The sequence below is a fragment of the Petromyzon marinus genome, chromosome 6 (assembly GCF_048934315.1).
Source record: "Petromyzon marinus isolate PM22_M1 ecotype Great Lakes invasive population chromosome 6, UKy_Petmar_22M1.pri1.0, whole genome shotgun sequence".
In the NCBI taxonomy this organism is placed as follows: Eukaryota; Metazoa; Chordata; class Hyperoartia; order Petromyzontiformes; family Petromyzontidae; genus Petromyzon; species Petromyzon marinus.
Window position 1 is genome coordinate 14,550,288 of NC_133672.1, and position 282,294 is coordinate 14,832,581.

General features: G+C 48.0%; 7 protein-coding genes and 1 long non-coding RNA gene across 20 annotated transcripts; 3 read left to right on the forward strand and 5 right to left on the reverse strand.

Annotated features, from left to right (window-relative positions):
- Positions 1–1,053: 1,053 nt before the first annotated feature.
- LOC116939753 (mitogen-activated protein kinase kinase kinase 10-like) lies at positions 1,054–41,930 on the reverse strand. Of its 2 annotated transcripts, none has more exons than XM_032948520.2 (12): positions 40,524–41,930; positions 18,994–19,174; positions 16,663–16,811; positions 12,218–12,393; positions 11,123–11,366; positions 9,911–10,015; positions 9,351–9,495; positions 7,984–8,052; positions 7,751–7,869; positions 5,424–5,727; positions 4,781–5,283; positions 1,054–4,097 (listed from the first exon to the last, which is right to left on the reverse strand). In XM_032948520.2, the coding sequence occupies exons 1-12, from the start codon at positions 41,320–41,322 to the stop codon at positions 3,631–3,633; spliced, it is 3,261 nt and encodes a 1,086-aa protein (XP_032804411.2). In that variant the 5' UTR covers positions 41,323–41,930; the 3' UTR covers positions 1,054–3,630. The 2 variants fall into 2 exon arrangements, with proteins under 2 accessions (XP_032804411.2, XP_032804412.2); XM_032948521.2 differs by having other exon boundaries at positions 7,751–7,866; positions 40,524–41,929.
- Positions 41,931–51,841: 9,911 nt separating this feature from the next.
- Positions 51,842–72,703, forward strand: ADSS2 (adenylosuccinate synthase 2). Its single transcript, XM_032948550.2, has 13 exons — positions 51,842–52,224; positions 62,542–62,644; positions 63,630–63,692; positions 63,794–63,844; positions 64,379–64,445; positions 65,631–65,738; positions 65,942–66,023; positions 66,850–66,976; positions 69,496–69,650; positions 70,246–70,370; positions 70,738–70,835; positions 70,957–71,106; positions 71,671–72,703. Exons 1-13 carry the CDS (start codon positions 52,039–52,041, stop codon positions 71,721–71,723), a joined length of 1,368 nt encoding a protein of 455 aa, XP_032804441.2. The 5' UTR covers positions 51,842–52,038; the 3' UTR covers positions 71,724–72,703.
- Positions 72,704–81,390: 8,687 nt separating this feature from the next.
- On the reverse strand, positions 81,391–90,972 carry LOC116939759 (zinc finger and BTB domain-containing protein 18). Its single transcript, XM_032948532.2, has 2 exons — positions 90,523–90,972; positions 81,391–86,319 (listed from the first exon to the last, which is right to left on the reverse strand). Exon 2 carries the CDS (start codon positions 86,297–86,299, stop codon positions 84,455–84,457), a length of 1,845 nt encoding a protein of 614 aa, XP_032804423.2. The 5' UTR covers positions 86,300–86,319; positions 90,523–90,972; the 3' UTR covers positions 81,391–84,454.
- LOC116939763 (RAC-alpha serine/threonine-protein kinase) lies at positions 87,240–181,053 on the forward strand. 6 transcript variants are annotated; one of them, XM_032948545.2, is made up of 16 exons: positions 87,240–87,581; positions 139,393–139,493; positions 140,364–140,621; positions 144,921–145,082; positions 164,940–165,065; positions 168,440–168,551; positions 170,847–170,994; positions 173,647–173,778; positions 174,199–174,264; positions 174,940–175,008; positions 175,934–176,059; positions 176,923–177,051; positions 177,955–178,169; positions 178,466–178,553; positions 178,724–178,826; positions 179,011–181,053. In XM_032948545.2, exons 4-16 carry the CDS (start codon positions 145,037–145,039, stop codon positions 179,088–179,090), a joined length of 1,440 nt encoding a protein of 479 aa, XP_032804436.1. In that variant the 5' UTR covers positions 87,240–87,581; positions 139,393–139,493; positions 140,364–140,621; positions 144,921–145,036; the 3' UTR covers positions 179,091–181,053. The 6 variants fall into 6 exon arrangements, with proteins under 6 accessions (XP_032804436.1, XP_032804439.1, XP_032804435.1 ...); XM_032948548.2 differs by having other exon boundaries at positions 140,468–140,621; XM_032948544.2 differs by lacking the exon at positions 87,240–87,581 and adding an exon at positions 138,049–138,136.
- SDCCAG8 (SHH signaling and ciliogenesis regulator SDCCAG8) lies at positions 157,730–197,230 on the reverse strand. 6 transcript variants are annotated; one of them, XM_076065111.1, is made up of 19 exons: positions 196,098–197,230; positions 194,309–194,458; positions 193,997–194,079; positions 193,647–193,769; positions 193,360–193,485; positions 193,044–193,193; positions 192,670–192,734; positions 191,265–191,441; positions 190,555–190,693; positions 190,190–190,342; positions 187,960–188,094; positions 187,639–187,755; positions 187,331–187,473; positions 186,880–187,007; positions 186,238–186,346; positions 185,448–185,579; positions 182,368–182,494; positions 170,757–170,886; positions 157,730–158,740 (listed from the first exon to the last, which is right to left on the reverse strand). In XM_076065111.1, exons 1-19 carry the CDS (start codon positions 196,159–196,161, stop codon positions 158,706–158,708), a joined length of 2,286 nt encoding a protein of 761 aa, XP_075921226.1. In that variant the 5' UTR covers positions 196,162–197,230; the 3' UTR covers positions 157,730–158,705. The 6 variants fall into 6 exon arrangements, with proteins under 6 accessions (XP_075921226.1, XP_032804416.1, XP_032804417.2 ...); XM_032948525.2 differs by lacking the exon at positions 157,730–158,740 and adding an exon at positions 166,783–168,342; XM_032948526.2 differs by lacking the exon at positions 157,730–158,740 and adding an exon at positions 168,752–168,816 and having other exon boundaries at positions 196,140–196,341.
- Positions 197,231–199,592: 2,362 nt separating this feature from the next.
- On the reverse strand, positions 199,593–202,947 carry POLR2G (RNA polymerase II subunit G). Of its 2 annotated transcripts, none has more exons than XM_032948553.2 (8): positions 202,784–202,947; positions 201,626–201,735; positions 201,128–201,287; positions 200,541–200,591; positions 200,329–200,394; positions 200,163–200,234; positions 199,979–200,012; positions 199,593–199,834 (listed from the first exon to the last, which is right to left on the reverse strand). In XM_032948553.2, exons 1-8 carry the CDS (start codon positions 202,793–202,795, stop codon positions 199,821–199,823), a joined length of 519 nt encoding a protein of 172 aa, XP_032804444.1. In that variant the 5' UTR covers positions 202,796–202,947; the 3' UTR covers positions 199,593–199,820. The 2 variants fall into 2 exon arrangements, with proteins under 2 accessions (XP_032804444.1, XP_075921225.1); XM_076065110.1 differs by lacking the exon at positions 202,784–202,947 and adding an exon at positions 202,647–202,758.
- Positions 202,948–203,340: 393 nt separating this feature from the next.
- On the forward strand, positions 203,341–209,429 carry MRPL4 (mitochondrial ribosomal protein L4). The gene is made up of 9 exons (XM_032948552.2): positions 203,341–203,484; positions 204,551–204,626; positions 205,940–206,081; positions 206,940–206,991; positions 207,189–207,306; positions 207,494–207,600; positions 208,277–208,386; positions 208,632–208,705; positions 208,950–209,429. The coding sequence occupies exons 1-9, from the start codon at positions 203,356–203,358 to the stop codon at positions 209,093–209,095; spliced, it is 954 nt and encodes a 317-aa protein (XP_032804443.2). The 5' UTR covers positions 203,341–203,355; the 3' UTR covers positions 209,096–209,429.
- Positions 209,430–210,019: 590 nt separating this feature from the next.
- Positions 210,020–217,787, reverse strand: LOC116939752 (uncharacterized). The gene is made up of 3 exons (XR_012941106.1): positions 217,695–217,787; positions 215,084–215,168; positions 210,020–214,536 (listed from the first exon to the last, which is right to left on the reverse strand). It is a non-coding gene; the product is annotated as an uncharacterized LOC116939752 (long non-coding RNA).
- Positions 217,788–282,294: the final 64,507 nt, after the last annotated feature.

The window sequence follows — 282,294 nt, forward strand, 5'->3', positions numbered from 1 at the left end:
GGGTCCTAGTTGTGATGCAAGTTCGCTCCCTGGCATGGTCAACTTGGTTCATCATGCAACTCATCATAATCGGCCAATGGTCGAGCCACTGTTGGATGACGGCCTCTCCCTAAGCCGTTGCCACATCTTGCGGTCTGGCAATGCGACAATTCATCTCGGAGTTGCACACGAGCTGATTTTATTACAAATGTACATTGAGCTTCGTTCGCACCGTACGAAGCCAACCGTGCTCATTGGAGGTGCGGGGGAAGAACAAAATGCACACAAAAAGCAGTGATAAAGAATTTAGTTTTCAATATGAATTTAAAAGTTTATAGCTCAGTGGTTTCCTAATAATAATTACTCCACCTTCGTGGTATAAACTCGCAGCTACTCTGGGGCATGTTCCCACCCCTTGGTTTCTCCTTATAGTCATGCATCATCCCTCCGACATTCATAAAATATACATTCCCTCTGGATAAGAATGCCCCACTTGGGGTTGGAGATCACAAAACCGTCGTCCTGTCGTGATGTGGACCTTGTTCCCCATCGCAAAAATGTAGAATGTTCACTGCTGACCTATCAAGGGCTGGCACGGCCAGCTCTGAGCTCACCCGGCTGTCTCTCTTCGCCATCGGCTCTCAGTCTCTCAGGCCTCACACCCCGCTTCGACAGTTTGGTTGCGACACCGTTTGGTTGCCACGCCAGTCCCTTGCGAGCCACACGCAAACTGGACGAGCGAGCGTTGGGTGCCCCCAGCTCGGGTTGCCACCGCCACCTGGTTTTGGTTTTCCTCGGATCATTCTCTTGTGGAGGTAGCTGTCGTATGAAATCAATTAGTCATGCCCGGTACATGAGCAGTCTTGTTTTTGTCCATTTGCATCATGAAATGCAACTCAAGACAATTCACTCGCATGCAGGCTTCGCCTCCTCTTGGTATAAAACAGATGCAGAGGTTATCATGGCCACACATGGAATATTTGTACGGATTTTCCAAAGCTTTTCACCAACATAAATCCACATGCTGCACTGTTCAGGTAAAAAAAAATATATATATAAAACACAGAACAACGCTTGTTTGTCCTTAATTTATTTTAATACCCAACGCGCTGCGTGATGAGCTGGAAGAGTTACTCATACACGGAAGATTCTCGACCTCGGACCGACGCTCGATTTGTTCGTTAACGCAAGAGACCCAAACGCGGCACCAATTTATTACCTCCCCCCACCCCATCCCGCATCGTTCGCGCTTTGTGAATGTCCGGACATTTTGTAAGTTCTCCGATCGTATCGCATCGTCCTACCCATTTCGTAGAACAGTCAAATAGCGAAATGACGAGAACAATTCCGCTGTCATATCAACAGGCGTGAATAAATAAATGAGAATATCCACACGCCGACAGTTTTAATGCGTAAAAAAGTTAATCCACGGGTGGTGTTGGTTTCCATATTCATGCCCAGAAGGAGTTAACCCACATCGCGCCAAACTTTACCAACAAGAGGCAACAAATCGTAGCAATCGTGACCACAGAACGACGCCGCGTTGGGGGGCAGCTCCAAGCCCGCTTGGCACTCGCTTGTCCTGGCACAGAGTCGCCGGAAAACGCGCCGAAGCCGGCATTTCATCGCATAAATTATTTTTTGTTAAAAAAAAAGTCTTCTCTTATGCCTTTAATTTAATACACCTAAAGGCCCTTGTGAGAACCAACCGACATTTGGGTACATTTACATATATTACAGAACAGCATTGAAGTGTTTGCTCGATCGCGAATAAAGTATGCGCACATGTCATTCCGTCGGTACTCTTAGTTGCTGGGCGGGTATTCCTCCCGCAAGCGACCATCAACGGGGACGTTGAAACGCGCCATCGTCGGTTCTCGCGTCACCGTGCGGTTATGCCGCACGGTGACCCCGACGAGCCCCGACGTTGTCAGTCCAGTGCACCGACTACAGGCGGCACCTGCTGTTCCTCACCACTTTGGGGGGGCTCAGCTACCGCCAATGCCCATTCACATTTTTGCACGCGGCGCGCGGACAACCAAATAAATCTCCGTGGGACGCAAGCGGCGGCTCGGACCTCAGGCCTTTTCCCACCACTACCACCACCGTGGTCCACCTCTTTGTCATCCCATCAACTGTAGCTAGGCTTGTCATGTCTGTGGTACAAACAAAATGAAGGCCATTCATGGGAAGAAGAATATCTCACAATACCCTAAGAGAGAGAAAACTACACGTCAGTGAATTGTCTTGAGTTGTGTATTATTATGCAACTGACAAAAACTAACACAAAACTCTAAAACAAGACTTCTAATGTCCCGGGATGACGAACGACAGCTACCTCAGAAAGGAGAATGATCCTAGGAAAAAGAAAACGGGTGGCAACCCTAGCTGAAGCACCCAACGCTCGCTCATCCAGCTTGCGTGTGGCTAGCAGAGGACTGGCGTGGTAACCAAATGGTGAGCAACAAAACTGGAAAGTGGGGTGTGAGGCCTGAGAGACTGTGAGCCGATGACGAAGAGAGACAGCCGGTGAGCTCAGAGCCAGCTCTCCTCGTCACATTCAAGGCCCTTCTGCAGATGCCTTCGCGTCAGTGAAAGTAGCCCATTGCACGTAACATTAGACAAGTTATGCTCGAGAGTGGTCACACACCCCATATGTCGGTATAGTAGTACTACTCCGCAAAACCCATTTACAGACTTGCATAAAAACCGTGGTCGTCGAACTTTCATCCTAAGGTCACTCCACCCTCCACCCCCCGCCCGGCCCCCGGTGACCCTCACTGCCTCCGAGACGACGTCACAACGCCGACTGCTCTCCTCTCCCCGAGGCTCGCGCACCTTTTTTTTTGGAAGAAAGCGATACTCAAGGATGACATTCGTACGTCCGCAATATTAAAAAAAAGAAACGCGTAAGTTCGGCAAAACTCACAGCAAGCGGCAGCCTGCACAGGGTCACCATGTGCAATCAGTTTAACATGCACCACGAAACGTCATTGCTTATTGCGCATTTATGATTTTTTTTACTTTTTACACATTTACACATATCCAATCCAGCATCCTCAAGAGAAAAAAAAAAGCCTTGTGCATGTTAAACGAGACATCATACGCCCATGTGTATTTGGTTGTGCAGCGAAAGCCCTTTAAATAGGAGTTTCGTACTGATATTTTAATTTGCTCCCGAAGGTCATTAGCGCAGCCAAAGCTGAGATGAAGTATTTCTGCGATGTGATGCATAGCACCCTTTTACACGCAGACAGTAACAGCTGTGATAGACGTAACGAGACCACGTGACAATTTCCCTTGTGCAGCGTCCGTCTCGTCAATGTCTGTTGAGGGAATGATAATGTTTCGTCTCCAAGATCTCTATCCAACAAGAACTGTAGTCCCTCTTTATGTACACACGCATACATAAAACCAATCTTGAACAAAGGGTCGGCTTTTCAAAGGTGACCCGGAAGCATTTTGCTTTCTCCCCAGTATAGGGAACGCCGACAGACGCAATACTTGTCAAGCAGACTTGCGCATCCCATTTCGCAGTTATCTTTGCAAATTACCGAGCCCTGCCTCATGCGTACGAACTGCGTTTGACTCGCGAGGATGAGTCTGAACACCTGCGCCTCCTTGCAAAAACACCACTCGCGTTTAAAAAGGTTACGACTGTCCAAGGAACTGTCTTTCGAGCTCGTAAAATATGGGGCGGTCCTTCCGCAAGGCGTTGAGGCGCACCGACAGCGGTACGGTGCCGTCCTTGCTCTGGCCGTCAACGTCCATGTCCAGGAGGGTGGCGATCTCCGAGGGGGGGCGGCGGGGCTGTGGCTGCGGCGGCTGCGGCGGCGGCGGCGGCGGCGGCTCTCTCCGCTCTTCCGCGTCGCTCGCGGCGAGCCACTTGGCGCCCAGCGGCTCCGGCCAGGGGTTGGTGGGCGTGTCGGAGCCGGAGCTCTGGCCGGACGCCGGGTCCAGAATTGTCGTCGCCGAGGAGACGACGCGCCAGGGATCGCGGTGAGCGAGCGCCGGCGAGGGGCGTGGCCTGGCGGTGAGCGCCAGCGTGCGGGGCCGCTCCGGGGACGAAGGGTGTCCCGCCGGCGGCGGTGGGCTCAGTATCAGCACTGTCGCCGGTTCTGTTGAAGGGAGACATTCATGAACATCGTTATTAGTCACGATCGAGCCACTGCTGGATGAAGGCCTCTCTCTCTCCCAAGCTGTGGCCAATCTCTCGTCATCAGCGGAGTTAAGAGATTATAGTGAATAGATTGCACGCAGGTTAAAACCAATCTCCATTCATCCAAGGTGTGGTATGTGCTGTCATGAAGGACAGTGGGTAACAGAATAAAATAATCAATAGACCAGGGTCCGTTTCGCAACACTTTAGTCCATCGTAATGAAAGAAATGACAAACATTCGCAGAGAAAACCTGTATGCTGATAAACTAAAACGCGATTATGCTATCACTGTTCTGGTGACATAACTGTGTTGACATGTGTTAAAAACATGTGGCACTTAATTTTAAGATTCTTGGTTCTTTTGGTAAATTCACGTAGAAGGGAAATAATAAAACAAATTATTTTATTATTTCCTTTCTATGTGACTTTACCGAAAGAAACAAGAATATGAATCCCTGCAGTCACGAAAGCTTTAAATCGAGAAAAAAAGACAATTTGAAGTCTATTTTGTCACTAAAGAAGCACCGAATTGATTATCGGACAGCCCAGAACTCACAGGCCAGCTTAAGTACCTACAAAATAAAAGCTGTTCGATGTTTTGGTTGCATCTTCCTATTAAGGGATCGTAAAATAACTCAAACCTGGTAAAGCTTGGTAGGAGATGCACACGCCGTTTGACACCGGCTGCTCGAGCGAAACGTCAGTGATGGTGCTGTCAGACGCATTCCGCTGGTGGCCTCTGACCGCCGGCTCAAAGTGCAGGCTGGCGCACAGCGGGTCGGCCGGGGAGCCAGGGGTGACCTGCGACGACATCGGTGACCCCTCCGGCCAGTGGGGCCAGTGCGTCGTGTCCTCGCTGTCCGAGCGCAGCAAGGAGCGCGTCGAGTTGCATATGGAGAGGGACGACGAGGGCGACCCCTGCGGACCGTTGACCCCGCCGCCCTCCCGTGGCGACTTCCTCCACTGCACGGACATTCCCGCGCTGCGACGGAACAGCCCCGCGCGCTGGAAAAACGCTGCTCGCTTGCGCTCTTGCTGCTGGGAAGCGGGCGGGATGCGCCCAGCGTGACGCACGTCCTCACCGAGGGCCACCACCGACAGCACCGCGGCACAACCGAACAGCGCTATTCCACTGCGGTGCTCCCTGCAGGGGGACGAGGCGCAGAAAAGTGCGTGGTCAGGGAGGCCAAGTGACCGGCTGTGGAAACTCAAACCCACTTAACAGCTATCCATCAAACATTTCGGAGATTCTGTTGCATTTATTAGAGGCACGAGGGCGCTCACTTGTCTTTGGAGACCTGGTGGACCGGGGGCAGGACGTCGGGTGGGGTGTGCCGCGGCGTGTGCCGCGGCGTGTGTCGCGGGGTGTCGTGCGGGGTGTCGTGCGGGGTGGCACTGCCCGAGGAATCGCACGTGGCCCCGGGAACATCGTCGTCATCGTCTGCGGTTGCGGTGGCGACCGCGGTTTTCTCAAGGTCGTCATCACTCGTGGACTCATCGCTCGTGCCGCCGTGGCGCGAGGAGAGGTTGAGGCAGGAGAGATTCGGGCGCCGGATGATCTGCTTTGTCCTCCTGACGTTCCGATCACCTGCCGGAGAAATGCACGCTCAAATGTAACAATAACAATAGCATGTGTAACGCTACGACTAGGTGGTGGTGATGATGGTGGTGGCAGCGGTGATTGCGATAATATTGGTAGCAGTTGTGGTGAGTGCAATGATCGTGCAATGTGTAAAGATGGAAATAATAACGCCTTTTCACCCAGGAAAGCCTCGCCGAGTCTCAATCCACATGAAGCACACAAGTATAGAAGGAATAACACAAATGCATCAACATAGTTCAACAACCTACTTGCAGCACTGCCTTCTAAAGACCACCTCACAGCCCTGCAGATCTGTGTCATATGCACGTGACGTTGTCTGCGAGATTTAACCAACCCTGTCGCCAAAACAAAAGTTTACACCGCGTGCGTCGGTCCAGGAACTCGTGCGCTAACGCATCAATTTTTGTACGCACTCGTTACTTACAGGTATCCAGCTCCCACCCAGAATACATGTATAAAGACGACTTTGACGCACTTGTCTTGAGATGGTTTCTTTATTTAAGGAGCCACGTGCTCACACGCTACCAGGCGGAGATCCCACTGCAACAGCCCCGAGTCTCCCTTGTATACGGTCCGCGGCCACGGCCCATTCCCGAACCTTCTCGCTGGTTCGAGACCGCTCGTTCTACCAGCTGACTCCACCGTCCTCTTTCGTCACCTGGCCAGGCTCCTATTCTCGATCATTCCCGTAGCCACCAGTCCACTCGTACTGCAGGCTGACTCCCCTGTCATTGTCTCCTGTGGCCACTAGTCCACTCACACCGTAGGCTGACTCCCCTGTCATTGCCTCCCGTGGCCATTAGTCCACTCACACCGTAGGCTGACTCCCCTGTCATTGCCTCCCGTGGCCACTAGTCCACTCACACCGTAGGCTGACTCCCCTGTCATTGCCTCCCGTGGCCACTGGTCCACTCACACCGTAGGCTGACTCCCCTGTCATTACCTCCTGTGGCCACTAGTCCATTTGCACTGCAGGCTGACTCCCCTGTCATTGCCTCCTGTGGCCACTAGTCCACTCACACTGTAGGCTGACTCCCCTGTCATTGCCTCCCGTGGCCACTAGTCCACTCACACCGTAGGTTGACTCAACTGTCATTACCCATGGAACATTGGGGACACCGTTGGTCCAACGGGTTCCAACTGTTTGCCAACCTCGCATGTTCACCGGGGCACGTACAGGTTTTCCCTCGCTTCATGCAGTCGATGCGTTTCACAAAAAGGGGGTGCACAAAGCGAAGTCGCGCAGCACGGTGCGCAGTGTCACCCAACCCACAATGCACCGCACGAGACAGCTGCCTGCCCGAGTACCACGTACAGCACGCACAAAGCCAATGTTGTCTCATGTCCGACCGCCGCATTGCCGCGTGTGAGCATATTCGACCCGCACGCCCGGAATTTTGGGTAGAAATAGGTTAGCCGCATGTCGTGTGAAATTGCACAAAACGAACCCGCATAAAGCCAGGGAAACCTGTACTCCCAACTGTGTCAAACACAGCTACACTTGCTTTCGTGGCTAACGAGCACCCTCTGCAGGGATCGGTAAGGGATATCCATTGGTGTGAAACACTTGGAGGGGGGGTGCTGCCATCCATTTGTCTCGTGCAAAGGTTGAAAACCGATTTTTGTTTTATTAACATCTGTGACGTCAAGTGAGCAATGCGCTGTGACATTGCAACGTGCCGCATGGCGCAACGTAGATCAGTGTCCAATCTAAACACGTGTGCCTGGATAGTGTTGGGCTGGGCGTGCACAGACATGTTTTCATTGGGTTTGCCGGGTTACATGGTCTGAAGTATTGGGTAAGTGCAGCAAAAAATCCATCTTCGTACTGTACGTCTACATTTACGCTCCCCGCCTTGATCAACCCGCACTGATCAGCGTGGAAAAAAACGGCCAAAAAAACACGACCACGCGCAGGCGTAAGGTGGCAAACTCATCCAGAAGTGGACTGACGAAAGGGCTTTACATGTAAAAAGTGTATAATGGGGGGCTCGTAGTGAGAACTCACCCGTTTCGCGAGAGCCGCTGGGCGTTGCGGGCGAAGACTGGACTCCTCGCAGCAGCTGCCGGGGATTTGGGAGTTCTCCTGGGCTCACCTTGATCCCATTCGCCACAGGCTTGAGTCTGCTGAAACGGCGATAGCACAAGTCGCGGACGCACACGGTGAAACATTACGTGGCTTCACAAGTGGCACATAATCATCTGCAGTGTATGAATGTGCCAGGGGCGTTTAGCTCGAACCTGCCGTCACTTTCGCTCTCCTCCGTCTGTAGCACCCCATCAGGAGATTCTCTCCCAATCTCGTCTATCCTGCTTGGGGAACAAAACATTTAAAAAGGATTAAACGTTGAACAAAATCTGAAAACACTATGTATACACGATGTTTGTCCCTGGGTAGTAAGTGTTAGTTTTTTTACTGCTTATGCCTAAAATGTATAGAAAATGGCTATTATTATTTCCCCACAAACGTTGCTTTTGTGACCAGGACTTTACGTGAAGGAATGACACAAATACACACAGCGTTTTCTCATTGACAATAGGTCAATTGTGACCTGGTCACAAAAGCAAAATTTGTGTGGAATAATAGACAGTTTCTGTACTGTTGAGGCATAAGCAATTAGGAAATAATATTTACTAGCCAGGAACAAAACATTTATTTTGTTACACAGTGAACTCATCTGTTGTGGATGGTTTAACAACGGTCACACTATCCAGATAGTATTTTATTATTAAATACTGTTCCCCAATTATATCCTGATTGTGCTGTCGACGTCACATGACGAGACAGAGAAGACAATAAAATCTCTCGCAGAGCAGTGCAACCCATTGGGTTAGAGAACTGCCTCGAGAAGCAAAGGTCAGAGAGCTAGATCTGAGATCCCTTCGAGTGACATCTCTTCCATACAAGTAGGGCACAGCCTTTTGTCCAATCTTCTCCGTCATTGACAGTAATATTTGTCACGTGACATTGAAACTGATATTTTTAAATCTAATATTCGGTGGACACGCACGCACACAATAAAGAACGCAACACATGCGTCGAAAACGCTGCCACAAAAGGTAAAACACAAGCCTCGGAACAATGGGCCTTCCCCACCGCGCACGCATTGTGGGTAAGAGCCATTGGCCCAAGGTGTCGCCTGTTGTGTATTTTTCTTTTTCCAAGCCAGGCGACAGTGGGGCACGCCAGTAATCCAGCACTGTGGAGGCGAGAGTTGGTGATCTTATAAATGTTGTGAAACTCCCTTCCCGTGGACGTTGAAGATGTGCCATGCCCTAGCTCGCCAGGAGAAGGCAGTACAGCTGGAATTTATAAAAATGAAGTGCAAAACCAATTTGAATGAGGTTTGTTTGTGTGTGCAATGACTGATGACTGGACTAAGGCCGTTAACTCGCTACGCACGAGAACTTGAATCCAGGATCTTAGTGGTACCAGCTCAGCACTGACCTCCGAGCCATTTGGCTACCTCACCAGGTCATCAATCCTGCGAGTGTAAAACACAACTGTGGTTTCAACGTATGACCCTCCTAACACATTCAGAGCTCCCCGCTGCTTGTGACGCTGCTGGAGCACCAGTGGGAAGGGAGAGAGTGGGAGGCTCACGCACCTGTCCTCCAGGCTGCTCCTCTCCCTCTGAGGCCCAGGGACGCCTCCCCTCCCTCGCCCCTTCTTGTCCCCGTTCCTGCGATCGTCTTCCTTTCTCGGCGAGCCTGCGCTGCGGCCCCACAGCTTCGCCCCGCTCGATCCGGACACTGCAGTCCGTCATCGCAACCGGTGAGGGCACCACAGAGGGAACAATCTCAGAATCAGAATCTTTATTCATCCTGGAGAAATCCGATGAGCTATGAAGCTCTTTTCCCACAGATGTCCATTAGGGGCAGGTCAGAAAGTTACAACAACAATGTATAAAATAAAGATGGGAGTGCAAAGTATGGGAAAGGTAAGCAAATCACGAAAAATAAATACGTAAAATAGATCAAGTTCAAATTGCATAAGTACACCAATTCCCACACTTGGGCAAGGCAACAAAACAACAACAAAAATAGTCACAGACCACACCAAGACAACACACAGTTTCTCAATAAAATTGCACGTAAAATATCTTATGCGTATATGCAAATGTGTGTGTGCGCGCGCGTGTGGGTGCAACGTGCGTGCGAGACCCACGGTGGATGGCGCGCAAGCGGGGAATGAGTGCGGGGCTGCCGGGCGGGGTGTCGACGCTTATCCTGCGGTCGGGGGACGCCTGCACCGTGATCTTGTGCTGGAAGTCTGGAAAACGCAGTGGCGCCGATTAAAAACGAAAACTAATCAGAACCACGAATGCAAAAAAAGGCAATTATACACTATTGTTATTTTACCAGTTAAGACCCACTGAGCTAAATAGCTTTTATCCAAAGTGACCTGGGCACAAATGATAGCTCAACAAAGTGGCTTATCGTGTGGAGATTTATAGCAGACAAATACTCTGAACGCGCGACGCTGATTCTAAATGTGGAGGGAAAAAACCGGAGGACCCGGAGAAAAATCCACGCGAGCACGGGGAGAACCCGCAAATTCTAATATACAGGCATCAGAGTTGGGATTGAACCCACGACCTTCTTTATACCAGGCGAGGTGGTTAACATCTCTCCACCGTGGCGCACAAGTAAAGCAGCAGATATGGGCACTTCCGTGAACCCACGTTGATAATTCTGATAATTGACAGCCTTAAGTCAATCCACTCGTAGGCCAAGGCATCCCTAAGCCGGGTCGCTTGTGGGAGTTGTTTGATAGTACTTCACCTCGCTGGTCAGTGACATTCGATGTAGGGGGGGGCTATGACAGCTTCAGATATCACATGTCACCGATGTTAGCCTTGGCCGGGAATGGAACTCAGCTGGCCAGGTTCACGCTGCAGTACACTAACTACCGTGCCAACGCTGCACACCACCACCGCAACACATTATGCAGTGAGAATCATTGCCAAGTTTCATTTAACTTCGATCATACAGTCAATCCTTTGATTTTGTCAAACCCATTAACATACACTCTTCCTTACATTTACCAAGAGAGGCATGGAATGTGATTTTGGCCATTTACACCACAATTACGCGCGATATTGGTCATCGATGCAGCGGTAACGTAATCACAGAAAAGTCATTTGAGTTTTTAGAAGAAAAAAAAACATTACACGGTGTACAGATGGGAAGAGAACGGAGAGGCCTAGGAACAGAAGAGTGGTGTGGCTCAGAGGTGGACCAAAGGTGGATCATTTGCTGATGTGCGACAGTCAGTTTTACATACAATCGGTGAAGCAGTGTGAGCCTAGTCGTGCGGTGGGCAAGGTGCGGTAGCGCTCTGGGACGGTAGGGTGGGCGCGGCGGGGACCACGCAAACCTGAGGGGAGGCTGATGCGGTTGCCGTCCTTGCTGAGCTTGAGCCGCGCGCGCGCAAAGTGCCCCTTGCGCTTCTTGACGCACGGCTTGTCCTGGTAGATGTGGTGGATGAGGATGTGCAGCTCTCGCTCCAGCACGTCGATCTCGCGGTCGGCCAGCTCCTGCTCGCGCCTCTTGAGCAGCTCCTCCTGCGACTTCTGCTGCAGCGACGCGCGCATCAGCTCCTCCTCCCGCGTGCGCAGCTCCTGCGCGCAGCGATCAACGACGGAGGAGGGGTGGGGAGGGGTGTGGGGAGGGGGGGCGCACCTCCGTTGAGGTGAACTTTTTCAAGTGGCAAAATGTACGTTTCTAAACGGAGAAGAAAAATAAGCATGCGTACGCAAAGATTCTGCAACGCTTTCCAACGTGCGTTTGTCCTCAGGATAACAGTGTTTCGAGCCGCACGACGTCACAAGTGATTACGTCACTGGGAGGGAGGAGGGGATGCGTGCGTTTCATTTTATCGCTGGTTTTGTGCATTTCCTTTTAACACCGGCTGTCGTCTCCAGATTGTTGGGCCAACGCTTTGATCAAAACGAACTCGACGGATCGGTCAAGAACCAATGTGAACAAATGCGTTGAGCGTTTTTGTTATTTGTTCTCGTGCACCATCGCAAAACGCAGCATCACCAAATTATTCGTTTTGATTTTTCATCAATTGGCCGGCGTTCTCCGGGGTAAGTCCCTTCTCTTTTCGTGCGGCTGATGTAGATGCAGGGGCAAACGATTACAATTTCACATTTAGGTGGTCAAACCAGATAACTGCGTCAGTAGCAGCGGAGTGTGTCGCTGCGATGTCTCCTTCGTATTTGTGGATCCGGCGTTGCGTTCGTTATGCGTTGCATGGTCTTGTTCTGCAATGACCAAGCACTGGAGAGTTTTTTTTTTTATTTTCCATCTGTGCGTCAGTTGTGTCCCGCAGCACCTGCCACAGTTTGTGCAGTGGATGCTTTTTTAGGGTGGAACGCGAGCTTGTGCGTCAACGTGTTGCTCCCACAGAGTCCTCCCCGTGGACGGCTGGCTGGCAGCCAGTGGCGGTGGGCGGCCCACAGCGTACCTTCTCCTTTGCGCGCAGCTCGTCAAACATGTGCTGGATCTCCAGCTTCCAGTCGTCCTGCAGGGAGTGGAAGGACTCCTGCGGGATGTGGAAGATGCCCGACTCCTGCACGGCCACCAGCTCGTCGAGGATGCGTGAGAACGGGGGTCGCGAGTGCGGATCGGGGTCCCAGCACTCTGCGCTCGCATCGCGGGGGAGGACAGTCGGAGCGGTTATTATTATTTTGTGGGCAGGAACGATGATGCATCGACTCATACAATACATTTATTATGATCGATTATTAAGTTCACGATATACACGCAGTTATATGGATGGGACCATACAAATAACAGTTATACCCGAGCTATTAATGCTTTATTGTTTGCATTGCCTTTGATGCTTGTTTGCCTTTTGGTGTTCGCTGGTCTGGTACTGGTGAGACAAGGCCAAATCAGTTTCAAAGTCCAATACAAACATTATTAAAGCACCGTTCGTGCGAATGTTTTACGACAAGCACGCACGTGTGGTTAAAGCAGACTGGATGCCTTGCGACATTTGAACATCTTAACACCTGTATTAATTTCGAGAAAGGTTCAAGCATTTTCTTTTTTCATACACAGTGTAGTGAAGTGTGGTCAAATAACCTCCATGACCCGCACGGCGTGCGGAGGGGACTCTGTTTTCCAACATTCTGTACGTGTAGGCAGTGGTGGAAATGGAAATATATCGAGTCCTGGTATTAAATCTATTCGTCCTGCAGCCTGCGTCAACTCCAGTCTCACCTCTGTGGAAACATCATCATTCTGTATAGGAATCGGAAGCGGTCCGAAAACTGCCGGTATACGCGTTTGGCCTGCTGAGAATTGCCGGTAATATATCCCGTTGTATATCGGCTCGTTGCGACCACCGCATGTAAATGTACATGTGTTGTAGGCAATGGGTTCACATCACCCCTGCAGTTACTCGAGGTGCTACCATTTGTCGCAAATTATCGGGCCTCCGCACTCCGTCTCCCTCTCTCACGCTCGGGCAACTTGTTTTGCATTTGACACGTTTCTCCAGCGTGCAGCCTACGCGTGAGGCAGCGCGGATCGCTCAACCCTTACCTCTACAGCCGCCGCTGGGACAGCACGACCGCACACACCTAAGCCCACCGAGGCTGGGTCTGCGCTGCTAGCTCGCGGCTTTCGCCACTGGAATTACCTGCGGGACGTTTGGACATCTCGTCACCGTTGGCGCCCACTTGTCCACCCGTGCCTCACCACCATATCCTGAACCCGAGTTCAACGTGAGCGAAGGAGCCACTCTCATTTTATTAACCCCCCCGCCCCCACCGGGGCCCCACCTCGCGGAGAAAATAATATCTACAGCAGCAAGCCTTCCCTTCCCCGTGCTATGCTCTGCACACACAGCCATTCGGCAACCGTCTGCAGGGTCTGCATACCTCCAACAGGGGGCAGCATAGGCTCACGCATCCACACGCAGGGACTTCCCCCAAAGTGACGTAGGATTCACTCTTGGGTCTTTCGTTAAAGTCACGTGACTTTACCGAAAGAACCAATAATATGAATCCCTGCAGTCACGAAAGCTTTAAATCAAAAAATGACGTAGGATTGTTTTTCACCTCGATAAAGACCTCGATCTGTATGTCTCAAAAACCTCTAGGGGACTTTCCCCGACAAGGTAGAAAGCTGAAATTTGGTACATAATGTAGCTTTTAGGACACAAGCAACAGGGAAAATCCGAGAATTGACATTTTAAGGCCCCCAAACATCGATTTAAGTGCCCTATACAGTCATTTAGAAACCGTTCAAAATACTGTATAAGATTGCGAGATTTTTTCCTTTCGTAGAGCGTTAAACAGCAAATCAATTTTAAGCGAGAACCATTGGTTCTATCTTTTATTGTTTTTTAGATATTTCGGATTAACGCGGTTTTGAACGAAAAAAATACGCATTTAAATGATGTTCAAATCTGAATTCGAAAACGAGTATCAAGTTCATTAATTTATGTACTTTCTAATAAAAAAGAACGAAATCTTTAAATTGCGCGGTTTCTGATGGGAACGTCTTTAAATATAAGTTGAAACAACTCTTTAACAACATTTTTTTGCGGAAAAAATACGAATATTTGGAGTAGTTTTGGTACCGTCTGATTTAGATTAAAACAATCATATCAGGCTAATTATTACATATTTTAAACTTTTGCCTGGTGAAGACAGGCTTCATGAACGCGTAATAAATAAGTAGACAATTCGCCTACTTCCCATATTTGTATTACCACGTAAAACATAAGTAACTTTTTTTTTCATAAACCCCCTCGGCCAAACGGCCTTCTCAGAGGGTATTTTCCAGCGTCAGTAACTGCTGCTGCCACTACTGCTACAGAAATACGTGGTTTACAATGAGGCTGCGCTTCACATTAAATACCGTAAAGGATAATAAAAAATAATATTTATGTTTCCTACTGACCTTGAAGTGCCTGGAGTTGGTTGTGGGCGAGAATAATCTCTTAACGTCAACTAAAACATAATTACTGGAATAAGAGTTTGGAGAGAGTGCCTGGGAGGCGATGCCACGTTTGTGTGGGCAAAGCAGCCTGTTTGGACAGTGGCAAAAGCATGGTTGGCATGGACCCCCGGTGGAGGGAATGAAATGGGGTTACCCGGCTCAATTTCACCCCCTCTTCGTAGCACCGTGCCCAAGCCTGTCAGGCCCGTGTGCCTCGGTGCAATTGCACGGCCTGCACACTCAATAGCTACGGCAATGTGTTCCGACACCACGCCACACCACGGGGGTAGACGAGTCAGGAAGTTTCGTGGAGGAAAAAAACACATTTCTCAATTGATCGGGAGGTCTTGCCACACTACTGCCAGTCACGTGATACACATTTGGCCTTTGGAATGTTATCGAATCGACCAATGGGCTGATGGCTTAAAACAAAAATCGGTGGTCTTGGTACATGCAATGCAAGCGGACTGCGCAACGTCAAATTCAGATAATACGATAGCGTTTCACACGGCGCAGCTGAAGAACCAACCAAAGCGCAGCGATCGCACCAACCACTGTTGGTGTCATCGCTGCCGCGCTGAGATGAACATGTTTTGCACTTGTTGTTTTTCGATCGCAGCAAGTGTAAAAGCGGTACCATCACAAGCGCGTAGCAGAGTCAACAGAGCTTGAGAATAACAGAATGAGCGGCAGATCGTTTACGATCCACAGCGATTCTCCTTGCAAACATCAAGTTTCAACTTGTTCGGGCGTAACACGTGAGGTGCAGTATCCCACAGCTACTCTTAAGGGGCAGACACAACCCAAAAAACACAGCTCTTGGTGTTTCCATCCATGCGTTTCAAGCTTTGGGTACGAGCTGTATGCTTTGGTGTCTCAAATGAGGTTTGAATTTGGTTCATGACAAAAATTTCTGTATTCTTTAAATGTCTTGAAGGAGCGCAATCACTGCAGTGGTGCATCAACGATCTGAAATGTCCTCATTGACAATAAAATTGACACCGATATGACATGACGAGTGTTTACGGCTCTAACGACGTCACAGGCTAATATGATTTTTCTCTCGTTACACGGAACAACACTGCTTCTCTTTCACTTTTAAAGCTATTCCTTCCCAATGAGTATTTATCAGGTGGTGATATTCGCCGGTTGGACACGATGAATGTAACGCAATTGCTTTCGAACCACAGTGTACACCTCTTTTGACGCGACTTCTCCCTCTCCCTTCTGCGATGATATGGGCCCAATGAAGTCCCTCGACTTGTGTGTGTCCTGCACAGATCGCCTTGCACTGCTCACATCTAAACATCTCTGTTTCACGTCCCTCTCCGGTGCCGCACAATCACTCTTCCTCTACTTCTTGTGTCCTTCTTTTCGAGACTAGGAGCCTTCCGAAACATACGCAGTCGCCAAGTAGTCATCTCTGCTGATGAGACACTACATGTCAAAACCAGTCCAGAGTTTCCCTGCATAGAATCAATGCTATTGAAATTACGCACTCCCAGAAGGCCGTGTGGCTGACGGGTTGTGTAGGAACTACTTGCATTTTTTATGTGGAGAGATGGATATTGAAGGAGACGCATTATCCGTTGATGTATTTCGTTCCTAAATGTAAGTCCCGTCAACACTTTTAGATTGCTTCATTTGCACTTTGTTACATGTTCACATAATTTGCTTGGTTACCGAAATATATGCAATTCTTTTCAACACTCATTTACACGTGTACTGCATCACTCCTGTGAAACAGCTCTCCCTTGAAAAAGAGACTTTAGCCTCAAACCAGCTCTCGTCTGTTTCAGTAACGACCACTCGTAAATAGATATCAAGACTCGTGAGCAGCACGAGGCAGGTGAAGTAACAACAAATGCTTTGTTTTGCCGGTCGCGTCTCCCTTTAACGACGACAGGCAAACGAAGGATCGAGCAAGGCAGCAGTGCGGGGCAGGGAGCCACTCACCGGTCATGAGCTTGGAGAAGGGCTCCGGGCAGGTGGAAGGGATGGGCAGGGTGAGCTTGTTGACGGCGACGCCGTACGCCACGGCCAGCCCGTCGATGCCGCGGTACGGCACCTCGCCCGTCAGCAGCTCCCACAGCAGCACGCCGTAGCTGCAGGGGGGGGGGGGGGGGGGGGCACGCGGTGGGCAAATGCGCGAGGGGGGATGTGTGAGCAGGGCTGCATTTCGGCCGGGCCTTGTTCGGCTGGGCGACCCATAAAATATTTCTGCACCTGGCACACCAAATCCAGTACACATCTCACTGTGGCTACCAGTCACGTGCCACTGCCCGGTCTACCAGCGACTCAATGGGAAATTAAGTCCTGGTGCTTCACCTCGTCGGGTGGACGGACAGAGATGCGTGTTGGGGGGAAGGGCCACTCGCACCTAGGGCAGTGCTGCTCGTACAGGAAAACCTTGCACTTTCTTCGGGTTAGGGACCAGAGCATGGACGAATGCCAAAAATGGACGAATTTCAAGCAGAGCCTTTATTTAGCTTGCAAATTTATTTTGGCCGGCGAAAAACGCACATGCAAATAACTAGATATAAAAACGCCTAGCTTGCGATCTATATCAGCATGGGGCATGCCTTGCTCATTAAGTTTGACTATGTCAAGCTTTTCTTTCAAATTGAGAACCTCGTGGGTTCTTTTAGCTTTACTATCACCACAATTAGGACCCATTATGAATATATCAAAGCACAAAAATAAGTATTTTACAGTAATCACAAAAATAAGCACGGTATGAATACTGTACACGTGTTTTATAATCGTGGAAAATAACCATTAACACTGCAGTATTATACTGCTGTAAAAAAAGAACTATGAATTGTTTACAGTATAATCACAGAAATAAGTACAGCATTAATAACATATGAATAAGCACAAATATAAGAGATGCTCATTGAACGACTATGCAAAGACCGAGTGAAAAAGATGGCGCGTGGCGCGAACGTCAAGGAAGGTTTTGGATGAAATCGGATGAAAGAGGAAAGCCGCGTGGACGAAATTTGAAATGTGGTGGTGATTGAAAACGGCCGAAAGAGCGAAGCGACGAAAGTCAAGTGGGCGAAAGTCAAGGTATCGCTGTATTAGATACGATTAATTTACTGATGCGAACAATTCAACCCCACACGCAACCCAGCCTGATTCAGGACCACAAATCCACTCGTGAATCGATTGCCCTGTACTCTTTTTCGTTAGGTTTCATTCACACCGTCTCATTTGTTTCATTATGCCAAACGTGACACGGACATATATTCAGCACGGGTCCTAAATAATCAATTCTTAGGTGCACAATTAAATGCATGTCTCAAATCATGAGAATCAGTAAAGCTACATGCCCCGTTTCATTCCCTACTATGTACAACGCTGAAAACTCGATGGCATGGAAGGTGGTGTATAGGTCACTGCAATGAGCTGGCATCGCCGAGATCCTGGGTTCAAATCCAAGAATCTGCCTACGATTTTAATGGTCTCAGTCTGGTCACCAATGACAGTACCAAAAAAACCCCATCACATAAAATGTGTGCAAGCGCTTAATTTGACAAAATTCTAGCTCTGAGAATTACAAATATCAGTTTGACTATCATGCGCTGAGCAATGCTCTCTGCAACAGGCCAAGTGGGAAAGTGTTGCCCACTACTATCTATCTGGTCCACTACCGTGTGAACCAGATTGGGCGACACTGCTCTGTGAGAGGAACTGACACGACACGAATAAAACACCATGGAAACTATTTTGGAAGAAAAGTAAAAAAACCCAAAAGCACCGTGAGGCAGCAAAGGTGTTCTCAGAGCATCCTAGGCAGTTAGCCTGAGGCTCAGCTAACCGCATCGGCAGTCACCAACATGGGTAGCGGATTGGTCAGTAGGTCAGTGTTCAACCCCAATCCCCAAAGTGTGCTGTCTGCTGCAAATGAGGAATTACGTGATCATGCCATCATTCACAAGGGAAAGCCACAGAGTTGCTTGTGTCATGGTGGATATTCCAAACTGACCACAGCCAATTACGAAATTCGTAGTGTTCAAGACCAGCGGATTGTGCCTGCCAACCACTGCCAGAAGTAGCCATGACGGAAGCACTTTATCAAGCTGCCCATAAGAATGTAAGCATTATAGTAAAATGAAGAGACAACGCGACGCGTACACATCTTGGCGCGACAGCCGAAAACACACCAGTGCCTTGGAATTTGACCCCACTGATGTTTACGGGCGATATCGGCACGCATCTTCAAAAATCGTACGAACATGAACGCTCGCCGACGCACAACTCGGGACGACGCGACGGACTCACCTCCAGACGTCGCTGCCCTTGGAGAAGGTGGACGACTTGATGACCTCGGGCGCCATCCAAGCGTAGGTTCCGGCCGCGCTCATCATCGTCGTCTTGTACCACTCGCGGGCCAGCCCAAAATCAGTGATCTTCAGCGTCTTGGCCTCCAGGTCGTCGTTCTCCACGCGCTCCTGCAGCAGGACTTTCACGACGGACAGAGACAGCGCGTCCCCCCCCCCCCGTGAGCACACGCACAACGGTGCCCCCCACCGCGAGCTGCAGCCGGAAATGTTTTAAGATCGGGCAGACGGGTGGCGACGCGTCGATACCTAGATTTCACTCGATTCTTACACTCGTGATACGGCGAACTCTCGATTATCCGTGGGTTACATATCCGGGTTTGCGAACAAATAAGTAACATCTATTTTTTAGGTGCATGCTGGTTTCATTGTTTAGCTGTTCTTCACTCATCGAGGGTCAAGCGAGTGAACTCAGTGCCCACATTGCCACAAACAAGTCAACAAGTAAGCGCGATTGGCTCGAAGAAGTTTAAAAGCAGAGGGCACAATTTAGACATCCAAGCACACTCCACGTATGTAAACAATTTACGTTCTTCGCCTCTAATTTACACACGTTTCGCTGCTTTGCATTTACCGTGTGTTCTTGCGTTTCATGAGTCACCCACTTCAACGTTGCCCAGGATAGCCGAGAGTTTACTGTGCATTGCAGGAGTTTGCATGTGTGCGAGACTCGCGCTGTATTGTAATGTTTACGCTTAGGCCAACGGGGCAAATGAAACTGTAGAGAGAGAGAGAGAGAAAAAAATTTGACGGATACAAAAAAACGAGAAATAACGCCAACGAGATGACAAATACGAGACAAAAAAAACTGAAAATTATTTAATTGCATCGTGCCCCTGAATCAAGGCGATTCGTTGAATTGCTGGGGGGATAATAGCTACACACGCTTGCCACTATGTTGACCGTATACATTTATTCCGTCCCATTTATTAAGGTTTTGTATTAAATGTTTTTGGTGTTCTAAATAAGTTGTTTTTACCAGGTCTCCCTTGAAAAAAAGGAATGCCTCTCCGGGCTTTTACTTGGGCAAAGAAAGCTACCTATTTCATAACGCAGGACCTGTCTAAATACATTAGCTGTACCTAATGTACGTGCAGATGGGAGTAGTGATGGTGCAGTGTGGTTAGCGCACCGCCTCGTGAAACCCAGCCGCTCTGACTTTGAATCTGGGCCTGCGATGGACATCAGTGGTGAGTGGTTATCTGAATCAGCCCTCAGGACCCCCCCCTCGCCCCCACCTCACAACCGTCGCCAATCCGCACTCACCAGCGCTGAGAAGTATGGTCAATGTATCGACAAGAGCACTGTTTATTGTTAGCATTATGACGACGTGTGTACCGATGTTCGGGGTTACCACATGGGAAAAGTAACCTGTAGTATTTTAGCGTTTGGTGATCATGTTTTGTCGTCAAGCTGTATGGAATACACACACACTGTGCATCCCCCCCTTTAACTGTTCTATTTGCTCAAACCTCATTAGCGCCTCCCTTACCCAAAAGTAAACATACACGTGCTTTATAAAACCAGATAAGGGCTAGGGTACTAAGAATAACACCACAAGTGTGTTCACGGTAAATCCTGAGCAATTAATGGACAATGACGAAGTATGAAAATAGGCCTCTAACGATCGACCGTGTCGTAAGTCGAGGAATTGCCAGGATTCGGGGGTCGCAATTTAAGACTTTATCCTTTTTTTTTAACAATGTGGCGAATGTAGCACCGCAAGTGGCTGCAGGTTTCACGTAATTCAATTAAAATGTACTCGTAGAGAATTCAAAATAACTCTACGGGAGTTGGTCTGTGTATCATGAGCAAGAGAATCAATCTAATCGATGCACCAAGTTTTTTCAAGTTTATTTTATTTAAGCAAGTGAGAATTCCAGAGGCCAGGATTAGTCTTATTTGCAAGTAACCTGGGCAACGAATCTGCAAGTAGGGAGCGACAATTGCAATGTTTCATCTCAATTGAGCAGTTTGCGCGTCATTTAAAAAAATTGGCAATTTGGACGCCGATGCACGCAACGGCCTCCTCGTGCGAACGGCACCAGGGGATCTACTTCACGTCTGCTGTTCAGAAGACGTGAAGTAGCATCATCATGGTAATTACACCCACAGTATTAAACAGGGCAGTTGCTGGATTCGAACCGTGAACCTCTGAAACAAGCGGCGAACGTGCTGCTGTTGGGGCCGAGTCACCGCCCAGTTACGTGCCCGACTTCAAATAACTGGCGCTGCATGATCAATAGCATGTACACACGCATCAACGTGCCGTACATTACCAGGTGATTAATTTCGTTAACTCATTAAGGCTTTTAAACCATCACTGGAACTATTGTCGATAATTTATGGCTACATTTCATTTGTTTAAATTTACGTAGGCTGCGAATTCCGACAAACTCAGCGTGGTCAACACCTTCAGCCACGTGCACAACAACTCACACCCTGATCCCAACACACAAAGACAAAGATCCCTGTATCGTCTTACAGGCTACTGGGGGCAAGTCCTCTTGTAGCGAGCACCTATGAAGGCCGGAACGGTACACAAGTGGGTGGGTGGCCAGCACAACGCCCAGCAATGGTGACACATCGCATCAGGTACTCATTTGAGGACGAGTCGACCTAGGGGAGGCCCAGGACCGGTTCAGATAATCGTCACTGTGGTGTTGGCCGTGAGCGGGAATTGAACCCGGGTCGCCAGGTTCGTAGCGCAGCGTAGCGCTAACCGCTACACCACCGCTCCCCACAACCTAGTCCCAACACACGTACACACATACCCAATAGGCACCTGTGTTTATACACGCGCGCAACAAAACAGAAGCCTTGTACAAACGCACCTGCCCATGCGCGCACACACACACACAATCTTCAGTGCAAACTCACACAAATTTGCTCACACTTTCTGCAGTAGCGTGCTCATTCACGCCGAGACCGTTTACACCAACAGGTGTAACATCATGAATACTCTGTTGAAACTTTTCTCTGTGTAATGTCCTCCGGCTGTCACAGCGAGAAAGGTCCTCAAAGTGGCGCTTAAAAAAAAAAAACAACAGGCGATGGTGAAAATGTTTGGGCTTTTTTTGCCGTTTACATTTTTTTAACAAACAAAAAAACTTCACCACTAAAAACCAGGGGCGGAGCCACAGGGGGGGCTGGGGGGCTCGGCTCAGCCCCCCCCCTGAAATTTTGGGAGTCGGTAATCGGGATAACCGGATGTCCGGCTGCTGCAAAATGCTGGCTGCCACCTTGTGTGCTGCCCTGCAGGCTGCTTGAGCGGCAGCCTTTCAAACTTATTAGCCACATCAGCGGCTCCGACCTATTAATAAACTCCGCGTTCAAATCCAATAAAATTTGTTTTATACATTTGTGGCGCCCATTGGAAAATAAACACTGGATATCTCAGAATATTGAAGTCAGCCCCCCCCCCAAAGTCAAAATCCTGGCTCCGCCCCTGACTGAAACAGTAACATAAAAACGCTATCAACGCGAATGTGAACACCAGAGATTAGTGTGAAACACGGTGAATGAAAATTCCTGGAGGCCAACGCTCCGTCACAGCTGCTGAAAATTGAGTTACTGACAGTGATTGTGCGCCCTTTTCATGCAACCCTGTTGTCTTCCACTCCAATAAAATCACATCCATCTGCAGTTTTACGGCCAACAGATGCATACCGCGCATAGCACGCATAGCAGGCACACAAGGGCACTACACCGCAAGCCACCAACGCCACTCGCTTCACATCCCCGTGCTTTGCTTATGCCTTGAAGCTAGGATTTAAAATTTGTTCCAAACCATCTCCTTCAGTCTTGCTTATGAGTTAAGCACGAGTGGTGGTAGCCGCCAACACCGCCGATGAGGCTGCGTGCTCTTAACGCCCAATTTCATGCCACCAAAAAGTGTACGTTAACCGCATTTTATCTCTGGGATTTGTGCGCTGGTATACAGGGGAAGTGTTATGGTTCAGACGAAGTGACCCTCTCGCAGTCTTTATTGACTGGTTACGACTTACAAGGATTCCATTCAGTTTTTTTTAGTTTAAAGAATACATACACAGGTCCTTTCTAAGAGGATGTCCTCAAATACGTGCAGACTCACAGTCACGATGCGTGACGGAAAATTTCCCAACACAAATTCGTCACAACATGTTTCTGAAGGATGTATTTGAACACAGGTGTGCTTTGTGATAAAACGTGCAGAATGAATGGGCACGAGGTTAGGCCCGTGCCTCTCCGGCACGTCTTCGTCGCGACCACGTGCGCCACCGTCATCATGCGTCTCGTGATACCATGCCGTAGCCACTGACGGGGACCCGGTGCTTCGTAACAATGTCACGCTCACAAACAACAGTGCCCGCGACTCCCAGCCAATCACGGCACGGCCGGCGTCCATCCCATGTAAGAATTCTTGGCCTCCCAAGCGGAAGCTACCTAATTGGCTGAATGTCTCTCATCTTGGCAGGAATAACTCGGCAAGAGCTTTCACTTGCTAGGATTTATAGATTTTTATTTATTAATTGTATCGTCCTTACACGTTGTGGGAACACTGCTTATTCTGGTATAAATTAAATCGAATAGTTCATCTGTTGTACTTTGGCCAGAGTACAGCCTGGGCAGCCTGGACGTTAGAACAGTTGGACTCCAAAAACCCATAATTTATTCTATGCGCTTAATCTTTTAACAATCTGGTACCATTATTTTTAATTTCACTCTATTTGTCTTACATTCACAATTTCTAAAATGACGTATTTTTCTGGTGTGCAATATTAATCGGTTACGTCTGCTGAATTCGTAAATGTCATGTGGAACTTGTGGATCCGTGCTGCTATCTGGCCAGGACACCCTTGGAAATAATATTTGAATCTCGAGAGATTATCCGAGCCAAGTGAATAACATTATTACGCTCACAGCGTGAGCTAAAAATCTCAGAGAGGATCAAATTGACCTAATCATCCGACCAGTTCCGAGAATATGAGTACAACGCAGCAAGGGGTGCTTAGTGGGGAAGTTACAGCAACTGTCTTCCAAAAGTCCTTAAAAGGATGACCATTGTGTCACATTGCAACAACAATAAAATACCATACATCTAACCACAGGCCACGCGACATGAAGCCTAAAAATATCTGCAGATGGACATGTAACATTTCCGAACTTTGCACAAAGGCAGCTAAGATACGGAAACGAGCGTCTGTGACCGAAGGCGTCAATGAGACGCCCATTGTCAGACGATTTGGCCACGTGTCAGTTAGCGAGTCAATTACAGACACAGTAAGCAGCCACCCAAATAAACACGCATCGCAGCCATGACGACCGTCTCGCTCATTCACGGGCCACTAACATGATTCTGCTCCCTTACTCTGCCGCCTCTGTTGATGTACCTGAAGAGTAAACATCGCAGGTTCGTGCTCTGCACACACTCAGCTACGGGTACTTCAAATTCACGAGCATTAAGCCGGTGACAAGTTTTGTGAAAATGGACAGGATTTCCCGTCAAGATCAACCGACAGCCTCGTGGAGCCCGGCTCCATGAAGGCATCACGCTAATCGCGAAGTGCAGTCTGCCGTTGCCAGTCGACAGGTCTGTAAAACACAGCGAGTCGCACGGGCCAGGATTCGCCAAAAACGCCACAGATCCTGCAGAAAAGTGACACTGCACCGTGGGGCCATCGTCACAAGAGCTGTGCGCCAACAGCCAACATGACCAGCCCTCGCTATCCTCCTCTGCAAGGTGGAGCATAAGGGTGGTGGTTGGGGGGGGATCGCGGGTTCGGCGCCCTCCAGTTCTGCTGTGCCGCGCGCCTCTGCGTGCGCGTCTGCGAGCGCGACAGGGACGGTACCGTGTCCGTGTGCGCATAGCCCCGGCTCAAGCGCGATCGGTCGTTGCGCAACAACAGCGGCAAGAGAAGCAAGCGCAGCGTGGCGGTGCCAGCGAGAGGATCCCGCTGCGGGGAGTGATCAGCTGACGCAGAGACAGACATTCTGTCGCATGGCCCAACAGATATCGCATGCTCCAGGGGCACAGAGCCAGCATAGCCTGTGCTTACGTAGACGAAAATACCTGGATGCTTAAGTGTAAATACACACATGCCGAAGAGGTGCGGACTTTGAATGACGAGCCAGCTTTCTGGACGAAAAAGTAATTTTTGTTATCGTATTTCATAAGCAATGCTGCTCATATAATACCATGGTTATTTAAAATAAGAATTGCTGTGCTTTAAACATACCGCGCAGCTGCTTACTCTGCACAGTAATGGCATGCAGGATTTGTTAAGCTTTTTTAAAAATAAAATGAGCAAATTCGCACCAGCACACCAGAACACAGTAGCACATGGTGGTGAATGGTGGCAGTGTTGTTATGTTGTGTGATTGAGAGCAGATATGCACGGCTTTGACAGCTCCACCGATCACCAGAGGTAGGAGGCAATATTCCAGCTGCTCCACTCTTGCAACATACAATAGAAACTCATTGCATGCTGCTGCAGTGGATTCATCATCATCATCAATCCACAGCTTGACAAAGGTCTCCCAAAGCTGTCACTATTGCTCGTGAACCTGCGATGTCACAATCCATCATCTCCACACGAGTCGCTGTAATTCTTGTCTCCAGAGTGGACGTCTCGTCGGGTGTGTTCACTTCTTTGGCTGACCACTCTGCTGTTCGTCTCAGCCACCGGCTATTACTCCTTTAAGGAACATGTCCTGGCCAAGTCCACTTACCTTTCTCCAAGTCAACATCATGTCTCTAAATTATATATGTTCGTTCATCCATTGTTCTACTGTTTGTCTCCCGAAGTAATTCCAAGCATACACACTTCTTTGTGCACTTTTTATTTTTCTGTCCAATTTTTTACACGCATCCTGTGTTTGAGGATTATCGTTCATAAAATAGGTCACTTGGCTGCCGTGGATGTATTTTTCATCCACACTCAAGTCCGCATAGAAACCCGACGGAGCACGTACTAAAAAAACCTCTTTATAAGCCTTTTTTTCCATCAATAAGAATCCGCATTTCGACGAACAATCCAGCGCCCACCGCATAGTGGATGGTTTTATCCTAAAGTCACCGAAAATGTGCTGACATCACTACGTCACAAAAGTGCCTTTGTCCGTCGGCCTTCAGAGTAGGCGAACCGCTTTCTCCATCGCCGCACAAAGCAGACAGCGGGGCGAGCAGACACGCGGGCCCACGGGCGAGCACGCCGCCCCGGCAGACACGCACGACCCTGACCTTAGCCTAACCCATCCTTGGGGTAAGGGGACCTTAGTTCTAAACTGGCTGGCTGGGTGGAGATGTGGTTTGTGTTCAGCTCGAAATCAGAAATGTGGCAGGTTCAAATCCTTATTGGGGGTCGACTACGCTTTTCAGCCCCAACTTCCCCCCTCCCCTCGGGGCTGATAAAAATGAGTGCTGTTTTATAGAGACTGGCACCCATCATGGGAATGTGGAATTTACACCCCTGGCCGAAGGCACTCAGTGGAGATGAACACCACTTTACTCACAATATAGCAGAGACACGTTTCTCTTCAAGCCAACCAAACCTAACCTAACCTTAACCCCTAAGCCATAAACCAGCCCGAATCCAAAACCAAACTTAACCCCCCTGAGATCTAAACACATGTGTTTTTAGGGTTGACAGTGACGGGTTTTCCAAAGTTATGATTTCCCAATACAGACCTATTACTGACACTCGATTGTCATCAGTTCCTGTAGAAATAAAAAAACACAAGGTGCCATGAAAACTTAGAGTAGACATGTCAGCCAGGGATAGATGGCGTGCACCTTATACCGACATGACTGGCGTCGGGGGCTCTGACCTATCAAGGAGCCTCCAGCACACGCTGCTCTGCAGTGCTGTATCTACAAGGAGGCCCTGAGACAGTTGATGATACCAAGACAACTCCGAGCAGTCACCGTGACCTGATCAAACCCATGGAGCAGAGAAGCAGGGTTGTACTGCAGCAATGTGCAAACAGGCCCACCGTCGATCCTTGACTTGTGCCGCTTTACAATCTGTTCAACTCATATCAACTGCTGGCCGATGAGGGAGCAAATCCTCAGTTTCTCCGTGGCCCATTCCGGCTCGAACGTGGAGCTTCGCCAGCTTCCCCAGCCCAACGCGACTTGACCCCGTCAATCACGGGAGCCCGTCGGTCACGGGACCCTGGCTGGCGAAGGGGAACGGACCCTCAAAGGGGGCGCTGCTACCACACATGGCCCCGTGCGTTGCAACAGGGGCCGCTCACCAGTGCGGGGGGGGGGGATTGCACAACGGGACATTTCATGCTCCCCGCTGGCCCCACTAGAATTTGAGTCCTCCCACACAGGCATGGATTGATTGTTCCATTTATTCGTTTTGCCAACTGCCTGCAGGGAGAGAAGCCGTTTACACACGAGGCAGTGGGAATGGTGGATCTTATAGTACAACTCTCCCATACTCGGGACAAGAAGCGATTACGAAATGCTCAATGTTATATTGGTATGGAGAAGGCCTACCACTGCCAGTGCATTGATGAGGCTTTAAATTTAGTATTTTGATAGTTTCATAAATATGCCATACTGTGTACGCTCCACAACGTGCACGATCATAAAGTTTAGTGAATGCTATAACGGCAAGGGTCATGCCGACCTAACAGTTGATTTGGAAATCTTATTCAAACGAGCTACATTATATTCACACAAATTGTTAGACCCGAATACAGTGCACAATAACGTCGAGGACCCTGGCATAAACGTTTGCCTGCATGTGCCATATTCCATTTCATTTTAACATAAAATTCGACATCATCCGTCGTGCACATTACACTGTAGAGTGTAATAAAATGCTAAGAAACTTGCCCACGGATCTTTGGAGAACTATTTTAAATACACCGGCTCTGTTTTAAGCAAGGACCAAGCCCAACTTGTTTGTATGCATTCCTGAAAACGCATATCTCTCCGACACAGAGTCGGCGCACACGTGTGGACCTAAAAAAAGTAAAATACACACAAAGTATGCGTGCATCGTTCGATGGAGATGAAAAACCTGTGGAGTGAATCACTATCGGTGTCTAAAGCAGAACTACTGGTGCCGTGGAAGGAGAGCTACTTTGGGGTTGGAGATGACACTTTAGATAAGTTTGTGTTGTTGACGAGATCAGCTGGTCTCCAATTGAGACTTGCCGGCCTTGGATGCTCACTGTCCCAGTCAGGAAAGATCACAGACACTGATAACAATCACGCAGGACAACCCCCCCCCCACTTCAAAATCCTGTGTGGTCTCAGACTCTTTGTTCACTGGAACATCCGAGCCAAGCCAGAGCAGTGTGCACGATTTTCCACTGGTTATTTACCAACGCCGAGCCATTCGCTGGTTTCACGAGACATCAGAATCTGGCTCAAGGCCAGGCAGGGCCAGAAACAGGGCCAGGGCTAATGACACGTTCATTTTGTGTGACGTCAGTCAGTATACTGTGGGGACGACAGGGATGTGCTGTCGAATTTCGAAATAATCCGAAAAAATAAAAAAAAACGAAAATAGGCCACGATATGAAGTTTTAGATATTGCCAAGGAAAAAAGTGTTACGGATTATTCCGAAAGGTAACGCCAATTTTGTTTTCTCAACAAAAGTGCTGTCACGTGGCACCGAGTGATTTAACTTTCGTGACGAAGACAAATAAATGACGCTGTTAACGATTGAAAATCCAAAAAATATTCGAAATGTTCCTTAAAAACCAGAAATCTTTCTTTTTTGTTGTCCAAAACTCATCTCTGGAGTACGAACCATCACCGCATCATTAACATTCGTCTCGACTCATTAAATGCATGCGAAGACAGCAGCGCAGAGACTTCTGTGGCAAACATAAAAAAAAACCTGTTGACTCCTGAGCCACGCCGGTCTGGCTCAGCACGGTCATGGCGCGGGTCAGTTGTGGGAAAAGTGTTATCGGTGAACCCAAGCTGCCTCAATTCTGTTCAGCATTTGTACCTTAAACTGCTTTGAGCCACCATCGCCTTGTAAGTGCTGTGTTGCCAGCAAAAGCATTGCAGCAGGGAAAATATTGACTGGGGCAGAGCAAAAATGGAGCTTTCCAAAACCCCCCAAAACCCCCCAGTGAAACTGGTATGTTCCACAAATACTTTGAAGGTCATGACAGAACAGGGTCCAATGGTGAAGGCTGTTTGCCGGCCACCGCGCGGGCGAAGGCAATGAATAAGGAATGTTTCAATTTGCGCAGGGATAGTATAGCCTTGGATATGTTCCAAAGTCTTCCAACATGTCGAGGAAGGAAAAATAAATCCACTAATATCAATCACACACTTTCTAGGTACTTAATGAATTGTCAAACTTCTAGCAAAGAAAGACAGCGCTGGGCGCATATATTTTACACAACACATTTTTGACATTTCTCATCGGTATCAGTTTCTAAGAAACAGGCCACGAGTAAGCCGTACAGTACAATTAGGCAGACGTTCTGCAAAGTTGGTAATGGGTTTTGTCAAACAAACTAAGGAAGCCAAACCTCAAAGGAAAACATCCACCCTGCTCCCAAAGCTCCTTTAACTTTTTTTTACATGGGTGACATTAAGTACGTCTCTGGCGTGGCATCCAGCGAGAAATTCCACCCCAACACACACGGCATCCAGCGAGATCCCACCCCAACACACACGGCATCCAGCGAGATCCCACCCCAACACACACGGCATCCAGCGAGAATCCCACCCCAACACACACGGAATACGGCGAGATCCCACCCCAACACACACGGAATACGGCGAGATCCCACCCCAACACACACGGAATACGGCGAGATCCCACCCCAACACACACGGAATACGGCGAGATCCCACCCCAACACACACGGAATACGGCGTGATCCATCCCCAACACACACGGCATCCAGCGAGAAGCCCACCCCAACACACACGGCATCCAGCGAGATCCCACCCCAACACACACGGAATCCAGCGAGATCCCACCCCAACACACATGGAATACGGCGAGATCCCACCCCAACACACACGGAATACGGCGAGATCCCACCCCAACACACACGGAATATGGCGAGATCAAACCCCAACACACACGGCATCCAGCGAGATTCCACCCCAACACACATGGAATACGGCGAGACCCCACCCCAACACACACGGCATCCGGCGAGATACCACCCCAACACACACGGAATACGGCGAGATCCCACCCCAACACACATGGAATACGGCGAGATCCCACCCCAACACACACGGAATACGGCGAGATCCCACCCCAACACACAAGGCAGCGAGACCCATGTTAAGTATGACGCTGGTATACAGCTACACTTCGCGGCACACTCTAGTTTGAATAGTTTTAGATTTCTTGCTGCTAATGCTTTTTTCTCGCAAGGGCTGCACCTTATTCCATCATACCAGGGACGTGGGCGTATCATGACGCACGAGTCTGATGAGAAGCTCGCAATGAGGTCTCGTGTTAATAATTTAGAAGGCTAACGGGCCACCTTTTCCAGCAGAATGTGTTTTATTTCCAGCCCCAATGACCTACAGCCACAACACGTTGGGTTAACAAGCGTTGAGACAGCTGAACAGCCATTCATGTGTGGCGGTGATCGGTTCGTCGCACTGTATATCCATAGCGTTGGCTCTCTTGATCGCACCTGCACGCTGATCTCCAATGACAAAGATGACAGACGTTGGTTATAAAGTGCCAAGAATGGGAAACCTTCCACCAGACACAGCTACCTTGTCTCGCATTTATATTTAAGCTCCGTGAGTGCATACCCACGATCACACATGTATGTACGTATGTTAAGACTTCTTTCGAGGCGCCGAGGAAGGACAACGATCGTATTACTAACACAAACACCGCGAAGTTCTGGGCCGTACTACGTTACATTCATGAGTCGCCGAACTCGTGCCATGCTCATGAAGTGTTCGTCCCAAAGCACAGGAGGAGAGTCGCTGATACAGTGCGTACTTGACCTGCTTATCAGCCTCGCCTAGACCAGTAAACCATAAACCAGGAGGGCTCGCCAAGCCTCTCACGAGCCACGAATACAAACCCTTGTTGTAAAAGGGACAGATGTATGTAACGCGATTTTTGTTCCTGGGTAGTGTAATTTTGTATAATTGCTTACGCCTCACAAGTATAGAAAATGGATATTATTATTATTCCCCCACAAACTTTGCTTTTGTGACCGGGACTTTACGTGAAGGAATGACACAAATGCACACCAAGTTTTCTCATTGAAAATAGGTAAATTTCAAAATATAAATCACTCATTGTTTTTTTTTCGGTAAAGTCACGTATGTAGAAATACTGGTTACAAAAGCAAAGTTTGTGGGGAATAAATACCCATTTTATATACTTTTGCGGCATAAGCAATTAGGAAATAACACTTACTACCCAGGAAACAAATTTTTGTTTTTGGTTACACAGTGATATATAATTGGCCTAAACCCACACACGATGTACCCACACATTCCCGACCAGTCCTGCTGCCAAAAACCGCACCTCGACTAAGTACAACCGTACACTCTGATGCTGAATAAACCTCGCTCCCTACCGATGGGCGCTAAACGGCGCCAGTGGTGATGCCAGCACAGCGTTCGCGTCAGGCAGGGTGCACGCTTTGAGGCCACGTGAAGCGCCGATGGCTCCGCTGGCAAAAACAAAAGAGGTCACACGGAACTGACCCCCCCCCCCAGGTGATGCCATGGGTTCTGACTGGCCGAAACCGACTAGCAAGATGCACCACCACCTGCGCTCCCCACTAGTGCCAACTTGCTGCGTTTTAGCTACCCCGGGAGCTCTGCTCGTTGTTGTGAGCGTCGCTCCTCTCCGCCCACCGTTGTGGCTAGAGTGGTCAACAACCCCCAAGCCCGACATGGCCTAGGGGAAGGTGGGGGGGAGGAGGAGACCTTCATCCGGCAGCGAATTCACATCGGGGGCCCACAAACAACCTGCATGACCTATGGGAGAGCATCTGCATCAGACAATTGACACGACACAAAAGCAGCTGCTGCGGCGGCGGCGGCGAGAGGCGCGGTGTTTTCCGCTCCCATCAACGCCAATTCGTTGCCATTCAATGCCGCGCAGCGCGCGCAGACGAACATCATGCGGGCCGCACATTCAGCCCTGCCCGGCACTTCTCACGTGTGGGAATCCGTGGACTTTGTGCCGGTACACACACACCCCCCCCCAGCCCCATTCCCCTCGACGACGCCTTCCAAGTGGCTCAAAGCCGAGAGCGTCCGCGTACAGTAGAGCCCCCGGTTTGGTGACAATCTTTTTTTTTCATTGGGGGTAGGGGGGGTGGAGAGAACCAGAAATTCCAGTTTCGCTGGAACGTGTAGTTGCTACAGCGACGGTAAACACTCGGCACGGCCTGGCGCGACGGGGTCCCCGGACACGGCGCAAGACGCGCCCCGAGAAGCCCTCGCGCGCCACTGGCGGCTTGGGATTCGCAATCCACCGAATTGTCCCACAACGCGAACACCGGGACCAGATATATTATTACACGCTTTCCTTTAAACTCACTCTTGTCTGTTGTCGTCGTTGTCGCTGTTGTATCCTCAAATCTTGTAACTCAATTTTAACCCACTTCCCAATGTGGTATCGACTGCAAACTTGGTATACTTATGTCATACTGATGACAATACGATATTCTATCATAAAAAAAAATCTATCTTTTTTTAAACATTCGTTTTTATATGTTATGTTTCGGCTTGGGTCTAATTGTCCACAGTCAACTGACGTTGGCTGTAATTGGCCACGGTCCCTTACGTTGTGGCAAGCTTCGGGGCCACTTCCTGGAGTTATGCCATTACTAGTACATTTAATAAAAGTGTGTTTAAAAAAGTGTTTTTTTTTAATATAACTTATTTTTTGTTCACTTTGTCGGTAGGCCTACCGAACCAGACCTGCCCCCACCTCCCTCCCATTGCCCTCCTCTCACCAACGTGGCTCAGTATGGCCACACAACCGACATCCAGCGGCAGCTTTAGAACGGTCCACGTGAGCTCGGGTCTAGATCAATTTTTGTTCACTTTGTCGGTAGGCCTACCACATCTGACGTGGCGAGATGGTTCCGATTTTAACATTGTGCCGGTTGGGGCGGGTAAATTGCAGTTGTTTTTTTTGTTGTAAATGATTGATGTGGCCAATAACAGTGAGTTGAAATGAGTGTGGTTATCAAAAAAGTTACTTTACTAGCCACGAATGAGTACTACTTATGGGTTTGCTACCCAATGAGGTCCATGAACAGCCACGTAGACGAACGCCACTGGGCGCTGTCAGATTTAGTAAGTGGCCTCCCCGCTGCTAATTGAGAAGCGTCATTAAGTGACGGTGTTGGGTTTTCCCCACAATTTCCAATAATACATTTTTATAAGACTGTTGTAAAGCCACTGTTGGGTGTGGGTTGTGTGGCAGATCTGGTTCGGTTATCACTCCTCACTGATGTTAGCCGTGGCCAGGAATTTAACTTAGGTAGCCGGATTCACAATGCACCGTAGTAACCATTGCGCCACCGGCCCACTCAGAATTGTAAAGAGCTTGTCCACTAACACCCGTGAAACACGTGCAGAAGTCTTTCTTGCGTTCCTCTCCTTTACGCTTTCTACTTAACACTTTTATCTGCACAAAGCGAAATTACCAATAAAAATATATATATAGAACTCATTCGTGATCTCAGAGTTAAGTAAAGCGAGTTGGTTCCGATTTTTCCATTGTGCCAGTTTGGACGGGTTAGTTGAAGTTTTTTTTAAAGGATTGATGGCACTGTATGTCGTACAATGCAGCGGCACACGCCCCCTCACTTTCCTCTGCTGCTCGGGAGTTCGGGGGGAAAGGGCACGGCTCACTGGCAGGGCATAGAATCAACAACCCAGATCCCCTCTCACACGCGACAAAGCGCCACCTTCCACAACCTCCGACTAAGAAAAAGAAAAAAGGCATGAGGAACTATTTAAAAAGTAAAAAAAATCGGCAGACAATGTCTCGATTAATATATCGAAAACCGTCTGTCCACATGAAAACTAAAAATATTTCTTGTACAACCCACCAGCCGCACGGCCTTCCGGGAGTGCAAAATTTCAGCAGCATTAATTCAAGACAAGCAAACTCTGGACCCGGACCAGTTTCAACAAACAGTGTCTTATTGGCTGTCAGATTTCCTTGAAACAATGCTAATGAAACTGCCGATCTTACAGGCCGCTCTCTTACGAAATGGGTCCCACGCAAAATCATAACATAGGCAACTCAGAGTAACCATTAGGGTATCGGTGGAGAATATAAACATAATCCCTCACATTAACATAGCCACTTTCGTTGCCCTCGTCTAGGAGACCTATCTTACAGTTACACGCTAATTTCTCAAATTAACATCACTAGCCCCGGCCACTTTTTATTACCCTTGAGCTACACCCATTTCAAACCTTTTAAAACAGTCTGCCCCAGCAGCAGACCAAGGCTTTCCCACCTGATGATGGATGCTTGTGTTGCGCCTGAAATGTGATTTATTTTATTTTATACCTACGTGACTTTACCGAAAGAACCAAAGACTATAAACATTTAGAATGTATATTTTAAGGCACAGCAGTTTGTTTACTGCACCATGAACCTGGCGACCATAGTTTGATTCCCAGCCATCGTCTAACTTGAATGGTGAATTATATCTGAATCGACCAGAATGGTGCAGCGTTGTCAAACCACCGACAATGCATAAGTGGAGGCCTTCCAGCAGGGGATTGACAAAAGGCCTTAACATTATTCGTACAATGACAAATTGTAATATACGCAATTTAACGGTAAAACACAGCCATTGCTATTGTTATGTTAATACGGCACCAAAATACGCCAAATATATTTGGTGCCGTTTATTATTGCACTGAACAAGCGAGAAAAGGTCTGAGCAAAATCGCCGACTTGGCCTTCCTGCTAAGAACAAACAGGAAGCCAGAGCAGCCCAGATTGTATTGTTAGAAACTGAAAACACCATTGGCTGCACCCCTCTCCACAGACAACTCCCTCGTCAGGAAGGGCCTTACTCTGCTCCTCGGAAACACTGGGCAGGTGCCGCACGCTCCTTGGCGGCGATTGGCTAACGAGGCCAAGTTGGCAGCAGCTTGCTCGCTCGTTTTTAAGACAAGTTTTTGGCAAGTGCAACACCGCCTCCCCACCCCCCCCCACCCCCCCCGTTCTCAATTTCTTTGGGAACTCCCTTTCTTCCTCCAAAAGAAATATAAATAAACTCAAGAGGCCAGTAAATTTTAAACATCAAACGCAAGTTTTACATGGACAGTAGAAGAGGTGTTTTTTTTTCTCCCCCAGAAGCTTGGGGAGAAGTAAGAGCCAATTGCCACGTTAAGAGGGATGAGAGACTGCACTGTGGCAATCATGCCCTGTGGCTACACAGATTTTTTTGCGTTGGTTGGCAATAAACAAACTACACAACTGAACTTTTGTTCCATCCAGCGAGTATGGAATTTCCCTCATTTTCAAGGTCATGCAGGACAGGCAGATTACGCACACACACACACACCAGACATGCATAGTTTTGAAGGGCTCATTAATATGTTTGCACATCACTATGAGCCTGCACGACATTGATCATGCATGAATTTTAGGAATTTGGTCAAGGTAATTCCCAAAATTGTTGACTTCACCAATCGAAGGTGTCACAATTTGCAAGCACATTCTTGATGGCCCCCCAAGCTCCTGTGACAACCAATCCCAGCTGTAACAATGTTCACATTGTGGATGCTGCATAATATTTTACATTTAATTACACGTGACAACTGTGCTTTGTGGCTACATTCGTAAGGCAACACTAAGTAAAAAGGAAAATCACAATATATCGCAAAAGCTGACTAATGTGATGACGATGAAGCTGCGGCTAATGAATGAGACTGAACAATGACGGACTGTGATGGGCAATAATAGTTCACGATTTTATGTTGATGACACCCATAACAGATGATGAACACTCCGATAATTAAAGAGCATGTAAACTAAAGGACTGATGAAGAATGCATGCTACAGTGCAGGACTGTGAAAGACTACGTGGCTTTGGAAGACCTTTATCCAGCAGATCATGACTGATGACGATGGAGGCTAGCGAATGGGCCGCTGCGAGATTCTGCAACACCGGGCTGCCTGTCAGGAGCAGTGGCCTTCAGTCTGGGAGCAGACCCAGAGTGGGCTGACATTCTCACTGAAAAACAAGCACAACTATTGACGATGGCAATACTGCGAGCGAGCGAAACATCTAGAGAGACACGCCGGCAGCAGCGCCACTGCTAGCCTGGGGCCTCGGGAGCAGGCAACTAGCCCACTGTACCTCGAAAAAAACCTTCTAGCCGTAAAAAAATATGTAAAACAAATAAAACTAATTTCGATGGTTTGGCAGCTACACAACACAAACACCTGACTACACCTTGGCAGCAGGCGGGTGGCCACGCGCAGTGGTGTTGCGAAACTTTGCGGGGCCATTTCCGTGAACATTGTTTTCACGTTGGGGGCTGGGGATTTCCAGCACCAAGCAGACGGTGAAGAACCCTGTAATTTTGACAACGCGCCTCTGTCAACCGCACCAGACACACCGCGGGGCTTTCATTCCAGGGGGATTTTACCTGCAAAGCCCGTTTCCACCATCGTGAACATTTGTATTACCTTATTTTGAAACTTCGGTTAAAAAAGTTCACAAAGGGCACATTGTTTGAAAAAGGGGGTGCGCATACATTCACACGACTGTAATGTGGAGAATATTACATTCTATTCCACGATGTCATTGACGAGGCACAGCTTTGCACGCCCAGAATTGGAACACGTTTTAATGAATGCTTGACTGAAGCACATTACAAAGTGCAATAAAAGGGTTAAAAGAAACCATTCCCGTTTTAGTGGAAAATTCCGTCGAGTGAATGGCCCTCGTGATTGCTCGAGGCTTCCGGTCACATCGCCAGCGGTGACACCTAGTCGCGCCATTTGATCGCAGCGAGCCATCCACACAGCACGGACGGGAATCCCGCAGGACGGATACGCACGGGCGTTACCTTGCAAGGTGGCTCAAACACACCTGACGGCTGCTTCTGAAACATCTTCGCGTTTACGCAGGATCAAACGGGACGGGTTCGATGTTCTTCGCCCATATATTGTAATAGTGTCACTGAGTTTAGGAAAACTATTTTGGCTGTCGTCACATAACAGTAAAAACAAAAGTCTCTGTGAACAAGCAAACATTGGGTCATGCTTATTAGCTATGTCCGGCAGTCTTGAGAAATTGCTGGAAACTTCACATTTCTATGGTGGAGACTGATTGTCCTTTGAGGACTCTATGAGGACCGATGGTTCTCATAAAGAGACCTGTGGTCATCTACAAATATTCTCCTATGAAGATCATAGGACAATCGCTGTTGCGTTCCCACAAAGCGTTACTCATTGTTATTGACCATAGAAAGAAGATTAGTTGAGTCGACCCCAACATGGGAGTTGAGCTCGTGATGTCCTTGATTGAGGTGCGGGGTGGGGCTAATAGAACTGTGGTCGTCCACAGATATGCTCCATTTATTAAGCTCTGTTATGGCACGACAATGTTTTTAAACCGGACAATAATAATAGGTCGAATTCACATTGAACTAGATGTAATGCAAACTGCAATATAATAATTTTACCATAAATTCATGGACGGCACAGTAGTATATTACTGCAGACAGCGAATGTATAAAGACATGGCTAACATTTGTGTGGTGATTTAATTTTATAACTTATCTTCAATTATGTCTTACCACCCCTCATTTCCCACAAACATTTCAACGGCCATCGTTTAAATGTTATTGAGCACCAAAATCTGTTGCCACTTATTTCAAGACTACTGTGTAGTCATATGTTAACGAGGCACATAGGAACTATAACATATAATTCCAGAACTAATTCAACATTTTCAGTGACATGTCAGTTTCAGAATCCCTGTGACAACTTGCCTTACATAACCAAGGCCGAGGAATTAGGCCGCAATCTGATGATTGTGACTTTCTCAACCACAGGACACCCAGTACGGTGCGCGTCTCAGTCACGCACTTCGCTTGGTTACCCTTACAAACAGGAAGTGACGCAGTGGGGCATTTGTAACTGAAAAAAAACAGCTCCTGGCCATCCACGTACATGTTTTACCTGTGGCTGATAGCGAGGCATCCAGAACACAAACACACCCACACAATCCTACGCTCAATTCTGACATATTTGTGAGTCAGTTCCTGTGTAAACAAGGGTGGCAGGGCCTCCTAAGAAGAGGCAATTTGGTTCTGTTCATCTTTGTTACCCCGAGCACACAATGTCAAATAATTTTATCTTACCAGCCAAGTATGAGCCAAACAATTCCTTTTAAGGGCGCACACATATCCGTTCCCGGCCACAGACAAAAAAAATCCCAGAGCCTTAGGGGACAGTGCAGAGTGAAGGGCATTATCTGGGTGCTTCACACCCTGGGAGTATCGACATGAACTCACAAGCACTAAATTGGGTTAATTCAAATAAGTATCACTTGTTCATTAAGACAGCGACCTCGCATTAGGTAGGATGGTTTTTTTTTAAACAGATAACCTTCACCCTTCAGTACTCTTGCAACTCTTAAAAATGGCTTCACTCCAACAGCCCCAAAATTCCTGAGACAAGTTCTATCACAAAGCAGTCAACAGGTTAGGCTCTCCATCCTGTCCCATAACACATCCCTAGACAGGCCACTGACGTAAGAGTAACATCCTTCCCGAAACCATTATTTGCCAAAGAAAACCACGTGCAGTCTCCAGCACCCCCATCACTACCACACACAAAGGTCTACCCATTGAGCCACACATATCGTTGGGGTGAGCATCATCTATTAAGGCCAGGACGAAACACAGCAGGGGTTCAGCACCATGCCTGGTCACTTTTGCCTCCCCAGTTTTGATATCATACCATAACAAGGCCAAGTCCAGCGATGTTGGGGAGACTCAGAACAGATTTATGCATCACGTTTGTATCACTTGCCAATGGTGTTGGTCTCTACAGCTGAGAAGTGAACTCAGGTTATTGGGTTCAGAGCGCAGCACGTAAACCACTGCACCACCAATCCCCAAGAGAACACACGCAAATGTGACGTTCAAAAGCGCCGCACGTAATTGAATTGTCGCAACTTGTTGGTCAAAGCACAGCCTGCTGCCAATTAATACCCCAAAAAAATACACCAGCACCAAATCAAACGTGGTGCGGTCATTTCCATTTTTTTCAAAGTACAATTTTTAAGTTTGCAAGGCGATTGCAAACATTCATCACGTTATTTGCATCTGGCTTATCAGCTCACCGAGATGCCTTTCTTCTCTCTGCTGTGGCGCGTGGGTCCCCCACGTCCGCCAGGCATGTGGGATACGGTCACATGACAGCAGCCTTCATTGGCGCCAGACACCGAGAGATGCGCGACTCTGGTCCCACACACGTGGCACTATGGGACAGTGTCCGAGACTACTGGAGAGACTTTGCCCATGTGACTTAAACAGTACAGCTTTTTATTTAGTTGGGGGCAAGAAAAAAATGAAAAGCAGAAACTTTTTCGTGAGATTGCACGGGGCATTCGGATTGATGCCCAATGCTGGTAAAAGTAGGATTAAAAAAAATACATCATGGACAGTGCCTTGATATAAAGCTACCATTTGTACGACATTTTGGAGGTATAATGAGCGTCCAGAAATAGCATCGCGCAGAATCACGTGAAAAATCTTTCCTAAAAAGTTGGTCTTCTCCAAATACTGTATTAATTACAACTCGAGCAGGGAAATGGGCACTGGACAGACCACGTAGCAATGTGTAAAAACTGCATTGCTATGGCCCTAATATGTTAAATACATAACCATACTATACATATAATGTATGCTCTTGAATGTGATCTTTAAGCTAACATTTTGGGGTTTTTTTCATGGAGTTAATGAAGACGACGAGGATGATGGTGCAATACAATGACACTGGTTGATGACTGTTTAGTGATGAAGCAAACGAGGTGTGGACAGTTAATGATGACAGTGATTGAATATGATTAAGATTATAAAAAATATTAGACTAATGGTGGTGTATATATGTACAGTATGTTGAACTTCTTTCGCACCGTACGTAACCAACCGTGCTAATCGTAGGTGCGGGGAAAGGTCAACAAACCAAACTCAATGGACATCCATCCCCAGATGAAGATGCTATCAATATTGACAGTGGCGATGCCCACTGAGAACATTTTCATGACTCCTGCAATGGTAATAATTAGTATAACTATTAAACATCACATTGGCAATGGGCAATGTTGGTAAACCTGATGAATGAAAATGAGTTTGAAGATGAATAAAGATGAGGTTGTCGTGGCCAAGACCAATTGCGAGGCCAGTTAACAACACGTGAAATTCAAACATGTTCCATCCAGCATGACCCATCTAATCCCATCATCATCACCACCACCGCCACCGCCACCACGCTCACCATTGCAGGACTTGAGGTCACGGTGGATGATATTGACGATGGCCTCGTCGTGAAGGTACTTCATGCCGCGGGCGATCTGCACGGCCCAGTCGAGCAGGATGTGCGGGTGGATTCGACGTCCCGCCAGCGCCCTGTTGAGAGCGCCTCCGCGCGCGTACTCCATGATGAGGCACAGGTTGGGCGCCTGCAGGCACACGGCCTTCAGCGCAATGATGTTCGGATGCCTCAGCATGGAGAAGAGCTTTCCCTCCTGCCTCACGTTCTCCATCGTCACGCTGATGTCCTCGTCGGGGTCCTGGCGAGCGGCCTTCACGGCCACCTCCTCGCCGCGCCACGTGCCCCTGTAGACTTTGCCGAAGCCTCCGGCGCCAATGATCTCCTCCAGGGAGAGCTCCGCGAAGTCCACCTCCACCGGAGGATCCGCGAACAAACCCGGGGCCCTCTCGTTGTGCAGCTTCGCGTAGCTGCCCCGAGACTTGCTGCACGTCACGTAGTTGCTGGGGAAGATGCCCACCCTGTTGTTGAGCTTGCCCGTCCACCAGCCCACGTCGCCAGACACCTCCGAGTCCTTGGAGAGCACCTCCACCATGTCGCCGGGACGCAGCGTCAACTCGTCCTCGGCACTCGCCTCGTAGTCAAACACGGCCGTCCAAAGTGGGTTGGTACAGCTATATGGCTCCTGTTGCTGCTGTGGATGCTGCTGTTGTTGTTGATGTTGCTGCTGCTGCTGAGAATCGTTATTGCGCAGCGAATCGCGGAAACTTTTGGTCCGAGAGAAAATCCCCTTTAGAGGTTCCATGGCTCCGATGTGGCCTCAACAGGGCACCGACGTCTATGGCCTATCTCACGCTACGTGGCCATGAACAACGTAAATCACCTTCGGCGCGCGACCCTCAAGTCTCTACGGACATCGCCTGGGACACCTGCTGAAGCATCTCGTCGGTCCCTACGGAACTCCACGTCGCTTACAAACACAACGGGAACGCGCGCAGCTCCGCGTGAAGGGGGTCCCCCATCAGCACCTGGAAGACTTGACGGCACCAGGAGGGGTCGTGGTGGTGATGGTTGGTGGTGGTGGTGGGGAGGGAGGTAGGTGGTCTCGGGAGACTTCCACTCGACTCCGCGCTCTCTTCTTGCCCGACCCGCGTCTCTCAGTCTCGGGCCACGAAACTCTCGTCCGCGTCCTCGTCCATTCAAGTCGTCATCCGCGTCGGCCCGATCTCAGCGAAGCCGGAGACAGCGAGCGGAGCGAGCGAACGCGGTGGCTACGGTGGAGCGAGCGAGCGAGGAGGAGGAGGGAGCACCACCGGGGGGTGGGTGGGGGCCGGGCCGGGCCCACTTCTGCCCCCGCCGTGTGGGTGTGGCGCGCCGGCTCGGAGCGTCACGCGCGATGTCTGCCAAAAGCACCGAAATGTGCCTCCTCTTCCACGCCCACACCAACCTCTCTCTTCTTTCTATCTCTCTCTCCTCTCTCTCTCTTCTTCTTTCTATCTCTCTCTCCTCTCTCTCTATCTCTCCTTTGTTTTTACGATCAGAGGAGACAAGGAGATGCTAGGTGTAGTCGGCACTTTGCTCCGTTCAACATTTCGTTTTTTTTGTTTTTTATGCTTTGCTTTATGTAAACACCCCCCCCCCCCTTTTAAATGAAAGACCCAACAAAATATTTTTTTCTGCTCTCCTTACCCCTTCCCTCTCTATCTCTCCTCTATCTCCTCTCTCTTCTTTCTATCTCCTCTCTCTTCTCTTTAACTCTTCTAAGAGTCTCTCCTCTCACTCTCCTCTTGGAAAAGTCTCTCCTCTCACTCTCCTCTTCGAAAAGTATTTCCTCTTTCTCTCTTCTATCTCTTCTAGAAGTATATCTCCTCTCTCTCTTCCTTCTACCCTCTCCCCCCCGGCGGCAAGACGAAGATTCCCCCTCCTCCGTTGCGCCTTCACAGACTGTAGGAGCAAGTGCTGTCACTGCAGACCTGACCCGTATTCTTGTACAAGGAAATTTAGTTTTCAGGTCCACGCGGCGTACAGACGTTTAAATACTGGCAAAAAAAATGTTCTTTTAATGTTTGTGTCTATTTGTTTGTGTTTCTCCCTTGCGATGGGACTTTGTAGGATGAACGTTGAGATTTATAATAAATAGCACGGGTGTGACCAGATAAAGTCTGAATTGGTCTGTAATAAGGCAGAGGGCACTGATTAAGAGGTTGACAGGTATGCACCTACGAAGGCCGCCGCGGTACGACGAGGGGAATGGGTTGGCCAACAACTAAGCCCGACCGCCTTTGTCTCCCCGGTGGCGATGCTTTTTTTGTTCACACACCGCACCAGGTACTCATTTGAGGCTGAGTCGACCTAGGGGGTGGGAATCGAACTCGGGTGGCCGGGTGTGTAGCGCAGGACGGGGTGGTGATGAGAGACACCACCGAGTGAGGAAGACCCCACAAAGACAAAGATCCCCCGTATAGCCTGTAACAGACTGTTGGGGCAAGTGCTGTTAGCGAGCACCTCTGAACGCCGGCACGGCACACGAGGGGGTGGGTGGCCAGCACCAAGCCCGACTGCCTTTGTCTCTCGTGTTTACAACACCGCGCCGGGTACTCGTTTGAGGCTGAGTCAACCCAGGACGAGACCCAGAACCGGTTCAGATAATCGTCTCTGATGTTGGCTGTGAGATGGGAATGGAACTCGGGTCGCCGGGTTTGTAGCACAGAATCGGCGGTGGATGAAGACCCCACAGACACGCGCACCGCAATCCACGCTCTCAAGCCGCCATCTGGCGGGGGCTTTGAGAGAATGTATCTCTTATTTTGGTTTAACACGTCGTCAGGCTTTCTGCGACCAATAATTCATCCATGATATCGGGGTTTTTTTGGGTTAGATCGCGTAAATATATCTGTGTCGTTAAAGCCGCCACCACCCGACACGGCCAATTAGTAAGGGTTGTGTTGGATATATTGGGTCTTAAAAAATGACTAAAAATAATAAAAATTAAATGAAAATTTAACAATGTGTACTTTCCGAATTTATGGTAACTTATACAATCATGGAAAATATGCATTATGCTAATTATCAAGGTTTTATTGCAGCAAATTATGCACGTGGATGTAATTATGCTAATTAGTCTGTAACGCTTTTTTGTGTGTATTATCAATCGGGATAATACAATGAACAAGGTGTAATTGTATGAAGTTATGAAAGTGTATGTAATTGTGCTAATTAGGCTCTGCTTCGTTGTCTAGGGTTGTATTATCAATCAGGATAATACAATGATTCTCGCTTTAACTTTTACAGATTATGTTTGTGTGTTTATGTCAGGTCTCAAAATTCAGATCTCTCCGCAGGATACAGTTCTTATAATTAAGATTATTATGCATGAACTTAGGAAGGCACCACTCAGACTCTGTGTTAAGAAACTTTAATATTAAAAAAAAACATAACACTCTAATGTGCGAACTCTTATGCGAGGAATGTAAACACAGTACTCCTGGAGATATCCTCCTCATTGATCCGTACATTTAACCCTCAATGATTACGTTTGTTAAACTGGGTAACAGAACAATCGGCTACTTCCTCAGAGTAAGGGGAGCATATTCTTACGAACAGTAATAAAGAAACATGTCCCGAAAGCAAAAGTAGACCTCAATGTATTCATTGGTAAGATTACGCAATTAACGAAATATCTTGGAAAAATGGTGTGCGTAAGTGTGCCTGCTTGTCTTGCAAATGCTTGTCTAACAAATGCTTATCAATTGGCTGAGGCTTCAATAAATTCGCGGGCAAGATTCTGTGATCAAAATAAATATTATAACACAATAGTCTCCCTGTGAGTGTGTAGATGCGTAACATAGATGTTTATAAATGTTAGTTTCATCAATTAATTCATTGGTACAGATTATGCAATTAACAACAAGAACGACTAAAATACTTCTAAACGACCGAATCCACGTAACTCAATGGGGCAGCAATGCTTTCCACGATCAGCTAATAGTTGACGCACCACCTTAGGATGGCCACCCTTTGTGAAACCCAAAGAGAACTTTGGAGTAATCTTATTAGTCCAGATATGGGGCGTTTCTTGTACCAAAAATTTGTTGGTTCCCTGCTGAGCGATGAGTCGTGTGTGCGCGTGTCATACACACGGCGCTCTCTGTCTCTCTCTCTCTCTCTTGGCGGCAGCTGCAGGCCTCTCTGCTGCTGGATGAGCTGAGTCGGCACGACGCTGGTCTTTGAAGGTGCCCGATTGAGCTCGCGGTTCGTCCGCAGGTCGCCGGTGCCGGCACTCTTGCCTGGCTGCGCTGGTTGCGCGCTCTACAGCTTGCTCGGTTGCTGCTCTCTGGCGATGCACGATTGCGCTAGCAACACGTTCGCTGGTCGCCGGTGCCGACACTCTTTCTCAGGTTGCGCCGGTCACGCTCTCTCCCTTGCACCAGGCACGGTTGGTCCTTGTAGACTTGACCTCTGCAGGAGTGTGCTCGGCTTCCGAGTCCGCACGCTGCTGCTGCTGGTCCTGTGCGATGCTCGCTTGGTTGATGCTTGGCGCTTTTCCGCCCTTTATCCAGGTTGATTGCTTGTCGTTGCTCGTCACTCTTTCTCTCTTGCTGCAGCTGCTGGTGGGAGCTGGCACTCAATGTAGAATAAAACTTGTCAGCGCCGAACGCATACTCGGTGACACATCGCGACTCTGCAAGCCTCGCCATCCTTGGTCAATTGCGGGACCGCAGCAAGACTGAATTGGGTGTATTGTATTCTTGCTTATATCTAAAATTCTTCCACCGCGACTCGCCTCCTCACAAGAGACCGGAATTCGTTTGATTTCGCTCAGCCTGTGGGAGCAACTGTTTGTCCGGTGTACCTGCGTGTGTGTGTCTGTTCTAATGTATTGAAGTAACTGTTAAGTCTCATCAAGGCCTGGTTCCTGTCCCCCTCATCAAGCCATCTCGGCAACTGTGGCTACAGATGCTTTCAATTGCCCATAAGTGTGTTTTTCTAGTTTTTCAACTTTCTGCAATAATTAATCTGGAAGGAGGAGGGGTTCCTTTTGTCAGGCTGCGTTCTCCCCCCCCTCTCCCTCTCGGTTGGAGGCGTTACATTTTCTTGTCTTTCACAAAGAGGGGCATCGTCTCTTGAAGTGTGACCTCCCGTTACCATGTTTTCTGTTCACTCTTATTGGTTGTGAGTTGAGAGAAAAATAAACATTATTTTTCACCCCTTAGGATGTATCCCTGTCTTGCGGTGTTGACTCTTTAAGTGACTCAAGGTATGTTTTGAGCAGTGTTTACAGTACGTCCGTCGTGGTTTGGAAGACAAAGGCGGTTGGGAGGCTCTGATTCTATGGAATACATATTATCTTGGTCGCGTGTGATTGATGTGTTTCGCATTGTTTTTCTTCTGGATGGCCCTTGGTCTAATACTTCATAATTATTATTTGGTTTATGTTAAACAAATATTTGTAATCTACCGTAGTTGTTACCACAGATATTCCGAGGGTTTTATTAACTTGTTCTCCGTCTGTGTCGCCAGGGATCCGTGCTTATTATTCTCGAGTTATATTTTGATATCCTGAGGTTGGAGATATAACTAAGTTTTGACTTAAGCTTTCGTGACTGCTGGGATTCATATCCTTTGGTTCTTTTTGTAAAGTCACGTAGATATAAAGATACAATAACAACCAATATATGAGGTGAATAAGGGTTAAATAAAATAAGTAATAATAAAAGCCACTAATGTAGACTGCAGTCTGGTTCTTAATTTGAGAGTGTACTGGCAGTCTATAATGTCGGATTATTCTTGTCGTTAAGTTTCAAACTTTTACCGTAAAAAAGCGCTAGTTGTAATGTCCGTTTGCCCTGTTCCGTGTCTGTGTTTTATGCCCCCCCCCCCCTTGCACCGGAGTTTTATTACATTTTATGGATTATCTCCAGCTGCCTTCTTGTATGGCTTGTGAGAGGCAGCCGGGTGAGAGGTGAGGGTGTTTTGTTACACCTTTTTTTGTACCCCATGCTACACCCTGAATGATTATTATTTTAAAAAAATATTGGCAGAATTATTCTTAATATAATTTTTTGGAAAAAAGGCCTATATATACAACAGTTGCCACGTAAACAATCTGAGTATTCAGAATGTAAATGTTGTGGATTAGCTCTCCAACACACCGGTGTGCTGTACGAGTAACGAATTGGCATCAAAACTTACTAATTGGCTATGTCGGGTGGTGGCGGGATTAACAACACATATTTACGCGATCTGACCCAAGAAAACTAGATTATGGATGTATTTTTTGTTCGTGGACTGAACATATTGAGCGTGTTGTGCATTGCAACAGCCCTTTTGTCAATCCACTGCTGGATAACCAAATCCTCACACCGTGCGGGTGATCGTGGGGGTTATATGACCATGACCTCGTCACGATAGTCAAGGCAGAGAAGGCAGATAGATATAGAAGTTGGAGCATATCAATGCAGAACCGTGGATTATATATTTTTTTGCCACACTGCCGTCTGCTGGCCATGACATAGCCCAGCACTAACAGCGCAGTCCATACATGAACTGAATAAATAAATATATGAGATTATTCGCGCCATTCTTACAGCGCACATGCCTTCGCGAAGACGCTATGTGGTTAAGCTTCGCAGGCTTTGCTGGACATTTCCGTATTGACTCTACAGCTCCTGGAACAGGTGAAAGAGTTCGAAACGAATGTCGAACAGTGACTGGCACAGTTCGAAAGTAGCTGGGCCGGCCACCGCAAAATTGCGGGGGCCGTAGCCGGAATTCTTAGAGCGTGGGACCATCCCCCGGTGGCTATCATCGTGGGCTGATCACCGTGGGATGATCATTGTGCGCTGGTCACCGTGGTATGATCATCGTGCGCTGGTCACCGTGGGATGATCATCGTGCCTGGTCACCGTGGGATGATCATGGTGGGCTGGTCACCGTGGAGTGATCATGGTGGGCTGGTCACCGTGGGGTGATCATCGTGCTCTGATCACCGTGGGGTGATCATCGTGGCCTGGTCACCGTGGGATTATCACCATTGGATTGTCACCATGGAACGATCACCGTGGAACTTTCATCGTGCCCTGGTCACCACGTGCTGGTGATTGTGTGCTGTCGGTCGGAGTTGACGGCGACTGGAAAAGGCGAAAACCAGTACGTACATTTTGATTTAAAGCTTTCGTGACTGCAGTAATTCATACTCTTAGCTCTTTCGGTAAAGTCACGTTGAAGGGAAACAATAAAATAAAAATATATAAAACAATAAAAATTCTCACGACGTTTCGACCATAACACAAACGGTCGTCATTAGGTGTGTCGGTGTGCATTAATTAATTTATTTATAAACGGTGTATTTATTTATAAAAACGTCAGCGCCACGCGCAGCGATTTGGCAGTTTATTTAGAAGGACTAGTCCATCTATGTTCTGAAAGGAGGAGGGGGGAGACGAAAAATGAATGTATGCTGTCTGAAAGCCACTGTAAGCATGAACAATCAATTAAGACCTGAAATGGTTTATCAAATCTTTCCAATGATTGCTAAGCCAGAATCCATCTTCTCGGTTGAAATTGTCTCTGTGCTTGTATATGTGGATAGCCTCATGAACGAATCTCTCATGGTAGCCAGATGGCTTACAAAGAACCTCTGTCTTGGAAAAGTCAATGTCATGTGAGCCTACTGAATTATAACAATGATCTGCCACGGCCGAGGTGTTGGTCCTACCGTGTTTAAGGTCTGCTTTGTGTTCACGAATGCGGTCCGAGACATGGCGTTTGGTTTCTCCAATGTAACTACTACCACAGAGGCAACTTAGTTTGTAGACACCAGGGTACTGTATGTCCGGAATCACATCTTTTACAGACGGAACCAGATCACAGATTTTATGTAATGTGTTGAAACGGACCTGGACCTTGTGTTTATTCAAGATTTTGGAGATCTTTTTTGTGATCCCCGCAATGTAGGGTAAAGTGATGGTTTTGAAAGGCTCCTCAAGAGGGTCCTTCATGGTTTGAGTGATAGCTTTGCGGATTGTATAGTCGAAGTAACTATTAGCCTTAAGAGCTTGGTGTACGTGCTTGAGTTCACTGCCTATGTGTTCCTGGTCGGATATGTACGTACATATCAGCCAGGTAAGACGAGCAGGTTGATGTTAAACATTAACTAATTGGCGTTTTGTTTACGTGACAAATCCCTTACTAATTGGCTGTGTCGGGTGGTGGAGGTTTATGATACATTTATACTTACGCGATCTAACCCACAAAAAACGTTATGAATATTGGTCTCGAAAGCCGACGTGTTAAATCGAGATAACTAATCTACATAATCAGTGTTATATGAACGTTTGTACACACGTGTTCTCTCGAAGTCGTACACCGCTACACCAATTGCAATGGATGAGGTTTCCATTGGAAGCTTAAGTTCATGACAACAATGTCGAAATTACAACAACAAAATCCCCAAATGAATTCAGATCACTTTCCCGGGGGCTGCTTATCTGTTCTGTCATTTACAGTCTCCATATGCGTGACACCAGCCCCGTTTTAAAATCGCACGTCGGATAGACGCGGATCGTTTTGGAGGGGTTAGTGTACTCGGAGGTGTGGTTATCGCCTTGGAAAAAATATAAAATCCAGGTGTTTTTTGTTTGTTTTGCGGCACAGATATAAATAACTCGTCATTGACATGTCATTGTTACTTAATATAAGAAACGAAGGGAGTTGCCGTGGTGTGAGAGTTAGCACTCTGGACTTGTAGTTCAGAGGTCGCTGAAAAAATCAGTAGAAACAATGGAGCACTTTTTTTAAATGAACCCCCACCCCAAAAACGTCTGTTCGTCTAGCAGTATACATTAAATGGGTAGAAAGTTTGTTAATCGGCAGGTCGAGTGTGGTTGAGTAATGTGTGGGCTAACTCCCACCTCTTCTATCCCATGCTGACAAGACGTCTTAGTCAATCGTAGATCAAACCACTTATAGCGCTCCCTCTCGTCCAGATCATTCGGCAAGCAGTTGTACGACTAAAACTTTGCAGGGCTGCAGCTTTTAACTGAGATTCGAACGTGCAATCGAGTCGTGTCTGTACGTTAGCACGTGCCAAACAGTGCATTAATTCCTAACATTCGCCTGGAAACGACTTCTGGTTTCTGACTTACAGAATGATTAATTGATTCTGAAAACAATTACAGATTTATCTGCTATCGTTTAATAACCCTAGACTATACTGAAATCGGAAGAGGAACGCGTGGTCAGAGAGCATGTAAGCTATACTGGCTGTTAAGAAAAGTGGAAATGGGCAGGATCGAGAAAACACGATGGATATGGGGCATTGAAATTAGCTGATGTGCAAGAGCGAGATACAATGTTACATCACGTGAGCATGATAGCTTCATACGTCACTAACTATAACATGGCTGAAGATGACATACATTTTGTAACAAGGTGAGAGCTTACAGAGAGAGGTGCTGAGTTGCAAAATACTGTACAGTGCACATTCTCTACGTAAAAATACCTTATTGATAATTATCATACAAATATAAAAAAACTATTACATAAGTTTACAGTTACCTATGTCAAATGACAGTATACAGCAATACATCATGTTTTCTGCGCTGATCTGGTGGTTTTGTGGGCAAACAATGAGTAGGCGATCGGACAAGGGTTCATTTCACGACCAAAATGTGAAAATACCTGTTACGTTGGTTACGCAGGAAAGCACGACCAGGTGTCACCTGAGTCACATCACTCGAGTGTAGTGGCCTTTTAAACCGGGGTTTCTACAGTATAGGCAAGCATCGTCCTCAAAGAACTGTTGAGATCTACACAAGACAAAACCTGCTCACGGTTTGCCTGTTGAAACACATCCTGGTCCTGAAGGCTCATTTGCTGATGGATCTCTGATGTGAATGTCTTTATTTTGTGGGGGTTTTTTGGTAGTGAAACAGACCTCTTGTCTATTCATTTACAAACTTATAGCCAAGACTGCTGTCTCCTTGTTTGCTGCATTAAAACATAAAGGTCTGCACTGCTGTTCCAAGAGTATCTGTGATACATTAACAGCCGACCCAACATGCACATATCAAACGAGTCTATTTAAGTGGAATGTGGATGGGCGACTCTTGTAGTCCACAACCTCAGGTGACACAAAATATTGTCCGGAACTTTGTGATCCAGCGTGTTTGGGGATAGGTAAATTATGGTTGTGTTCAGACAAAATATACAAGTACAGTGTGGTGTACATGTTTTCTTCAGATGAATCTTACAAATGTACATTCAACTCGTTTCTTAGTGCTCACCATCACCATTCAGAGGCTATAATTTAAACATCATATAATGCACGTGAGAAACTGTTCAGATGTGTCGATGGCGCAAGGTCTTTTTAGCAATTGCGCATGTGTGGGATTAAATGCATAGGAGAGAGATGAACTGAAAAGTTGCATGAGATTTGGGCAATTTGTATCTTTTGTTTGGCCACATTTTCGTTAAGTAACCCCGCAGAATTAATCATGAACATTTTTTGTGTTTTCAATTAACAACTTGCGTGCTTTATTCTCATAAGAACTTTTATCACTGTTCCTTTGAAACAACTTGATTTGAAGCTTTCGTGACTGCAGGAATTACTCTTTGTTTCTTTCGGTAAAGTCACGTAGAAAGAAAATACATTAAATAATGGAGTACGACGTTTCGATTGCAACACAAGCAACCGTCATCGGGTAGAACTAAATTTGAGAGAGAGACAAAACACAGACACGGAGACACACAGACACACAGACAGACGCACAAGCAGAGAGAAACAACACAGAGAGGGAGACACACAACATAGATACACAGAGACCCAATGCCTCTGTGTCGAGGCTTTAAATAGAGAGGGAGGGGGGGTGTTCCTTTGCTTTGTTTGGCGCCACATGCATTTACACACCGTGTCAACCCATACGGGTTACCCGTATTCTTGTACAGGGAAAGTGAGTTTTTCAGGTCCGTACGGCGCACAGCCGTTTCAATACGGGCAACAACAAAAAGAGTTCTATTTGTTTGTGTTTCTCCCTTGTGATGGGATTTTGTAGGATTAACGTTGAGATTTATAAGGGCACGGGTTGACCAAAAAGGTCTGCATTTGTCTGTAATAAGGTAGAGCACTGATAAGGGGGTTGACAGGTATGCATTTATATTACGGGGTGGGCCCAGTCTCACTGACATGTGTGAAAAAATAGCTTTACAGCTCATCGAATTCCTCCAGTATAAATACAATATTCAGATTCTGATTCACTCCCCCCCACTCCAGCCCCGATGCGCGCCTTCTGCGTCGTGACGTACGCTACGCGACGCGATGACGTCAAGCCACCGCCCCACGTCCCCGTTGCGCGGTGACGTAGGGGCGCACCATCGACCCACGTTGGCGCCAAAATAGCAACGCGACGCCGGGCTGAGGAGACTGACGGGAGCGGTGCGGAGGGAGGAAGGAACAGGACACGGGAAGGCAGCGGCGGTGACGACCACGACAACGACTTGAAGCGCGCATTTTACCTCAGCGATGGCCTCAACCACGGAAAATCGGCTTAATGGCGAGCAGGCCACCGACTCTCCGGCGACGAAGCGGCCCCGTCCCAGCCTGGGCAACAAGATCACGGTGGTGTTGGGCGCGCAGTGGGGCGATGAGGGCAAGGGCAAGGTGGTGGACATGCTGGCCACGACGGCCGACCTCGTGTGCCGCTGTCAAGTGAGTTTTTTTTGTTCCCTCCCCCACCTCCCCCCCCCTCTCTCTCTCGTCACCTCGGCAAAGCTAGACACTTTAAATGCCTATGAACATATGAGCTAACTTACCGAGCGGGGCGAGAGCGGTGACTTGGGTTTGGGTTCACCTCTCACATTTGAGGCGTCCGCGCTCATCGGCGCGTGACGTCTCGCGAGCGGGTTTATTTTTCTTTATTTTTTGTTTTGTTAATTTGCCTCGACCTTTAGATTGTGCGCGTCGAGCGCGATACAGTTTGCCGAGTTGCTTGGTTTTTTTTGCTCGCTGTTTTAAAAGAGTCGCTCGCTTCACGCTCGCCCGTAGCCTAGGCCGCGCCTCGAGGACCCTCAATTACCGCCGCCGCGGCCTCCTCGTCGTCTTCTCAGTCCCGTGCCTCCCCCCACCCCTCACCCCCTCTCTCGTCGGCACCGATACCTCTCGGCGGGGCTGTGAGCTCCGTTGTAGGGGCCCCCAGACGCGGCCTGGGTTCGTTCGGGGTTTATTTTTAGGAGCCTCCGAGAGCGGAGTTCGCCGGCGCTGGGGTCGATGTGACCTCCACACCACGCGAGCGAGGCCCCTTTCACACCACCCGGGGTCAGTGGCTAGGTTATCCCGCATCTCTCGTCTGCCCGGGTTAACATTCCCTCCCTGCCCGTGGGGGGTTAGCGCCGGGTAATCGTGTGATCCGCGAGTGTGCGTTGAGAGCAGTGCTAGGTTGTCGCGGTTAATTTCTTACGCCTTGCTACGGGTTAAGCACGTTTTCTAGAACATTCTCTCCGTGGGCGGTATATCCGGTTAACATGAAGGCCTATGCACGTTTATCACGGGTGAACCATTACTGGGTCATCACCCGATAACCTTCATGTTTCTACGCATAGGTCCATCACCTTAACCGCAAACGTTAATATCTTTGCGCGTTTATAGCGATGCTTACTCCATTGGGTTTATGATTAGCTATCCCGAAGACATTTGGCTCTACAGTTTTACATTCAGTGCATTATTGCAGGAAACTGTAATTAGCACATGCATGCAAAATGTATCTTCTCGAAATGGTATATGTGAAAGTGTTAACGCCATAAAACTTGCAGTAAAGCGTTCACTTTCACTGCGTCATACTCGGGTAGAGTGTCGGCAAACACCGTTTGAGTTGCATTGAATTAATTCGGACGTGGTTAATCAAATGCTGTATGTGTAGTACGTGTTCCCTTGGTTATTACAGTAATACATCCAGATTCACTGCAACGCAGTCATAGGTACAAGGTGTGGTGGATAGGTTATATGCAACCCTGCCACATTTCATGAAACACTTTGGTCATGCGACAGCCGAGAGCGCATTGACGTTTTGTCCTGACACGCAATCATGTTCTTCCCATTAAATGCCAAGCCACGTTAAATGTCACGCGTTAAATTCAAGTGCCGTGAAACATGTCTTTTTATCCCCTCATTGTATACTTAGAACAATGAAAATAGTTACGTCGTATGCCGATAAATCTTGTAGAATCTAAATAATTGTTTTTAAGAAGAGTCCTCAGGAAATTTGGTCGCAACTCGCCCATTTTCTGTATTTCAGTCATGGCAGGAAACCAGTCATTCAGATGTGACTGAACTCTGGTTCAAAAAAGCAAGTGAGAGCCAGTCTGATCGGGCGTGGGCCTTATTTTAACGCCACCTGATACTCTTAAGAACCCAAAATCTGAAAAGGCCAAAGTCGTGGCCGTGTCTGAACAACCCGCAGGGACCAAGATATCAGGTTGCACCACGCGCCCTTTGGACCAGTGTCCAATCACCGCTGACCAAGTTGGCTAGCTCTTGCAACTTTTAACGGCTGATAAGACCCATAAACAACTACATAGAGTACCTTTCTCAGGTGCCATCATGCTATTGCCTCCAGATGCGTACGACATGCTGACAGGCATTTCTTCCAGTTGAAACGGGAAAAATGGTTGTGTATGTACGTGCATTTGTAAAAGACAAAACGTTTTACGGAATTGCTTGAGTTGCTTCCCATAAGGAGTTTCATATTTACGTGGTATTTTTAGGTTGTTGATAAACCATTGCTGCAAATACGAGTCACCGAGGCCTAAACAGCCTTGCCTCTTGTAATAATCTTTGAAGCAATGACAGTTGTAAAATGTTGTACCTGTGTTTTTTTTTACTAACTAAATATCACGGCTTATCTTCACACGTTTTACAAACACGAAAGTGCACTTTACATATGTTCTATTGTTGTGCTTAAACCCCTGGGTGGGTTTAGAAAACTTTTAGGTCCCATTTTAAGAATTAAAAATAGTGCTTTTACACATTTTAAAGCAGTGTTGTAAAAACATCCTAGCCTTTGTAAATGTGTTGCTAACTAAATCATTATGATTAAATGAGCTACAAATGGTTCTTGCTCCTCAAGAGTTGAACATTAGTTGCAGAAAACACTGAGTAAATTTTCAACAGGTGCATATCACCTACTCTGACATGGGTCGGAAACATTGACACTAACAAAGAAAAATAAACAATAGCCTAATGCTGCTCAAATTAACGTAGAGAGATACATGCTTCACATTACATTGAGGCAGATGGACACTTTAAACGAGAGAACAAATGCAAATTAGAGACATCCTATTAAACGTAAGTGGGCTTGGGCAAGGCACATCACTAGAACATGTATGCATTTTTTACTTCTTTCGCACCTTACTGAGCCAACTGTGCTAACCGTTTGGTCGAGACTAGTGGCAGTGGCAACCAAAGGAGAGAACGTGCCAGGTGGATGACCACAGCAGAGATGGAGTGAGATCAGCTCATGCAGTAACTAGATTGGTGGATTCTTAATATCATGAGAGACAGTGATGATGAGTTGAGACTTTCATCAACAAATGGATAGAGCATGGCTGAGCATGTTATAAAGAGCCCATTAAGATAAATTATTTTTCATAGAAGACTCAGATTTATTCAGGTACAAAAGTAGCAAATGCATAAATTAAACAAAGAACATCTATCCAAACAATAAACAATGTTAAATCATGCACTATAAAACAAAAATAGCTCCATATATGTTTTTTTAAATATAATTTTGAAAAATATTTACGTTCATGGTTTCTAAATAATTGTCTTAATAGAATATAAAAAGTGTCCGTATGAAAGCAGTCTGGCATATATGTACGTTGAACGTCTTTCGAACCGTTCATAGCCATACGTGCTAATCGGCAGGTTTCCCAATGAATCTACAATGATTTCTACCCCTGGCTGACCATAAATGCGTGCAGTAAATCTGAAACTTGCAAGCAAAAAGCAGACCGCGACGTGATATTCATTGCATCAATTTATGTGCAATTTGTAAGGCCGCGGTGACACAGACTTATTTCATTTAAAGGTTATAATAAATTGTTCTTCATGACGTCCTTTTTATTTCTATGTCTCAATAGCGTTACGGAGGTCACGTGACGTGAGGGTTCTGCCTTTGTCGTGAGGGTTGACGCTGAGGAGGGGGGAGGAGGCGCCTTGCCCCTCCATGTGGAATGACTTCAGCCGCTAATTAATATTAATGGCGGGTTGGGGGGGGTGTCCATTTGGATGACGGCACCTCTTCATGATTATTAATGAGTTTTTTTTTCAGTTTTTTTCAGTTTATTTATTTTGGTATATCCCTGTGAGCCATTCGGCTCTTGAAACGGGTGCAACCACAACAAAAAAACACGAACAAGAAAAACATCTTAAAGTGACTATGTGACTGTGCAAACAGAAAATCCATGACAAAAAACAGCTAAATATTCCTGAAAAAAGCACGGTACACCAACGCTGTGTGCAAAAAATCCCAGTGGGATGCAAGTCAAACAACAACAACCACAAGAAAACTTAGATTAAGGCCATCAGTCTAACTCCGTAGTACAACAACACAAACATATCCAAACCAAAAAACTTTTCAAATCACCAAAAAATAAAGCCATAATTGCAACGTAACAGTGATCACAGGGACTGTGACCGAATTTTTACAATAAACTACATAAATAACATGTAACACTAAATCCTAGAGCCATAGCTGGCTGCATGAGTTACTCCACAACAACAGAAGCATCAGTCGGAGTATCAAATTTTTCAATGCACCTTTAAGATCAGCACGCTAAATCAAAATACAGATAATACTTTGCAGCGTCATCCGGAGCGAAACATTTTATTTTATTTTACTCCAATGAATAGCAGTGGCAGCTAGGGGTGTACAACTCCTCTAGAGCAGTTTTGAGAGAAGATCTCATTGGTAACGATTCAAGTTGCAGTTTATTGGCAATAGCATTCCAGACCCTGGGGGCATCATTGGCAAAGGCCCTTCCTCCAGTTTTTGTACGGCAATAGGGAATGTGAAGCTGGTAAATGAGCGAAGACCTGAGGTCAAATTTGTTCTTTGAAACAGAGAGGCGATCCAGCAGGTGTCTGCGGATTTTTTTGTAAGTACATCATGAATAAATAAGATCTGATGCACAAGCCGTCGAACATTAAGAGATGTTAAGTTTGACCCAATGTATAGATCACAGTGGTGAGTCCTATAGGGGCAGTTCAATGTAAATCTTAAGGCCGAGTGATAGATGGAATCAAGCTTCTTCAGTACAGTACTTGGGGCTGATATATATACGATGTCACAGTAGTCAAGTAGAGGCAGTATGGTAGCTTTTATCAATTCCAAACGGAACATTGGGGGGAAGCAGTGCTTGTGTCCATACAGAAAACTAATTTTTATTTTTGTCTTTTTACCAATATAAGTAATGTGATCTTCAAAATTCAGTTTTGAATCCAGGATGACCCGAAGATACTTATAGATCTTGACTTGCTCTATTTGATGATTATTTAAGGAATGTAATTGGGGAAAAGTAACTTCCTGCTTTAGTCCTGGTGAGAAGCATAGCACCTTGGTTTTGGAGGTATTTAAGACTAGTTTAAGAGCAACTAGCTGATGTTGTAGTTTGTTGAAATCACCCTGTAGCTTAGCAATCACGTCATCCGGAGAGTGGCCAGCAGTAATCAGTATCATGTCATCTGCAAAAAGATTTACCCTGGAATAATCCAGATCAGTGCCCAAGTCTTTGACATAAAGAGAGAACAAAAGGGGGCCGAGGATGGAACCCTGTGGAACCCCTTTTGTTATCTTAACACTGTTTGACCTCCAACCATCTGTGAATACAGTTTGGGTGCGAGAAAAGAGGTAATTTTTAAACCAATTTACTGTGTTTTTGGAAAAACCGAGGCAACTTAGTTTACTAAGCAGGGTGTTGTGGTCTACTGTATAAAAATCTTTGGACAGGTGTAGAAAAAGACAGGCACAGTACTGCTTATTATCAAGGCTACTGTAAATGTGAATCAGAGAGTCTAATGCAGCAGATGTGGTGCTGTATTTTTTTTCGGAACCCAGATTGTTTTAGATGTAGCAGATTGTTGGTGGACAGGAAACTGCTAATTTGGTAGGTCAATAATTTTTCAAAAATTTTCATCAACGGGGACAACATTGAGATAGGTTGGTAGTTATCTGGATCATCTTTAGGGCCCCCTTTGTGAAGCGGACGGACATAGTAATGTTTCCATTCTAGAGGAACTGATGCTTCTTTGATGGACAGGTTGAAAATATGGGCTATAGGTTTGTATATTAGGTGACCAACAGTTAATAGAGCAAAGACGGGAATACTATCTGCTCCGGAAGAGGAGGACCCTTTGAGGTAGGACAGCTGTTTCAGAACATTACTTTCGTGGATTGGCTGGAAACTAAATTTGTTTAATGTTTGGACAGGGGTGTAGGAATTTGCATGAGCAGGGGTGACTCCCAATACATTATCAAAATGATTACCAGCTTCAGAAAAATGAAGGTTAAAATTGTCAACTATTTTTTTGGGATCTGAAAACTATTCCCCATTTTGGTTAAGCTCAACGGGCAGATTGTCTGTTTTGGATGCCTTTTCAATACATTTGATTGTTTTCCAGAAAATCCTGGCATTTCCATGTGATTCCAGGAGAGTGGAGGAAAAGTAGGCATTTTTTGCATGCGTATTTTTTTGACGCATCTATTCCTTAAAATCCTGTATTCTAGCCAGTCATTGACCAAATTACTTTTCTGAGCACCTGCCCAAGCCTTGTCCCTAGTTTTCATGAGCTTTGTAATCAACGGATCAAGCCATGGTAGGCGGTTGGCTTTAATTTTAAATCTAACCAACGGAGCAAGTTTGTTAAGAATTTGAAGAAACGTGTACCTGAAGGTCTCCCAAACCGTATTCAGGTTGGGGATATCACAGACCTTGTCAATATCCGAGTGAAGCACATCATTAGTAAATGCCTGAGTGCCGAAGTGTCTCATAGAGTGCTTCTCAACCAATTTAGGGGGGGCTTTGGGTCTGGCTGATGATCTCACCCCAAAAATGGAGTGATCACTAGGTTATTACCCAGAACACCAGACAATGTGAAATTGTGAGGGGCATTTGTCAATAGGACGTCAAGCAGAGCTGACTATCCCGGATTTTTTAGGTTGAGTCTTGTGGGGACATTAATTAATTGAAACAGATTAAATTCATCTGCAAAATTTGTGGCCACGGCCGGCGGGTTTAGCCAATTCCAATTTAGATCACCCACTAAAACTATTTCACCTTTAGGGAGGCCCCCAAAAAGCTCTCTCAGTTGAGATGCAGCTTCAACATCCTTCCCACTAGGCGGTCGATAGCACCACACTACCAATATCTGTTGATTATTTGGGAGTTATTTTGAGAGCCAGACCTTCAAAGCAACATTTTTTAAACGAGTGAGCTAGTGAACATGCAATAGTATTACGAACATAGATGGCAATTCCACCTCCTTTAGATCCTCGGTCAAGCCTAAAAGGTTGTAGTTGTCAATCGCAATCTGCAAGTCATTGACGGCAGGAGTGAGAAATGTTTCTGTTAGGCAAAAAATGTCCGGGTCAAGATTTGCCACTTCTAGTTTTAGTTGACTTGATTTAATGACAAGCCCTCTGATGTTGACATGTAGAACACCAACACCTTTCCTGCCAAAAAAATCTACAGAATTATACAAGTTCTTTTCATTTGGGCCAGGATGAAGCTCAATACCACCCAGAAATAAGAAAAGTAGAATTAATAGTTTGCACAAGTATTTTCTGTGAAAGGATGAAGAGCGGCGAACCTTGGACAAATAGTAGTAGCTCGCAGATGGTGTTATTTTTAAGAGCAGAATGAAGTTTGGAAGCAGTGCTGGTGAAGTAATGGGACAAAGATAGGGTTTAAAAGGATACAATGATGGAGTGTAGAAGTGTCTATGAGCTGTTTCATTGGCAGGTGTAGTGGCAAATCGAGCAACAAGTATGGACGTAAAGTAACGAGGGTAGCTGTTTGTAGAGTTGAGTGTGGCACTAGATATGGCCGGGAGGGACAGCAGTATAATACACAGCCGGATAATTGCCATCTCTAAAATATCCGGGGTAAACACAGATTAACACATGAGCAGAAAATAAAAATATATACTTGTAGGCCGAGCGCGAGAAAACGTCTTACCGCACTCGTCACACATGCACGGCTTCTCGCCCATGTGCTCGGGTTGAACAACGCCCCCCCAGACAGGGACAGCAGATTTTTGGCTGTTGTGGGCTCGGCTGAACCACTTGCACCACCTCCTTTCCCCGCCGCAGGATGGTGCTCGAGCTAGCCCTCCTTGAGCTCAGCCCACGACTGGAATGTCGTTTCTTGGCCTCTTGTGTCTCTGCCGCCCGACCAGACGGCCCCACTGAAGTCCACACAGGGGACTCTTCATTCACGACCCTTGGCCGTCTTGACGATCTCCGTGAAGTTTTCCAGGAACATAGCTTAGGGTCCGTCGCAATGTTGCTTTGGCAGGAACACAGCTTGGGGTCCATGGCAATGTTGCCTTGGCAGGAACACAGCTTGGGGTCCATGGCAATGTTGCCTTGGCAGGAACACAGCTTGGAGTCCGTGGCAATGTTGCCTTGGCAGGAACATAGCTTGGAGTCCGTGGCAATGTTGCCTTGGCAAGAACACAGGTTGGGGTCCACGGCAATGTTGCCTTGGCAGGAACACAGCTTGGGGTCCGTGGCAATGCCGCCTTGGCAGGAACACAGATTGTGGTCTGTCGCACTATTAACTAGGCCTCACTCAGGCTGCGCCATGGGCGTGATCAACCAGGCCTCCCTCAGGCTGCGCCAGGTGCACGATTTACTAGGTCTCACTCAGGCTGCGCCAGGTGCACTGTCAACCAGGCCTCACTCGGGCTGCGCCTTGTGCATGATTAACCAGGCCTCTCTCGGGCTGCGCCTTGTGCATGATTAACCAGGCCTCTCTCAGGCTGCGCCAGGTGCACGATCCGCCAGGCCTCACCCAGGCAGTGTCATGTGCACAACCAGGCCTCACTCAGGCCGCGCCACGTGTATGACCAACTATGCCTCACTCAGGCTGCGCCTTGTGCATGATTTACTAGGCCTCACTCAGGCTGCGCCAGGTGCACGATTTTCTAGGCCTCACTCGGGCAGTGTCACGCGCACAATTTACTAGGCCTCACTCAGGCTGCGCCATGTGCGCGATTAGGCCTCAGGCTGCACCACGTGTATGATTAACTAGGCCTCACTCAGGCTGCACCAGGTGCACGATTTTCTAGGCCTCAATCAGGCAGTGTCACGCGCACAATTTACTAGGCCTCACTCAGGCTGCGCCATGTGCGCGATTAGGCCTCAGGCTGCACCACGTGTATGATTAACTAGGCCTCACTCAGGCTGCGCCAGGTGCACGATTAGCTAGGCCTCACTCGGGCTGCGCCACGTGCACGATTTACTAGGCCTCACTCAGGCTGCGCCAGGTGCACGTTCAGCCAGGCCTCACTCAGGCTGCGCCAGGTGCACGATTTACACGGCCTCACTCAGGCTGTGTCATGTGCAGTACTACCTAAGCTTCACTCGGGCTGCGCCACGTGCACTATTAACTAGGCCTCACTCAGGTTGCGCCAGGTGCACGATTAACCAGGCCTCACTAAGGCTGCGCCACGTGCACTATTAACTAGGCCTCACTCAGGCTGCGCCAGGTGCACAATTTACTCGGCCTCACTCAGGCTGTGTCATGTGCACTATTAACTAGGCCTCACTCAGGCTGCGCCACGTACACGATTTACTAGGCCTCACTCAGGCTGCGCCAGGTGCACGATCAGCCAGGCCTCACTCAGGCTGCGCCAGGTGCACGATTTACTCGGCCTCACTCAGGCTGTGTCATGTGCAGTACTACCTAAACCTCACTCAGGCCGTGCCACGTGCACGATTAACTAGGCCTCACTCAGGCTGCGCCACGTGTACTATTAACTAGGCCTCACTCAGGCTGCGCCAGGTGCACGATTAACCAGGCCTCACTCAGGCTGCGCCAGTTGCACGATATACTCGGCCTCACTCGGCTGTGTCATGTGCAGTACTACCTAGGCCTCACTCAGGCTGCGCCAGGTGCATGATCAGCTAGGCCTCACTCAGGCAGTCATGTGCACGACCAACCAGGCCCTACCCAGGCCGCACCAGGTGCACGATCAACTAGGCCTCACTCAGGCTGCACCACGTGTGCGACCAACCAGGCCTCACACAGGCTGCGCCAGGTACACACATGAATGCGCATCACCACACTATCACACACACTATCGCACACCTACAGAGTGCACATCACCACTCCATCACACACACGAACGCAGAAGTCCCTCTCGTCACGACCACTCTCACACGGCTCACTCACACAAACAGCTCACTCACACAAACGGCTCACTCACACAAACGGCTCACTCACACACGGCTCACTCACACACACGGCTCACTCACACACGCAGCTCACACACAGCTCATTCTCACTCACATTTTCACATATTCACGCACAGTTTACACTCACGCAAAACAACTCGCGCTGCTACACACGCCGCCGCCACGCAGTGGGCATTGTCGGGGGCTGTTTGATGTGGAGTGACATCACCTGCTCATGATTATTAATGAGGGGGGGGGATCCATGTGGAGGACGTCACCTGTTCATGGTTATTAATGAGGGGCGCTGGCGGACGTGGAGTGACGTCATGCACGGGACACACAGACATTCTTGGCTCATAGTAGTAAATGTTTTCGGGCCAATAGAAAATGTAAAATGCTATATATTTTTTATTATACATTTGTAAACAAATCCGAGCGCTTTTGTCGACCGTAAACGTGGACATACAGTACTGTATACCATACTCAACTGTTATGCGGTGCCACACTGCTGCTGACTTTGAACTTGTGAGACATTTACATGTGACCGTACCCAAACCTCACTGTGCTGCGTGCAGGGAGGAAACAATGCGGGGCACACAGTCGTCGTGGACTCGGTGGAGTACGACTTCCACTTGTTGCCCAGTGGCATCATCAACAAGAATGCCATCTCCTACATAGGTGGGGGCTCATCACAGTACATATTTTGTTAAAGTTAAGTGAATTTATATAAATCAATGAGGATTTCATTACCATGAACAATAGACCCCCAAAGAAATGTGTATTTTGCAAAGTCATTGCCTCTGAAACAAGTGTGTTATTTACTTTAAAGGAAGTACAGTCCTGTGTGGTGGAGAGCATGGTAACCAAACAAACGGCATGGCAACATGATTTTCTTGGTTACTGCTTCTACTCGAGCATATTGACAACAAAATCGGCAGTAATAGTAAATTATCACGTGAAATGGATCTAACAAGAAATAATGGTCATCCTTTGTAGACTAACAAAGGCCATATGAATGTGTAATTTCCACCAGTGGCTCGGCACTGGCCATGGAGGTGAGCCTGACCCAATGCTTGCTTTGACCTGATAACAAATCCAGGAGTGTATATGAAATAACCCTATGCGCTAATTGTGGCCTTTTAAACATATTTGCATTGGCCTTTGTGTGCATTCAGTATATACGAAATATGTCGACAAGTGCGATACAATGGAAAAGCATGTATATTATGGTTTGTTTTGGAAAAGTAGATTTCAAAGCCATTATTGCTGTAGTAACATGTGTCTGCCTTCCCTTGGCTGCCAAAGGATTGTATCACGTGTATGTTATATTTTGAAACACAACCAGCCTTTGCACTTGATGTGGTGTAGAATTACCAGCTGTCAGGAGGGGAGTGGCAGGAAAATTAAGAGGGACTGGCCAATCTGCAGTAACAAATTATCTCATGACACTTTGAAAGGTATTGACCTTTGGATGCTTTATCTCCACAGTTTCACATGTCATAATCATTATCCACTTTCATCTATATGGGGTGTCTTGTGGATGTTATGAAATTCTTCTCTGTGGATGTCAAGTACGCCTTGCATTTGTTTTAAAGCTTTTTTGTGAAAGGAAAGCTAAGTGTGCAACACTATCAAACAGCTTTTTTATTTTCCATTTATTCAGGAAACGGTGTTGTCATCCATCTCCCTGGCTTGTTTGAAGAGGCAGAGAAAAATGAGAAAAAAGGTAAAGTGCAAGCGTTGATGGGTATTCACCAGAATGAAGTGAATATCAGTGAATATTGCTCTCATAATTGTTTATTGTGTTCTTACTTTCTCTCTGATCAGGTCTCAAAGACTGGGATAAAAGGCTTGTCATTTCGGACAGGGCCCACATTGGTAAGTAGGGATATTTACATATGCATATCCTGTAGTTGCACATTTCATTGCATTTTAACTTTCGCAGCGTTCATGATAACGATGACCTGCAGATTGACGTGAATACTTTTCCAAGAAACGTCACATTCAGATTTTAAATGACGAGAAAACCCATTTTAACAAGTCTCCCGCCTGCATAAATTTTTCTATTGTGATGAGTTATCTCATAATTTACAGATTTCTATTTATTGCAAGTGCTTATATGGTCCTTCCATTTATGGGGTTTCCCAGAGACATATATATGGCAGCAGCGAACATTTATGCGAGTACTGTACTGATGAGTCCCAATGAGGACGAAACCCGTCTGTTTAGATGGCCATGTTTTCTAAAGTCTTTGAGTTGGTGGTCTAAATGACAAAATGGCAACGCATTAATTTATATTTAACTCGTGGTCTGGATAAAGGTTTAGTACATGCAATGCACACCTGTGCGTTTAAAAAGCTATTAGATAACCATGAATGTGACGCCTTGCGCTGTTCGTTCTTGTTTTGACAGTGTTTGATTTTCACCAGGATGTGGATGGCCTACAGGAAGTACAACGCCAATCGGAGGCTGGAAAAAAGTGAGATTTGGTGGTAGAGAAAATTGGCGAACAAAGTCGTGCAATGTTTGGTTTGAAACGGAATAAAAAGATCCAATTTTATTTTTGCATATTCACTGACGCAAAGCACGTAATCATCAGCTGCTGAAATATTGTTTCCTACGCTTCATGAAATAGTAGCCACAGCTATTATTTGCATAAATCTATAAAAAAACTATCTGCAATACTGATAAGGTTAAGAAAACGTTATTTGGCAGTGGTGCATAATCACAAATAACAAGTCAATCACACTGCCTTAAAAGGAATTTTTTTTTTTGTGAAACAATAAGCAACATAAAGCTTTCGTGACTGCAGGAATTCATATTCTATCTACGTGGCTTTGCCAAAAGACCCAAATAATGTAATAAGCAACGTTTCAGGCAATGCGGTTTGTGTGCTATTAAATAGGACCATTTCATTAAACATCACCTATTGTATATTTTTACTCTTTAAGGCAGTGTTATTGGTGATTGTGAGTTTCTTTGATAACATGGTTATTGCTTTCTAGCCTCTTATAATTTGTAATATGGAGCAACTTGGCCCGTATGTTTAAACTTCTTTCTCCCACCGTATGTTGTAAACATTCCACCTATGGGATCGGCGAACTAGCAGACCTTTTTTATGGCTTATTTGTGCATAGGGACAATTTCACTAAAAGGATCTTGAATAATGAGAATAACAGTCAAAATTCTCTATCATATTTCTTTGTATCGTGCACTCAATTGCCCATGCTGACTTATGTGCAGTTCAGTTTCATGAATCAGACTGCTCTACATATACTTTCCACTAGGTGGCGTAAGTTCATTACAATTATATTCTTTAACCAGGAGTGAAATAGTTTAATTAAATATTTTTTATAAGTGGTACCACACTAATCTGAGGCTAATGGTGTATAACTTTTGAAATAACTACACTCATTGATACCATTGTGTTGAAAAAATAAGTTTTCAAAGTGAGTGTGCACACCATTTCTCAATAATTTGATTAAGCCTTTATCATATCTAGCAAAAAAAAGTGGTAACGTTTCGTTATGAGCTTGTACTTTGCTACATTTTAGAGTGGTTGCGGTTGATAAAATGTGTGGCTCTGCTGTGATCATTATAGCCTGTTGTGTGCCTGTGCTTGTGGTGCTGTAAATTAATACCAGCTTTGGCTCCCTGCTCCCAGCCTGGGCACCACCAAAAAAGGCATTGGGCCAGTGTACTCGGCCAAGGCTTCCCGCAGCGGCCTCCGCATCTGTGATCTTCTGGCAGATTTTACTTATTTTTCTGAACGGTGAGTTCTTCATTAACGGCCCGCTCCACAGTGGTGGAACAATGGCCCTGATGTGTGAATCAAGTTTTTCGGTTCCATTGTGTTTTGTTCAAAGACTAATTTCTTGAAAATATATTTTTAAGTGATCAAATTAAGTAAGTTTCCAGTTTTTACTGATTGCTTTGTGCTTCGCTGTTACTATTAATTATGTATTTGCTGTATAGGTTTAAGGGCCTGGCACGGCACTACCAGACAATGTACCCTTCTCTGCAAATAGACACAGAGGACCAGCTGAAGAAGCTCAAGGTGTGCTTAGCAGTTTCCCATTAATTCATTGTTTGGGGGATTATTGTGGAATTCTAAATCGTGGTGAAGCAGTATGTTTAACCTCACTGATATATATATTTGCATGTGGTTGGTACAAAATGTCCTTCAAAATGAAAATTTGCTGTTCCACAAAAGGCTGATTATGGCAGAAGATGATGTGGACATTCTCTTGTTTAAGAACAAATTCAGTGATGTGCAGGAACAGTGAGCCAATATAAAAGGCTAAGCCATGATGCAAATTGTATTCCTTATGAAAAGAACACTTCACAATTGAAGCATGACATTTTAAGTCCTCATTTTTGTTATCCCGGCTGTCCAAATTTCCTGCAATGTGCCTGATCTCATCTGATCTCAGAAGCTCAGCCTGGATAATGTTTGGATGGGTGACCACCATGGGTAAAACAGATATAATAGGCTGTGAGGCTGTGTGGTGGATAGCAGAGCAGAACAATACATTGTCGTACTGTACTTAAATGCTCCCATGTATGTGGTCCCTGCATTCAACTCGCACTGACCAGCTTGGTGAAATATGGTCAAATAACCCATATGGCCTACGCAGCATAGACAGTGCCTTGCACATCAGTGGGGGTAGACTATAAAACTAAAGGGTTTTTTTCCCCCCAGGTAAGGCCCACTGAGCTATATAGCTCTTTTTCAGAAGCCACTTTGGCCTCAAATGGTTGCTCAATGAAGTGGCTTATCACGTGGGCATTTATTGCAGCCAAATACTCTTAAACACATGTTTCAAACAAAAAAGGGCTATACATATATTACCGGCACAGTTGCTAATTGTTTCCATGCACAGGTGTATGCGGACCGCATCCGGCCCATGGTGAAAGATGGGGTGTACTTTATGTATGAAGCACTGCACGGAGAGCCCAAGAAGATCCTGGTGGAGGGCGCCAATGCTGCCCTTCTCGACATTGACTTTGGTATGGGAATGGGACTTCGGAGGCGGAATTCCCCTCCGTAGCTCTTCAGCTGCATCTCCACAGCTTACAAAAACATTTCCATAATTACTGCAGTTTACTTAACCAGGTTAAATAGATTGCATATTTTTTTTTCCCAAAGTTGATCCCAATAGCGCTATTGGTGTAATGTCATGAGGCAAAAGATCCATTCGGATCCCTCATAGAGCTGTGAGCTCTCTGTCTTGGAGAATGGTCCACCAAAGCAGAAACCACTGAGCCACCTTTAAGATCTGGTTCATTAGGAGACTATCCACTTACTACTTCAGAAATGGTTTAGTCACAATGGGACGCCTGGATTCGAACCCAGGTTCTCAGAAGTAATGGTCTATATGTTTAAATTATGACTTGGGCTATTGCACATTATGTCACAGGTTCAGTATTAATTTCAGAGTGTTTTGCTGTAGTTTATAATGCTATATTTTTCAATTGTACATTTTTTTGGGTTCTTTTGTTCTTCGGAGATAGGGAAAAAATGTTCCTTGATGCTCATAATTCCAGCTTGCAATATATTTGCACCTTACTGGTGTGCATCTCAGTTTTCCCAGGTTAGTGATGAAAGTGAGGCACACGTACGTAAGAGAGCACATTAGAAGGCGGTGTCTTGTTCTGTACAGTCATGACATTTTACTGGCAGCGTTGTAAATCACCACACTCCTGTTTGAGCTGTCACTGTCTCAGCAGCTGCTGAGTGCCTATGAGTCTGTGTTACAGCCAGGAAACTGCAGGGAGTGCTGTGGTGGGTTGAAGCTCAGAAGATTAAATGTTTTAGCAGGGCAGTTCTCGGTGGGATGCAATCCTAGCCACTGCTGTAACCTTATGCTTGAGCGGCGGAGCGTTGTGAATCGGTCAAGAGCTGCTGCAGTAGCAGCAGCGAGGCGTTGTTTTGCACGATGGTGTGCTAACATTAGGCAAAGTGTCCGTGGGAGTGGATTAGGAGGGCACACGACTGATTGGCAGGGAACATGTTTCTGACCCTTCCAGCTTCTAGGGTTTCACTCGGATTCTGGCCCCTGCTGGAACATCCACATCTGGCCAAAACAAGCCATGAACTTTTAAAAGGCATTAGGCCATCAAATATAAAAAAAAAACCATTACGGTATATTTAAGCTTAACGCAACATTGTTAACTGCAGATAAAGAGAGATGCACTGTTTTCACATCGCCCTTAAGACCTTTGGACAAAGGGAATTACAATTCAGGCATTTAGGTTTCAGATAAATGTAAGTTTGTAGCTGTGTATAAGTGAATACAATTTATGAGCTGGTCAGAGCAGCAGGCACCCTTTAGCGAACTAAACTTGAAGAGCTTTCCACAACAGCAAGTTCGGAAGTTCTGCGGTACATGGAACAGAAAATTACCACTTGGAGTGAACATTATGGGCCATTTTACAATGGCATTTGCATCACACCTCCCTTCGACGGACTGTTTATATGCATGTGCTCTAGCAGGCTGTTAGAAATTAGGAATTTTATGGGTGTCGTGGGTTCTCTTGAATGTGAAACCAACCGGAGATTTTCATAAAGGACCACATAGCTTAATGATGCCGGTAAAGATGGCTGCATTATAAAGTTTTTCTCCAGACAATATGAGCCAAACAATGCTCGGTTAACAGCACAGTGCATTATAAGAGGCCTGCATGCATCGCTTTACTTAAATGCGAGCCACGGATATAAAAAAAAATTAAAACAACTTTAAATGTATTACACACACTTATCAACATGTTCACAGAGGTTATGATGCCTTTGTGCATTTAAACTTTAGTATACGTTTTAAAATATAAAATGACCAACTCGCAAAGCTTTTTATAATGTAATATACAACTGCGTCAGAAAGCAATCTTATTCCATCCGGTTGCATGACTTCATGAAAGAGTACCATCAATATCTGAAGTCTGGTGGACAGTCTTGAGGTGTTGATGATGAAAAAAACAATGATGGTTGTGCATGTTCATTTTGACAATCATCAGCAAGGTATTTATATGCAAGTTCATTTACACCACTGTCAAAGGCTATGCCGAATTCCAGTGATGTTTATATACTGCTTTTGTACCACAATGTTGGTTGCCTCTGAATTCTCAACACAAACCTGAGTCTCATTATATTTAGACAATTATTGGTGTTAAGACAAGTGCTGTAGTACCATCAGGGTGAAACTAGGCCACTGGGAAACCGGGTTAGCTAGCCCAGGAATTGCACTGCTTCGCACTTGGTTTAACTTAACTTCAGTCTGCTGGCAGCTGATTTAAGTGGTGCATGGTGTGTAACGTCTTAATTCCAGGACGGTCTAATCATGCAATGTTACGGTTGCCCAGTCCGACCCTTAGTAGCCTCACTTAAATTATGTAGTCCGTACTATTTTTTTTTACAATCCTACACTGATTTTGAGGTATGCGCTTCCCATTGTCGTGGTTTCAGTGGTGAAATAAGAAATAAAAGCGTTTTCCTTGTTGAACCCTGTGTTCCATTCCCACGGACGTTACAGGCACGTACCCCTTCGTGACATCATCCAACTGCACAGTCGGTGGCGTGCTCACGGGGCTCGGCGTGCCGCCCCAGAACGTGGGCGAGGTCTATGGTGTGGTGAAGGCTTACACCACCCGCGTCGGCGTTGGCGCATTCCCCACCGAGCAGACAAATGTGAGCGCTTCCCACTCATTCTGGCAACGCCGCTCCCGTCTCCTGCCACCTCCCGAGTCGTTTGCATCTGGTTATTTTCGAGTCACAACGGGACACTGGGTTCATTAAACGAAATGCCTTTAAAATGTATACATTTACAAGAGTTTAAGCATGTGAACACATTACATACATATGAGCTTTATAAATGAAAGCCCAATGAGGCAATAGTCCTTTGCAGGGGGCAACCTTGTATGGAAGCAAAGAATGTGCAGTACAATATTTCTTGGCGCAGAAAAAGATACCCTTGCAAGAATAACCTCGGCACATTAAAAAGTAAAGACATTGTCATCGTAATGTAAATGTAGTATATGCATGCAAGAATAAGCAAACGTACCCTTCAGCTATACGTTTTACACAAATACATTGGAAAGGTTCAGTGATCTGATGTAACACCAGCTGCGCTGAACCATCCGGCTGCCCCCGCAACAGAAAGTCAATAAAAAAATGTACATGGAGAAGTTGCTGATATAAGTTGCCTGCATTATGAAAGGGAAGGGACTTAGAGTCAAGGTTGGGTTGCTGCTTTTCATCGTTTCTGTTTGTGCTGGGCTCGCAGGATGTGGGCGAGTTGCTGCAGACGCGCGGCCGGGAGGTTGGCGTGACAACGGGTAGAAAGCGACGCTGCGGCTGGCTGGACCTGGTGCTCCTGCGCTATGCCCACATGATCAACGGCTTTACCGCGTAAGGAATGCGCCCGAGCGTGACCCGAGGCCTCACTTGTGTTGTCTGAGCAATGCTACCATGCAGCAGCAGCCAAGCCAAAGTCTATGGAACGGGGGGGGGGGGTGGCGGTGGAGGGTGGGGCTGAGAAAAGATGGGCAGACGGAAATCATACAATAGTTGAAGTTATGATGCTTAATGAAATTTGAGATTGAATATTATTTTGTTTATTGTTTATGCAATACAATGTGATTCATGAATTAGTTATTAGCTGCCTATTAACCTTTGTAATTGTGTCATTTCAGTGAAATGTTTAATATTTCTTTCAGCTGATCGGCTTGAGGTGGTGTGTAACACTTGCATGGCCTACACTACTCTTTCCTACCAGGCTGGCTCTGACCAAGCTGGATATCCTGGATGTTTTCAGCGAAATTAAAGTGGGCATCTCGTACAAAATTGACGATAAACCCATTCCTTATTTCCCTGGTAAGTAAATTCTGCCGCTGACACTGCCTGTTGGACAAAAATATCACAGATTCTGACCGCTGCCTTCTTCGAGTGCAGTACGAGCTCTTGACTCATTGTAAACACGGCCGTGTCCGAGCAGCCAACCAGGAGGTGTTAAACAAGGTGGAGGTGGAGTACAAGACGCTGCCGGGCTGGAACACATCTACAGCGGACGCACGCACCTTCGAGGAGCTCCCGGCGGCCGCGCAGAGCTACGTGCGCTTCATCGAGAACCAGCTCGGCGTGCCCAGTGAGCCCTCCGCCCGCTACCGCATCGTCCCTCTGGCATTGTCTTAGGCCACATTTTACCCGCAAACGATTAGCATTGCATTTATTGCTCGTATTACAGGCTTAATTCAACCACGTAACGATTTTCTTTTCCACTTGTGCGGTAATTGGCATGTGGTCAGTGAGTGGTGTACATGGGGAACTACATGCCACATGAGGCTGCTCATGTGGGTATGTACGCACAATTACACTCATTGTTTGGTTTGTGTGGCATCAAAAGTTTGACTCCCGCTGATGATTGTTTAACGTGCATTAAACTGGTAGTTAAAAATCCCTGTAACCGTTATTCACATAAGGCAATTTCAAACCAGGTTCACAGTGTACATTGTGCAAGGCTAAAAATTATTAATCTGAATGCAAAATGGATTTACACAACGTGGGCTGCAAGTCACTGCAAACATGACCTCACCTTTAGATCTCCACCGTCACTAAATGAGAAATAAAATGTGTGATCCACGTGCCACGTAATGGCAGTAGGCTGCCATCGCGGTGTGCTGATTGCTGTTTGTGATGTTGTGTTGTGCAGTTAAATGGATCGGCGTGGGGAAGGCGAGGGAGTCGATGATCCGTCTGTTCTGAGGAGGTGGCGCTGCAAGCTGTTCCGTGCAGCTGGTTGTAGCTGGGACACGCGGTGCAGCCACGGTGCAGCGAATGGTGGTCGGGTTGGCCAGCAATGCATGCGACTGCACGTCTTCACATTTACAGGTGTTGACAGAGCATTGAAGAGTTTAACGCTTGGGTTTTTGCATTTGTTGCTGTACAGTGATGTTAATACGATGTCAACGTTGTGATTTCAATCGTGGCTGCATTTGCAGTGTGCCTAAATAATACTGGCTACAGAGATGTGGACATTTTGCTATTATGCTGCTACATTTTAGTCAAAATGTTTTAAACGCACAAGGAAATTTCAGAAATAAATTAACACGTAATCCCTTAAGTTGTAAATGAAAAACATGCCTTTTAGTTTTAAAGTTAAATTTTAATCCTGTACAGTCTCTTTGTCAATATTTTGCCAGTCTATATTAAGCCAAGTCTTGAAGTGGGTTCTTGCCTTACGTGACTTTAATGCTTCAAGATCTTATTATGTCCAAGCTTGCATTTGCAGACATTTGTATTCATGCAGCAAAATAGATTTTTGTTTAAGCAAGAAGGAAATATAGCACTTGCAGTTGTAAGTTATATCATACATAAACTTGAGCAATTCATCAGTTGCTAAATGTCATCTATGTGTTTGTAAACATACTGTTTGCGGGACTTGAAAAAACACCACAAAGTACACTGCTTGTTTTGGGACCAGGTCCTTCAGACCTCGACAGTCCTGCATTTCTCACTCACTGCTGTATTTGTTAAAATTGCGTTACCTTGTACACTGATGCAGCAACTAACATTTGTGCTCTTGTAAATTTTTTCAAACTTTTCCTCATTATTGAGCAAGTTTTTTGATCACAGGTAACTTGGAGGCATTGGTGGTGATCTGTATTGTTTGGCTTGAGTGGTGACACCTGTAGCACTGGGAATGAATTATACCTGAACAGTAAAAAATGTGTGCTTTTCCTTTATTTGCTGTCTTGATATGATGGTTTTGATTTGTGTTCTGTTATGCTGCATCCCGTAATATTGCTGCAGGGGAGCGACATTCTCATTCAATGTGGTTAAGGGACAGGGCCATTAATTTTGCAATTTTTACCCTTTGAAGTGTAAAGCACTTGCTGGAATATCTTGCACCAAGGGCTCTTTATTTTATTCATAGCTCACCAAAGTTATAGGAAGCATGAGGAAAACAGTCATTTCATTGCTGCGAAATGGCTGCAATTCTACGTGAAATGAAGCACGCCCTGAAATTACAATGGATTGACAAGCCGGTCTGTAGCACAACCTGTCCTGGCCATTGCTGCCCTGTCTGTATAGCCTGAACAACTTCTACAAAGCCAAGTTTTTGAGTGCTCTGGCATATTGGAATTGTATTATACAGCTTTGGCTCGTAGAACCTTTTTTAATTCAGATGTTTTATATGACACCATATATTAAGCTCCACGAAAAAGTAAATCTTGCGTGGAAAAATTGCATAATTCTAATACCTGTAGTCTAAGCTATGTTTTTCGTTGCCTATAAATGTTTCCTCGTTCCGTTCTGGGGTAAGAGAGGCGCCCAGGTTGGAAACGGCTGATTCACAGATAGCCAGTAAATACTGATTGGGTGCCAAAACAAGTTGACGTTTTTTTTACCAAGCATTTGACGAATTGCCGGGTTGCTCTTGAATTTTACCTGTGGTAGCATGGCCACTGCACATGCGGGTGTGGGGGCGGGGGAACCACAGGTTGATAGCTGTGGAGTTGGGCTGACCCGGTGGTAGCATTTGTACGAAGGTGAAGATTTTAATCACCGATCTTCAGCTTAATGAAGACCTTTGTAAAGAGCCCACCATTCACTTTCATTTAAAGATGTCAACAGGGCCAAAACCATCGATGCCACCACACTTCGCAAACGCTTTCTACTCCATTCTTTATTGCAAGGCCCGCAGGGGCCACTGGTGACCCCTGCTGGCCTTAGTACGGCCCTGACGTGCGGTCCCCGACTACACGTGTGAAAACACCCCCCTCCATCCATCGTGCTGTCACAAACCCAATGGTTGCAAATGTGTGACGGCCCTCGCACTGATGTCGTATCGGCGAAAGTGGCCCCTCCTATGAAAATTAGTGAAGAACTGCTCTGCTCTGACGAAGTCCACAGCTGATGCACGGTGGACACGTGACCTCCACGATGCACCCTATCAGTAGTGTATCACACCGTCTAGTTTTTGGTCTTCCCCTTGGTTGCCTGACTCGAACACCATTCCATTGTCCTCCTTACCTTTCAGTTTCAATTGATATACTCTTAAAGTGACCAAGATGCTTAGGAAATTAATGTTAAAGAAAAACCCCAAAAAGAATATCGTTTTACCTTGTAGATGTTAATATACGTACCTAAGCCATGTCCTGTGTAGTTCTAAGCTTCATTAATGATTTAAACAAAAAATGTTAGTTGAGCCAGGCACTGAGGTGATGTCACTCACAATGTCAATACAGTTACCACCTCACGTAAGAGTGCTGTGATGAAGTGCTTGACCATGATTTTGACACAAATTGGATAAGAGGTGCTTGTTTTGGGTGTGTCTTGCCTTTTAATAGATCAACAAAGGGTTATATTCCAATATAAGCACGACCTCCAATGTGTCCTATCGCATTTAGTATATTGATCCGTAACAAGCACGTGGGTTTGAGTTTCTGATTTACGTTATAGGGGAAAAAATACAATATACGACATAGTGTTTTAATAGATTTATATGGACGTTAAGATGTGTTCTGCTCAAATCAATTGATATTTTCATAAGGAACAAATCAATGGGGCTTCTTAATGTCGAAATTCCAGCGATTCAATCGTCACCGTTCAACTCCAATCCATCTCACGTTTGGCCAGAAAATCGAATCTGCGTGTCGCACATCAATCGGGTGTGTGTAATAAGCCACTTTTATCGTAGTCAATTTATAATGTAAGCAAATCTGCAGCACGGGTTTCGATGCACAACCTCCAAAAACAAGTTTGCATCAATTGTGAAGCACTGAAACATTTGACAAGATGACTAAAAAAATAGTTCGACTTAAACACCACGACAGCACACGTGATTACTGTAAAACCACATCAACGCAAAGAGGATGTGAGAGCTCATTGTATCGTGGGCTAAAGCTGTCGATGTCTCCCACACATCGCCAACACTGTCTACCCTCTGCCAAATCCCGCGGATGCTACACGGGAAACACGCGACACGTATACAGAGGCTGCCCTCACAAGTATCTCACCACCTGCACTTTGGCGTTCCCCCGTTGGTTTTTCCGGGCTCGTGCTTGACCACAGCAATGCCTCCGTCGCCAATCGGCCTCCTCTTCATCCTATGCACGCAATGTTCCTACCCACAACGCAATTGTTTTTTTGTTTTAGAAACCCGAATCGTTTCCATAGTCGCCGTGGCACGCAGGCCGTATTTACCTCATTGTGCCCGTGCCTTATTCTCGGCCGATCACGCTGACCCAGGTTGAGAACGCGCGCAAGCAAGTGGCGCTCCGTGACTTTGAAGAACGCCTGCCGGGCCGAGTGGGGTTATTCACGCGGTACGGGATCCCGTTGCGCGAAACTTGGAGCGGCCGCTAAGTGCGCGGCCATCAAAATGCCAGCCGCGGCTTCCGTGCGTTCTCGCCCACCCTCTCTCCTCTCCCACGCCGCCCCTTCTTCCCCGCTCTCTAAGCTCGCACCTTTAATCCGTTAGCACAGAAAAAAAACGTTCAGTGCTGCTTCGCACGCGGCCTTCATGTGTAACCCTTCCTCGCGAAACAGAAATGTTCGCACTTAATATTAATACGCTCCCCGTTGTGGCCATTACTTCGTCTCACGGCAGCCAGGATCATGGTGCGCCGTGAGCGCGTTTGCTTCGTGTGATGGGTTAATTTTTTTGTAAGAAGGGATAATTTACGGGCGGTCATTTTCTTGTCGGTGGCTCCGACGAACATTCAACGCAGTCGCGTAAATTTGCATGTGAATGTCAATCCATTAGCCCTTGATGTACAATACCCTGTTTAATATATTCGCGTTGTTTAAATCTCTTTAATCGAGTGCAGGTGCGTGTATGACCGCCATCACAAACGTTTTCTGCCACAACTCTTGGTTGCGCCATTAAAACGGCAACATGGCTATAGTGAGGGAAAAAAAGTAATAGATCCCCTGCTGATTTTGTTCGTTTGCCCAGTGACAAAGAAATGATCAGTCTATAATTTTAATGGTAGGGTTATTTGAACAGTTAGAGACAATAACAACAACACAATCCAGAAAAAACGCATGTCAAAAATGTTATAAATTGATTTGCATTTTAATGAGGGAAATAAGTATTTGACCCCCTCTCAATCAGAAAGATTTCTGGCTCCCAGGTGTCTTTTATACAGGTAACGAGCTGAGATGAGGAGCACACTCTTAAAGGGAGTGCTCCTAATCTCAGCTTGTTACCTGTAAAAAAGACACCTGTCCACAGAAGCAATCAATCAGATTCCAGACTCTCCACCATGGCCAAGACCAAAGAGCTCTCCAAGGATGTCAGGGACAAGATTGTAGACCTACACAAGGCTGGAATGGGCTACAAGACCATTGCCAAGCAGCTTGGTGAGAACGTGACAACAGTTGGTGCGATTATTCGCAAATGTAAAAAACACAAAAGAACTGTCAATCTCCCTCGGCCTGGGGCTCCATGCAAGATCTCACCTCGGAGTTGCAATGATCATGAGAACGGTGAGGAATCAGCCCAGAACTACACGAGAGGATCTTGTCAATGATCTCAAGGCAGCTGGGACCATAGTCACCAAGAAAACAATTGTTAACACACTACGCCATGAAGGACTGAAATCCTACAGCGCCTGTAAGGTTCCCCTGCTCAAGAAAGCACATATACATGCCCGTCTGAAGTTTGCCAATGAACATCTGAATGATTCAGAGGACAACTGGGTGAAAGTGTTGTGGTCAGATGAGACCAAAATGGAGCTCTTTGGCATCAACTCAACTCGCCGTGTTTGGAGGAGGAGGAATGCTACCTATGACCCCAAGAACACCATCCCCACCATCAAACATGGAGGTGGAAACATTATGCTTTGGGGGTTTTTTTCTGCTAAGGGGACAGGACAACTTCACCGCATCAAAGGGACGATGGACGGGGCCATGTACCGTCAAATCTTGGGTGAGAACCTCCTTCCCGCAGCCAGGGCATTGAAAATGGGTCGTGGATGGGTATTCCAGCATGACAATGACCCAAAACACACGGCCAAGGCAACAAAGGAGTGGCTCAAGAAGAAGCACATTAAGGTCCTGGAGTGGCCTAGCCAGTCTCCAGACCATCCCATAGAAAATCTGTGGAGGGAGCTGAAGGTTCGAGTTGCCAAACGTCAGCCTCGAAACCTTAATGACTTGGAGAAGATCTGCAAAGAGGAGTGGGACAAAATCCCTCCTGAGATGTGTGCAAACCTGGTGGCCAACTACAAGAAAGGTCTGACCTCTGATTGCCAACAAGGGTTTTGCCACCAAGTACTAAGTCATGTTTTGCAGAGGGGTCAAATATTTTTTCCCTCATTAAAATGCAAATCAATTTATAACATTTTTGACATGCGTTTTTCTGGATTTTTTGTTGTTATTCTGTCTCTCACTGTTCAAATAAACCTACCAATAAAATTATAGACTAATCATTTCTTTGTCAGTGGGCAAGCGTACAAAATCAGCAGGGGATCAAATACTTGTTTCCCTCACTGTATATGTACAGTTTATATACCTGTCCCAAGAGGGAGGGAACAACTCAGACTGCAGCGAATACACGCGTTCCGTGGTAACGTCGATTACGGTAAGTCATCGCCGAGCGCGTGTTCGCTATAACGCGGTTCTTCCATTGGGTAGCACTTTCAGCACTCCGCGGAACGCGCCCGTTATAACGCGGAACGCGCCCGTTCTAAAGCGGGTTCTGAGCAGACGATGACGGAACTGTGTTCTTGAGCAGCATGGCTGAGCGATGCAGGACGCGGGGTGATAGAATAACGCGGCGGCGTACCCTCCGTTATTTGTTCCGCCATCTTACTGTGCGCCGTACATCGTATCTCGCCAAATTTTATCGTTACATTATTTACGGGGAAATGTTTTCGTTTAACGCGTTATTCGCTCAACGTGGCACTTTGCAGGAACGCATCTACCGCATTAAACGAGGACTTACCGTATTCATGAAGGAAATCCTCCCCGCGTCTCGAGGGTATTCCTTCAGGAGGGTCCTGCATTGCAATGTTTGGCCAGTGACTTTTTTGGCGTATGGAAATGCAAATGAAACGCCCAGCGAGAACGCACCAAACACAGTGGGGCTGAACGATTAATCGATTTCAAATCGCAATTGGAAACAATGCGATTAGCAAATCGCAAAGGCTGCGATTTGAAAAGTCCTATTACTTTATTATTGGAATTGTTTTATTTTTTATTATTGTAACTTTATTTAATTTAACAATTGTTCTGTTTGATTGTTCTATTCCTATTAAAACATTTTTTTATAAATACATGTTGGAAGCAATTCATATATTTTAAGTTATCCTTGCATTAGAATATTTCGAGCATTTGATATTTTGATGGTATCATGTGGTAATGCTCTATCACATGTTTTAAATCTATTACACAGTGAATATTGAACTGAAGCTTGACTTAATTTTTTTTATCGCAAATCAAATCGCAATATCTGTCAGAAAAATCGCAATTAGATATTTTGCCCAAATCGTTCAGCCCTAATACACAGCACAAAGCGATAACACCCTTGAGACGTCCGCACACACGTGTTCACGAACACACTTGCTGTACTACCCCGTAGCCCGGCAGCTTTAATGGTTTAAAACGTGGCCAACGCTCCACCAGCCCCCGACTCCAATGCGTCGCATCGTAGGCGTGAAGAAGATCGGTGTTCACAGAGTTGCCGAGTGTGTGCGGCTGTGAACTTCTATGATCCGTGGGCCTCAAATTGAATTCTCGCTTCCGTGCTGTGGTTTTTTTCTTTTTCTGTTGTGCCCGGGGCAATTCCTCTCATTGGCGATGGTCTCCGTTGCTGTCTGTTAGGCCAGGGGTCGGAAACCTGCGGCTCCGCAGACGCATGCGTCTCTTTAAGGGACTGCTTGGTGACTTTATTTATTCAGGACCACCGTTCTCTTATTCACGTTGCATTGCGGCTCTTGAAATAGTGAGGGTGTTTTTTTATTCCGAATTCCAAAAGCGATGACTCTTTAACGACACATTTATCTTTACGCGATCTAACCCCTGCGCTGGACTGGCGTGAACGACCTCGCCTTGATGGGCTTGCCCACGAGGTGGCGTCAAACCGATGCCCTTCGAAGCTCGCCTCCAGATTGTGGCCGCTTTGTGTGGCCCCACCACCGCCTCCGGTAGGAATTCGATGGACCTCCCCGTGGCCCCGTGGCGAGTCGAGGAGGGCTTCTTAGCTTGGGTCCGGCGTGCGGAAACCAGTCGGCGCGTGCGATGAAGGAGAGTCATTGCTCGAAACGTCGCCGATTATATTGTTTTCTGTTAAGGCGGTGTTCATTGAAGGGGGGGGGGGGGACAACCACACACCTGTATGTTGTCCATGATGGAGGTTTTTCGAGTTTGATCCCGTAAATATCAATGTGTCGTTTAACCCGCCACCACCCGACACAGCAATACAGTGAGGTCACGTAAACAAAACGTGCCGATTCGTGACTGGTTCAGCGCAACGGTGTGTTGAAGGGTAAACCCGGCAACATTTACAATCGGCGTACGACGTTTCGCCAGTGATTACAACCAGCATCATCAGGCGGACAGCCAGAGTTGTGCGTCGTGTTTTGCAGTAAGCGTGGGACGTTGTTGGGTCGCCGTCGGCGTGTGGTTGGACCAACGTTGCATTTTCTGCTGAAAAGTGAACTTACAGTATACCTGCGCGCGCGCGCGTGTGTGGAGTGGGGTAACTACGTAACGGATGTATGCGTCGAAGGGTTGTGAATAGACGTGTGGAGGGTGAATAGGCGTGTGGAGGGTGAATAGACTTTTGAAGGGTGAATAGGCGTGTGGAGGGTGAATAGACGCGTGGAGGGTGAATATGCGGGTGGAGGGTGAATAGACGTGTGGAGGGTGAATAGGCGTGTGGAGGGTGAATAGACTTGAAGGGTCAATAGGCGTGTGGAGGGTGAATAGGCGTGTGGAGGGTGAATAGGCGTGTGGAGGGTGAATAGACTTGAAGGGTCAATAAGCGTGTGGAGGGTGAATAGGCGTGTGGAGGGTGAATAGACGTGTGGAGGGTGAATAGACGCGTGGAGGGTGAATAGACGCGTGGAGGGTGAATAGGCGTGTGGAGGGTGCATAGGCGTGTGGAGGGTGAATAGACTTTTGAAGGGTGAATAGGCGTGTGGAGGGTGAATAGACGCGTGGAGGGTGAATAGGCGGGTGGAGGGTGAATAGGCGTGTGGAGGGTGAATAGACTTGAAGGGTCAATAGGCGTGTGGAGGGTGAATAGGCGTGTGGAGGGTGAATAGACTTGAAGGGTCAATAGGCGTGTGGAGGGTGAATAGGCGTGTGGAGGGTGAATAGACGCGTGGAGGGTGAATAGACGCGTGGAGGGTGAATAGGCGTGTGGAGGGTGCATAGGCGTGTGGAGGGTGAATAGACTTTTGAAGGGTGAATAGGCGTGTGGAGGGTGAATAGACGCGTGGAGGGTGAATAGGCGGGTGGAGGGTGAATAGGCGTGTGGAGGGTGAATAGACTTGAAGGGTCAATAGGCGTGTGGAGGGTGAATAGGCGTGTGGAGGGTGAATAGACTTGAAGGGTCAATAGGCGTGTGGAGGGTGAATAGGCGTGTGGAGGGTGAATAGACGCGTGGAGGGTGAATAGACGCGTGGAGGGTGAATAGACGCGTGGAGGGTGAATAGGCGTGTGGAGGGTGCATAGGCGTGTGGAGGGTGAATAAACGTGTGTATCGATGTTGGCGTTTCGACCGTGGTGCTTGGTAGGGGGGGTACAGATGGTGTGGTGCATCTGCCCGGTCATTTCAGTCAGCCGACCCCACGGCATCTGCTGGGTCTGTCCCGAGACCTCCTGTCCAGCGAGCCTTCGACACTTCACGTGGCCTCAAGTGCACCTGGCCTGGCACAGACGCCGTGGGGACGTCACCGTCACTTAGTGGCGAATGGCGAGGGTATTGTATTATATTGGAGGGTGCGTATTGGCGTGCGCGTTTAACGGTGTATGCGTGTCGTGGTGTGAGCGTGCGTGATAAGCACGTGGATGTGGAGTGTGTGGTGGGGTGTAGCGGTTATCGCGAATGCGCTCCGAACCCGGCCACACGAGTTGGATCCCCGCTGACGGCCAACACCGGTGACGATTATCTGCACCGGACCTGGGCCTCCCCCTAGGTGGACTCAGCCTCAAATGAGTACCTGGTGCGGTGTAAACATCGCCACTGGGGAGACAAAGGCGGCCGGGCGTGGTGCTGGCCACCCACCCCCTCGCTTGCCTCCAACAGCCTGTTAAAAGCTATACGAGGATCTTTGCGTGTGAATAAATAAATGTGTGTTGTGTGTATTGTGTGTGTTGTGTGTATTGTGTGTTGCAGTTCTGTGCGCGCGCGGTGTCACACCACCATCAGGCAGTGCTCACGGACCGTCACGGCGATAAGGGGTTTCAGAGCTGGTCAGTGTAAATCTGATTTTTATTAAAGACAACAATCATTCATTCATTCATTCGAAGTTTAGTGTCCCCCCCCCTCCTCCTCTCTCTGCCTTGTCAATAAAGTAAGTTGGTTTTGCGTATACCTTCTCAAGATAACTATTCGACAGCAAATGCCACGTGTATTATTGCCCCGGCATTCAAAACAATCAATACACCGGCATTGGCAGGGCCGAGTGATTTACAACGCGGGAAAAGAGCGAAAAAACGATGCCTTGCGAATATCAAACTTCTCCTGCAAATGTGGGGGGGGGGGGGGGGGGGGGGAAATGTACAAATCTGAAACCCGGAACAACCAGCAACTTGCGTTTGAGATTGTCCTAAAATTTTCGTACAAATTCCAAATATATATCTGTGTGTCCTGTGCATCTCCTGTGCATCGCCTGTGCATCGCGCTTAAAGAATCTCGGGTCAATACGAACGACACCAATCGATTGTTCAAGGCTGGCGCGCTGAAGCAGATATCGCTGGGAAGGTGGCACCTGCCCCGTCGCTTTTACACAATACCAAATAACCCCCTTATAGCCTTTCACAGACTGTTGGGGTAAGTGCTGTTAGCGAGCACCTATGAAGGCCGGCACATGGAGAAGGGGTGGGTGAACAACAACCTTGTCCTGCCACATTCATCCTCCGATTGGCGATGTTTTACACACCGCACCAGGCGCTAATTTGAGACTGAGTCGACCTACGGGAGGCCCAGGACCGGTTTGGATAATCGTCACCGGTAGTTTGCCGTGAGCGGGAATCAAACTCGGGTCGGCGGGTCTTGGCGCGGCGCGCTAACCGCTACACCACCGCTCCCCCACACGTTATAATTATCTGATACACAAGAAGACGCGTAATGCACGGGGAAGAGGGCACAGGGCAGGTAAACTCCGAGCTCCGTGAAGTCAGGCACAGCGGTCAGGGTGGACGTCAGCCGCATTCAAGCTGTGAACGGTGACTGTGTGTGCGCGCGCGCGCGCGTGGTCAGACACTGGCTTTCCAATTAGGGGGGTCTTCTTCCAACACTGGCTTTCCAATTAGGGGGGCCTTCTTCCAACACTGGCTTTCCAATTAGGGGGGGGGTCTTCTTCCAACGTGTTGGCACGAATAAGTTGTGATTTTTATTCGCGTAAAATCTGTTGGGAGAATCAATTAGGAGTCTATACCTTCCTTTTAAAGTGTAACCTTCCTTTTAAAATACCCCCAACCCACCCCACCCCACCACTTACGACATGTTTACATTACACGTGATGGGATTTTTTTTTGTTTTCTTCCCGGAATGCACCTGAACTCGGAAGCTACGCAGGCTGGAGCATGGTTTAGTTGCTTGGCTTGGTCTTCGTAGGCAGCGGTTGCGTGGCCACGTAGCGTGCGGCAGAGGGCAGCGCAAAGAAGACCGCCAATTGTGTTCTACGCTCTCCGCATTGACCAGCGTGGTGAAGTATGGTAACACAAAACAACCGCCAAGACCCTCATCCGGCAAAGTGTGATTTGACGAATGGCCTGCAGGTTTATGTGTTTACACACCCCCTGCCCCCCCCCCACCCCCTTGAATACTGACATTTAGAGCGATGAATAAAAATTGTGTTTAAGTGGGGGGCGGAAGGAGGTAATGATCCCCCTACCCCCCAAATTGGAAACCAGTCAGAGAAACGCGTAGTTTGCATTTCTAGAGCAACTTACACAACAGCAAACAGCGACATTGCATTTTTGGGGACAAAGTCTTGGGAGTAATTGGGGTTATTATATATATTTTTAATGTTCGTTTTTTGTGTGTTGCGGTTATTAAATAAAACATAATTCGTGGGGTTTAAAAAAAATATCTTTCTCACTTCGCTTTCTGGAAGCCTTCTTATAGTGTGAGTTATATTCTCTTCTGTGTATGTGTGTTCAATTCATAGTGCTCTTTTGAGGAAAGGCTGACTATACAGGTACACGAGTAGTAGCAGCAGTCACAGCCACGTGTCACTGAACTCCCGCCACCAGACTTTGCGCTTGTTCTCACACCGCATATGATTAATATGCATAATTAATTATTCACTCTATCTTCTCAGTCTCGTAAAACGTCTCAGAGCGACGCTTTTTGTGTAATATCAATATATATTATATATTTAAAGACAGTGTTCTATACCTGTTAGGTTTACTCAAAAATCACGCGAGTGTGTGAAGGGATGGGGTGGGGGGGGGTGTTCGAGTGTGAAGCGTGTGTTCCGGTGAGTGATTAGTCCTTTGTTCTCTTCACACAGAGTCCCGCCACGTACAGCCGTACGGATTTGAACAACAACAAAATAAAAGGTTAATTTCCCGGCAGTGCCCGCATCAGCAGACTCACGCTGCCCAGGTGTGGAGCTTGTGTTCGGCAGTGGGCTGGGTTAATGACCTGTACACGTGTGGACGTAAACAAAATATGGAGCGAGTCGTGGCCTCCGCGCCTCGTGTCCGTCTGCACGCTCTGCGCAAGTGCAGACGTTGGCTGCTGCACGCAGGGCCCAGCACTGCTGATGAATGCCCTCTGGGTTTTAACGCCAGCGCTGGGGGGGGGGTGGAGGGGGCACTTGACGCCCCGAAAGTGACAGGCGAGCTACATGGGGCGAGGGCGACAACCACCCAAACTCTAACCCTGAAGAGCAGCCCTTGCTCTAACTACACTTTTCAACCAGACCCTAGCCCTAATCATATCAGTAACAGACTAGCTACCTAGCCTACAAGACAACCCCTAACATCAACCACACTAAAGACTATCCCTAACTCTAACGTACCATCCAACCCGACCAGCTCACTATCTGCCACCTTGACTCTTACCTATACCCTCCTCCCCACCCCCGTCACCTCACTTCAGGCGTCTTAACCCAGCCCACTTTCACACTCTGCGTTCGCTTTTCACTTTGGGGACAAACCCACGGCCCCCGCGCGGAGTCATCTCGGCAACGATCACCGGCGAGAAGTGCAGGGCAACGGAGCAACGGGGGCCGCCACCGCCACCGCCGCTGCGCGTGTCGCGTGTCGCGGGTCACGCACGGAGAGACGGGGAGGCATCGGCGAGTTCACTGCGCAGCCACGGAGCCCGCGAGGCCGCCGTGGAATTTGCGCATGTGCCGGTACAGGTCCCCCGACTGCGTGAAGCGCCGCTCGCACCACTTGCAGGCGTGCGGCTTCTCGCGCGTGTGCACGACGGCGTGGCGCGTCAGGTTGTGCGAGTACTGGAAGCTCTTGCCGCACGTGGCGCACGTGTAGGGCTTCTCGCCCGAGTGCGTGCGCTCGTGCCGCCGCAGCGTGTACGCGCACGAGAACGTCTTCCCGCACGTGGCGCACGTGGGCACGTCCCCTTCGGCCCCGCCGAGGGCCGGCGGCGAGGCCTCCGCGATCCCCACGGGCCCCGGCCCGAACAGCGCCGTGCCGCCGGGACACGCACCCGACAGTGGCGGCGGCAGGGGCGGCGGCAGGGGCGGCTTGACCTTGCCGTTGCCGTGGGGCCGCAGGCCGTGCGGGCCGCGGTGGCCCGCCACGCGTTCCACCTTGGGCTCCGCGCGGCGCTCGCTGAAGTGCAGGCTGAGGTGGATCTGCAGAGCCTGGGGGCACGGCATGGCCTGGCCGCACAGGGGGCAGGCGAACACCAACCCCGCCGAGCCCAGCAGCGGGCTGCCGCCCTCGTGCAGCGACAAGGGCAGCAGCGCCTCGTCCTTGAAGCGAAAGTGGCCCAGGGACGCGGGCGGCTTCATCTCTGGCTCCATGCCCTCGTCCGAGCTGCCCACGTCCTCGTGGTCCAGCTCGCTGGAGGTCGAGGGAACCTTCTCCGAGAGCTCGCAGCTCACGCCGCTGGAGCGGTGCGACGAGTTGCTCACGAGGTCGTCCGCTCTCCTCGCTGGGTCCTCGTCCGCGTCGCACATCTCCTCGTCGCAATCTCCTCCTCGCTCCTCCTGCGGCGGGAGGCCCTTCGTCGAGACAACAGCGGCGGCAGCGGCAGCGGCAGCAGCTGTGACAGCTGCAGCGGCAGCCGCTTCCCTTTCACCTAGGCCCGTGTGCCCCGGGAGGTCGGGGTCGCACGCCCTCGCCGCCGCAGATGCCGGCTTGACTGACAGGTCGAGCGCGCTCTCACCGAGGCCCTTAATTGAGATGCCAGAGCCGCCACACAACAATGGAGCCGTTGACGCTGTTTTCCCAGCTGCCGCGCCGTACGGTGCTGCCCTCGCCGCCAGCCGGCTGCCACCGCCGTGAGAGCCACCCTCGGCGACGCTTCGCACGCTGCTCACGCCCTCATTGCACACAGCCGCCACCACCTCCTCCTCCTCCTCCTCCTCCCCCGCCTCTATCTTCACGCAGATGTTCTCCAGACACGGCCGGGGGCACCGCTCTGGCGCAGGGACACCGACCCCGACCCCGTCGCCACGTCCTCGGAGCCTCTGCTTGCACACCTTGACGATGTCGTACATGTGTAGGTAGCTGGCGGCGGCCAGCACGTCCTCCACGGGCAGCCCGTCCACGCGCAGGCGGCCCTCGTACATGAACTCGAGCAGGGCCCCGAACGCGGGCGCCGTCACCGCGTCCCCATTCAGCCGCACCACGAGCCCCGCAGACTCCGCGGGGGGCCTTGGGACCCCCCCGGAGATCGACGCCGCCGTCGCCTCCGCCGCGTCGCCCGCCGTCTCCTCCTCCTCCTGCTCCTCCTCCCCCCTCTCCCGGCCTCGGAGGCCGACGTGGTCGCGGAAGCTACGTCGGGGCCTCTCGTCGCGGTAGAAGAGGTGGAAGTACCCGCTGCACGAGGCGAGCACGGCACGGTGCGCTCGGAACTCGGAGCCGCCCACGAGCACGGTGCAGTCGCAGAGGAAGCCCTGCAAGCGCTGGCGGCTCAGGCACTGGAGCAGCTGGCGGCTGTGCTCCGGGAACTCCATCGCGGGACCAGCATCACGGGCTGCGGGGAGCGATGGGGGCGGTGGTGTGGGTGGGTGGTTGGTAGTGATTGTGGTGGTGGGGATTTGGTAGCCGTTGTGGCGGTTGTAGTGGTGGTGGGGATTGGTGGTCGTGGTGGACGTAGCGGTGGCGCGGAGGATGGTGATGGGAGTGGCGGTTGTAGTGGTGGTGGGGATTGGTGGTCGTGGTGGACGTAGCGGTGGCGCGGAGGATGGTGATGGGAATGGTGGTGGCAGTGGTGGTGGTGATAGTGGCGTTTTGTGGTGGAGGTGGTGGATGTTGTTGGTAGTAGCGGTGGTGGTGAGGGGAAGCAGATCATGCCAGCACCAACAGTCGTGGGTTAGCACTCGAGCTCCTGCCACGTGCAACGCGCGCGACCCCACGGCGATCATGGCACGCGCGTTTGTTTTGAATACTCGGCTCACGCAAACGCGAGCGCACGTGTCCATTCAACGCACAGAGGCATGCTCACGTACAGACAGACACGGGCACAGACACACACACACGCGTCCATACACGCAACACGTACATAAGATGCATATGCAGACACACACATACATAAACATACATACACACGTTCGTACACAAAACACACACGCATGTGCACACAAGAACATAACCCAAACACACATACAAACCCATGAACAACATTTTTCAGCCACCCTCAATCCACTGCTAGATTCACAAACCCATTAAAGGCACGAATATGAAAGGCTAAAAGATGAAGGCAAAGATATCCCTTACATCCATCACACACACCGTTTGGGGCGAGTGCCGTCAGCGAGCAGACACATACACTCATACACATTCACAATGCACACACACACACATGCACACATTCACAATGCACACACACACATTCACAATGCACACACACACATTCACAATGCACACACACACGTGCAGCGAGAGGTGTTGGCCACCGACGACTTATCTAACGCCACGCGTAGGCACAAGAGCTGAGCTGTAATGGAGACATACACAGAGAGAGATGCTGAGTGAGAGAGCGAGGGAGATGGAGAGAGAGGGAGGTGGGAACAGCTGATGAGGCTGATGATGATGATGCCAGATGGCGGCAGCTGCGGTGCAGATAAACGCGCACGGGCGCATTAACGCGAGCGCTCATCCCAGCTAAAGCATCCACACCTCCTTCCAAACAACATCGCCAACAACAACATCGCCAACAACAACATCGCCATCATCATCAGCAGCAGCAACGCGTTCGCGCGCGGGCGCTCAAGCACAGTACGAGCATAGTAACAGGTACGACCAGTGTCGCCTGCTGATGCTGCGAGTTTATTCGTCGGGTGTGCGCCTGCCTGCACGCGTATAGACGGACGTGTGCATGTGTGAGTGTGTGCATGTGTGAGTGTGTGCATGTGTGTGCATGTGTGTGAATGTGTGTGTGCATGTGTGTGTGTGTGCATGTGCGTGTGTGTGCATGTGTGAGTGTGTGCATGTGTGAGTGTGTGCATGTGTGTGAATGTGTGTGTGCATGTGTGTGTGTGCATGTGTGAGTGAGTGTGTGCATGTGTGTGTGAGTGAGTGTGTGCATGTGTGTGTGAGTGAGTGTGTGCATGTGTGTGTGAGTGTGTGCATGTGTGTGTGAGTGTGTGCATGTGCGTGTGTGCATGTGTGTGCATGTGTGTGTGTGCATGTGTGAGTGTGTGCATGTATGAGTATGCATGTGTGTGTGCATGTGCGTGTGTGTGTGTGCATGTGTGAGTGTGTGCATGTGTGAGTGTGTGCATGTGTGTGAGTGTGTGCGTGTGTGAGTGTGTGCGTGTGTGAATGTGTGCGTGTGTGCGTGTGTGTGTGCATGTGTGTGCATGTGTGAGTGTGTGCGTGTGTGCATGTGTGTGCATGTGTGAGTGTGTGCGTGTGTGAGTGTGTGAGTGTGTGCGTATGTGAGTGTGTGCGTGTGTGAGTGTGTGTGCGAGTGTGTGCGTGTGTGAGTGTGTGCGTGTGTGAGTGTGTGCGTGTGTGAGTATGTGCATGTGTGAGTGTGTGCGTGAGTGTGTGTGAGTGTGTGCATGTGTGAGTGTGTGCATGTGTGAGTGTGTGCGTGTGCGTGTTCGTGTGTGCGTGTGTGTGCGTGAGTGTGTGTTGGCGTATGTGGGAGCGGTTAGCGCTACGCTGCGCTACGACCCCGGCGACCCAAGTTCGATTTCCACTCACGGCCAACACCAAGTGACGATTATCTGCACCGGTACTGGGCCTCCCCTAGGTCGACTCAGCCTCAAATGAGTACCTGGTGCGATGCCTAAAAATATCGCCACTAGGGAGACAAAGGCGGCCGGGCGTGGTGCTGGTCACCCACCCCCTCGTGTGCCGTACCGGCCTTCATATGGGCTCGCTAACTGCACTTGCCCCAACAGTCTGTTAAAGGCTATACGGGGGATCTTTGTCTCTGTTGGCGTATGTAGGGAGCGGTGGTGCAGAGGTTAGCGCACTGTGCTCCGAACCCGGCTACCCGAGTTCCATTCCCGCTCGCGGCCAACACCAAGTGGCGATTATCTGAACCGGTCCTGGACCTCCCCTAGGTCGACTCAGCCTCAAATGAGTCACCCGTTGCGGTGTGTGAACGTCGCCACCGGGCCTCCACACCGCCTCATCGTGCGCAGTGCCGGCCCTCGAATGTGCTCGCGAGCGGCACTTGGCCAAAAAAGTCCGTTGCGGCTACACGGGGGACCTTTGTCTCTGTGAGCTGGCTAGAGAGAGCCGCAAGTTAATGACAAACAGCGCAGGGCGGCGCACCGAGCTCGCGTTCAGCGGCCACAAAGCGGAGACGCAACTCTGTGCCGGGCACACAGCCCGTGTACACAGCCCGTGTACACACCCCGTGTACACACCCCGTGTACACACCCCGTGTACACACCCCGTGTACACACCCCGTGTACACACAGCCTACACACAGCCTACCCCGTGTACACACAGCCTACACACAGCCTACCCCGTGTACACACAGCCTACACACAGTCTACACACAGTCTACCCCGTGTACATACCCCGTGTACACACAGCCTACCCCGTGTACACACAGCCTACCCCGTGTACACACAGCCTACCCCGTGTACACACAGCCTACACAGTCTACCCCGTGTACACACAGCCTACACACAGTCTACATACAGTCTACCCCGTGTACATACCCCGTGTACACACAGCCTACCCCGTGTACACACAGCCTACACACAGTCTACACACAGTCTACCCCGTGTACATATCCCGTGTACACACAGCCTACCCCGTGTACACACAGCCTACCCCGTGTACACACAGTCTACTTCGTGTACACACAGCCTACACACAGTCTACACACAGCCTACCTCGTGGACACACAGCCTACCCCGTGTACCAGCCTCCTACCCCTGCGTACCAATCACACACCACGTGTACACACAGCCGACCCCGTGTACCAGCCTCCTACCCCTGTGTACCAAGCACACACCACGTGTACACACAGTCTACCCCGTGTACCAGCCTCCTACCCCTGTGTACCAAACACACACCACGTGTACACACAGTCTACCAGGTGTACCAGCCTCCTACCCCTGCGTACCAAGCACACACCACGTGTACACACAGTCTACCAGGTGTACCAGCCTCCTACCCCTGTGTACCAAGCACACACCACGTGTACACACAGTCTACCCCGTGTACCAGCCTCCTACCCCTGCGTACCAAGCACACACCACGTGTACACACAGTCTACCAGGTGTACCAGCCTCCTACCCCTGTGTACCAAGCACACACCACGTGTACACACAGTCTACCCCGTGTACCAGCCTCCTACCCCTGCGTACCAAGCACACACCACGTGTACACACAGTCTACCCCGTGTACCAGCATCCTACCCCTGCGTACCAAACACACACCCCATGTACTCGCCACCCTAGCACTGTATTTACCAAGCACCACATTCCGTGTAACCACTACCACCACCACCACCAGCAGCGCCACCAACATCCCGTATACACACAGCGTCACAACTCTGTTCACCCTCCTACCTACCCACCTTGCGTGTGCCACCCAGCAGCACGTTCGTGTAGCAGTCGCCTAGCACCGCGTACCAACCCCCCCCCCCCGTGCCACCGTGCCCACGCGTACCCAGCCACAACGCGTACCAGGACTCAGGGTACCCACCTCCGGACCCCCCCCCCACCACCACCACAGTGCTACCCAGGCACTCGGCTCCGCGTACCTGATCCTGGCGGCTGCTGCAGTCGCTCCTTCTCCCCTCCGCCTCTCTCCTCCGGCCCGGCCCGAGTCGCGATAACGCAGCAGCAGCAGCCGCAGTCTCAACAGCAGCAGCTGCAGCAGCAGATAGAAGAGTGTCGATGCAGCGTTCACAGAGCGCCGAGGCAACCGGCGTGCTGCTGCTGCTGCTTGTGTAGAATAAGCGGCGGCAGTAGCAGAAGCAGCAGCGGCGGCGGCAGCAGCAGCAGCAGGAGGAGGAGGAGGCAGCAGCAGCAGCAGCGAGTCTGGCTGGCAGCTGCTCTGACATCACGGCTCCCCTGCCCGGGAATGCTCTCCTCCAGCTGCGCGCCGCCTCCCCCGCCATATGGCACCGCGCACTCGGAACCCCCCGCCGCGCGCGACCCGCGGAGCCCGCAGCGTGGCAAGCGTTGGGTGTGTGCACGCGGCTCGTGTGTGTCTGTGTGTCTGTCTGTGTGTCTGTGTGTGTGTGTCTGTGTGTGTGTCTGTGTCTGTGTGTGTGTCTGTGTGTGTGTCTGTGTGTCTGTCTGTGTGTGTCTGTGTGTGTGTGTCTGTCTGTGTGTCTGTGTGTGTCTGTGCGTCTGTGTGTGTCTGTGTGTCTGTCTGTGTGTGTGTGTCTGTGTGTGTGTGCTCGCTAACAGCACTTGCCCCAACAGTCTGTTAAGGCTATACGGGGGATCTTCATCTTTGTGTGTCTGTGTGTGTGTCTGTGTGTGTGTGTGTCCGGCAAAACAACCCCCTACCTCCTCGCGGTGCCGGACGGGCAACTCTGTCGTGGACAGTGCTGTGGGGAGAGGGCCAATTCCGATTGGCCCTCTCCCCTCATGGCGTCTGTGACCACCACAGTGGCTAAACGGGGGCTCTGGACGGGTGCGAGGGGCTGGTAACCCCTCCACCTTCAAAAAATTACCACGAAACCACGACTTAAATATATAACTAATAAGCTTGTGCCAGAGGCCTCGGGGGTATAGGCGTCTATGACGTCTCCTGGCCAAACACCAATTTGCGGAGCCAGGAGATTGAATCTCTACCCTCGGGGCTCCTCCATAAACAACGAAAAGCCACTTCGTGTGGCCACGTGGAATGTTCAAACGCTCACTGCGGAGGAGAGGCTGCCACTCCTCTGTCGGGAGCTGGACCGGTACCGCCTGGATCTCTGTGGCATTCAGGAGGTCCGGTAGACCGGTTCTGGCTCCTGCCACCATGAGGGGTGGACAGTCCTTTACTCGGGGCTGCAGACTGCCAAACAACAGGGTGTGGCTCTTCTTTTGAACAAAAGAATGAAGGGTGGGTGGGAGCGTGGCGGTGAGGTGTGGGAAGCTGTAAGCCCCAGGCTACTTTGGGCTCGCCTTCCCATCAACCGGAGGCGACGAGTGGTGGTCGTGGTTACTTATACCCCCACCGAAGACGAACATCCGTGGAGGGATGCAGGCAAAGCCGATGAGACAGATGCCTTCTATGACCTCTTCTCACAGGTGCTGGCTAAAGTGGTTCCTCGGGATAGAGTCATCTTGTTGGGTGACTTCAATGCCCGAGTTGGTCATGATGCTGGCACCTGGTCTGGAGTGATTGGAGGGCATGGGCCAGATCAGCTCAATAACAACGGTAGGAGGCTGTGAGATTTTTGTGCAGCTCATGGGCTTGTAATTACCAACATGCTGTTCCGGCATCGGCGCATCCACAACATCATGGATGCATGCCGGGTCCAAGCAAGAACATCTGCTGGACTACATAGTGACGGACCAGCGGATGCGAGCCCATGTCCTTGACACCAGGACCTACCGTGGAGCTGATCTGCCCTCTGACCATCGATTAGTCATGTGTAAGATGCGCCTGCCATTCTTCCACTCCGGTGGTGGGTGTACACCCAGGACCCCATTCCAACCTAAAGTGGCCTGGTCTCAGTTAGCTGATGAAAGTTACAAGCGAGAATTTCATCATCGCTTGCAGCTGGGTTTGGCATCGTCCCCCACTCCTACAGATGTCGAGGGTAAATGGGCGAGGTTTAGGACTGTGACTCATGCAGCTGCAATGGCTGCTTTGCGTACGCGGTCCAGACCTCCCCAGAGACCCTGGCTGGCAGAGGAGGTGTTCAGGATAGTTGAGAAAAAGCGACAGGCCCACTGTAATCGGCTACAGAATCCCACGTGAGAGAATAAGGAGGCTTACCACAGCCTTCACTCGGAGGTTCGGAGAGCCGTGAGGCGCTGCAAGGATGGGTGGTGGTCGCGGGTTTCTGAGGAGATGGAGTTTGCCTCAGTGGCCTGCGATCACAAATCTCTATTTAACTCCATCAAAAAGGTAACCTGCAGCGCCACACCTATTACCATGATTAGGGGAAAAATGGTGTTCCAATCTCCGACCCCCAGGAACAGGTTTGCAGATTTGCTGAGCATTTCTGTGAGGTCCTGGGGGAGGGGAAACCCCTCAGCCAGGAAAACATCGTGGCACAAAGTGGGGATGACCCTGCTGAGGCTGCGGTGCCTCAAATATTGGAAGAAGTCACCCCCTGTGAGTGGCTGGCTGAGGTGCCATCTGTTGAGGAAGTACTGAAGGCGATCCGGAGTCTGAGACCAGGAAAGGCAGCGGGCAGAGATGATCTCCCAAGCGAAATGCTGAGGGAGGGTGGCGTTTCTGTACAGACTGCCCTATATGACATCATAACAACAGTCTGGACCACTGGACGGGTTCCGCAGGATTGGAAGGATGCCCTGGTGGTCCCCCTCTTTACGAAGGGGGACCGCACAGACTGTAACAACTACAGGGGCATCTCACTCCTCAGTGTGCTGGTAAAGGTCCTGGCAAGGATTATTCAACATCGCCTTGCCAGGCACGCTGAGGAGAGGCTTGCGGAGCCCCAATGCGGTTTCAGGAAAGGGCGGTCCTGCACAGATGCCATATTTTCTATCAGTCTCTACAGCAGAGATGTAGGGAATTCCAACAAGACCTACATCTCTGTTTTATTGACCTGGTCAAGGTCTATGATACCATCAGTAGGCCTGGGCTCTGGGTTGTTCTTCGTGCTTTTGCAGTCCCTGACCCCCTGCTCACGATCATTAAGGACCTTCATGATGGTTAGCGGGCCCGGGTAAAACTACATGGCCGGGAGTCAGAGCCATTCCCTGTACACCTTGGGGTGCAACAGGGATGTCCTCTGGCTCCCACATTATTTAACATCTATTTTGACCACGTAGTTCGTGAAGCCTTCAATAGCTGTACCGGGGGAATCTCCATTTGGTACAGATATAATGGGAGGCTGATCGATGCCCGGGTGCGGTCAAGGGATGGCTCCCTATTGCTCAACCACATTATGTATGCTGATGATTTGGTAATAGCTGCTCATTCAGAGGAGGAGTTGGAGACGCTGCTGCTGAGACTGGAGCGTGCCACTAAGAGATGGGGCCTTACCCTCAGCCCCACCAAAACTAAGCACCTGCCTGGGTATTTTGTACCATCGGACACTCCACCCCCACAATTCCCAATCGGTGATGGGGCAGTTGTGGAGATAGTGGAGAGTTTCCCATACCTGGGCAATGTGCTTATGACCGGCTCCAGTTAAACAGCAGAGGTCACACTCCGAATCAGTCGAGCGGCAATATATTTTCATCGGTTGCGTAACGCTGTATGGAAGCTACCTGGTCTGTCGCTCCGCACTAAGCTTCATGTCTTCACGTGGACCCCCTTAATGGAACATCTTCGCCGGTTAGAAACATTTAGGCTCGCCTGCCTACGATCCATCCTGGGTTTAACCAGGCTGGATTGTGTGAGGAGCTCACAAATCCTTGAAAAATCTGGGCAAGGTCCTATCGGTGAGCTCCTCCGGCAGGCAAGGCTGCGTTGGCTGGGTCATGTAGCCCGCATGCCCAGCCACCGCATGTCGAAACAGCTTTTGTTCGGCCTGATCGAGGGGACTAAACGGGCGCGGCACGGGCTAGAGAAGAGATGGAGTGATGTGGTACAGGAGGACGTGGAGCTGAGTGGACTTGCCAATGACTGGTACCAGCGGTGTCAAGATCGGCCTCTGTGGAGGAGGCTCGTGAAGGATGCTACTGGGCAGTTGGAGGCAGTCGCCCTCCAACAACAAAGGAGGGCGGAGGAGCGACTCTCACAACAACGAGCGGAGCGCCGGGTGGCTAAAGCACAGCAGGTTGGCACAGTAGGGGGCACAGGTGGTGCATCAGCCAGTCATGTTAGTCAGTCGACCCGTGGCACTTGGGTCTGCCCCGTGACCTCCTGCCCGCGGGCGTTCGACACTTCACGTGGCCTGAAGGTGCACATGGCCTGGCACAAGCGTCGTGGTGACGTCACCGCCACTTAGTGGCGAATGGCGGTTGTTGTTGTTGTCTCTCTGACTGTCTGTGTGACTGTCTTGTGCCTCTGTGTGTCTTTCTCTGACTGTCTGTGTGACTGACTGTGTGACTTTCTGTGCCCCTGTGCGTGTCTCTCTCTGACTGTCTGTGTGACTGTCTGTGCTTCTTGTGTCTCTCTCTCTGACTGTGTGACTGTCTGTGCCTCTGTGTGTGTCTCTCTCTGACTGTCTGTGTGACTGTGCCTCTATGCGTGTCTCTCTCTCTCTGACTGTGTGACTGTCTGTGACTGCGTGACTATTTATCTCTGCGTGTGTGTTGTGGTGCTCTCCAACAGCACTTCTCCCAACAGTCTATAACATCTAAACGGCGGGCGGCGGGATCGTTGTCTTTGTGTGTGTCTGTCTGTGGGAGTGTGTCTGCGCATCTGTACGTAGGGCGCTACCTTGTGTCGCCACCCCCATTGTGAGGGTTCAGTCGCTGGGGGACGTGGAATGCGTGACCTGTGCGGTGAGCGTGGTGGCAGTGATTGTTGGGGTGGTGGTGGATTAATGGGTGATGGACGCGTCCTTGTGGGGCAGCTGCAAGTGCAGCTGCGGTAACAAGAGGGACACAGAGAGAAGGTGGTGGTGGAGGAGGAGGATGGCGGAGGAGGGAGGATGATGGGAGGGAGGGGGGGCAGATTTCTAGGACGGCAACAGCAGCAGCAGATTAAAGACGCGTGGGCTTATTTGTCTTGGTCAGAGCAAGGAATGCCCGTGGTAGGTCGCTCCGTTTGCCTGCGTCGCAATAACCCCCCCCCCATCCACCACCACCACGTGTGTGAGGCCGTGCTGTCATGCACGGAAAGAAGACGTCGCACTTACAACAACACGTGTCACCTCTCTCGAGCATACTTACTTTTTTTAATTACGATCCACCACCACCACCACAGCCGCCGCTGCTCCTACAACTACCACCGCGATGTCCTGATTATAATACGCATTGCCCCCACCACCACCGCTGCACGTAAATCAAAGCCAAACTTGTCTTATACTCCCGGTAGGTGTTTTGTGTGTGTGCCATCAGTGGTTTTTTAAATTATTATTTCATTTTTATTTATTCACTTTATTATTTTATTATTTTTCTATCTACGTGACTTTACCGAAAGAACCAAAGAATGTGTGTGTGGTGTGCTTGCGAGACAGACTTGTAAACAAAAAACGTTACTCAGAATTAGAATATGTATTTTTACTGCAGGAATCCGATGAGCTATTAAGCTCTTTTTTCACAGATACACAGGCACACGTTTTGGTGGAGGGGGGGGTCTTATAATCCGGAGAATATCTGCTGATGCTACGACTGCTACCAATAATCAGCGAGTTTGTAAGGGTGCACCCATCAGCTTTTTTCACCGATGTCAGGAGCTGCGCTCTGCAGCCACTGAGCCCGCGAGAGAGTGTGCGTGTGTGAGTGTGTGTGAGAGTGTGTGTGAGAGTGTGTGTGTGAGTGTGTGTGAGAGTGTGTGTGTGAGTGTGTGTGAGTGTGTGAGAGTGTGTGTGTGTGCATGTGTGAGAGTGTGTGTGAGAGTGTGTGTGTGTGCATGTGTGTGTGTGAGTGTGTGAGAGTGTGTGCATGTGTGTGTGAGTGTGTGCATGTGTGATTGTGTGCGAGTGTGTGAGAGTGTGTGTGAGAGTGTGCATGTGTGAGTGTGTGTGTGCATGTGTGTGTGAGTGTGTGCATGTGTGTGTGAGTGTGTGCATGTGTGAGTGTGTGCGAGTGTGTGTGAGTGTGTGCATGTGTGAGTGTGTGCGAGTGTGTGTGAGAGTGTGCATGTGTGTGTGAGTGTGTGTGAGTGTGTGAGAGTGTGTGAGTGAGTGTGTGTGTGAGTGTGTGCCTGTGTGAGTGTGTGCGAGTGTGTGAGAGTGTGTGTGAGTATGTGAGAGCGTGTGCATGTGTGTGTGAGTGTGTGCATGTGTGTGTGAGTGTGTGAGAGTGTGTGCATGTGTGTGTGCGAGTGTGTGTGAGTGTATGTGAGTGTGCGTGTGAGTGTGCGCATGTGTGTGCATGTGTGTGTGAGTGTGAGAGTGTGTGCGTGTGTGAGTGTGTGTGCGAGTGAGTGTGTGTGAGTGAGTGTGTGTGAGTGTGTGCGAGTGTGTGCGTGTGAGTGTGTGCGAGTGTGTGTGTGAGTGTGTGCGAGTGTGTGTAAGTCTGTGCGAGTGAGTGCGTGTGAGTGCGTGTGAGAGAGTGTGTGTGTGCGAGTGTGTGCGAGTGTGTGAGTCTGTGTGAGAGTGTGTGCGAGTGTGTGTGAGTGTGTGTAAGTGAGTGTGTGTGAGTGAGTGTGTGTGAGTGAGTGTGTGCATGTGTGTTTGAGTGTGTGCGAGTGTGTGTGAGCGAGTGTGTGTGTGAGTGTATGCGAGTGTGTGTGTAAGTGAGTGTGTGAGTGTGTGTGAGAGTGTGTGTGAGTGTGTGTGAGAGTGTGTGTGAGTGTGTGAGGGCGTGTGTTTGTGTGTGTGTCTCTGTGTGCGAGGTTGTGGGGAGCGGTAGTGTAGCGGTTAGCGCTACGCTGCGCTACGAACCCGGCGACCCGGGTTCGATTCCCGCTCACGGCCAACACCGGTGACGATTATCTGAACCGGTCCTGGGCCTCCCCTAGGTCGACTCAGCCTCAAATGAATACCTGGTGCGGTGTGTAAACATCCCTACCTGGAGTGAGAGTGCGAGTGTGTGTGAGTGTGAGCCCGCGAGTGAGTGATCTCTGTATTTGTGTGCTGCATCGGCTTGGCCGCTGTAGATCATAATTATTATCATCGCCGGGTAGGGACAATGGATCGTTGTTCCAGCGCCACCGACGGCCGCTGTTTACACGGCGACGAGACTTTAACCGAGGGGAGTCGTCCAGGAGGGGATTTGGACTCGCGGTTGATCATCTCGCGCTGTCGGCGGTGTGCGGCTGTGGGCTGCGCCGGCTCACTGTGGGCGGAGGGAGGGGGGGGCATGGGAGAGGAGGAATAGGAGGAGTGGGGGGGGGCGACAGGAGAGGAGGAGGAGGGAGGCATGGGAGAGGAGGAATAGGAGTGGGGGGAACGACGGGAGAGGAGGAGGATGGGGGGTGGGCGGGGGGGTCCATGGGAGAGGAGGAGTGGGGGGTGGGCGGGGGGGGGGCGATGGGAGAGGAGGAGTGGGGGGTGGGCGGGGGGGGCGATGGGAGAGGAGGGGGTGGGATTGTGTCTCTCCGTCTCGTTCGAGATGCGGAACGGAGTGGTGGTTGTGATGGTTGTTGTGAGGATTGGCGTGGTGCGCGCGTGGGGGGGGGGGGCATCGTGCTCGATCCCCGCGGATTGCAGAGCAACCGGAATATCGAGAACGGATCCCTCCCTGGCGCCGTCCACGGCGGATAACACGACGCACGGCGGCCAAAAAGTGTGGGGACGACTCGGGGCCACGGGGAGGCGGAGCTCACGAGCCAAACAAACCAGAGCCCTACCTCTAACCCCAACCAACCAGCCACTAGTACTAGCCCAACCTCTCACATCAAGCAAATCAGCAACTAGTACTAGCCGAACCTCTCACATCAACCAACCAGCCACTAGTACTAGCCCAACCTCTAACATCAACCAACCAGCCATTAGTACTAGCCCTATCTTTAACATCAACCAATCACTAGTACTCACCCTACCTCTAACATCAACCAGCCACTAGTACTAGCCCTACCTCTAACCTGAACCAACCAGCCACTAGTACTAGCCCTACCTCTAACTTCAACCAACCAGCCACTAGTACGCGCCCTACCTCTAACATCCACCAACCACTAATACTTGCGCTACCGCTTACCTCATCCAACCAGCCACTAATACTAGACCAACCTCTAACCTCAACCAGCCATTAGTACTAGCCCTATCTTGAACATCAACCAACAACTAGTACTCACCCTACCTCTAACATCAACCTGGTTGAGGTTAGAGGTAGGGCTAGTACTAGTGGCTGGTTGGATGAGGTAAGCGGTACCGCAAGTATTAGTCGTTGGTTTATGTTAGAGGTAGGGCTAGTACTAGTGGCTGGTTGGTTAATCTTAGAGGTAGGGCTAGTACTAGTGGCTGCTTGGTTGATGTTAGAGGTAGGGCTAGTACTAGTGGCTGGTTGGTTGAGGTTCGCAGTAGGGCTAGTACTAGTGGCTGGTTGGTTGATCTTAGAGGTAGGGCTAGTACTAGTGGCTGGTTGATGGCTGGTTGGTTGATCGTCGAGGAAGGGCTAGTACTAGTGGCATGTTGGTTGATCTTCCAGCTAGGGATAGTACTAGTGGCTGGTTGGTTGATCTTAGAGGTAGGGCTAGTACTAGTGGCTCGTTGGTTGATCTTAGAGGTATGGCTAGAACTAGTGGCTGGATGGTTGATCTTAGACGTAGGGCTAGTACTAGTGGCTGCTTGGTTGATGTTAGAGGTAGGCGTAGTTCTAGTGGCTGGTTGGTAGAGGTTATAGGTAGGGCTAGTACTAGTGGCTGGTTGGTTGATCTTAGAGGTAGGGCTAGTACTAGTGGCTGGTTGGATGAGGTTAGAGGTAGGACTAGTACTAGTGGCTTTTTGGTTGATCTTCTAAGTAGGGATAGTACTAGCGGTATCGCGAGTACTAATGGTGAGTTTAGGTTAGAGTAATGGTGAGCACTAGTGGCAGGTTGGTTAATCTTACCGCTAAGAGCAACCGACCAGCCTCTAGTACTCACCCTACCTCTAAGATCAATCAACCAGCCACTAGTACTAGCCCTACCTTTAAGATCAACCAACGCGCCACCAGTACTAGCCCTACCTCAACGATCAACCAACGATCCAATAGTACTAGCCCTACCTCTAAGATCAACCAACCAGCCACTAGTACTTGCCCTACCTCTAAGATCAACCAACCAGCCACTAGTACTAGCCCTACCTCTAAGATTAACCAACCAGCCACTAGTACTAGCACTACCTCTAAGATTAACCAATCAGCGACTAGTACTACCCCTACATCGAAGATTAACCAACCAGCCACTAGTACTAGCACTACCTCTAACAGCAACCAACCTGCCACTGGTACTAGTCCTACCTTTAACATCAACCAAGCAGCCACTAGTACTAGCCCTACCGCTAACCTCAACCACCCAGCCACTAGTACTCGCGCTCCCGCTAACCTCATCCAACCATCCACTAGTACTCGCCCTACCTCTAACCTCAACTTACCATTAGTACTCGCGATACCGCTAACCACATCCAACCAGCCACTGTTAATATCCCTGACTGGAAGATCAACCAACAAGCCACTAGTACTAGCCCTACCTCTAACATCAACGAACGTGCCACTAGTACTAGCCCTACGTCTAACCTCAACCAACCAGCCACTAGTACTAGCCCTACCTCTAAGATCAACCAACATGCCAATAGTACTAGCCCTACCTCTAAGATCAACCAACCTGCCAATAGTACTAGCCCTACCTCTAAGATCAACCAAACAGCCACTAGTACTAGCCCTACTTCTAAGATCAACCAACTAGCCACTAGTACAAGCCCTACCGCTAAGATCAACCAACCTGCCACTAGTACTAGCCCTACCGCTATGATTAACCAAACAGCCACTAGTACTAGCCCTACCTCTAAGATCAACTAACCTGCCACTAGTACTAGCCCTACCACTAACCTCAACCAACCAGCCACTAGTACTAGCCCTACCTCTTACATCAACCAACCACTAGTAATCGCACTACCTCTACACGAAACTAACCATTAGTACTCGCAATACTGCTAACCTCATCCAACCAGCCACTAGTACAATCCCTACCTCTAACATCAACGAACCAGCCACTAGTACTAGCCCTACCTCTAAGAGCAACCAACCAGCCATTAGTACTAGTCCAATCTCTAAGATTAACCAACCAGCCACTAGTACTCACCATACCTCTAACTTAAACTAACCATTAGTACTCGCAATACCGCTAACCTTATCCAAACAGCCACTAGTACTATCCCTACTTGGAAGATCAACCAACAAGCCATTACTACTAGCCCTACCTCTAACATCAACCAACCAGCCACTAGTACTAGCCCTACCTCTAAGATTAACCAACCAGCCACTAGTACTAGCCCTACCTCTAACATGAACCAACCAGCGACTAGTACTACCGCTACCTCTACGATTAACCAACCATCCACTAGTACTAGCCCTACCTCTAACAGCAACCAACCAGCCACTAATACTAGTCCTACCTCGAAGATCAACCAACCAGCCATTAGTACTAGCCCTACCTCTAACTCCAACCAACCACTAGTACCCACGCTACCGCTAACCTCAACCAAAAAGCCAATAGTACCAGCCCTACCGCTAACCTCAACCACCCAGCCACTAGTACTCGCGATACCACTAACCTCATCCAACCAGCCACTGTTAATATCCCTACCTGGAAGATCAACCAACAAGCCACTAGTACTAGCCCTACCGCTAAGATTAACCAACCTGCCACTAGTACTAGCCCTACCTCTAACAATAACGAACCTGCCACTAGTACTAGCCCTACGTCTAACCTCAACCAAACAACTACTGTTACTCGCCCTTCCTCTAACATCAACCAACCACTAATACTTGCGCTACCGCTGACCTCATCCAACCAGCCACTAGTACTAGCCCTAACTCTAACATCAACCAACCATCCAATAGTACTAGCTCTACCTATAAGATCAACCAACCTGCCACTAGTACTAGCCGTACCTCTAAGATCAACCAACCTGCCACTAGTACTAACCCTACCTCTAAGATCAACCAACCAGCCACTAGTACTAGCCCTACCTCTAAGATCAACCCACCAGCCACTAGTCCTAGCCCTACCTCCAAGATCAACCAAGCAGCCATTCGTACTAGCCCTACCTCTAACTTCAACCAACCGCTAGTACTCACGCTACCGCTAATCTCAACCAAGCAGCCAATAGTACTAGCCCTACCACTAACCTCAACCAACCAGCCACTAGTACTCACGCTACTGCTAACCTCATCCAACCAGCCACTAGGACTCCCCCTACCTCTAACCTCAACTAACCATTAGTACTCGCGAAACCGTTAACGTCATCCAACCAGCCACTAGTACTAGTCCTACTGCTAAGTTCAAACCAACCAGCCACTAGTACTAGCCCTACCTATAATATCTACCAACCAGCCACTAGTACTAGCCCTACCTCTAAGATCAAGCAACCAGCCACTAGTAGTAGCCCTATCTCTAAGATCAACCAACCAGCCACTAGTACTAGCCCACCTCTAAGATCAACCAACGAGCCACTTGTACTAGCCCTACCTCTAAGATCAACTAACAAGCCACGAGTACTAGCCCTACCTCTAAGATCAACCAACCAGCCACTAGTACTATCCCTACCTCTAAGATCAACCAACCAGCTACTAGTACTAGCCCTACCGCTAAGATCAACCAACCAATCATTCGAGCTCTGTCTTCTGTACAGACCTGTCTCTTCACCTGAAGAAGGCTACTTGTGTTGTGGCCGAAACGTCGTGAGGATTTTATCGCCTTATTTTGTTTTATTGTTTTATTCTCATTCTACTAACCATTAGTACTCGCGAAACCACTAACCTCATCCAACCAGCCACTAGTAGTAGCCCTACCGCGTAGATCAACCAACCAGCCACTTGTACTAGCTCTACCTCTAAACTCAACCAACCAGCCACTAGTACTAGCCCTACCTCTAACATCAACCAAAGAGCCACTAGTACTAGCCCTACCTCTAACATTAACCAACCAGCGACAAGTACTTGCCCTACCTCTAACATTAACCAACCAGCCACTAGTACTAGCCCTACCTCTAACAGCAACCAACCAGCCACTAGTCCTAGCCCTACCTCGAAGATCAACTGACCAGCCATTAGTACTAGCCCTACCTCTAACTTCAACCAACCACTAGTACTCATGCTAACGCTAATCTCAACCAACCGGCCAATAGTACTAGCCCTACCGCTAACCTCAACCAACCAGCCACTAGTACTCGCGCCACCGCTAACCTCATCAAACCAGCCACTAGGACTCGCCATACCTCATCACCTCAACTAACCATTAGTTCTCGCGATACCGCTAACTTCATTCAACCAAACACTAGTACTAGCCCTACCGCGATCAACCAACTAGCCACTAGTACGTGCTCTACCTGTAAACTTAACCAACCAGCCACTAGTACTAGCCCTACCACTAACCTCAACGAACCAGCCACTAGTACTCACCCTACCTCTAACCTCATCCAACCAGCCACTAGTACTAGCACCACCGCTAAGATCAACCAACCAGCCACTAGTACTCGCCCTACCTCTAAACTCAACCAACCAGCCACTAGTACTAGCCCTTACCTCTGAGATCAACCAACCAGCCACTAGTACTAGCCCTACCGAAAACATCTACCAACCAGCCACTAGTACTAACCCTACCTCTAAGATCAACCAACCAGGTACTAGTAGTAGCCTTAGGTCGCAGAGCAACCAACCAGCCACTAGAACAAGCCCTACCTCTAAGATCAACCAACGAGCCACTAGTACTAGCCCTACCGCTAAGATCAACCAACGAGCCAGAAGTACTAGCCCTACCTCTAGGATCAACCAACCAGCCACTAGTACTAGCCCTACCTCTAAGATCAACCAACCAGACACTAATACTAGCCCTACCTATAACTTCTACCAAGCAGCTACTAGTACTAGCCCTACCTGTAACATTAACCAACCAGCCACTAGTTCTATCCCTACCTCTAACCTCAACCAACCAGCCACGAGTACTAGCCCTACTGCTAACCTCAAACAACCAGCCACTAATAGTAGCCCTACCTCTAAGATCAACCAACCAATCATTCGAGCTCTGTCTTCTGTACAGACATGTCTCTTCACCTGAAGGAGGCTACTTGTGTTGTGGCCGAAACGTCGTGAGAATTTTATCGACTTATTTTTTTAATTGATGTATTCTCATTCTACGTGACTTTACCGACAGAACCAAGAAGATCAACCAAACAGCCACTAGTACTAGCCCTACCTCTAACATCAACCAACTAGCCACTAGTACTAGCCCTACCTATAAACTCAATAAATCAGCCACTAGTACTAGCCCTACCTCTAAGATTAACCAACCAGCCAATAGGACTAGCCCTACCTCTAACAGCAACCAACCAGCCACTAGACCTAGCCCTACCTCGAAGATCAACCTTCCAGCCATTCGTACTAGCCCTACCTCTAACTTCAACCAACCACTAGTACTCACGCTACCGCTAATCTCAACCAACCAGCCAATAGTACTAGCCCTACCACTAACCTCAACCAACCAGCCACTAGTACTCACCCTACCTCTAACCTCATCCAACCAGCCACTAGTACTAGCCCTTACCTCTGAGATCAACCAACCAGCCACTAGTGCTAGCCCTACCTCTAAGATCAACCAACGAGCCACTAGTACTAGCCCTACCGCTAAGATCAACCAACGAGCCAGAAGTACTAGCCCTACCTCTAAGGTCAACCAACCAGCCACTAGTACTAGCCCTACCTCTAAGATCAACCAACCAGACACTAATACTAGCCCTACCTATAACTTCAACCAACCAGCTACTAGTACTAGCCCTACCTGTAACATTAACCAACCAGCCACTAGTTCTATCCCTACCTCTAACCTCAACCAACCAGCCACGAGTACTAGCCCTACTGCTAACCTCAAACAACCAGCCACTAATAGTAGCCCTACCTCTAAGATCAACCAACCAATCATTCGAGCTCTGTCTTCTGTACAGACCTGTCTCTTCACCTGAAGGAGGCTACTTGTGTTGTGGCCGAAACGTCGTGAGAATTTTATCGACTTATTTTTTTAATTGATGTATTATCATTCTACGTGACTTTACCAACAGAACCAAGAAGATCAACCAAACAGCCACTAGTACTAGCCCTACCACTAACCTCAATCAACTAGCCACTAGTACTCACCCTACCTCTAACCTCATCCAACCAGCCACTAGTACTAGCCCTACCGCTGAGATCAACCAACCAGCCACTAGTACTCGCCCTACCTCTAAACTCAACCAACCAGCCACTAGTACTAGCCCTTACCTCTGAGATCAACCAACCCGCCACTAGTACTTGCCCTACCGAAAACATCTAACAACGAGCCACTAGTACTAACCCTACCTCTAAGATCAACCAACCAGGCACTAGTAGTAGCCTTAGCTCGCAGATCAACCAACCAGGCACTAGTACTAGCCCTACCTCTTAGATCAACCAACGAGCCACTAGTACTAGCCCTACCGCTAAGATCAACCAACGAGCCAGAAGTCCTAGCCCTACCTCTAAGATCAACCAACCAGCCACTAGTACTAGCCCTACCTCTAAGATCAACCAACCAGTCACTAATACTAGCCGTACCTATAACTTCTACCAACCAGCTACTAGTACTAGCCCTACCTGTAACATTAAAAACCAGCCACTAGTTATATCCCTACCTCTAACCTCAACCAACCAGCCACGAGTACTAGCCCTACTGCTAACCTCAAACAACCAGCCACTAATAGTAGCCCTACCTCTAAAATCAACCAACCAATCATTCGAGCTCTGTCTTCCGTACAGACCTGTCTCTTCACCTGAAGAAGGCTACTTGTGTTGTGGCCGAAACATCGTGAGAATTTTATCATCATGTTTTTTATTGATGTATTCCCATTCTACGTGACTTTACCGACAGAACCAAGAAGATCAAGCAACCAGCCACTAGTACTAGCCCTACCTCTAACATCAACCAACCAGCCACTAGTAGTAGCCCTACCTATAAGCTCAACAAACCAGCCACTAGTACTAGCCCTACCTCTAAGATTAACCAACCAGTGACTAGTACTAGCCCTACCTCTAACATCAACCAACCAGCCACTAGTACTAGCCCTACCACTGAGATCAACCAACCAGCCACTAGTGCTAGCCCTACCTCTAAGATTAACCAACCAGCCACTAGGACTAGCCCTACCTCTAACAGCAACCAACCAGCCACTAGTCCTAGCCCTACCTCGAAGATCAACCAACCAGCCATTCGTACTAGCCGTACCGCTAACTTCAACCAACCACTAGTACTCACGCTACCGCTAATCTCAACCAACCAGCCAATAGTACTAGCCCTACCACTAACCTCATCCAACCAGCCACTAGGACTCGCCCTACCTCAAACCTCAACTAACCATTAGTACTCGCGAAACCGCTAACCTCATCCAACCTGCCACTAGTACTAGCCCTACCGCTAAGATCAACCAACCAATCATTGGAGCTCTGTCTTCCGTACAGACCTGTCTCTTCACCTGAAGAAGGCTACTTGTGTTGTGGCCGAAACGTCGTGAGAATTTTATCGACTTATTATTTTTTAATTGATGTATTCTCATTCTATGTGACTTTACCGACAGAACCAATGAGATCAACCAACCAGCCACTAGTACTAGCCCTACCTCTAACATCAACCAACCAGCCACTAGTACTAGCCCTACCTATAAACTCAACAAATCAGCCACTAGTACTAGCCCTACCTCTAAGATTAACCAACCAGCCACTAGGACTAGCCCTACCTCTAACAGCAACCAACCAGCCACTAGTCCTAGCCCTACCTCGAAGATCAACCAACCAGCCATTCGTACTAGCCCTACCTCTAACTTCAACCAACCACTAGTACTCACGCTACCGCTAATCTCAACCAACCAGCCAATAGTACTAGCCCTACCACTAACCTCAACCAACCAGTCATTAGTACTCACCCTACCTCTAACCTCATCCAACCAGCCACTAGTACTAGCCCTACCGCTAAGATCAACCAACCAGCCACTAGTACTTGCCCTATCTCTAAACTCAACCAACCAGCCACTAGTACTAGCCCTTACCTCTGAGATCAATCAACCAGCCACTAATACTAGCCCTACCGAAAACATCTACCAACGAGCCACTAGAACTAACCCTACCTCTAAGATCAACCAACCAGGCACTAGTAGTAGCCTTAGCTCGCAGATCAACCAACCAGGCACTAGTACTAGCCCTACCTCTAAGATGAACCAACGAGCCAGAAGTCCTAGCCCTACCTCTAAGATCAACCAACCAGCCACTAGTACTAGCCCTACCTCTAAGATCAACCAACCAGTCACTAATACTAGCCCTACCTATAACTTCTACCAACCAGCTACTAGTACTAGCCCTACCTGTAACATTAAACAACCAGCCACTAGTTCTATCCCTACCTCTAACCTCAACCAACCAGCCACGAGTACTAGCCCTACTGCAAACCTCAAACAACCAGCCACGAATAGTAGCCCTACCTCTAAGATCAACCAACCAATCATTCGAGCTCTGTCTTCCGTACAGACCTGTATCTTCACCTGAAGAAGGCTACTTGTGTTGTGGCCGAAACGTCGTGAGAATTTTATCATCATGTTTTTTTATTGATGTATTCCCATTCTACGTGACTTTACCGACAGAACCAAGAAGATCAAGCAACCAGCCACTAGTACTAGCCCTACCTCTAACATCAACCAACCAGCCACTATTACTAGCCCTACCTATAAGCTCAACAAACCAGCCACTAGTACTAGCCCTACCTCTAAGATTAACCAACCAGTGACTAGTACTAGCCCTACCGCTAAGATCAACAAACCAGCCACTAGTACTAGCTTTACCTCTAAACTCAACCAACCAGCCACTAGTACTAGCCCTACCTGGAAGATCAACCAACAAGCCACTAGTACTAGCCCTACCACTAAGATTAACCAAACAGCCAATAGTACTAGCCCTACCTCTAAGATTAATCAAACAGCCACTAGTACTAGCCCTGCCACTAACCTCAACGAACCAGCCACTAGTACTCAACCTACCTCTAACCTCAACCAACCAGCCACTAGTACTAGCCCTACCTCTTACATCAACCAACCACCAGTAATTGCCCTACCTGTACACTAAACCGACCATTAGTACTCACGGTATTGCTAACCTCATCCAACCAGCCACTAGTACTATCCCTACCTCTAACATCAACCAACCAGCCACTAGTACTAGCCATACTTCTAACATCAACCAACCACTAATATTTGCGTTTCTGCTTACCTCATCCAACCAGCCAATAGTACTAGCCCTACTGTTAAGATCAACCAACAAGCCAATAGTACTAGCCCTACCTCTAAGATCAACCAACCAGCCACTAGTACTAGCCCTACCTATAACTTCTACCAATCAGCTACTAGTACTAGCCCTACCTCTAACATTAACCAACTAGCCACTAGTATTAGCCCTACTTCTATGATCAACCAACCAGCCACGAGTACTAGCCCTACCTCTAACAGCAACCAACCAGCCACTAGTACTAGCCCTACCTCTAACTTCAACCAACCACTGGTACTTGCTCTACCGCTAACCTCATGCAACCAGCCACTAGAACTAGCCCTAACTATAACCTCTAGCAATCAGCTACTAGTACTAGTCCTACCTCTAACATTAACCAACCAGCCACTAGTACTAGACCTACCACTAAGATCAACCAACCGCTAGTACTAGCCCTACCTCTAAACTCAACCAACCACTAGTACTCACGCTACCGCTAATTTCAACCAACCAGCCAATAGTACTAGCCCTACCACTAACCTCAACCAACCAGCCATTAGTACTCGCGAAACCACTAACCTCATCCAACCAGCCACTAGTAGTATCCCTACCGCGTAGATCAACCAACCAGCCACTTGTACTAGCTCTACCTCTAAACTCAACCAACCAGCCACTAGTACTAGCCCTACCTGGAAGATCAACCAACAAGCCACTTGTACTCGCCCTACCGCTAAGCTTAACCAAACAGCCAATAGTACTAGCCCTACCTCTAACAGCAACCAACCAGCCACTAGTCCTAGCCCTACCTCGAAGATCAACCAACCAGCCATTCGTACTAGCCGTACCTCTAACTTCAACAAACCACTAGTACTCACGCTACCGCTAATCTTAACCAGCCAGCCAATAGTACTAGCCCTACCACTAACCTCATCCAACCAGCCACTAGGACTCGCCCTACCTCAAACCTCAACTAACCATTAGTTCTCGCGAAACCGCTAACCTCATCCAACCAGCCACTAGTACTAGCCCTACCTCTAACATCAACCAACCAGCCACTAGTACTAGCCATACTTCTAACATCAACCAACCACTAATATTTGCGTTTCTGCTTACCTCATCCAACCAGCCAATAGTACTAGCCCTACTGTTAAGATCAACCAATAAGCCAATAGTACTAGCCCTACCTCTAAGATAAACCAACCAGCCACTAGTACTAGCCCTACCTATAACTTCTACCAATCAGCTACTAGTACTAGCCCTACCTCTAACATTAACCAACTAGCCACTAGTATTAGCCCTACTTCTATGATCAACCAACCAGCCACGAGTACTAGCCCTACCTCTAACAGCAACCAACCAGCCACTAGTACTAGCCCTACCTCTAACTTCAACCAACCACTGGTACTTGCTCTACCGCTAACCTCATGCAACCAGCCACTAGAACTAGCCCTAACTATAACCTCTAGCAATCAGCTACTAGTACTAGCCCTACCTCTAACATTAACCAACCAGCCACTAGTACTAGACCTACCACTAAGATCAACCAACCGCTAGTACTAGCCCTACCTCTAAACTCAACCAACCACTAGTACTCACGCTACCGCTAATTTCAACCAACCAGCCAATAGTACTAGCCCTACCACTAACCTCAACCAACCAGCCACTAGTACTCGCGCTATCGCTAACCTCATCCAACCAGCCAATAGGACTCGCCCTACCTCAAACCTCAACTAACCATTAGTACTCGCGAAACCACTAACCTCATCCAACCAGCCACTAGTAGTATCCCTACCGCGTAGATCAACCAACCAGCCACTTGTTCTAGCTCTACCTCTAAACTCAACCAACCAGCCACTAGTACTAGCCCTACCTGGAAGATCAACCAACAAGCCACTTGTACTCGCCCTACCGCTAAGCTTAACCAAACAGCCAATAGTACTAGCCCTACCTCTAACAGCAACCAACCAGCCACTAGTCCTAGCCCTACCTCGAAGATCAACCAACCAGCCATTCGTACTAGCCGTACCTCTAACTTCAACAAACCACTAGTACTCACGCTACCGCTAATCTTAACCAGCCAGCCAATAGTACTAGCCCTACCACTAACCTCATCCAACCAGCCACTAGGACTCGCCCTACCTCAAACCTCAACTAACCATTAGTTCTCGCGAAACCGCTAACCTCATCCAACCAGCCACTAGTACTAGCCCTACCGCTAAGATCAACAAACCAGCCACTAGTACAAGCTTTACCTCTAAACTCAACCAACCAGCCACTAGTACTAGCCCTACCTGGAAGATCAACCAACAGGCCACTAGTACTAGCCCTACCACTAAGATTAACCAAACAGCCAATAGTACTAGCCCTACCTCTAAGATTAATCAAACAGCCACTAGTACTAGCCCTGCCACTAACCTCAACGAACCAGCCACTAGTACTCAACCTACCTCTAACCTCAACCAACCAGCCACTAGTACTAGCCCTACCTCTTACATCAACCAACCACCAGTAATTGCCCTACCTGTACACTAAACCGACCATTAGTACTCACGATATTGCTAACCTCATCCAACCAGCCACTAGTACTAGCCCTTACCTCTGAGATCAACCAACCAGCCACTAGTGCTAGCCCTACCTCTAAGATCAACCAACGAGCCACTAGTACTAGCCCTACCGCTAAGATCAACCAACGAGCCAGAAGTACTAGCCCTACCTCTAAGGTCAACCAACCAGCCACTAGTACTAGCCCTACCTCTAAGATCAACCAACCAGACACTAATACTAGCCCTACCTATAACTTCAACCAACCAGCTACTAGTACTAGCCCTACCTGTAACATTAACCAACCAGCCACTAGTTCTATCCCTACCTCTAACCTCAACCAACCAGCCACGAGTACTAGCCCTACTGCTAACCTCAAACAACCAGCCACTAATAGTAGCCCTACCTCTAAGATCAACCAACCAATCATTCGAGCTCTGTCTTCTGTACAGACCTGTCTCTTCACCTGAAGGAGGCTACTTGTGTTGTGGCCGAAACGTCGTGAGAATTTTATCGACTTATTTTTTTAATTGATGTATTATCATTCTACGTGACTTTACCAACAGAACCAAGAAGATCAACCAAACAGCCACTAGTACTAGCCCTACCACTAACCTCAATCAACTAGCCACTAGTACTCACCCTACCTCTAACCTCATCCAACCAGCCACTAGTACTAGCCCTACCGCTGAGATCAACCAACCAGCCACTAGTACTCGCCCTACCTCTAAACTCAACCAACCAGCCACTAGTACTAGCCCTTACCTCTGAGATCAACCAACCCGCCACTAGTACTTGCCCTACCGAAAACATCTAACAACGAGCCACTAGTACTAACCCTACCTCTAAGATCAACCAACCAGGCACTAGTAGTAGCCTTAGCTCGCAGATCAACCAACCAGGCACTAGTACTAGCCCTACCTCTTAGATCAACCAACGAGCCACTAGTACTAGCCCTACCGCTAAGATCAACCAACGAGCCAGAAGTCCTAGCCCTACCTCTAAGATCAACCAACCAGCCACTAGTACTAGCCCTACCTCTAAGATCAACCAACCAGTCACTAATACTAGCCGTACCTATAACTTCTACCAACCAGCTACTAGTACTAGCCCTACCTGTAACATTAAAAACCAGCCACTAGTTATATCCCTACCTCTAACCTCAACCAACCAGCCACGAGTACTAGCCCTACTGCTAACCTCAAACAACCAGCCACTAATAGTAGCCCTACCTCTAAAATCAACCAACCAATCATTCGAGCTCTGTCTTCCGTACAGACCTGTCTCTTCACCTGAAGAAGGCTACTTGTGTTGTGGCCGAAACATCGTGAGAATTTTATCATCATGTTTTTTATTGATGTATTCCCATTCTACGTGACTTTACCGACAGAACCAAGAAGATCAAGCAACCAGCCACTAGTACTAGCCCTACCTCTAACATCAACCAACCAGCCACTAGTAGTAGCCCTACCTATAAGCTCAACAAACCAGCCACTAGTACTAGCCCTACCTCTAAGATTAACCAACCAGTGACTAGTACTAGCCCTACCTCTAACATCAACCAACCAGCCACTAGTACTAGCCCTACCTCTGAGATCAACCAACCAGCCACTAGTGCTAGCCCTACCTCTAAGATTAACCAACCAGCCACTAGGACTAGCCCTACCTCTAACAGCAACCAACCAGCCACTAGTCCTAGCCCTACCTCGAAGATCAACCAACCAGCCATTCGTACTAGCCGTACCGCTAACTTCAACCAACCACTAGTACTCACGCTACCGCTAATCTCAACCAACCAGCCAATAGTACTAGCCCTACCACTAACCTCATCCAACCAGCCACTAGGACTCGCCCTACCTCAAACCTCAACTAACCATTAGTACTCGCGAAACCGCTAACCTCATCCAACCTGCCACTAGTACTAGCCCTACCGCTAAGATCAACCAACCAATCATTGGAGCTCTGTCTTCCGTACAGACCTGTCTCTTCACCTGAAGAAGGCTACTTGTGTTGTGGCCGAAACGTCGTGAGAATTTTATCGACTTATTATTTTTTAATTGATGTATTCTCATTCTATGTGACTTTACCGACAGAACCAATGAGATCAACCAACCAGCCACTAGTACTAGCCCTACCTCTAACATCAACCAACCAGCCACTAGTACTAGCCCTACCTATAAACTCAACAAATCAGCCACTAGTACTAGCCCTACCTCTAAGATTAACCAACCAGCCACTAGGACTAGCCCTACCTCTAACAGCAACCAACCAGCCACTAGTCCTAGCCCTACCTCGAAGATCAACCAACCAGCCATTCGTACTAGCCCTACCTCTAACTTCAACCAACCACTAGTACTCACGCTACCGCTAATCTCAACCAACCAGCCAATAGTACTAGCCCTACCACTAACCTCAACCAACCAGTCATTAGTACTCACCCTACCTCTAACCTCATCCAACCAGCCACTAGTACTAGCCCTACCGCTAAGATCAACCAACCAGCCACTAGTACTTGCCCTATCTCTAAACTCAACCAACCAGCCACTAGTACTAGCCCTTACCTCTGAGATCAATCAACCAGCCACTAATACTAGCCCTACCGAAAACATCTACCAACGAGCCACTAGAACTAACCCTACCTCTAAGATCAACCAACCAGGCACTAGTAGTAGCCTTAGCTCGCAGATCAACCAACCAGGCACTAGTACTAGCCCTACCTCTAAGATGAACCAACGAGCCAGAAGTCCTAGCCCTACCTCTAAGATCAACCAACCAGCCACTAGTACTAGCCCTACCTCTAAGATCAACCAACCAGTCACTAATACTAGCCCTACCTATAACTTCTACCAACCAGCTACTAGTACTAGCCCTACCTGTAACATTAAACAACCAGCCACTAGTTCTATCCCTACCTCTAACCTCAACCAACCAGCCACGAGTACTAGCCCTACTGCAAACCTCAAACAACCAGCCACGAATAGTAGCCCTACCTCTAAGATCAACCAACCAATCATTCGAGCTCTGTCTTCCGTACAGACCTGTATCTTCACCTGAAGAAGGCTACTTGTGTTGTGGCCGAAACGTCGTGAGAATTTTATCATCATGTTTTTTTATTGATGTATTCCCATTCTACGTGACTTTACCGACAGAACCAAGAAGATCAAGCAACCAGCCACTAGTACTAGCCCTACCTCTAACATCAACCAACCAGCCACTATTACTAGCCCTACCTATAAGCTCAACAAACCAGCCACTAGTACTAGCCCTACCTCTAAGATTAACCAACCAGTGACTAGTACTAGCCCTACCGCTAAGATCAACAAACCAGCCACTAGTACTAGCTTTACCTCTAAACTCAACCAACCAGCCACTAGTACTAGCCCTACCTGGAAGATCAACCAACAAGCCACTAGTACTAGCCCTACCACTAAGATTAACCAAACAGCCAATAGTACTAGCCCTACCTCTAAGATTAATCAAACAGCCACTAGTACTAGCCCTGCCACTAACCTCAACGAACCAGCCACTAGTACTCAACCTACCTCTAACCTCAACCAACCAGCCACTAGTACTAGCCCTACCTCTTACATCAACCAACCACCAGTAATTGCCCTACCTGTACACTAAACCGACCATTAGTACTCACGGTATTGCTAACCTCATCCAACCAGCCACTAGTACTATCCCTACCTCTAACATCAACCAACCAGCCACTAGTACTAGCCATACTTCTAACATCAACCAACCACTAATATTTGCGTTTCTGCTTACCTCATCCAACCAGCCAATAGTACTAGCCCTACTGTTAAGATCAACCAACAAGCCAATAGTACTAGCCCTACCTCTAAGATCAACCAACCAGCCACTAGTACTAGCCCTACCTATAACTTCTACCAATCAGCTACTAGTACTAGCCCTACCTCTAACATTAACCAACTAGCCACTAGTATTAGCCCTACTTCTATGATCAACCAACCAACCACTGGTACTTGCTCTACCGCTAACCTCATGCAACCAGCCACTAGAACTAGCCCTAACTATAACCTCTAGCAATCAGCTACTAGTACTAGTCCTACCTCTAACATTAACCAACCAGCCACTAGTACTAGACCTACCACTAAGATCAACCAACCGCTAGTACTAGCCCTACCTCTAAACTCAACCAACCACTAGTACTCACGCTACCGCTAATTTCAACCAACCAGCCAATAGTACTAGCCCTACCACTAACCTCAACCAACCAGCCATTAGTACTCGCGAAACCACTAACCTCATCCAACCAGCCACTAGTAGTATCCCTACCGCGTAGATCAACCAACCAGCCACTTGTACTAGCTCTACCTCTAAACTCAACCAACCAGCCACTAGTACTAGCCCTACCTGGAAGATCAACCAACAAGCCACTTGTACTCGCCCTACCGCTAAGCTTAACCAAACAGCCAATAGTACTAGCCCTACCTCTAACAGCAACCAACCAGCCACTAGTCCTAGCCCTACCTCGAAGATCAACCAACCAGCCATTCGTACTAGCCGTACCTCTAACTTCAACAAACCACTAGTACTCACGCTACCGCTAATCTTAACCAGCCAGCCAATAGTACTAGCCCTACCACTAACCTCATCCAACCAGCCACTAGGACTCGCCCTACCTCAAACCTCAACTAACCATTAGTTCTCGCGAAACCGCTAACCTCATCCAACCAGCCACTAGTACTAGCCCTACCTCTAACATCAACCAACCAGCCACTAGTACTAGCCATACTTCTAACATCAACCAACCACTAATATTTGCGTTTCTGCTTACCTCATCCAACCAGCCAATAGTACTAGCCCTACTGTTAAGATCAACCAATAAGCCAATAGTACTAGCCCTACCTCTAAGATAAACCAACCAGCCACTAGTACTAGCCCTACCTATAACTTCTACCAATCAGCTACTAGTACTAGCCCTACCTCTAACATTAACCAACTAGCCACTAGTATTAGCCCTACTTCTATGATCAACCAACCAGCCACGAGTACTAGCCCTACCTCTAACAGCAACCAACCAGCCACTAGTACTAGCCCTACCTCTAACTTCAACCAACCACTGGTACTTGCTCTACCGCTAACCTCATGCAACCAGCCACTAGAACTAGCCCTAACTATAACCTCTAGCAATCAGCTACTAGTACTAGCCCTACCTCTAACATTAACCAACCAGCCACTAGTACTAGACCTACCACTAAGATCAACCAACCGCTAGTACTAGCCCTACCTCTAAACTCAACCAACCACTAGTACTCACGCTACCGCTAATTTCAACCAACCAGCCAATAGTACTAGCCCTACCACTAACCTCAACCAACCAGCCACTAGTACTCGCGCTATCGCTAACCTCATCCAACCAGCCAATAGGACTCGCCCTACCTCAAACCTCAACTAACCATTAGTACTCGCGAAACCACTAACCTCATCCAACCAGCCACTAGTAGTATCCCTACCGCGTAGATCAACCAACCAGCCACTTGTTCTAGCTCTACCTCTAAACTCAACCAACCAGCCACTAGTACTAGCCCTACCTGGAAGATCAACCAACAAGCCACTTGTACTCGCCCTACCGCTAAGCTTAACCAAACAGCCAATAGTACTAGCCCTACCTCTAACAGCAACCAACCAGCCACTAGTCCTAGCCCTACCTCGAAGATCAACCAACCAGCCATTCGTACTAGCCGTACCTCTAACTTCAACAAACCACTAGTACTCACGCTACCGCTAATCTTAACCAGCCAGCCAATAGTACTAGCCCTACCACTAACCTCATCCAACCAGCCACTAGGACTCGCCCTACCTCAAACCTCAACTAACCATTAGTTCTCGCGAAACCGCTAACCTCATCCAACCAGCCACTAGTACTAGCCCTACCGCTAAGATCAACAAACCAGCCACTAGTACAAGCTTTACCTCTAAACTCAACCAACCAGCCACTAGTACTAGCCCTACCTGGAAGATCAACCAACAGGCCACTAGTACTAGCCCTACCACTAAGATTAACCAAACAGCCAATAGTACTAGCCCTACCTCTAAGATTAATCAAACAGCCACTAGTACTAGCCCTGCCACTAACCTCAACGAACCAGCCACTAGTACTCAACCTACCTCTAACCTCAACCAACCAGCCACTAGTACTAGCCCTACCTCTTACATCAACCAACCACCAGTAATTGCCCTACCTGTACACTAAACCGACCATTAGTACTCACGATATTGCTAACCTCATCCAACCAGCCACTAGTACTATCCCTACCTCTAACATCAACCAACCAGCCACTAGTACTAGCCATACTTCTAACATCAACCAACCACTAATATTTGCGTTTCCGCTTACCTCATCCAACCAGCCAATAGTACTAGCCCTACTGTTAAGATCAACCAACAAGCCACTAGTACTAGCCCTACCTCTAAGATCAACCAACCAGCCACTAGTACTAGCCCTACCTATAACTTCTACCAATCAGCTACTAGTACTAGCCCTACCTCTAACATTAACCAACTAGCCACTAGTATTAGCCCTACTTCTATGATCAACCAACCAGCCACGAGTACTAGCCCTACCTCTAACAGCAACCAACCAGCCACTAGTACTAGCCCTACCTCTAACTTCAACCAACCACTGGTACTTGCTCTACCGCTAACCTCATCCAACCAGCCACTAGTAGTAGCCCTACCGCGGAGATCCACCAACCAGCCACTTGTACTAGCTCTACCTCTAAACTCAACCAACCAGCCACTAGTACTAGCCCTACCTGGAAGATCAACCAACAAGCCACTAGTACTAGCCCTACCGCTAAGATTAACCAAACAGCCAATAGTACTAGCCCTGCATCTAAGATTAACCAAACAGCCACTAGTACTAGCCCTACCACTAACCTCAACGAACCAGCCACTAGTACTAGCCCTACTTTTAAGATCAATCAACCACTAATATTTGCGCTACCGCTTACCTCATCCAACCAGAAAATAGTACTAGCCCTACCGCTAAGATCAACCAACCAGCCACTAGTACTAGCCCTACCTCTAACCTCAGCCAGCCATTAGTACTAGCGCTACCTCTGACTTCAACCAACCAGCAACTAGTACTAGCCCTACCAATAACCTCTACCAACCAACCACTAGTACTAGCCCTACCTCTAAGATCATCCAACCAACCACTAGTACTAGCCCTACCTCTAAGATCAACCAACCAGCCACTAGTACTAGCCCTACCGCTAACTTCAACCAACCAGCCACTAGTAGTAGCCCTACCTCTAACTTCAACCAACCACTAATACTCGCGCTACCGCTAACCTCATCCAACCAGCCACTAGTATTTGCCCTAGCTGGAAGAACCACCAACAAGCCACTAGTACTAGCCCTACCGCTAAGATTAACCAAACAGCCAATAGTACTAGCCCTACCTCTAAGATTAACCAAACAGCCACTAGTACTAGCCCTTCCACTAACCTCAACGAACCAGCCACTAGTACTCACCCTACCTCTAACCTCAACCAACCAGCCACTAGTACTAGCCCTACCTCTTACATCAACCAACCACCAGTAATTGCCCTACCTCTACACTAAAATAACCATTAGTACTCGCGATACTGCTAACCTCATTCAACCAGCCACTAGTGCTATCCCTACCTCTAACATCAACCAACCAGCCACTAGTACTAGCCCTACCTCTAAGATCAACCAACCAGCCACTAGTACTAGCCCTACTTCTAACATCAACCAACCACTAATATTTGCACTTCCGCTTACCTCATCCAACCAGCCACTAGTACTATCCCTACCTCTAACATCAACCATCCAGCCACTAGTACTAGCCCTACCACTAACATCAACCAACAAGCCACTAGTACTAGCCCTACCTCTAAGATCAACCAACCAGCCACTAGTACTAGCCCTACCTATAACCTCTACCAATCAGCTAATACTAGCCCTACCTCTAACATTAACCAACCAGCCACTAGTACTAGCCCTACCTCTATGATCAACCAACCAGCCACGAGTACTAGCCCTACCTCTAACAGCAACCAACCAGCCACTAGTACTAGCCCTACCTCTAACTTCAACCAACCACTGGTACTTGCTCTACCGCTAACCTCATCCAACCAGCCACCAGAACTAGCCCTAACTATAACCTCTAGCAATCAGCTACTAGTACTAGCCCTACCTCTAACATTAACCAGCCAACCACTAGTACTAGCCCTACCGCTAAGATCAACCAACCAGCCACTAGTACTAGCCCTGCCTCTAAGATTAACCAAACAGCCACTATTACTTACCCTACCCATAACCTCTACCAATCTCTACCAGTACTAGCCCTACCTCTAATATTAACCAACCAGCCACTAGTACTAGCCCTACCTCTAAGATCAACCAACCAGCCACGAGTACTAGCCCTACCTCTAACTTCAACCAACCACTAGTACTCGCTCTACCACTAACCTCATCCAACCAGCTACTAGTACTCACCCTATCTCTAACCTCAACCAACCATCTTCTTTGGTTATTTCGGTAAAGTCACATAGAATGAGAATAAAATAATAAAATAAAAATAAAATTCTCACAATGTTTCGGCCACAACACAAGTGGCCTTCTTCAGGTGAAAGGAACACACCTGTCGGGACGACAGAGCTACAATGAACGCTGCTAAGATTCGCAGCGTCTTTTAAGCTGGTTGAGAGAAGTGAGGCACCTTGACAAAGGGGTTTACATATCAAACAGGAGAATTTAGCATTGAAATAACTGAGGGATTAGCTTGTGACTGGTCATAGAAATAGCTATGTTAAAGTCAAAGCCTACACATCCACAGAGGCACCTAGTGCATGGACGCCAAAGGGGCTGCAACAACTCAACTATCATACAGTAAACCGATGTGAAAAAACTTAAGTCTAAATTACATCAATATAATAAATGTACTCAATATATTCTTCAATTAGCAGAGCTATTAACAGCAACTGGGTATACACTACACTATATAATGAATACCATATAGTAAACATATAAAAAACTAAAATATAAACTACCTCAATGTTATCAATAAACTCTATATCAGTGGTTCTTAACCTGGGTTCCATCGAACCCCAGGGGTTCGGTGAGTCGATCTCAGGGGTTCGGCAGATCCCCCGCCACGGAGGTCCGGACACACTTGAATTATTGTGTAAATTTGTGATGACACACACGGCCCGCTTGGCCATCACTGGCTGCAGATGATCATGCTACACTGCTTGGCCAATCAGCGCTGCGAGGAATTTAGTGCGTACTCAGTAGTCAACGTGTGACTGTTGTTGTCGTACGTCGTGTGATTTCTTTAATATTTTATCCATACTAACTATGTCGGGCAAAAGAGGAAAGTGGTCGGACGAATATGTACAACATGGATTCTCATGTATCACGGAACGTGATGGGAGTGAGCGTCCTATCTGCATGATTTGCAACGCCAAGTTGAGCAACTCTAGTCTTGCACCGGCAAAACTAAAGGAACACTTCTTGAAGCTGCATGGAGACGGGGAATACAAGAACACAACACTTGCTGAATTCAGGGTGAAGAGAGCCAGATTCGATGAAAGGGACACTCTGCCTGCTCTTGGATTTGTACCTGTTAACAAACCGATCCTGACAGCATCGTACGAAGTTGCTTACCTGATCGCAAAGCAGGGCAAGCCACACACCATTGGTGAAACACTTGTGAAACCAGCTGCATTAAAGATGGCGAATCTGATACTCGGAACAGCGGCCGAAGGTAAATTATCCCAAATTCCCCTTTCAAATGACACCGTCAGTGACAGAATAGAAGACATGAGTAAAGACATCTTGGCTCAAGTAGTCGCGGATCTGATTTCAAGCCCGGCAAAATTCAGCCTTCAACTCGACGAAACCACAGACGTTTCTGATCTAAGCCAGCTTGCTGTTTTTGTACGCTATGTGAAAGACGACATGATAAAAGAAGAGTTTTTATTTTGTAAGCCTCTTACAACAACAACGAAGGCAGCCGATGTGAAGAAGCTTGTGGATGACTTCTTCAGAGACAACAATCTTTCATGGGATATGGTTTCTGCAGTTTGTACGGACGGAGCTCCAGTCATTCTGGGAAGAAAGTCTGGTTTTGGTGTGCTAGTAAAGGCCGATGCACCACACATCATTGTGACGCATTGTATTCTGCACAGGCATGCGTTGGCAACAAAAACCTTACCTCCAAAAATGACAGAAGTATTAAAAACTGTGGTGGAATGTGTGAACTATGTGCGAAAAAGTGCTCTGAGGCACCGCATCTTCAGTGAGCTGTGTAAAGAAATGGGCTCTGAATTTGAGGTACTTCTGCTCCATTCTAATATTCGGTGGTTATCCCGGGGACAGGTGCTGAATCGTGTTTTTGCCATGCGTGTGGAATTAGCCCTGTTTTTGCAAGAGCACCAACACTGCCATGCAGATTGCTTCAAAAATCCTGAGTTCATTCTCATTTTAGCGTACATGGCTGATATATTCGCAGCTCTCAATCATCTCAATCAGCAGATGCAGGGTGGTGGAGTCAATATCATGGAAGTGGAAGAACACCTGAAGGCTTTTCAAAAAAAGCTACCGTTATGGAAACGACGAACAGAGAACAATAACTTCGCAAACTTCCCGCTTCTGGACGACTGTGCAAGTAAGATCGAAGATGTGTCTGGAATCGGAGATATTTCTGTATCCACGGAACTGAAGCAAACAATTGCCACGCACTTAGATGAGCTTGCAAAGTCTCTCGACGGATATTTCCCTACAAGAGAGTCATATCCAGCATGGGTGAGACAGCCGTTCACGTTTGCTGTTGAAACAGCAGATGTCAATGATGAATTCCTCGACGAAATCATTGAAATTCAGCAGAGCCAGGTTCAACAGCAACTCTTCAGAACAACAACGCTCTCAACGTTTTGGTGTCGACAAATGAACAAGTATCCAGTCATTGCTAAGAAAGCCCTGGATTTTTTTATACCATTTGTTACAACATATCTTTGTGAGCAATCCTTTTCGAGGATGCTGGACATAAAAACGAAGAAAAGGAACAGACTTTGCTGTGAAAATGACATGAGAGTGGCACTTTCCAAGGTGAAGCCACGCATATCTGAACTGATCTCTCAAAGGCAACAGCAGAAGTCACATTGATTTCCAGGTATGTAATTTGTTGTGAGTTTATGCATTGTGTTGGTTTTATTCTTTGAACAAGGTAATGTTCATGCACGGCTCATTTTGTGTACCAGTAAAAAACATATCTATGTCTTGAATTTGAAAAAAATTACATTTTATTTTTCACTAAAGAGGGGTTCGGTGAATGCGCATATGAAACTGGTGGGGTTCGGTACCTCCAACAAGGTTAAGAACCACTGCTCTATATATTCTCCAATCAGCTGAGCTACCAACAATAAGTTGTTATATATCACGATGCTATATGGCGAAAAAATGGGTGGATTCTTACCCTCCACATCAGCACCATGGACCGCTACGAGCCCCGTTCAGACGGACGAGTCCATCATGGTCGGAACAGAGGAGAGAAACAGCTGCGAGGCGCTGTTATAATCATGTTATAAACCATACCATTAACCGTGGTGTGAGAAGTATTAAGAGTCAATGCCAGCGAAAGAGCTGCAGTCTGAAGGTCACCATAAAATAATTCATTAAGAACCGAAATTGTTTAAAACATCTTTCCAATGGTTACTAAGCCAGAATCCATATTCTCGGTTGAAATTGTCTCTGTGCTTGTATATGTGGATAGCCTCATGAACGAATCTCTCATGGTAGCCGGTTGGCTTGCAAAGAACCTCCGTCTTGGAGAAGTCAATGTCATGTGAGCCCACTGAATTATAACAGTGATCTGCCACGGTGGAGGAGTTCGTTCTACCGTCTTTCAAGTCTGCTTTATGTTCGCGGATGCGGTCCGAGATATGTCGTTTGGTTTCTCTAATGTAGCTACTACCACAGAGGCACTTTAGTTTGTAAACGCCCGGGTACTGTATGTCTGGAACAGCATCTTTTACAGATGGAACCAGATCACGGATTTTATGTACTGTGTTGAATTGGACCTGGATCTTGTGTTTATTCAGGATTTTGGAAATCTTTTTAGTGACCCCTGCAATGTAGGGTAAGGTGATGGTTTTGAGTGGCTCCACAAGAGGATCCTTCTTCATGACTGGAGTGATGGCTTTGCGGATTGTGTAGTCAGAGTAACCATTAGCCCTGAGAGCCTAGTGTATGTTTTTGAGTTCACTAGTAATGTGTTCCTGGTTGGAAATGCATTGGGCTCTATGGTATAGAGTCTTGATGAGGGAGTTCTTCTGGGATGGATGGTGATGGGAATCCGGTTTCAAGTAAGCATCCGTATGGGTAGATTTCCTGTAGACAGAGTGGCTCATTGAGCCATCAGGTCTCCTTTTAATTAAGACATCCAAAAAGGGTAGCTTGCCATCTTTTTCCACCTCCATGGTAAATCTGATGGCTGGGTGTATGGAATTGATGTGGTCCCGGAATTGGTCTAGAGCAGGCTGGCCATGTGGCCAGATGACAAAAGTGTCATCCACGTACCTCTTCCATAAGGTCGGGCGTAGAGTGGCAGTCTGGATGGCGTCACTTTCAATATTTTTCCATGAATACGTTGGCTACAACCGGAGACAGGGGGAGCCCATTGGGGTGCCCTCAGTATGCTTGTAGAAAGTTCCATTCCAGGTGAAGTATGTGTTGGTTAAGCAATGTCTCACCAGGGGGGGTACATCAGTATGCAGTCCTTGATGAACCAAGTCTTCAATGATAGCGATGGTGTCAGGTACTGGAATTTGGTGAACAAGGACACCACATCAAAACTGACAAGCAGGTCGTCTGGGGACAGGGAAATGCCTTTGATTGTCGATACCAGGTGAGTAGAATAATGTGATATGTAAACCCCTTTGTCAAGGTGCCTCACTTCTCTCAACCAGCTTAAAAGACACTGCGAATCTTAGCAGCGTTCATTGTAGCTCTGTCGTCCCGACAGGTTTGTTCCTTTCACCTGAAGAAGGCCACTTGTGTTGTGGCCGAAACGTCGTGAGAATTTTATTTTTATTTTATTGTTATTCTCATTCTACGTGACTTTACCGAAAGAACCAAAGAAGATGAATCCTTACAGTCACGAAAGCTTTAAATCGAAACTCAACCAACCAGCTACTAATACTAGCCTTACCTCTTACATCAACCAACCACCAGTAATCGCCCTACCTCTACACTTAACTAACCATTAGTACTCGCGATACCGCTAACCTCATCCAACCAGCCACTAGTACTAGCCCTACCTGGAAGATCAACCAACAAGCCACTAGTACTAGCCCTACTGCTAAGATTAACCAAACAGCCACTAGTACTAGCCCTACCACTAACCTCAACGAACCAGCCACTAGTACTCACTCTACCTCTAACCTCAACCAACCAGCCACTAGGACTAGCCCTACTTCTAACATCAACCAACCACTAATATTTGCGCTTCCGCTTACCTCATCCAACCAGCCAATAGTACTAGCCCTACTGTTAAGATCAACCAACAAGCCACTAGCACTAGCCCTACCTCTAAGATCAACCAACCAGCCACTATGACTCGCTCTACCTTTAACCTCAACTAACCATTTGTACTCACGATACTGCTAACCTCATCCAACCAGCCACTAGTACTATCCCTACCTGGAAGATCAACCAACAAGCCACTAGTGCTAGCCCTACCTCTTAGATTAACCAAACAGCAACTAGTACTAGCCCTACCTTTAACCTCAACAGGCCACTAGTACTAGCCCTACCTCTAACCTCAACTAACCATTAGTACGAGCGCTACCTCTAACTTCAACCAACCAGCAACTAGTACTAGCCCTACCTATAACCTCTACCAACAAACCACTAGTACTAGCCCTACCTCTAAGATCAACCAACCAGCCACTAGTACTAGCCCTACCTCTAAGATCAACCAACCAGCCACATGTACTAGCCCTACCTTTAACCTCAATCAGCCACTAGAACTAGCCCTATCTTTAACCTCAACCAGCCACTAGTACTAGCCCTACCTGGAAGATCAACCAACAAGCCACTAGTACTAGCCCTACCACTAAGATCAACCAAGCAGCCACTAGGACTCGCCCTACCTCTAACCTCAACTAACCATTTGTACTCACGATACTGCTAACCTCATCCAACCAGCCACTAGTACTATCCCTACCTGGAAGATCAACCAACAAGCCACTAGTGCAAGCCCTACCTCTAAGATTAACCAAACAGCAACTAGTACTAGCCCTACCTTTAACCTCAACAGGCCACTAGTACTAGCCCTACCTCTAACCTCAACTAACCATTAGTACGAGCGCTACCTCTAACTTCAACCAACCAGCAACTAGTACTAGCCCTACCTCTAAGATAAACCAACCAGCCACTTGTACTAGCCCTACCTCGAGCTATCAATCAACTAGCCAACTCGCCATTCGTACAAATCCCAACCAAAATGCCACTTATAGGAGACCTTCCCATAAAGCAACAATCCAACCACCAGCACGAGGTCTTCCACTGACCATAAAACCCCACCGACAACACCACACGTGACCGGCTCTCCGTTTCGCTGGCTGCTCCGAGTTTTGCGTACACATCGTATATGACCACGGCACTGATGACGACAATGACGTGGACGAGTGTGGTGATGACGATGCTGCTGCTGCATCAAGAGATCACTTTGCTTGCTGCTCGCATTGATGATGCGTTACTCACAGAGGAAGGCGTACTCTTTATTTCATCACATGTATAACCAGGCGGAGCGGTGACGCAGTCGTCAATGCACTGCCGCGTGCGCCTTGTGACCTGAATTCAATCGCAGGCCACGGCTATGAACACCGGTGGCGTGTGACATTTCCACCTGCCCCAATTTCACCAGCGCGTGCTGACCAGTCTGGTGCAGTATTGGGAAGCCTTCACTCAGTTGTGGATTAACAAAGGGCTAACAGAGAGATGTGTTTGTTGTTACTCGTGGGATAAACCGTTACTCTGCAATGGGCAATGAGAACTAAATGTCATACGCATGATTTCCTCAAAATCCTGAACTCGGATTACGAAAAGTAATCTGCTTTTTCACGTAATAAAATGCCAAAATAATACATAGTGAGGTTTGCATTTTTCACGTATATATTCTCGACGATTTAAAGAATATTCTGGCGTAAGGATTACATTGATAGGAGCACACATTGAAAGTTACAGCGAACTGAACCGTGGGCAGTCTTCTCTATTCCTTACGTTGAGGGCGGGATCGTCTTCCTAACGTCTTCCGCCGTTTCAACCTGACGTTTACTTGATACACAGAAACTTCCGTGTAGCCAGTTACCCAGTTAGTTTCGTTGGCAACGGCTCGCAGCAGCTACTAACAACAAAGTTATTTTTTGATTTAAAGCTTTCATGACTGCAGTAATTCATATTCTTAGTTTTTTTCGGTAAAGTCACGTTGAAGAGAAACAACAAAATAACAAAATATATATAAAACAATAAAAAATTCTCACGACGTTTCGACCATAACTCAAACGGTCATCATCAGGTGATGATGACGTGACTTTACCGAAAAAACTAAGAATAACAAAGTTATTGTTAGGGTGGAGAGGCGCCCAGCCAGCAGCCAGCCATGAAACTCAAACGTAGATTATTTATGATGTTAGTATGATGATTTGTTTGTTTGTTTCACCAGGATAGCTTCACTGAGCCTCAAGACTATTTTCAAGAGTCTTGACGTTAAAAAAAATCTCAACAAAGGGGCGCTGTTGCTCTGAGCAATCCCAAAATGAGTCATTTGCAGGAACATTTTCAGCGTAGGCAATTTTTTTTTACCAATACCAAATATATTTTTTTTGTATATCCGGGTGACGGTCCACTGACCTAAAGTATTACTTTATACCCGTTTAAAATGGGCAGTACAGTATAGGGCTTATTTATTAACAAACACAACATTCCGGCTCTGTTTGCAAGACCTGTTCGAGATCGCACGTCACTCTCACCTCGTTAAATAAAGGACACTTGACGAGTTGAAATTATCCGATTCGTGACGATTCCGTGTACGCTGCGCTTCAACGCACATCGCATGTACCTGCTGCATGTAGACAACAGAGGATGTGAACATCCGCTTTATTGTACAAAGAACGCATCACAAGCGACGGCACGATCATTTATTTTTAATTGCCATGCAATATTCATGCGCGATGCCAATGCTGTGTATGATTAGTGCTTAAATGGGATTTCCTTATAGTCACCACCCGATCTCATTTGCACAAGAGGCTCGTATCATCCAATCCGCATCTGCTTATGAATGAAAAAAAGTGGGCTTCCTGAAATAGACAGGGCTTCAAAATTAAACGTGGATAATATCACCATCGATTAACTGTCGTGGTCACGCACTCATTGTGCCCTACCTTTGGCCATGTTGAAGTACAACTTGCCATCATCGCACAAATGCTGAGAAAACATGTAGTACTTTTTTTAAAAAAATGTTACCAGGTATAGGCCCACTGAACTACGTAGCTCTTTTTCAGAAGCGATCTGGCCACAAATGATAGCTCAACGAAGTGGCTTATCATCACGTGGACATTGATAGCAGCCAAACACTCGAAACGCATAAATTTTGATTTAAAGCTTTCGTGACTGCAGTAATTCATATTCTTGGTTCTTTCGGTAAAGTCACGTTGTAGGGAAACAATAAAATATATATAAAACAATAAAATTCTCACGACGTTTCGACTGTAACACAAACAGTGATCGTTGGTTTTCACACCTGATGATGACAGTCGAAACGTCGTGAGAATTTTATTATTATATATATTTTATTATTTTATTGTTTCCCTACACGAAACGCATGTTTCTAAATGCGGAGGGAAAAACTCTGAGGACCCGAAGCACATGCAAACTCCACATATACAGGCGTCAGAGCCGGGAACGAACACTAGGACCTCCTGCATACCAGGCGAGGTAGGTAACATCTCGCCATTGAGGCTCCCCACATTCTCACTCATGTATCTCTGCAGAAAAGACACTCGCCAGGTATTAAGTCTTTGTTTTCAGGAGGTATCCCGCATCGGATTGTTTAACCAATTCCTTTTTTTATATCAAGAGTGTGTGTTTTTTTGTGATTCATAAGAACATGTTAGCACATCTTCTACTCACATACCTAATTGTATCTCGTAATAAATACATGCTGAAGGTTCCTTCTTAGCATACACTCACACATAACTCAGTCTTTTTGAACAATCAGTATCTCAAGAACATCTTGCGTTCGTTATCTGCCCGTGGTTGTTACAAATTCAGGAAAAAATTGCTTGAAAATCAGAAAGGGACTCAATGCGGCGTGGATCACCGGACACGTGTGTACTAAACATCTATTCTGTTTAAGCACGTGCACACACACACACACATATAGACATGTACACTGCATATCACGCGCACTGACTCCACTGCATGGTCTCCACGCCTGTGCACAGTCACAACAGCCCGTCTGCTCTCTCTCTCTGCGCCCGTTCGCGATTCATGTTTAATTCATTTGGCTGCGTGCAGTGCAGAAGAGAGGCTCGGCGCGTCCCCCTGTCCCTGCAGCACCCCGAGCTCGTGATAAACAGGGTACTTAGCAATCTGCCCCCATCTGTCCAACCGTGGCCGCCTGAGCCGGGCTTTGTGCCTCCGCTTGGCAGCCGCTAGGGGTCCAAAACGCCGCCTCTGAGCGCTCCGTGTCAACAAGAGCGCGGAGCGTGTGGTGGACACGTGAGTATGATACGCGCAAGCTACTGGGCCTACCTTCCTTATATAACTGCTGAACCGCTCCAACCCAATTGCCCGAATAGCTGCTCGCCTGCCCGTCTCACTACCTTCTTTGTTGTCCTTCCCCCCGCACCTCCGATGATCACGGTTGGCTCCGTACGGTGCGAAAGAAGTTCAATATAAATACACAAAGCTCCATAACTACCTGCTTGAATGACTGCTCCCCTGCTCGCCTGTCCGCCTTCCTACTTACCTGCCTAACTACCTGCCTGAATAACTGTCTTCCCGACCTACTTGCCCGTCTTCAAACTTAAACAAATGATGACACGGCGATACTGCGTTGGCAGTGGTGCAACAATCACAATCAAAAACTCAACACATTCGTAAAAAAAAAACACTGCCTTTAAAGTAAAAAAAAAATATTAACAGGCGACGTTTCGGACAAAGGCCCATTATGTGCGATTCAAAAGAGTCATTGTCCGAAAGGAATAACCTCTCGACTGGTTATCAGCATAGTCAGGTTTGTTTGATCCAATGCTGCGCTGCCACATATTATGGGCAAGGCCACTCTCTTTAATATATGGGTCCTGCAGTGCCGGATTCTCCTAGTAGCAAAAGTAGCTACATGTGTAGTAGCTACATGTGTAGGAGCTACTACACATCTAGCTACTATGTGTAGGAGCTACTACACATAAGCTACGGGCCCCGCACTTTCAAGGGCCCCGCGCTAAATGCTTTCAAGCTTTCAATTCCGGTTCAGTGATTCTGCACTTGCTCTGTTACTATAGTACTATACCGCCTTCAACTTTATGAACGACTGGGTGTTGGTGTTTAAGTTTAGCGATTTGTCGTATTATCTGGCTGGAGAGCAAGTGAAAAAATGCAACTACTTTACGGTGCAAGTAAAACACGTGTGTTTTAATATTTGTGTTTTTTTTAATTTAGGGCCGCTTCATAAGATAATGCTACAGGTCCCGCACTAGCTTAATCCGGCACTGCCTGCTTGCACGCCCATTAATAACATGAATAAAGTGTCTCTGTTTGTCAATCTACCGTTTGACGAAAGCGTCCTCATGCAGTCCCGTCCCGTGCAAAGCCGAACCGCGCTCGCAATCATCAGCGAACTAAGTAAGTTATTCGCCCACCGTGACGAGTGACCCGGAGGCTGACGTAAAGCAATCGCATTCGACGAGCGATAACGGGTGACGTACGACTTTGTTTTTGCGCCGTTGACAAAGGATGCGTAAGCTATGGTGTCCGGATATAGGTAGCACGTGCGCAGAACATGACTCCCCCCTCCCCACCCGCCGCCCACGACGCGTCTTACATATAGGGGTGACCCGCAGTGAGTGACCCGGTAGAGAGATGTTCACTTCTTCGCCTGGTATGCTGGAGGCAGTAGGTTCGATCCCGACCCACTGACTCCTGACGCCTGCTGTATATTTTGAATTTGCGTGTTTCACCCCGTGGTCGCGTGGATTTCCCCCCGGGTTGTCCCTCAATGTTTAGCATCGACACGCGTTTAGAGTATTTGGCTGCTATAAATGTCCACACTATGAGCCACTTCATTGAGCTATCATTTGTGGCCAGGGGGCCGTCCATAATTGACGTCACGCGATTTTGGACGATTTTTGACCCCCCCCCCCCTTCCTTCGACACACGGCGTCACAAAAAGTCAGACCCCCTTCAAATATGACGTCACAAAGCTCTGCCCCCCCCCCCCTCCAAAAAAAATAAAACATGCTTCAAATCGCTTTAAACTATTGTCATTGTAGTGCGTATTTAATGTGGCGCTGCACTCTGATGTTGTAGGAGAAAACATTTATTAAAAAGTCTATTTAATTAAGTAGAACGTGTTGTCTATATTTATTTAAAGTTGCGCATTTCGATGTGACGTCACATTTCTCAACCCCCCTCCCTCGTCACACATCGTCACAAATGTCTGACCCCCCCCCCAGGTGCGTGACGTCATTTATGGACGGCCCCCAGGTGTCTTGTGAAAAAGAGCCATATATGTCAGTGGTCCTTATCTGGTAAAATTAAAAAAAAGTTTAGTTTAGAACCTGGGTAATTGTCCTGAGCGTAGACCACAGTACAATGGGCACGATTATCTATCTACGAATGTTTCCTATGATACGTAACACAGTTATATGTCATGATAGAACTTACCTATAACCCATAACAGCCTATTGAGGCCAACGTCTTACAAGGAATGAAAGGAAATAAACACGGTATCAATATATGAATGCAAAAATTAAGTGTATAAGATGGAAACCCAACAAAAATCTCAGCAAATTAATAACGCTGCTTTTTAATGATCCACGAAAGCATCGGTGTTACGTCTTGGGGCTCTCTTCCAGGATATCCCTGCATTGGGATGTTCGGCCAAAAAAATACATTTACGAGCGCTTGAGATGTGGGCGCAATCCGGAAAGCCTCGGATAAAGACAACAGTTCAAACTCCCAAAACATAGATCACCAAATCCACTGCTGTAGTGCAATCTCTTGGCCACCTCGCGGGGCCCAAGACTACAGCACCTGTATCTTTCCAAGCAGTCTCTCATCCATCCAGCATCCAAACACTAGCCGGAGTCAGACCCACCTCGCGTCTGAGATATGGGTAAGAAATAAACATTTCAGCCATGCATTTTCACACGAGCATATTGCAAAACATTCAGTTCTCGCCCTGATGCAGCACCAGACCCGCGAGCCAATTGGGCACCTACACAAAAGGAGACAACAATGATTACACTTGGGGTAGTTGCTTTCGTCGTATAGATTATGACCCCACAAAACACCTGCATTTGCGATTGCCAATAAGTGATTGAACCTGTCACGGTGCGGTAATTAGAGTGGCGGTGTGGTGGTTCGCGCACTGCGACACGATCCGGGCCACCGGAAATTCAATTCCTGCCCACTGCTGACTTCGAAGGTTGAGCGATATCTGAACCAGTCCTGGGTTCTCCCTCTCTCTCTCTCTTCGCCAACGTGCCCTGACCGGCGTGGTGAAGCACTCTATAGTCAAGCAACCCCAATGATCGACAACGGTGTGGGGGCAGCCTTCATCCAGCCTTGGATTGACAGACGGCTGAGAATGAGCATCTTCTCAATCTGGTTCCTTTCGCCTTTTCGGCCGTTGGGGCGTGACCGATTCCGTCACTAATACTTTTCTGCAGGGGATATTTCCACTTTCTGTCTGTCACTGCGCCTTTCAATCACACAGAGAGGCAGAAGGATGAACAGATGCATTGGAGAGTACGCACGGGTTAAAGACGTCGTTAAAGGACTCCGAATGAAAGTAAAGCGGGGCCTGGGCACGACTCACGTCGCGAGACGATGGCCAATGGTCTAGAGCATTGGCTCTTAACCTTTACAGCAGCCGTGCACGCTTTTCGTTCTCAATCGTAAAAAAAATGTATAGTGTTAAAAAATACATAGGTTTGATGAAACATAGTAAGTTGTACTTACGTGTCACGTGCTTAATTTGTGTTTTGATGATTTACCTTCTAAAAAAAGAAATCTGGCCGTGTCTCGAACCTCCAGAAAGGATATCTCGCACCCCTAGTGGGTGCGTGCACCCCAGGTAAAAAAAAAGAACCACTGGTCAAGAATAATGAAGGCAGCGAAGGAAGCGAATGCACCTGGGAGGGCGTCCACCGGGGAGCAGATGGAGCCATGAAATCAACCCGTGTTTCGGAGACGAGGTGGATTACGAACATCACAGGATTTGTGAGCGACGGCAGTGGCTCGAGAAGGCCTTCATCCAGAAGTGGATTGGCAAATAATTAACGGTACATCGTTACGATTGTAATCCGTTGTATCGGGAGAGCACACAAAGTTGGCGAGGGTGATAGTTGCTAAACGGCAAAAGTTTATCCCCCGCAAAAAAAGAAAAACGCCACCTGCCACCACCTCGGCGCTTTCACGTGGCACACGCGTGCGGCAACGCGGCCTAGGCTCGCGCAGCCGGGAGCGCGCACTAATTAAATTACGCGTATATAATGTCCAGGGGTAATGGGATATTTGTGGTGGTCTTGAGGCGGCCCTGTATCTGATAACCCTGCTCGTCCCTGTCAATGGAAAGGCGGCCTCGTTGAAAAAAAAAACCCAAGAGAATGGCTCGCGCGCTCCGCTGGCCGTGACGCCAGCTTTTCCACTGTCGTCACCGGGACCCGAATAGGCACGTCGGTGTAATTAGCGGGTGAGCACATTATGGAAGAAGCGTGCGCGCGCGTCCCAACGTTCGTTCACAAAGTGTATGGCCCCCCCCCCCGCCCCCCCCCCAAAAAAAATGAGACGCTCGCTCGTATAAATAGCGAAAAAAAAAGCCACGGTCGCCGAGCGTCACCGCGAAGTGCTAACGCACACAAGCGCGGTTCTGTTAAACCACGAGGCTTAATGCCCTTCGTCACGTGGGACGTTTACAAAACATCAGGCGCGTGCAGTGCGCAATTGGACTGAATGTAACTTTTAACCTCGCGTCTGCTGCAGCGCCGTCACTTCGGACTGTGCTCGTCTGATCACTTGCGACGGGAATAGCGCGATGGACCTTTCTTCAAAGTGCTGATGACTTTTGAGGAAGCAGAAAAATACGTAGAGATTTGTGAACATTACCACTGGGTTTGCAATGTTACCACTTGTTGATTGAAAATGGTTGAGAAGATAGGACAGCTCAAACAAAACATATTCGTCACTTTAAAAGGTATACCATGCAAGGCAAGGACAACCCGTTTTTTTTTAATCAAATGAATGTATTTAGGAAATAATGAATCAGAGTGGTTACATTGTTTTTATTTGTTTAAGTTGAATTTGTTATTTCAACGTCTCGTTGTAAACCGTATTATCTCTCAGAATTTAAATCGGTCACGTATTCCCATTGGAGTGGTGATGTAATGGTTAGCACACTACGCTATGTGGAAACGTGAGGTCGATTCCCAGTCCCGGTTGACATCAGTGGCGAATTACATATAAACCGGTTCTAGCTATGACCCCCTTGCACAAACCCACACTGACCAGCGTGATGAAGTATGGTCAAACAATCGCCATGACCGACACGGTTTGCAGAGGCCTTTATGCATCGGTGGATTGACAAAGTGGCTGTACATTTTACATTATTGGTGCAGCATTGCTTGACTATCTTCTGTTGGAATTCGAACTTTTAAATTGTACTGTAAATCTAACTGACCGGTCTCTCTCTTGCAAGAAGAAATGTTCTGTATGGAAGGCCAATCACCTGGTTAAAAAGAATGGCAATCGATGGGTTGTGTGCTTTTGAAAAATTCCATGCAGACGGTGTTTGAGATACAGTGCTCTTTTACGACCAAGTGAGTGCATCCTTGAAATTCCAAGAGACTCAAAGGCCTTCGCTTATCCAGGAAAGCCGAGCTTCAGATTCTCAACATATTTTACAAGAGGGTGCAGAGTTGGGATGTATTAAACCCAACAGGATACACAGTTTGCACAGAACTTCCAGTGAAGAAAGTTACTGCCACAACACTCGCAGCGACCGCTTAATTGCCTCGAACAGCCCATTATGATTTTACCTTTTTTATTTGCAGAAATAAGTTTATTGTTAAAGCACCGAGCTATGAGACATCATAACGACTTTGGGAGGGCCTTTGTTCAGCAGTGGATTGATCATAGCTCATGAGGATATTCACAAATGTAGTTCTTGGGAAAATTAGTGCGACTCTACTTATACAAGCTGCTATGTTATATTCTTGGTTCTTTCGGTAAAGTCACCACGTAGAAGAGAAACAATAAAATAATAAGAATATAAAACAATCAAATTCTCACGACGTTTCGACTGCAACACAAGCAATCATCATCAGGTGTGGTTTTCACACCTGATAAAGTCACGTAGAAGGGAAATAATAAAATAATACAAATATAAAACAATAAATCATCATCAGGTGTGAAAAACAGCTGTGGTTTTCACACCTGATGATGATTGCTTGTGTTGCAGTCGAAACGTCGTGAGAATTTTATTGTTTTATATTTTTATCATTTTATTGTTTCCTTTCTACGTGACTTTACCGAAAGAACAAAGAATATGAATCCCTGCAGTCACGAAAGCTTTAAATCAAAATGTGCTATCTTATCTGAGCATACGAGCTCATGCACCCGTATGTCATACACTGTGAGGTTGCTTTTTTACGTTCAGAGTCCAGCCAGGTGGGAGTGTTTGCCATCTTGTGATCACTAATTAGGTTAACCAACCCCCCTAAAAGAGACAAATTAAGTTGTTTACACCGTTGCGCGTGCACGATACTTTATGAGCACGCCCCACGTGATGAAAGAGGGAACCCGTTCAAATTAAAATATGGTACGTGTTTTGTTATGTTTACTTGTATTTATTGCACTTGTTTACTCTGGAAAGCCCTACAGGATGGTCCTCATAAGTCTTTGCAGTCGGGGGCGACGATTACTATGCGTTTCCAAATGAAGTAATTTGAGAGTACAGTACTCTAATTATTCAAACAAATAGCAAACTGGATCATGACGCCGACACGTTGTGGTTTACTGTTCTTCAAATAACGTCACTGGATCTTTAACGTCTCCTGTGAAGCAGGCGGGCGTGTATGTTATGATTAATACACACCACAGTGCTAACCAGGACGGCCAGCCGGGTTCGAACCATGAACCTCCAACTGGGCAGTGTGACAGCGCCAGCCCGACGTAGGGACCGACGGCTCTTAAATGGAATCAACGTTCTCTTTAACACGTGGTAGGCTTTCGCGACTAATATCATCCATAATAGAGGGGTTTTTTTGGGTTAGATCGCGTAAATATATAAATGTGTCGTTAAGCCCGCCACCACCAGCCAACTAGTGAGGGTTGTCACGTAAACAGAACGTGCCAATTCGTCACTAGCACAGCACAGCACACCGGTGTGTTGGAGAGCCAAGCCACAACATTCACAATCTGAGTACGACGTTTCGCCAGTTTATTACAACTAGCTTCATCAGGCGACAGCCAGATTTGTGGAGAAGTCTAACCGTTCTAACTGTTTAGTTCCTTATATAGAGGCGTAGATGTGTTGACCACCCTTCTGCGCTCTTGCACAATGTGGGGGGGGGGGGGGATTACTGAGACAACGTACCTTATGCATGTGCATAATGCGAGCCCAAAAACCTCTATTACGAACGTTCTCTAAGTCACGTGGGACGGTTAAGCAAACATCGGGCGCGTGCAGCGTTTAACGGACAGGATGCACCTTTTTTAACCTCGCTTTCTACCGCAACCCCCGTGAGTCATGATTACTTCGGACTGTGCTCACCTGATGATCGCTCGCTCGTAGCTCAGCAGGCAGAAGAGGGAGGACAGTTGCCTATAGACATATCTGGCAGGTCACCAGTATTGGGGCTCAGGCAAGCCCGCCTCTGCTGCATGAGACACTGATTGTTGAAATCGGTCCAGTTTGCTTTATTTTTTAACCAGCGCCGCTGAAACGATGTACTCCCAGAAGGCTGTTTTAACTGATGGGATGTGTAAAAATGCATCGATGTAAATTGAACGTGGAAGGACAAATATGTCAATGACTCAGACAACATTGAGAACGTCGACGTTGGCCCAACGGTTACGATCACATGCCGTTGGCAATTCGACAGGGGGGGGATATGTGGCCCGCTTATTTATTGAAACTTATTTTACTGACGACGAGGCCGATGATCATTTCGTTTTATTTCTCAGCAGCTCGAATTTGGTCATAAAGGACATGCGATTAATGTGAGGGGCACTTGTGTTGTGAGTCACACTTGGGTCAACTGAACACAGACTTGCCTACACGACAGCGTGCACCTCCAATTCGCAGAGGTGCGATGTTACAGAGTTTGCAACCTGTAGTTGGGATTCGAGCTGGAGACGAATTTGCAGAAATCAGCCCCTTGTCAATCCACCGCTGGACGAGGGCCTCACCACTACTAAGTCCCCGTCGATCATGGGGGGGGGGGGGTGTTTGACCATAAAAAAGACAAAGATCCCCCATATAGCCTTAACAGACTTTAGGGGTAAGTGCTGTTAGCGGCACACGAGAGGGTGGGTTCCCAACACCACGCCCGTCCGCATTTGTCTCCCTCGTGGCGATATTGACACATCGCACCAGGTACTCATTTCAGACTGAGTCGATCTAGGGACGGCCCAGGAGCGGTTCACATAATCGTCACTGGCAGTGTTGGCCGTGAGCGGGAATCGAACCCGGGTCGCCACGTTCGTAGCGTAGCGTAGCGCGCTAACCGCTACACCACCGCTCCCCATACCTGACCCCACACACACATTGGGAGGGCAGAGGTGGATTCGACTGCACTACAGTGGGCCAACAGCGACGCGCCTGAAGGTTAATTTAAAGTGGTATTACCACCCCCCCCCTCCTCTCTCTCACGTACAACAAAGCTTTCACCGTGTGTCCCTGCCCCATGCTCAAGTTTTAGACTTTTAGACAGGGGCAAAATAGCTGCAACTTTTTATATTCTTTGGGTCTTTCGGTAAAGTCACGTAGATAGGTTCAAAGAAAATAACAACACAATCGATCGTCATCAGGACCGCTTGTGGTTGCGATCGAAACGTCGTAGTTTTTTTGTTTTGTTATTTTCTTTGAACTTAATTAGGTGACTTTACCGAAAGACCCAAAGAATATGAATTCTTGCAGTCACGAAAGCTTTAAGTCAACATTTAGCTGCAATTTGGTTTTTGTTTTCTGCGAAGCGACTCAGATGCAGTTGAATTGCCTTTACAGGGTGGTCCAGGCGTATTGTGACCCCCCCTCCAATTAATTAACCCCCTAACATTTTTTTGATCCTTCCCTTACTCATTTCTGTTTTCACACCCATTGGTATGCTAAAAAGATTATGCTTCAGAGACTTAAATGGGGGTCAGAAGACATCAAGTTTCATTTATTAGGTATAGCCCTGTGAGCCATGCGGCTCTTAAGTCGGGTGCAACCGCAACAAACTAAATTTGAACAGAGAACATCTTAAAGCGACACATGGACCACCCTTGTAAAGTATTTTGGACGCTGTATAATACATTTACATCGTGACGTCTTTACGCGCTTTAGCACAATACGCGCAAAAGCGCGTGAAGATTCCCAATCTTTATTTCGACTGGAGGAATCAGATGAGCTGTGAAGCTCTTTTTTTTCATGGGCGTGTCAGCAAGTTAAACATCCACTCCCCCAGCGGCGATTGGACGAATTTCCTCGATTCGATTTTAAGGTTCGATAATTTAGTGCTCGTTCAAAAGTCTCGTTCGAATCCTTTTATTTCAAATGGATGTACAATTACAGAAACGCGTTGACGTCTCAAGCCTAATCACAACTTTAAAACAGTGCTGTTTGTTGCTGGCCGCTCGACGCTTTCGGAGGGTTGGGGGGGGTCCTCAAACACATCGGTGGTGACGTCACCACCGATCGATAAATTCGACAGGGGGATAAAGCGATTAATCGACTGGCGGTGACGTCAACAACGATCGATTTATCGGCTATCGGTGACCGGAAGTCGATTAATCGATCGGCGGCAACGTCACCTCACTAGTTGACGTCACCGTCGATACACTAATCGATCGTCGGTGACTTCTTCGACTGCCGGTCACGTCACCGACAACCGATTAATCGATCGCCGCCCGAGTTTTGTTTACCGGCGCGAGCGCGCAGGACGTGACGTCACGCCGGCGCGAGGGGGTGGGAGGGGCGGGGGCAGAGGAGGTGGAGAGAGGAGCGGGAAGAGGAGGAGGGGGGAGGGGTAAGGGAAGGGGGGAGGGGTAGGGGGAGGGGTAAGGGGAGGGGGGAGGGGCCCCGGGGGCGGGAGGAGGAGGAGGGGGGAGGGGCCCCGGGGCCGCGAGCCCAGAGCCCGGGCAGCGGCAACGCGTACAGTGCGTGGCGCGCGCGGGTCGGCACTGCGCGCGGTACTCACCAGGGATCACTCGTGCTCACCAGTACTCACCAGTACTCACTAGTACTCACCAGTACTCACTACTACTCACCAGTACTCACCAGGGATCACTCGTGCTCACCAGTACTCACTAGTACTCACCAGGGATCACTCGTGCTCACCAGTACTCACCAGTACTCACCAGGGATCACTCGTGCTCACCAGTACTCACCAGTACTCACTAGTACTCACCAGTACTCACCAGTACTCACCAGGGATCACTCGTGCTCACCAGTACTCACTAGTACTCACCAGGGATCACTCGTGCTCACCAGTATTCACTAGTACTCACCAGGGATCACTCGTGCTCACCAGTACTCACTAGTACTTACCAGTACTCACTAGTACTCACCAGGGATCACTCGTGCTCACTAGTACTCACCAGGGATCACTCTTGCTCACCAGTACTCACTAGTACTTACAAGTACTCACCAGGGATCACTCGTGCTCACTAGTACTCACCTGGGATCACTCGTGCTCACCAGTACTCACTAGTACTCACCAGTACTCACCAGGGATCACTCGTGCTCACCAGTACTCACCAGTACTCACTAGTACTCACAGGGATCACTCGTGCTCACCAGTACTCACCAGTACTCACCAGTACTCACTAGTACTCACCAGGGATCACTCGTGCTCACCAGTACTCACTAGTACTCACCAGGGATCACTCGTGCTCACCAGTACTCACTAGTACTTACAAGTACTCACCAGGGATCACTCGTGCTCACTAGTACTCACCAGGGATCACTCTTGCTCACCAGTACTCACCAGTACTCACTAGTACTCACAGGGATCACTCGTGCTCACCAGTACTCACTAGTACTTACCAGTACTCACCAGTACACACCAGGGATCACTCGTGCTCACCAGTACTCACCAGGGATCACGAACACTCACCAGGGATCACGAACACTCACCAGTACTCACCAGGGATCACGAGCACTCACTAGTACTCACCAGAGATCACTAGTATTCACCAGGCATAACTAGCACTCACTAGGGATCACGAGCACTCACTACTACTCACCAGGGATCACTAAAACTCACCAGGGATCACGAGCACTCACTAGTACTCACCAGAGATCACTCGTACTCACCAGGGATCACTAAAACTCACCAGGGATCACGAGCACTCACTACTACTCACCAGAGATCACTAGAACTCACGAGCACTCACCAGGGACCACAGGACACAGTGCTAACTCGTAACCTCATCATTGATCGCAGGACCAAGCACAGTACTCACTGGTGCCCACAGGCCTCTGGGATTCGTGAGTCGTCGGGCTCACGGGACTCGGAGCTCACGGCACTCTGCTGCTGCTGCATTCGTAAGAGAGTGGCTGGCAGTCACAACACCACATCAGTAGTGCACACTACTTTACACTACACACACACGGGTACACACACTACTTTACACTACACACACACGGGTACACATCAGTAGTGCACACTACTTTACACTACACACACACACGGGTACACACACACTACTTTACACTACACACACACGGGTACACACACACTACTTTACACTACACACACACGGGTATACATCAGTAGTGGACACTACTTTACACTACACACACACACCGGGTACACACACACTACTTTACACTACACACACACGGGTACACACACACACTACTTTACACTACACACACACACGGGTACACACACACACTACTTTACACTACACACACACGGGTACACACACACTACTTTACACTACACACACACACGGGTACACACACACTACTTTACACTACACACACACGGGTACACACACACTACTTTACACTACACACACACACCGGGTACACACACACTACTTTACACTACACACACACGGGTACACACACACACTACTTTACACTACACACACACACGGGTACACACACTACTTTACACTACACACACACACGGGTACACTGACGCGCTGACCGTAATCAGCTCGCCAGCGTAGACCAACACACACGGACTTGTCACAAAGGTGGTGGTACACACAGGCAGACTCAAGTGGGCAGTACACCACGCCTCTCGCATCCATTACACCGAATACATCTCGCAACAAAATACACCGAGTTACACATCATCATACAGTAGGCGCAGCACACGGTTACACAGCACAACTAGCATACGGTAACACAACTATTAACACCGCAGGACCTTTGTGTGCATTGCATCCTTGCACGCAACAGACAGGACAGACGGCTGCTGCACAGTAACTCTGTACAAAGCACCCGACACTTAGTGCACAGACAGTAACGCTTACTCGATACGCGGCACTTGTCTGCACAACAAGCACTCGAGTACACCGAGTGCAGAGAGCACTCGAAAGTCGGGGCAGTGCCACCACCACCACCAACCTCCTCGTCGTCGTCCTCCTCAATCTCGCCGGCGTGACCTCCCGAAGACGCCACAGAGAGCAGCGACCCCAGGGCCCTATCGGAGCGCCGGTGAGTGCTGCCCTCCTCGAGCCGGAGTGCTGGGCCAGCGGGTCTGGTGCGTGGAAGGTCACCCATTGTGTGGGGGGGTTATGCGTCTGTGAAAAAAAGAGCTTTATAGCTCATCGGATTCATCGCGGGGGTCTTTGTGCGGGGATGGGGTCCCAGGGGGGGGGGGGTTGCTCATTGTGGGGTCATGGATGTGTGAAAAAAAGAGCTTTATAGCTCATCGGATTTCTCCAGTGTGGAAAAAAACCATTCAGATTATGAGGTTATCGAGCCACTGGTCCAGCGATCGGAATATTTGTGCTGGGGTCTGGGGTGAGGGGTCAGGGATATGGGGTCATGTGTCGAGAGAGCGATACCCATAACATTGACTCCGGACCCCGAGGGCCTGGGTCTGGAATTGGGATCTAAGTGTCTGGGTCTGGGAGGTGGGAGTATAAGAGCTGTGGTGTCGAAGTTGTCATCTCGAAGAGTTGCGGAGTCTTGAAATTGTGGTTTTCTCCGAGTTTTAGTGGCTAGACTTTTTGGGGGTTTAGACCCCGTGGGACTGCTCGGGGTCCTGTCCTCATGTCCGGGTCCCCTTGTTCACCCTAGTGTCACCCTGGGTTCTAGGTGTCTCGTCCTTTCTCTGGTCATCAGACTCCGGGTTCACAGCTTTTTTTTCTTCCGGTTATGTGCTCAGCCTGTGGAGAAAGTGTTGGAGGTGTTTGTTTGTGACAGGATGTGTTGTTTACTTGATTAAGGTGGTGTCCACATGTTACCGTGTGTCTGTGTGTTCGTGTGTGCCCGCTCATGGTAAACATTGGCAGTATACCTACACGATCTTACGCAAAATAACACAATTATGAATGATTTGTGTTTATATAGTTGCGTGTTGTTTATTGTTGTGTTGGTGTGGTGCACATTTTAGATTGTCTCCGTGAAATGTACAAAGTTGTGCTTCATGTATTTTTGTTCTATGCTGTTTGAATCCTGTTTTGTGAACTCCCGTGTGTGTATTCTGACGATTCGTTTGTGTGCGCACAATACATTGCTTACACTTGTGTTTGTGTGCAGTATATGTGAACGTGTGATTACTTCTGTACATGTCCGTGTAGTAATATGCGCGTGCGAGTGGGCACATGTACGATCATGTGTGGGGAAGTTTGCGTATGAGCAAGCTCTTGCACATGTAAATATGTGGATGTGTGTGTGTGTTTATGAGCACATCCTCGTAGGGCTGAACGATTAATCGATTTTAAATCGAAATTTGAAACAATGCGATGAGCAAATCGCAAAGGTTGCGATTTGAAAAGTCCTGTTACCTTATTATTGGAATTGTTTTATTTTTGTATTATTGTAACTTTTTTTTATTTAACGTAACAATTGTTCTATGTTTGATTGTTCTATTTCAATTAAAGCATTTGAATAAATACATGTTGGAAGCAAATAATATATTTCAAGTTCTCATCCTTGCATTACAATATATAGAGCAGTTCATATTTTGATGGTATCACGTGGTAATGCTCCATCACATGTTTTAAATCTATTACACAGCGAATATTGAACTGAAGCTTGACTTAAAATCGTTCAGCCTTACACCCTCGTACCGTAATTGTAGATGTATTGCACCCCATGTACATGCATGTGTACATGTGTGTACGAGTACACCATTGTAGTTGTGTGTAAATGATGTGGGTGTCTCCATCAGCACACCCATGTATGTACGTGTGTGTGGATGTGTGTGTTTGTGTGTGTGGAGCGGTTAGCGCGTTGCGATACGAACCCGGCTACCCAAGTTGGAATTCCGCTCACGGTCAACACCAGTGACCGATTATTTTATCTGAACCGTTCCTGGGCCTCCCCTTGGTCGATTCAGCCTCAAATGAGTACCTGGTATGTGTAAACATAACTACTTGGGGAGACAAAGGCGGCCGGGCGTGGTGCTGGCCACCCCCACCCCCTCGTGTGCAGTGTCGGCCTTCATAGGTGCTCGCTAACAGCACCTGCCCCAACAGTCTATTCAGGTTATACGGGGGATCTTTGTGTGTGAGAGCACACACATTTATAAGTGCTGGACCATCAGCGTTGCGTTTGGTTTCCCTATTGTTCGACTTGCGATTAAAGAAGGGGGCTGTCTCACGCCAGGTGTGCGTGTCTATTGTGCTGCACGTGAATCAAGGTGGCTGACGAATTGGGAGGGCACACCTGGACGGGCACACCTTTACCTGCTGCACGCCTCTTCCTGTCCGCCCTCCCTCCCCTCTCTGGATACTTGATCCTTTGCCTTACCTGCACGAAACCTACCTGGCTTACTTACCTGCGACGCTCCTCCTATCCGTGGCGTGGTCTGTGTTCCAGTCTGTGTGTACAAGCAGTGGTTAAAAAGTTGTTTTGAATAGAGGTGGATTGTGAAACTTCCCACCAGCCTTCGTGTTAAGCTTATTGTCATTATCTACCTTGTTGTTTGTTAGCCTGTTCACGGAAGATATTTGCATGAATATGTAAGTGATTCACTGTAATGTAAACATATTTCGCAATGTGTCTCATTGTGTGTGCTCATACGGTATCTCAAAATTTAATATCTTGCTTGTGAAACGTTGTTGATATCCCTCGGTGTGTACGGAGGCTCGTTGGAGAACCCCCCACCCCCCGCCACCATCCCACCGTGTTTGTGTGTGTGGTTGTGACCGCGTGTGCAGTCGTGGTGAAGAGTTCCGAGTACCTGCCGTGTGTTTTTTAGCCTTGCCTGTGTGTGGCCGCTGGTGGCTTGCGCCTGCTGTTGCGTGTTTGTGTGTGTGTGGCGTGATCTTGGTTCCAGTCTTGCCCCCAAAAAAAAGCCATTTTCCCGTTGAAAGATTGGAAATTTCTCGTCGAAAGTGGCCTTCCGCGCCAGAACTGGGCAAAAAGTACAGTGTCGTGGCCACTCGCCAAGATGGGAAGCGGGCCCTCCTTGTAAGAAGGGTAAAATTGTGACCTATACCTCCTCCCTTGTTTGTGTGTGGCCTTGGGTGTGTAAGTATGTGCCGGGGGTTGTTTGTGTGCGAGCGAGTTTGTGTGTTACGGTGGGGGTGGCGGCGGTCGGGGGAGGGGTGAGTGATCAAGTGATCACATTCCACGCCCAACAACAAAACAACACGCGGCCCGCCACCGCCGGTGGTGAGGCTTGGAGCGCCGGGGGGTGGGCGGGCAGGCGGGCGGGCCGGCCAGGCAGTGGGGGGTGTAGGCGGGGTGCTTCCCAGGTCCCAGGACTCCCAGCGGGCAGGCGGCGGTGGTGGGGTGGGTGAACGGGGCGGGTGAACGGGGCGGGTGGGGGAACGGGTGGGTGGGTGGGTGGCTTGGCTCCCCGGTTGTGCGTGAGGGCCACGGTTCCTGGCCAAAGAGACACCCCCGACAACGCGTGACGCCCGTGGCTGCGAAGGGGCGCACTCTGGGGCCGCGGCCGGGTCTCTTGTCAATTGAGCTGGAGTCGGGGACGTGTGTCCGGCCGATGACGGTGTGTGTGTGTGTGGTGGTGGTGGTACGGTGTGTGTTTGGTGGTGGAACGGGGTGTGTGTGTGTGGTATGGACCTTGTGAGCCGAGCTCTTGCGTCTTGCTTGCGACGTGTTGTGTTGTGTTTAACGCTTCAAGGCTCATTTCTCTCTACGTAAAAAATGTGCGCATTCGTTTTTTTCAGTTTGTCGCGTAAGTGTTTTGTTTAATATTTAAAGTCTGCCGGTGGCTTTGTGGGAATGGGTTGGTAATAAATAAATAACGGTTGATTTTGACGTGTGCTCACTCACCCGGTGTGACAGACTGTGATTGCAAGTGGATGTTAAGCCACTCACTGCCTTTGATGGACAGCGAGTGAGTGATCAAGATGACAAATGCAACTCTGCTCAGTCGCCTACATCGTGAATGTGATGTATTCAGCTATCGCTGTATGTAAACCGAACACATGGTCATGTTATTTCATAGTCATGGTTTTTGTGTATGGTGATGTCTTAAATGTTTATGTTATATTCTTGGTTCTTTCGGTAAAGTCACGTTGAAGGGTTATGATCTGTACTGGTTAACACTGCACTCTACTGTACTGACAAGATCTACTTTCGAATTGTACTCTTTGTATTTATGTTAAACTGTCCACGTTATAAATACTCTAATCATTTACCTCAACAGAAAACGGGAATGAAAATGTTTTTTTTTAATCCACGGGACATGAAGACGTAATGAACCTTATCCAGCAGCAGAGGCATAAAATGTCAATGAAATTGCTGCGTCTGACAGAAAAACCCGCAACGATGCAGCGTCATCCATATTTCTTACCTCGTCTATCTTCTTTGCAGTGGTCGTGGCGGTGAGGAGTGACGCGTCGCTCATGCTCGTGTGAGGTGCACGGAGGGCCCTGTGGCGGAGTGCTTAGAGCAGGCCGAGAGAGCCACGGCAGGAGGACTACGATTCCATGGCGGAGGTGGCGGTGGTGAAGGAGGGCTGGCTCTACAAGCGCGGTGAGCCTCGCGCCTGCTGCTGTCGGCTCGCCCCTGGTGTGCTCACAATGCGATGGGGGGTGGGGAGCATCCTCAAGGTGGCTCGGGGCACTGATACTGTCAGAACACCGAGCCGGCACCGCAGATATCCTGGGCTCGATACTGGATTTCAGCCACCCGTTGGTCAAACCACGTTATTTGATGTCATTTAGTCCGGTTGGCTTATCCCGGCAACCAAGGATTGTACAAACCCCCCTACCCCATCATACTAAATGTTGTTTTGACTTTAGCTTATTCCTGCTCTGAGAATATTTTTTTTATTTACTTATGACAAACTCCCTTTTCTGAGGCTTTTAAAAGGTGACATCTGTAAGTGAAGGTAAGAGGTTGTTGAAGTGACTTGAGAAATAGTTACGTGACGTCTCCCAAGACCTGTTCTCATAAACAAGAAAATGTGCTCAGTGTGAAATTTGGCATGTAAATAGATTTGTCTCAGTTATGTAATGGCAATAAAATATTTGACATATAGCTGAAAAAAAAGCAAAAAACAATGATAATTTGAATGCACAAATCACTATTAAACACTTGGGATAGCTGCTGTTATTGCTTCTGTTGGAGCCATGGTCTGGTGCATCATGAAATCAAGATGCTTCTATGGAGAAGTCTTATATTTTTAAATTCACAAAAAGTCAAACTGCTTAAGTTTTCTACATCGAAAATGCTTTCATGTAACACTCGTCTTCATTGACAGCCCTCAATATGTTGAGGTCGATATCTGACCGGCATTTGAACTTATGACCTTAACATAGCGAGTGGAACCCTCGCTGTATGACACTGCGCCTCATGGCCAGATCTTTAATACGGCAGTGGATGAACAATGGCACCTAGAAATGGGGCGTCAAGAAATCGTTGAGGTAAATCAATAGGGATGAGCAGCAGCTTTGGGCCTTGCAAGGCTTTGCAAGGCAAGGATGCCATTTGTCTTTCCAATGCGCACTCTCACTTGTAAATTGGCGCATCTAGCATATGGTAGATGTGTAAAGAAACGCCATGTGTGGGCCAGAAGGTCTTGGGGTTTCCCATCCCTGGTCCAGGATGTGGCTATCGAAAATGTAACGTCCCGAATTTAGCCTCGCATTGATATTAATAGCAGACAATTGAGCACTGTATTTAAGTATGATTGTATGCGATGCGTATTGTGTTAGGGGCCCTTGTGTTTGGCTGTTTCCTGCAGTAAATGCATATTAATGAAATATATTGTCGCATTGCCAGATAAAACATTTCTGTTCAAAACAAAGTATCAGGTGGAGAGGCATTGTAATCCTATACGGTGTGTAGTGTGCCTGTTTGTAGCGCCCATTGAACATACTGTACTGTGTAGAGGTGGATGCAGACAGGGTTCTGTGGCTAAATAATATTAAGAATGTATGAGTGTAAATACTATTGTGAATTTCCAAGGAAATATGCTGATCGTTGCTAAATAACGAAAAAAAGTTTTGTGTATGCAGTTCAGCTTACACGTATGTGCTTGCGGTTTATGGCAGGAGGTTCAGCAAATGTTAAGGGTGTTTTCTGTGCTGCTGAATTCGAGGAAAACGTTTGGAAATTTACTTGTTTGCTTCACGTGATTGTCAGCTGATTTGATGAAGCAGTTTTTTTTTCAATGGGTAAAAAAAAACCCGTCCAGCCGAGCGAGTTAGTATAAGTTCATACTTTTTTTTAAGTGGTCCACGAAATGTGCTGTTGAGTGCAAGCTTGTGCAAAAGGTCATTTTGTGCAGATGCAAAATTTTAAGAGCATTGTGAGATGGCGAATGGCATTTGGGTTTTTTTTTCCTCCCCCCCCCCCCCCCGGTGTCGTTGACTCGCATGCTGCAGAACAGGGGCACTCAATGACGTCACCTGACCACCACCGCCTGTGGTCAGCAAGACTTGTGCCTCTGCTCTGCTTGAGAACAGCTGTCCATTGATAAAACCACGGGTGTGGAGTTGTGCGCTCGCAATAATATTGTGGCGTCCGCTTGCACCTCGGTGAAATGCTTGCACATTTTATTTTGCGTGTGGCGTCGTTCGGTCGTGCTCTCTTGAAAGTTGTCGTCTGAGCCGTCGTCGTTGGGGTATTTTTGATTGTCAGTCGCGAGGTCTAAGGTGTTTTGTTTTATTACTTTCACTCGTTGTTGTGGTGCCTCGTAACTACAGTGTGCTGCGAGATGAGCCGCTCTGTGCTTATCGGGTCGCACGTCCTGTTTTTGACCTTATCGTGCCTCGGCAAACATGAAAATATCAAATACCACGGTGCAGTTTGCACTGCAGAACAAAAAGTAAATGTTATATTACCGTGAAATGCTTTGAGCTTTATCTGTATTTGATTTGAGGAATTCAGTCATGTTGCATACTTTTTGGCAGAAGTTTAAAATTGTCAATTATGATTTTTTTTCTGTTTTCGTAAAAAGTTGCAGGTTTTTTGGCTTACAATATCGTGAAGCGTTTCAGTGTTTACTGTGGGAAAGCGCCTTTACATTGTAGCAACAAGACGTGTGTACTGTCACTTGCAAATCTGTGTCCTCTTTGGTTCTTTCGGTAAAGTCGCGTAGGTAGAAAAATATTAAACAAAAAATAACATATCCCGACGTTTCGATCGCAACACCAGCAGTCGTCCTCGCTGTTACAGCTCTCTCGCTGGTTCAGCAGTTTCCACTGCTGGATTATTTTTTTCTGCCTGATGACGACCGCTTGTGTTGCGATCGAAACTTGGTGATATATTATTTTTTGTTTTATTATATTTTTCTACCTACGTGACTTTACCGAAAGAACCAAAGAGTATGGATTCCTGCAGTCACGAAAGCTTCATATCAAAATTGAAGGTTTGTGTCGTTTAGCTCATAAATGTAATTCAGAGATCATCATTACTATCACTTGGGTATCTCTGTTAACTGCACTCACAGAACAGAGCACAGTTCGAGATAGGGTTGAAGTAATGCAGTACCGTACAATATGGCGATGAGAATTGCAGCATCTCACAGAATGAATTGTGTGTTTCTCTGCACGTCTCGATTTGTCTTTTTAATGGCAACCTTTGTGCTGATGGTACATTTGCGCCAAAAGACTCTTAGGTAATTGCCGCGAGATGTCATTGCACACGGAGTTGTATCGTGTCCTGTACGTGGAAACTTTTTATGAATGGCATGCATATTCTCGTTGAATGTCTTTTGTGAATAAGACGCTTTAATTAGCCCCTTACTTTAGTATTCCACCATAATATAAAATGCTTTCATGAAACATTGCTTCCCATTTGGTTTACGTAAATATCTCAAGGGTGCGTAGCGGATTTTGAATGACATTGTTGTCCTCTGATGAACATTAAAACTAAGTCTGTTAGCGTATTAGGCTTAAACTGGCTTATGGGTTACAGTTGAAAGATCTTATTTACTGCGTGTACAGTTTCGGCGAGTTTGACCTCTGCTCCGCGATTCTCCATTCGCACCGACGTAAGGCCCAGTGGGGAATCCTTCCTGGCCACAAGCGTGACCAGTCAAATGGCCGTAATATAAAAATCATGACAGCATGCTTGTGGGCCTACAGTTCTATAGTTTTTTTCCGTCAATAAAATGTGTTAGAAGTTTGAAAATGTAGGATAAGGCTCCTTTTGGATCATGATTTGTGTTTATTTTTTGTGTGAAAGCAGCCTTTGTACAGCCAAACTGCCACTACACGAGTCGCCATTACGTCCTGCAGCGTTGAACATAAATCCAAGCGAGTTGTGTGACTTCAGCTTTTCGGTTTTTGTATTTTGAAACCGCATTAACGCGAATTGTTCATTGCCACTTCCTCAAAAGTTGTTTCGACTGAAATCTTAATTGGACATGTATAACAGGCTTTGCGGTGCATTTTGGGATTTTGATACTTTGTCTCCGTAACGAGCATTCATTTTGTGAATTGCCTCTGAAGCTATGTGTGACCGAATATTTAACTCGGCGATGATTTGTGAAATCCTTACACCGTGACGATATTTTGGAAAAGATGCACATTACAATGAGTTACGAACCTGCCCCACAGGTTGCATTTTAGTATATTGAGAACGCAGCAATGTATGTATGTTGAGCTTTTGCACTGTACGTAGTTTGTGCAATACGTACCCCACACACTTGTGTGTATTTCAGATCGGTAGTGGGTTTGTGACGTAAATGTAATTGTTATATACAGTATACACACAAACTATGACATCTGAAAACAACAATATTACTTATCCAAGTTGTCTAACTCTTTGACTGCGTTTGTGTGCATATTTGAGTTATATAGGTTTGGATAGGCCAAAACGAGATAATATTGAACACGCCGTTTAATGCATATATATTTTTCAGGTTGGGTTTAAAAAAAAATGTTGGTGGAAGCTATTTTGGGCTCGGTGAAAACACGTGACGTAAAGCGCGTGTTTGTTTCTTCATGTTTTACTTTCACAATGGAGTTGTGCTGGGGAAAAAAATCGTACACATGGAAAGGAAAATGAGTTTGGACCGTGTGAATGGAGTGTAACGGTGGGTGGCTCGAGTGCATTCACAGAGTGCGGTGTTTACAGACGAGCACAGCAACGAGCAAAGGTCACAAGGGTTTTTTTTTGTTAATCATTTGCCGTAAGAACCCTGGAGGTATTGGAGTGTTTTGATGGACTGGGAGAAAGTTGCGCTTTTGTTTCATGCTAAAATTGATTACTCACCTCGGTGGTATCAGTTTTAGATTGATTCGTGCTCATGCCGTTAAAGAGGATGTTATTAATATAACAAAATTTCGCTCAACAACAGGATGTGTGAGTAAGAGCAGCATACGTATGGTTGTGCAGTCAGATTTTTATCACCTCATGACTACTGTGAAAAAGAACCCCATTAATGGTTTTGGAGTGGTGTGAATGTCTGAATTGTGTACTTAGCAATTACAGCTAAGTCTTTGGTAGATAAATCTATTGCCTGTGGACAAAAAAAAAGATGAGAAGATGGCTCTTCATGCTGTCGCCATTCTCCAAATAGAAATGGCTTTTGACAGGACTAAGCAGGAGCTGGCTGGATCCCAGGTGCGTGTGTCAAGTAGCTGGTACGTCCGCAGCCTGCACTGACCCAGGAAGTGCTATTTAAAGCAGGTTTGGCAGATTGGCTTGGGTTGTTGCAGCATGGGGGGGGGGCTCGACAGAGGGTGAGACGCCCGACTGAGGCCCCCAGGTTTAAGCGCAAGACTGCGCCGCCGGCGCCTGTGATGATAATGATGATGATTGTGGAGCCACTTTGGCTCGGCCGTAGGGGTTTGGGTTACACTGCCAGGGGCCAGCCGAGTCCGGGGAGGCCAGTGTGGCGCCGTGCGGCATGCCGCATGGGCCGGTGTCAACGAGCACCAGGGCGCGGTGCCATGCGGCCTGCAGGTGGCCTGCCAAAGAGAGGGCGAGGGCCAGCACTGCAGGAGCCGGGGGGGGGGGCACGGTGTGCGGCCAAAGGAGCCACGGTGGCGTTGCCGGGTTTGGCATAGGTTGGCAGATGGGGGTGGAGGAGGGGGTGTGGGGTGGGTGTTTACAGCTTATGCCACTGTCGAGGAGGTGGCAAAATAATGTTAAGTCTGTGATTCCAGTCCGCTTTGTTTGTGGGAATTTTATGCAACTGATTGTGGCAACGTGGCACGCAAGTAGCGTGTATTTTCGTAGGTTATTTTTTTTATAGTCGTGCTTAGTTAATCTTGCACTGGTTAAAAGCTGGATCGTGTGAACGAGTTATAGGTCATGAAATTACTGCATGGTGTCGGTTTGGGTTTTTCAGATGTTTTTGTGTTCATGTGTTATCAGCAGAGTGGCATGAAAACAAGCTTCATGACTCAACCCTGTGTGAGTTGGATGCCTTGTCACCCAATGCTAGCAATTGCACTACCAATATTACAAGTGCTCCGTCCACCTCGTTTGGTCGTGCACAAAACCAGCCCTGCTTGTCAGCGAGCGCGCAACATTAAAACTTTCGAAGCGAGGGTAACGCGTAGGCACCAAGCGGTCGTGAATGTTCCATCGGGCGAGTGTTATGCCTCAGTGTCATGCCGCTGTTGTGTTTGTTTTAGATTCTTCTGCGCCGTCTCCCATTGGTGAATAGTAGCAGTAATAATAATAAATGGCAGAAAATGTCGTAGCAGGCGTGGCTTGTCCCAGCACAGTCGCAGGCGCGGTGTTTTTCCAGCTCCGCTGTCGGCCTCTGCGTGCCCCATTCCACACGAAAAGCACCCCCCCCTCCTCCTCCTCCAGTGTTGTCACGCATTCCAAATTTTTTGTTGAAAAATAAATGTGGCCCCTTTGGTGTCCCGCGCTGGCAGATAATTTTTTTTGCTGTTTTTAATCGAGGGCAGTGTCTCTTCTCGAACTCTGAAGTTGGCACTCTCGCGTAAGTCAATTCTGCAAGAGTTACGTGGGTTAACCCAATGTTCAAATGATTGTTGACCTTTGGGGGCGGGGAGAAAAAGGTCAAAATGACGTGTATTTTGAAAGGGTTTTGAAAGAACTTGGTTGGCATTTCTTTTGTGTGTAACTATTTTCTAGTGTCTTTATTTAGCGTGTATATTATGTACGACAAGAAAGTGCAAAAAATCTGGACAGGCTGGTTTGGCAGGAAAATTTATCTGGTCTTCCTGGTGGAAAGATCCCCTGGAGAACGCTCTTTTGAAGCTCGTCGTTGCGGTCGCTGCAACAACACGTATTTGCATATTCTTACAATTAAAAGACACGCGTGATTTTATTATTATTTTCGCGTTTAATCACTTGTCCATTGTTTGCGTTCTGAGTACACACGGGCCGTTTATTTAACCATCGGCATCGGTCCAGTTGGGACTGAAGTTGTGCCCTGGTCCTTCTTTGGATCAAATTTGCAGAACAGTATTAAAACAATACTAGATATTTACGTCATGGTCAAAACTGTAAGTGCACCTTTTGCGGTACTAATGTCGTAAAACGGATTTAAATCGTGCATTAAGTGAGTACGGTGCGAAATAAGTTAATCATACATACAACACGATATAAAAATCATGGCAGTCACTATGATGTGGGACCTTCAGTTAGTTGGTTGACAAATAGCTGTAAATATGCATTTTAGATATACTCTTTATAAAAAAAATCGCACATACGGTACATTGTAAACAAATGGCCTGTTAAGAAACAACTCGCGGCCAATTTGAGCCCTTCACATGGAGGTCTGAGCTATTAAGTGGATTTCTCCCCCCCCCACCCAGTCCGTGCCAATCTTGGCAGGAGTGCTGCTGTTTGTGTAGCTCGCACGCAGGAATTTTATGGCACAGAGGGGCGAGTGTGTGGTCTCTTCAGGTGTGTTGCCCCGCGGGGATCCACCATGCCGCCAACGTAAACACGATTATCATCTGGGAATGTCTATGAAGACCCCCTGATCATCCGAGTGGCTCGCCGATTGCCATGACCTGGGATGCTCGTTTTTTTGTGGTCATTTAAAGGCCTATTGTGGGCATCATCGCACACGTCGGCATTTCCTATGCGGACACAGTGCGTTTTTAAATGGACTCGCGAAGCAAATTAATTTTTACCCGGCAGATACATTTACTTTTTTTTAGTTCTTACGGAGGGGAACCGAGCACTGTATATCTTACGCGGTATGCCAGTGCCTTAAAGGCAAACCAGATTTACGCTGGCTTTAAGGCCGCAGTGTTTGAAAATGCCGCTTGACAACAGATCGTTCGCATTCCACACCAGCTTGTGGAAAAGCTGTTTAGTCTGCCTGGACCTGCTAGCTCGGGCAATTCTACAAAACTATGCAAGAAATTGTGCTTAACTTGGAACAGCTTGGGTGTTTTCGACTGTATCTGGCCGGCTGCGGTGGTGAGCTGGGTTGCAGCAAGTGTCGTTAAAAGTGCTCGTAGATCTTGGAGGCATAATGCACCAGGGGATTTTGTCAGATGCCACAATATAATGGCTGCTGTCTTCAAAGCTTTAAACAATTATTATTCTTAGAAAATGCGATTTCCATTGTTCCAAAATCTTAGCAACTTGGACGTCACACACAGACGGTGTATAAGTAAGAAGCAAAAAAACGCTACAGTGCGGCGTTATTAAAAGATTGAAAAAGCGGCAAATGCGAACGCATAAGATCCAGATGTATGCCTGGAACTAGAAGAATTTAACAGGCGCCACTGGTATTTTGCTCGCGGGGGGTAGGGCGCTGGGTACGGGGGCCGCCCGTGCGTTTGGGAGCCCTCGGGTGTTGCGGCTGCCCCGCTGGACACTGGCCGCTGTTTGACACACTGCACACAGCCACTCGCGCTTGGCACCGAGCGTAATTCTGGGAAAACTGATTTTGTGTTTTTAAAATAACTGTGCCTGAAAGAAGAGCAAAGACGCCGGCCTGTTTTTTATTTAGAGCGGCGTCGCTCGGTCAGTCTGGCATTCGGCACTGGCGTTCGACTGAAAGCGACGTTGTGTTGATGACTGCGGAAAAACAGATTTGGTCTGTGGTGTCAGACCATGTTAATGAAAGGGGAGGGGGGTGGTCGGCGGCTTTGGGGGGCAGCTTGAAATGAATCCCGCAGAGCTGGTGCTTAATGGCACGTTTTTTTCATCTGGTGCGTGTTTCACGAAACAAAACTGAGTTCTTGTGGCTGTAACATAAAACTCTACAACAGATTTGTTTCACAATTTGCATATGTTTTAAAAGTCATGTAAGCATTGTGCAAGTTTAACATGTGGCAAAGACTGAAATAATAAGTGGATTTGGATGCAATAATGCACCGAAACGCATCTATTCAAATTGGTTGCCATTTACGCTTTGCACTGCAGTGCATTATTGCTCACCGCTGGTTCGGGTGCTGTCTGTGTCAGACCTGTATTTTGTAGTGGTATCATTTATCCCTTTTAATTATCACTCGGTGACTATTTAATTATCTGGGCCCATCACTGGTGAACTCAAACCAGCTGGCAGATATTCTTTCTGGTACCTATCCCTTGGACTTCTTACTGTAAAACTCGTAGAATGTTTCCTCCAAACGTATATTGTTTGCAGCGTTCTTTTTTTGACCGATGTCACCGCAAGAGATACATACAAATACGTTTGACTCGTGCTCACATGAAACAATATGTTTTTGGTCTCCCAATTTAAGAGGGAGAACCTTTCCCCATGTCGGTGCATTCTCAAATGTTATGTTGCAGCACTGAGAATACAAACTATGATTTTTGTGTATGCGGACACACTCTCCCCTGGGTACACACTCAGCCTTCATGCATCGGTTGTGACATTCTGGCCGCGCAAGTGTGAAAGCGATTGGCTTGTGTAAATGCATCCATAAACCACCGTCGTCTGACAGTCTTCACACTATCCCTTTCAAAATTTTTGTTCGGGCGCCTATGGTCCATGCCCGCCCGTCTTGTTTATTTCTGAAACGGAAATTTATGATAGCATTTGAATTCCAAAGGCCGGTAGTAATGTCATACCGGCGCTAGGGGCAGGGCAGGGATGAGTGTATATTGGTCTGCGGCCCGAAATCTCTTCTTGGCGATATTCCACTGGAGCGGTTACGTGGGCGGAAGCAGCCCTGCGCCGTCGACAAACCCGGTGGCTCACGGCGCGTGATGTTGTGGCCAGGTCCTGTTGGCTCCTGGCTGTTGCGATGGAAAGGCTGGAAGTGGATTAGCGCTGTAATCCCTGCGAAACTCACTGCCGCCGAGTGGCACGAACCGTGCACGGGCTGGGCCGCCGGAGAAATACAATTTTGACGTGAACGTCTCTCATCTCCTAGACTTTTAATTATTGCAGGTGCAAAAGCCATGTAAGCAGTCTTGCTGGGAGCCGTGAAGTTTCAACTGCGAGTCTCTTAATGGGGTGCATGATACAGCAGAGCTGTGATATTCGGGCCATCTCCTGCGCGTGACCGCAGTGTCCCTTACCTTGTTGGTCCAGTTCTGTCAGTCACTTACCGGCAAGGGGGGGGGATCCCTCTGAGACATTCGTTACCTCCGTCAATAAAAGTAGGCTGCAAAGTTTCCGTAATAGTTTGTAAATGGTACATGCATTAATTGCATTAGTTGGTGCTGAGGTAAGGTGCATATTATTCAGATTTTATGGTTTGGTGGCAGGCGCGGCAGGACTTTGGTGTGGAGCAAGCAAAACAACGTAGCAACACGCCGTTGGATAAATAACATGTTACGCATTGGGCCTATTTGGAGTATTAAGCAACTTAATAAATGGGGGATTAACATTCTTGTTAAGAGAGTAAAGGGGAAATAAATTAATCCTTCCAAAAAGCAGAGGGGATTAGATGGGGTGGTTTTGTCTGATTGCTAATGTTCATCTTGCCCTGGGACATGTGACACATTACACATTCAGTGAGTTTTCTTCTCCACTGGCCTCTCGTCTTCCAGCTAATTCTACGTTTGGGATCACTTCAAAGTATCTACGCGTGAAGGGTGTGCGTTGGGAAGCGAGTGTTCGCACAGTAGGACCGATGGCTCCTTGCTGCAGCGATGCGTTGCAGCTCACCAGTCTGACTCACACAAAATGGCAGGCCTGTATTTTTCCGCTCTTGTGATAAAAGGGATTGAGGCGCCAGGCCCATAGTAACTGGAAAACACAGATTTTGTCAGATTTTCTTCCCCCCCCCACCACCCCCCCAGCATTTGAAAAGCCTCATGCTGCTGCCATTGTTGGGAAACAATGGCACGGCTGACCGGGAATCTCCAAATCGAGCTTTATTCCCAGCGTGATGGGAAGAGATGTATTTTTAAAATATCTAAGGATTTACTTTGCAACAAACACGGGGAAATAATTATGTTACTGTATTTATATTTATTATTGTCCCCACAAGAGGTTGTTTATTAACTCATTCAAGTGTTTTTTTACATACAGTACACACAAAAGGAACAGCTGTTGTGACTTTTCTTTTCACGTTAAGATTTGTTTAATGAAACCCTGGTGTTTCTGGCATTCACCGAGGGTTTTCTCTCCCCACGCCCCTCCCAAAGAAAGTGGTGTCCATCAAGCGCATGAATGCAGAGAGATAAGTAATGGCCACGGTTGTGACATGGTGGTGGTGGTGGCGACGGCGGTGGAAGGGGAGGATGCAGGCCCTCTCTGTGCGTGCAGTGGGTGGGGAGCCATCGCTGGCAGACGCTCTCTCCATTGGCGGAGCTGGGCCAGACAGTCTGCTAACCTCGGCATGACCTCTCCTCGTGGGGGGGGGGTGGTCGGCATAGCGGGTGCGCGCCGCGCTCGTTAGTGTTCTGCTCGTGTCATGTCTGCGTCGTCTCGGACGCCGCCGTCGCGCCGCCCGTGCGCACGCGGGCGGAACGCTAATGGGATGGGAGGACGGGCCTCGGAGCCCGTCGTCCCGCCACTTCCGTTGCCAAATATTGCTGATTCCACGCTCGGCGAGCCTCCTGCCGCCCCGAAGGCTATAACTCTGCTACGAGCTGGCACGACTGACTTCGGTGCACTCGCAATGCGCCCACTTGTGCGTGCGCGTTGCTGCTGTCAATGCGAGGCGCATTCGTAGTGTCCCTCGCGGTCCAACACCGACTGGTGCCCCGCATTTATGCGTAACCCTAACGGGTTGGTGAGACTTATGAGGCATTTGCGGTGGAACGATGCGTCGATTCGTATCAAGGACACTTGCATCAAATCGGGCGAACCAGAGTAAATGCTTTTTCCATTCGTCAGTGTTGTATGTAATGTATTCACGCGTCATCCCTGCAGCCACAAGAGGTACTACCATTCACCTCAATGTCAACAAAGAATTGATTCTTAACCCTGCCTCGCACATATTCTACAACACTTCACGGGCCGGCTGAATTGTTATACTCGTAAGCACCGCTTTTGACTTTTTCACACATCCACGGAAGTGACAGTCTTCATTCCTTGGGTTTGGAGGAACTCATTTGGCAGGTACAGAATTGAGAACGCAATGATAATATGTTGGGGTCTCTAATGTAATAAAGAATGCAGTGGAAAACCCCTGAGGGTTGCTTATTGAGCGAGTGTCACACGATGGCCTCATTGTGTGCCCCTGCGCCGATGTGACCCCCAGCCGCGTGGGTGGAGGGCACTACGACAGCTGCGTTACCGTGTTAACATGGGGCACACTCGTGCCACCGGTGCCGTTATCGGCTGCGATTTAAAGTATCGTTTGTAACTACAATCCACGAGCTTTTTGGTCAACATCCGGCAAGTGATAAATTCATGTATTAAGTCACGCAAAACAACAAATTTAAAACTTATTTCACTCCGCCTTTAAAACGAATTTGATGTTAAATTTTACAGCAGCTCAATTAGTTAACATTATTAATCGAGAGCCATGTGTGACAAATTTATCATTGATTGGTCAACTAAAAGCATGTGCTTTTTATTTGGGGGGGGGGGCGGGATGCGTGACGGCGGTGGGATTAGTGTTTTTCCGACCGTTAGAAGAGAGAAAAAGAATCCCCGCCGCACGGCTGTGCATGCGTACGCAGCAACAGGAGCAGCAGCACCAGGAAGTGGGAGAAAAGCAACAGCTGGCACTGGGGCCACGCAACCTGAAGCGGCAGGTGATGGGCGAGCGGATGGCGTGGCGACGCCTAGGATCGTCCCAGCTCCGCGAGCAGGCGTGGGCCCAGTTGGGGGGGGGGGGGAGCGAGAAGAAAGGGAGCGTGGGAGCGTGGCGTGATGGCGTGCGCGTGTGTGCTCTAAGCCAGTCTGCTGATCCAAATGAGGGGTCATGTTGTTGCATCGTGGGCCCGAGTGTTGGATATATTAATGCGTGGCCGAACATGGGACTATACGAAAAGTGCGTCGTTCTCATTTATAAATTATACTCGCGCTATTTTAGGAACGTGTTTAGTGTTCCTAAACAAATAACCAACGGTGGCCATTTGCTGTTGGCCGAGAAGGGCGACAGGTGTTGGTTTGATTTAGAGCACAACCTTTGCGTAACTGTGAAAGCAGAACAGTGCGTCAACATTATCCGTTAGTTGTGCAATAAGGTGTTCGGAGATATTGCTGCAGTTTCAGGACACGCGTGATAATGAACTTCAGAGGAGATTCTTCAGCAAGGGGACAGGCATCTTTCGTTCTACCAGTGGGTGGCCCTGACTCCGAGGGCCCATAGCACTGGGGCCTATTGGGCTGTGATCCAAGCATCCACACCTTTGTGGGACACATTCATTGTGGGAAGTTGTGAATGGAAAAAATCAGCGCCCACTTAGAACTATTTTTTTTTACCATTTATCAGAAATAGGAACCATTTCATAGAAGCGTGTTATTGTGAATTATGTCTTTTGCAGATGAAGTCTTTATTTCTTATGTAAGTTCAATGCGTAAAACCATGAGACATTTAAACCGTGCCACCCAAATGTCTAATAAATGTACACCTAAAATAACTAATAATTTTTTTGCACTGTAGGAATAAAAAAAATATTCTGGGAGTTTCCACCCCATGGCTGGCCGCGAGGTATCTGTGGCGTGCGTGGGCGTGGGGCCGCTTGAGCGCTGCTCTCCACGTGCTTCTCGCTGCCGAGGATTTTATGGTGGGGTGTCGAGCAGCAGCAGGAGGAGAGGAGGCAGCTGGAAGAGAACGACACCGCTCGGACGTCCAGGCATTCTCTTTATGGCCGTGTCCTCCGTGTGAATTTACTGTCGTTTGGTCAAATGTGGACGCCGAGTTGTGGTGGCGCAAGCACTGGAATCCATAAAGTGTAGGCGATTCATGCAAGGGTTAAAAGGACGCACAGATTTATGAGACTTATATAAATACACCTTGCTGCAAGGTGGCCAAGTGGGTTCGTGAACCCATATTGTGGACTTTTGGGTGTAATACAGTCTAGTTTCTTTGCACAACCGAACCTTTCCTTGAAATATAAATTGGCCAAACATCCCCCAATTCAGGACGCTTAAATAAATCACAGTATTATTATATATTAGGAAGATATGTGGCCTGACCCAAAATGAGAGTGTGGTTGCCTTATGATTCGAACTATATAAATGTTGTGGCTGAACATGGAGAGTTGTAATGGGTTACCATTATGGGGACGGTTAACATGTGCTCGGAATGTTCTCGGAATCGCTGCGGGGCAATGCTGGATGGGTGATGTAATGGACGCAACTCAGTAACATGTTACCGCCAAGTTAAAATTAGCATATTTTCCATTTCCACCGATCATTGTCACGCAGGCCACAGTTTGCCCGTTTGCTCTTCGATTCATTGAGCGCTTGCTCGCGGACCGATCCTGCGCGGCCGGTTACCCGTGCACTGGCTGGATCCAGATGAGCATGTGGTTTCCCACGTGTGCTCAAGTCAGCTGCCGTTTGGAACGCTCCCAGAAATGCAGCGAGATGGAGCGAGCGCACTTCACAGTGATCTAAAACTGTTGTTGTGGTGTAGAATTCCAGGAATGCATTGGACTGGTGTCACGTGACCGAAATGAGCGATTTTGCTGCGTTCCTCGGTTGAGGACTGCAGTGCAGGCATTTGCATTTTTTGGGAGGACTGTGCCAAATATAAAAAAACGTGGACGTGGCCGCAGTCTTATATAATTTCACGTTTGCATTAAGCTTTTTGTGAAAAGCAGCCCCATGTCTGTTGTTAACCCGAATGAGTGCGTGTCCTCCGGCATCCTTTGTTATACTGTTTTCATATACATGTTTGAAGGACGTGCAGGAAGAGGTAGGGTTTGTGGCTCCTCTCCAGCGAGGCTCGCATACAGCAGAGTGAGCCACAGTTTTCGCATGCACACCCTCGCCCTGCACCCACCGTAGTGCACTTCGTCCGACCCGTGCATTTAGCAGCACCGAGACGATGCCATGGACACGCAGAGAACTTGCCCAACGCTTACGGCTTCGTGGCTCTCCTGTATTTGTTCACAGTGCTAATTGGCCAATATCTGCTCGCGCGCCCCCCTTGAGGTGAACGTGGAAGTCACAAGCAATTATCCCCAAACGCATAACGCCTCGCAAGAACTGACTCAGTACTGTGGCCGATGCGAACAATGCGATTTGAATGAGCGAAGATGGCACTAATTTGTGTATTCATATTTGGCAGCTTTTCCGGGGGTGCAATACATTTTTGCTGTGACGACTGCCCATGAAATATTTTCCGAATTGCCAAGTAAGTGATGGATAATGAATACTAATGCATCAAGACTCCGTGGCTAATGAGAGCTGATTAGTCAGTTTGCTAACAAAATCCCGCGAGGGGTACACGCCCGCGCGTGCAGTCGCTGCTCGCACGTGTCGGCAACACGGCAGGACAGGCCCAAACCTGTCTCTCCTCCGCGCATCCGCGGCCCCACGTACACCTTGAAGTTTGCTTACTTGGGATGCATCGGTTGAAACACGCGTGCCATTTACGCTCCCCTTAAGTTTTGAATGTGGCGTGTGTATTTGCATTCGGTATTTTATCATCAAATACTGCTTTCGCCGCAGGTGCTTTCATCACTGATGGATAAAGGCTCGGGAAATAATGAAATATTTTCACAAAGCCCAAACCCAAGCAAAAACTGTTTGCACACAACCTTTTTAGGGCCCGTTTCACTGAAATTTCCCCACTGAATCAAAGTGCCAAATCACCCTGGTCTGTGACTAAGTCGACGTGTGCGCCCACTCTTTTTTGGAAATTAAATTTTCGTAAAAAAATTATGACTAATTTATAGAGTTGTTCGCAGATGACCGTGATGAATATCAGTCTGGGGTTTTTTGGTGGGCCCTTTCCTTGTTGCTTTGAACAAACACATCTGTTGGCCGAGCCTGCATTCGCTTCAGAGCGAAGTGTCTTTGCCACACCGCTCGTAAGAATGTTGGCGTAGTAACGCCTTAACAGGGGTGGTGGCAGCAGCGGTGGTGGCAGTGGTGGCAGCGTCGGCGGCGGCAGTAGCCGCGGCACTTCTATCGTGTGGCCGATGTAGATGCAGAGCAACAGCTTTACAATTTCGCGTTCAGGTGGTCAAGCCAGATAACCGCGTCAGGAGCAGCGGAGTGTATCGCTGTGACGTCTCCTTCGCATTTGTGGATCGGGCAGTGCGTCTTTATACAGTGTACGGTCTTGTTCTTGATGACCGCAGTCGCACACCCCAGGAGAGTTTTTACTTTTCCATTTGTGCATCAGGTATCAGCATCTGCCATGGTTTGTGCGGATGGACCGCGAGCTTCCGTGGAAGATTATACCCAGGAATGGTCTGCGTTGGGTCTTTCGCACGGCGTTTGTTTGTGAGTTCTTTTGAACTCGATTCAGCTCGTTGGCGACACTAGCTCCCATTAACCTTTTTTTGTTGTTGCGCGCAGCGGTAGGCGGGCATGCACGGCAGCGGCGAACAGCGGTGAGAACGGCGATGAGAACAGATGTGTCTCGTGCGCGTGTGCGGGCTTGCTAGGCGCGCACTCGTGTGAGATGATGGTCCTCCGCACAATGGGAGCCTCTGTGGCGCAGGTGTTTCTGAGCGCAATCCAGAGCAGATGGTTCCTCCGGACAAAAACATGTTTGCCCGCGGCTGTCGATAATCACTGCATGATTAAATTGCCGTGCCCACTTCGCCCATGTAATCAACCTTTGTGTCCCCCTCCCTCTTTGAACGAGAAGATGTAGGTGTGTAGAGTACTTTTAATTCCTAGCGTAGTACATATCAACTTACGCGTACTGTACGTGGTTTTGCTTAATACGTGTGTGCGAGATGGTTTTTTTGTGTTGTTGTTGATCTGAGAACTAATTGGCGTGCTTTGCAGCCGCACAAGGTCACTGCATGGGTTGTGTGGTGTTGGCCGTGGTGGTGGTTGTTGTTGTGTTTTTCAGCACGAGCTTGAAATCATTACGTGCCTCGTGATGATTGCGTTCGGGGCTTAGATCCTGGCACCGTTGGTGGTATGGCACACCGGTGGATTTGTATTATCCTGATTGAAAATTGTATTACTTTTTAAAGAAATAATCAAATGGATGTGCAATATTAATGAAGCATCGAGGACAATGTCTTTTAAATTTCTGCCTTTGGATCTTTACTGCAGTTTATGGATCATGGCTGCAGACGATGATATCCCGTGGCAGCGGAAATGTATGTTTATAAAATTATTTTTAGTTTTTATTGCAGTTATGATAACTTTCCCACGTGGATTACCCTGGTCTAATTGCAGCATCTTCCGTGTGCGGTTACTGGTGACCTGGTAATAATGTACCGATGAAAGTAAATAATTATGCTTGTGATATGTTGATTACAGCGTCTATGGGAAAATTATGTACGAAGTATGCAAATTATATGCAAATAATAACGTTACGTTGATACAAACAAAGACAAAAATGGTACAGATTAAGATGGGAAACAGATAAACGGTACAAACGAGATGGCAACAAAAATAATAGAATCACTGTGGCAGAAGGGAGTGAGGAGGTGGAATCGTTAGTCTGGCCGAAACTATTCCATTCGCTGGACACGAGATCCAGCCGAACGTACCTCGTGAGGTCAACTGGACCCTATCCCTGGATCTCAGTGCTGCTCTATCACGTGCGCCGTTAAGCCCCTTATGAATGAGCGAGCTGGCGAAGGAGCGTATGAGTGAGTGGGCGAGGTGAGCGATGGAGCCACTGACTGAGTGACCGAGCGGGCGAGAGTCGTCATTACTCCCCGGGTGCCGTCGAGTACGCTAGTGATGGCAGCCTTCCACCGCCAGACAGGAAGGTGCAGCAGATGCCGCACTTGGAATGTGACCACCCAGTTTAACCTTCGCACTTTTATTGACGATTAAAATGAGCGTTGGGAAGGTTTCGACTGTGGTTGACAAATATCGTCTATCCCGCCTTACACGTGTAGTTTTGGCATTCCCAAGATTAAAAAAAAATGTTTGCAAGCTTTTAATCAAATGAGTCATCTGGGAATTTACGGGGAAGAAACGGAGTTTCAAAGAAACAAACATTTACATCGTTAGATTTCCTACTTTGAATGCAAATGTATTATTTATAGTTAAACGTGTAATGTAGTTTTAGAAAGAACCAACATACCCTGTACTTTGGATTGTATTCTCTCATTCAATAGCCGTAGAATCTCTTGTTTTGCAAAACTGCAGGGTAGACTAAAGAATATGTGGAGGGGGATTTCTCAAGTTTTGCATTACAAAGGAATGTTACTGTAGATAATCGCTCCTACTGTAAAATATATTCTTCAGAAAGTTTACTCAATCACAACCACATTTCATCCTTCCTGATTAATACCGCTGCATCAACAGGGGGTTTGTTTTGACTTCAATGTCCGTTGAATTGCGAATTGCAAATTGCCCTCAAACCTGTCTAGGCACAAAAAAAATATATAAAAGGGCCCGCTGTAATATATTGGGCCGTATCGTGCTGGTATAATTAAACTGTAAGATAAATAACGTATTTAACACAAAGGCGGCTTGCACGCGATAAAAGGTCATTTCAATATTTATGCGTGAAAATGAATAGCTGTGGTGGCAGCAGCAGCAGCAGCAGCAGCAGCCCGAGCGACGAGACAATGCCGCTTAACGTTACGTCTCCATTCAGTCAACGCGACCTTGCACAGCAGCACGGCTCGGCACCGGACGGGGTGGTGGGGCGTGGAGCGAAAATGTGGCAGCTGTGGATTTATCAGTCTTCGGCAGGCAATCTCTCCGTCGTCGGACGATGCTCGACAGCGCTACGCCGGGGCGGGCGTTGGTTGGGGCGATCCCGCTGGTTGCTTATGGGCCGGGCTCCCGCTGCCAACCATCCCCCCCCCACCTCGTTGAGGGTGGGGGGTTAGTGGGGGTGGGGGTTGGCGGCGAGGCACCGTTCCGCTGACAGCCCAGCGTGGACTGCGGTTGAGAGCCCCGCCAGACGGCGGGGCCATTTTGATGTGCTCCCGCGCATTGTGAGCTGCCCCCCCCCCCCGCGCTCTGGCCTTTTTGCCGCGACACCTTATATCGCAGCTGACCTCTGGCAGGAGCATCTGCTTGACGAGCGCCTAATTCTCGCAACCCTAGCATCCATCAAGATCGACAAAGAAAGCTACTTTGTTGGCTTCAGACTGCCCACTTTATTATTGGAGGCCCTTTCTCTCGAGCCCACTGTGCGAGCGGTTTTGGTCATAAAGTGGCGTATAAAGTGAAGTCTGTTCTAAGCATTAACTTTATGCACTTTCATGCTTTCTTTTAAGGGAACCCATGGGGCCGGTTACCGACTGTGTTTTGAAACACAACTTTCATTCTCTACTGGGAATATATTGCACTGTGTGTCGTTGTTTGTTTAACGTTGGCCACCGAGTGAGCGCCTGGCCCACACAAAACACTTGAACCTGCAATGATTTCGCACTTGAGGGTGTCGTATAGTTCACTACCTTTTATGGTCAGCTTCTTAGTCCACCTGCTCATCACTTAATGCGTGTATACCTCAATTCTCTACCAAGCTAGCATTGCTCAGAGGAGGCAGTACCAGTATGCAGGGATGTCACTGAATGCTGACAACACTAAACCTATGTCTGGCATTCAACTAGAGCTCGCTAACTAGTAGGTGTCAATATATTAATTTGATATTGTTTCTTAAGCTTTTGACCCTCGCAGTCACCAGTTGCTGCCACATTCATAATAATTTTAAAAAGTTAATTCTCGAGTCAATTTGTGAGCCTGAATTGCAACAATTCACGAGACCCGTAGCACAAGGCACGCCACCCTGAGCGAGTCCTACAAATGTGGGGTTTTAACATAAACCCCCGTCGAGACAGGCCCGTTAAAGAAAACGAATGACATTTCAAATGTAGCTGTCATCACCGAACGCCAGATCTGTCCAGGACAAACCGGTCGTCTGCTCATTTCGGTTGAGTTTACTTTTTTTTTATCGCCGTGCGGCAGTTTGGCTGTGCGCGTGTCCTCCTCACTTTGGCGCGTGTGTTCGCTCCTTCGCCGCGCAGGCGAGTACATAAAGACATGGCGGCCGCGGTACTTCCTGCTCAAGACGGATGGATCCTTCATCGGCTACAAGGAGAAGCCCCAGGACACCGACCAGCAGGACCCCCTCAACAACTTCTCCGTTGCAAGTAAGAGACCCGCAGACCGCTGGGGGACGGGGTCCTTCCACCGCTCACCGCCTTTTATTAGCCTCTCTTGAGTGCTGTATGTGAATAGTAATGCTATGTGAACAGCAACGTTGTTTCCCAGCTGCCAATGCTGTTGGGCCGGATTCCCATGCCGGGCCTTGGTTACAGAGAGCCAGCGTGCTCTTCGAGTGGCGATGCGTTAACCATGTATGGCCGTATTGACAAAATGCGGATGTGGTGTTTATTGTGCACGGTAATAAAATCGGTGGCTCCTCCACGTTGCTCGCAGCAGTGTTCTGGCACATTTGTTTATTACAGCTGGATGTAGTTTTTAAAGTTGTGCTATTCTGCATCGACGAGCGTGCGGCCCAGGATATTTGTATTGCATTAACAACTGTTTTGACATTCGACACCGCGATGCGTTCGGTGCGCGAACTGCATTTAAAAATAATTTGTTTTTTTTTTTAACATGAGCTGCATCCACCACGCGGCTTTCTGTCGCTTACCTCTGGAATTTCCCACGAGAGGGAGCGCACCGCTCTGCTGTGGCGGGTTGCTTGCGCACATTGCTGTGTTGGGCTACGGGGCATGCCACGTGGTGCTTCCAACTGTGATGTGTTCCAGGCCGTATGCGTGGGTGCGGTGTGGAGTAATCATTGCCACCAGGGAGACAAAGGCGACCGGGAGTGGTGCTGGCCACACCCCCCCACCCCCCCTCACGTGCCTTGCCGGCCTTCATAGGTCCTTGCCAACAGCACTTGCCCGAACAGTCTGTTAAGTGCTGTATGGGGGATCTTGGTATTTTTTTCTTTGCTTATGTTTGTGAGTGCGTCTTGAGTTTTGTGGGTGCGTGTGTGCGTTCGCACGTGTGTGAGCGTGATTGTGTGTGAGCGCGTGTGTGCATTCGCACGTGTGTGAGTGTGATTGTGTGCGAGCGCGTGTGTGCATTTGCACGTGTGATTGTGTGAATGTGGGGAGTTGTGGTTAGCGCACTGCGCTACGAACCCGGCGACCTTAGTTAAATTTCCGCTCACAGCCAACATAGGGGAGCATATCTTAACCAGTCCTGGGCCTGCCCTACGTCGACTGAACCTTCAATTAGTGCTTTGTGTGGCTGTGTAAGCGTCAGTATTGTGGGGAGCCAAAGGCGGCCGAGCATAGTTCTGATCACCCAACCCCTCACCTGTTGTGCCAGCCTTAAATTCTCGCTAACACCACTTGCCCCAACAGGCTGTTAATGGATTTTTGTTTTAAAATATGGGGGATTTTTGTCTTTCACCGTGTGTGTGTGTGTTTGAATGGGTAGCGGTTAGCATACTGCATTACGAACCTGGCTACTCCATTTCAATTCCCGCTCACGGCCAACGCCAGTGACGAATATCTGAAGTCGTCCTGGGCCTCCCCTCAGTCGATTCGACCTCAAATGAGTAGCTGGTGTGGGTGTGTAAACATCGTCACGAAGGAGACAAAGGTGGCCAGGCGTGGTGCTGGCCACCCACTCCCTCGTGTGCCATGCCGGCCTTCATAGGCGCTACTCGCTAACACCACATGCCCCAACAGTCTGTTCAGGCTATATAGGGGGGGGGGAGGGATTTTTGTCTTTGTGTTTGAGTGCTGCCTGGGGGTTGTGGGGGCCAGCTTGTGTGTGGGGGTGCATTGTGTTCATGCGTGAGCCATCGGCCACAATGAAAGCAGAAGTCACGTGGTTTCTGGAAAGTGTGTGTGCGTTTCTTTTTCTCGTGTCTGTTGAAATCAGGTGGCAGTGAGATAAAGCTAAAATTGCCACGACTTTACGTTGGTTAATCGTGCGAGCAAAAAGGGTGCATTTTTTTGCATGTCGTAAGTCCTTCGGATTTTTCTCACGTTAAATTTGTACTTTTAATTGGGTGGCTTTCGAGAAGCAGTTGAAGCTGGTTTAGCTCAACAGAATTGGGATGGATTCGAGGTTGTGTAGAGGCTATGGAATGTGATTGCTGCCATCAAAGTGCTTGATGATAATGCCTTGGTAAATGCACGGAGGGTCGCAGAGAGGGATTAGAATGGGCGGTGGGAGGGGGTTTGGGTTAAGTTTAATCCTTTAACGACTTTGTCAGAAATTCCAGGAATTCCTCTGGCTTCAAAACAACAGTAGCCTCAGGCCCACAAGCAGAGTCAACAAGTGTTGGAATGGGCTTTCCCGTTGTCGAGTTGGAGTGTAGAAATGTGGATGAGTGAGGGGGTTGTTTTTAACATTCTTATACTACTGACCAACGTTCCTCTTACATGAGTTATTTTTACACTCAACTGTAATGAACTGCAGCAACAACCTCTCTTATTACGTTTTTGCCACATATAGTCATATGTATATGACACGCCATGAACGCCCTAAATGAGTTGGTGGGTTAAGCATGATCAGGGGTCGGGCAATATGCGGCTCTTTAAGGACTGCTGCTTCGAGACGTTATTCATGTGCATTCCGACTCTTGAAATATTAAGTTATTTTTTTACCGAATTCGGAAAAAATTGGTTGCTCTCGTTATCTTGGTTGCCGACTCCCGAGCATTATGGATTTTTTTTATAAACGCTTGATAGTTATTTTGTTAAATGTGTCATTTACTCAGTAATCCCTCGTTTAGCGTGGTAAATGCATTCCTTCAAAGTGCCGCGTGAAGTGAAAACCGCGTGAAGCGAGGAATTACTGTACTGAATCAAATTTGCGTTGTGAAGTCGGCTTGTAGTCGTCCCATGGTGGGATAAATAACTGAGATGAGGATACGTCACGTACTTTATCATTCCACTCACTGTATCATTCCGCATACTTTATGATACCGTTTGGTTGCGCAGTTCAAGAAAGTAGTTAGTTGTCGACCGCTCAGGAACCTCAACGGACGAACCGCGTTATAGTGAAAATGCGCTGCGCGAAAATGCGTTTAGCGAGGGCTTACCATATCATATAGTGAGGAGTGTTGCTCTGAACATTTTAAGTGTCGAAAAAAAATTCAATATGTGAGGCATACTTGGATTTTTATAATGTTTTGGAAGGAACCTGGAACTTAAAATGATACCAAGGGAGGTGCAGAGCATGGCTATTCCAAGGCCTGCTGTAGTCGATCATATCAAGGGGAAGTCGCCCATGTGAGGTGTGCATGCCTTCATATTTCCAGCGGACCACTTGTCATTTTTCTAATTTGCAAAGAACGTAAACAAATCCATCAATAAATCAACCAAAGAGTATTTGTTTTTAAAGCGGCCAGCAAGAAGTTGTAGACCACTCGTCATCCAACAGCGTTCCGTCGCCCTGCGGGTAATGTACACGCCACGTCACATTTCCTCCCTCACGTGCAGCTTTGTGCCCCCTGCCCCTCCCTGCCCCCCCCCCCCCCGCGTGTGCACAGAATGCCAGCTCATGCGGACAGAGCGGCCGAGAGCCAACACATTCATGATCCGCTGCCTGCAGTGGACCACCGTGATAGAGCGGACCTTCCACGTGGACACGCCGCACGAGAGGTTCGTGCCCACTCGGCCGCCGTGAAAAGTTCCGCCATGATCGTTTGTCCCCCGGCCTGATGTGTACGGCGTGGATGTGAGCAAGCGTTTCGCGGGTTCTCGTTTCTGAAACGTCTTGAATGCAAGAGACCAGAGAATGCCTTTTCTCTGGTGAGACGAGGCCGCGTGGTAGCGGCTGGCATGTAGGGCATCCAAGACGTGTGTTTCTTGGAGCGTCAGGACATAGAAAAGGCCATAAAGGAGGCTGTCTCTGGTGCAGGACAATCTGTTTCAAAGGCAATGCATACATTATCAGAGCATGTTTGTTTGCATGTTTTGCCACAAGCACGTGTGGTGAAAGTGGACTTTTGATGCCTCGCAAAATGTATCGATTTGGAGTTTGAACATCTTAACACCCGTTTATTTGCCAGGAATGGGAAAAGCATATTCTTATTTTTTTCATACTTTTGATACTGGCAAAAAGGTACCGTAGATAGAGATACATTCACCCCAACAACCCGCACGCCCCGGGGAGGCCCCTCATCCAGCAGTGGGTTTGACAAAAGTAGCTCTGCCTACACATACATGCACCTTGTCGCTCTTCTCCTTGGAGAAAGTTAGTGGTATTTTTATGGGAACATGGCGGCTGTATGGGAGTGTAAAATATCAGATGGCACTTGGATATATGTGTTCCTACTATGTGCTGAAATTACTTCCTGTTTATGCCACAATAAAAAGTAGGGAGCTGTAGCCCATACCTGATTAATTGTGGGCCTTATGCAGTAGATAAACATTTAGTTTGCTGCCTTGCCGACAGGTTAAGCAGGTGTTGTGTGGGTGCATTCGGGGGACTGATGTTCTGATTGGCAACAGCAGTAGTAAGGGATTCGAGTTGGCAGGTTGTACTCTGGTGCCCTCTGAGCCCTGCGCATCTTAGTAAATGACTCCCCGGTCGAGTGAGCGTGATGGGCTGCATGGCGTTTCTCATTTTTAATAATAATAATACAATTTATAACGCGTGCAGTGTTGCAGACCGAAGACGCAATTCTGAGGCGTGGAGCCGAGTTCAGTTGTCCGATCTGTTGCCATTATGTATTTTTGTGTTTTTTTATATTCATGATTTGTTGGCTTTTTTAACGCAGTTTTTTTTTTAATTTCCATTCACTGAATAGACGTTTGCACTTTTATGCTTTATTTTAGCCTGAGGGACAAAGTAAGATCACCGTGATGCTGTTCATGTTAAAGGGTGCATGACATCACTGGGTTCTGAATCGATATAAGAAAAGCTGTAATAAAACCGTCACAAAAGCAAGGCAGACGACATGCAGTACAGTACTACGTACGTGCAGCACCTTTGTGAATACGGATTTCGGCAGGGGGTGAACAGGGCAGAGCTCAACATACGCAATAATTCAAAATGTTGTTTTCCATTCACGAGTAAACTATTCTGCGATTTGCGGCTGGTGTGTTGGAAAAATGTTGCGGTCGTGTGAACGGATGGCAAATTAGTGTGAGGCTTCCCAGAAAACATATCTGACCACAGGCCCTTGTGAGCTTGAGCTGCGTACCTCCAGTTCCTGCCACGACCGTCGTATAGTAGAGGTGACGAAACGAGATTGTCTCTCTAGGCTGAGGGACCTGCAGTGTATGCGTGGTGTTGGGCTGGTACGGTTTAATTTATGATGGGTTTTGTCGTTTGGCTCGAGTCGTGTTGAATTGGCTATTGTGGTGGCAATGTGTGGGTGTCGTTGCGGGTCACGCTTTGGTAGTTCTCAAACAAGCAGCTCCTGCTGGTGTGAGCAGGAGCTGCTTGCTCCATCTGTCGCTCAAGACTACCACCGCTGATGTCGCTCACACTGCACACATCTCCTGCCAAGCCATGGAATTTCCCCCAAATCACCAATAAACACGTGAAATTGTTTAAGTTAATTTATAGTTTTTGTCCATTGTGGATTTTGTGTTCATTTTAGTCTTGGTAACAAAAGAAAAACAATGTATTTTCAAATGAATTAATGTGTTATCATTAATACATACTATGCGCTGTGGATATAAGTGCACAATAATCGTGGGTGTGTGATGAAGCGAGTGGCATATTTACCCAAGGACACGTGCGTGACTTCAGTTGCAATATCTCAGATGACATAAATGACAATGTTGCACGTTTGAAAAGCCCTTCTGTTTACGGGAAATTAATAATTATGGTTGCGTGCACCCTGCGTATCTCACTTGAAAACGGATGGAGATGGCGGCCGTAGGCTGTGCACTCTGACGAGGCGGCAACTGATGGCACGTTGGTATGGTCGCGTGCTTTACCAGGGAGGAATGGCTTCGCGCGATCCAGACGGTGGCCGACCGCCTGCAACAGCAAGAAGATGAGACGATGGACTGCAAGCCCAGCTCCCCTGAGGACGGCTCCAGCACGGAGCAGATGGACACCATTTTGAGCAAACCAAAATCCAAAGTGGTAAGCGTCGGTGCTTTGTGTACTGGGCTTTGCACTTGAGGCAGTGACCTCGGTGAGCTGCGCGTCAGGCAGCCCGCATGCTGCTGGCCTGAATTTATCTCAGGTGCACGACAACAGCTGCCATTGTCGTAGACGTTGCTTTTGTTTTCCTGCGCGGCGTCCACAGATACAATTTCACATGCGGTGGCACCTGACATGTGGATTGTCAGTCCTCGCACCTTTTGTTGTCCGTTTGTACCATGTGTTATCACCGTTGCATATTTTATTTTCATCTCCACAGTATCAGAGTATCAGAGGTTTGTTTTCTCTGACCACCCTCTGCTTCTATATAATAAGTCTCATACTTATACAAGGAAGTAGGAGTGGAACTATGCAACAATTAAATGCTAAATATACATTCTTGAGCTTAAGATAGATGTCTGAAATCCTACGTGGAAGAATCGATGCTTATCAATTTGGATATATTGTATGAATGAGTATATGCGACCCTTGCAACCAACAGAGGCGCTGACTTTTGCCGCAGCGTTAAAAATCTACGCTTTATTCGAAGAGTCTCATTGAATCATGAGGGTTAATCAAAATGCTGCAGGGGTGAATAATTCCTACCCTCCGAAAATACATGAACTGCATATCTTTCTCAAAAACTGCTTATCGAGGGGGATCCTGCATTTAGATAAATAAAAAAAAGGTATTCACATACGGTTATATTCAGGCGCTTCATTGATTCAGATTTTGCATTGTATAAATAGACACGCCCGAAGAGTGGATCCATGTCTCGGCAGTAAAAAGTATTTTGAGTGTTAGCGGCTGCGCACATGGGCGATGGCACACCATCCGTGGCGTCACCCTGACAGCTCTTCCTGTAGATTCTGTAAATTTAAACGCGCCACTCTGGAGCCACTTCCCAGTGTGCGCACTCAACAACTGCTGCGGCTTGGGTTACAGCGCGCGCGGGAAGTTCCGTCCGCATGTCTGCGGCAGGTCACGTTGCCCCCCCCACCCACCGTTTCCCCAGCCACGGTTGTGTGGAGCACAATGATGGGAGATGACTGAAGCGCCACGTGCAGATTGTGTTCGTTCACAAATAACGGGGAGGAGCGCTCGGCCGCTCATTCACTTATTTACGCACGCGTGCGCCGGGAACGCTTGCTTTGTCCCTGTGAACGGTGCAAGGGTCAGTCGATGCCAGCCTTGGGAATACGTGCACGCTTTTTAACAAAGTGCAATCCGTGCGTTTCTTACGAATAATGGCAATTGGGCAAGCATTTGAAAGTATAATTGTCACGCAATTTCTCGTGCAGGAGCGAAACAGCCACGATTGGGATTATTATACATATTATTCCAAGTGTAATCAAAAACGGATCTTTCATCTTTCCAAGAAAGCCTCATTGATTCCGAACGACTTGGAGGGTCCTGCAATTGAAATGTTTGGCCAATTTGTTTATTGAGTATTGTCTACAAAAGAGTTACAAATGTGATGCGTGTCCTCAACGCTGAACGCTCAGAGCAGCCTCTCACCGCACTGCACTGCACTTATGGAGGGCGGAGCAGATTTTGGTGCTTGGGCTCAAAATCCTGGTTTCATTTTCTGGCTCTCGCACCCATCGCGCTTTTCATGGGCTTCACGGGAGGGGCTTCACGGGAGGGGCTGCGCGAAGGATGAGCAAAAAGCTCGTGCCTTCCGTGCACCTCGCCCCCCCCCCCCACCCCCCACCACCCACAATTTCATGACTGCTGTTGCCTGGACTGGAAGCAGATGTTCATTTAAGGTAGTTTGTGTGTGGCGGGCAAATTGTGGTGCTGTAAAGTGGAAAGAATGCCAGGGCTGTTTGGTTCAGCTGTCTTGGGGTCAGAGCTGGGTAGGAGAGGGGGGGGGCGTTGAAGCTGCCGACCTGATGTCAGGAGAGGCATGAAGAATGTGCAGCTGCTGCGATGATGGACTTTTGGAGTGGCGGGTCGGGGCGGAGGGAAGGGGCGGCCGTAACAAATAACATGGAAAAGCCATTTTGAACAAGATGAAAGGGCACAATTATGCAAACGTGTTTGGGGTAGAAGGATCTGCTAGGAATGTGTCATCTATGGTTTTATACTATTTAACAGCATCTTCTCCATGCCCAACTGCTCCCTCGCTGCCAATTTCCCATCCCTTCTCTACCTGGTGCTGCTGTTAAAGTGCCATGTAGGTAGCTTGATCAACGCTGTGCAGTGACCTATGGAATCTTACAAGCTTGTGATTGCACCTTGAGATTGTCATAGGACATGCTACACACAGGAGGGTTTTGTCAAGCTTACATTTGCCATTGCATAGCACATGTTGATGCGTAATTTGTTACGTTTGAAAAAAAAATTGCTATTTAAAACAGATGTCTTCGAGTAATGCTATTGCAGCTAAAACCCAGTTTTCTTGGCACGTTTCCCTGCTTCGGATTGGCTTTTTTGGATTCCCCAGCATATCTCCGATTGTAGTGGTGTACAGTCTAAAGGCCTTGCATCTTCATCTTTTTTACAGTGGTAACAAAATCAAATAATTACAGCTTATAGAATCTAAAGGTGCTTTACATCGATGACAATGCGGGTGGGGTTGGGTAAGAAGTGGCTGATAATGAGTATACTCTCGTGTCTAACACCTTATATAAATGTGGTTGTTTACAGACCATGAACAACTTTGATTATTTAAAACTGCTGGGGAAGGGCACCTTCGGGAAGGTGATTCTTGTACGCGAGAAGGCGACCGGCCAGTACTACGCCATGAAAATCTTGAAGAAAGAAGTCATCGTTGCAAAGGTGAGAACAGCTCTTGTTGTCCCGTTACGGTCCCGTAGAGGATGTGAACATAAATAGCGTTCAGTAAAAAAATTAAAAGATCCCCTTCGCTGCACAAAAGGAAATTGTTGGCTTTAAAATATATCGACTAATCCAGCGGCAAATAACGCTGTGCTTTTTTTTTTTACATTGTATTGATCTTTCTCAGCAGCGGACTGCGGAAGGTGATCACCGCGCAGAGATGTGCGCAGATGTGATCCGGTTGCTTTTGTTGGATTTGTGCAGGGGGGCATGATTCAGGCCTTTGCCCGTGATAAATAATAGAGAGAGGATTCCAAAGGAAACTATCCTGCCTGCCATTGTTGTCTGCAAAGGTCTTTATTAAAAGGAAAAGAAAAGTCATGATTTATTAACTGCACTCTCTTTATGTACTCTCAACAGGATGAGGTTGCACATACACTGACAGAGAACAGAGTGTTACAAACTACAAAGCATCCGTTTTTAACGGTGAGTGCCCAGCATGGCCAGACGTCTGAGTCAGGCCTGGAGCCAGTGTGTGTGATGGTGTGTGTGTGTGTGCGCGCGCGCCTGTCTTTCTACACGTATGTGTACACGCCAGCGTGCGCGTGCGTGTAGGTGAATGTGCAAGTGTGCGCGCGGCAATTGTGTTTAATGCGATTTGGCAGGAGCGCACGGTTGTCGGACAAAAGCAACGTTTGTTTGCCTCAATGAAGCCACAGGTTGGTGGTCCAGTCTGGTTTTGGTTTCTCTGGCCGCGCCGGGTTCGGGGCCCCTGTGCGTTAATGCGCGACTGGTATGACACGTGAAAGAACTGGAATTAAATTACAAATATCCCATCGCAAGATATGAGCGCAACAAAAAAAAGATTCGCCCAACATCCTTGATCCATATGTCTGGCCAGCTGGATATTGTTCAGTGTGGTTTGATCTATCTCCAGTTGATTGCACAGCCTTAGGTCATTTGATAAACAATGGACAGTACGAACAGCATGAAAAGCTCTTTTAAAACAAATTACACGAGAAGCAACTTTTGCAAATTAAAATGACCAAGGTTATCCTGTTTTATTAACATTTTTGCAATAAACGAGTCGCAACATTGTAATATACCTTCTTTTGTGGGAAACCCCCTTAATAAAGCGGCTGCTGTTTTTATGCCTTGCAGCTGCTGAAGTACTCCTTTCAAACCCACGATCGGCTGTGCTTTGTCATGGAATATGTCAATGGCGGAGAGGTAAGATCGCCGGCTCTTCACACCCCCTGCTTGTGCACAACAGCGACCGTTCTCCACGGTAGAGACTTTGTGATTTATCGATCACAGTACTGTGGCATGTGAGCAAAAGCACAAATTGTCATTTTATAATCGGAAGAGATTTGTTTTCGTAATGAACTGTGTCCTGGCGAACCCAAAATAACAAAAAGCAGCGATGATGGATTTACATATAAATAACAAGCACAGCCAACACCTGATATTAATTTTGAACGTAAATACACCTACGCACGACATGACACCGTACAGTCTGTCTCGCATGAAATGACATATGAAGTACCTTCCTGCATCTAATTAATAAAACCCTGGTTAGAAATGTGTAACAAAAAAATATATTTTTTGTCCCTGGGTAGTAAGTGTTATTTCCTAATTGCTTACGCCTCAAAAGTACAGAAAATGGCTATTATTCCCCACAAACTTTGCTTTTGTGACAAGGACAGTGATTTTTTGAACTTTGCCTATCTTCATTGAGGAAACACTGTGTGCATTTGTGTCATTCCTTCACAAAGTCCTGGTCACAAAAGCAAAGTTTGTGGTGAATAATAGCCATTTTCTGTACTTGTGAGGCATAAGCAATAAAAAAATAACACTTGCCTACCCAGGGGACAAAAATCGTATTACATAGTGTAATCACCGGTTAATGAATGACTGAAGAATGTAATGATTAACCTAAGATTATTTCTATAGGATAATTTCTGTGACATGTTTGAGCTATTTTACAGTCTCCCGACTACATGTTTATAAGTTGCATCACATACAAACGTTCAGAGAAATGCCTCTCTTCTCCTTTAACCATTTTGTGTAAATCTTCATCATGACTTGTAATCTGCAGGGAACAAAGGTCGTTTTAAAGGCTCTCTCGCGTTCCGTGTCACTTCTTTTCTTTTAGCTGTTTTTCCACTTATCCCGGGAACGCGTTTTCTCTGAAGATCGGACACGATTTTATGGAGCTGAGATAGTCTCTGCGTTGGATTACCTTCACACTGAGAAAAATGTCGTGTACAGGGACCTAAAGGTAGGAGGATGTCACAGGGGTTCGCGTGATGGATTTTTATTTGCATTAAACATTTTTTTTTACATTTATCAGATGAGGTTACAAATGTCACATTCGGAGAAGTATGGAGAGATGGATGATTAGAATTGCACTGACAGAAAGAGGGCCGTGGGGGCGAGATGTTAACTCCCTCACCTGGTATGCAGGTGGTCATAGGTTCGATCCCAACTCTGGCGCCTGTATATTTGGAGTTTGCATGTTCTCCCCGTGTTTGCTTGAATTTTTCTCCGTGTCCTCTGGTTTTTCCCTCCACATTTAGAATCATGCGTTTTAGAGTATTTAGCTGCTATAAACTTCCACATGATAAGCCACTTCTTTGAGCTATCATTTGTGGCCAAGTTGCTTCTGAAAGAGAGCTATATCGCTCAGTGGACCTTACCTGGCCAAATAAAAAGTTCAGTTCAGTTTTCGAGTATTTAGGTACACGTAGATCGGAGAACATACACAAGCTAGAGATGTTGACTGCTAAGGAGTTGAGGGTGCTTGGGCAGGGCACGTCATTAGAAGGGGACGATGATTGTGGATGAGAGCGGTTACAGAATGGAAGCCAAAGGAGACAACAGAATGGGTGATGACCACCATGCAGAATGAGTGATGAGATCAGCTCATGTGCAGGAGTGGGCTGGATTGTGGGATCGCAGGACTGTGTGGGAAGGCGATAGCGCAGAGGGGCCTTCATCCAGCAGTGGATTACTAATTGCCGATTATGATGATTTGCATTGAGCCATTTTATTTATGGTTTTGTTAATGATTTCTTGTTTGTTTGAAGACCTTAAATTGATTTGCTAATTGATGACTTGTGTTTTTGTTTGTTGGCAACGTAGCTTGAAAATCTCATGTTGGACAAAGATGGGCATATAAAAATCGCAGACTTTGGGCTGTGCAAGGAGGGCATCACGGATGGTGCAACCATGAAGACCTTCTGTGGCACGCCCGAGTACTTGGCTCCCGAGGTGCGTACCAGGGTCCCTGGCTACATCACTCCCACCATCAGCCTGGCAGCTGCAGGACAAAATATTACCCTGAGAGCGGTGGCTTACACAGCTGTTGTGCTGGATTCTGGCTATGTGGGTTCCAGCGTGACAGATGTTTGATCCATCAGACTCCAGGAATGTTTTGGAATCCAGCTGTTACCTTTTCATCATGGCCAAATGCTTGTCAAATTTTGGTAAACTTGCAACGTTCTTCTGCCGTATTTCATTGGCTTTCATCTAATTGATGTTCGAAACTGAAGTTTGCTCCTTGTTCATGAATTTTGCACGAGGTTTCTTTTGAGAGTGAGCCTGAAATTGGGTTACAGCTTCTGAATGTGAAGTTTTTATGAGCGGTTTTGCAATTTGAAAACGCTGGTCTGGGTTTTGTCATAGTGCTGGCAGAACAGAAGCATTTTGAACAACCTAACTTAATTTTCTGAGAACAAGACTTTGGCTTTTTTTGGTAAAAATACATTAATATGCAAACAATATTGGCCACAGGCTCTGGACATTGGTTACACAAATGACCCAACTGTATTTAATTATATGACGCAGCTCTTGGTGTTTTATAAATGCAATTTGAGCTTATGCGTACAGTGAGAAATGCAGACCAGCTACGGTATATTACATTCATTTTGCTTTAACATGTAACACGTGTGTCCTTTCACACACTCCGGGAGAGTGTTTCTGTTGCCTCAGTGTTAGCCAATTCGGTTGGGCGGGCAGGCCTCCCTTCAGATTCAAACAGCAGGAATGCCCTGTCCTGATGTCCAGGAAGATGCTACCTATAGTGGTGTAAGCTCATAGGCACCCAGAGTGGTTGTGATATTTTTCTTTCTCTCTTCTTCCTCCCAACAACCTCGACCCCACAACTTCCTACAGGTGCTGGAGGACAACGATTATGGGCGGGCGGTGGACTGGTGGGGCCTAGGTGTGGTCATGTATGAGATGATGTGTGGGCGCCTGCCCTTCTACAACCAGGATCATGAGAAGCTGTTTGAGCTCATCCTCATGGAGGACATTCGCTTCCCGCGCACTCTCTCCAATGACGCCAGGGCACTGTTGTCCGGCCTGCTCAAGAAAGACCCCAAGCAGAGGTAGATTATTCAAAAAAATGTCCTTTCTCAGCTTTCACTAATTTTGATTCTATTCCAAATCCTCCACGAATGTGTATGTTGAACTTCATTCGCACACCATACATAGCCAACTGCTAATCAGGTGCGGGGGTAGGACCACAAACTAGACGCAAAAAGCAGTTGTAAATGTGTCAGATCGTGAGAATCTTGAGAGCATAACTAGTTGAGATTAAACTCAAGGTTATCACTTTAAGGCAGGTTCATATCTTGTGATTACTGCATGTATTTGATATCACATGTCGTTTGTTTTGTGGCAGACTGGGTGGCGGCGTAGACGATGCCAAGGAGATCATGAGGCACAGTTTCTTTGCTGGAATAATATGGCAAGATGTTTACGACAGAAAGGTAAGCCCAACCTCCTAAAGAGTTCATCTTGCTGTGCTGTTGCCAATGTAGTTATTGTCTGGTGCTGTTATTTTAATTGAGTAAAAGTTGCTGGTTGGTGGAGCTTTGACTGGATTTGTAGAAATGTTTTCATTTAACTTTATTTCTGTCAATAACCTCGCAACCCCCAGATGACGCCTCCCTTTAAGCCACAAGTAGCCTCAGAAACCGATACGCGTTACTTTGACGAAGAGTTCACGGCACAGACAATCACGATCACGCCGCCGGACAGATGTGAGTACCTCCGTTAATGCCACAAGGCTTAGAAATCTTAGTCATCTCATAATTACCTTAAGTTTATAAACATTTATGCTCTCTTTCTATTGTATTGCAAAGCTAATTTATATATGTATAAAAGCAAACAAATATGCTGGTATTGAGTGTTGCACCCGATTTAACGTGTTTTAATTCTGCACAGTTGACAGCATGGAGTCCCTCGACAACGAACGGAGACCACACTTCCCGCAGTTCTCCTACTGCGCCAGCGGCAAGGAGTAGTTCCACACTGACAACGCCACAGACCTCACGCCTGACCCATCGCAAACGAACCCATCCGCACCACCGGCCAGACCAAGGGGACAACCTTCCCTTCTGAAATGAGCTCGCGACAACCCTGCCTCTGGTGCCAGTCGATCACAGGCTCGATACCTCCTCCTCCCCTGCCTCGAGAGAGCTCAAGGCAGGCAGTGCACGGCAATGCTCAGGTGTGCTGTATGCTAGAAGGTGTACTGGATCACCTGAAGTTGCTGATCACGAAGACGAACTCTGTGGGTGGCTTTCCACTTAACTGACGCAGCATCAAGGCCTGAAGTTATACAAATGGGCAACTGTAATAATTATTCGTAGAGGCGTTAGGTACTGAGGCAAACACAGCTTTGTTTTGTACAATTGTTTGCCGAATATAATTACAAATTGCCGTTGTCAAGTGTAGCAGTGTGAATATGGAAAATGAGGTCTGACGTGTGAACAGTGATAAACTGTTTCCCAGAAGATAAGGTAAGCGAAATTCTAAAAGCAATTGGGGAGTAAGCTGGTCACGGCAAGCCCCACAAACCAGGAGGATGGGGGTCAGCCATTGGGGAGTTTTTTAGACGTGAAATCTGTTTTGCTTTTCCCCAACATCTTTCAGCCTAACACACGGCTGCAGGTACAACATGACTTCTATCTACGGAAGAACCATTACTTGGATGAGCCCTGTTCACTGAAGAATTATGTTGTCAAGTTTGCAAGCACACCAAAGTAAAGACAAAAATACAGAATTGAATGGACAATAAATCTCAGTATGGATCAATTTTTAATTGTATTTTAAATCACATCGAGATTTTTTCCTCCTTTTTCCAAAGTGCCCAGGTCTAGTGAACCTGTTGTTTTTTTAACCTCTCTTTTCTGTAAAGGTTTGCTGCTACAATAAAAAAAACCCACTGCTTGTAATCTTTCTTGTACAAAAAAAAGACTTGCATGTACATATCATCCGTTTTAGTGAAAATGTAGAAAAAGGGACATTCATTTTATTTTATGAAACCTGCTTTTGTTTATGAATTTCAAGTTCTACAATGCAGTCGGCTGCATTTCTAAACACTTCCACGCTGTGGTAATATTTAGGTATTTGACAAATCATGTTGGAAGATTCTGCCGTATGAACGGCACACGAGCGCGACATGGAATATTTAACAATTCTGATATTAAAGGTGATTTTTTTTTACTAATTGGTACCCTGTGCACGAATTGATGTAAGAAAGCCAGCAAAAGTGAATGTTTAAAAAGTGAAAGTGACTTAGTCATTTTCATTGCCTTAGTTTTGCTGCGACTAGTAAACTATAATTCTGCTAAAATACTAATACCGTAGTTCCTACATTTGTGAATATACTGTAGAATAGTAAAGCAAGCCATTTTTTCTCAATTCACTTGCATAGCCCTAGTAGCCAGATCAATGAATGACAAGGTCAGGTCATGAAAGCAATAAAAACTACTGTAACAAATGCACGTGGTTTATTTGAGGTTATTTTATATTTTCTACATTGTACTGTAGAAATCGGAAAGATCATTGTCAATTAGTGCCTCTAATGAAATAATGCTGCAGCACTTTCATCTGTCTTTTTATTCCTTAAAAAAACGAATTGTGCAAAGCAGGCCAGGATGGAGGAGGCCTTTTCCACACATTGGATATTTTCCACCCATTCCATGGACAGTCATCAGCTGCAGCTGGGATGTTTTCATTGACGGAGCTTTCTTTCACAGGACTTAAGCAGATTTATGTTCTGTATGGTATAGCTTCACCTGGTGTACTAATCACAGTTTGTCTGGGGTAAGTGTACTGGGACCCCCTCCTTCTCCCCCTTACCAGAGGCACTGGCCTATCAGTGAAGCTTTGTATGCTGTAAAACTGTAGTTGAAGTTTCATTGCACAAATGATTTGTTTTTTTTTTCAGACGCTTAAATAAAAAAAATATTACGTACCTCATGACGTGTGCTACACTCCAATTTTGCATTTTCACAGTCGGGTAATGTATGAACTATTAAGTGATGAATGGTGTAGTAAATAATAGACAATCATATACAAATGTATTGCATGTATAGTTTTTATCATGACAAGTTGCCATGCGTTAAAAAACATATAAAGACATGGTAAAAAAAAAAGCAATTTCAAGATTAGTTCATGGAAAAATATATTTTGTATGCTAACCTACCCCCCTTCCCCCTCACTATATAATTTGTTTAATTTGGAAAAAAAACCTTCCACCTTTTAAAAAATCACTTAACATTGGCACATCACGGACAAGCTTAGTGTACCACACATGGATATTAAGCCAAACTGCTTTGTGCGATGGCTTCATCTTCATTTATCTGCTTTGGAAAAGTTCAGCTGAAAGGAACAGGACAAGAGATAATGTTTTAATGCTGCTTCAGTTGTGCAGTGTTTTTCTATTAATTTTTCATATACTTTTCCTGTTGCCATGCCCACCAATAACCACGAGCCTGTGAGAAGACAGCCAATCTCGTGTTGTTATAACTCAAGGACAATAATCCTTTAGAGGTGCAATACCAAAATGGCATACTTCAATATTATTACTTGGAAAGGAGTGGTGCTACATACCTTAAGGTTTGTTTGTTCATTCTACAGTAAGTCTCAATGTGCAAATATGCTAAATATACATGAACATGTTTGCAATTCTTTATATAATTACAACTTAAAAATAGAAGTCACAGGGTGAATCCTGAATATAAAACATTTGATAGCTTGGACACTAAGCCACATTTTTGTTTAAATAAAGTATTGGAACAAATATTTTGGCTCATTCACATTGCACTGCCAAGCTGTTGCCTACACTAGTGACGCTTGCGTCCCAAGGTCTGGTCACATTGACTCCAGCAAGTATAGTTGCCTCCCTCCCCTCTTTACATGGACTGTGTAACCCGCACTGGTGCAGTGCGGGTTACCACAGTCCATGACTGGGTCTTTCTAAGAAGCCGTAACTGCCTTGGTTGTAAACAGGATGTGGGTCACTGATAAGGAAGTAAAGGCTTTGCTTTGGTTAGGGTTGAGGAAACGGTGGCCTGACAATCTTAGATGGGATACAAATTGTTTTTTGACAATGCGTAAACTGGAAATTGAACAAATGGAGCACTTGTGCTTAAAAAAAAAACTAATTTAACACTAATTCATGTCATAGCAACTTGAAAAGGTGGTGGGGGGGGGCGGGCACTTTTTCTACGTAAAAACCTTTCCAGGGTGCTTTTTACGATCGTGAAGCCGCCAAACTGGGCCAACCCTTACCTGGGTTTTCAGGAAGTGCGTCTCGTGGGAGAGCAGCTGGCGTTCGTGCAGCAGGGCTCCCTGCTTGCCGAGCAGCTCCACCACCTGGCGCGCACTCGCCTGGCTGTGCACGTCCAGCTGTTGCAACCTGGTCAGGCGGTTTGTCGATGGGGGGGGGGGCAGGCCAAGGGTTAGTGGAGGAAGTGGGGAAGGCGTGACAGGGGTGTTTAAATAACCTGCTGCAAACAACTGTCCGCCCGCAGTAGCTGCTCAGTGTATAATTTTAGCTGCCGCACAAGTCGTAACCCTGTAAGGTCAGGTCACGGTAATGTCCGGTTCTCTGAACATCGAACTGTTGTATTCAAATTGCAGCGAACGTGACCAATTTTTTCATTTTACACTTAAAAGTAATGTCCATTAAAACTTAATAAAACATTTAAATGTACCGATTACGCATAACCGCAGCATCGGATGTAAGCCACGTTGAAGTTCCTCTTTGTGCATGCAAATTATGTTTCATGCTTCTCCAGCCAGACAGTCGCCGTCACCTGTGGAGCGTGTAGGTGTGGCGGTACTGCTGGCTGCCAACGAGAACCTTCCATCGCTGTTAATACCATTAACTTTTTGAAATGGAGGTAGACAATCAGAAAACGTATCCACAACTCGTTCAGTGCTTCAGTTTTACTCAGGAGAAGAGGCAAGATTGCAATTTATTGTCTTGTTAGGTTTCGAAAAGCAGTACTTCCCAATTGTGTTTAGGCCACAACCTCCCTTTGCCCCAAAACATAAATTAGGGGCCATTGTGGCTCCACCTGCATACAAGAAATAAACATCCCATCGTTGATAAGAAAAAAACAAGTTCTATGTAATGTATTATATGCACAGTTCTGTGAAAATGAGTTATTCAATTAAGTTATTTGAAATGCTTGTGTACAAAGAAGCTTCTTTGAGTTTCCCGATACGGAATGACATTTTTGTAAATCCATCTTTTTCAAAATAGCAACGTTCACCAACACCACAACCATCCATCACCACAGCCCTTCCAGATCACACGCGCATTTCCCACTGTGCCACGTTTCGTGACCTATTTTAATGTCTTCATATTTTTGTTTGTCTACGAAAATATGACTTGATTAGTAAAACGTCCCAGTGAGGTATATAGTGTTATCTCAAAAACACTTTCATGAGGCATACAACATTTTAATGGTGTGTCTATGTGCTGTATTGAATACGGGTCTTAATGGAAATGTTTACCTCGCCTGTCACATCGATGCCCACAGACATTACAGTATGTTGTACTTGATCTGGGTTTGGAACTTTCTGGATTCATTTGTTTTGATCACAAAATAGACAGGCCCACATTACATTTTACTTAAAATCCATGTGTTCACTCTTTCTTTGTAATTAAATATTAAAAGCATGTTACATTGCGTTCTGATAATAAAATAAATAACAATACATGGTGTAATGGTTTGCGCAATTTATCTTTTAAGAACTTTCACTCCCAAGTTGTGGGTCTCCTCGGCCACTTGCAACATCGTCTGTTATTGTTCAACAGTCCTTCCTACCCACTTTCAAATCGCTTAAACTCCTCTTGAACTGAACGCACAAACTGCAAAGTAATCACACGACCATATTCCGGCCAATTAAATTATCCAATTTAGGGCCGTGTGTGCACTTTTTGTGCTCTCATAATGCGTGCTTATGTGCCCAATAAATTACAACCCCTGCCAGCGAGTGTGGTAATATAAAACACAGTAATTCAACCAAGCGTGACTAAATATTCTTGACATTTTTCGGATTCCCCAAGATAACAATGCACTCTCTTTGACCCCGGCCAGCTACTCATTGGGTTGTAACCGCCAGGTAAAGAAACGCAAGTTACTTTTCTTTCAAATTTTGCCTCGTCACTCACACCGAACCACGTTGATCGGAAGGAATATTTGTGGGTTATGCATTGAAAAAAATGCAAACGCCAAACCCAAACAAAATGTTCTTACCGAAGTTTTTTTTGCGTGTGCCAATATTCAACATTGTGTATACTTCCTAAAAGTTAGTCATAGTGGAAAGGGATGATTGTAAAGGGGGGGCGGGGGGTAGAGTGTACGGTTTCTGTACAGGGGTTTATTTTGGAAGCGGTGTTGTGTGCAGCGTTATTTGGGAGCGCGCTGGAGGCTCCGGTTGCGGCACGAGAGACCCGATACCCGGCTCAGGCCGACGGCAGCCAGACTGGCTGGCGGCACCCGCAGCTGTGCCGCCCTTATTAGGAGCCGCGTCTGCCGGGGGGCACAGGTGTGGTCAGGACCGGAGCCGCACTCAAGGGCTGCTGTGGGCAAGGGCACGGGAAAGAGGGGGGGTGGCAGGGAGACGGGAGATAGTGGTGCCGTCTCCCCCTCCCTTCCACTCCCAATTCCATCACTCTCTCGACTGACGGAAATACCTGATGCCAGCTGCCATGACTCATCCTCGTTTCGCTTCTCCACTTGCCAACAGCGGTTAAGCCAACCTTTAAATGAACCTGGTGAAACTGCCAATCTAATTCCTACTTTAATTTATAGTGAGAGTTGTAAATTAGAGTGTATCTGATGATCATCTTAAAACTTTTAGGTGGCTTAAAAAAAAGTGTGGTGGCTTGAAGAGAATAACCCTATAGATATGCCAGAGCTGGAATGTGCACATATGAAGGGTGTGCTTACACATTTGAACTATTTGCAGATAACATAATATGATTTTTTCTACAAGCTGGATGCTAAATCCAGAGGAGAGCACTCCAGGCTGGAAGTGTGCCATTTACCCATGCTTTGGCGACAATAGGCATCGTCGGTCACATGCAACCCTGCATTCGGTGATGATGATGTCAATGAATGCTCATGGTTAGATTAACAAGCAGTGAGGCATGTATTTTTTTAATCTTGCCATGCCTCTACAATTTTTATGCCTGGCAAAAACATTTGCACACTTGACAAATCATTAAGCCAATAATGAACCAAATGCTACTCCTGCAGCTGATAATAATTCGACTTAATCGAGGGGACACCCATGACTGCTCTGTTGGCCAATGTGCACGGTTACTGGTTGGGAAGTGTACCCGCGATGCTCACCGCTCCTTCATTCGCTCGTGGATTCGGCCATGCTGCACGCACTGCGACTCCAGATCGTCCGCTCGCTGGCGCGTGCGCGCGAGCCGCTCGCGTAGCTCGCCATTCTCTTGGCTCAGCTGGGCCACCTCTGCCCTGCACGTGGACAGATTTAGCGGTAGTCCACACTGGCATTGTGGAAAAGGGGCACACGAGGAGGGTGCCACGTCTTTATTCTTTTTGTGGGAGGGGAGAAGTCTTTTAAATAAAAATGCAATATTTTTGACGTTCTGCTTCATCAAGTAGGGGGGTCGGACGATCAAATCTGAATGATTTATGAGTTGGGGAAGGAAGTAGCTGTAGTGGCCCATGAAGGTTATGAAATTACACGACGTATAGCTTGCCCCCCTCTTCAAAAGATGGAGATCAGCACGCTACTTACCCTCCAAGTTCCCAAATCCATTGGAACAACATAGCAAACCAAGTGAGAGTAGTGTGATAGCATTTACAGCTAACTTACACAACTGTATCAGGTACGGTATCGGCATGCTAAAAATCAGACATAAGGCATCCGTGACACACAGAAATCACAAATCATAGCATCACGCTCGCAAAACTGCATATCACAATGCTGTACAAAACAAGCAATAAAAAAATACACAAGCGGAAGTGTACACTGATTGTTTATAATCTACGAGCCCCAGTTACTTTTAAACCAGCGGCTTGTGGTCTGAATTATCGTAAGATGTGACAAGAAATATGCCTGGCGCTTTAGCGGTTAAATGGTGAAATAAAATGTCAACCGTGGACGTACCGGTACTTCTCGTTCATTCCACTGAGCTTCCCAGAAAGGAGCTTGCATTCATCTTTTAGCTGCTTCAGCAAAGCATTTTGAGAGCTTGAAAGTGCCTCCAATTCACTCACTGTGTAAATATATGAAGCAACAGCATTCCTTAATGAGGGAAATGTAATCCTCTGCAGTCCACATGTACAGAAGAGTAATGCAGTTCTAGCAGTTGTAAATTTACCTGAATTTTAAATCTAATGTCTAGGGTAACCCTATCAAGACCAAGGATTTATATTTGTACGTATATGACTTATCCTTGTAAACTAACGGAGTGCATCCAAGCTAAGATTTTTACAACCATCTGTTTCACTGGATTAGCAAATGCAACAGACGGTGTGGCAGAGTGTATAGTTGAAGACAGCTGTGCTGCAAACACCCTGGGCAACGTGACATTTCCTTGATGAAACGTAAATGCAAAAAAAGAAGCCAACAGCAGCTGTTTCATCATACCTTGGAGGATAAGCCACTGGACATGTTAGCTGTGCATTAGTCCTATTACTGAAATCTTGGGGAGAGTAAAAAAACGACTGCTTTTCTTTGCAAAAGTAATACAATTTCATACACACATAATTTTCATTGCTCATATTAATGGGAGAGGGGCTGACTTGCCTCTCTCCCGGTGCTGGCTTTCGGAGAGCTGGATGTGTGCAATCAGCTCTTGCTCTCGCTGCTCAGCCTGCGTCCGCAGGCTCCTCGAGTCGTCGGCGATACGTCTCTGCAGAGATTCTTTCTCCATCCTAACTCGTACACACGCAAGCACACGGGCAAAGCGCGTGCGCAAACCAAACCTGAGAATGGCACATCTGGTGGCAATGCCAAACTCCATTCCTCTGCACTCCCCGACAGCGCAGGTTTCCATCTTTACCAGTCATCTCTGTCCACATCTAAATTAAGTCGGTACACCTTGCAAGCACCTGATGATTGGCGAGTAAAAATGGAAAGCTATGCCACGGAGGGTTGAGGGGGAGGCGTGAAGAATGCATTTTGGGAAATGGTGGGTTACACAATGTGCCGGCCCGCTGCTGCTGCAGTTGTTATTGCCCGCTTGGCGATTGCTCACCTGGCGATCTGGAACTGCTGTTCGGCTGTGCCCAGCCGGTGCGTGAGCTGTATGCGCTCATCCCCGGCACGTGCAGCCTCGCCTTCCGCTCTCTCCAGCCGCCGCCGCAGCTCCGCCAACTCCATCTCCAGTCGCTCAACCTCCTGCTCAACAGCAAGGCCGGGGACAATACTTCGAATGTAACACGGCGTTTCTGTGGGCAGTTGGTGCTGTTGAGCGTCATAAAATTAGCAAGTGATGAACAGTTCGAAAGCTGTTGGCAAACGGGTAGAAATGTTTGAATCAATTTACAGGGAGAAGATACAAACCTGCTCTTTCACATCCATCTGCCGCATTGCTTTCATTCTGTATTCTTTGAGTTCTTTCTCTGCCTCGTCCTTGCGTAGTTTTGCCTGGTTTAGCTGGAAGCGCATCTCTCCACACATCTGCACATCAGACAGCAGTGGCACAGCTCGATAAACCAGGTGTTTTCATCGGATCTATTGAAAATATTTTTTCCCAATATGAACTTCAGTGTTTTTATACGATACATATTTACACAATATGTTCGGGGCAAGCAACATTGCAAGTGCACTTTATGGAAAATTTTAAGAGATGCAGCAACACTCAGGAGGCACCAACGGCTGCACCTTGCTGAGGTCGGTCTCGTGAGCCGTGAGCTGCTTCTGTGCCTCCTCCAGCTGGTCGCCAATGACTCCCTTCTCTCGGGTCAACCGCTCCAGTTGCGCCTCCAGGGTGCCTACTTTTTCTGACAAAAACTTCACCTGGGTGGTACACAAAGACAAAGATCCCCCATGTAGCCTTTAACAGCGAGCACCTATGAAGGCTGGCACGGCTACACGTAGGTCAGTTCGGTGGCTAGCACCGTGCCTGGCCGCCTTTGTCTCCCTAGTAGAGATATTTACACACTATACCAGGCACTCATGTATAGTCCGAGTCGACCTAAAGGAGGCCCAGGACCAGTTCAAATAATCGTCACTGGTGTTGGTTGTGAACGAGAATCGAACTCGGGTGGGCTGGGTTCGTAGAGCAGCACGCTAACCGCTGTGCACACACGTCCACACATGCACAGACACAGCAGTAGATTTTCTTTCGTATCTTGTAAAAAAAAAATCCAATGTGTTCTCGTGGGTTATTAAGGTTATAAAGTTGTGATTTGACAACAAAGCACATGGTGTGTCAAAGCTTGCTGTACATCTGAAAGGGATATTGACAGAAGGTACTGGTCGAAAGGTCAGGACACTACCCCGCTTAGCTTGTTTCAAGTAATCTCATACAATGCCAACAGACAGCTAGGGAAGACTAAACTTTTGACAGTTTGCAAAAACATGTTCATGTTCGAAGCATTCAACACCCCAGGGCATGACAAAAAACATCCTCGAACTACACTGTAAAAGCAGACTCCCAGACTGCACTCAAAATCAGGAAAAACTGAACGAGGAAAGCTGCAGCTTCTCATAAATAATTAATTTATCTAAAAAACTACCCACCATCTGCCGGTGCAAGTTCACCAAGGGCATACATTCAGGCATAGAATGCATGCATTTTATTACTGCCTTCCCTTAAAGGCTGTTCAGAAATGGTAGTTGGCCTTCATTTACAACCAGGTGAGAGCCCATTACAAAAAAAAAGAAAGTTTATCTTTTGAGTGACCCCCTACGTGAACAATAAATTATACGGTACAAATTTGTGAAAAGGCATGACATGTATAAGTGGCAAATAATTTGTAGAATATCAGTAATGCAAAAGCATACCTTTAAATGTGGAGTTAAAACGGGTTGATAATATGCATTGAGCAAAAAAAAAACTATATATTGCAATAACAATTTGCAATAATAAAAATTTAATGTGGATGTATCACTATAATTTCATAAGAGTAATTAATTACAAGCTTCAGCCGTGTGATTTTTGCACAAATGTACAATAACATAAAAAGACTGTTGTTGAAGTGTACCAAATAAGATTTTAGTTTTCACCAAGCACTTACTGCCTAAACATTCAAGTGCATTACTTTGTACGTGTTTAGCCCTGTGTCAATTCACTGCTAGATGACAGCCTTCCCCCATCATGTAGGTCATGGGGATTATTTGAACATACTTCATCACGCTGTAGTGTGGATTTGTGAAGGCAGAAAGCATCGCTGCAACAACAACCGCAGTTCGCCAATAAGTGGCGGTGACGTCACCACGGTGCTTGTGCCAGGCTAGGTGCACCGTGAGACCACATGAAGTGTCCCAAGATTTTGCCGGCAGGAGGTCAAGGGGCAGACAAAGGTGCCATGGGCTGACTGACATGACCATCAGAGGCACCACCTGTGCTCCCTACTTTTCCAACTTGCTGCGTTTTAGCCATCCGGCGCTCCGCTCGTTATGATGAGCGTTGCTCCTCTGTCCACCGCTGTTGTTGGAGGGCGGCTTCCTCCAACTGCCCAGTAGTGTCCTTCTCGAGCCTCCTCCACAGAGGCTAATCTCGACACCGCTTGTTCCAGTCATTGGCAAGTTCATTCAGTTCCAAAATTATTCTGTACCGCATCAGTCCATCTCTTTTCTAGCCCATGCCGTGCCCGTCTAACCCCCTCTATCAGACCAAACAGAAGCTGCTTGGGCATGCGTTGGCTTGGTACGCGGGCTACATAGATGCTCTCTGCCACTCACCATGTAGCCCCGTATCCTATAACAACCTGCTGTGCATGGTGGTCACTCTATCAAGCACTACAAGGTCTTAAAACTACTTAAATTCTGAGACCTGATGAGATTGGGTGCATTCTGGGTGATCATAGGCAAGCATGCTATCAGTGAATGACACATTCTCAGCTCGTCGTCAGTGCAGATTACTTCATTTTAGCCCATGGTGACTTACAGTAGAATCCAACGCTTTCTTCTCCTTTCCAGCCTCATTGTGGGCTGTATTGCGGGCAAGCACGATCCGTTCCTGAAGGAGGGACAGCTCCTTTCCGAGCCGCTCTTTCTGCCGGCTCAGCTCCGACCGAATCTGTTCACACTCCACTGCCATCTGCAGGGCCAAAGAGTAGAGGCAAGCAGAAAACATTTAGTCAATGGCTAGCCATCAGAGGAAATCGCCACCATATCAAATCCGATTATTACATTTTCCCTGACTGCTAACGCTTTGCAAAATTAACATTCAGCCATTCGGTAAAGTTAGGCAACTTCGGTTCCTCTTCTTGTCACATTGAGTGATGTTGCATTGGAAGCTGAACGTCATGCCTTGGCTTTCTCCAGGTTGGCTTCCTCGGCTGTCTCCAAAGTGGCTTTGACCTGCTCGCAGGCGGCAGCCTCCCTCCGCTGCAGCTCGCTTACAGTGCATCTCAGCCCTGCCAAAGTGTCCATGAGCTCATCTCGTTCCCTGCACACATACACACAAGTGTTCTGATGTCAGATGTGTTTAATAGCATACACATCAGCATAGACAGTTTTTGGAATCGTGTGTGATTTTTGTTGTTGTTATATTACTATAGTTACTTATTTTACATGGTTCTAGTATTATAGTTATGCTTGTTTACTCAGGAAAGCCTCACCAAGTCTTCAAACTTTTTCAGAAGGGTCCTGCCAAGTTTCCCGCAGTAGAGGGCGATGCGCGGTGTGTAATCCCATAATCGAGTAATCTGAAGATCGTCTTTCATCATTGGGGTGTTTGGCCGATACCAAATACATTTATTTTTAGCTCTGGGAGGAAATCGAAGAACTCAGAGGAAACCCATGCGGAACAAATCAAGAACATAAAAACTCCACACAGAATGGCACCCGAGTTGGGAATCAAACCCAGACATTTCTTGTTTTAAGGCACAATCATCACTGTGCCACCCTGCTTTCCATGCAAGCATAATGGTTTGAAAACAGTTAATGAAGTAATGCATGAAATGTGCTTAAATGTGCAGTAGATACAGCGTCGGCAGGGGCCACCCCTACGGACTCACTTTGTGAGCCTGCCTATGGTCTGCACGTGTGCGTCACTGTGCGTGTGTGCCAAGACCGCCTTGTACTGGGCACACTTCACACACAGCCCCCCGGGGACTCCGCCTCCAGGTCCCTCCTGCTGCCGCAGCTTGAGCCGAAACTCTTCACACTTGCGCTGGGACTCCGACAGATCCATCCTGTCCATCAATTGCACAGTTAACGCACGGTCACTCGTGCGTCACAAGGTTTTTCAAATGTATCTATTGGGCAGTGTCCAGAAAAACAATTGCAAAAAAATGCTACGCAGAGGCTTTCCAGATTTTTTTCCACAAAAACAGTGAAATACGAGTAGAATGCAAACCAAACCCATATTTAAATCTTGCAGTGTCAACAAATTGCTAAACACTGTATTTTAGAAAGTGACATTTATGTGAAAAATAATTCACATTATAAGCATCAAATTAGTAAATGTGAGAGTAGGCTTTTTGGCAGATTAATGAATTTTGTGACATCTCATTTATTTTTTGCCCATGAATTTCTGCTGAATTGTTAAGATGTATAATTTGTTTTGACAGGTTGTATTGACAGGACATAAATGATTGTTACAGCAGCTAAATTAATCTTCTGTTTTATCTGAAAAAATGTAAATACACAGTAGATCATTGATTATCTGGCACGCGATTATCCAGCTTCCAACATTATCCAGCAGTCCCGGGCCGATCCTCCAAAACCGGCATGTAATCCTGCGATCGCCGGAAAACCGCTCCAAAGGCTGTACCAGTCCGGCGATTGGCACCATGTGCGTGACAGAAAAAAGTAGCTATACTTGATTTCAGTGTCAAATATTATGTACCTGTACATTATACACTACATACAACTTAAACAATGAAAAAACTCCACTATATATGTTTCATGATGAATAACTAATAAAAACAGAAAATATACAGGACAATCCGGTAGTGCATATAATTAGGCGTTCGCTGGAGCACAAGTCTAAAGCCTGCATCAGTCTGGTTGGTGATCGTCAAACACATGGTTGAAAGAAACAGTGTGTTTGATTGCGTTAGCGAGCAATATACAGACCTCACATGCAGTAACTTTTTACAGAATATTTATTTTTGTTCATTTTAATACTTATTTATGCCAATTGCATATAGAAAACAAATTTAAACACCAAAAAATATACACACAACACCTAAAAACATGTTATTCAAGAATCTACAAAAATAAGCCATTTTAAAAATGTTGTGATCTGGCGTTTTTTTTTATTTGGCGCCGCCTTCCCCCCTAAGCCGCCAAATAATCGATGATCAACTGTACTCGGAAAGTACGAGAATGATCTTTTAAATTAATTTATACAAATGCTTCATAGCGGAAATCCAGAATTTGAACATAAGTAGTCAAATGTTATTTTAAGCAACTAACCGTAATGAATTCATCTGAGCCTCCATGGTCTGGGTTCTGGCTTCGTGTAAAGCTTTTAGCCGTTCCTTAGTAAGACAGGGAAATACACATTACTTCATTATTGTAAAAGCAATAATTTTTTTGTGGACAACTTAATACATTTAACACGACCGCACCATGTTCTATTTGATGTAGCTGTTTTTTTTTTAAATACAACCATGACTCTAACAATACGAGGCATTTAGCACAATTGAGATGTTACAGGATGTCTTTTTAAGCAGCTCTTTGTGAATTTTTTTTTACCAACGAATAACAGAAAAAAACGCTTAGAATAACTATTTATTTCACACACGTGAAAAAAGAAATGTGGCAAAATTACTCCTGCCAATTCATACCAGCTCTAACTTCCATTGTTCCTGCTGAATCGCGGTGGCCACGGAGGAAGCGGCAGTGTGGGAGGGGCTTTGCTTTGTGTTTGATGTTTTCTCTTCTGCCACACGCTTGGGAAGCTCGTTGGATTGGGAACGCGGTAACTGTACTGCATCCTATATACATGGGGGAATGCAACAGGGCATACATTTGTAATCCTATTTCAGTAATGTACCTACAATAGACATTAATTCAAGATTCTGGACAGTTTGCACACACCTGTGTAATATATAATAGAACAGTATATGAACGTAGAAAAAATGAAATTGTATAAGCAGTTACCAGCACGTAATTTTCTGCATGATCCGATAGACTTTCTTGCACAGATTCCCGCTTCAGTTCATCGCGAAGATTTTCATTTTCCAGCACAACGACCTTCACTCGCTGCTTAATCCCCAACAGCTCCTCCTGTAACGTCATTAGTCACATCACTTGTGTAAGCTTTCACAAATGCACTCTTCCTCAAGCAAGCATCGCTGCACAGCTGAGTTAATCTCCATAATTATTGGTTGTGATGCATTTGATGTGAGAATAACGCCTGTGGTGTAGCTTGAGGATTTTTAACTTACTTTGCAGAATTGCACCTGAGCCTCCAGGTGCTGTACATACTCTGCCTGCCGGTGAATGAATGGCACAAGCTCATCCACCGTTGGCACGCTTACGTCCGATTCTCGGAATCCAGATCCATGGTCCTTTGTGCAAAGTTACAAGGAACGGATTTCAATAGAATTATAATTGATAAGTCAAAACACAAAGTTCTCTATACGATCCTTACAAATCTGTGTCAGATGAGCAAGCATCATTTAAATTGGGTACTGAGGTTTCCAGTCAGGGAAACATACATTAAATATTACGCACACAAACGTACATTTCCACATTCATTATTTCCCTACATTTAACAACTTTATTGGTATCTTACCCTTTGGGGTGATGAACCAGGTGAGGAGGAAAATGGCAATTCTTGGTTTTCATGCTTGCGTAGCAGGGTTCGCAGCTGAGTGACTGTGCATATGAGGCGTAAAATGGTTCATTGCTCTAAATTAATCAGTGCATTGGTGTTATATTTAAAGTCCACACTGGACACACCCAAATCACATGTGTTGTCATGCATGTTATCACACGGCTGTGTTGTGTACAAACACGCAGAAACTCCACGTCGTTTAAAACACAACCCTGCGCATTCACAGCACACTGCTCTTCAACAGATGTGGAAGTTGGTACGAGTTCCTACCAGCATCGCTATGCCTCAGCTCTTGCCACTGGACTTTTGGAGTTGCCGTGAGGGGGGCCCACTCATCCTCAGTGTGGGATGTGTCCAGTGGGTCCTCGGCTCGCTCCTCCAACGTGCTGCCTTGTAGATCCAGGCTGAAGGTGGCCCTCTCTGGTTAATTCACATGACATCATTGTTAATCGTTACACAGTGACAACACAATTTATATATTTTGATTTAAAGCTTTCGTGACTGCAGTAATTCATATTCTTAGTTTTTTCGGTAAAGTCACGTTGAAGAGAAACAACAAAATAACAAAAAATATATATATAACTAGAGAAACAACAAAATAACAAAATATATATATTTTGTATATATATTTTGTTATTTTGTTGTTTCTCTTCAACGTGACTTTACCGAAAAAACTAAGAATATAATTTATATATTCTTGGTTCTTTCGGTAAAGTCACGTAGAAGGGAAACAATAAAATAATACAAATATTAATATTATTATATTAATAATACAAATATTATTTTGTTTCCCTTCTACGTGACTTTACCGAAATAAACCAAGAATATGAATCCTTGCAGTCACGAAAGCTTTAAATCAAAAGACAACACAATTTGTTAATATGCTAGGCTGAATGCCAGACTAACTTTTTTTTATTTACACGCAAAATTTGGTTTCATGTATTTTTTTAAATCTCAGATCTCTCCTAAAAAGATCATTCTAGTCTCAACTGGCTCATTTTGTGTTGTCCTTCCCCCGCAGCTAAGGGGCACAATCTACAGGAAACGATTCAAACGCGCAGCTTAATTATATTTGGTGACTAAAAAAATATTTCGGGGTCATCAAACTCTAGGATGCTAAGCGTGTTTTTGTTGCCATCTGCACTACAGTACACGATTCTAAACGTAGGCAAGGTTGATCTCGCCCAAGCGTGGACTGAGCACGGAAGGAAACGCGTTGTTTTGTTTTACTTTCTCAGTTCATTCAATGGGACAATGTAATATTCGCCCCTGCTCGTTTGGGGTCCCATCTGTGGTCGCTGCTTTGGCGGCCCCGTGTGGTTACAATGGGGGGCTGCAAGCACTTGGTCTGGACATCTGTGGAAAAGAGCTTCATAGCTTATCGGATTTTGATTCTGACTCGGCTGATTCTAACACAGCCGAGTGGCGATCCTAGTGACCAATTCGGACCTCCGAACCGGTCCCCAAACCACCATCCCTCCAAGGCGGTCATGGCGATCGCGGTCCCGCCTGTTGCTGTGGTTTCAGCCCTTGGTCAGAGTTTCAAGACTCCAGGTACCGAGGACTGCAGATGCGAGGTGCCGTCCAGCACTATACTCGCCGGCCTTTAAAACGAGCCGTGATTAAGATTTATTTATAAGACCACGGGATCGAATGGCGATGGCGACCCCCGTACCACCAGCCAGGGGATAACAAGACGGGATTTTGGGGATGAGAGAGCACCCCGAAGCGAACCTCGGGTTTCTCGGAACAAAAAAAAACCCCGTGCTCGTGGCTCGATACCCGGTGGAATAGGCACCGCCTACACGCTCGACAGCTACGTCCGTGGTAGAGAGAGGATTCCCAAACGAGGGTCGCCTCCTGCTGAGAATTCTCCGGACTAAAGCAAGAAACACAAAAGGGATCCGTTCTGAGCACTGAAGGGTTCCCTTTGCCGTGGCTAAGGAGCCCGAGCGCGTGAATAAAAGTGGACCCCGGGGTGGGGGGAGGGGATGATGCTCGAGACTGAAGAGACCGCGACCTCGTGGCTCCTGGTGGGTGCCGACGCTCCGGACTCTACCTCTCAGGCTAGCGCGGTACACGGCCAGGGCCTCCTCGTCACCTCGGCGGAGTCGCGTGGTCATCGGCGACGCTCGTGAGCGGGCCGATGCAACCTTAGTCGTCGTCGTCACTGTCAGTTTGTGCTGATGATTACGGCTGCGGCGATGTTAACATTTTTGGTTGATGGGGACTCGGAAATTTGCGACGGGGCGACGCTGCCGCTGCCAGAATCCGCTGCCCGCCCGAACGAGTGGGGGGGGGGGGGGCTCGCGTGGGCCACGTGACCGCCGCCGCAGCCAATGGGTGCGCGAGAGGGCGCTTGTGCGCGACGTCACCGCGTTGCCCTCGGCAACCGCCTCGGCCTAAACCTAGGCGCAGTGTTTATTTTAATACATTATTGCTTACAGATTCTTGGTTCTTTCGGTAAAGTCACGTAGAAGGGAAACAATAAAATAATAAAAATATAAAGCAATAAAACTCTCACGACTTTTCGACTGCAACACAAGCAATCATCATCAGGTGTGAAACCCACAACAAGAGAATTTGAAAAAATTATTGCTTACAGCACAAACATCGGCCTAGTGTTTATTTTATTACTAACGGAACGTTTATAAGCGTAGTGGTTATTTTAATACTTACAGTATATTTATAAGCTTAGTGTTTATTTTGATATAATATATTTATAAGCGTCGTGTTTATTTTATTACAATATATTTCTAAGCGTTGTTTATTGTAATACTCAAGTACATTTATAAGCGTAGTGTTTATTTTTCTCCTACAGTACATTTTTAAGCGTAGTGTTTATTTTATTACTACAGTATATTTATAAGCCGTTTATTTTAGTATCGTCCAGTACATTTGTAAGCGTAGTGTTTATTTCAATACATTATTGCTACAGCACATAAGCGTAGTTTATTTTAATACATTACTACAGCACATGTATAAGCGTAGTGCTTATTTTAATCCTATAGTATATTTCTAAGCGTAGTGTTTATTTTAATACAGCACATGTATAAACGTAGTGTTTATTTTAACCGAAAGTACATTTATAAGCGTAGTGTTTATTTTAAGACTATAGTAAATGTATACTGGTAGGAACCTCCTGGTTACTACACCAGCAGCCCACAGGGGATTATTGTGTCCGTCCGTCGTGCATCCAAAAATGGGAGGGGCTGGGTGGAGAGGGGAGGGTGGGGAGGTGTGGTGAGGGGAGGGTGGGGAGGGGCTGGGTGGGGAGGGTGGGGCTGGGTGGTGAGAGTGGGGAGGGGAGGGTGGGGTGAGGAGGGGTGGGGCTGGGTGGGGGGTGGGGCTGGGTAGGGGGTGGGGAGGGGCTGGTCACCCCGTGGTGCCCTTATAAAACTCAACGTTTAACCTACTCACGTCGGCTTGTGCCCGCCCTCACAGTCGGGCATATTTGCGGAATACACCACGTGGTGGTGCCGCCGTTGACCCTGGCCATTAACCAAGCAACCCAACGTTCCTACCAGCTCCCTCCGCAGGAATGTGTTATGCGTGCATAACTTAACAGGACTCGGAGCATAGATATATATTTAACAAGTGGGAACGGGAAAGACAATATAAGCAGCGGGTAATAATCGCGTTAGACGTGCTCTACGTCAGTTACGTGCCCTACCTTATTACAGACCAATTCAGACCTTATTGGTCACCCCGTGCCCCTTATACATCTCAACGTTCATTCTACAAATTCCCATCAAATGGGAGAAACACAAATAGACATAACGTGTTTTTGTTGCCCGTATTGAAACGGTTGCACGCCGTATGGACCTGAAAACTCAATTTCAATGTACAAGAATACGGGGTAAAACCGTATGGGTTGACAGCTACGTCGTGTGAAGTCCTCTCTGTTGCTCCACTGCTGGACGAGGACCCTCTTCTCCACGCCGTGGGCACGATTCTGTGACCATACTTCACCACGCTGGTCGTTGCGGGGGCCGTAGACGTGGACGCAGACACGGAGCGATTTCGTTGCACTGCCCTCTGCTGACAGCATAACTATGACAAGTAATTATTTATATTTGAGTGACCTGCATACCTTTTTCTCTATTTTTGCACTCGTACCGGTTTTTTGTTGTATTGTTTGCTGGAACATCTTTGGAAAAAGAGCTTCATAGCTATAACCGGATTCCTGCGGTCAAAATAAAGATTCTGATATTCCTTCAGGAGCCTGTACTTATTCGCATCCACTTTGTTGTTGCTCTGCTCACACACTTCGGATCTTTGTCGTAAAATAGTCAAGTTGCTAAACGGGATCATGCGTGTAACAACACGTGTAATCATAGTTTAATACACGTAAAAAAAACACAAGCATAGCCATACCTGTCAACCCCTTATCAGTGCCTACCTTATTAGACTAATTCAGACCTTATTGGCCATCCCGTGCCCTTATAAATATCAACGTTCATCCTACAAAGTCCCATCACAGGGAGAAACACGCAGACCATTTTTTGCCCGTAGTTAAACGACTACACGCCATATGGACCTGAAAACTCTGGACCCGAAAACTCAATTTCCCTGCACAAGAATGCGGGTAACCCGCATGGGTTGACAGGTATGCATTGTGCCTGTATTCCCAAACATTCCAGAGCGTTTAACACACTTCGTTATAAAACATGGTAACCTGGACACGCCTAACATGAGCGGCGAGTGAGATATGAACCAGTGCTGAATCCAACTCCACGCCATTCAATCCTCACCAAGAATCAGGATCATTTATCCATGAGTTTTTTTTTTAGGTTAGATCGCATAAATATAAATGTGTAGTTAAACCCACCACAACCAATTAGCAAGGTTTGTCACGAAAACAAAACATGCAAATTCCTTTCGAGTACAACACACCGGTGTGTTGGAAAGTAAATCCACAACATTTACAATTCGCCGGTAATTACAACTAGCATCATCAGGCAACAGCCAGAGTTGTAGAGAAATCCTCCTGTTTTGTTCTTCGAGGGAAAAATGTGATGTCACTTTTGAGCCAATCAGGTGCAAAGGCCAGAGGGGGTTAATGAATACATACATTACAATGGATATCCATTGGGTTATTCATATCGTAATCAACATATATTAAGCATGCACATTGTGCTGGAACATCCTGCTGTTTTTTGTGTGAATCATTTAACCAGAAATTGGTGAAGTATGTTCCAACCCCCCATGCCTGATATGGCATGGGGGCATATTTAAGATATTTTGGTGAATTTAATGCGATTTTCTCCCGTTAAGACCTTGAATAATATTTTCCATGTATATGCACATTTTAACGCACCTATTAAGTTTACTGTCCTTCAGGACATCTGTGAAAAAAAGCTTAATAGTTCATCAGATTCCTCCAGTCTAAAGAAAAATTCGGATTCAGAATTACAAGAATTTGTACCTTATTTATAAACTGCAAATCTACATTATTTTTGGAATAAGAGGATCGAGTAAGTTCTGGGAAAAAAAGTTGTTCTTTTGTTTAAATTAAGACATGATGTAATGAAATTGTATATACAGACAGGTGAACAATTAGTCTGATGTACATTTATTCAAAGATAAAAAAGCAAAAACTTACATTTCAACAATATTCATTTATCATTTAACCTACAAAGATACATTTTCAAATAATATTTTTTCTGTTGATGCAAACTATCAAAGTATTATTTCTATTTTATGCCAGTGTGTTATGATTGAAAAAAATGTTGACACTGTCGAATCTGTAGCCATCCCAGCATCTTCGATGTGCAGCAATTTAGCTGACAAGACCTAAACAACAAACATACATAAGTTTAAACAGTGTGCTTTTGTATGACAATTCATCATGACACTTAATTTATGTATATATTTGTCTTATACACCTTATTATGCAATAATCGTAAGTGTTATTTTTCAATGTGGTTATACACTTACCCAAATAATCGTCCATAAGGGAGCCGATGGCAAACTGAATAAACAAAGGATAAAGTCAGACCATACATTGTACACGAAACATTGAACATTAAATTAACGTATCATTGTTAAAGATATGGATTTATTCACATTTGAAAATACTGAGTGCATTAAGTTGTGTGTGCATTAAGTATTGAACACTTACAATGTCGTTTTTGTCAACTCTTGTTCCCACGATCTTTAACCTGATTTCATCATCTTGCTGGATTACAACGTCCTGTTTAAAATAAAACGTTAATTACCGCAAGTTTCAACTCTGATTTGTCGTAGTTTTGCAAACTGTTAAATGTGCGATTTCAGCTGCACAATACCTCATCAGTAGTTTTGTAACACGGTGGGTTGGAGTTTGGATCAAACTCCATCTCCGATGGAATAGACTGTTAAAACAAAGAGTAGAAACATTAACAAAGACTTGCAAAACAACTTCAAAATCCTTCAGAACAATCGAATCCATATGCGAGTATATTATTAGATAGGTAATATATCAGCTGTAGCTGTGCATCATGTTACAACCAATGCTTACATGTCTGGAGATGAAGCAAGACATTGGGCCGACCTCCGTAAACAGGCCAACCTGGGGGTGGGGGGCAAGCGACGATAGTTTAATAGTTAAATTCTATACTGGTCATCTTGTACACCTCATTACAGTCACGCTAAATAATTGATATCAGATCCCTGGACATAATCCCCAAATTCATGAAAACATGCCGATAACACATTCCTGCGGAGGGAGCTGGTAGGAACGTTGGGTTGCTCGGTCAATGGCCAGGGTTAACGGCACCACGTGGTGTATTCCGCAAATATGCCCGACTGTGAGGGCGGGCACAAGCCGGCGTGAGTAGGTTTAACGTTGAGTTTTATAAGGGCACCACGGGGTGACCAGCCCCTCCCCACCCAGCCCCACCCCTCCCTCCCACCCCCACCCTCCCTCCCACCCCCACCCTCCCCACCCAACCCCTCCCCACTCCACCCAGCCCCACTCCTCCCATTTTTGGATGCACGACGGACGGACACAATACTCCCCTGTGGGCTGGTGGTGTAACCAGGAGGTTCCTACCAGTATTATAGTTGAACAATGAGGAGTGTAGCACAACCCAACCTGTGAAATACCTTGTTGACTTGAGTGACAACGGCATCGACCACCTCGCCTTTGAACGGGCGGAAGACGATGGCGCGGTATTTAACTGGGTAGAGGACAAAGCCCCTTCCCGGCTGGATCATGCCGGCGCCAATATTGTCAATAGTGGTCACCGCAATGACGAAGCCATATCTGCAGCGACACAGCATTACACGTCAGACGGTGCTCACAGAGCTAATGAGACAACATCACGCCAATTAATAACATTAATTTAACTGACTAAGAGAGTGCAAGGTTGTTAACTGAAGCAACGTAATAGCCTTTGGATGAGTATTTTAAATATGGCCAAATTGTGTTCGGTCGAATAACCCCCACAAGCCGCCCGTAGTGGGGGGGGGAGGCCCTTTATCCGATAGTGGATTTCTGAAATGGCTGTTGAAAGTCGAGCATTTTAGCACAGGATCGTGCAAACAACCGGATCGTGCAAACAACCGGATCGTGGCCCAGTCCTAAAATGAGGACCCGCTTACTTTCCAGAGCAGGTTCCCTCCACCTCCGTGAAGAGCTTCTGCTTCACAGTGTTCAGTAGGTTGGGTCCGAAGTATCGAGGATGCAGGAGAATCTCATGCTCCAGGGAAATCTGCTCGAGAGACACAAAACACGCAGACGTACACAGGGCACACGTACCTGCTGCTCAACAATGTGGCTACGTGGTGGAGACGTCGAAACGCGAGCACTTCACAAGATTCCACCGATGCGCACAACGAAACGTCACAGCATATTTCATCCGAGACAGGCAACATAATAAATGCATCTCAAACAAGGTGGAAGGAAACGATTAACATCTCGAGAAATAAAACGTTTTCACTGAAAGAGTCGTAGCTTTTAATCACTTAAAAGTTCCGCAGAATCACTAATTTTCCAAGACCGCGCCGTACGGGACGGGAGCCTCTCTGTCAGTCCCCACTCTAAACCCTACGGCAGAGGCCCCATGGACTCAGCCACAGTACCCACTAATCCTTGGACAAGTTGGAGCCCCACCACGGCAGAGGCCCCATGGACTCAGCCACAGTACCCACTAATCCTTGGACAAGTTGGAGCCCCACCACGGCAGAGGCCCTATGGACTCAGCCACAGTACCCACTAATCCTTGGACAAGTTGGAGCCCCACCACGGCAGAGGCCCCATGGATTCGGCCACAGCACCCACTAATCCTTGAACAAGTTGGAGCCCCACCACGGCAGAGGCCCTATGGACTCAGCCACAGTACCCACTAATCCTTGGGCAAGTTGGAGCCCCACCACGGCAGAGGCCCCATGGACTCGGCCACAGTACCCACTAATCCTTGGGCAAGTTGGAGCACCACCACGGCAGAGGCCCTATGGACTCAGCCACAGTACCCACTAATCCTTGAACAAGTTGGAGCCCCACCACGGCCCCATGGACTCGGCCACAGTACCCACTAATCCTTGGACAAGTTGGAGCCCCACCACAGTCCAAGTGTATTTACTGTAACCAGGTCAGAACTCAATTGCACCAGGAGAGTCTCACTTGCAAGAGTGACATGTGTCCCCTCCCCACCACCACCACCACTCATCATTGGAAGTCGCCGGGACTCCAAACCAACGCCTGCGCACGGGGGCCGTTGCTAATGCGGTCTCCCTGGCCGCCTAACGCGAGGCACTCACATGGTAGAACATGTTCTCACACGGGGGTGGGGGTGAGGCGGAGGGATATCCTCCTCGCCGTGTCCTGCTCACAGCGTCTCCCAGACAATGGTCGCTTGGTCCCCACTCCCCCGCCGACGTCCGCTTTCGTCGCACGTGTGACGATCCATACGCGATCCGATTTCAGCCTCGGGCCACTCGAAAAATTCAAGAATCGATTTTCGTCTGCAGCCGCTCGTTTGCGTTGCACAGTCTCGTTTGCGTTGAACGGCATCCTCGTGCCGTCTGCGATGTCAAAGGTGACGTTTGAACATGGGTCGTGTACGTTCCAAACCATCGATGAGCTTAATAATAGACCGTGCCATTACCGCGTGAATCGATTTTACAAAGTTGTTTTAAAAGATATCGATACGAACCCTCAGCCCGTGAACGGACAGTCCGCGAACCGGATACACTTTTGAGTAGCCTACAACAATACACACGTTACAACAGTTTTTTTTGCCTTGACTTGTATTCAATATAACCTCGGATTGAATGTATTTCAATAGAAGGAAGAATTGAATATTTCTGTGACTAAAATAAAATTAGGAGTCATGTTGCTGTCCGCGACCCTGGAAGCAGACGACGGGGCGCTTGACCTCGGGCCCTCGTGTTGCTGGAGCGGGGATCGCGAAGTGATGCTCGGGCTCCTGGCGGGACAACTCCGGGGCGCCGCGCCCCGGGTGAGGGGAGAGAGTTGAGGCGATAGAGGGTGCAGGGTGAGGGGAGAGAGTTGAGGCGATAGAGGGTGCAGGGTGAGGGGAGAGAGTTGAGGCGATAGAGGGTGCAGGGTGAGGGGATAGAGGGTGCAGGGTGAGGGGAGAGAGTTGAGGCGATAGAGGGTGCAGGGTGAGGGGAGAGAGTTGAGGCGATAGAGGGTGCAGGGTGAAGCGATAGAGGGTGCAGGGTGAGGGGAGAGAGTTGAGGCGATAGAGGGTGATGGGAGAGGTGGTGAGACGAGAGAGGGTGCAGGGTCAGACGAGAGAGGGTGCAGGGTGAGGAGAGAGAGGGTGCAGGGTGAGGTGGTGAGGGGTGAGGGGAGAGATTTGAGACGAGAGAGGGTGCAGGGTGAGGGGAGAGAGGGTACAGGGTGAGGTGGTGAGAGGAGAGAGGGTTCAGGGTGAGGGGAGAGAGGGTGCAGGGTGAGGTGGTGAGAGGAGAGAGGGTTCAGGGTGAGGGGAGAGAGGGTGCAGGGTGAGGGGAGAGAGGGTGCAGGGTGAGGGGAGAGAGGGTGCAGGGTGAGGGGAGAGAGTTGAGACGAGAAGAGGGTGAAGAGTGAGTAGAGAGTGCGAGAGCGTGCATGGTGAGGGAGAGGGCGGAGAGTGAGACGAGAGGGTGAGGAAGGTTATGGGAGAGAGCGCAGAGGGTTATGAATACAGGAGTGAGTGGAGAGGGGTCAGGGGTGAGTTTGGATGATGAGTTTAGAGGCGAGGGCTGGAGGGATAGGTTATGGACGCGACGAGGTGGCCTGGTGGTTTCGGGGTCATATCGGAGAAACTTAGCTCGTACCACTGAGGGTTCAAGCTCTGTGCCTAGGTGTGTCTGCCCTTTCATAGTGCCCAGTATCTGACGGTGCTCATCGCCATACCAAGCCAGTATTGTACATTTCACGTACCTGTCGTGGAGTTGGTTGTAATTTTAATTTTCTCAATTTATGAACCTTAGTGGTATGATGGGTTGGCATGATTCAAGCCGTGCATATGAACTCATACGTTTTTGTTGGTGGTGTTGTTATTTTTGCTGATGTAGTTGCTGTTGGCTGGAGTGGGGCCAAAATTACCTGCCGTGGTCAGTCACGCCAGCCAATGCCATGCAGCCAATCCAGGTACCCACGTGTTCCCCCAACTTTATTCCCATCCATGATGCTTGCACTTTAATTGGACCTGGTCAGAAACTGTTGTACTCGATTATGAATGCATCTATGCTCTAAAGTATTATGTTCTGACCACCTGAATTCGTTTTCCTGACATGAAATGGCAATGTAGTCTGAGAACTGTCTTGATTCTACTGTCTGGTTGAGCAAACACAGTTGCAGTGAACCTAATTACCCCCATAGCCGTGACACTTTATGTCACAGCCCATTTTTGAGTACAAGTAATTCACAATTCTCTGGCCTGGAGTGGAGAATACTGTAAGCAGGCCGTAATTACGGACGATATTCCGGGTCCCTGGTAGATTGGTGTAGGCATGTGACTCGTAGCCGCAGCCATAGGGAGAGCGATAATGGATTATGTGTGTCGGGTGTGGGAATATTTTCCGAGTCGCTGATCTACACACTCCCTAGTTTGTATGAAGCCCAGGCTACATGCATCTGTTAAGGATGTAAAAAAAATACTAAATAAAACTTGTGTTCTTGAAAACGTTATTTTGTCCAGAAGGTGTTCCATTGACTCAGATAATTTATTCCAATGTAACAACATTGTTGTTTATTGATAATAACATGTAAACTACAATGACAGACGTTCCCAACAGTTTAGGAGAGGCTTGATTAATACATGTTAGTTGCCCACCTGGAGCTCGGATAAAAAAAATGCATCTTTGATTGGTATTATAAAATCAAGCAAAAATAATGCTGTTTATTTTTGCTAGGAATTATAGCATTGGAAAGAACAGTAATGCCCCTTGAAATGAGCGAGGCCACTAATTGCCAGACATTGCTCCTGCAATTTGTAGGAGAGAATAATTTCAACCGATTCACTTGCTGCCATAGGCTACCCTTAAGAAGAGAAAATGATGAGCTGTGACAACTTCCTTCCATGGAATGAGAGCCTTGGCAGTTTCCCATGAAGCCCATTCCTGCTGTCATTTCAGTTCTGCCTTTATGGGAAAGGAAATGTTTGTTTTTTGTCACTGATATGTTTATTTCATAATTCCAACTTTTTCAAAATTCAAAGAGAATAGGCTGACCATTTTTTTTGGTGAGAATGTTTTTTTCCATTTTTAACTCTTCAAAGTTTAATTTAATTCTTAACATTTAAGGCGTCTGTGTGTGCCATATTTTAGGTTCTTACTAATAACCAAATGGTGCATTCTGTTAAATAATCCGTCTTTTTTTACTCGTTTATTTTGGTTATATTTTATAAAGCACGTGCATAGACTCAATCGTGTGCGCGTGTCGTTCCACCCTTTCTGCCAAAGAGTCCGTGGTGTGGCCCTGCGAGACGGCCGCCCCTGTGTATGCCCCCATGCGCCAGGCATGGCTGGAGTCTCTGCGCGGTTTGGATGTCGATCAGTTGGGCCTCGTCGACCTCCACCCAGACGTGTTCGGTGTCCCCCCACGGTGCGGCCCCATTACTCGCTCTTCTTGTGGCGCACACAGTGACGCAAACACACTTCATCCCATTGCGAGCGATTTTTTGCATTGATTGGTGAAGCAGTATTTGCTGTTAGACCCTACTGCCATCCTGTAAATTATGTGGTGATACTGCATTGGCAGTTGTGCTTAAGTACAAATAACAAAAAATTCGACACATAAAATTGCCTTAAAATGAAAAATACTTAGGCAACGTTTTTGCCGATGGCCCTTCATATTTAAATCACGAGTCAGTGATTTATGTGTTGTGAAGAAGGGCCATTGCCAAAAATGTCACTTAATATGTACTTTTTCTTTTAAGGCAATGTGCATGACCAATGTGTTGAGTTTTTTGCCACACTGTCGGTCACATTCTGTTGGTGGTTATTAAATCGTTATATTGTATTTATAGCTCTTTGTCAATCCCTTGTTGTCACGGGGGTTTTTACTTCACGCAGTGTGAGTTGGTCCAGATACACTTGCCACTGATTTTAGCCACGGCCTGGGATTAAATGTAGTTATCAGGTTCATTGTACAGTGTGGGAACCACTTTGTCACAGATCCACTGATTAAATTGTACATTGTGCTACATGTCTCTGTTAAAATGAAAAGAGCATCTGAATTGCTGTCATCCAGTTTTGTTTTCTGAATTTTGAGCCCATGCAATTTATGGAAATTAGTGTGGAAATTCAGAAGGGAAGCAACCAGTTATTTTAAAATAATGGCTCATTAAGATCAGCTGGTGTAGTCTTTTGTACCCATATGGGGACTGTCATAATTCGTGACGGTATTTAGTGATTGTGTATTTCTGCCATTAACATTTTTTACATTCTGTTTTCTCATTAGGCTTGACATCCTTCATCAAGTCTTAATATGGCAGAAGAATTTCAAGAGGATTGTGAGTGCTCTATATAGCAGCAAATAGATAGCAGCAAATATAAACTGAATATGCGTGCAGTTTATCTTGCAATTGTTTTTTAAAATTCCAGCACCCATGCTGTACGCATTTACAGTAGCGCCAGATATACTGTTCACCTTACTGGTTTTGGCTACATCGATGCCCTCAGCACACGTGTGACCTGTCAACATTCACAGAGCTACGCGAAAACGAAGACACGCGCTGAGATGCGCGGCGGTGGTCGCAAGCCGTGGAACCAGAAGGGCAGCGGACGTGCACGGCACGGCAGCATCCGGTCCCCGCTCTGGAAAGGAGGTGAGGATGGCACGCGTGTGTCTTTGTGTTCGCGCTCGCTGATGCAGCACGGTGATGCAGTTTGGTGGTGTGGTCTAGAAAGCAGGTGCGGCTGACGCGTTTCTTCGTCCTGTGTTAGCGCTTGCCAGTGGTGCGCAGTGGTGTGAGGTGGCATTTGGTTAATGTGATGCGACGCCGTGTGCGGCAGGTGGCGTGGCGCATGGTCCGCGGGGCCCGATCAGTTACTACTACATGCTTCCTATGAAGGTCCGCGTCAAGGGTCTCACAGTTGCCCTCAGTGTAAAGCACGCACAGGTACGGTCCGCTTCGTTAGACAGAGGCATTGCTTTCCTATTGATACTTGAAACAGTTATACGAGTAATTGGGGTTGAATAATGTAATGTGGGTCGGCAGTGCAACAAAATCCATTCTACTGTGGCTCTGCTCCTACGACTACACTGACCAGAATGGTGAAGTATGGTTAACATACCTGTCAACCCATATGGTTTACCCATATTCTTGTACAGGGAAATTGAGTTTTCAGGTCCATACGACATATAGCCGTTTCAATACGGGCAAAAAAAAACATTGTTTTTGTCTATTTGTTTGTGCGTCTCCCTTGTGATGGGACTTTGTAGGATGAACGTTGAGATTTATAAGGTCACAGGGTGACCATTAAGGTCTGAATTGGTCTGTAATAAGGTAGGCATTGATAAGGGGTTGACAGGCATGGGTTAAATAACCCCCATGACCCACATGGTGTAGAGAGGCGCTCATCCGGCATTGGATTGGCAAAGGGTCATACAGGTGCTTTGAGACTGTATTCTCAAGCTTGAGGTGTGCTTTAAATAAAATGAAGGTGTCGGTGCATGATGTATGTACGTATGTAGAACTTCTTTCGTACCGTACTTAGTCAACTGTGCTAATCGAAGGTGCGGGTGAAGGACAACTAAACACAAAAATCAGTTCTACAGAAATGATGTGTGCGCAGGATGACTTGCACATCGTCGACTCCCTGGACATACCCACGGCCGACCCCCAGTACCTGCTCGACCTGGCGCAGTACAGACAATGGGGCGACTCCGTCCTCATCGTGGACGTGTGAGTGCCACGAGAGATGCGCCTTTGTGACCATTCTTCGTTTTTTATATGTCTCATTTCAGCGGCGTTTTAACAGTACCACGATACAACTGCTTAAAATGTAGGACATTCAAAACACAATGACAGATTGTTTATGTGAGTTTTTTTTTTTTAAACAATCAACTAATGTCCAATGAAGGATTTTATATAAAGCCGTAAGTGAAGCCCATGAACGCAATGATTGTTTACTTTGAATGTTTTTGTAGGAATGAACAGATGCCAAAGAATATCCTGGAGGCAACAGAAAAACTGAAGACCATCACTGTGATGCCTGCATTAGGTAAGCTATTTTATAGCACACTTGAAATAGCCTTAAAAAAAGACCCAGACGATAAAAGAAACGTCCGAGCCTAAACCCATTTAGCCTGGACAGCCAAGTAATCTAGTTTTGAATGCCTTTTTTTAAATGCTGACATGGCAGTCTGCTCGATGGCTGGCGGTGGTGGCTGTGCGCGCCCAAAGTTGTCGTTTGTCATGGACGATTGATGCCGTGCACCCCTGCTAACCACACCGTTGTGTTGCAGGGCTGAACGTGTACAGCATGCTGAAGTACCACACGCTGGTGCTCACGGTTGACACAGTGCGCTTCCTTGAACGCAAGCTGCTCTGGCACAAGGATCGCTACGGGCCGCTCTACCCAATGAAGCTGCCCTACACCGGGATGCCCTGATGACGATGCGGCAGGTGATCTCAGCGGCCGCTGAGGTCACCTGCAGGATACCGATGGAAGGTGTTCACTGGACTCAATACATTTAAAATTTCATGGATATGATGTGAAATGTAAAATGTTATCATCTGTTTTGTGTTTTTTCTTCTATAATTGTATCCATTACACTTGACTTATTCGGCAAGCCTTAATTTCGGTATTGGCGAACGAGGGTGCAGATGTGCACTTAGATGTATTATGTACGTCATCCAATTTTTGGCGAGTATTTGTTAAAATGTATACATTTTGTCTGATAATTACATTGAAACTTGGGTAATAAACATTGTACATCTTAAAATGGTTTTGATTTTTTTGTGAATTGAAGCCAAACTACATATTTAAATTTTAGTTCGTAGATAAAGACGAGCAGAAATCATACCCTATCTTCTAAATATGCTGCAGTGCTCTTGACGTAGAACTCTGACATCTGAAGGGCCTATCAAGGCAAAATGCTAAGAGCTGTGATTGGAAATCAATATTGTTTCTGGGTGTTGGTGGCATGCGCATGTAATCCATCGCTGTGGAGGCAAGAGTTGGTGGCTCATATAAATGTTGTAAAACTCCCTTCCCGTGGGTGTCGAGGTGCCATACCATGGCTTGCCAGGAGAATACGGTACGGCACAATGTGAACGGCACCTGTTCCATCTCCGATTAGTTCCCGCACCACCGATTAGCACGGTTCGCTACGTACGGTGCGAAAGAAGTTCAACGTACATACACACACTAACATGGGGTAGTGTTGCCCCCCCCCCACATATTGTGGGTTTTCTCACACATGTAAAAAATCTATGGATTGGCCAATAACGCATTATTATATAGAGGACCGCAGAGCTTGGGGGAATTTGGTTCTGGCTCACTGTCTCATTCTCGTTGCGAGTGAGCAAACACTGTGGCACGTTACAGGTTTAATAATTATTAGTATTACTATGAAAATATGGTAAATGCTGATTATTGGGTTGAACTGGCAGTTGTCAAGAAGCATTGCAATACAGTGGGTCAGTGTCATACATGATTTCCATATCAATTACTCTATTTACAACTATTTGAGAGCCCATGTGAAAAATGTAATTTCCAAGAGAAACTAAAACAGGATAAAAACAAAGTAGTGAAACACAGCACAATGTAAGATACATTATCATTCTGAATCAGTGCATGCATATTAAACCTATTAATGAAAAAGCCTCGGGATATAAAGCATTCAGGCATCTCAAAAACGCATTCATTGAGTCGAAAAGCCGACCGACTATTGAAGGTGTTTCTTAATCTAATGAGAGCACACGTTGTAATGCCTTATACGTTTATAGCAATGCAAATGTCTTGCCTATCGAGAGTGGAACATGTCGGGGCATTGCAGAGGTAAAAAATGATGCATTGTTTTTTCCCCCAGAATTAATCCTAAATAAATTCACTCCCATTTGCTATCATGAGGGCAACTACCACTCCCCCACCCCACGTACAATTTGATTGAAGAATTGAATCGTTACCGATGCAGTGCATCAAATCACCAGGGGAGTCGCATCATTGCGGCCCTGGAGATTGGCAAATACGGATGCGTACACACGTGCAGACTCACTCCAGAGCTTGTATTTCGAATGGCTGCGTGTATATGCTCACGTTGGGAATTTGGTATTGTGAAGATATTTGACTCGGAATTCACTTATGCATGAATTGCGATGCACTTGCCAGGGCACGTTTTAAATATTACACGACTTAGTTAAATGTTAAATGGTATCAAGCTGTACGTAAACAGTTCCCAATCGACAGATTGTAATCATCCTTCATCACTACAGTGGTACTGGACTGTGGGGAATGAAGCGAGGAAAGGCAATGGTGTGAGGGAGGCCTCCAACCAGCAGTGGATAGAGAATATATTTCCCCGAAAAAACTATCCTTTTGAATAATTTCATATATTTTAACAGACAATATAATTTTAAAAACCCCGTCAAACATCATTTGCCTAGATATTGTATGTATGTTGAACTTATTTCACACCGTACGTGGCCAACTGTGAATCGGAGGTGCGGGAATACATTGCTGCAATGATGGACTGTAACCTAATTGCTTTAACTCGTCGGTTCTTCCGGTTTGGGTTCTGTGAAGCCAATATCAGGGAAGAACCAGAAACTGGATGTCTTCTTGTTTTGGCTCGTACCCACCGGTGTCCCGTTCTTCTCTTCGTCCATCGGGCTATCCGCGGCGAGGAATTCTCCCTCTCCCGGTGGCTCCTCTTCGCTGCAGCTCACCGGTGGGTCCGTGTGTTCTTCTGTTTCAGAAACATCCGATTTACTGGTGGACTTGCTGAAGGAAAACAGCGTAAAAAAGCCTCTGCTAGGCTTGCCTTCCGGTCCAGTCGCAGATGCCTTGTCGGAAGATTTAACTGCAGCGTTTTCATTGATTGTTTCAGCAACCTGTGGCTCTTCTGGGCTGCTTGATTTGTCGGAACACCTGTCAATGGGTTTTTCGATATTTGCCTCAGCTTCAGACTTTGCTGTGCGAGCACTGCATTTGAAAGGAATGTGTCCGGGTTCACCTGGGGCTTCCGAGTCTGCTCGAGTTGCATCTCGGCATTCTACTTCCCCTGCATTGCCCCCCGACACGGCTGTCATTGCCTCCCGCTGCGTCTTTTCATCGGAGGTGCCCTCGCGAGACATCGCGGTTGCATTGTCAATCTCTGGCTGTTCTGTATCAGTCGATGAATTCTCGGAATGCTGCCGATTTTGTTCCATCAGATTGTCAATGTCATTTTCTGGTTTCGTACTTGGCCGTGCGGTGCTGGGGGTTGTACCATCATCAGGGCTACCTTGTAAATCGGCGCTGCTTTGAACCGTGTTTCCGCACACCTCCTGGGCCATGTCTGAGGCCGGCTGTGGGCTCTGTGGGGGCGTGCTGTTCGAGGTGGACCTGGCGAAGGAAAAAAATGAAAAGAACCCCCATCTCTTCTCGGGAGGTTTTTCCACGGTCAGTCCTCCAGGGCTTTCTTTTTCAGCCGCAACACCGTCAGAAGAGGTCTGTTCTACTCGTGACCAGAGTTGGGGCTGCGCGTTTAGAGGCTCGCCCACTGACTCGTCACATGGGAAAAGTTCAGACCCACCATCTGTTCCGTGCACCACATTATCAGAGGTGACTTTTGCATTTTCTTCACTCTCCTTGGCTGTGTCGATGGAATCTTCGTGACTTTTCTGTGTAGGAATATCCCTAGAAAATGCAGGATCACCAGCTGATGATGCCAGTGTGTTGGGGACTCCAGGGTGGCACGAGTTCTGCTGTGTGTCGGTGAAATCCACCGAGTTCAAACCTTTTCCCGCCGTCCCATGCACATCCTCGTCAGGTTTTGTGGCCATTAATTCAGCATTCCTTTCTGCAGCTGTGGCTGCAGAACATTCATTTTTGCTCGAAGAGTTTGGTTTATTATTGTCTGCATTTGTTGCCGCTGTTTGACGTGACTTTTTTTCCTTTTCAAAAGAGAAAATTGAAAATAACCCTTTTTTGGGTTTCGCTTGCGTGTCTCTGCAATGGACATCAGCCGGGGTGATTCCATCGGCTGACACATTTGTTGTGGCTTCAGAAATAGCCTCCTCAGAGCACATGTTGCCTTCGGTCTCTTTCAGAGTGGTGTTTGACAGCAAAGGGACCCTTTTGTCAGTTTTAACTTCATCACTGCCCTGAGCGACATCTTGTTTTGGGGCTAGTACGGGCAATGCCACTTGGACACCGCTCTGCATTGTGGTTGATTGCTTTGGTGTCTTAAAAGGTGGTGACTCGGGTGAAATGGCAATGGAACCATTCTCTATCTGTTTGGATTTGTCGAAGCTGCGTGTTTCCATAGCATCCTCATCAGGTCTCATCACGTTGTTGCAATTCTCCTCAGCTGATTCTTTAATTTCGCCCGTTTTTGGCACCCCTATTTTATCTTTTGATTCCAGCACGCCCAGCGCTTTCTCTCCATCACGCCTGTGCGTTCCTTTGCTTGACGTGTGCGAAGCATTATTTGGAACACCTCCACAAGCTGGCGATGCCTCCTCAACTGCAACAGGAGGTTTGCTCCTCTGCGTGTTTTCGCTGGCAGGGGTCCCAGATCCTGCCACTTCAATTGCCCTCCAATTACTCGCCTGGTCAGCACCACGAGCACCGACGGCAATGGACTGTTCGCTCCCAACGTTTATCTCGTGCACCTGGTGAAGGATACCAATGCAGACGTCTTTAATGTCGTCTATAGAAGATTTGCCTTCGGGAGTTAAATTCCCGGCCGCCGGAGCGGTTGCCTCTGCCCGGCGGGCACCCGCGTTGCTCTCCGGCCCCTCGTTTGTCGCATCCTCGGATTTTGGCTGCGTGTTTCGCGTCGGTTTGGCGCGATCCCCGTTTTGAACAGGAGGCCCGCCGCGCTCCGCCGTGCTTGGCGGAGGCGCGATGGCTGTTTTTACGGCCTGTTCTCGCCGCACCGCTCTGCGCCGCCGCTCCGGAGCCGTGGAGGTTAATAACGGTGCGCTCTCTGCGCCACCCAACGGTGGAGCCGTGCTCCCGGTGCCCTCTGCCGCGTCGCAGGCTGTGGCTTTCTCGGAGGCATTGGAGGGCACCGTCCGCGGCGCTTTTGGAATCTTTCGGGCGCTCTCGAGAACTTCGCCGGCTGCTTTGTTTGCGGCTTTTATCGCGGAGCTTGAATTACGTTCGGCCAAAGTGCTTCCGTTAACCGGCGCCTCGGTCAATTTGTTGTGATTCGTTTCAGCTTCCATCTTTGGGAAAGTGAGTGGGTTTTCAAGCTGTTCTGTTTTCTCTGTGCCGGTGCCACGTCCTAAACCCGGTGGGGAAACTCCTGTCGTTACATCAACATCCTCAGCTCCTACGTCGGTTGTGTTTTGGTCAGCATTTACAACTCTGACTCCTCCTTTCAGCGGGTGCTTGATTGTCACTGCCGTGTCGACCTTGTTATCTTTAGCAGTAACAATCACTTGCACATCTCTATTTGTGGTGCCGTTGTTATTGGCTGCCGCTTCGACTTTGGTCAAAAGAACCACCCAATTATTTATTTCATAGCTAAAGCCTGATATATCACTCGTTGCCTTTGTTTTAACGATTTTTAGTTTTACCTCCAAGTGATACCCGTTTGGTAGGATCGGCTGCGCCTGTTGCATCTCGATTTGCCACACTTGACTCACTTCTGGCTTATTGTCCAACTCTGGAAGAAGGAATTCTTCAACCCGCGGATTCTGGCGTCGCTCCCCTTGTGTCGCTGAAGCATCCGCGTTGCTCTCCAACTGCTGGGCGTGTTCGGGGGCACGTTCCCCTCGTGTGACGTCTCCGATTTCAACTCTGTCCGGTGTTTCCCCGATAGCTCCGCTACCGGGCCTGCATGGAGGCCGAGCTGCAGTGAGCCCGTCAGAAGTTTGGGATGCCATCGGGGAACCTTTCTGCTCCTCCCAAAGACAGCACAGAACACACGGCAAAGAGAGACAGGTGGAGCAATTTAATACTTACGGGTAAATAAAAAAAGGAAACTTGCGAGTCACAGACATAACTCAAATCAAGATGAATGGGTGGCTTGAAAATCTTTTTAGAGCAATCAGCACAGATGATGGTATAAATGTGTGCGTTTTGTAAGGGACTGGAATAACGAGGTGAGGGACGATTAACCCCCCCCCCCCCCCCCCCGCCACCAGAGGTTGGATGGATTCTCATGATTCAGAACAATGGTTCCATTTCAGAACCATTTTATCTTTGCCTCACTTTCACCATTCTCTGGATACATGTATTTGTTTGTGTGTTGTACCTTCTTTGTATGTAGAATCTTCTCTGCCCCATTAGCATGAATGTATAATTGGCATTTACTTTGCATGAGTTGCAAATAATCGATGCAAGCTCGATTCGATGCATCTGCCGTAAGGGGAAGAACTGATTTTCACCGCTGAATCGATGCATCCGTTTCACGCGTGGAAAGGGCACGTTGGAGGCTCTTACCACTCGGCACTTTTCCACTGCTCGCGGACGCCGGGATTGCTGATGAGCCGGGAGATACCGCCTCCTCTGCGGCACAGAAACCAGGCTGCCGCCGCCGCAGCAAAGTCTGGATGTCACTCGTAACTCATTTTTGTGGAAAGACGTATTATACGGTTGTAAAATTCAAATGCAATTGTGTACTGTACCTACAGCTGCCAAGACCACCTATATCATGGCCCATTTGGAGCAGTTCCCCCCCCCCCCCCAGGATTGTTTACGCTGAAAAGGAAACAATTCTAAAAATATTAAAATGTTTATTTTGCGTGATTAACGTTTGAAGAGAGAATTTTTTTTAAAGTAAGCAATGTACAAAATGAGACGTGAACATCCCGTTCATGAACCGATAATTTAACTCGAAATAAATGTGCGAGACGTGTGCGGTGAATGTACTGCGAGTGCCGAGGTTGTCAGTGAGTGGCAATGCCAACCGGAGGATCCCAGACTCCTTGACACCCAGTGCCGACTGTCGAAGCACGATTAGTTTACAAGTGGCCGCGTGTGGATCTACATCGTCTTGAGCCAGTGAGAACAACGGTCATTATCCCAAATCCTGAACACCGATCGCGGTGTGACATTTTATTCGAGTTGCCTGGAATTTGTTATAATGAGGCTTTTGTGGTTTAATGGAGTTAAGCTGTCATTTTGACTCGAGTATAGTTAATACAGTTCATTTGTTTGGTGGCTTGCCATGGTACTCTTTATTGTAATGGGGTTGCCTGTGGCTGTGCAAATATGTTGTGGTATCTATTTAATCTGTAATATTGTCTCAACAGTGGCCCTGCTTAGACTAACCAGGCAAACCGGTCCCTTGGCATCATGACATCATGCCCGCCCTGCGATAAGCTGTGCCGCTACTTGGCATGCAAGCGCTCGATCATGTACGCTTGTTTCCAAGGATAGCTCTGGGCACTGAGGTGATCCAGCGTGGCTTTAGGGAGCGTTTTTTTAATGTTGATGGCTGCAACATAAGTTTGGATTCCTAAAAGCATGCAAATACGACCACATTTGTATATTCCTCGTGATGACCGGAAACATGGACACCAAGAGCGTTTGAAGGTGTTTTGTATTATTACTAGCTGCCCGCACTGCCTTTGGATGTGACCGTCTGTCCGTATGTCCCTCCGTACCCCCTCCCTCCAGCCTGCGAAACGTTTTTCTTATATATTAGTATAGCAGGGAATGATGGATAGAATGCTCCAGGCCAGAGACGGAGTTGAGGTGACATTATTCAAGAAAAGCAAATAGAATGAACTTCAAATGGAGTTGGTCGTAGTCAGAAGAGGAGGGCCTTTATCCTACATTCGAACAGGGGATTTGTCTAAGTGGTGCAGTGTGGGTGGCCAGAAGAAAGGAATTCCGAACTCAGAAAAAGTGACTTAAATAAGGTTATGAAGTATTTATGGGCATGGCATTGTAGATAGCAGAGGGCAGCGGCAGCTGCTCTCTCCGCTACCCCAGTGTATGGAGGAGCCCTGTGTTGTGGGCCTCGTGTATGCAGCTCAACATGGCGAGTGTGGCCACTGTATTTCAGGAGCTGTATTCGCGATGGTATGGGAATATAGCAGCAGTGGTGTGGCTGTTGAGTGTGCAAGCTGCACCCAGGGCCCACCGGCCGGAGGGACATGGTCCCTGCCTACAAAGACGGCGGCAATTCAATCGGGGGGGGGTGGGGGGCATTTTATTATTTGCACCAGGGTCCATGCCAAACATGCTACTCCACTGGAACACAGGTCAATAAAAGTTTCCATCATTATCATCACCACTGACAAATACTGCCTGAAAGCTACGAGAATGAATAATAATAAGTCAACATTTTAGGCAGTGTCCTCAAAAAGAGCCGATGCCCTGAAAGTGCTCGTATACACATTACAGCTGTGGCAAAACAGTGGTAGTGATGACAACGGCAAAGTATTCCCATCCCGTGATCCGATTACGTACGGTTCATGTCTCGTAAAATAAACGGTCACGTGGGAAACCAAACCAGCGCTGGTTGTTGGCACATCAGCCCGCTCCGGCGATGATGACCGTGCGGCTAACGCTCGGGTCGCAGCGTGTCTCGCTCGCGGGCACCATGGCTCGGTTCCCACACCTTGGCCGCTGACGTTTCTCCTCCTGCTGCTGGTGTCGGCCACCCTCGGTCAAGACCCCACGCTCCCTCGGCTGGCAGCCAGAACCCGGGGCGCACGCGTGGGTCACGTCCCGCCGCTCGTGACATCTGTTGTGCGCGCAACTTGCGCTTCGGGCGATGGTCGCGGTTTTGCTTTTTGGCCGCCACCCGCTCTCCTCGTTATGCGACGTGTAAGTGCGCATCTGAGAACTTTTGTCAGCGGTGGGATTAGATTGTTCATGGCCAGGTGTGGTGGATTTGGGAGCGCACCTTAAACCCATGCTTAAAACGAAATTGACGCGGGCTGCTATGTTGGTAGGTTCCCATGCGCATTTTAACTTTACGAACATTTCATTGCGAGGTCACATCATTTCCACGATTTTCCACAAACAGATCAAGTTGCCAATTGCAGCTGACACCCGTATGTTGTGCTTTCTTCGCCGAAGCCTGTTGTACAGTACTCACGTTTTCTCGCCTGTCGGATTCTCGAGGGATGTGGGAGCTGGCGCGTAGCGGGCAGCTGGCCCGTCCCGGACGGTCGCGGTGCCGGGGCGGTTTGTCCGCCCGTGGATGCGTTGTTTATAAAGGCAGCTGCGGTGGGGTTGAGCTGACTCCACCCCCCGCCCGCTAACTCATGCCCCTCCGGCTCAAGTCAGCTGCTTCCTTCAATAATCATGATAATCGAAGTGGTTGGGTGATTGGGTGGGCCCGATGCCCAACGTTTGCAGCACTGAGCGATAAGCCAAAGTCTCCTGGTTCGAGAGGTGGCAGTGATTCACCGTGATCAGAGGACGCGAGGTCAAATCCTGGTCCTAAGGGGTCATATTCTGGTCCCAGGGGGTCAACTCGGCCCATCGTCCGTCTAGGGTCGATAAAACGATTGCCGCTTTGTGGGAGGTCAACACTCCTTGTCAATGTGAAGAGGCTGTCTCCCACCACAACGATGATGTTGAGTTGCCACCACTCGCTTGGGGCCTTCCGATGGATTCGAGCGGTTTGATGATTATTTGAATTGCGGTAACTTAGTTTGCAATGAAGTCATGTGTTTTTCGTCGAGGTACACGCGTAAGGTACGTGAATAAACACGTGTGTTGGGCTTGTCAAGGTACGGGTGAGGCTTCCCTGAGTTGTGAGAGTGCACGCAAACAGTTTTGACACAACAGAAGTTGTTTTCCTTGCGCACCGATTGAAAACTTTCTTCTTTGGCCATATTTGGTCGTTTACCTTTCACCGTCAAGTTCAGTTTTCCAAAAGCACTCCAATCTCTTCTCGCACTACCTCTGTGTTTCATCATTTTGACTCCGGTCCGAAATTAACAGCTCTCCTCGGTCCGCAAACTCTATTGCGTTGTCCAGTTGTGTCCCCCCCCAAGTGACATTGTTTAGCCAAATTGTTGTACATGACCTATATTATTGTCTCACGTAAATAATGCATTTTAAATAATAATGCATAGTCCTTTATCAATCACTGGTGTAAATGCTTTTTGTGTTTACAGTAGCTCTCCTTTCCCCGCACCTACGATTAGCACATTTGGCTACGTATGGTGCGAAAGAAGTTCAACATACTTATTGATGAAGGCCTTCCCAATGCCACGTCAACAAGTCATGGGGGTTGTTTGCATGCGCCGTACTACTCCGTGCTGGTCATTGTATGCTGGCGAAGGATCGGGAGTAGGCCCAGTTCAGATATCATTTGCCACTGATGTTGGCCGTGACCGGGAATGTAACTCAGGTGACCAGGTTCTAGGCATTAATAATGGGCTATCACTGTAGCTGGACCCAAGGCACCATTCTAACCCCCCCCACCCCGACTCCCACCATCACTGTGGCACCGGCACCGCCCCACCAACGATTTCCGCGACTTTGAGAGCTGCACAAACATTCCTACTTTGATAACAACGTGGTCATTTGAAAACAATCACGGGCTTAGTTTGCCCCGTTCTGCACAAGCTGTTTTCTTATATTTCCGGTCAGGAAGTCACTTTGAGGTCTTGACGAGGCCTTCCATGATTACTTGGTTCACTGGATGACCTCGTCTGATTGTTTTCAGGCCCTCCGAAGGGCTTTTTGCCATTTAGCTCCACTGATCACACCTGGATTCAAAGTAACCAAGTAAATTTCGCCTAGACGCCGGCATTAGTTGTGTCTTAAGTAGACCTCGACATTACCATCATTTAGCTCCTGAACATATTTGCATACGCAAGAATAGATACGGCTGTTTCCTTCATTAAACTTATATTGTCATTATCGTGGTCTTCTTGCGTTACCGCCGCTGTACATCTGCAGCCTGTACACACGGCAGTGGCGTAGCTTATCGGGTTAGTGGAGGTATGTTTTGACCTTGGGGTTGTAGGTGAGTGGAGGTGTGTTGGACCTTGGGGTCGCAGGTGAGAGGAGGTGTGTTGGGCCTTGGGGTTGCAGGTGAGTGGAGGTGTGTTGGGCCTTGGGGTTGTAGGTGAGTGGAGGTGTGTTGGACCTTCGGGTTGCAGGTGAGTGGAGGTGTGTTGGACCTTGGGGTTGCAGGTGAGTGGTGGTGTGTTGGACCTTGGGGTTGCAGGTGAGTGGAGGTGTGTTGGAACTTGCGGTTGTAGGTGAGTGGAGGTGTGTTGGGCCTAGTGGTTGTAGGTGAGTGGAGGTGTGTTGGACCTTGGGGTTGCAGGTGAGTGGAGGTGTGTTGGGCATTGGGGTTGTAGGTGAGTGGAGGTGTGTTGGGCCTTGGGGTTGTAGGTGAGTGGAGGTGTGTTGGACCTTGGGGTTGTAGGTGAGTGGAGGTGTGTTGGGCCTTGGGGTTGTAGGTGAGTGGAGGTGTGTTGGACCTTGGGGTTGTAGGTGAGTGGAGGTGTGTTGGACCTTGGGGTTGTAGGTGAGTGGAGGTGTGTTGGGCCTTGGGGTTGTAGGTGAGTGGAGGTGTGTTGGGCCTTGGGGTTGTAGGTGAGTGGAGGTGTGTTGGATCTTGGGGTTGTAGGTGAGTGGAGGTGTGTTGGGCCTTGGGGTTGCAGGTGAGTGGAGGTGTGTTGGGCCTTGGGGTTGCAGGTGAGTGGAGGTGTGTTGGACCTTGAGGTTGTAGGTGAGTGGAGTTGTGTTGGGCCTTGGGGTTGCAGGTGAGTGGAGGTGTGTTGGACCCTAGGGTTGCAGGTGAGTGGAGGTGTGTTGGACCTTGGGGTTGCAGGTGAGTGGAGGTGTGTTGGGCCTTGGGGTTGCAGGTGAGTGGAGGTGTGTTGGGCCTTGGGGTTGCAGGTGAGTGGAGGTGTGTTGGACCTCGTGTGGTAGTGTAGCGGTTAGCACGCTGTGCTACGAATCTGGAAACCCGAGTTGTGACGATTATCTGAACCGGTCCTGGCTCTCCCCTAGGTCGAATCGGCCTCAAATGAGTACCTGGTGTGGTGCATAAAAACATCGCCACTGGGGAGACAAAGGCGGCCGGGCGTGGTGCTGGCAACCCACCCCGTCGTGTGCTGTGCCGGCCTTCATAGTGCTCGCTAACAGCACTTGCCCCAACAGTCTGTTAAGGCTATACGGTGAATGGAGGTGTGTTGGGGATAACGGCTGTAGCGGTCGTAATTTGGTGGTCGTGAGTTGGATGGAAGGGCCCCATTCCAACCACGCGATGCCACTGGCAACCCAGGATGGCGGCGTGCGCGGCATCGAGTCTCTCTCTTTCTGACCGTGAGCCTCCTCGCGGAACGATTTCCCCTTTTGCACGAATGCGGTCGAGAGACGCCCCTGCAAAGCTCACAAAGGTCGTGCCTGGCGGCGAATCACAACCCGAGTGTGAAATTGCATTTACAAGGGGCCTCCTTATGCCCGGTGGAGCCTGCTCAATATGGTGTTTTGGAAACGTCACAAAGGGGGAGACAGAGGCACGTGGTACAATCACATCACACGCCCAGAGTGCCGTGAGACAAACACCGCAGGGAGGCTGCAGTCGACTGCGTCATGCATAGACGGCTTGTGTGTCCTGGCTGTAATATGAAAACAACAACAACAATAATATAATATTCATGTAATGATAAGAATTTGGAGTTTGTAATGCGCACAGTTTTCAGGAACTCTCAGAGAGAGAGAGATAGTAAAAGGAGCAAAAAATGGCAACGCTCATCACGGTCAAAATTCCAACCATCGATACAGGTCCAGATGTCAATATTTATCTCACCAACCACCCAAAAATGTCACGTCTAAATGTCTAATTATAGGAGGAATATTACACTTGTCAATAATGTAAATATGTTTCGAAATCCGATGACCAGAATTGAGACTTGGCTTGACATCTCGGAGGTACAATAAATAACATCCCAGAGAGAAGAATATCTCACAAATTCCTGAAGAAGCAAGAGTTACAAGTGCCTTGCCTTGAGCGGTGCCCTCTCATTTACCTCGCTGACAAAAGACGTGTGTGTGTGTGCACACGTGCAAAACGTGTGCACACACACACAAGGAACACGTGTGCACGCGCACACCGAGATTTAAATCTTAATTTTCATAGGCTCTATTAACGCAGACAGCGTCAATTGTTCATAATAATATTATGAATAATATTGGTCACGAAAGCCTACGTGTTAAGCGTCAATTGCTTGTCGCGTCACGTGGGCCCGAGTTTAACAATCATCGGGCGCGTCAAGCGTAGAGCGAGTTAATTTCCATTTGAATGGGGAGGAAGTTGGTAAGCGCAGAAAGACGGAGCGCGGTCGTAGGTCGCGAGGACGGGGGAGGGGTTTGGGAACTCCTGGAACGGGGTATGCGACAGTTGTCCTGTTCTCTCCACAGTGAACTGTAACACAAGCCGGCCTCTGTGTGCATGGGAAATCCAGTGCCTGCCCCCTCCTATCCCACGCGGCGTGCCCGTAGCTTTTCAGCAGAGGGCAGTAAACACAAAGCAATGGGCAATTAGTGTCAGCGTGCCTTTCCCGAGCCACCTGCCCGAGGCAAGGTAGTGCTGGCCTGGTCTGACAGAAGACTCTGTCAGTAGAATGGGGACAAAATGAAAGGAACAAAAAACTACCCGCGTTTCTAACTTTCTTTCTTCACGATATCGTGAAGCAGTGTCCCCGTGTGCAGCCTCTTCAGGTCCGGTCGCGGGCAAGATGTACACAAAAAAGGTGCTGTGTCGTCCACCGTTGATTTCTTGTCGCTTATCATTCCGCTCATGACTGAGAGGCAAAGGCAGTAATGAGGAGGGAGGGAGCATTACACACACGGCAAAACATGCACACACACATATATATATAAAATCTCATTCTGAAATTGTGAAAATACCCTGGGAGTGCACACAGATATTCAATAGCTTGAAGAGCTCAGTGGCATACCGCCTCACTGCCATCTGCGAGTAGCTATTGGGTGAATTCCAGAGAGCTTGCTTACCCAGGAAATGATTGATACGTATGCTCCCTATTGAGTAATTTGCGGGTTTATTTTTCAAATGTAGGAAATGTTGGACCATGGTGACGGCACACAATGGCCTAACTCGTGCGAATGATGTCACGGGATATTTAATGTCCACCGTGAAGCAGACGGCGCATATATATTTTTTCTATGGGTAATAAACCAGCAGTATTAATCAGGGCAGCTGATAGATTCGAATCGTGAACCTCTACAACGAGCGGCAAACGCGCTCGGGCATATCTCCAAACAGAGTGCACGGCAGTGCGTGTTTAGACTTCGTGAAGAGAGAGAGAGAGAGGGAGAGAGGGGATTGCATGCCATTCATCATCCATGCGTAGCATTCTCAGAAACGTCTGACCGCTATTACAATTACCGTACTGTCCAGTAAATAAAGCGATGCGTTTTTAATTAACCCCGGGAAAGTCTCGTCGCCACTCCCGATGATTTTTCACGAAGGTCCTCCTGCTCGGAGCCTTTGTCATGTGGGAAAAAACCGCAGCTGCTGGAGAAAAGTCAGACATTCGGCGGTGTAACATGCGAGGCTCTACACGGATAGATTCGGTGACACGTTGCTCTTCGGAAACCTCCACTCGGAGATGTTTTGTTTTCTGCTGTGGATTGGCAGCGTTGGCACTGCTTCACGTAACCCCCCCCACCCACCCACCCCTTCCAAAGTATCTCGGTTAACGGCAACAGGAACTTGTCTTCACGATATCACGCCAGGTCGCTTCCATGAAACCATCCTATTGTTGCACATCCTTCCGGAACGAGGGTTCACACGCCCGACGAAGCAACCCCAACCACCTCCTCCTCGCGCGCTTCCATACGGAGGCAGCCGCGGGGAGGAGCATTCACGCTAGCGGATTGTGCAGAGGCACAGACGGGGAACATTGGCTTCATCCCGCTACCCCTCCAAGCCCTGGGGGCGCTGTAACTACCACGGCGCATTCTGTGCTACAAATTAGCATTCCACTGGCGTGGCTCGCAGAGATAAACCCCGGTCCTCCTTCGTCGTCGGGGCGATAGGACCCGATCAGCGCAATTGAGGTCGCGGGATCGAGTCCCCTCCCACGCGACCCCCCTTGGGCACTCCAATGTTGCGTGGGCTATTCTGGCTGGGAGAGAGGGCGGTTGTGGGTCGATGTCTTTTTTTTTCTCTTGCGAGGTGCGATTTGTCAAAACAGCCCATGGACACTAACATGGGCACTAACATGGACACTAACATGGACACTAACATGGATACTAACATGGGCACTAACACGGACACTAACATGGACACTAACATGGGTACTAGCATGGGCACTAACACGGACACTAACACGGACACTAACATGGGCACTAACATGGGTACTAACATGGGCACTAACATGGGCACTAACATGGGCACTAACATGGACACTAACATGGACACTAACATGGGCACTAACATGGACACTAACATGGGCACTAACATGGACACTAACACGGGCACTAATATGGTCACTAACACGGACACTAACATAGACACTAACATGGACACTAACATGAACACTAACATGGACACTAACATGGGCACTAACATGGGCACTAACATGGACACTAACATGGGCACTAGCATGGACACTAACACGGGCACAAATATGGATGTTAACATGGGCACTAACATGGTCACTAACATGGCACTAACATGGCCACTAACATGGACACTAACATGGCACTAACATGGACACTAACATGGGCACTAACATGAACACTAACATGGACACTAACATGGACACTAACACGGACACTAACATAGACACTAACATGGACACTAACATGGACAATAACATGGGCACTAACATGGACACTAACATTGGCACTAACATGGACACTAACATGGACACTAACATGGTCACTAACATGGACACTAACATTGGCACTAACATGGACACTAACATGGGCACTAACATGGACACTAACATGGACAGTAACATGGGCACTAACAAGGACACTAACACGGGCACTAACATGGGCACTAACATGGGCACTAACATGGGGACTAACATGGACACTAACATGGGCACTAACATGGACACTAACATGGGCACTAACATGGACACTAACATGGACACGAACATGGGCATTAACATGGACACTAACACAGACACTAACATGGCCACTAACATGGACACTAACATGGACACTAACATGGACACTAACATGGGCACTAACATGGACACTAACATGGGCACTAACATGGACACTAACATGGACACTAACATGGGCACTAACACGGGCACTAACATGGACACTAACATGGACACTAACATGGGCACTAACATGGACATTAACATGGGCACTAACATAGACACGAACACGGGCACTAACACGGTCAGTAACATGGACACTAACATGGACACTAACATGGGCACTAACATGGACACTAACATGGACACTAACATGGGCACTAACATGGGCACTAACATGGACACTAACATGGACATTAACATGGGCACTAACATGGGCACTACCATGGGCACTAACATGGTCACTAACATGGGCACTAAGACGGGCACTAACATGGACATTAACATGGGCACTAACATGGACACTAACATGAGCACTAACATGGACACTAACATGGACACTAACATGGACACTAACATGGGCACTAACATGGACATTAACATGGGAACTAACATGGGCACTAACATGGGCACTAACATGGTCACTAACATGGACACTAACATGGGCACTTACATGGACACTCACATGGCCACGGACACTAACATGGACTCTAACATGGACACTAACACGGACACTAACACGGACACTAACATGGACACTAACATGGACACTAACATGGGCACTAACATGGACACTAACATGGGCACTAACATGGACACTAACATGGTCACTAGCATGGACACTAACATGGACACTAACATGGTCACTAACATGGACACTAACATGGGCACTAACATGGACACTAACATGGACATTAACAATGACACTAACACGGACACTAACATGGGCACTAACACGGACACTAACATGGGCACTGACATGGTCACTAGCATGGACACTAACATGGTCACTAGCATGGACGCTAACATGGGCACTAACATGGGCACTAACATGGATGCTAACACGGGAACTAACATGGGCACTAACATGGACCTAACATGGACACTAACATTGTCACTAACATGGACACTAACATGGACAATAACATGTACACTAACATGGGCACTAACATGGACACTAACACGGGAACTAACATGGGCACTAACATGGACACTAACATGGACACTAACATGGACACTAACATTGTCACTAACTTGGGCACCAACATGGACACTAACACGGACACTAACATAGACACTAACATGGACACTAACATGGACACTAACATTGGCACTAACATGGACACTAACATGGACACTAACATGGTCACTAACATGGACACTAACATTGGCACTAACATGGACACTAACATGGGCACTAACATGGACACTAACATGGACACTAACATGGGTACTAACAAGGACACTAACACGGGCACTAACATGGGCACTAACATTGGCACTAACATGGGCACTAACATGGGGACTAACATGGACACTAACATGGGCACTAACATGGACACTAACATGGGCACTAACATGGACACTAACATGGGCACTAACATGGACACTAACATGGTCACTAGCATGGACACTAACATGGACACTAACATGGTCACTAACATGGACACTAACATGGGCACTAACATGGACACTAACATGGACATTAACAATGACACTAACACGGACACTAACATGGGCACTAACACGGACACTAACATGGGCACTGACATGGTCACTAGCATGGACACTAACATGGTCACTAGCATGGACGCTAACATGGGCACTAACATGGGCACTAACATGGATGCTAACACGGGAACTAACATGGGCACTAACATGGACCTAACATGGACACTAACATTGTCACTAACATGGACACTAACATGGACAATAACATGTACACTAACATGGGCACTAACATGGACACTAACACGGGAACTAACATGGGCACTAACACGGACACTAACATGGACACTAACATGGACACTAACATTGTCACTAACTTGGGCACCAACATGGACACTAACACGGACACTAACATAGACACTAACATGGACACTAACATGGACACTAACATGGGCACTAACATGGACACTAACATTGGCACTAACATGGACACTAACATGGACACTAACATGGTCACTAACATGGACACTAACATTGGCACTAACATGGACACTAACATGGGCACTAACATGGACACTAACATGGACACTAACATGGGCACTAACAAGGACACTAACACGGGCACTAACATGGGCACTAACATTGGCACTAACATGGGCACTAACATGGGGACTAACATGGACACTAACATGGGCACTAACATGGACACTAACATGGGCACTAACATGGACACTAACATGGACACTAACATGGACACTAACATGGGCACTAACATGGACACTAACATTGGCACTAACATGGACACTAACATGGACACTAACATGGTCACTAACATGGACACTAACATTGGCACTAACATGGACACTAACATGGGCACTAACATGGACACTAACATGGACACTAACATGGGCACTAACAAGGACACTAACACGGGCACTAACACGGGCACTAACATGGGCACTAACATGGGCACTAACATGGGGACTAACATGGACACTAACATGGGCACTAACATGGACACTAACATGGGCACTAATATGGACACTAACATGGACACGAACATGGGCATTAACATGGACACTAACACGGACACTAACATGGCCACTAACATGGACACTAACATGGACACTAACATGGACACTAACATGGGCACTAACATGGACACTAACATGGGCACTAACATGGACACTAACATGGATGCTAACACGGGAACTAACATGGGCACTAACATGGACACTGACATTGGCACTAACATGGACACTAACATGGGCACTAACATGGACACTAACATGGACACTAACATGGGCACTAACAAGGACACTAACACGGGCACTAACATGGGCACTAACATGGGCACTAACATGGGGACTAACATGGACACTAACATGGGCACTAACATGGACACTAACATGGGCACTAATATGGACACTAACATGGACACGAACATGGGCATTAACATGGACACTAACACAGACACTAACATGGCCACTAACATGGACACTAACATGGACACTAACATGGACACTAACATGGGCACTAACATGGACACTAACATGGGCACTAACATGGACACTAACATGGACACTAACATGGGCACTAACACGGGCACTAACATGGACATTAACATGGGCACTAACATGGACACTAACATGAGCACTAACATGGACACTAACATGGACACTAACATGGACACTAACATGGGCACTAACATGGACACTAACATGGACACTAACATGAACAGTAACATGGGCACTAACATGGGCACTAACATGGGCACTAACATGGTCACTAACATGGACACTAACATGGGCACTTACATGGACACTCACATGGCCACTAGCACGGACACTAACATGGACACTAACATGGACACTAACACGGACACTAACACGGACACTAACATGGACACTAACATGGACACTAACATGGGCACTAACATGGACACTAACATGGGCACTAACATGGACACTAATATGGTCACTAGCATGGACACTAACATGGACACTAAAATGGTCACTAACATGGACACTAACATGGGCACTAACATGGACACTAACATGGACATTAACAATGACACTAACACGGACACTAACATGGGCACTAACACGGACACTAACATGGGCACTGACATGGTCACTAGCATGGACACTAACATGGTCACTAGCATGGACGCTAACATGGGCACTAACATGGGCACTAACATGGATGCTAACACGGGAACTAACATGGGCACTAACATGGACCTAACATGGACACTAACATTGTCACTAACATGGACACTAACATGGACAATAACATGTACACTAACATGGGCACTAACATGGACACTTACACGGGAACTAACATGGGCACTAACATGGACACTAACATGGACACTAACATGGGCACTAACATGGACACTAACATGGGCACTAACATGGACACTAACATGGACACTAACATGGGCACTAACACGGGCACTAACATGGACATTAACATGGGCACTAACATGGACACTAACATGAGCACTAACATGGACACTAACATGGACACTAACATGGACACTAACATGGGCACTAACATGGACACTAACATGGACACTAACATGAACAGTAACATGGGCACTAACATGGGCACTAACATGGGCACTAACATGGTCACTAACATGGACACTAACATGGGCACTTACATGGACACTCACATGGCCACTAGCACGGACACTAACATGGACACTAACATGGACACTAACACGGACACTAACACGGACACTAACATGGACACTAACATGGACACTAACATGGGCACTAACATGGACACTAACATGGGCACTAACATGGACACTAATATGGTCACTAGCATGGACACTAACATGGACACTAAAATGGTCACTAACATGGACACTAACATGGGCACTAACATGGACACTAACATGGACATTAACAATGACACTAACACGGACACTAACATGGGCACTAACACGGACACTAACATGGGCACTGACATGGTCACTAGCATGGACACTAACATGGTCACTAGCATGGACGCTAACATGGGCACTAACATGGGCACTAACATGGATGCTAACACGGGAACTAACATGGGCACTAACATGGACCTAACATGGACACTAACATTGTCACTAACATGGACACTAACATGGACAATAACATGTACACTAACATGGGCACTAACATGGACACTTACACGGGAACTAACATGGGCACTAACATGGACACTAACATGGACACTAACATGGACACTAACATTGTCACTAACATGGGCAGTAACATGGACACTAAGATTGTCACTAACTTGGGCACCAACATGGACACTAACACGGACACTAACATGGACACTAACATGGGCACTAACATGGGCACTAACATGGACACTAACATGGACACTAACACGAGCACCAACATGGACACTAACACGGACACTAACATGGACACTAACCGGGGCACTAACATGGACACTAACATGGACAATAACATGGACACTAACATGGGCACTAACATGGACACTAACCGGGGCACTAACATGGACACTAACACGGGAACTAACATGGGCACTAACATGAACACTAACATGGACACTAATATGGACACTAACATTGTCATTAACTTGGGCACCAACATGGACACTAACACGGACACTAACATGGACACTAACATGGACACTAAGATTGTCACTAACTTGGGCACCAACATGGACACTAACACGGACACTAACATGGACACTAACATGGGCACTAACATGGACACTAACATGGACACTAACATGGACACTAACACGAGCACTAACATGGACACTAACACGGACACTAACATGGACACTAACCGGGGCACTAACATGGACACTAACATGGACACTAACACGGACACTGACATGGACACTAACTGGGGCACTAACATGGGCACTAACATGGACACTAACATGGACACTAACATGGGCACTTACACAGACACTAACACGGGCACTAACATGGACACTAACATTGGCACTAACATGGACACTAACACAGACACTAACATGGCCACTAACATGGACACTAACATGGGCACTAACATGGACACTAACATGGTCACTAGCATGGACACTAACATGGACACTAACATGGTCACTAACATGGACACTAACATGGGCACTAACATGGACACTAACATGGACATTAACAATGACACTAACACGGACACTAACATGGGCACTAACACGGACACTAACATGGGCACTAACATGGATGCTAACACGGGAACTAACATGGGCACTAACATGGACCTAACATGGACACTAACATTGTCACTAACATGGACACTAACATGGACAATAACATGGACACTAACATGGGCACTAACATGGACACTAACACGGGAACTAACATGAGCACTAACATGGACACTAACATGGACACTAACATGGACACTAACATTGTCACTAACTTGGGCACCAACATGGACACTAACACGGACACTAACATGGACACTAACATGGACACTAAGATTGTCACTAACTTGGGCACCAACATGGACACTAACACGGACACTAACATGGACACTAACATGGGCACTAACATGGACACTAACATGGACACTAACATGGACACTAACACGAGCACCAACATGGACACTAACACGGACACTAACATGGACACTAACCGGGGCACTAACATGGACACTAACATGGACACTAACACGGACACTGACATGGACACTAACTGGGGCACTAACATGGACACTAACATGGACACTAACATGGACACTAACATGGGCACTTACACAGACACTAACACGGGCACTAACATGGACACTAACATTGGCACTAACATGGACACTAACACAGACACTAACATGGCCACTAACATGGACACTAACATGGACACTAACATGGACACTAACATGGGCACTAACATGGACACTAACATGGACACTAACATGGACACTAACACGGTCACTCACATGGACACTAACATGGACACTAACATGGACACTAACATGGACACTAACACGGTCACTCACATGGACACTAACATGGACACTAACATGGACACTAACATGGACACTAACATGGACACTAACATGGACACTAACATGGGCACTAACATGGACACTAACATGGGCACTAACATGGACACTAACATGTGCACTAACATGGACACTAACATGGACACTAACATGGACACTAACATGTGCACTAACATGGGCACTAACATGGGCACTAACATGGACACTAACATGGACACTAACATGGACACTAACATGGCCACTAACATGGACACTAACATGGGCACTAACATGGACACTAACATGGGCACTAACATCGTCACTAACATGGACACTAACATAGACACTAACATGGACACTAACACGGACACTAACACGGACACTAACATGGGCACTAACATGGGCACTAACCACGCATGACCACTAAAGCAACAGATTCCACAATTTGTTCTCTTGGATAAATTATTTACTCAAATTAATTGAATTTGCAACAATTTATTAAAAAATGTCCTTTGTTCATGCAGCTTGAACATCTTTACTTCGGGGTGGATACCGAGAGAATGAAAATGAAGCGGAGGCAGACAGCGAGAGAGATGGCGAGACGAGATCAAACTTTTCCGAGGCTGGACCGGAGCCACTAGGACAGGGAAAGGAATAGAGGAGGTTTGGGGAAAGGCTTTTGCCGAGCAGTGGGCAGTGACGAAACAACAACAACAACAGCAGCAGCAATTATTCGTGCGATATATATTTCAAAGACCGGAACGTAAAAACGATGCTTTGACTCTCCCCATGAATTCTCATTAAGTCAGTCATTTAATGCAAACTGTGTTCTGTATTCACTCCCACCCCCATCCCCGATGCTCTCCCACTTGCTAAATTGATTCACGTGCGAACGTTTATGTAGCGTTCACAGGTTGTACGTGATCTTTACGTCTTCCACGCTAGTCTCTTTCTCGTCCTCCTCCTCCTCGTATGCCTCTTCCTCGCATTCTCCCCAGGTCCGCTATGAGTAACAGGTGCATTGTCTCAATGGACTCTCACTCGATGATAAACTAGGGTTATGAAGAAGGTGATGAAGTGTATTTTCCAAACCTGACAAGGGCCCTGGCCACTGAGCGAGTCCGTGAGGGATGGAGCCGGCGGATTTACGTGGCAGCGCTGCTGAGGTGGGGGGATTAAAGTGTAACACGCTGCACGCGCCTGCTGATTGGTAAACACGGGAGCTCCGATTGAATATTAGGAACGCACTCCACTTCACGTGGGACGCACGCGCGCACACATTATTTTATTTCTGTGCCGGTTGTGCCATGTTGATGCACGACCTTGCCATTTCGGAAATTTACCAGGTATGCCGTTTTGTTCGTGTTGTTGTTATTGTTGATGTAGCCAGTTTTTTTTTTGTGTAGCGTCGAAAATACATAGCGCACACCGCCCTGTGTATACTTACCTGTAGTTGCGGCCACGGGTCTATAGGGGGTGCCACCCTGAGACAGAGAGCCGGACCGTTGAGAGGCTGAGTTCCCCCCCTGACCCCAGGTGAGGGGTTGGGGGGTTCTTCCAGAGCCCCCTTCTGGAAGGTTCCAGAAAGGGGGCGGTACCGGCGGCGGAGAGTCCCCGAGGGGTGTCTAAAAGACGGACCCCAGGACGGCTCGAGGCAGTGCTCTGAAGACGAAGACAGAAGAGCAGCTAGGCTACGGCCCTGGTACCCCCGGGACCCGACGTCCTTTTAAGGGCCGGGGCCGAGCGCGGGCCAGTGGTCGGGACCCGCACTTTGGCTGGGCCGGGTCAGCACAGCCCCGCCTAGGTCACCCACCCTTAGTCGGAGGACTCAGAGCCCGCGGCCCCATTGATGGGGCACGTCAGCCCGGAGGCCATACCTCCCCAGGTAGAGGGAGTAAAGGGAGCTTCCTGTTAAGATTGACAATCAACCGTGTTGCCTCTAAAGACTACGTCTCCAGTCTCCGTGGAACCCACTACAATTGTGTAACCAGGCCCCCGTCGAAAACGAGCGTGTCCCAAAATGTGGTTTACCTCTGCCAAAATAGGCCAAACAAAACCTTTACACGCGCAAGATCTAATGTCACAGTTTCACAATCATCGGGCATGTACGGCGCGCAAAGGCCTAATTTGAATTGAGATAATTTGGTGAACGCAGAAAGATTCTCCATGGTGAGTTGAAAAATGTCAGCCGAACACGAGGCTGACACGCACACACACACACACACGTGTCGAGAGAGATCAAAACGGGTGGGATGGCAGCCTCATTGCTCCGTGCAATATCAACGTCTCCCTATAAATAATGTATTCTTGTGTCTGAGGCACTTTCACCTCGCATTGTTACATTTGCTTAATATGGTTTGTTTTAGTTGTGACCTGCTCGAAGCTGCTTACGCTCATTGTAAGTGATCGTTGAGAGGTGCGAGACATTCTGCAGCACGATGCCGGCTAATTCTCTGAAATCGCATTTTCTCATTGCGTTCATTCATTGAGCTTTATGTGTGTTTTTTTTTATAAATTTTATTTGAAGACGTTTACTCTTGAAAGAATGTTGCGGGTTTGAAATTTGTAATGCAGCTTTTAAAACCCCTCTCACCACCAAGTTCGCTGGCATTTTCTTTTCAGACGGATAGCGAGTCAGACGAGTCGTCTGAAATTAAAACCTCGTGGACTGTCCCAGGACACGCTGGCAGCACGATGTCGCTCAGCTAGCCTCGTATCGCGTGGGAATTCCCCCACGAAGAGCAAGAGTCTGTGCATAGTAGTGTATAGTTTACAATAGTGTATAGCAGTGTATAGTGTAGTGTATAGTAGTGTAGCGTGTAGTGTATAGTAGTGTAGAGTGTAGTGTATAGTAGTGTATAGTGTAGTGTATAGTGTAGTCAAAGGTAGTGTATAGTGTACTAGTGCTAGAGTCTGTCGCTAGAGAAAAGGAGGTCTGGACCGCCCTACTCAACACGCTGCTGCCGCCGCCGCCGCGAACCTCACCAGGACAAGCGGACTGAGAAACGAACGAAATTTCGCTCGTGGTGATGTGACGCGCTACTGGGCACCACGGTGGCGAGATATGTTAACTACCTCGCCTGGCATACATGGAGTCGTGGGTTCGATCCCGACGCCTGTATATTCGGATTTTGCATGTTCCCCCCCCCCCCCATGGTCGTGTGGATTTTTCTCTGGGTCCTCCGGTTTCCCCCTCCAAATTTAGAAACATCCGTTTAGGGTATTCGTTTGCTATAAATTTCCACGTGATAAGCCACTTACACGAGCTATAATTTGTGGCCAGGTCGCTTCTGAAAAAGAGCAGCGTAGCTCAATGGGCCCTACCTGGTAAAACATTTTTTATATTTTACTGCGAGAGGTAGCAGTGTAATCGCGCACATTTCATATCGCGCGGCCTGGAACGCTTTAGCTGGAGGGGCTCCCATTAGCAACGCCGCAAGCGCCGTTCTCCTTTCTTTCACGGTAGGCAGCGATGAAGTTTCACCTCCTCGTTGTTTTAGTGCTGCCCTGCGAACGCGAGACAAGCGTGCTTGTTTGTTTGGTACACTGTGGGTGGGGACGTGTGATGGCCGTGTTGTAATATCGGACGCAATATTTGGTATGAAAAATAAGACGAGGTTTTATCCTTTCTGGCAATGAAGCAGGCGTTAAGATGTTCAAACACCAAATATATAACTTTTTTCACGGAATCTAAGTCTGCATCAACCGCACGTACTTGTGGTAAACATGCAAACAAAGTTTCACACGTGGTAGGCTTTCGCGACCAATATCATCCATAATAAAGTTTTTCTTGGGTTAGATCGTGTAAATATATATGAATGTGTCGTTAAAACCCGCCACTACCCGACACAGCGCTGATAATACAAACATTGCCTTTGAAACTGATTGGCCTACACCAGAGACTGCCTGCTTTATGGCCTCGTGTCATCAGTGTCAGACCATAGAACGCCAACAGGCGAACAGCACAAAGACGATGCCGCACGTAGCAAAAAAACATTTCTAGCTCGGGGTGAGCAGCTCTATCGTGGGGCCTTTTTTGCCAGTATTAAAATATGAAAAAATAAGATTAGGTATTTGGTGTTTGAACGTCTTAACATCTCTTGTTTTATTGCCAGAAAGGGTAAAACCTATTGTTATTTTTCATACTTTGATACTGGCAAAAAGGTCCCATGACATTATTTGGTGATGCTGCAGCTTCTGCTGCGTTGATGCACAAGCGGAGTTAACAAACAAACAACAGCAACACAAATCTAAACACTCGCGTGTGGACTACGAAGAAGGGTCATTGCCCGAAACGTTGCCGTTTATATATTTCCCCTTTTAAGGCCACGGTGTTGTTGCCAAATGTGTTGTAAGAGTGGGTGCTTAGTAGAATGCAAAATATATTTTCATACCTAAGGCATCCTTATTATTGCATAGAATATATTTGATTAATTTTGTTCAAATCGTGTACGAATGTGTCTGAATCCATGTTAAATGAACGAGACACACATACGGGCTATGCAGAGGGGGCACATTTAACCAATCTTTTATTCGACCGTGGCAGAACCCATTGATGCCTGACAACTATTGTAAACCATTGCACATAAATGAATAAAGGAGAGAAAAAAAAAAACTATAGAAGCATCAATCTTGATTTGAAGCTTTCGTGACTGCAGGAATCCATAAAATTTGGTTCTTTCCGTAAAGTCTTCACAAGGCAGCAGACATCGCGGCTATCGCGATTTTCACCTGAAGACGAACGCTTGTGTTGCGTTCGAAACGACGTGATTTATTTATTTGTATTTCTACCTACGTGACTTTACTGAAAGAACCAAAGAGTATAGAAGCATCCCATTGTCAAAGAAACCTATGCCATTAAAACTCGAAAGTCGTATAGGGATGGTCGCAGCAACGTGCATGGACCGAGACGCGAGGCCGTCGGCTGCCGTGAACAGCGCCGTTCAGAATGTCCCGCCGCGTGGAAAATTTCATTTCAAATCGCGACGGCCACTTATCCCCCCCCCTTCCCCCCCCCCATCTCCCCCCCCTCTTCCCCCCTTCCCCCAACTCCCCTCCTTCCCCCCTTTTCCCACCTCCACCCCACCTCCGCCACCTCCCCCCCGCCTCCCCCACCTTCCCCCACCTCCGCCACCTCCCCCACCTCCCCCCCCTTCCCCCACCTCCCCCACCCCCCCTTCCCCCACCTCCACCCCACCTCCGCCACCTCCCCCCCCTTCCCTCACCTCCCCCCATTCCCCCCTTTCCCCCACCCTACCCACCCCCCTTCAACCCCTTTTCCCACCCCCGTTAATCCCACGCGAGAGGCTGCGACGAGAAGCGACATCGAGGCTGCAACATCGCGGGGGCGCTTCGTGAAAATGCCTTTCACCGAGTATGGCCTTGAGTTCAGGCGCGCCCTAGCAGCGGTTTGCGATGGTGTGAATTAGGGGGGGGGGGGGGGCGGGGTCAGGGGGGTTGTGTGTGCATGGGGGTGGGAGGAATTATTATTAAGTAAATCCAGAGCCACAAAGAGTCCTGAGTCGAGGTGCAAAGTGATTTTTTTTGTTTTTTTCTTCCTCGCATGCAGCGTCGCGCCTGTCACCTTTCTGCCGCGGTGATGGGAAAGCCTCGGACCATGGCAAATCTGGGCAGGCGATAAGAGGCTGCGTCGGATCGTTGGAGGAAATTGCAATAAACGACACGAGGCTTCAGCCTCGGCCGTATCTGTGGGAGAACCGATTTCGCTCGGAGTGCCCCGTGGGAAGGTCGGGGCCGAGGAGCCTTCATTTCGTATTTGTCAGAATCCATAGCTTCTCGCGGGGTCAAAGCGCGCACCCGCTCAGACCCGACTCATTTAGCTCCCGCACTGCGAGCGTGCATATTCATGCCTCGGCCGTACGAAGCGCTTATTTGAAATTGTGCTCTCAGGCACACGGGCACATTGCGTGATTATTGTTATTAATAATACTACTATAATGTATGTCTGAGATTGTATACCCAGTGTGAAATCCGTACAGACACGGGAGAGAATACGCAAATGAGAAGATTCAGGGGTTGAGGTCTTCTTGCTCAGCATAGTAGCATCTGGATCTTCGTCGTCGTATTCACCGTCGCCGTCATCATCACCATTATCATTTTCATCAACACCAACATCATCGCCACCGCCACCTACCCTTAGGTATATATCGCCGCTATATTTCCCTCATACTCTTGGATTTGCTTCATGCGACAACCAAATGTGAGGTGGTTGGGCAGAGGTTCATCTCAGCTCCCTGACGGGGTTTCTGGCTGCTGCCAATGCAACGAGCGCAGCAGGAAGAGGAGGTGGCAGTCAGGCCACGCGTCTCTGGTACTGCACCACCCCCCCCCCGCCCCCCCCCCCCACATTGTGGCGATCTTGGCTGCTGTTGCTGCTGCGCGTCATGAACAACATCAGCAGTGCTGACTGTGCAAGGTCTGCGCTTTCAGAAAATAAGAAAAAAAAACAGCCAAATATAAAAGCAGTCTCCCTCGTTAACCTCCTTCCGTTGCTATCTTCAAGCCCCACCACGTCTCCATTGCCCATTCTTTTCCTATGCACCCCCCCCCCCACCCCCTGTCGCCCTTCCACTATTTCTCGTCCCTCCCCTCCCCCTTGGTGATCCCCAAGCACCCCTCTATCGCTGTCACTCATTCCTCAACCCCTTGTAGCGCGCTCCTGCCGTCGACATCGTTCTGTCAGGTGTCACCGTTTTGAAAGCCACGTCAAGCGCCTCGGGTGAAGGCGCCCTAAAACGATGATTGAGATGGGCTTTAGGTTTGTCGATGGAGACGTGCGCCGCTCTTGTGGCAATCCGCTGCCGCACGAAGTTTCTCTCCACGACGCACTTGAATACGCGGGTGATTTTACAACGCTCGATCACCACACTAGATGACCACGTGAGATGACCACGTGAGATGACCACGCTAAGTGACCATGTGAGATGACCACGTGAGATGACCACGCTAGATGACCCCACGAGATGACCTCGCGAGATGACAACGCGAGATGACCACGCTAGATAGCCACACGAGATGACCCCACGAGATGACCCCGTGAGATGACCACGCTAAGTGACCATGTGAGATGACCACGCTAGACGACCACGTGAGATGACCTCGCGAGATGACAATGCGAGATGACCACGTGAGATGACCACGTGAGATGACCACGCGAGATGACCACGCTGGATGACCACGCGAGATGACCACGTGAGATGACCACGTGAGATGACCACACGAGATGACCACGTGAGATGACCACGTGAGATGACCACACGAGATGACCCCACGAGATGACCCCGCGAAATGACCACGTGAGATGACCACGTGAGATGACCACGCGAGATGACCACGCTGGATGACCACGTGAGATGACCCCGCGAGATGACCACTCGAGATGACCACGCGAGATGACCACGCTAGATGACCCCACGAGATGACCACGTGAGATGACCACGCTGGATGACCACGTGAGATGACCACTCGAGATGACCACGTGAGATGACCACTCGAGATGACCACACGAGATGACCACGTGAGATGACCACGTGAGATGACCACGCGAGATGACCACGCTAGATGACCACACGAGATGACCCCGCGAGATGACCACGCTAAGTGACCACGTGAGATGACCACGCTAGATGACCCCACGAGATGACCTCGCGAGATGACCACGTGAGATGACCACGCGAGATGACCACGCGAGATGACCACGTGAGATGACCACGCGAGATGACCACTCGAGATGACCACGTGAGATGACCACGCGAGATGACCACTCGAGATGACCACGCTGGATGACCACGTGAGATGACCACGCGAGATGACCACTCGAGATGACCACGCTGGATGACCACGTGAGATGACCACACAAGATGACCACGTGAGATGACCGCGTGAGATGATCGCGCGAGATGACCACGCGAGATGACCACGTGAGATGACCAAGCTAGGTGACCACGCTAGGTGACCACGTGAGATGACCACACGAGATGACCACACAAGATGACCACGTGAGATGACCACGCGAGATGACCACACGAGATGACCACGCTGGATGACCACGTGAGATGACCACGCGAGATGACCACGTGTGATGCCCGCGTGAGATGACCACGCGAGATGACCACTCGAGATGACCACGCTGGATGACCACGTGAGATGACCACGCTGGATGACCACGTGAGATGACCACGTGAGATGACCACGTGAGATGACCACGTGAGATGACCACGCTGGATGATCACGTGAGATGACCACGTGAGATGACCACGCTAGATGACCACGTGAGATGACCACGCGAGATGACCACGTGAGATGACCACGTGAGATGACCACGCGAGATGACCACTCGAGATGACCACGCGAGATGACCACTCGAGATGACCACGCTGGATGACCACGTGAGATGACCACGCGAGATGACCACTCGAGATGACCACGTGAGATGACCACGTGAGATGACCACGTGAGATGACCACGCTGGATGACCACGTGAGATGACCACGCTAGGTGACCACGCAAGATGTAATTGTCGCGCAGTCACCAAAGAGGCTGCCAGTGTAATTCAGACAAAGTTTTGTAGCATTGCAACGCCATATGGTCAGCTTATAGCGGAATCTATCTGGCTTTGTTTTTTTCATTCTGTTCAGGCACAATAAACAACATCGCATAAACAGAGCAGATATAGACACACACGCGCACACACATTTAGTTCTTGTGCCAGCAGGTGCACGCTGCCTACTAAAAGTCTGGGCCTTCGCCTTGCTGGAGGCGGGGGAAGTGGAGGGGGGATAAACCTCAACTACTATCGAGGCAGAGAAACAATAACTCGTGTCATTTGAGATGACGAACGCCTCTATCTCATGTGGTTTCATTATCCTCATTATCATTTGCTCATGCGTAATTCAATATTCGGCAACTATTTTTTTTGCGTGAAAATCGCGAGCCATTATTTAATGTTTTTTTTATGCACGTGCTTTCGTTTTTCTGGATGTGAAATGTCAGATGCCGAACGTCGTGCATTCGCACGGCGTTCGCCTTCGTGAAGCTCGTCCTGTAACGCTCCGCCTGCCGCTTCTGATTTTCACCCGACTCAGGATGTCGCCGGAGATTAACTTCACTCTCGAGGGGGGGGAAATCGCTCTCCATCACGAGCACCGTCGCTGCGTCAAATTACCGCGTCGGCGCGCCGAGCCGCGCGCTCCGACACAATCGCGCAGCGCCGAGCGTCTTCGCCACATCGTCTCATTGGCGTCTGCAGCCATCCGGAGCAATGTCTTACGTTCAGACATTTCAAAATGTTGGGTTAGATCGAGTAAATATATAAATGTGTCGTTAAACCCGCCACCACCCGACACAGACAACTAGTAAGGGTTGTCACGTAAACAGAACATGCCAATTCGTCACTCGCACAGCACACCGGTGTGTTGGAGAGCCAAGCCACAACATTTACAATCTGAGTACGACGTTTCGCCAGCAATTACTGGCTTGGCTCTCCAACCGTGCGTCGAAACCGGTCCAGGGTTTGCTTGTGCTGAAGCAATGCTGCTGAAAGTTACAGCGCTCACAGGAAAAGAAGGCGGCGTGGGTGCCCATGGGCTGTGTAGTGAAAATATAACAATCGTATATATATTTTTGGGTTTTAAGTGAAGGGACAATGTATATATATATGAAGGAGACGTTTCTCGTCTGCGTATCTCTTTCGTATCACACAACAGGTGTCGCGGGCACGTAATCTTCGCGTTCCTGAGCTTGTTTTTCCCCCCGCCGCGTTGGATTTGAGAGCAACGCCTCCAGGAATCTCCGGCGTAGACCCCCACACTCGGGAGGACGCCGCGCAGCTGCTGCGCTCGTTAAAGCGAGCGCGGCTAATTGCCTGTGCTTGTGGGCGCGTCTCAGCAACCCGCGTGGCTGCAGACACTCGCAGGGCAGGCAGAGCAGCTGTTGGAAAAGAACCCCTCCCCCAACTCCCACCTTGCTCCACCCCCCGTGTAGTGAAGCTTAGAGAATGATGGCAAATAGAACGCCAGCCCACCCAACAGTTTCAAACAGGGCACCAAAATTCGTCACAAGGCGCAGCAGCGATCAAAATAAACTTGAGCGAATGTGATAAAGTGCTATGAATAAGCGTCATTGCCCGAAACGTCGCCTGTTCTCTCTCGGTTTTTTTTCTTCTTTTAAGGTAGCGTGTTTGTCGCATTGTTTCATTGTGCATGTGCACCACAACATCATGAGTGAACCTTATGGCGAGACCCCGGGGTCCCATAACACCCCCCTCCGACTCTCGCAATAAACTGCGTTGCGACGTCATTTTATGTCTGTTGAAGGCGAACGACACGGCCATCTATTCCTCTAGGCGAGCTCTATACGATGCGTTAATAAAAGTTTCAACATTTTGTTTCTTCTGCGCATTCGTCCTCGCTGCTGCTGCTTGGACGATAACAGAATGATCCGCGCCAGGCGGGTCGCGGCGTTTATGTGCTGCGCGGTGAGACGGAGTCGCCAAAAACACATCAATTATGATTTTGACTTCCGTTTATTCGGGACCCCGGGGTCCCGCCATAAGGTTAAAGTGTCATGCATTATTCTGTTATAGTGATGGAGTGGGGAGGGGATTCTCACGATTTACAGATTTGACTCCAGCCGCATGGCCTGATCCCGCCTCTCGCGTTTAATGTACTCATGCGGCGCTGTAAAGCATTTGGCGGTACGCCGCTAACCTAAACGGCACATCAAAGCGCTTCCTTTTACATGGCAGACGTTAGCGTGATTGATGCGATCGTTAATGAAGTGCCGAATGAATAATGGAGCGCAATTTGCAATAAATGTTAATATTATCAGCGCGAGCAGCAGCTGAGTTTGCACGCAAGGACGGAGTCGGCGGCACACCGGCGTCCAGGGAACCCGGGGAAACGCGGCGCCTGGTGAATAAAACGCATCAGGCACCGTGCCGCTGCAAGAGCAGCAGCAGGACAAATCGCCTCTCGCTGAGCGGTGCACAGAGACCCACCGAAGCATACGGCGCTTTCCTGTCCCACTAATTACGCCAATTCCCACACCTGTGTCGTCTCGGTCAGACTCGACTCGGGGGGGGGGGGGGGGGGGGGGGAGGGGGTCCCAGCGAGGTGCGCCGCCGAAATGCACGGCGGCTGGGGGGAGGTCGGCGAGGTGGGGGGGGGGAGGGAGGGGAGGGAGGGGAGGGAGGGGAGGGAGGGGAGGGAGGTGTTCCTCAATCATTCCGCTCCACGTGCAGATGTGCTGCACGTGGACCTCACGGAGTGGCCCCCAGGGCGCAAGGATGCAGCCCCGTCCTCACCACGTGCTCGGCGCCTGCGAGTGGCCGTGTCGCTGTGGGTCGAGTCGCGTTCTCGCCAAACTAGAGCGGGAGGAGGCGGAGGAGTTGCGACTCCGCATGTTGTGCTAATCGAGCAGAAGAAGCTACGTGGGACGCCGGCATGGACTGCGATTCAGCCGGTTCCTGTGTAATCCTCTGTCTCATCCGACCGATGACGTAGCACCGTTTGCACTTTCTCGCGTGCGAAGTAATGACGCCCTCGTGAATCCCGCGCTGGGTCGGGTTTAGTGGAAAATTCAGCGTCGGCTGACGTCCGTGTGGCTGCACCTCGGGCATGAACCCAAGTACGCGCACAGCGTGTGGCGTAGAACTTTCTAACAGGTACCGTTGGGTCGTTTGCTGGAACTGCCGTCAGCTCGGGGTATACCAGGCGGGCCCTGGGACTGCCATCGTCTGGCTTATTGAGCTGTGGATTGGCGGCATCGAGGCTAAACACCCTTTTTTCCCCTTTCTAAAACGAGTCGATGCTCGAAATTTGGCAGTGTGTGTAACACGGCCACTTGGACGGAGTGTGGCTGAACGTGAGCAGCCGCTCGAGAAATCTTTCATTCGCAGGCCAAGTTCCTCCCGGGATGTGTTAACTCCAGTGAGCCGATGGGTAAATGGGGCAATCACAGTCGATTGGATTCATATACAACCTGGTACAATCTGGGGACGCATTTATCCAGCAGTGGATTGACCGTGGCTGATTGTGATGACGATAACCCAATTAAATATGATGACTCAATTACCTTTCTCAAGAGCCAACAAAACCGGTGTAAATGCAAGGAGCAAGACGTTTTGACGAGGTAGAAGGGCCGAAGTCCGGTTGTCGAGATTGAACGATGGAGTGGCAGAACACGACGAAACGAGCCTCCCACGTGCGGGAGTGAAGTTGAATTGTGGCATCACGGGGATAAGCGAAAGAAATCGTTTTGTGTTTTTCGATTGTGAATGTAGCGGCCTCTAGTGGCGGATGGGATCAGGTGAATTCATTACATATAAACAGAAAATTATGGATTCTTACATTATACATTTTCTTACATACGTTGATACATTATTACACATTCTTGGTTCTTTCGATAAAGTCACGTAGATAGAAAATAAATAAAAAATACAATTAAAATAAAAGCAAACTTTACCGAGAGAACCAAGAATATGAATTCCTACAGTCACGTAAGTTTTAAGACATTATTACACCCCTCGTAAAATAAAATATCAAAAGATTGTAATTGCATGAATAGTTTACAACGCTTTATCCGTCAACTGTTGGATGAAGACCTTTCCAGATCAGTTCGGTCATTGGGGGGTTGTTTGGCCATACTTCACCAGACTCGTCGGTGTGGGTTGGTTCAGGTGCGGGGAAGTCAGCACCGGGTCAGCTATCACTTGCCACTGACGTTAGCCATGGCCACGAAATCAAACTCAGGTTGTCGTATTCATATCGCAGTGTGGAAAAACCCGCTGCGCCACCATCAACAGCCGACATCAGCCGTGAAATAGAATAATAACAATTCACGACACATAATCACAAAGCAGTGTTCTTCGCACATTTCCAGAAGGGGACCACTTTCGCCGGTAAGACGTCAGTGTAGGGGCCGCCACACATTTGAAACCATTGGGGTTTGACAGCAACGATAATGATTATGATGATGGGGGGGGGGATGTTTTCGCATTTGTCTGTAGTCGTGGGCCGCACTAAAGGCCACCAGGGGCTGCCAGTGGTCTGCGGGCCTTGCGTTGAAGAACGCCGTCAAATAATAACATACACGGAACTAACGCCCTGCCGAATAAACTTTTGAAACACGGATAAGTCCCCGACGCACATCCTCCGTGTCTTCACCGTTTTGATCGTGTACAAATTTGCCCCTTTGTTAAACCTGAGCCAGGTGAGATCCCCTGTCACGTGCGGGCAAATCGATGAACGTATTAAACGGATGGCCTCTGTGAGTGTTATTGTGGATTTGCCTATAGCCTCCGGTGACGTGTAAGGCCACGTCACTTTACCAACGTTTATATTTCCATATAATTCCCAATCATTGTGTGCCGCATCGGACGGGTTTTTAGATAGACGGCATTCTCATAATTACTTGGGCCCTTCAACATCGCTGTATATATATATTTTTTTACATTTCACTTAACTGTCGCGAGACCCAGGCCCGCATTTGACACACCACTTATTCAAATCCAAGGAGATAGTGGGCGTTTTTTTTTGTCGACGTTTGCAATAATGTTTGAACATGTTATTATGTTTTGTGCGCGCTGCTATATTAGCGTGGGGCCAGTGTGATGTTGTAATATGTTAATCTCCGCCGAGATTAGCGCTTCATTCTCACTCTGCCCGTTTTGTTTCATTTGCTGCCTGCCTCCGGTGAGCTTTGTAAGCGCACGTCATGGCTAGCCATCCCTACACACGAATTTTAACGTCGACTACAAAACGTGGACTGAATTTATAACCACGAGGAGCGTGGTATCCAATTAGAATTTATTTTGCTGCTGCTGCTATCAAGATCGACTCTCATGAATCAGAGAACATCTGTGTTCACGAGCCTGTTTTGTCTGTCTGTCCGTGTATTTATTTATTTGTTTTAAAGAGGTCACCTCCAAAACCAATTTGTGTTTGTTAGAGGGAGGGGGCTGGCGGGGCAGGCCGAGGCTATAGCATCACACGAAAGATTTCTGCAAAATAAAATTTCCCCTTGACAATCATAATGCTCTAATTTAATGCCTTTCTTTGGCGCCGTGCCTGCAATCCTGAATTCCCACGGCAGTGCCGGCTATAATATTGATTAATACGGATGTTTAATAAATAAAAATGTGCACATCACGCAGATTTTTTTATGAAAGCATCCGGATGAAACAAGCATCTCTCATATTAAGTTGTTTGTCGTCAGTAAATGCCACTTTTGGCGCGCAGCACATCGCTCGGTCTCCTCGTACGCAGCCACCACGGTTTACTTGCGAGAGGGCTTTAGGGGCACACGAACGCCCAGTGCCCCCCCCACCACCACCACGGCGAGGCGATTGTGAACATGCAAATGAGCCGTCAACGAGCTGGCGGATTGGTCAGGGAGAAGAGCAGAATGGAGGCGATCACCTCGTTCCTCTGCATTCTAAGAGACGCGCGAGCCCAGCGCTGTCTGCCCTTTCGTCGTGCCGCGGCGATGTTTAAAACTGGACGACACGTACTGGCGCCAACAAGGAGCACAGACGCCAAATTGTCACGAAATTTTGCAAGACTTATGTGCCACATTCGCCCGGCTTTCTTGAACTCCCGTTTGGAAGTTACGAGGCGCCACATGTGGGGAGCCGTGGCGGGAAGTGGTGGATTTGTGACCCGGGGTCGATTGCCGCTCACAGCCAACATAGGTGATGAAAATCTGAACCGGGTCTGGTCCTCCACTAGGTCGACTCGGCCTTAAATGAGTAATTGGTACGGGGGGAGGGGGTCTTTGTCTTTTTTACGCCCATATGCAAATAAAATGCAAATGATCGGGCAATGGATATGTGTTTTTTTTGGGAAAGTGGCCACCGTGATTCTGGCTGCGAGACAGTTGTTTTGCTTTCTCGTGTGTTGATAACGACTTGGGACTTAATAATAGGGGTTTTCCCCTTTTTTCTGGCAACAAAACTGAAACCTTTTACAAGGATTCATGTCTGCATTAACCACAATACCTGCAGTCAAAATGCAAACAAAAAACATACTATGATAATATATGCATTGTCCTTGAAACTGATTTGTCCGCACCAAGGGACGGCTTTCTTTTGAGCCTCGACCCAATTGGTGCTCGACCAGGTGACGCCAAAATGCACTATCAAAGTAATGAGGGCTCGGGGTGAGCATCTACATCATTAGACCTCCTTTGCCAGTACCAAAATATAATGATGTAGATGCTCACCCCGAGTCCTCATTACTTTGATAGTGCACTGTCTTTGAGCTGTACGCCTTTTGGCGTCATCTGGTCGATCACCAATTGGGTCGAGGCTCAAAAGAAAGCCGTCCCTTGGTGTGGACCAATCAGTTTCAAGGACAATGCATATATTATCATAGTATGATTTTTTTGTTTGCATTTTGACTGCAGGTATTGTGGTTAATGCAGACATGAATCCTTGTAAAAAGGTTTCAGTTTGGTTTCCAGAAAAAATGGGAAAAACCCTATTATTACATTTTGGTACTGGCAAAGGAGGTCTAATGACTTGGGACTTGTTGCTGGCTTCACACGCGGCAATAATTTAACGAGGAACGCATTAGCGCCAATCGTGTTGTGGACACGCTGTCCCACGCTACTCACCAGCTTCCACTTGCATGCAAACTAGGGGATTAAATGCTGCACATTGCCCACTGACTGGTAAACGTGGGAAGATGAGTGAGGGGACAGCATCGTGAAGTGTGTGGCGACCTTCCCGCATTTTGCCGCTGACCCCTTTGAACCGCCGCGTAGGTGCCCACGCTTGTGCTGTATCGCTCTCTCCCCCGCGTGCTGGCTTGTTCACTCTGATGTCCAACAGTTCGCTCCACGGACTGAATATTTACTCCTGCAAATTCTTTTTTGCAAAGCTAAACTATCGACCCCCACAGCTCGCGGCCAGCCAGTTCTCATAGCCAACGATAACGTTTAACAAAGTATGCACGGACATCATGCTGAACAACACGTGGGGTGAGGGCGGAGGTGAGTGGGGGTCAATGACCTGGCCCACGTTCGTCGCTTGCAACGGAGGTTATTGGTTCGAATCCAGCAGGCCGCCCTGGTTGTTACTGTGGTGTACATGAACGCTAAAAATACGTGCCGTTTGCTTAACGGTGGACGTTAAAGATGCCGTGATGGCATTTACAAGCGTAGGCCATTGAATTCGGGCGTCGTGGTCCAATTTTGTAATAGTTTGAATAATAACCCACACACTACTCCATTTGGATAATACAATTTTTTTCTTTTTAAACGAACAATTTTTTATTTTATTTTACCAGTTAAGGCCCACTGAGCTACACAGCTCTTTTTCAGAAGTGACCTGGCTATCACAAATGATAGCTCAACAGAGTGGTTTATCGCGTGGATATTTATATCAGCCAAATACTCTAAACGCATGTTTCTAAATGTGGAGGGAAAATCCAGAGGACCTGGAGAAAACTCCACGCGAACACAGGGAGAACATGCAAACTCCAAATATACAGGCGTCAGGGTCGGGATCGAACCCAGGCGAGGGAGTTAACATCTGCCTACCGCGGCGCCCCATATACATAGCACGCATCACCACCTCTTGGCAGGATCATCCTGAAAAGAAAGAGTCACAAGAGTCGGTGATGCTCTCTTGGGTAAGCAAGCGGAATAATAAGTAAAATAATAAACTCTAACTTTGACTTTGTAATTTCAGTCGTTTGATCTCCACGTATATTTTAGTTGGCCGGAGCATCGTCACTGCAACCAGGGCTTATTCCCTCTCTATCTGCAAACACTTTCGAGCAAGCTGTACAGAGTGTACAGCGAAACATAACATCCTCTTCTTTCAGGATTATTCTTTTCTAGATTTGAAGCTTTCGTGACTGCAAGGATCCATACTCTTTGGTTCTATTCGGTAAAGTCACGTAAAAGTATAAAACAACAAAAAATTAAAATAAAAAATTCACGACGTTTCGGCCACAACACAAGTGGCCTTCATCAGGTGAAGGGACCAGACTGTCTCGAGGACAGCCCTGGAGTGAACACAGCCAAGCTCAGACCGCGACCTTTAAGCTTGTGTAAGAAGAATTAAGGTGCCTTGACAAAGGAATTAGCATAAAAAAAATTTCATAAAAATTATGCTAATTCCTTTGTCAAGGCACCTTAATTCCTCTCACACAAGCTTAAAGGTCGCGGTCTGAGCTTGGCTGTGTTCACTCCAGCGCTGTCCTCGAGACAGTCTGGTCCCTTCACCTGATGAAGGCCACTTGTGTTGTGGCCGAAACGTCGTGAATTTTTGTTTTTCTTTTATACTTTTACGTGACTTTACCGAATAGAACCAAAGAGCAGGATTATTCTGTTGGTGTGTATTGACTCAGACATGTACATGAACACCTGGTGTAAACATCAACACTGGGGAGACAAAGGCGACTGGGCGTGGTGGTAGCCACCCATCCCCTCGTGTGCCGTGTCTGCCTTCGTAGGTGCTCGCTCACAACCCTTGCCCCAAAAGTCTGTTAAGGCTATACGGGGGTATCTTGTTTACGTGTGTGTGTGTGTGCATCAATTGTCCAGGTGGCACTGGCAAGATACCTCACTCACAACTGGAGGGTCGTGAGTTGAATTCCAGGCTGTAGGCCATCTCAATCCATCGTTCATCGCGGGTCCATAAAATCCATTGTTGGGAATCCGACAGTAGTTTTACTGAGCAGAGAGACCTCACTCTGCCATGTGTTACTCCACCGAATGAGCACGCCAATTGCCCAAAACATGTTTGATTATGGGAACACAATTTGACAATTTTCTTGTAAGAAAATGACGATTTTCGAAACGCATAGATTGGTGTAATGGTAAAGCACAGTGGCCTTCCAATTCAATCTCTTAACCCCCCCCCCGCACCTCCGTTCATCCCAGAAGTATAAATGGTTATGCCACAGCCGATCACCAGGGCATGTGTGCTGGGGTAGAATGTGGGTCCTCCCACTTCTTCCAAAACCTCTGGCCAGTGTTGGAGACTCGGCCAGACAATACGCTCTGGTGGGTGGGGGGGGGGAGATTTCTAGACCTCTCTCAAGTGGAGGTCCTCCCGTCAACAATGGGGAGGAGCAACTATTGCAGGGATGCCCCTTGTTAAAATGCATAATTATGGAATTTCAAGTAATAATTGATGAATGCAAAAAAAAGTGAACCAAAAACGTTCATGAACTTCTCCCACAGCAGTAATACTCACAGAGACACACGAATAATGTTTTGCTGCATCCACGGCCCCAGCCATGGGCTATCACGTCAGGAGAACCTTCATATATCAAATATCGTGAACGAAGTTTTAATATTTTGACTGCAATCAGTCCGGACACAGCGAGCGCAGTTCTCTCTCGGAAGTCTCAGCCAACCTGCGACTCAACGCAAGAAGCGCATTTTTAGTGCCACTTGTTGAATAAAACCCTTCTACCGTCGAAAGGCTGGGGAATTACCTTATCCCCCTGAGGAAAAGACGGGTTTTGTGAAAAAACAACAACCAAAAATATCCTGTCGTGTGTAATTTAAGAAATAAAAAAAACACAAATGCCAAGAACAGTCCCCGAATTGAGTGCGGTTTTTCGTTTTTGTTTTCATCCACTGCATTGAGAGCGAGACCTCAAGGTTACCGTGGCAACAGAAAACAAACATGAATGAGTGGATCCACGGGTTTCCACGGCAACTGAATGGCAAGGTTCCACGTCAACTCAAAACATAGCCCCGGGTCAGCAGACTAGGGCTGTGGTGGCAAGATTAACAATTTTAAGCCAGCAGTGACTGAATAAAAACAAATTAAAATGTTTCTTCATTTTATTTGATAACAACGTAAACAACAACAACAACAAAACCCTACACGCAAAACATTGCGGAGCCGCTTGGATGGTGCTGTGTTTATATGATCTCAGGTGCTGTGACCTCACCATAAAATCGCGTGTGCCACCCGCCTAATTAGTGGGATGTGTGATGGATTCGGGCACTCACTCACCCACCACTGCCAATGTGTGGCGTGGCAAGCTATCGATGTGCAAGATTCCCAGAAACAAAGCCAGGGCCTTCTTGTAAATCCCGGGCGTGCGTTGATGTTTGCATCACCCGCCCTTGCAAACATAATCCGAGTGAATTGCGTATTGTAAGCTGAGCTCAAGTACTGCGTCGTATAAACATACATTGTATTTCTGTCTATAGCCCTATTTATTGGTTTCCCATACCGATACCATCCGGCAGAAGTTGATCGAGCGAGCAATCAAACTCTGGACCGCTATGAACTGTCTCTGGGTCCTATCAGCAGAATCAGTCATGTTGAACAAATGCTGATGTGTTACCCCCCACACCCACCCCCCCCCCCCCCCCAAGTAATTGGCAAGAGCACTCCATCGAAACTAGTGGGGCGCCCGTATTATCTCTTTGGAGTGAGTGAGTGACTGAGTGCATTAATAAATACTGTGTAGGCATCGCCGGGAAAGGCCCTTTGTCGACGCTGTTTGTAGAGCCGTGTCTCCCCCACCACCACGATAGCCCCCAGGGATGGTGGCCGCATTATTTTTTGCCGTGGTCATCCCGCCCTCCCCAATTCCCCTTCTTCCTACGGCCGGTGAGGTGGCCCCCGACTCGTGTGGAGGTCCACGCGACTCCTACGCTGCCTGCTCCTGCTGCCGCGTACAAGCGGGCCTCGCTGCGTTGCCAGGGCAACCGTGAGGGATGAAGTGATTTAGAATGCCAGGGACAGAAGGGGTAATAAATTGCCTCATCGGAAATTCCCCCAACTACCCCCAACTACCCCCCCCCGAACCCTCCCCGTCCTGCCCCCTATTCCGATGAGGCAATCTTAGCGCGGGGCGTGCTCGGAATGGGAATTGTGAGCGGCGTGCGAATTCGCGCCGGGCTGCAGCGAACGCGGCGGTCCCATTTTCCACGCTTCTTCCGAGACGGGGGCGGGCGAGAGTGTGGGGGGGTGGGTTAATCATCATCATCATCATCTTGAGCATCAGCAGCGGCAGCATCATCAGCAGCAGCATCAGCAGCAGCATTGTCGCGTCGTCTTTGTTTGCGCGGTGTGCACATGTGCCGGTAGTGACATGGGATGATGGCTCACCATGGCGCGTAGCGCTCGTTGCTGGCAGAGAAGATGGATCTGCTGTTGTAGCAGCCCTGTCTGCCAGCAGGTCAAGTGGTAGGCCGGAGAAAGGGATGTGGGGCAAAGGTCACAGAGGGTGGGGGGGGGGCACGTGAGGAAAAGCCCGGGAACCTTCTGGTGGGTTCTAGAAGGGGGGCGTGGCCGAGGGCGGAGCCAGGCCACGCTGGGTGGATAAAAGGGAGACCGCGAGCAAGACTCGCGGCCGTTGTTTGGAGTTGGAACCCGTCGTTCTGCAGGAGTCTTCGTCACCGTCTTCATCTCCTCGGCGTTCTTGGTCAGGCAGCCTGTTCACTGTCCTGACCAGGGACGTGCGGTCAGGGGAGGCAGGGGAGGAAGAGCCTCACCTGTCATACTCCAATGAAAATAGCTGTTACGAAAAAAAAATGAATAATCAAATAAAATAAATATCAAGAATTTTCCACTGATCTGTGTTATAAAAAGTAATTTCTCTACGATTCCAATCAGTTTTATAGTCAAAATCGCCAAATTTGCGGGGCTCCGCTCCAAAAACAGGAAGAGACGAGAGGTGAGGCAGCGACGAGCTCAGCCTCCCCTCTGATTGCGCAACACCTCAGTAACTGGATGGAGCGTGGGCAATAAGCGCGTGCCTGTTACTATCTCAGTATCTCACCAATGTAATGTTTCTAGACCCCTTCATTTCATGTCCTCGCCTTCCATACTCCAGGTAACTTATTTCACGTATGTGTATAAAGATATTTAGGCTCGCTGGTCTCGTCATGAAACTGCAATGAAAAAGCACCAGGGGAGGCAGCTATCACATCTGCCTCACTGAGGGGGACGTGTCTAACACGCCCCCCTCAGTGAGGCCACGCCCCCTCCGTGAGGCCACGCCCCCTCCGTGAAGCCACGCCCCCTCAGTGTGTGAATCTGGCTCTGACACTAGCCAGTGCCTCCCCAGCCATTGACCTCGCCGCACGTCACTGGTCCTGAACCGTAGCGCAGTTACTCCCTGTACCTGTGAAGGCGATAAAAATAGAGTGCCTCCTACTATTGGTGTCTCTGAGCGACTCACTACACCTGTTCCCCGTACCGCGCGTACACGGAGTACACGCAACATCTTCTTTGGTTCTTTCGGTAAACAGTTTTGTCAAGCCACTGCTGGATGACGGCCCTTCCTCACGCCTCGTCAGGGATATGTATATATCTACTCGGCCATACTTCACCGCCACGCTGGTCGATGTTGGGGTTGATGACGGTCTGGGCAGAATGCAGGATTCTGGAGCACCGTATTATTGTCAAGACATTGTTTATGCGTTCGTGAATGTTATTTAAGAAATGCCAAGACAAAAAAAAATACATATAACCCATTTAATGCGAGGCTGGGATGTAAATCGTGCGCGACATTATTACGTATGCATTACACGTCCGTGTGTGTGCATTTTTTATTTGACCAGGTAAGGCCCACTGAGCTGTAAATCTCTTTTTTTTCAGAAGCATGGCCACAAACGATAGCTCAACGAAGTGGCTTATCACGTGGACATTTATAGCAGCCAAATACTCTAAACGCTTGATGTTGATTTAAAATTTGGAGGGAAAAAATCGGAGGACCCGGAGAAAATCCACACGACCGCGGGGAGAAGAACATGCAAACTCCAAATATAAAGGTGTCGTGCTTGGGATCGAACCTCCGACCTCCTGTATACCAGGCAAGGGAGCTAACATCTCGCCACCTTTATCCGTATTACAGTATATGTAAATAATATTTATCTCAATTGACGATTAATTTGTGCATAGTTAATATCTTACATATAGAGCAAAGAAAAATACAACGATCCCCCATATAGCCTTAATAAGACTTTGAAGCAAGTGCTATTAGCGAGCACCTATTAAGGCCATCACGACACATGGGGGGTGGTTTGTGGCAAACATCACGTCCGGTCGCTTTTTCCCAGGTAATAATTTTAAGGCTGAGTCTACCTAGGGAAGGTCCAGGACTGATTCACATATTCGTCGCTGGTGTTGGCCAGGATTCGAACTGGGGGTTCCCCGGGTTTGTATCGCAACGCAATGACTACTACACCAATGCCGCCCATATAACGTTCAAAGACAAAGATCCCCCGTGTAGCCTTAACAGACTGTTGGGGCAAATGCTGCTAGTGAAGGCCGGCACGGCACGGCACACGAGGGGGGTAGGTGGCCATTACCCGGCCCGGCAGCCTTTGTCTCCCTAGTGGCGATGTCTCCACACTGCGCCAAGGTACTAATTTGAGGCTGAGTCGACCTAGTTGGAGGTCCAGGACCGGCACAGATAATAATAATCGTCACCGGTGTTGGCCTTGAGCGGGAATCGAACTCGGGGGGCCAGGTTGGGCGCGCATAACCGCTACACCACCGCTCCGCACGACGTTCACACGCGCGCACTCACTCCCGACAAATCCCTCGCTCCCAGTCATCCCAATCTGGCACGTACGTGACCCGCATATGCAAGATGTAACTCCTTACACGGCTGCGTTATTCGCCGGATGCTGTTGCTTTGCTCTCTCTCTCGTACTCGGCCGTTGAGACTATGCGCCTTGTGCATAGCTCTCGTCTACTCAGGCCAGGGTGGGCTCTCGTTTGAAACGCTCTGCTGTGTGTGTTCTGCCATCGGTGGCCTGCAGTGGGCAATTTGGGATTTTGGCCCCTATCGCAGCGCCGTTGGAATGGTACCAGGCAGGGTTACGGTGCTCGTTGTTGTCGTTATGTATTGGGCAGAGTTAAGTTTTCTTGTTGTTTCTGTGGTTCATCTTCAAACACCACCACTATCGTCGTGTGTGTATGCTATATACGTATCAAAATATATAAATAATCTCACATTTGCATATTGCTAACAACGATGAAAAATAACGGAGGTTCTTATTTTTAGGGTGCCAACATACAAATGTTACAATGGCTACGAAAAAAATTACACATGCAATATCTGTGCGTTCGTGTGTGCACTGTTAACTTAGGGAGACAAAGGCGGCCGGGGGTGGTGCTGGCCTCCCACCCCCTCGTCTGCCGTTGCTGCCTTCATTATGTGCTCGCTAAAGAGCACTTGCCCCAAACAGTCTGCGAAGGCCATACGGGGGATCTTGTTTATTGTTAACTAACAACGATCATCATATATCACTGTGAATTGCAAGTTACGGCTCCTATGTTTTTATTTCATGCAATGTGTCGTACCCACCGGCTGAGTTAGCATTGCGGTGGGGGGGGGGACCAATAACACCCAATCCCTCCCCCCACGGCACCCCCCCTCCCCGCCTCTCGTTTCCCCCAAGGAGCCCGTTTGTCAGACTCGACTGATGAACACGCGCGTCTCCTGCACGAGGCAGCTGGCTCAGCGCTAGAGCGAGCAGCTTGCAATCGGGGAGGATGCGAGTTCAAATCCTGGTTGGGAGTTGACTCAAACCTTCAAATTTTTTCCGGAGGTCGATAAACTCCGTACCACTTTGCGGGGAAGTCAACGGTGGTTGTTCAATGCATGGACTCCCCCCCCCCGCCCGCCACTGCCGCCATACGAATGTGGAATTTCCACCACTGGCGCAGGGTTGTAAACGTGAGTCAACCACCGTCTCCTACGCTTATTTGAGCAGGAAATACATTTTACCTTTCACCACTTTGACATTCCCCCACCACGGCGCGCCCCGCTCAGCGCCAGCAAATCTGCTCCGGGGTGGGCGATGCTCCGCATCTGCGCTCGCAGGTGACGTCCGCTGGACGTTGCGCCTATTGTTGATTGCTGGTGCACGCACGGCGAGTGCCATGGGGCAGGAGAAGTCCTTGCTCCGTTCCGCGACGTTCCCCGCGCCCGCTCGACTCGCGGCTCACGGCACAGGCCCAGCTGTTATAGGCGAGCAGCACCCATTTTTGCCACAGGGTTCCACGGTGATATATAACGCAATTGCCGTTGTTGTCTTAGAATTGTGTGAACAATTTCAGCGGTTCTGCCAGCATCGTCGATCCCCTGAAGGTGAGAGTCGTTACTCAAAATACCCCAATGGCATTTAAGTTATTCAAAGTTATTTTTTTTCCCCTCTCTGGGATCCGAGAGTCAGCGAGCAGCTCGGCCGTGGCTTTTTTTCTGAATGAGTTTTTTTTGTTTGGTCGTCGGTAGTGATGTTGCCGACGAGTGATCACTTTTTGTGGAATTCTCACTACGCTCTACAATGGAAGATTAACAAAATATATATTTTAAAAAAACCCCAACAAGAACAAGGATTTCCAGCTCTTGTGACTGAAACAAAGGCCAAAGAAAATGTCCTTTCCTTCCCCCCCCCCCCACCGTCGATAATCTTTGTTCTTATTGTGATGGTGTATTGGGAAAAAAAGCCTCCCACTTCCCTGACGGAGATCATTTCATCGGTCGGGGCGGTGTTTTTTGTTCGTTATCGTCGTCGTGGTTCTTCCGTGATGAATCGTGGTGCTCCTATTCGTCTCCCCGCTCTCCTCTCGTTAACACTCCCGTAGCGGGAAGAGTCCCCTAAAACGTGCACAGCCAGGAAGGGCTACGTCTTAACAAACATCTGGTAGTAATAATAATAGTAGGGAAATTCCCCCCTCCACTCCCCCCCCACTAAGTCCTTTGGCAAGCATCGGCTTTCTTTGCTTTTATTACAAATCTGGTTGCTTTACAAAACCGAGAGGGTTCAGAGCAGTTAATATAGGCGAGCGGAGATTGCCTGAAACGTTTACAAAAAAAGTCAACATTAATTATATAATAAAGGGTTTTGTTTCCACTGTTACAAATATATAATTAATTTTCCAGGGCTGTAGCATGGATTTCCAATCCATACCCAGCCCATGGATGAGACGAGAGAGCACACGCAGTAGCGGTTAGTGCTACGCTGCGCTACGAACCTGGCTTCCCGAGTTCGATTCCCGCTCACGACCAGTGACGATTATCTGAACCGGTCCTGGGCCTCCGCTAGGTCGACTCAGTATCAAATTACTACCTAGAGCGGTGTGTAAACATCGCTACTGGGGAGACAAAGGCGGCCGGGGGTGGTCCTGGCCACTCACCACCGCCGTGTGCCGTTCTGGCCTTCATAGGTGCTCGCTTCCAGCACCTTCCCCAACAGTCTGTTATCCAGGGGATCTTTGTTTATTGTTGTTGTGTGCGCAGTATCTAGACGGATTGTGACATCGTCGGGATTATCTTTGACCATAGACCTGCCCTGGTCAGAAGACTCCAGAGCACGTGTCATTGGACAACGCTCTGTTGAAGCGGCTCCCTCAATCCTGCGCCGTAGTGAGCGTTGGTATTATTGCTTGTCGCTCGTGGTAAACAAAACCCCAACAAATGTCCACCGCCGAGAAGAGATTTTTCAAGTGGGAGGTGCGGCGTGTTGTCAAGGATGCGGAGAGCGGCGGGGAGGGGAGGGAGAGCGTATGAGGGTGCCTTGGAGAGATAAGAAAGAGCGTTCAATGGACACGTGGAGGCGTGGATGTGGCCGAGCCCAGCTGGCAGCTGAAGCCGCTTGTCCCTTGCGTGACATCATGAGTATCGGGGGATTTCAAGTGCAGCGCTTCTCAAACACACGGAGACAAAGGCACATATCGTGTAGCCTTAACAGACTTTTGGGGCGAACGCTCTTTGCGAGCACCCATCAAGGCCGGCATAGAAAACACGAGTTGGTGAGTAGCCAGCAACGAGCCCGGCCGCCGTTATCTCACCAGTGGTGATTTTTACACATCGCTCTATGTACTAATTTGAGGCTGAGTCGACCTAGGGATAGCCCAGTACTAGTTCAGATAATCGCCATTGGTGTTGATCGCGAGTGGGAATCGAACTCGGGTGGCCGAGATTCGTAGCGCAGCGCGCTAACCGCTACACTACCGCTCCCCACAACACTCAATCACAAACACACAATCACACACACACGCGCACACACAATCTCGTGTTTCTTTTTGTGTCCACCCACGCTTGCGCCTCTTCTCCTCCCCCCACAAATCTCACGTTGCCCTCTCCCCCAACCACGACTCTCCCTCCTCCCGCGCTTGCCCTTACCGCCCATCCGAGTAGCCCAACCAATAGCAGAATGCCCCACTTGACATGTTTATCATTCAAAGCTAACATGCAACAGAGCTTATGGGCACGAGGGCCAGGGGAATCGCAGAGAGAGAAAGAAAAATAATGATTGTACAGTACAGATGAGCTCATGTGTGCTGGGTCAGCATCGCTGCATCAGCTGCCAGGCCGGGCCCGGCTGAGCCGGTCCGGCGAGAGGCCTCACGGGAGGGCCACGGGGTGAGCTCCCTCCCCAACAGCGCATCGGAAAATTCACATCGAGCGCAGTGAGTTGTGGCTCGCCTCCGATTAACCAAGTGAGAAATGAAGAGGCCGGGAACGAGTTTCATTTGCAAGCCTGACCTGCCCGAGTCACCAACATGACAAATAACAATGAGATGGAATACAACAATGAAGTAATTAGACACCGGAGTGTTAGAAAACAATAAAGTTGAAATTAGACCAACCCCACCTGATCAAAATGTGTGTGAGTTTACAATGCACCACCCTCTGGCACTCTACTGCTGGATGAATGCCTTTCCACGCCGTGTTGATCATGGGGGTTGTTTTGACCCATACTTCATCACGCCGGTCAGTGCAGGTTGGTTGAGGGGCGTCCATGATTGTCTCAGATGTCTCTCGCCACTGATGTGAGCCACGGCACGGGAATTAAACTCAAGTCACCGGGTTCACATATGTGCGTCCTATCCAATGTGCCGCGGCTCCACCACAATGTCAGCCTATCACTGGACCAAAACCCAACTAACCCGGATTAACACAATAATCTCAGCCTGTTGCTCATGGGATCAATTCCCAAACCAGATCTTAAAGATATTTCCAGCTCGTCGCCGGACCGAAACCGGATTTAAAACCCTATATAAAATAAGTCAACCTTTAACTCTCCACGCTTTGATGACAGTTCTCGACTTCAGCCGGCATTACAGGTTATTCGTTTCGTGAGCTTCACCGTTACGACAAAAGTGACAGCCAACAATCGTGAAATGTGTACACACGGGCTCTTACCGCTGACCCCGGATAACCCCCCCCCGCCCCGTGATGTCAAACGCGCACGTATTGCCACTCACGCCCGCCACATCCTGATTAATAGGTGTTGCTTCTCTTTTGCAACGTGCCCAGATAATTAGTACGTAAACTGCACACGTGTGATGGGAAAGTGCATGCGCGTGCGCGCGCGTGTGTACGTATACCACATGCCCGTAAGAAACTGTACACACTGTACGTAACACATTTTTTTGTTGTTTTTTGTTGCTGTTGTTAATTCCCGGGGGGGGGGGGGGCAGGGGGTTAACTGCGTGGCCACGTAGCGCGGCCGTGGTATTAAACTGTTAATTTTAAACAGACCTGTACGTACGGGGGGTGCGGCGGGCGTGGGGGCGGGGGGTGATCCCGGTTATGCGCGCGCGTTCCACCGTGGAGTTGTGTGGTTTTTTTTCTCAGCGAAAGCGTTCGGTCCTCTAAGGAGACCCTGAGCGCGCGTTTCCGCCGCTAAAGCCTCTCTCGCGAGCCCCTTGCGAGCGACGCGGCGGCGCACAGAAAATCGCCCCTTTATTTACCTTCCCAAGGCGTATCTTCATCACGCACCGCCGTGCGCTAATGCCCGACAGGGGACAGGACAACTTCACCGCATCAAAGGGACGATGGACGGGGCCATGTACCGTCAAATCTTGGGTGAGAACCTCCTTCCCTCAGCCAGGGCATTGAAAATGGGTCGTGGATGGGTATTCCAGCATGACAATGACCAAAAACACACGGCCAAGGCAACAAAGTGAGTGGCTCAAGAAGAAGCACATTAAGGTCCTGGAGTGGCCTAGCCAGTCTCCAGACCTTAATCCCATAGAAAATCTGTGGAGGGAGCTGAAGGTTCGAGTTGCCAAACGTCAGCCTCGAAACCTTAATGACTTGGAGAAGATCTGCAAAGAGGAGTGGGACAAAATCCCTTCTGAGATGTGTGCAAACCTGGTGGCCAACTACAAGAAACGTCTGACCTCTGTGATTGCCAACAGGGATTTTGCCACCAAGTACTAAGTCATGTTTTGCAGAGGGGTCAAATACTTATTTCCCTCATTAAAATGCAAATCAATTTATAACATTTTTGACATGCGTTTTTCTGGATTATTTTGTTGTTATTCTGTCTCTCACTGTTCAAATAAACCTACCATTAAAATTATAGACTGATCATTTCTTTGTCAGTGGGCAAACGTACAAAATCAGCAGGGGATCAAATACGTTTTTCCTTCACTGTACGTGAGCACTTAATTACCCGGGGCGCTTGCTGTTGCGTGTACCGAGAGGTCGCCCGGAATGGTGGCGAAGGCGAGGGGGGTGTGGAGGGGGTCACACTGCTCGCTCTGAGAGTCAACCCCTTGACTCGTGCGACTTGCACTGCAAATGGCAAACGGTGTTTGTTATATATTTACGTGCACAAGTGCATGATGTTTCTGTAGATTCCATTGTTTCGATGCTTGTAAGACATTTATTTGGGATGGGGGGGGGGGAGCGACGGAGAAGGAAAATTATTTATACAGTCGCTTCATTGAGTCTTACTTTGGGGTAAAATATTGCTCTTGCACCTGCCTTCTGCACTTACACCGATCCCTCCCCCCCTACACACCACTACCCCCCTCGCATTTCACGGCCTGGGCCTCCAAACGAGTCTCATTGTCTCGGCGCACTTTAAACCTGACTTTAAACAAAGGGGTTTGATTGATTTCGATTCGCATTTCCCGACGTCACCACGAATGCTAATCGCGTCCAGCTGTCCACCCCAAACGCCCCGCGAGCGGAATCATCTTTTGAGTCAGTTCATCGATGCGGTTGCCCGGATTGAAATTTAAAATAAACATTTATTTTTTAAATTATAATAGGTACGGCCCACTGAGGTATAGAGCTCTTTTTTTCTTCTTTCAGAAACGACCTGGCCACAAATGATAAGCTCAACGGAGCAGCTAATCGTCGTGTGGAAATGTATCGCAGCGAAATCACTCGAAACGCATATTGATTCTAAACGTGAAGGGACCGCGGGGAGCACATGCAACACCCCAAACACACAGCGGGCGTCAGGGTCGGGATCGAAACCACCGAACTCCTGTATACCGGGCGAGGTAGTTAACATCATTCGCCAGTTGGCACCGCGACGATGGCGATGATGACGACGGGCCGGTGACGACGGCGATGATCCCGCGCCTGTGTTTTGGCGGAGGATGTAAATGTCGCATCGCTCCTTCTCATCGCGCCCCTTTCGATCCGCGGCCGCGCTTCCTCCGTGGCCCAGCGAGAGACGCCGCACGTGACCCTCCTGCTAATTCTCACTGCGGCGCACAGAGGAGGGCCCGCAGGGGAGGGGCAAAAACTGTGGGGGGGGGGGGGGGGACTGAAACACTCGGGGGAATCATTCGAGACTTTAGCCTGCTCCACTCCCCCCCAGCCCCACACATGAAAGGGTCCCTGTGGTCAGGGGATAGGAGCCAATTGACTCGGTTTTTGATATGAATGCATTATGCTTTACAGGCGGAATACAATCTATAGTGCACGGCAAACGGTTCAGTGGGGAGATACGTTGTTGGTAAATGTAAAATGTTTACGACAAAACATTTGCTGATGCGGAATTCGAGACGGGAGAATCAAACCGGGGGGAGTCGTCCGCCTCGTGTCCTCTGTCCTCGGCTGCACAGCGCCCTTCTCCAAATGCAAACAAACGACTTCACCTTGCGCTTCTGGCTCCTCGTTTGCAGCGTCTCCTGCAAGCGTTAAACCGACCCCGCCTCGTGTCCTGTCCACGATAGCTACAGCGGCTCCGTGCATTCGCCTCTGCTTTATGTTTGCTTCACATCTGCGTCATCATCTCAGCAACCCCCCCCCCCCCGCGCCAGCCACAGAGTGATATTAGACCTCACCTCACTTGTAAATTGCTGCTTTCTCCTATTGCTAGTGATTCCTCATCTTTCCTGCAGCCTTTGCACCCCTTTCGTTCTCGATCGTAAACAAATGTATAATGTTCAATACGTACATCTGTTTGATGAAACTAAGTAAGTTGCACTTAACGTACACCCGTGCTTAATTTGTGCTTCGATGATTTACCTTCTAAAAACAATCCGGCCATGTCTCGCCATCCCCCCTCCCCCCCCCCCAGAAAGGTGCATCACGCACCCCCAAGGTGTTGCGTCCACCCCAGGTTAAGAAGGAGGAGAAGATCTCCACACTGGTGGTGCGACTCAAAGCCGCGTGTCGCCGCGTTGCTCCCACGAGCGACTTTCGCCGAGATTCTGTCGGTGGCCATCGCTTCTGTGTAACTCGCCGAACAAGGCGACGGGGCGTCGACGTCACCGCTGTTTCGATTGAGAGATAATGGATGGCGGCGGCGGCGGCGGCGATAGCGGCGCATCTCGGGAGATCGTCAATGGAGCTGAGGCCGCTCTCGACGAAGAGGTCGGAGGGGCGAATCAAAGCGCGCGGTTGATTCTTGGTCGGCCGATGATGAGTGTTGAGGGATAGACGACTCTTGAACATTAACTTTTTTGAGAACGGTTCTGCGCTCGGGGTTTCGTAATTCCCATTTCGCCTCCTTTGCTGCGCCCGAAACGTCTTCCTGTTACACGCACTAGCGAGGTCGCCTTAACCTGAGGATGCTGGTTGTAATCTCCGGCAGCGAAAACGTCGTACCATGCCCGTACATTTCTGTGAGATGACTTTCCAACACGCCGGTGGTGCCGAGGCAGTGGTACATTTGGCTACGTTTGATTTAGCGCGTGGGTTCGATGCCAACCCTGACGCCTGCTGTATACTTAGAGTTCGCGTCTTCTTCCACGTGGTCACGTAGATTTTTCCTCCGGGTCCTCCGGTCTTTCCCTCCGCATTTAGAAACATGCGTTTAGAAAATTTGGCTTGCTATATGTCCACATAATAAACCCTTTTCGTTGAACTTAGCTGGTAAAATAAAATAATTTAGCATAGCATAGTAATAAGCTGTATCGAGTGGAGGAGGGTTTACCACACATTTTTTTACACGCCCTAACTCGGCGTCGAGACAGCTGAAGGTGTGTGTGTGTGTTCTGCCGGGTGTGGAGAGGCGGCCCAGCCTCCCAGCGAGAGTGAGAAATGAAGTCACTCGCGGCGCCGCTTGCCAATAACGAAGGACATTCGCTGGAAAGCGTGTTCTATTTCACACAGCGGTAATCAAGTTTACTCTTCATCGCCAAGCGTTCGACAATTTGTATTAAGAGCTTACACGTGCTGCTCATGAAGAAGAACTGGGCCCGTGTTTAATTCGCACGAAACAAATGACTCCACGCAGTGTTCATCTCCAACCTCCAAAAACCTCCCAGAATTCCATTGGACAGACTTCTCACTTCGGCCCTCGGACGAGACGACACAATCCTCAGTGCTGGCTCTGAATCCGGTCTCCAGATCTACCTCACGATTACCCTAACCCCTGCCTGCCTTCTCCTTCTCATCTCACTCTGCTCCTCTCCACGCACTCTCCTACCTCTGCTCATTTCGCTCCCTTCCCCTTCGCGCACTCTCCTACATCTCCCCCTCTCATCTCATTCTACTACCCTCCAGACACTCTCCAACCTCTCTCTTTTCATCTCACTCTGCGTGCTCTCCGTTCCAACAACTAAAGTCTCGTGCCAAAGCCCCCCATTCAACCTCTGCTCAATGGCAGGTCGCTCCTTCTGTGCCGCTGTCCCTATTGTCTGAAATTTCCTCGCTCCGGCTGTTCAACCTGCTGACTCCCTTGCTCCGTTAAAATGTCCAAGTCTCAACAATCTTGCTTTTCTCATCTGCCTACGTACGACCGGCTGCCTACCTCCTCTCTAAGGAAACGGGTTCAATCGGCTCCACACTAAACCCCCGTCTCCCTTCTCCCTCTGGTAGCCATCCGAAATGAAACTCTCCAATATTTGTGAATGTCGCGAAACCAACAAGCACGGAATGAAAAGTTGAACGCACGCATCGTGCGTCCGTCGACAACGCCTACGAGGGTGTCCGGGGCGAAGTGAGTCACGTCACGAAGCGTTGTGTGGACGCAATGCACCGAGGAGGAGCCCACGAGTGACTGTGACTGGAAGGAAAATCCTCGGTCGTGCGCAGTCGCCCGTAAATGACAGGGACGAGGACGAGAGCTCCTTCCCGCACGGCGTGCCCCGTGCGTGCCCGACCGTGCCGGGAGACAGCCGGCGGCTGTCTGCGTCCCGCGGGTACCAATATCTCGCGGGGCCGTTGGTGGGGTGGGTGGTGGAGGTTGTACCCAGGGTTTAGTTTCTCATCGTGAATATGTTCCAGGTTGCTTGTCGACTGGAGTAGGTGTAGGTGGCACATGACAACCAGAGCGAGAGATCTTGCTGGATGCGGTGAGCCAGGTGTGGGGAATGTTTTTTGGGTCACCGACAATACAGACCTGGATGAAATTAAGCCCCTGATTCACAGAGCCCTGGGAAATTGCCTGCTCTGTGTCTGGGTGCAAAGCTCTCAGATAGAGCTTGCTCGCCGGCGTGTCGTCTTCACGAATTTCTGTCCAGGCATGAGTTTCCTATCACACGCACGATACATGAAATGTGAAGAATCGATTTTTCAAAAGGGTTTCCTGCCAAATTCGATTATCTTCTTACGTGTTGCAATATATTCACGAGCAAAATGCCAATGTCGAGGTCTGCTAGAGGGCTTCAGGAGAGAGTTCGTGAAGTTTTGCTATTTCTCCTCCGTTGAAGGAGCACGGACGACAGTGGTTTACTTTTGGGTCCATAGTTTGGGTTGATTGGCCATAGTGGCACCGTGGCTTGTGTTTAATGTTTAATTCGTGAAGGAGATGTGAGTAGCGACCTGTTGATGTTCCGACGCGGTTTGTTGATCACACCAGTCATTGTCTTGGGGGAGAAATGTCAAAGTCAGGAGGTGAGATGTTTGGGTCTCTAACGAGGTGATTATTCTAGACGCCCGCGTTGTTCCACTCTGTTCGCCAGCAGTGATCTTCCCGGATCTGGCTGAGAGTCGAGGATGGTGACAGCAGCGCGATCGCAGAAGGGGGTGGGGGGGGGAATCGGAAAGTGAGTCGGCAGGGACGTTGCATTGTTGAGGTCTCGGTTGATGGGTAGGTTATTATCGTTGGCGAGAAAACGTGAAAACACACTTTCGGGTTGTGCGATGTCTCTGCGGATATTTGGTGGCAGAATGAGCTAGGGGATCGGTGTCGGTTTCAGTGTTGTTAGTTATGATGCGTATTGCGTTATTTATGTATTTGATTATACTTCTAGCAGTGTTGTGTACAATCTCTCGGACCAGGCTGCAGCGCAGTGACATTGCCACTGAGTAGATCAGTGGCAGGGTGGCAGTTCGTGGAGAGTTCAGGGACTCAAGAAATGTTCAATGCCCTTATTTTGGTCACCGGTTCTGATTAACTTTTTCGAGATTTGTTCTGTTTCTGGTTGCCAAAGTGGGTTTTTTTTTCGAACACCTTCTCGGGATGTTGCTTTTTGCAGTAGATGCTAGAATTTTTGTGAATTTGTGGAAGTTTCAGGCTTTGGCTGCCGGTTCTTCAATTGGGCTTCGATTTCTTTCTCGTAACTGGGGCCAGTTGGATTTTCCGAAAATTCCAACGTGGCCGTGGTTTTGAGGTTATGGCCTGTATGAGTAGTCCAAAGTGTGTGACTGCCGGTTTGTGCTGACTCTTTGGAAAATTGCCTATAATTGAACGTAAAGAAATCAGTAGTAATTTTTTCATCGGGCGGAGTGTCATGTGCCCAGTTGTAGATAAGGGTTGCTCTCCGGCATCAGCATTTCCTAAGTAGCCCCATTTGTGCGTGGTGGCAATTGTAGTCACCCACGTCTATAACCGGTCGAGTGGCTGCTGCCAGAGGTGGGTGATGGCCCATTCCTCATGTTGGGGCTTTTATACATTGGTGGCCATCACGTGGCCAACCGTAATGCATATTGTCGATGTGCTGTCGCTTGTGGTGGTGGACTTGAGATCAGAGTCCTTTTGGCCTTGCCTGATGGAAGTGGAGAGGAGGCCAAGTTCCTGGGGGATGGATGGCAGCAACGGGAGTGTAGCCATTTATTTTTTAACTCGCCGTCCACGTGCTGTCCTCAGCCTGTGTCTTCCATAAGGCGAGAACGTTCGTGTTGTTTTTCCCTTCGGTTTCCGGCCAGGAAATCACATTCCGGCCAGGAAATCACATTTAGGTCTTGAGAGTCCTTCATTGTTTTGGTTGGTTCACTCGAAGACCTCGTCTCATAGGTTTCTGGTCATTTGAATGGCCTTTGTGTGGCATTAGCTCAACTGATCCATATCCGCACTCGAATTAACGACGCAACGGGTGGGCCGAGAGAGGGCTACCGTCTCCCACATAAAATGTGTCATTTATTTATTACTTTCTCTCACACATTTAACGAACTGGACGTTCGTTCTACTTGCAACAAACTTCTTCGCACGAGCCTAAAGCGAGTCACGCTTTAGGCAAAGATGAATGTCATTTTTGTCAAGCGGCCCCAAGGTAAATGTCGAACAGAGATTGAGCAGAGGCTACTTCACAGAGCTCGCTCCAGGTGTTTCAGATTAGGGCGACGGGCTGAACAACGCTTTATCAGGGCTCCCTTCTAAACCCCATTCATATTTATGAGTTGGCACTGCTTAGCGATCGCAGCTGGTTCTCTTCAAGGACTGTGGCATTAGCGGGTATAGTAAAAAAAGAAATAGCCATGTAAAGAACGACCACGCCGATATAAATAATCCAGAAATCCTCGTGGAGGATTCACTTCCAGGCGCATTGAAGGGCACATCGAGCTGAGATAGAGCTGGTCAACATTCGGATGTCTTCGCGCGCATCAGATCCTTCGCGGGACATTGGCTGCTAAAGTGTTAAGGTCGGAGGGCAGATTTGAGTTGATCTTTGTTTTTGGCCTCGTAACGGATCCCGATCCCGGCGTGATCGATGTTGCTCAAAAAGTTGATTTAAAAGTGCACAACTCGCTCATGTGTGCGCCGAGCACGAACTAAAAAGCTGAGCCGAGTCTTGCCCAGCGTCATCTTCCACTTGCCCATCGCCTAATTTAAACTCGGTGGGGCCTCATCTGAATTCTTTGCCACGCCGAGATCGTCCCGAGAAAATTTGAATCGTTCATTGTCGTTTATGTGCTGTTCTGTGAAGAAGGAAGATTGCCCAAAATGTTGTGAATTATGTAAGCAGTATGCCAGCGTTGGGCAGTGTTATTGTGACAATGTGTTGAGTTTTTACTTTATCTGTGCTTATGCGGCACTGTCGAACGCAGTCGCATCATCAAATACATTTATGCACAACTCTCTCCAGCAGATACGAGCTGATATATATACATAGTATATGTATTTACATGAAACCTATCCAACCCTCTACACACCTACACATGTTCACGCACTCTTGCTATCACAGCATTTGGAATTCATTGTTTTTTTTCTGTTCAAACTCTTTCGGGACCTCTTAAAGTGCTCTCACCAGACTATGGAAAAAAAACCCAAGACAGAATGAATGAAGGAACGAATGAATGAAAATATGCTGGTTCTGTAACCCCTACCGTGACATTTGTTTTCCATTTTCGGTCATTACTGCACCTCACATTACAAAAGCCCTCCATCATCACTCCGAATTTACGACCGTCACTCAGCAAGACCTCGTTTTAAACGGAGGGAGGGAGAAATTTCTCACGTTTTTTCTTCGTACCTGGTTTTTTTCTTCTTCATTCAAAGTGAAAGTTTTTTTCCTGAATATGTTTTGGGCGAGGAACGATCCACGAATGTGTGTGCTACCAGACGGCCAGATCCATCGCTTGCCGCCAACTTCCCCTGCAGGTGACTGCAGCTATCTGCATGTGGTACAGGCGCTCTGCGTGTGTGGGTGTTTCACGGGCAGTAAGCTGTGACTAAAATACAATTGCGTAGGTTGGGAGGGGGGTTGCAGTTGTGCTGCAAATCTGTCCGATGTGTTATTGAGTTGGATATTATTTTGATTTGTCACACGGATGATCCCGTTTAGCCAGTTATCGTCCGGCTATTTTACAAAGGGAAATTCTGTGGTTCTCCGTGAGCACAGCAACACACAAAAGCATCAACTTCCTTCGGCAATATTTCACAGCTAACAGACGAGATTACGGGGTTATTTCACGTTGGGTTTGGTCGGCATGATGTCCGACGTTCCGCTCCAAGTGCTGGCAACTGAACTGAATAATTCAGTTCCTCATGACGAAGCTCCCAGCGCGCGTTTGGGGTGGGGGGGGTGAGAACGTCGGACTTCGAGGCCTAACGACAACAGAGCGGTGCAATTGGAGAACGCGTCAGAGAGCCGACCTCCGACTGGAATTCTGCGCTATGTGAACGTGACGATGAACCTACGATGGCTCTCTCAAGATAGCGGAGGTCAACTCGGCGTGAGCTGGCGCGACCTCTTATCGTCCTCGCAAAGCGACCATGCCCTGGCATTGCACCAAATTCGCGATTAAGCGCAGCTGGCAGCAGGAGTTTGCGCGTTGCCTATCGTTCCTTTGGAGTTTCCTCCCCATTCACAACGCAGAGCCAGAGTCGGTGCCCTTTGTGATATGAGAAGCGTTTCTGTGTTCTGTATTGAGATCACATTTCAACATTGACAGCTAGTCTTGTACCAAAAGTAAGATTTTTTTTTCTCCTCGAACGTAACAAAAAACACCACGTGTTCCAAACCCTTGATAACATTGTCTTTGGTGTTCCTGGGAGCTGAAAGTTTTTTGGCTTTAAGCAAACACGCTTCTCACGAAGCCGCATCGACTGCATACTTCTACACGCTAGCTTGCTGAGCACAAACCGTTTTGAAAGATGTGCTATATAGGGGTTTTCTTGTTGCGGTTCGTAAAGAAATGATTTCATCACCATTATCCACCTCCGCTTTTCGGATCGTCCCTCGTACCCCCCAACCCAGTTACCTTTCACCCCTAGACGCCAGCGCCAGCCCCCAACCCCGAGCCCTGACCCGACCGTAGCCCCCCCCCCCCATTCTCACCCCCCACCCACCCTGTGTAACCCCCCCTCCTCCACTCGACCCCCTGCACACATGGCTGGATGTTCGCCAGATGAGTGTGCTCTGAGCTGCCAGCTGGGACGGACCAACAATGCCAGCAGTCGCTCGACCGAGAGGCGGTCTGTGCTTTTTGTTTTGTTCACGGCGCCGTCCCTCGAGAGAATGAGAGAGAGAGAGAGGGAATATTTGAAAATAAAAGATGTAGCTGGAACGTGGCATGGCGGGGGAGGGGGTGGTGGGTGGGTGGGTGGGGGGCGCTTTGTTGGACTTTCAAATGTGAGGAAACGTTCTCGGGGCCTGCGCGGCGCGTGGTGGGAATCGAGCTCGGCGTTTTCCGAGCGATGTGATACGTCCCAATAAACAACACGATTACGGCATAACCGAAGCCTGCGCCTGTGCGCCGCTCGAGGGATGCCTGCGGTCACGGGGCTCTTCGCATCTATCTGCGCGTTTTGCAGAAGGCTGAGGCCACCCGTGAATTTTGGTTTGCCGTGATTTCAGTGCCAGCAGCGTAGCACATTCGCTCAAGGGAAACCATCGCGTCCTGGACAATGGGCCATCGGCTTTTGTGCGTGAATTGATTGGTCGTGACACTGCGGCAGATGCCGCGCTATTATTCCTCATCCGCTATACCGAGTGATCTTTTTGCTGCAACGTGGACGGCTGTAAGTTCATGATATTGAGAGGGTTCCTCTTTGTTTTCAGTCTGCTCATTGGCTTCATATCTGCTGTGTCGTTATTGATTGTCTAAGGTTGTTGCTACTGATCCCAATCATGTGCACGTGCACACTCCTGCTGCGCGCATGCGCTTTGAGACACGGCTGCATGCATAGGCCCAATATAATACATCACGAAGTGACGATTGATGATGATGCTACGGGCAGGAGAGATACTGCGTGTTTGTTCACGGTGAGATGCATTTGTGGAAACTTCAAAGGGGAAATATTCTTCGATAAAAATGAAACATCTTCTGCTGGGTGACGCAGACTGGAGCAGTGACACGGCCTAGTGGCAGCGCGTTCTGCCGCTTGTTGTGGAGTTTCGCGGTTCGAATCCAGTGGGCTCCTCGATTAATGTTACGGGTGTCATGACCAAAGCAATACCACGCGCCGTCTGCTCCACAGTGGACGTTAAAGGCCCTCTGACGTAATTCGCAAGAGGAGGTCGTTGTATGCTGGCGTCAGGGTCCATTTTTGGCAAATTTTTAAGCCACCTAGAAATGACTCAATTGGGATCATACATTGCATGCATCGCCTCATCCTGGTAAATTAATGTCTCAGGTTTCTCTTTCAAATGAGACTATCCTCTTGTATGTATGTTCAACTTATTTCGCATCGTACGTAGCCAACCATGCTAATTGGAGGTGCGGGGAAGGACAACAAGCTTGACGCAAAAATTTGTTCCAAAGAAATTAGTTTTCAGTTTTTTCTTGAGTTCTCACCTGGTTAAACAAAATAATCAGAACTCCACTTTTCCACTTCTCCCACGTCTAAATACCACAGATCCCAGAAACTGCGCCTGTCCCGTGGGTGCTGGCGAGCACGTGATATTCAACCGCAGAGTTCACGCAATTTGTTAATTAGTCACATTTTTTCATCACAAATTATTACCTGCCAAGCAATTAGCACTAGCAATGTGCGTAGTAACACCTGGTAGTAATCGCAATAATAATTTACATTATTAAGTTGAATTTCATCCGTAGATCCCAATGCGCATCTCCAAGCCTACACGTTTAATTCGCTTCGTGGTTTTCCTAAATGGATTCATCTTAAATTTACGTTTCTTTCCCATCAGGGTCTTTGATGGCAATATTTGTGTGCAGTTATTAACTAAACTATTTTATTTACCAGGTAAAGCACACTGAGCTATTATCTATTTTTCCAAGGCGACCTGGCCACACATGATAACTCATTGAAGTGGCTTATTTGGGAATTTACAGTGCTGTCCAAGCCAAATTATCTAAAAACACATTTTCTTTTCTAAATGTGGAGGATTAGCACGGCTTGATCATGTACGGTGCAAAAGTAGCAAACAAAAATCCACGCCACCACAACGGGGAGAGAGAGAGAGAGAAAACAGGCGAACTCTAAATATTGAGACGTCGTCAGGGTCCGGGATCAAACCCTCGACCTCCAGTGATGTAATGAACATCATCAGCACGCAGTGGCATCCAACACAGGTGCCGAATTTGATGGACGTCTGTGTCCCGTCTCAGATGGAGTGAGGCTGGCAGTGGCTGCCATTAAAATGCATCCCGAGGCTCCCGCTGGTGAAATAGTAAGCTGCTGGCGCAAGCTGCTATTTTATTCCCCCCCCCACTCACCCACCCCCCGTAATTTTATTCCAGTTGTGCTATCGGGGTCATGTCAGGAGATAAAGAAGTGTTTCCTTATTGAACTGTGTGTATGTATGTATGTAGTCTGTGTGTTCATAAGAAAGTGGGGAGCGGCAGTGTAGTGGTGAGCGCACTGCGCCATGAACCCAGCGACCTGAGCTCGATTCCCCACTCACGATCGGTAACAGTGGCGAATATTTGAACCGGTTTTTGGGCCTCCCTTGGGTCTACTCAGCCTTTAATTAGTACCTGGTGTGGTGTGAAAACATCGCCACTATGTGGAGATAAAGGTGGCCGGTCATAGTATTAGCAACCCACCTCCTTTGTGTGATGTACCAGCCTTCATAGGTGCTCGCTGACAGCACTTATCCCAACAGCCTGTTAAAGGCCATACGGGGAATGTATTTGTCTTTGTGGTTATAACAAGGTGATAGACCTTTGATAATATAGGCCTATGTTTCCAGAGAGTCCTGGGATGAAAAAGAATGTAAAAGAGCAGCAACATAAATAAATAGCTACGCAATACACCAGGTCAAATACTGAAAATAAACCATTTAATTAGACGTGTGAAGGATTAAAAAATATTAAATCAATGAGTCCAATTGATCATTAAATCACGATGGAGAAGGAATAAAGTTATTCCAGAAAAAAACCTCGTTACTCCTTGTTAGAGAAGGGCTCGTGGAAGGTGAAATGACAGAGCTACTTCTGAGATTCCCTTCAAGTGACCTGTATTCCACATTAGGTGCACTGCACTTTGCTATGGCGATGTTGGTCGCATAGTACTCAAATTCAAATGTTATTTCTTTTGATTGTCTGAGCTGGAATATGGCCAAATTAAGTAAAACGATGGCATGTTTGTGCAGTCATTGGTGACCGGTCTGAGACCATCAACTCGCTACACTTGAGAACCCCAGTTTAACCACGGGTGGATGATACCCAGATTTGAAACCAGGATCTCGCTAGCGCTGGCTCAGTGCTGTGACCTCTAACCCCCTGAGCCGCTCAGCCACCTCGTTGCCGTAGGACAATTGAAAGTGCTCTCCCGTGCGTTACCAGCCAGACTGATGTGTCGTGATGTTTGTCTAGTTGTCTTCATTGCTTATACTTAACATGCTGGAGGAGACGATTTCTATTAATGCTCCGATGAACTACGTGCAGGGACTCTAATGCACCACTTTATAAATAAGCATGCATTTGTGAGAAACAAAAGTTAATGAATAAAAATACAAAACAGGTTTCCGGAAGTAGTAACTCGATTGGCATGTTTCGTTTACGTTACAAACTTTACCAATTGGCTGGTGGTGGGCTAACGACACATTTATATTTACGCGATCTAACCCAAACAACCTTTAATATGGAAAATATTGTTTGAGAACCCCTACGTGTTAAAATGAAACACTATAGAAACCTATTTAAAATGTTGTCGTCACCTCGCTAGACTTACACATGCACAGCACCTGTAAAGGCTCTCGAATAATATAGTCAGAGTGGTATTTTTTTTTGTTCACTGTGAGAATTAGATAAACGGAAAATAGAAATGTTCACATTCTGGGCGAATTTATTTGGGTAATTGGTATTGCCTGCCACTCAGCGTTCTTGCACCTGCACAGTTGTTGAACGTTCAAGGTCTCCTCCCCCCTGCTGCTCTTTTGGAAAGAGTAGGGGCAGCAGCTGCTACTGCTGCGAGTAGCTGCGATGGTGGCGCGGTTGGCGCGCTGCCCTACAAAACCGGCGACCCTAGTTCTATTGCCACTCACGGCCAACAACAGTGACGATTATTTCTACTGGTCCTGGGCCTCCCTCAGGTCAAAACAGGATGTGCGCTTTGCTTGACCTCGCTTTCCCAACGTTACACACCGTGCTAACGCTGACGGCACGAACAAGCACCACGTGCAGCCGTTGATCGATCCACTGCTGAATGAGGGCCTCCGCGCGCCATGCGGGTCGTGGGGTGGGTTATCTGACCACATTTCACCACGTGAAATGTGGGGGTGGCCATAGACGTACAGGCGAACTATTGACTTCGCAGCACTGCCCGTTACTGCCCACCACACAGCCCTCGTACAACGAGGATAAACATTTTTTAAACGAAAACATATCGGACGTTAGTCGCAGTGGGAGCAGGGTGCGCGGAGCGATGTGGCGAGGAGGCTGTGTGGGTGGGTACATGGATAAGCGCACGCAAGGACACACGTTTGCTGTAATGAATGCAATCTGTATTTTAATTACACGTTCACAATTACACCTGTATTAACAAGCAGGTGTGACTATTACCAGCCCTCCCCTGCTTGCCCCCCGCCGAGACAAGGAGGCCTGTAAAATATTGAATGAGAGGAAGGAGGTTCGGAGGCGAGGGACGCGTGGGAGGTGAGAGCTCAGGATGGGGGGAGTGGGGGGGAAGCTGTGGATAGCTGAACGCGGAGAGGCGGCGAGTGGAGGAAGATAGATAACCTGTGCTGGGAAAGGGGATGGGGAGCGGGTTGTGGGATCACAATGGGATGGAGGGGAAGACCGAGAAAAAGAGAGAGAGAGAGCGTAAGGCTCCCTTGGTTGGATGTTTTGCGATGGATGGGACACGGTAGAGTCACGTGGAAAGGAGAGATAGAGAGATAGGCGCTACTGAGAGTCTCTGGTCACAGCGCAGTGAGTGGCAGTCGCGAGAAAATGCCGTGGCGGCGTAGACACCGGTGGTGGTGGCTCGGTGCATTTGTATTCAAGGTGCGGCTCCGTCTCATTGCAGCCCCCTGCTCCACCACCACCACCGTCGGCAATAGCAGCAGCACATTGAAGCGCACTGCTTTCAAAGCCAGCGACACTGAACACGTTTGCTTGCTGAGAGCAAGTGCTTGCCGCTCGATCGTGTTGGTCTGGTGGATAGGGCCCGGTACGCCGATGGACACAGGAAAATGTTTTTTTGTTTCTTTCAAAAATGTTTTGCGTGTGGATTTGTGTGTCGGCCTCAAACGAGCAGCCGGTTTCGGTACAATAAACACCGTCACTCGGGAGACAAAGGCGGCTGGGCCTGGTGCTGGCCACCCACCCCCTCGTGTGCGGCCCCAAACAAAGTCTGCGAAGGCTGCACGCTCCGAACCTTCTTCGTCGATTGGAGGCAGAGAGAGGGAGCGCGGCGCTTCTGCCTACGCGTGCGTGTCCACGGGGCACTGCAAAATCGCCCATCATCGCATCCCACCCTCCGTGAAATGCCACGGGTTCTGATCCCTTGCACAAGACTCCGGCGCAGCGGACACAGCCCCTGTGTCACGGGGATGCAATCGGCGGCGCTGAATACCAAATAAAAAAATTGTGGTGGTGGTGGTGGGGGGGGGGGTGGCATGAAATTGGGATGGCGGAGGCGGCGGCGGTGGTGACGGCGGCGGCGGCGGCGATGTCTCCACGTAACCTCCCCGCATCGGGTTTCATCGCTAAATGCCCCTCGGGAGCCCGGGGGTTGAAGGGAGGGGGGTGGCGGGGGGAGTTGTCCCTTCTTCTTTTTGCGCGCAGCTCTCCGCTATTGTTAGCGGCGCTTGTCCGTTGCCATGGACGTCGCTTAAAGACGGGGGCCAAACTCGCGTGGAACCGTCGTCACGCGCTTCCACGCCTGCACAGCGGCACTGTATGTGAGCAGGATCGCTCTTCGGCGGCATTTGTGCGTCAACTATCAGACTGTTGGGGTGGGGCAAGTGCTGTTAGCGAGCACCTATGAGGGTCGGGCACGGCCGCCTTTGTCTCCCCAGTGGCGATATTTTTTTACACACCGCGCCAGGTTAGTCATTTGAGGCTGAGTCGACCTAGGTGAGGCCCAGGACCGGTTCAGATAATCGTCACCGGTGGTGTTGTGCCGTGAGCGGGAATCGAACTTGGGTCGCCGGGGTCGTAGCGCGCTAAGCGCTGCACCACCGCTCCCCACACACAGAGACACACACACAGACAAACACACAGATAAACACAGATACACACGAACAACAACAACAACAACCGCCATTCGCCACTAAGTGGCGGTGACGTCACCACGACGCTTGTGCCAGGCCATGTGCACCTTGAGGCCACGTAAAGTGTCGAACGCCCGCTGGCAGGAGGTCACGGGACAGACCCAGCAGGTGCCACGGGTCGACTGACTAAGATGACTGAGATGAGTGGCTGATGCACCACCTGTGCTCCCTACTGTGCCAACCTGCTGTGCTTTAGCCACCCGGCGCTCCGCTCGTTGTTGTGAGCGTCGCTCCTCTGCCCTCCGTTGTTGTTGGAGGGCGACTACCTCCAACTGCCCAGTAGCGTCCTTCACGAGACTCCTCCACAGAGGCCGATCTTGACACCACTGGTACCAGTCATCGGCAAGTCCACTCAGCTCCACGTCCTCCTGTACCACGTCACTCCATCTCTTCTCTAGCCCGTGCCGCGCCCGTTTAGCCCCCTCGATCCGGCCGAACAAAAGCTGTTTCGGCATGCGGTGGCTGGGCATGCGGCCTACATGACCCAGCCATCGCAGCCTGGCCTGCCGGAGGAGCTCACCGATGGGACCTTGCCCAGATCTTTCAAGGATTTGTGAGCTCCTCACACAATCCAACCTGGTTAAACCCAGGATGGACCGTAGGCAGGCTAGCCTAAATGTTTCTAACCGGCGAAGATGTTCCATTAAGGGGGTCCACGTTTCGCAAGCGTAGAGAAGGGAGGGAATGACCGTGGCCGAGAAGACCTGAAGCTTAGTGCGGAGCGACAGACCAGGTAGCTTCCACACAGCGTTACGCAACCGATGAAAAGATATTGCCGCTCGACTGATTCGGAGTGAGACCTCTGCTGTTAAACTGGAGCCGGTCATAAGCACACTGCCCAGGTATGGGAAACTGTCCACTCTCTCCACAACTGCCCCATCACCGATTGGGAGTTGTGGGGGTGGAGTGTCCGATGGTACAAAATACCCAGGCAGGTGCTTAGTTTTGGTGGGGCTGATGGTAAGGCCCCATCTCTTAGTGGCACGCTCCAGTCTCAGCAGCAGCGTCTCCAACTCCTCCTCTGAATGAGCAGCTATTACCAAATCATCAGCATACATAACGTGGTTGAGCAATAGGGAGCCATCCCTTGACCGCACCCGGGCATCGATCAGCCTCCCATTATATCTGTACCAAATGGAGATTCCCCCGGTACAGCTATTGAAGGCTTCACGAACTACGTGGTCAAAATAGATGTTAAATAATGTGGGAGCCAGAGGACATCCCTGTCGCACCCAAAGGTGCAGAGGGAATGGCTCTGACTCCCGGCCACGCAGTTTTACCTGGGCCCGCTCACCATCATGAAGGTCCTTAATGATCGTGAGCAGAGGGTCAGGGACTCCAAAAGTACGAAGAACAACCCAGAGCCCAGGCCTACTGATGGTATCATAGGCGTTGACCAGGTCAATGAAGCAGAGATGTAGGTCTTGTTGGAATTCCCTACACCTCTGCTGTAGCAGACGGACAGAAAATATGCCATCGGTGCAGGACCGCCCTTTCCTGAAACCGCATTGGGGCTCCGCAAGCCTCTCCTCAGCGTGCCTGGCAAAGCGATGTTGAATAATCCTTGCCAGGACCTTTCCCGGCACACTGAGGAGTGAGATGCCCTTGTAGTTGTTACAGTCTGTGCGGTCCCCCTTCTTAAAGAGGGGGACCACCACGGCATCCCTCCAATCCTGCAGAACCCGTCCAGTGGTCCAGACTGTTGTTATGATGTCATATAGAGCAGTCTGTGCACAAACACCACCCTCCCTCAGCATTTCGCTTGGGAGATCATCTCTGCCCGGTGCCTTTCCTGGTCTCAGACTCCGGATCGCCTTCAGTACTTCCTCAACAGATGGCACCTCAGCCAGCCACTCACAGGGGGTGACTTAAATTTTGATTTAAAGCTTTCGTGACTGCAGTAATTAATATTCTTAGCTCTTTCGGTAAAGTCACGTTGAAGGGAAACAATAAAATAATAAAATATATATAAAACAATAAAAATTCTCACGACGTTTCGACCATAACACAAACTGTCGTCATCAGGTGTGTCCACCGTTTGTGTTATGGTCGAAACGTCGTGAGAATTTTTATTGTTTTATATATATTATTATTTTATTGTTTCCCTTCAACGTGACTTTACAGAAAGAGCTAAGAATATAATAGGGGGTGACTTCTTCCAATATTTGAGGCACCGCAGCCTCAGCAGGGTCATCCCCACTTTGTGCCACGATGTTTTCTTGGCTGAGGTGTTTCCCCTCCCCCAGGACCTCACAGAAATGCTCAGCAAATCTGCAAACCTGTTTCTGGGGGTCAGAGATTGGAATACCGTTTTTTCCCCTAATGATGGTAATAGGTGTGGTGCTGCAGGTTACTTTTTTGATGGAGTTAAATAGAGATTTGTGATCGCGGGCCACTGAGGCAGACTCCATCTCCTCAGAAACCCGCGACCACCACCCATCCTTGCAGCGCCTCACGGCTCTCCGAACCTCCGAGCGAAGGCTGCGGTAAGCCTCCTCCTTTTCTGACGTGGGATTCTGTAGCCGATGACAGTGGGCCTGTCGCTTTTTATCAACTATCCTGAACAACTCCTCTGTCAGCCAGGGTCTCTGGGGAGGTCCGGACCGTGTACCCAAAGCAGCCATTGCACCTGCATGAGTCACAGTCCTAAACCTCGCCCATTTACCCTCAACATCAGGAGGAGTGGGGGACAATGCCAACCCCAGCCGCAAGCGATGATGACATTGTCGCTTTAAACTTTCATCAGCTAACTGAGACCAGGCCACTTTAGGTTAGAATGGGGTCCTGGGTGTACACCCACCACCGGAGTGGAAGAATGGCAGGCGCATCTTACAGATGACTAGTCGATGGTCAGAGGGCAGATCAGCTCCACGGTAGGTCCTGGTGTCAAGGACATGGGCTCGCATCCGCTGGTCCATCACTATGTAGTCCAGCAGATGTTCTTGCTTGGACCCGGCATGCATCCATGATGTTGTGTGGATGCGCCGATGCCGGAACAGCATGTTGGTAATTACAAGCCCATGGGCTGCACAAAAATCTAGCAGCCTCCTACCGTTGTTATTGAGCTGATCTGGCCCATGCCCTCCAATCACTCCAGACCAGGTGCCAGCATCATCACCAACTCGGACATTGAAGTCACCCAACAAGATGACTCTATCCCGAGGGGCCACTTTAGCCAGCACCTGTGACAGGTCAAAGAAGGCATCTGACTCATCGGCTTTGCCTGCATCCCTCCACGGATGTTCGTCTTCGGTGGGGGCATAAGTAACCACGACCACCACTCCTCGCCTCCGGTTGATGGGAAGGCGAACCCAAAGTAGCCTGGGGCTTACAGCTTCCCACACCTCACAGCCACGCTCCCACGCACCCTTCATTATTTTTTTCAAAAGAAGATCCACACCCTGTTGTTTGGCAGTCTGCTGCCCCGAGTAGAGGACTGCCCACCCCTCATGGTGGCAGGAGCCAGAACCGGTCCACCGGACGTCCTGAATCCCACAGAGATCCAGGCGGTACCGGTCCAGCTCCCGGCAGAGGAGTGGCAGCCTCTCCTCCGCAGTGAGCGTTCGAACATTCCACGTGGCCACACGAAGTAGCTTTTCGTTGTTTCTGGAGGAGCCCCGAGGGTAGAGATTCAATCTCCTGGCTCTGCCAATTGGGGTTTGGCCAGGAGACGTCATAGACGCCTGTCCCCCCAGGGCCTCTGGCACAAGCTTATTAGTTATATATTTAAGTCCTGGTTTCGTGGTAATTTTTTGAAGGTGGAGGGGTTACCAGCCCCTCTCACCCGTCCAGAGCCCCCGTTTAGCCACTGTGGTGGTCACAGACGCCATGAGGGGAGAGGTCAATCGGAATTGGCCCTCCCCCCACAGCACTGTCCACGACAGAGTTGCCCGTCCGGCACCACAACAACAACAACAACCGCCATTCGCCACTAAGTGGCGGTGACGTCACCACGACGCTTGTGCCAGGCTATGTGCACCCTGAGGCCACGTGAAATGGCCTCAGGGTGCACTTCACGTGGCCGTCCGGCACCACACACACAGAGACACACACACAGACACACACACATAGAGACACACACACACATAGAGACACACACAAGTGTTGACTCTTTGTTTGTTATGCCACCGTCGCTCACAATCGGAACATTTATGTGTACTGGAGGAATCCGATCGAGCTATGAAGCCTCTTTTCTTTGCCCGAAGGCACGCCAAACTGGCCGCCCGATGTTGTGGACGTTTGGGCCTATGCTTAACGTGTAATTAATGGTACTGGAGAGTCAAAACATGTTCTTATTCCTGCGTCTTATCTCGCACTGCACCCATCATAGTCTCGATTTTCGAAGTTCTTCTCGTAACGTTGTTCAGTAAAAAAAAGTACTGTGCCTTCAAAAGAGCTGTTTGTTACTGGCCGTTTTGGGGGACTTTTAGCCTCGTTCTTAGACAAAGATCCGTCATTGGCCATGATCAATCCACTGCTGGATGACACCGAGCGGAATATTTTGAATGATCACCGGCACGCGAAGCTGATTGCATCGCTCCGAAACAGACACTTTACAACAATTAAGAGATCGAAGATTGTTTTTGTTGTTACACTTTAAGTGGATATTTAACACCCACTTAAAATTTCGTCAAAGACGTGATTTATAAACACAGCATATGGAAAGCATACCATGAGACGTAACTATACAAGAACACCAATGAATTACCGGCAAACACGGACACGGCTGTAAAGCTATGCTGTTAATCTGATAACGCAAACCAGTCTGCTAATACACTCAACAGGGAAAAAAAGAGTTACTACTACTACTACACAAATGCTCAGATCAGACTCGGTGCCTGTGTTATTTTAATGCATGCTTATGTGGCTGCACATGTACGCCTGTGCGAGTGTATGTGTGTGTGTTCTGTGGCCTCAAGGTGCACTGTGGTACTTTGTTATTATTGTTGGTGGGAAGCGTTGTAGCGTTGTAGTTACGAACCCGGCGGACCTGAGTTCGACATCCCGCTCAAAAACATCGCTGAACCGGTTCCTGGGCCCACCCCCGAGGTCGACAGCCTTGAATTAATTACTTTGGTGCGGTGGGTAAATATCGGCTTTGTGAAAACAAAGGCGGCCGCACGTGGTGCTGGCCACTCATCCCCCCACGTGTGCGATGCCCGGCCTTAATAGGTGCTCGCTAACTGCACTTGCCTCAACAAGAATCTGTTAAAAAGCCATAGCGGGGATCTTTGGATTGGTTTTGGTGCGTTTCTGTATGTGTGCGTGGTTGTTGAGTGTATTGGTTGAATGTGTGTGAGTGGACTGAGTGTGTGTGAGTGTATTGAGTGTGTGTGTGAGTGGATGTGTGTGAGTGGAGAAGGCTCGTGAAGGACGCTCGCTCCTCCAGCAACAACGGAGGGCAGAGGAGCGACGCTCACAACAACGAGCGGAGCGCAGGGCGGAAATAACGCAGTAAGTCGGCACAGTCGGGGGTAGAGCTGGTGTGCATCTACCGGTCATCTCAGTCAGCCAACCCATGGCACCTGCTGGGTCTGTCCCGAGACCTCCTGTCAGCACCTCACGTGGCAGCCTCAAAGTGCACTTGGCCTGGGATAGGCGCCGTGGCGGACGTCACCGTCACTTTGTGGCGAATGGCGAGGGTATTGGTATTGGTTCGTGTCGAGTGTGAGTGGTTCGTGTGTGTGTGTGGGGGGGGAGTAGCGGTTAGCACACTGCGCTATGAACCCGAAAACTCGAGTTCGATTCCCGCTCACAACACCAGTGACGATTATCTAAACCGGTCCTGGTTCTCCCCTAGGTCGATTCGGCCTCAAATGAGTATCTGGTGCGGTGTGTAAACATCGTCACTGGGGAGGCAAAGGCGGTCTAGCGTGGTGCTGGCCACCCACCCTTTCGTGTACCGTTCCGGTCTGTATAGGTGCTCGCTAAGAGCACTTGCCCCAACAGTTTGTTAAGCCTACACGGGGGATCTTTGTCTTTAACTTTGTACACGTGTGAGTGGATGAGTAGAATACGTGTGCTTGTGAGTGTGTGAGTCAATGTGTGAATGGTTTGTGTGGTTGTGGTGCGTGTTGTATGTGGTGCGCGTTTACGTCGGCTGTGGATGGGTATATGTGGAGAAGGGTGGCGGAGTGGTTAGCGCGCTGCGCTACGAACTCGGCCAACCTGAGTTGGATTCCCGGCCACGGCTAACATCAGGGTGGCGAGTGATTATCTGAACCGCCGCTGTGCCGTCCCCTAAGTCGACTCAGCCTTAAACGAGTACGCTGTTGCGGTGTGTGACATCGGTACTTGGGAGGCAAATGCGGACGAGGGTGTTGCGCCATGCTGGCATCTAATAGGTGATCGCTAACAGCACTTGCCCCAGCAGTGTTGCGTCTATACGGGGGATCTTTGTCTTTGTTCATGTGTGCGTGCATTAATTGTCCAGGCGGCACTGTCAAGGTACCTCACTCACAACTGGAAGGCCGTGAGTCGAAATACAGACAGTAGGTCAAATCAGCCCATCATTCATCACGGGTCGATAAAATCTGTTGGGAAGCCGGCTGTGGTTTTAACCGTGCAGAGAGTCGTCTCGTGTGTGTGTATATGCGTGCAGGCCTAACTTGTATGTGTGGGCACATGTATGTGTGGGCACATGTATGTGTGGGCACATGTATGTGTGGGCACATGTATGTGTGGGCACATGTATGTGTGGGCACATGTATGTGTGGGCACATGTATGTGTGGGCACATGTATGTGTGGGCACATGTATGTGTGGGCACATGTATGTATGTAGAGTGTACGTGGGGGGAGGGGCGCGCCGTTGCCAGTGCAGCAACCGAGGCGAGGAGCGAGAGTGGGGGGGGGGGGGTAAGAGAGTGGGGGGGGGGGTAAGAGGGTGGGGGGGGGGTAAGAGAGTAGGGGGGGTAAGAGAGTGGGGGGTAAGAGTGTGGGGGTGGTAAGAGAGTGGGGGGGGGGGGGGTAAGAGAGTGGGGGGGGGGTAAGAGAGTGGGGGGGGTAAGAGAGTAGGGGGGGGTAAGAGAGTAGGGGGGGTAAGAGAGTGGGGGGGTAAGCGAGTAGGGGGGGGTAAGAGAGTGGGGGGTAAAGAGAGTGGGGGGTAAGAGAGTGGGGGGGGGGGTAAGAGAGTAGGGGGGGTAAGAGAGTGGAAGGGGGGGGTAAGAGAGTAGGGGGGGTAAGAGAGTGGGGGGTAAGAGAGTAGGGGGGGTAAGAGAGTGGGGGGTAAGAGGAGTAGGGGGGGGTAGAGAGTGGGGGGGTAAGAGTGTGGGGGGGGGGGTAAGAGAGTGGGGGTTACGAGAGGGGGGTAAGAGAGAGTGGGGGGGGTAAAGAGTAGGGGGGGTAAGAGAGTAGTGGGGGTAAGAGTTGGGGGGTATGGGTTTGTGTGTTGGGTTTTGTTGTGGTTTTGTGTTTGGTTTTGGTGTGGTTATGTGTTTTGTTTGGGTGATGTTTTTGTTGTTTTGGTTTTTTGGTTTTTGGTGTGTTTT

Excerpts from the sequence above, each read along its gene's own strand:
- LOC116939753 (XM_032948520.2), bottom strand. The coding sequence starts at position 41,322 with ATGGAACCTCTAAAGGGGATTTTCTCTCGGACCAAAAGTTTCCGCGAT. Across the intron at positions 12,394-16,662 it reads CTTCTCCAAGCTCATGACCG|AGTGCTGGGACCCCGATCCG; the intron begins GTGAGTGGCTCC and ends ATGCGAGCGCAG. Across the intron at positions 9,496-9,910 it reads CCGCTTGCGCGCCATCCACC|TGTCCGGATCGAGCGGGGCG; the intron begins GTGGGTCTCGCA and ends GACGGACTGCAG.
- ADSS2 (XM_032948550.2), top strand. The coding sequence starts at position 52,039 with ATGGCCTCAACCACGGAAAATCGGCTTAATGGCGAGCAGGCCACCGAC. Across the intron at positions 63,845-64,378 it reads TTCGGACAGGGCCCACATTG|TGTTTGATTTTCACCAGGAT; the intron begins GTAAGTAGGGAT and ends TTGTTTTGACAG. Across the intron at positions 64,446-65,630 it reads CAATCGGAGGCTGGAAAAAA|CCTGGGCACCACCAAAAAAG; the intron begins GTGAGATTTGGT and ends CCCTGCTCCCAG.
- LOC116939759 (XM_032948532.2), bottom strand. The coding sequence starts at position 86,299 with ATGGAGTTCCCGGAGCACAGCCGCCAGCTGCTCCAGTGCCTGAGCCGC.
- LOC116939763 (XM_032948545.2), top strand. The coding sequence starts at position 145,037 with ATGGCGGAGGTGGCGGTGGTGAAGGAGGGCTGGCTCTACAAGCGCG. Across the intron at positions 175,009-175,933 it reads AATATGTCAATGGCGGAGAG|CTGTTTTTCCACTTATCCCG; the intron begins GTAAGATCGCCG and ends CTTTTCTTTTAG. Across the intron at positions 177,052-177,954 it reads CCGAGTACTTGGCTCCCGAG|GTGCTGGAGGACAACGATTA; the intron begins GTGCGTACCAGG and ends AACTTCCTACAG.
- SDCCAG8 (XM_032948522.2), bottom strand. The coding sequence starts at position 196,161 with ATGACCACGCGACTCCGCCGAGGTGACGAGGAGGCCCTGGCCGTGTAC. Across the intron at positions 190,694-191,264 it reads ACCATAGGCAGGCTCACAAA|GGAACGAGATGAGCTCATGG; the intron begins GTGAGTCCGTAG and ends GTATGTGTGCAG. Across the intron at positions 182,495-185,447 it reads CACGAGCGAATGAAGGAGCG|GTTGCAACAGCTGGACGTGC; the intron begins GTGAGCATCGCG and ends CCGCCTGACCAG.
- POLR2G (XM_076065110.1), bottom strand. Across the intron at positions 201,288-201,625 it reads GAGGGAACCTGCTCTGGAAA|ATATGGCTTCGTCATTGCGG; the intron begins GTAAGCGGGTCC and ends GTGTCGCTGCAG. Across the intron at positions 200,235-200,328 it reads GTTACAAAACTACTGATGAG|GACGTTGTAATCCAGCAAGA; the intron begins GTATTGTGCAGC and ends TATTTTAAACAG.
- MRPL4 (XM_032948552.2), top strand. The coding sequence starts at position 203,356 with ATGTTGCTGTCCGCGACCCTGGAAGCAGACGACGGGGCGCTTGACCTC. Across the intron at positions 203,485-204,550 it reads TCCGGGGCGCCGCGCCCCGG|TTGCTGTTGGCTGGAGTGGG; the intron begins GTGAGGGGAGAG and ends TTGCTGATGTAG. Across the intron at positions 206,992-207,188 it reads AGAAGAATTTCAAGAGGATT|AGCTACGCGAAAACGAAGAC; the intron begins GTGAGTGCTCTA and ends CAACATTCACAG.